We start from the raw sequence: 285,079 nt of genomic DNA on the forward strand, positions 1-285,079 counted from the left end.
TGTTCCTTAGCGATGTCACTGTGTTCCTTAGCGATGTCAGTGTATTCCTTAGCGATGTCACTGTGTTCCGTAGCGATGTCACTGTGTTCCGTAGCGATGTCACTGTGTTCCTTAGCGATGTCAGTGTATTCCTTAGCGATGTCACTGTGTTCCGTAGCGATGTCACTGTGTTCCTTAGCGATGTCACTGTGTTCCGTAGCGATGTCACTGTGTTCCTTAGCGATGTCCACGTGTTCCGTTAGCGATGTCACTGTGTTCCGTTAGCGATGTTACTGTGTTCCATAGCGATGTCACTGTGTTCTTTAGCGATGTCATTGTGTTCCGTAGCGATGTCACTGTGTTCCGTTAGCGATGTCACTGTGTTCCTTAGCGATGTCACTGTGTTCCTTAGCGATGTCAGTGTATTCCGTAGCGAACTAAAAGCTGCCTCGGCAAATGTAGTTCTGACTCTGGGGACAAGGAGTAAACCCCGCTCCTGATGACCTGAGAGCTCTGGCTCCCAATCCATTAAGTGCTTTGTATGTTCAAAGTAAGATTTTGAAGTGTGTCCTTTGTGTAATAGGCAGCCACTGCAGATTTTTGAGAACTGGGGTGGTGTGGTCAATTCTCCTAGTTTTGGTGAGGAGTCTGGCAGCAGCGTTCTGGATGAGTTGTAGTTTTACAGAAATCTATGAAAACTAAGACTTGTGGGTAGGAGAGTGTTATAAATGTGTCCATAAAACCCTCCAATAAGCGGTTTCTTCCTCCAGCAGAGACGGTTCTTAGTAATCATGAACTCTCCTGTCACAGAACTAACTTGACATGTTGTTTTTTGTGTCTCTTTATCCCAGCTGATCACTCCCTGCTCGTATGTGGTGTGCGGGCAGCTGTGGTTGTTTTTGCATTAATCGGGATTGCTGTCTATTTTGCTTGGAAGAAAAATAAATACAAGAAGGCTGAAGGTTCTGCTTACCGTCCAGAGAGGGAACATCAAGATGAGTCTGTTGTGATGGTTGAGATGTAAGCCATCTGAAGTTCAACTCAGGTCGTCTCTCATCATCTTTAAGCATGTGAAGATAGGGAGTGGAAGTAATCTGCTGTTTTTATTCTAAAATTATTATTTGTGTTCACAGTTTATGCGTTGTTATTATCTGAGGTCTGTTAGTGTTGTTTTGCATTTGTATCACTCTCACAGAACAAAGGTATTGAATTGTGCCTACAGTTAATGTGATCACAAGTCGAGATGCCTGAATTGTTTCACTCTTTTTGAATCATGTTCATTTATATAATTAAAGTTTTAAACTCAGATTGAATCATGTGCATAATAGTTTGTTGTTTTTCTCATGTGATTATATTTGTTGCTTGCTTGTTTGCAATACGTTCTAATGCAAAGTCTTTTTCCTTTTTATAGTTGTTATATATCCAATGTAGTGGTGGTATTTTATAAAGTTAAATATTGCTTTCATGTGAAAATAAAGTAAGTAAGTAAGGTTAATAAAGGTCTGTCAGTGTGTTTGACTATTTGCATCACTGTGGGACTTCTATTTCAACAAACATTATGTATTTTATCTAAAGGTAATCAGATGTTTCGGCTCCACAATGTTAACATTAGTCAATTTAGGTGAACTTCCATTTTGTTGTTTTCATTTTCATCACAGACTCTAGGTTTCCCCCTACTGACTAACAGAGGTGTTACTGCTGTTTGTGGATTATTCTGTAAAATCTCTGTTCCCAACATGTTAACATTTCAGGAAAAAATGATGATCAATAAAATATAACCATATGGTTTTACTGCCTTAATAGGCTACTCTTAACCAGTCTGCATAATGAGATTAAAATATAAACATATATGTGTATTATTACAAGTGCAATGTCATAAGTCTTAGATAGTTTCTCAGTTCAGGGCATTTGCCTTATATCAATAGTTGCCAATAGAGGGTGACTTAGTCTAAAGAGTGAGAGAGAAGTGAAATAACTGAACGTTGAATCATTTACTTCATCAGTAACATAATTAGTGCTTTGACTGAAAGTTAAATAGATAAAATAATTTAAAGACCACAAGAAAGTAGATGGCTAAAGTAGTATCTAAAGGTTTTGTTGGTATTGTCAGGGAATAATTCTGTATACATGTTTACCTTTTGCCCTCTGACGCAGATGCCCAACCTTGTTCAGCCGCTATCTCCCTTAAGGAGGGGCTGCCCAAGCATTTTGTTGTTGTTACCAGTTTATGACCGGGCAACTTCGGTCAGAGATAGTTATTGTTGTGGGACACCTGGAACACATCCTTCTCGGGGTGTAGATGACCCCGAGCAATAAGCGACAACAAATGTGAGTCAGTATCCTCAGCTGTTTAGTCTATCTATTGAAGAATGTTGATTATTACACTCTGAACTAGTTAAAACCCTGGAACTGCAGGAGGGTTCTTCAGAATTGATTGTGGCATCTCAACCGTGTGGTCAAACCGTGGCTTGTGAATTCTCCGGCCGAAGCTCCAAATAAACCATCAGTGTTTGACATCAAAGCTCCAGCTCTCCTCGTGTCTCTCTGAGTCGTGACTCCAATTGCTTCAGAAGTTTCCCCCACAGGTATTAGTTGAATCATGTTGTGACGACATCTACAGGCCGAGTATGGTTTCTCTCACTCTATGTCTTGTCTAAGGACCCGTTGTTTCAGTTAGAGGGACTTATTAGTTGTTTTCTGATACATAAGTACACCATTTTTTCTTTGGATATAGAAATAGTGTGAGAAAGTTGAAAGTTATTGTCACAGTAAAACTTTATGTCAAGGATTGTAATGTTCTCTCATTTCTTATTCATTATTGAGATGTTACACTCTGTATGTACACCCTGTGGTACTGTTTCAATCATAACTTATTTATATTCTCTCTCAAATGTTGAGGAAAAGGCAGAACATAACAGACACAAATAATAGAACCAAAGTGCAGATCTTAGTGGTCAGTGTTTCGTGTGACACTTTATTTCACTTCCTTTAGAGCAATGACACCATTTCCTGCCATGGTATTGTTTAGCGTACAATCTTTTATTATCTCCCAGAATTACAGAAACCATTACCTTACTTCTGGTATTTATTTTAGGCTATAACGGTAGAATGTTCTCAACATAAATTAATCTAAATCTGATCACTAACAGAAGACATGTCAGGTTGCTCCGTGTAGTATGTGCACGTTTGCTGTAGTATACAGTTTAGAGTTGAGTGTGAGCTGCAGACTGGGTCCCCAGAGGCTGAACACTGAGGAGACATGCAGGCTGTGATCGGACTGTTGGTGATGATGCTCGGAGCCTCTTACGGTCAGATCTTTAATTTATAACTGGATTAAATAACATTTTCTTTTACATTAAAGCTGAGCAATATATTGGTATTACATCAATATTGTGATAGGAGATTTGGTTTGAGATATCATTTTGCTGAATTGACGCACATTATACGCACATTTCTGATGATTAATGAAGATTTGTGTAGGTACCAATATTCAGTCCTTAACTCTTCAACCACCCTGGGCCCAAATTCATTCAAGACATGAAACATTCTAAATCATAATTTTAATCAAAATTACAATAAGCTGTTACACCAGAAATACAATTAATTCAACAACTGACAAGGAGGAACTGGTACTTGATTGCAGCTACAGAATGCTTACATGCACAGGAAACATTTGGACATCTGGTTTTGAGGGCTCTTTTCCATCAGTTCATACACATTGCCAAAAACACAGTGAAAAGAAATGTGTTGATTTTTAAAACTGTGGTAACTTCCCAATAATTTAAAACTGAAGTTATTTTGGTTAGAACTGTATCAGTTCCAGTTTCACAAACCTTTGTCTGGAAACCAGTGAAATACTTTTTTTTTTTGCTGAAGATCAGTATTTACATAACAAAAGTAAACACTTTTGTAGAAATGCAAAGCTTACTTTTTTTTTTTGTCAACTTTAAAAATATATATATTTTTATTTCTAGGTCTGGAAACCTACTGTGACGGCAGACAGGATGGAGCTCAGTGTTTCGGTCCTTTGGGAGGAACTGTGGTCGTCCAGCTGATTGACAGGGGCTTAGAAACAGAAAGATACAAAATGTACAAATTGTCAAACAAAACAACACTAATACTTAATGTGATAAACAATAAACAAATCAGATCCTTATTTAATCCAAGTGATGGAAAATTTAGGGTGAACAACCTCAGCAGGAATGACAGTGCTGAATATAAATTTGAAATCAGTGACGGCATAAATATCAAAGAGAAACGCGCTCTACGACTGACCATTCAAGGTAAATACATTTTTTTATCTACTGGGGGATTTAGTCAAATGGATAGACACACATACAACGTTTGTATATATAAAATCTACATATATCTGTCTGTTCTGTACTAAAAGCTGCAAAAAAAGACTTAGATGGTGTGAATATGAAAAGTCACCAGAGTGTGTTTCCTTCAGCTCCTGTGTCCTCTGTCCGGCTGGCCTCTGAGTGTCTGTCCCAGGGAGAGAAGAGGGTATCCTGCTCCTCTGAGGGAGGGGACAGTCTTCAGTACAGCTGGACTCTGGATGGACGCTCACTGACAGACACTGAGCTCCTCTCTGTAAATACTGAGAATAACAGCATCACTCTGAAACAACACGTCTCTGGAGCAGTGGCCTGCTCCGTCGAGAATAACGTCAGTCAGGTCTCTAAAGAAGAGGAGATCTCTAACTGTGGTGAGAAGATAAGTGGAAAGCATTCTGATGAATAAGACATGGATGATTAACTGCACATCAGTCATTTATCTGATTATTTCCCACAGTATTCATTAACTGCTCCTCAAATGGGACACAGATATCACAGTGGGTGTTTGCAGCCAACAATACGCTGTGTGTTGAACAAACAACACCTCCTACCACCATCTCAGAATGCTCCACTGTGGGTAAGGAGACTGACAACAAAGTGTCAATTCATATTATGTGTGCCTTTTATCTGTTATTGTAATATTATATTTGATTATAATGTTATGTTTGCTGTGAAGCACTTTGGTAAACCCTCTGTTTTTAATATGTGCTATAGAAATAAAGTGGATTGGATTGGATTGAATATCCCACCCTGCAATCAAAATGTAACCCCCCTCCCTGGAAAGGACCCACAGATCATAAGTGGCAACTCACTCTTCTGTAGTGGAAACATTAAATGTTCTTCTCCTTTTTTCTCATCTATCTCCATAAAACCATCTGTAATTATTGCTATATTGCAACAATGAGTCTTATTACAGCTCCTACCACAAACACATGCTAAGGCTTCCACTGTGGGTTGGAGAGTGTTATAAATGTGTCCATAAAACCCTCCAATAAGCAGTTTCTTCCTCCAGCAGAGACGGTTCTTAAATAGTAATCATGAACTCTCCTGTCACAGAACTAACTTGACATGTTGTTTTTGTGTCTCTTTATCCAGCTGATCACTCCCTGCTCGTATGTGGTGTGCGGGCAGCTGTGGTGGTTTTTGCATTAATCGGGATTGCCGTCTATTTTGCTTGGAAGAACAAGGACTACAAGAAGGCTGAAGGTTCTGCTTACCGTCCAGAGAGGGAACATCAAGATGAGTCTGTTGTGATGGTTGAGATGTAAGGCATCTGAAGTTCAACTCAGGTCGTCTCTCATCGTCTTTAAGCATGTGAAGATAGGGAGTGGAAATAATCTTCTGTTTTTATTCTAAAATTACTTAAATGTGTTCACAGTTTAGCAGCTCAGCATGAGTTGTTATTATCTGAGGTCTGTTAGTGTTGTTTTGCATTTGTATCACTCTCACAGAACAAAGGTAATGAATTGTGCCTACAGTTAATGTGATCACAAGTCGAGATGCCTGAATTGTTTCACTCTTTTTGAATCATGTTCATTTATATCATTTTAGTATTGAACTCAGATTGAATCATGTGCATAATAGTTTGTTGTTTTTCTCATGTGATTATATTTGTTGCTTGCTTGTTTGCAATACGTTCTAATGTAAAGTCTTTTTCCTTTTTAGTGTTGTTATATATCCAATGTAGTGGTGATATTTTATAAAGTTTAATATTGCTTTCATGTGAAAATAAAGTAAGTAAGTAAGGTTAATAAAGGTCTGTAAGTGGTTTTGCATCACTGTGGGACTTCTATTTCAACAAACATTGTGAAAATAGAAGTCCCACGGAGGTAATCAGATGTTTCTGATTAGGTAGTAATTAAGGTAATCAGATGTTTCGGCTCCACAATGTTAACATTAATCAATTTAGGTAAACTTCCATTTTGTTGTTTTCATTTTCATCACAGACTCTAGGTTTCCCCCTACTGACTAACAGAGGTGTTAGTGCTGTTCGTGGATTATTCTGTAAAATCTCTGTTCCCAACATGTTAACATTTCAGGAAAAAATTATGATCAATAAAATATAACCATATGGTGTTACTGTCTTAATAGGCTACTCTTAACCAGTCTGCATAATGAGGTTAAAATATAAACATATATGTGTATTATTACAAGTGCAATGTCATAAGTCTTTAGATAGTTTCTCAGTTCAGGGCATTTGCCTTATATCAATAGTTGCCAATAGAGGGTGACTTAGTCTAAAGAGTGAGAGAGAGAATCATCTACTTCTTCACTAACATAATTAGTACTTTGACTGAAAGTTAAATAAATAAAATCATTTAATGACCACAAGAAAGTAGATGGCTAAAGTAGTTAATTGAAAAGGTTTTGTAGTGATAAACAATATGATTTTTAATAATGCCATAAAAAGCAGATCCTCATTTAATCTCGGTGATGGAACATTTAGGGTGAACAACCTCAGCAGGACTGACAGTGCTGAATATCATTTTGAAATCAGTGGCGGCATAAATATCAAAGAGAATCGTGCTCTACGACTGACCATTCAAGGTAAATATATTGTTGTATCTACTGGGAAGTCAAATGGATAGACACACATACAAAGTTTGTATTTCTGAAATCTACATATATCTGTCTGTTCTGTACTAACAGCTGCAAAAAAAGACTTAGATGGTGTGAATATGAAAAGTCATCAGAGTGTGTTTCCTTCAGCTCCTGTGTCCTCTGTCCGGCTGGCCTCTGAGTGTCTGTCCCAGGGAGAGAAGAGGGTCTCCTGCTCCTCTGGGGGAGGGGACAGTCTTCAGTACAGCTGGACTCTGGATGGACGCTCACTGACAGACACTGAGCTCCTCTCTGTAAATACTGAGACTAACAGCATCACTCTGAAACAACACGTCTCTGGAGCAGTGGCCTGCTCCGTCAGGAATAACGTCAGCCAGGTCTCTAAAGGAGAGGAGATCTCTAACTGTGGTGAGAAGATGAGTGCACTGCATTTTGATGAATAAGACATGATTAACTGCACATCAGTCATTTATCTGATAATTTCCCACAGGCTACATATTCATTAACTGCACCTCAAATGGGAGACAGATATCACAGTGGGTGTTTGGAGCCAACAATACGCTGTGTGTTGAACCAACAACACCCCCTACCACCATCTCAGAATCCTCCACTGGGGGTAAGGAGAGTACAGTGTCAATTAACCCCTGCACTAACATCACATCCTGGAATCAAACTGTGACCCCCCTCTCTGAAGATGACCCATGGTACATTAGTAAGTGACAACTAACACTGCAGCAATGAATTATTAAAGTAATTCAACCCTTTTTTGTTTGTGTGTCTCCATAAAGTGTGTCTCCATAAGTAATAATGAGTCTTATTACAGCTCCTACCACAAACACATGCTAAGGCTTCCACTGTAGGTTGGAGAGTGATATCAATGTGTCAATAAAACCCTCCAATAAGCAGTTCTTCCTCCAGCAGAGACGGTTCTTGAATAGTAATCATGAACTCTCCTGTCACAGAACTAACTTGACATGTTGTTTTTGTGTCTCTTTATCCCAGCTGATCACTCCCTGCTCGTATGTGGTGTGCGGGCAGCTGTGGTGGTTTTTGCATTAATCGGGATTGCTGTCTATTTTGCTTGGAAGAAAAATAAATACAAGAAGGCTGAAGGTTCTGCTTACCGTCCAGAGAGGGAACATCAAGATGAGTCTGTTGTGATGGTTGAGATGTAAGGCATCTGAAGTTCAACTCAGGTCGTCTCTCATCATCTTTGTGCATGTGAAGAAAGGGAGTGGAAGTAATTTGCTGTTTTTATTCTAAAATTACTTCTGGCAAATGTGTTCACAGTTTAGCAGCACAGCATGAGTTGTTATTATTTGAGGTCTGTTAGTGTTGTTTTGCATTTGTATCACAGTTCAAGTACAAGTTGAGGTGCCTGCATTTTTTCACTCTTTGTAAATTGCAATCATGATCATTTATATCATTTTAGTATTGAACTCAGATTGAATCATGTGCATGATAGTTTGTTGTTTTTCTCATGTGATTAAAATGTCATAGGTATCCTTTTGCTCGTTTGCTTGCAATACGTTCTTATGGAAAATCTTTTTAGTGTTGTTATATATCCAATCCAGTTGTGGTACTTTATGAAGTTAAATATTGCTTTCATGATAATAAAAGTAAGTAAGGTTAATAAAGGTCTGTACATGTTTTGTGCTTATTTGCATCACTGTGTGTTCTCTAATTCAACAAACATTATGTATTCTTACTAAAGGTAATCTAGATGTAAACATTATTCAAACAAGGTAAACTTCCATTTTGTTGTTTTCATTTTCATCACAGACTCTACCTTTAATTATTCATTGAAAAAACCTCCAGACTCATTATCAGTATCAGTCGGTGTGAGGTTTCCCCCTACTGCCTAACAGAGGCGTTACTGCTGTGCATGGATTATTCTGTAAAATCTCTGTTCCCAACATGTTAACATTTCAGGTAGAAATTATGATCAATAACAAATAACCATATGGTGTTACTGCCTTAATAGGCTACTACTACCAGTCTGCATTATGAGGTTCAAATATAAACATATATGTGTATTACTACAAGAGCAATGTCATATGTATAAATAGTTTAGGGCATGTTCCTTTTATCAATAGAGGGCGACAGAGTCTAAAGAGAGAGAGAAGTGAAATAACTGAAAGTTGAATCATCTACTTCCCTTTTCCATGTAATGAATTACACAACAGCCACCACCCTAACTAACACTTGCATCAACCAATATATCAGAACAGTTTTGAGCTTTACATTTGACCAAAATGACTTCCTTTCATATTCAGCAGGAAACTGTGAAGACCATTATTAGGCTAACCACAATTAAACTAGTTTCTATAAAAACTAAGTACAAATAAAGAGCCTACTGTATGTTGAACGGTTGTGATACTGAAATTCTAGTTTGATGGCAAAGTATTGTTCTGTTCAGTCAGGGGTCTGAGAAGTAGGGCGCATTATTGCCTTAGTTATACAAAAAAAACTCTGACAGAAGACAAACTAATAATCCTTTAACTGCATGTTGATTTTGTCAGAGGAAAAAAGCCTCAGAATTGTTTAGGTGGTGTTATGGATAAAGTATTGCAACTAATATATTCAATATTATTTATGCTGCAAACATTAGTTGACCAATAGTGTGAATCTGCACAATGCTGTTACAGTATGTAAGTATGTATACCCCTGTAAAATGATATTAGGATCACTGTCATTATTTGTGAATTATTCAAGTATTCATTTTACTGTTTGAATCAGAATTTAAAATACAGTTTGGTGTGCAGATAGTTTTAATGTTTGTTTAAAATGGTTTAATAACAATGATCTGCAGGTGAGTGAGAGGCAGTTTGCTAATTCGGTAAGATGTGGAAACGACATTTAACAGTTTCATTTCGTTGTCAATATTGCTACATGGAAAACAAAAAAAGGACAGCTGTTAGTCTCAAACCCTCTTTCCGTTTAAAAGGAGGAATGTTTCCCTCTGTTCCTCTCAGTCCATCACACACAGAGGCCATCTTGGTGGAGGCCAAAAGGGGAAGTGACACAGATATCACTTCCTTTTCTTTCGATCCAAAAAAAGATGAATATACCAACGCTCTGCTGAAAGTTTACAGTAATTATCCTCTGAGGCTGATCACTAACAGGATATATCTCGGGCTGTTCAGTGTACGGTGTTGGTGGAAAGTAGAAGTTAGTCTGAAAGTTGCTGACTGAACACTGAGGAGACATGAAGGCTGTGGTTGGACTGCTGGTGTTCATACTCGGAGTCTCTCACGGTGAGCTGTTTGACTTTAAACACTGATATATATATATAGCTTTAATATTATGTGAATGAAATGTTTCACAGCCCTTTGTGCTCAGATATTGGTTTCCAGTAAAGTCATTGACATCCTCAGTGATGTGTAGTGCAGTTCAAATACTGAAGGATAGAGGCTTCTTACTTGGTTTTGAAGAAACTACCCCTTTATTGATAAACTGATTCACTACAGCAATGTCAAACTGATATTTGGGCTTTTCTTAGGTTCAGTAGCTTAAAAGAAATCAAGTTATTTCCGAGATCCTTTCCACGTCATTGTGGTGTAAGTTCAGTGACAATTCAATCAAAAGAGTATATTGATCTACTTCAACTGAATATATTCAACTTTATTTCCACATACTCAGAATTCAGAGCTTCACCTCTGACAGTTCAGATATTTAATCTGTTTGATCCTTAATATAATTTACCTGAATTTCCTCTTAAGTTTAAAATCAGACACTGTATGGTTATTGCAGTTATATCAGAATACACCAATCACTTAGAGTTGAATTGATCTCAATATCTTTTGCATCATTTGACACATTTTTGCCTAACACATAGTAAACTTGTTTATTTTGCTATCATTTATAAACAAACCTCTGTGGCACAGCAGAAGGTTACGTACTGACTGGGTGTGGTTATGTCAATTGAACCTGTTTTGCAGTCATTGGCCAGTGTAATTCACTTACAACAATAACCGACTGTTTGCATAATATACATCAATTGATATTTCCATGGTTGTTTATATTAAAATAATTTACATTCAAAATGTTTTCAAACATTCCAGGTCTGGAAACCCACTGTGACGGCAGACAGGATGGAGCTCAGTGTTTCGGTCCTTTGGGAGGAACTGTGGTCCTCCAGCTGATCGACAGGGCTGTACAAACACATAGATACAAATTGTACAAATCGTCAAACAAAACAACAATAATACTTACTGTGATAAACAATAACATTTTTTATAATGCGATAAAAAGCAGATCATCATTTAATCTCAGTGAGGGAACATTTAGGGTGAACAACCTCAGCAGGACTGACAGTGGTGAATATCCTTTTGAAATCCGTGACAACAAAAGTATCAAAGAGAATCGCGCTCTACGACTGACCATTCAAGGTAAATATATTGTTGTATCTACTGGGGGATTTAGTCAAATGGATAGACACACATAAGAAGTTTGTATTTCTAAACTCTACATATATCTGTCTGTTTTGTACTAAAAACTGTAAAAAAAGACTTAGATGGTGTGAATATGAAAAGTCACCAGAGTGTGTTTCCTTCAGCTCCTGTGTCCTCTGTCCGGCTGGCCTCTGAGTGTCTGTCCCAGGGAGAGAAGAGGGTCTCCTGCTCCTCTGAGGGAGGGGACAGTCCTCAGTACAGCTGGACTCTGGATAGACGCTCACTGACAGACACTGAGCTCCTCTCTGTAAATACTGAGAATAACAGCATCACTCTGAGACAACACGTCTCAGGAGCAGTGGCCTGCTCCGTCGAGAATAACGTCAGTGAGGTCTCTAAAGGAGAGCATTTCTCTAACTGTGGTGAGAAGATGAGTGGAAAACAGTTTGATGAATAAGACATGGATGATTAACTGCATATCAGTCATGTATCTGATTCTTTCCCACAGTATTCATTAACTGCTCCTCAAATGGGACACAGATATCACAGTGGGTGTTTGCAGCCAACAATACGCTGTGCATTGAACATACAACAACATCTCCTATCACCACCATCTCAGAATCCTCCACTGCGGGTAAGGAGAGTACAGTGTCAATTAACCCCCGCACTAACATCACATCCTGGAATCAAACTGTGACCCCCCCCCCTCTCTGAAGATGACCCATGGTACATTAGTAAGTGACAACTAACACTGCAGCAATGGATTATTAAAGTAATTCCCCCCTTTTTTGTTTGTGTGTCTCCATAAAACACCTGTAGTGATTGCCTGATATTTAAATATCTTGTGTCTCGTTATTGAAACAGCTTACTGGTGGCAAATAATGGCCGGTGTGCTCTCTGCACTGGTTCTTCTGTTGGTGGTCGGGGTGGCTGTCGTCTGTGCTCAGAGAAAAAAACCAAGCAACCAGCCTACAGGTACAGAACACAACTTCCTTTTTTCTTACACATCGCTGCATTCACAGTTTATTTCTGTATTTACAGATGCAACAAACAGTTTGACATTTTTGGCAATACAAGTAATTTGTTTCTTGCCCGAGAATAAGATAATAAGATTGAGACCACTTTGGAAACTTGACGAGAAAAACATACACATATTGGTAGGTAAATAACAAAAAATAAACAATCTTTTTAACAACCAACTGTACAAACACCCTGTAGTGTTGGAAGTATTACATCCTTTACTTTAGTGAACCGACGTAAGTATAATCAGGAAACTTTACTTAAAGTATTAAAAGGTAAAAGTACTCAATGCAGAAACATGTCCCCTGTGACTGACATACTATTATACCATAACATCAATATTACTGTCACAAACCGGCTCAAGGAGTGCAACAAGAGGGGACACAAGTGGTTAGCCCTGCATTTATTAAAGTGGACCTATCATGCTATATTTAAATGATATATTGTAGGGCCATACCTATATAAGGTATATTTCTACGTTTCTGTTTTCAAAATACCAAACAGATCATGCATTTTAGCCATGCCTCATTTCGCTCTATGTGCTGTTTGCTGTCTACGGGGCTGATTCTGTGAGACCACGCCCCCCTGCAGGAGAGGGGAGACGTACTCTGAAGGGGAGAAAAAAGATCTCCGTCCTCCGTGTTTTATTTATATATACAGTCTATGGTTTTATTATATTATTATAGGCCTATAGAGTCGTTATTCATTTGTTTTAAAGCTCAATAAATAACAAAGAAGACCTTTGACCGGCACTTTTCTAATTTTGTCCGGAAGATTTAAACTTTAACGGACATCTTGACCGGCGAAAGAAACTGAAACTGAAACTCTGCCGCACGGTCCCCTCGTTCCTTGGAAGAGGCGGAGAGGTGGGTGTTTGTCATCTGCTGGTGGACTAACCGGAGAGAATGACAGTGCTTGCCTCGACGGGGAGGGATTGCATTGAATTAAAGCAGCGGGAGCAAACGCTTGCCTCGGGGAGGGAGAAAAAAAGCCACAGCGGAGAATAAACAGAAGGGTAACCATGGTTACCATATGCGCGGGAAGTCTTCTTCGCTGCTTTTGTGGCAGACTACAGCGCCACTTACAGGCCTGGCATATGTACTACAGCGTCTCCAGCGCTTTCGAGCAGCAATGGCCGGCCGTGGCCCAACCCCACATTCCCCTGATAGGTGGAGAGTTGGCCCAATAGCCGTAGCGCCACTTCTGTGACGTCATAGAAGTGTTCAAATCTGGATCAGTCTGTATCAGATCCGTTGCAGCCCCTTTTTTAGAGATTTGGGTATGGAGGAAAATAGAGAGGGTTGTGTTTTCTGACACTTAGTGAGTTCCCTGGAACACCGGGGACACATATTCATGTATAAAAGACGTACTAAAGTGCATTTTGCATGATAGGTCCCCTTTAAAGTGACAACATGTAAGGGTGAGTGTAAAGTGTGTGTAGCGGGCGAGGTAAAAACCAAACTTGGCCTGGATGGCTCATGGAACAGAGAGACAATAGATAGAATAGATACATAGAATTGGAGGATGAAACCCTCTTTATTGGTCACACATACATGTAGCTACACAGCACACACAGTGAAATGTGGTCTTTTTTACCCATCCTAGTACTGGGAGCAGTGGGCAGCTATTGTACAGCGCCCGGGGAGCAATGGGGAGTGGGGGGTCCGGTGCCTTGCTCAAGGGCACCGCGGCAGAGCCCAGGAGGTGAACTGGGACCTCTCCAAGTACCAGTCCACACTCCATATTTGAAGTCTGTTCGGGGACCTGAACCGGCGACCCTACGGCTCCCAGTCCGAGCCCCTACTGACTTTATAGACAGGTGTCCCCACTGTTGATTAACGACCAGAGAGCAGCAGACACACTGAGCAGAGAGGGAGGGGTCGTAACATTACTCATGCATTTATTTCACAGCAGGAACTTACTGTTGTTAGCCATGGAGCATATTGCTATTGTAGTGAGGTATAAGCAGAAAGCGATATGGAGAAAAAAAAACTCAAATTGATACTTAGGTAAACTACTTTCCACCATTGCAACACTTAGTTTAAAGGTCCCCATTATACTGTTTTTCATCAATATATTATAAGTGTTTGGCTCCAAATACCAAACTGATCATTGTAGCATCCCATAAACCCCTCTGTTTCAGCCCTGTTTCAAAAGTGCTGATTCTCTGTCTGTTACTTTAGATGAAAATAAGGAGCCACTCCCCACGCCCAGGTGATAAGGTGGGCGGGTGTTACCTTGGTTGGTTATTGGCTAATGGTTACACAAGCCAAAACATCGTTATGACATGATAAAGTGGCAAACATCTGATCAGACAGGTTTTTATATAAAAAGAGAGAGAATCTTTTTTCCTGAAGCTTTCAGAGTCTCTTTACACAGAGGGGAAACATGTTTATGAATAAAAGACATGAACAAGTGGATTCTGCATAATAGGTGACCTTTAACATGATTGTGTTGTTTATGTATTCACTCTGCAGATGAAGATGAACAGGAGTTGACCTATGCTGTTGTCAAGATCAAGCAGCGGTCGGGGCGGCAGGTCCAGCAGAGGGCCGAGCCGGAGGTGGAGTACGGCCAGGTCAAGTTCTCAGAGCGACCTCGGCCGACTGCTGATCCGGCAGGAGAGGAATGTGTGTACGCCAAGGTGCGAAGAGGCAGGTGATTCCCAGAGTTCAGTCATTTGACAAAGACTGCACCGTTAAAGGCAGGTGAAGGGTCTCTTTGTCCAGATCCTCCTCGTCCTGTCATCAGAACGGCAACAGGGTCACAGCAGAGCACAGTTACACTTTTTCATGTACTTTGACTCTGTAAATCTATTTGCTCCCTATCGCTTCATATCATTGATTTCTGTTTCTATTGTATTAAAAAAAAAAAAATCCTGCAATAATAATACTTATAATATTAATAATGATATTCCTTTATTTCTTAAGAATAAATAAATTATACACCTAACGATGTTTTGACAAGATACAGGTCAACATTTTGCTGTGATGTGTTTCTCTTGTACAGTCTAGTAGGGACCTCCGCCAGAAGCCTGTTTAAAGTTGAAATACATTAATAGGATGCGGGTTCTTTTAATGTAAATACAATTTTTATTTTCATTCATAGATATTATTATTATTGTTATGCTTTTGTGGTTTATTTAAAATTCCTTGTTTGATTTCAAAAGCATTTTAATTTATAATTTAGATAACATTACAATCATCTTTGCGTTATGTTTATGCTTGTTTCTAATTCATGAGGATGTTCACTTTTTTAATACATTGTTGAGCCACTGTAAATTTAAAATAATGCTAATATAATTTTGCCTTTACAATGCACTTAGTTAACCCTGCAATAAGTGGCAGAAAAGCACACTGCTCTGAATAACCACTTCCTCATTTGCACAAATTATGGCAATGATTGCTCATTTTTGCTGAAAAACTGTCTTTCTCGAAGGAAGAAAGAACATTTGTCATCAATAAATAATTACATTACATCTTATCGAGCTGTGTGTTCATTTTTGAAACCTTGCCAGGTATATGTAGTAACTGTTTCATAGAAAAGCTGAGCATGCTTGTGTTGGTAGTGTAGGTTAGGTGCATTGGGGGAGCTATCTCTAAATGTGACGGTGTTATCTTCCTTTGGCTCGCTTGTAATGAGATAAGTTTGCAGAGAAATGTCACGGCAGTCTGAAGCAACCACATATTAGTTTCCTTGTAAGCTCTTCTGCTTTTTTCTCAGATGATGCATGGTCAGTCCGACAAAATTGGCTGTGAGGTATTACCCATGTTGCATCATGGTGAAACAGCCTAACAGTGAAATGAAAGTGTCAGTTGTGTACTGTAGTGCTGCTTACTCTTATGTGCAGTAAAATTGGGGAATTGTTCTTGTTTGTAATTTATTCGATGTAGATGGCATACAGTTTAATAACTTGCCTCAGAAATGCCTGTAACTAGAGTGTGTGTGTGTTGTTCAGTGTTTCTTGATACTGTAAGATGTCGAACCTTTTAAAATAGGATGTTGCACTCTTACTTTTACAAGAACAAAGTAAGGGTTGATAAGAAACTGAACAACCTCCGAGACTCTTAGTATGCGCAGTGTTATCTTTTAACACCAACAGCTTATTTCTACATCAAGTGTTTCCTTTTTCTCTGTGGCTTTCAGCGCAGAACGCAACATACAAATAACGATGTATTTATCAATGTTATTCATCTGCGGTAGCTTTGTGATAATATTCAACAGACACATTTTACTTACTAAGGGCTCTTCATTTTAATAGACGAGGAGAACAAATGTTTAAAATTAAGTCAGTTAAGAACAACGCCACTGATCTGTCATTTGAATTATTACATTACATGTCATTTGTTAGACGCTTTTATCTAAAGCGACTTACATACAATCAATACTGTTGACAATCGCCACAGGAGTAATTTGGGGTGTAGTGTCTTGCACAGGGACACAACGACATGCTGACTGCAGTGGGACTCGAACTAGCTACCCCCTGATTCGAAGTCCAGCACTCTATCCACTGAGCCACAGCCGCCCGAGTCAACTGTCACATTTTATTCGATCATTCAATTCATTTCTGTGCCATGACAGCACAGTAAAACAGTACTGTAAAAGTCTGAGCCTGTAGAATATTAACGTAAGCTAACATTGACTCTTCAAAGGTTGCTTTAATCACATAAAACAACCCAATATTTGATTTCAACCGATCTAAATGTCTCAGTTACACTTACGCAGACAAGAATGCCTCAGACATTTTACATGTATATTGGCTCTGACCCAATGCATCCATTTTTCTTCAAGAACTAATAACATCTGAGACAACAAACAACAATAAACACATCAAATGCCAGATTCTCTGAAAACTTCCCCTGCCTCAAGTTAACCATTCGGCAGCTTCAACCTAACGGAGGGCGTGCTCGACTGCACAAGATGTAACCAAAAACAGTAAAAAGGGCAGAATCAATATTTCAATATTGGAAGGCTTCAGCTAGTTGAGTCTCATGCGTTAGGCTTCTCCTTCTTCAAGCCCTACTTATGCTCTTATAGCATAAGTAGGGCTATAATCAACTATGTTTTCCTATGTTAATGTAGGAGATATTTTCTTTTCAAAGAGAGAGTTTACAGGTTTGGTTTGGTTTGATAGCCTGAGGTTAAAGGTTAACAACCAGGCACTACCATAGAGCTGATCCATAGAGCCATAAAATTGGTGTTTATGGTTCATGATAGCGTCCTTAAACAACCCTGAGATGATTCTTTTTGTGTAACCCTCTTGTTGAAACACAGTTGAACTTCTGACTGGCATAATCTTCTGAGCAAATAATTGACAACATACAAGAAGTGTTATAAAACGGCTCCAACAATCCAGTCCTGTTTGTCAGCCAGAAAGACTTTGTTCAATACAATGATTGAACAGATACCAACATGTATCGATGTCAGTAAGTATTGTTGCACCTGTAATGCTTTTAATATGTAAATAACATAGTTCAAATAAAGATTAGGCCGCATCGCAACCAAACGATGGATAACATTTGGTTGAACCACTATGACATTTTTATTTTTCCCTCATAAAAACCATGTGATATGGTTGATGTCCATTCATGTGACCCTGGCATGCCAAATATATTTACAGTAACTACAAAACCAAGACTGGTGGTTGGTGCCAAATGTTTAATCGTGGGTAAGTCAGCTTTTGATTGAAGATGTCCTGAAGCTGACTTATAACTTCATATTAAAATAATGTATTACCTATTTGTACAGAGAAAGAATCATGTGATTCAAAATGATTGATGTTAGATACTTACTGGGTATGTGTACATACAGATAGTTACTGTTGAAGAGTGCTCATTAAAGAAATTGATGTTTGGAGATATATAGGTTTCTTGGAAAAGATCGTCCTGTAATACAGCCTGTATTATTGCATGTTTCAATAAACAATTATGGTACAAAATGCAGTTCATCTCGTCATGTAATTCCATGAATTTAATATTTTTGAGTCATGTTGTAGGCAGGTACAGCTTTTCACAAAGGTTACACTTCCTCATTAGCTGTAAAAACTCATCATGAAGATTTTCTGTGTGTGACTGTGTCAGATAGTTGTGCAGTAAAAAGCAAATGGACACACAGATCAATGCTAAAGAACGGAAAAAACATATGCACTCGGCATGACGTGGCTTAACTTTTGAACATACAAAGACACTATTGTGATTTCCTGAAATAGAAGACGCTGCCCACGATGATTGTATAAATACACGGTGAGTTGCACAAAGTTGGTTTGAAACGACTGTTTTTGCAATCTCTAGCCATCTGTGGCTAGAGATTGCATGCTACATGTGTTAACTTCCTCTTTTTTTAAGTGACAATCTAACAAACACAAACAAATCTAAACGTGTGTTCATTTAGCTAACGTGTAAATGTAGTTCATACTTTAACATCGCATACATACATACTGTAGGTCCCAAAAGACTAGATAAGCAGTGACTTTTATAATTAAAATACTCTGACAAAACAATGTCAATAGAGCATGATGACGCATGTGGAAGCTGTTTTTCAGGATGTGGCAAACAAATTATTCAACAGCCTATTTTTAAACAAGTTGCTGTCAGTTTCTTTTTGATGTTATCACAGTCTTGTTGCTAACAAAAAAAAGACGTTTCAAGTACAAAGTAAAAAGGTTTTAACTGCATTTCATCATACACTTGTTTGACGGAACATTTCTTAATGTTTCTGTGCATCAACCCTTTCCATTACATCATATACAGCTGCTTTCTCATCCCTTAATGTAACCCATTTGTTTATAATTGTAATGATCTATTCCCATGTTAAATCTGGCATAAATAATTCAACAGAAACATTAAAGGGATGTTGAAAATTGGCATCACACGTTTACGTTTACCCGTCTTTCACATTGTTTTCCATTCTGTGCTCATTCAAACTAATGAAGAGAAATTAAGCATCATTGTAATTCCCTTTTTATTTGGTCAAAAGCCACATTATAATTGTAACGCTCTAGAGAGATTTTGAGACATAATTCCTTAAATGAAGTCAAATTAAACAGATTTAGCATTCCACTTATTGTCTTACTCATGAAGCAGATACTTGACCATAAGTGCATTGTCACTTATCAACCAAAAAACCTTTCTTAAAGATGGTTTGCACGTTTCCCAGGTGAAAGGATATTCAGTGACTCTTGTCCTAAATTGAGTATTGTGGTTCTAAAAATGATATTAACACGCTAAAGACTAGTGGTTTGAGAAGCCCACTAAAAACGATCAGTGCAACAGACATGTAGTGCTTGTCATTGTAAAAGGCATGAGGTGCAGCATTATGACATCCTGTTGATGCGAATCATCGCCATTCAATCTGTGGTAACATTATAAAACATAACAACGCTATGTACATATTTCATGCTGAATCAGTCTTTCATATTCAATCCACCTAGTATTCCTCTGATATAGTGTCAGACAAAATGTTGCTGCTGGGGCTGGTGGGGATGTGGGAGTCAGCGGGCCCACCCTGAGCAGGCGGGGTCGGGGTGGTTGTGGAGGCCTGCTGAGAGTTCTGCAGCTTCTTACGGTTTATCTTCCTCTCTTTGGCACGTCTATTCTGAAACCAAATCTTCACCTAGGATTTCAGGATCAAAAACATATCGATTAGGAATAGGATTTGTTCTTTCTTTGACTTGTATTTTCTGTCTTTAGCTGTTATCGACTGTGTTGTCTTTGACCACTTGCACTGGATTTAGCTTTTTGTTTGTATTTTTCTATACTTCTGGAAACATCACCTAAACTAATAAATCCAATATATTATTTGAACCAACTAGAAAAGTTCATTCAATATATGAGAAGATGACCTACTCTCTCTTAAAGCCAGAAGTTTCAAACTTGTGTTGTTAAAGTCTGGAGCTGATCCAAAGACAATGAAAAGGAGACTAATGTCTGTTAATGAGCAAAGCAAGTTTAGTAATTTCCTTCTTTCCTAGAATTACTTTGTTGCACTCAACAGTGGTTTGACAAGATAAAGGACATTAACACTATTTGCATCAGATGTTTTGTTCGACCACATAACATTATGGTTTAAAGATGTTTATTCTAAAGCTGGTGTCTACAAATGGGATTGTTAAAGGATGTATGGCAATAAAAACGATACACCACCAGGCAAAAACATGGACCAAATGTACTGTAAGAGTAGCTGTTTTTATCGGAAACACATTTGATAAAATCACTTAAATATCAACAATGTCAATAGCCATACCATGGGGGTACAACAGAATAAGCTTATTTTCTTAGATTTTATGTCTAAAAATAGGCCTTCTTTCTTGCAGTTCCTTTGAATTACTTGTGATCGTTTCTTTTTTTTGTTTTCAACCCAGTCTTCAGACTGAAAGTATGTATAATTTGAAAGAAGAACAGTATCATCCAGGGTGTTGGTGCTACAGTTTGTTCGGTCTGGTATGAACACTAGCTTATGCTGCATTTTCAAATATCAAATATGTACATTAAGATTGACCTAGTTGGATAAAGGAAGTCTTTCAGTCCTTTTTCACAGCATTCCCCGGCCGATAGAGTTTGCAGAAAGACGGTGTGTCTACACTGGGGCTGCAACTAACTATTATTTATATTATCGATTACATTTGCAGATTATTTTCGAAATAAATCAATTAATAGTCTATAACGTTTCAGACAATAGTGACAATGAACATCCCAATTTCTTAAAGTCCAAAGTGACTTCCTTTAAAAGTAATTCTTAACCCAAGCATATTAAGTTCAGTGTGATACCAAACAGATAACAACAGGAAACCTCTATATTTAAGTAGCTGAAAACTCACTCCTCTCTCACCTGTCTCTCAGAGAGGCCTAGTGTCAATGACAGCTCGGTCTTCCTCCTCATGGTGATGTAGCGGTTGAACTGAAACTCCTTCTCTAGCTCCAGGCGTTGCTGGTCAGTGTACACCACCCGGTACTTGTCCTTAGTGCGAGTCTTGGTTCCTGAATCACACAAAACAACCCTGATTTAGTACAACAATAAATACAATGTGGATGATTGACTTAGTGAATGTAAATAAATAGGTGAGTAAAACATGATAATGTCAGTGAGTCACGTGCACTCTGAGTCCAAACAGATGACTAATTTGAAGACGTCTGGTGCCATGTTCAAGTTCAGGCGCCACTTAAAGCCTCATCAACTCTATTAATCACGCTAACTACAACTAAAGACTCCCCACTGCATTGCATCAGTGGCTCTCCTTATCCCTGTGAGTGGTGTTTACATAGGTGTTTACACAGGCAGCTATTCATACGTATGCACACACACACTCTTAAGCAAAGGGTGAGTCAGAGTTATTGATCGAAAATCTTGACCACGTGACAGCATCGATCAAGGCAGACTCACACACACACATGTGGAGGATATTTGGTTGCTTTCGGCAGAGTTCCTGTAGTGCACCTGTTATCTAAGTTGTCACTCTTCTGCACCCACCCAGTGGACAGAGAGGGTGGGGAGGGACATTTCTCCAGACTTCACGGCCGCCACTGTTAGCTTTGCTTTGACAACTCAAGCCATGCTGGCGGAAGGGAGAGGTGAAAAAATCATGATAAATGTGTGTGTGCAGTCAGTCTGACTTTACTTTACGTGTTGAATGTGTTCCTGTCTATGAATATGCGTTTTACTATAGCTGTCATCTAATCACCCACTCAACTCCAGGGGTTAAGTTTGTCATCATTTTGAAACTGAAACAAGTATCTTATCTTATAAAAAGTAATGCTTTATAAAGTTTGAGAACTTTTTTTATCTAGAGGATTTTAATGTCACATTAATGTACCGGCAACGAAGATATGATGTGATCCAAGACAGACCACAACATGTTTGTTCAAACAACTTAAAACTTGGTTTAAAAAAAATTGAATTCTTTAAAGTATATGTTTTTAAAGTGGTAATGTTTCTAAATAATAAAGGCACTCTCCCAATTCTATGAGTAATAATGATATATAATGTTAATACTTTATGAGCTTGTTGGGGTGTCCCATTTCACATGTTTCAATTATGTCTTATGATTGTAGTTGTATTATTAATTAATACATGGATGACTATGAAGATGAAGATGATGATGATGATATCTTTTATGGGTTATTAATCATAGGCAAATACAGTGTTTACTATTATCACACAGCATTTAATAGGCCTTAATAGCGCCATGGTATCAGGTATTAAAGTCTCACCTGAAACGGTTTCATGTGGTCTCCTCTTGGGACCGAAGGGGTCCTGTCCTGAGATGAAGTTGTACGGGGTGAACGACCCCCCTCCAGCAGGGGTGGGCGTGCCGCTCAGCTCCGGGGAGGAGAAGCTGGCCTGCGCCGCGCTGCTGGGGCTTGACCCCGGGAAGCTGTACGCGTACTCTTCCCGGGGAGCGTACATGGAGCTCCAGGCACCTGTCGACGGGTCCCCGACTCCCGGGACGTGATGAAACCCGGTGAAGTCATACGGAGGCGGAAAGTACTGACTGTTCAAAGAAAGTGTGTGAGCCGGGTGTCTGGCCGACTGCGAGTTGGGGTACATGCCGGTGTCCTGGTGCGACAGGTAGGGGGGCTCTCTCGTTAGACCTCGGCGAATCGAACTACCTGCGCATGTTAGGCCTCCTTGTTTATCCCTGCAGCCTCTGGAGCTCTGTTTTCACTTCAGTCCAAGGTTTGGCTACATGTGCAGTAAGACTACACACCTTTATAGATTTACTGCCTACGAGTTCAAAAGTATCATTGTGACGTCACGTTTTACCTGAGACCCACCTGCGAGTTCTCCTGTTGGAGAGGTGAGGGCATTGACCCTTATTTACCCAGTCTGCCCCGGCGGACCATTTTGATAAGGCCGTCATTTGCAAGTAGATGTGAAGCTCATCATGTGATAACCAGCACACAGATTGTAAATCAAGATATGAGTTGGCTCACTGGTGGCATGAGTACAACAAAAAAGTGATACTACAATGTGATGTTTCAAAGTCTTACCTTAGTACATACAGTATGTATAATAACAATAAGGAAAGTAAAAGTATTAATTAGAAAGGTCAGCAGGGTATTAGATGGTACTTGTATGTAAGGTCATGAGTCTTACTGCCACACCATGCAAACACATCTTCAAATTGCATGTCATATTTCTTTAGATTTAAATAATTGTATTTTCTGTGAAGTATTGTTGCTAATACTGTTGCTGCCAGACTTAAGTAGTGGGACGAAAAGCACAATATTTGCCTGTGAAATGTATGGAAGAGGCATAACATGGACATATTCAAGGAAAGAATAAGTTCCTCATAACTGTACTTTGTCACATTAAAGGACTAATGCTCACAAAGAACATGTGTCATTGGCATAAGAGATTACATATGATTTTAGGACATTATTCTATAGGTTGGTCAGTGAGGTGAACAGGTGTTTGTCTTTCCATTAGTTCCCTTTGAAGATAAAACTATCCTCAATACTTTGCACTATAAAGTCAACAACAAATATGTGGCATAAGTGATATTATGAAGTTTTGTAGGTTTATTTTACACTACATTCCTGCTTAAAACATCCACATGAGGGCAGCAAAATACAGGCAGGTAAGAAATCTGAAGTCCTGCAAATATACAAACCTGCTGTTCCAAATGTATAAGATTAATAATATGCTCTATGTATTTCACACATAGGGCCCTTCTGCCTCTGAGTCTACCAAAGATCCATTAAAGATTAATGTCAGTAACTTGGTTAGAACACTCATTATCAACTTCCCGCTGTTAGCATGAAGCATGTTAATGGAGAGAAAAGTGCTACAGGCCTGAGCATTAGGGAAAGTGCAATATCAAACACTTATTAGGAAATGCAATAGATCATTGCGCCCAGTAATAACAGCTTGGCTAAAAATAAAGAATGTGGTTTAAGCACTTATTGCATGCATTAGACTTAGAGCATTTGTGGATGTAAACACTGGCCTGTTTGGCTGTACATGAACCTAAAACTGACACTTATATTTTTGTCGAACATTAGTGCTCCAAAAAGATACCCATTATTTAAAGCACTTGCCTGCCAAAAAATGAAAACATTAGCTTTTTTTAGGCTGTATTAATCTTTAATATTTTTCTAAATGAGGGGTTGCTGTAGGGAATATTACATGTGTATATATTTAGTTTAAACTGTACAGAATACAAAGTGTTCCCCCATGACTCCTTTCAGTCTTCCCAACATTCAAGATCATCGAGGGGGAACTAATAAGAGCCTTGTAGCCTCTTTTCACCATTTCTAAAAGCTCACATGTGTTAGAAAGTTAGCTGCTGTAGGGGCCAAGACACACCCAGGGCTTTCATCTTCCACCGTCTTACTTCCTTTAAGACCTTTTACAGTCCAGAAAAAGCCTGCAAACAGTACTTATTAAGTGCCAAACAGCTACAGCATGCCAGTCAGATTCTGCTTTACTTTGACAGTCATTGAAAAGTGGAGAATTAATTATGTCATTTAGATGCAGCACGAAAAGCATATGAATACTTTATTATGATATACTGAACAACTAAATAAAGTAGCAAAACATTTATATAAAAACAGCATGAACACTTTCATTTAAGAAATGACTATGGTGACACCATGCAGGACTAAATCAGGTAACTATTGATAGTCAATGAATGTGTTTTACATTTGAATTAAACCTATAAATAGAGATAGAAAACATGGAAAATGCTGCAGAAAGTGATTGAAGTTGAATCAGAGTCTGTATAGTCTGAATGCAACCACACACATACGAGTAAGAAAAAAGTAGCACATGTTAAATTAACTTGACAGTCCACAGTTTTGTTTTTCTCTTGAAAGTAATGTTTTTTATTGTGCATTTTATTAGACAGTGTTCAGTAGAGAGCTGACAGGAAATGAGATCCAGAGAGAGGAATGACATGCACCGAGGTCCCAGGCCGGACTCGAACCATGATGTTGGGATTACATGGTGAGCGTCTCACACGCAAAGTCACCAGGACAACATTTGTTTTTCATTGTTTTTCTTGTTGGACTTTTACATGTCTTTATTTTTTTTCCTACTAAATCAAAACAATAGTAAAACAATCTCTTAAAATGTATTGTGTCTGAACAATAACAAGGTCCTAAAGCATCACCTTTGAGAAGAAAAAGGTTTCTATCAATCTACTATCAAATAATAAAATGTTGTTTTGTCAATTGGTTATTTGTAGAATAATGAACATATTGTTTCAGCAATGATTTGAGTTGCTCCTACTTTGCTTTGCTGTGAATTTTGCTCTTTAATTTAACTTAGAACATTGATATGGTGATGATTATTGCAGTTTTAGTTTGAAACTCCCCAGTGTTTCCTGAGTTTCAGGTTTCTTTGGGTCTGAATGGAGTAGGCCTGTTTCAAAGTCTCTTACTATTACAACCTTTATCGGCTCAATGTATTATCTTTCAGTTCTTTAATGGCTTCATCCATCTTCATCTATAAGAGATGTGTTGAGTTCAGCTCCAGGTCTAGGCCTTAGCCCCAGAGTTTCCTGCTTCTAGCTCCCTTCCCCCTCTCCCAGGGGCCACTGGCTGTCAGACAGGGAGATAACCTTTAGCTAAACACAAACACAGGGCCAGCATACAGGGTAATTGTATCACGTTCTGCCTCTCTATTCTTCTCCCCGGCCACAATCCCACTTTCTCAGTCCCGTTCACTGCTGTTCTCTTCCTGTCCACCAGATGCCCTCTGACTTTTCTCTCCTGTCACAGTCACCTGACCTTCCCTGCTCACCTGTTCCCACGTTCCTCATCAGCCCTGCAGATATTTGCAGCCTTTTCCCACTCATTTTCACCAAGCCTCAACTTTAGCCGTCCCTTCGCTCCACTGTGGAGGCAAAGCTACTTCTGATTGGACATGCCAGTAAGCATATATTTGTTCCCGTTTAAATAAATCTCTAAACTGTTACTGTCTGCTTGCGTTGTCTGGAATTGGGTCCTTCCCCTGTTGCTGTGCTCGCACCCGCACTACTTCAGCTGTGGAAACAGTCCAGATCAGCAGTGAGAGAAACCACTCTTTAAATGTTCTGATAGGATGAATAGACCGGGCATTGTTGGAGCAGAATGAGTCCGGTTTATCATGTGATTTGGCACTTTGGCGAGCTGTATAGATAAACAAGCGGTCAAATATAAAGCCATAGACTCCCCCTTGTGTTCAGTTTATCCACCACTTTTTGTAACAACAAAAAGCTGTGTTAGACATATTGGCTTTTTTACTCTTACTTTAGAAGACTTTCACTTTATTTTATTAACTTTAGAGATTTAAACCCAGTGTGTCACTTTTAGGGTTGCAGGGTGTTTAGATAGTGTCTTTTCTCAGCTGATAAAGGATTGCATTGCATAATTGTTAATGTCATGTATTATTGCTTCATTATTATCTCTTGCAAACATTTTAATTGACATTGCAAGTACTTAAACATACAAAAGTAGATTTATGGGGCAAAGTTGGTGGATCTATCGCAAGAAGGTGTTAATTACATAGTTAGGAATAGACTGCTGTTGAAGTGAAACAGTCCCGCGTGGTGTTGCTCCCTCCTAACTAATAACTGGGGCTTCACCGGCTCTCTAATTACTGCTAGCAGGGCCTTTAGATTTACCCTCACAATTAGAGGAGAACCTAGTTACTGTTCAATTTAGCCCGTGCTCCCCCCTCCCCCCTGTCTGCCCCCCCACCCCTTGTTAGAGAGAAAAGCCTTGGTCAGCTGCAGGGTTGCATTATGAATTTCAAGCCCTTCACTCATGGGAAAGGAAGAAATTAGGGACAGTGCCAATGCATGAGACAGAGGTATTGAATGTCAGAAAGGGGGTTAGGACTTTGTTGAGTTTCTGTGTGATAAATAGAAAAGGACATGAAATAAAAAAGATAGACGAATACATGTAAGGGTTAAATGGGTTAATCAAAGTTAAATGTGCCCTATGTGTTTAACCTCTATTACACCTGACTCTTGCAGCAGGACTTTGTAAGTGATGTTATTTTCCTGAGAAACTGAGACTTCTATGTTTGTTTCTAAAGCAGGCCACCATGAGCTTTGCCAAAACTTTTTTTTCTCCAGCTTGGGCTTCTCACTCACTCCTTCCTTTTGATTGTGTTTGTTGTTTTATGGAGGGGTTAGACGCGGTCCAGATTTCTGTTGCCAGTAGAGACCGTCTCAGTTCACCTCCAGTTGCCTGCCACCCCATTCATAAACAAATCACTCCAGCCGGGACCTCTGAGCTGCTACTGAAGAACAACAAGCAGAACTCAATCTGTATTTGAAGTTTCCCCCCTCTGTTTTTTCTCTTTCCCCCTACACTCCTTTTTTAAAACTTACCTCTAAAGCTTTTTTCTAAACTCCTACTCACAATTCCCTCTCTCTCCAACTCACTCTTACTCTGGCTGCAGCCGGGCTGGACCAGCGGCCCCCTCCTCTGTGTGAATCTGTCAGGGGAGTGTGTATGTGTGTGCGCCATTGAGGACACTTCTTTTTAAACTTACAGCACTCTTTAGGAGCGGTGGGCAGGCTTTTCCAGAGTGTGAGAGAGGAGAGGAGCCCCCTGTGGTGCTGTGATTTGACTCAACAAACAGCCGGGCTCAGAGCGGTACCTCCTCCGGCGGACTCTCGGGACAGCGGAGATTAACCTCAGACTCTGAACATCTGAGGGATCTATACATCTGAGGCAGCAGCCCCTGTAGAGACAACCAGCTGGAAGTCTTTCCTCTGATTTCAGAAGGAGGGGACCGACTGCTGGCAGACAAACTCCTCGGACAGAGAGGGAAGTCTACACTTGTAGGATCACTCTGAAGGTAAGAGATCTTGTTTCTCTGTCATTGTTTTAAAGATATTACTTTTAGTCATGGGTGCTTGACAGCTGTTGACAGAAATTAAGATGAACTGTACAAAGTGGTGAAAATTCACTTCGCCTGCATTGCAAACCCACTGTGACAGATTACATTTCTGTCTGTCAGAGAGGATGCACCTCATCCTTACAGCTCTGTACTGCATGTTTACCTTTGATTTACAGTGATACAATAAGCAGGTTCATCAGCTGAAGACACAAAAAATAATGTCTGTTTTTGTGTGATGTTGTTGCTACTTAGCGGTAATGTGTCTCTGTTGGTATTTGTTTTCCACATACTTGCATGTGTACACAACAGGAATTACAATGTGAAAGAGTGTGAGCAACCTGTTCAAACATCAACACGGTGACGGCTTGCATCTCTGCACATAGACACCTTTTCATTCTTTACCTAGCGCAACTTTAACAATGTTTATCTTCTCACTAAGAGAATGTGTTAGACATGGTATCCCAGGGTCTCACAAACACACACACACTGGTCTTTATGGCACAAGCTGTTTGTATGTGCTCCACTTTGTGCTCCGCTGCTAAAGGGCTTGTTTATACAGCTCTCTTCAGTCACCCTGAGTGAACTGGCGGTACTCTCCGCTAGACCATCAGTCTCTTTCCTCCCTTGTGAATCGCCCTAACAGAATCAATCCTCTGTGCATTGCTACATTGAGAGGCTCATTGAAAAGCCGTGGCTGTGTACTGATATCAGTCCTGGCATTAGTCACCGGCATCCTCTGGATCTCCCAATGATAACACATAGCAACCTCAATTCACAACTTAAAGACTCGGCCATCCTTTTTAAACAGGAAAACCCTCATAAAGTAGTGATACAGTCTGAGGAACGCAGAGACCCCCTCTCATTCATCACAGGAGAAGGTTTAAGTGCCTGGCATGAGTAACATTATAGCAATGTGAGCTATTTCATGGCAGACACATGTGGCATGCATGTCTTTTCTCCCTAATCCGCCATATGTTTTGCACCTGAAAGCTTCCTGGCTTCCCTACTATGTGCGGCTGCTGTAGTGTTAAGTTGTTGGGTTGCTTTGCTGCACATTCATCATCTTTATACAGATGACCTCTCTGAATTAGCACAGACTGAAGTCAAAACAACGTTGGCATGTGTTTTGTGTCTGCTGCTCTCCTCCTCAGTTGGGAGTTTCTTTTTGAAGTTTTTGATCTTCTCTGGCTTTGTGGATATATCGGTCCAGACTTTGTCTAGTACTGTCGTCTAGATGAGCTTTTGGGAAACTGCATACATGTCATACTTTTACCATCAATGGTATTAGACGGTGTTGCATTCATGTCATAGTTTAACCATCAGCCGGATGATTCCTGCTGAACACAGGACCAGTGAATACACTCTAACAGATCTTTATTGCACTGGATTTGTAAAACATGGTGATGTTTTATTTGTCTGTGGACGGTTGGGGATTTTTCTTCCTGTGCGTCAGGCTGCTGGTATGTACTGAAGCTCTTCTCCCCGGCCCCGATGCAGCGCAGCCCAGACCTAATCCTTCGTCATCAGCTGTTTCCTGGCTCTCCGGGCTCTCCACATGCCAGCCGCTCTCAGAAAATGTGCTTTACATTATGACCATGCAGAAAACATGCCAGGAGTCTGGCTTGGCTCACATGTGCCGATATGTAACAGCCTGCACTCAGCAGCAAGTTTTGAAACACATTCATCCTTTTTCTGTCCTCTTGTGATTTATCTACTGTGAGCGGAACTAACAGCTGTTCAGCAACCGGGCTCTGAAGACCAGTGTGACGTTGTTCAGATCAGCATGCAGTTTAGAGTTTAAAAAGTAATGCAGAGCTATCAGAAATGTTATCACGTGATTATTCTGACACTTATTGGTGAGTGCATTTTTTTAGACATAGCAGTGTCTGACTCACACTCTGACTCAGTCACTTATTGGCTGATTCATAATTCACCCCTCATACTTTTCAACTGAGCTGTTGGTTCTTAGAAATCATATCAGTCTCATGTCCCTGCCGTGCCTATGGGTCACTGATTCTTAAATGTGGTACTTATTGTTTGAATCACATAGCTAGACTAAGTGGAGCTGTGATGCAGCATCCTGTACGGCGGCCCGTCCATCTGGCCTTCCTTCCCTCCTTCTTTCTCTCCCACCCACTCACAGAGCTGACAGGCAGCTGCATCTCATCCTCAGCCAGAGAGCACAGGACCTCTGCAGGACAACTCCTGGAGGAAGTGTTTCTTTATGATTTATCATATCACACTCATGAAATCATTCTTAAAATGCAAAGAGGTCATTTTCAAGGTAGCTGTACAAACTGTAAATATGGCAAACTACATTTAAACTACATTGCAGAGGGAAATAATGTTCTGTTTACTCCACTGCATGTGCTGTACGAAAAGACAATAGCAACTTTTCTGGTAAATATATCAACAAAAACAAAGCCTGTTCACCATAACCATAGAAAAATCCATATTTTCAGCAGGAAGTTATGTCTCCATCAGATCCTTATAAAGCTCCACTCTTTCTCTCTAGAGTTGTTGCTGTCCTCGGTCCAACAAAAACATGCTAGCATTGGTGATGTACTGCAGTGAAACAGGCGGACAAAGAAAAACAGCCTTTGCTTTTCCAAGATACGAATATTCCACTTAATGAAAAACAGAGACTAGTTTGTATTTCTCTCAGGTTGTCTTATGTTTATGAGAAATGTGGTAACATTGTTGAGCAACAGTTATATGATTTGTCAATACTCATGCATAGAGAACAATACCCAACATACCTCTTCCAAGATTGTTTTGCAGCTAAGTTTGACTAAATCTGCACACATTGAATAATTTAGGCCAGAGTGATGCTTCACTGTCACTTTTTTCCTGCGTTTTCCTCTTCCTTCCAACATTATTGAGTTTAGGGAGTGGAACGTAAAGCCAGTCAGGACTAATTGTATTCAGCTGTTTCTAACTTTAAGGGGGGGTGGGTGTGTCAGATGGACTGGAAGTGTGTGTAGGCGTCCTCCATTTCTCACGGGGCAGGTTGAGGGGCTTATACCCTCAAGTGTTGGGGTGATGGCCGGTGTGTAGGAAAAAGGAGGGTGCAGAGGTCTCAAAAAAGCGTGGGAGGATGTGCTGTTGCTTATGCTAGCACATATACCTGATATCCCCTTATTCCCAATTGGTGGTTTGCATTAGCTGGGGTTGGGACGAAGCACACAACCTCACTCAGATTAACCCTGACTTGTTCTGCAAAATTGACATGACTTCAATGAAAACAGCTGCTTTAGTTTTTGTTATTTTATTTATTTTTCCCTCATTTAGGTTCCCAAATGAGTAGAAAATTAGATCATTAAACTGATTTCAAACACTAGCCACATCCAAGGCTGTCATTCTACAACCGTCAGTTTTACCCAGAAGCCCTTCACATCCCCCCCACCGCCACTACAAACAGCATTTACAACCCTGTTTGAAAGGCAGCAAACCAAAATCCACAGTTTCCAAACATGTGTTGCTTCAACATGAGTACAGAGTCGCTCTGGTTGCTGAGGTAAGACCACTCACAGTCACTGTGTCCTAATGCTGAACCAAATGAAACCAGAGGGGTTAATCAACAGGAGTAACGGTAAGGGACTTTATTTTTTTAAAGAACAAGGATATGATATTGCAAACTTTATGTGGCTTTAGTGCAGCTTCCAGCTCTAAAGTTACAGGATACATTTTTGATGATACATAATTTTTCAAAGTGCTGTGAACGGCAGCTTCTTGTTTGGGTTCACTGTAAGTGAGACATATCTATCAAACTGAAACTATTGCTGTTAGCCACTGCAGCTATCACAATAACAATGTCAGACTTCATTTCAGCATTAATGTGTCTCGCATTGTTTGCCAAAACTATTGCGACACAGACAAGTTGAGTTTAGAAATATGTGGCACGTCTCTATTGATGTTTTACATATATGTATATATTCCATGTTTCTATTGATTAAACAACAGAGAAAGATCTCCTGACTCTGCAGCTCCCCTCAGATTGTTGCTTTCAGATCGTGAAAAGTAATTAGCAGAAAAGTCTGCATGTCACTTAAATATCAAAAAGAGGCAAACATCACATCTGTATCTGGGACCAAAGAGGAGACTGTGATGGTCATGACAGAAGCGTAAATGCCATGTGTGAATGTTTTCTGTTTTCATTGTTTGAGATTTGAATGGCAAGAGTTTTATTACTTTATCTTATTGTGGGAGGCTGTGGCGCAGTGGACTAGTGCGTTGGTGTTCGGATCGGGGGGTGCACAGGTTCAAAGCCCACTGCAGTCAGCATGTCGTTGTGTCCCTGGGCAAGACACTTCACCCAAATTGCTCCTGTGGGGATTGCCCACAGTATTGAGTATGTAAGTCGCTTTGGATAAAAGCGTCTAACAGGTAACATGTAATGTAATGCTTTCATCTTCTGAAATTGCCTAATAGCACCCGACTAGGGAACTAACACCAATAACTGTTTAAAAAAGTGTGCTAAATTTCCATGGAACTTCTGTTAAGTGTTAAGGTCACCGGAACTGGCAGAATTATTATTGCAGCTTTAAACATGACACACATGGCTCGAAAAGTGCTTTTGAACAAACACATGGAATCTAACCTATTTATGAGGCCCTGACATTTCTGCAAAAACTCAAATGTTTCATAGCTCACAAGTTGGAAGTGTAACTGTCTTCTTTTCTCCTTCTACAATATGAAAGATGGATTTTTATGATACAAACACAGGCTCCATAAACAGACTGCACACATGTCCTGTTTACAGTAACTTAGCAAATTCTGACAGCATGTTGATGACATGTGTGCTCTCTGCGCTGAAAGGCCTTTTACTCATAAGCCTGTGGCTCATCATTCATTATTACAGCTCTGGCAAAGTGCAGTGTGTATTAGCCAAGAGAGGGGGACAGCTAGGGTGCCTGGGATTGGTGAAGTGCATTGTGGGTCTGCTGCAGAGGGACCAGAAGGTTTGTCTCAGGGGGGTTGGTCCGTGATAAAAATGGAGGTTTGTTTTAGCAAAGGCTCATTGGGTCATTTTTTTCCCACAGAGCTTGCCAAAGTCCTGCTGTTCAGAGATAGGCCAACACAACTTGACATCCTTCTAAAAGCTAAAAGAGTGCATTTATTTTGCGCTGCAGCTTCAGTGTTCAGTGATTGTTTTATCTGAGCAATAATTGTTTGCATTGGAAACAAGTGACCGCTAAATTAGAGATGTTTTTTTTTGCAGATAACAGCTTCCTGAGTAAACATCAGTGTGTGTGTGATGTAAGCTGTGTGTGCACTCCCTCTGCTCTGTCTCACTCTTTGCTTTAATGTGGTGTTTCATATCAATTGTATTCTGTATGTCTGCAATCTCCCTTTGTTGTCTTTTCCACTGTCTGGTGCTGTGTGCAGTGTTTTTGTGGTGCGTTGATTCGTCATGCTTTGTCATTTGTCTAATTGGTTAAGTTCTTGCATGTCGATATTTATTTGTTCAGTTTGTTTTTCTCCTGCTATCTGTTTTTCTCAGTCCTGATTGTGTGTTTACATCTTTTTCTGTGCAGCTTGTTATTTAAAACTGTTTTCCCTCTTTTAGAAGTTACATTTTGTCCTCTACTCATTGTGACATCTCTTGTTTTCTCCATGAGTATTTGGTTAGTTTGTGCGGTGGTCTGCTGTGTCAGTGATGCATCACAGCCTCACACCCACACAAGAACAAAAAAAATTCCCCCTTTGGCTTACAGGAAGTCAGAGCTCTCCAGCTGCTTTTTGGACATCTTTCTCCTCTTTTGTTATAGATTACACTTTTTCTAAATGCAACCCCCTTGGGACCCACTTGAGCAAACAGTTGGCTGCAAACGTGGTTCACAAAGCAGTTCCCACCTCATCGAGGACTGCTTCATCGCTGCCAGATGTTTGAATAAAACATGCAGCTACAGTATATATATAGATAATCCCAGGAGTGGGATTACGGGCTGCTGTGGGGCTATGCGTGGGCTGCGTGCGTCCCGCTATGGTCGATTTTAGCATTCTTTCTCATTAGCTTGTGACACTTTGAGTGTAGCAGCGTTGTTTATCAAAACAAGAAAGGGGTCAGTCAGCCACCAAATTCCCAGCAGCTGTGGGAAAACATATACAGTGGGATAACAGTTTATCCGTCAAGGCGATTACTGTGCCATCACTTACATAAACACTGTTTGTTTTTGACCTCCACCATCATTGCAGAAATGTAGTGTCCCATTTCAAAGATTAAAAAGACATAAATAAACATCTCTGTTAGAAAAATGTTTTCAGATCTTTAAGACCCTCCACAAGCTCCTTAGATTGAAAGCCACTTGACCTGACTTGAGTTTTGAATATCAAGGATTTTTCTTACTGTAAATTGCCTCAAGCACCACTTTTGACTCTGCTACAAACAACAAGTTTTGTTTTCTTTTTTTTACGTGTCAAACTGCTACCACTTGTTTTTATTAAGTCAAAGTTACTGAGATACTGAAAGCTGCTTGCCAGATTGACTTGTGTCCTGACCCCTTTAAACAAATCAAAGATATGACCGTGACAAAGCACAACAAATGTTTTCAACAGTTTCTTAAGATAACCTTGCAGAAAGACTTTGACTTTGACTTTAATGTTCCAAGTACTTGCTAAATATTGCTGTAGTGTTCACTCTCTTAACTCTTTAAAGTGCTCGTCTGGCTCTCTATGGCCCTCTGATCCTTGTCAGCTCATCATATCTTGAGGGTCAAATTCCTTCTCTGTTCAAAGTCCCCCCCCCTGCCCATTGGTCAACATGAAACCTCATCATGTTGCGGTAGCCAAACATTATTTTTCCGTCCTTTTCAAAGACCTCAAAAAAAGATTTGAACACACCTAGTTTCTTGTTCAATTTTCTGCTGATCTCAGATGTAAACTCATATCCTGCAGTGGCCCTAATGTAGCTCTTTGGCTTGGCTAAGCAGAAATAGCATCAGCAGCCAGTCACAATACGATTTGTTAGTCCTCATGCTGCCAAGAGACACATGGCTTTGGCGTCGCCGCGTTTGGCTGTTGTCGCTCAGAATCATCGTCCCTGACACGATGGTTCTCGTAAGCGCTGATGTATGGCTTCCTCAGTGGACTGTCCCTTGTTGCTGGTTGCTGGGGCCCCCGGGGAGAAGGTGCCCCCCCCCCCCCTGCTCCCGCCGTCATCACCAGCAGGGTCCCAAGTGTATCAGCGGTCCTGGGAAAGTTCCAGAGATATACTGTGGGAACGTGAACTGTGCACAAGCATCAGTGACACAAATTGTAAGAGGGGGAAATATGTGTGTGTGTGTGTGTGTGTGTGTGTGTGTGGTGTGTTGTGTGTGTGTGTGTGTGTGTGTGTGTGTGTGTGTGTGTGTGTGTGTGTGTGTGTGTGTGTGTGTGTGTGTGTGTGTGTGTGTGTGTGTGTGTGTGTGTGTGTGTGTGTGTGTGTGTGTGTGTGTGTGTGTGTGTGTGTGTGTGTGTGTGTGTGTGTGTGTGTGTGTGTGTGTGTGTGTGTGTGTGTGTGTGTGTGTGTGTGTGTGTGTGTGTGTGTGTGTGTGTGTGTGTGTGTGTGTGTGTGTGTGTGTGTGTGTGTGTGGGTGGGTGGGTGGGTGTGGGTGTGGGTGTGGGTGTGTGTGTGTGTGTGTGTGTGTGCTTTAGCGCATGTGCAAGTAAGGGTGTGTGTATGTGCGCATGTGTGTGGACTATGACACAAAGGAGAAAACGTCTATCCTTCACCCCTTTTGATTAGAACCAGGAGGCCGGGGAGGAAATGGACCAGTCATGTTTTTGGAGCAACTCAAGAGGTTATGGTTTGAGAGCGGAAATGCCAATGGCAGTTCATTTAGAGACAACATGTATCTCTGGTTTGAGTAACTAGCTTTGATTTGTTAGTCATGGAACTCCTTACCACAGTGACGAATCATCTGTCCTCTCTTAAAAATAGCCATTACTAAATCTGTGTATTGGACTCACTTTTGAAGAATTAGTCTTAGAGGTGATGTTGTCAGACAATTGATAAATGAATATTAGCAAAACACCTAAAAGTTTGAGATAAGATTGAGAAATGTAATCTCTCAAACAAAATGGTTAAAGATAGGCTAAAGGCTAAAGAAAAGAAAGAAAGTTATATTTCTTAAAATAGAAGTTTGAAAATTGGAATGAATTATCGAGTAATAACGTTATATGGGGTAAGATTGCTCAAGATACATTTCACAATTTTTCCACTGCCTCCCTCCCTCACTTCCTCCTCCACCCTCGCTCTTCCCAAGGCACGCTCTTCCGCCCTCACTCTCTTTCCCACCCTCTTGCGTACAGGCCTGTGATCCATCCTTAACTGTTTCCAGACGTGTGCTTGCTGCAAGACTTAACCCCCATCCCAAACATAATAACAAACCATTCCTCCCCTCCTCAATCTCTCCTTCTGCCTTTTTTCCTGGCAATGGCAACAGTGGTTAATGTTTGTATGGGAGGATGGCAAAGTAAGTATTATTCACCTTTGACCCCAATAACACTGATATCAAGTTGATATACAACATGATATCCTATTAATATATCAAAACCTAAGCAACTTTCAGAATCATGAGTACACGACTGTGTCAGCAGCTTGTGTGAATGCCCTCATTTTCACTTTTGTATACAACAAAACCAATTAATGGCTCAGCACGGCTCTAGAATAGCTTGGACGCAGCGTTGTTGCCAGTGAGCGTGTTGCAAAGCTGCACACAGTGACCCGTTTGTTAGTAGGCAGAATGCCGGTGAACCGGGAACAAAAAGAGACAGACATTGTCGCTCTGTCCTGGTGCAGCGAGGCATAAAATACCTCCAGAGTGAACTGCATCTGCACCTCAGACTCATGTTTGACGACCAGAAACCATTAAAGAAAGCAGCTTGACGACATACTAATTATATGTTGTTTCCTTAGTATGAGCAGAGCATTTACTTTGATGGAAACAATTTTTAAAATGTGATTTAATATCTAAACTCCTGTTAAAGCTCATGAGGACAGGAATAAATCCATCATGATATGAAGCCTCATGAGAGATGTCAACTGTTGTGCTGGGTTGAGTGGGGTCTATGTCAACCAGCAGTGTTTGAATATTTTGTTGACAGAATGATCTTTTTTCTTCTTGAAACATTTACTTTGAAGGCAATGTGGGGGCGTAACATTTCCATTAAGGGTACATGAAGGTTAATCAGCATTGTCATCACTCTTTTTGTCCTGCAGAATAAAGTGCATTGAATGCTTTTACCATGAGGAGGGTGACGGCATCCACGCTTCATCTGACGGTCACAGTGACAGGTGAGAGCTTCAATAAACAAACACAAATGGAAATCTGAAACAGGACTGCAGGTTGTTTTGCAGGGAAGCGAAGAGCATGACCTAGTATGCAAGCTTTGTATCTTACAGATTTCAAATGTAAAAGCATCCAAATAAAACTTAATATATGCATGGTTATAACTTAATATATGTATGGTTATAACTTTAACATCACATTAACATAACAGTATGAAATATGTTCTTTAGGGTGGGTAGGGGGGTAGATTTCCAAACATTTTTTCAGTGTATGAAGTTATAACGTAAAGAAAACTTTATTATAGACATATAACGTGCCCTTATATATAAAGACACTTTATTGATTATTTTTGGATTACTTATTTCATTTCAAACTTTGATGTAAAGGACAAATGATGCATTCAAACTAACCTCTGTCATTTGAAATACATCTGTCAGTGACAAGGCATCATTATCCTCCCACATTTCCTCTCCAGCAGCTCAAATCCTTCAACATTTAGAGATAGAACAGGATCTGCCATGTATTGTTGATTTAACCTTTGACCTCATGTTGCTGCCTCTTTGACCTCCAACCTGACCTTTCTTCTTGTTGTGCCAACTGCAGCTCTCCTGTATTTCTGCACCGAGCTGCGCTGTGTAGAGATCTCACCCGATGACAAAGAGCTCACCTTGGCTGAAGGCTCCTTTCTCAGCCTCACCTGCTCCGGCTCAGGGGAAACCACCTGGGAGTTCAAGAGGGACGATGTGCCGTACTGCCAAGTGGAACAAGTTCAAAATGGTGGTCCTAGCTACGAAATTGTGCAAAGCAACCTCACATCCAGTGTTTTGAGCTTGTGGAACATGAGCTGGAAGCACACGGGGGTGTATCTGTGTGTTGACCGACACACTGGAGAAACTAAGGAGGTGGCCGTTTTTGTTCCAGGTACTGGTTCAGTTTCATATATCCTGTAAGAGCTGCCTTACATCAAAGACAATTTAAGATTGACTCAGTATGTCTTGTGTAGTGGAAACAAGACTGTATCTCATTAATAAAATAAAGCTGTCTCAATTCCACACTGATGTGGTTTGTAGTGTGGTAAAGTGACAACATATAGTACACTTAGAGTTGGATCCATGATTTAGAGTATATAATCAATCAGATTGTGTTTTTCTGCAGACCCTAAGGTGTGGTTCATAGAGCGCTCCCACGGCATGGTTACAAAGACCAGTGAGGAGAGCATCGTCCCCTGTGTGGTGAGCAATCCTGACATCAACGTCACCCTGTATGAGAGGGACACTGATCAGCCCATCAGGGGGCTGTATGTCCCCAGCGAGGGGTACAAGGCACCGCTGGAGGAACGGACCTATGTGTGTCGTGGAGAGATGAACGGGGAGGTGATGGAGTCTCAGGCCTTCTACGTCTACAGCGTTACCAGTGAGTGTTCAGGTTAAAGAGTTCAGTTAGAGAAACAACTTTTCCCAAGATAAAAATGTGTTCATTATCGACTCGACCCTGTGTGTGCTGAAACTCCAGAAAACTCACACACACATAGTTGGCCCCTTTAATTCAATGTATGCCTTCACCCACACTATTAAAGTTAATGGGTCTATCTTTTTAAAGCACCATAAAATGACTCGTAAAATGTGCATCAGATCTCTTCAAACAGCTTGTGCAGCATTATGTACAAGTTTGGTAGCCAAAGTATTAAACTGTCAGTCCAAAAGTTTCATCCATTCCCATACTTACACAGGAGCTTTGGTCACTTTACAACTCTCTGGTGAAAAACTACTGGAGGGTGTGTGAGTTCTTTAAAGTGAGGAGATAATGAGGTAAATACTGGGTTTTTGGTCTCAGTGTGCAATAATACGTCTAGATCACACATAAATGCTGCACATCATGTTTAGAGAAATTAAAAGTATCAAAGTTTTTTGATTTTGTGGAGCTTTAGAGTTTTTGTTCAATATTGGAGCCAGCTACAATGTTCAGTTCTGACTAATACTGATGAGATAATGATATAAGTTGAGGGTATATTTTTGAACAATTATGTGATTGATTAGTTGTGAAGGACACTTTTCGACATATTGTTTTGATTAATAACATCACCACCTCTTCCTCCTCCCCCACACTCCCTCTTCCAGTCCCAGAGGCCATCGATGTCTACATCAATGCGTCGAACACCGTGCTGAAGCAGGGCGAACCGCTGACTGTAAACTGCACAGTGCACGGAGTCGAGATAGCTGACTTTTCCTGGGATATGCCCAATAGTGAGGTGAGTGGGAGTGGAGCAGAAACACACTTTTGTTCAGCATTCCCTTCCTGATCACTCTCGGGCCTCAGGACCAAGCCCTAATGGTATCAAGATGTGGACACACCTCAATTTGTATCCCCCTGTGATATTCCTCTGACAACATGTGGTGTTGGTATTGTAATGGTCTGTTCTTTTGAATTCATTCTGGGATCATAAAAAGATTCAGCTTTTCAGATTCATTTAAGATGTTGGTACTGAGGAAGGCAGAAAAACTCACTAACATGTAGAATCTAGAGGAATTCAAATATTTAAAAGTAAAACAACACATTACTTCATGATTGCTCACTATGCAGATATCTGATCACTCAAATGTTGATCATATTCAACTTTCTTTCTTTTTTGACACTTTTGTTGACACTTTTTTTTTGTTGAAAGTTTTCATTATAAAGAAAAATCCTACAGAATGTCATAGAGCAGTAAAATACATACTGTAGATGCAACATTGCACATTTCAACCAGCATCATATTCAACTATTAAAATGTCACATTCTTATCAATTTCCGTTTTCTTCAAGGATGCCGAGCCGCTGACAGACGTCCTGCCCAACATGAACATGCGCTCCTTTCTGATCTTCCCTCACGCCACGGTGGCCAACAGCGGAAACTACGTGTGCCATGTCCACGAGCCTGTCCTAGACCAGACTGCCTCTGCCAGCGTCAACATCACTGTGCTCGGTCAGCCTAACCCACGCATCCACACAAAACTAAAACAAACTGATGCCGGATTATTATTGTGTTTCACTGACAGAGAGAAATCCCGCTTATTATATAAACCTCTTCAAGTCAAGGTGAAAGAGGTGCCTCTTTGAAAGGAAATGAAGAGGACCTCTGTTTATTTCTGTTCACATGGTGCGGATGCCCTGAGTGATTCCTTGAATAACAGACCAAGGGGGTACAGCTGATCTATATTTAGACTTATGGGAATAAACTCCAGGTAGACAAGAAATGTTAGTATAGCTTTTTCTTTTTTGGACCAGTTTAGCCTTTATTGCAGAATGACATCGTTGAAAGGGGAAGATGACATGTGTCGAAAGACCGCAGGCCAGATTTAAACATCCCTGTGCCACAGCAGAAACTGAGCCTATGTTAACATAAACCCTCAATAAGTTCAGCATCAAAGCAATATGTGATCTTGCAACTTGAGGGTGAATAAAAACAGGGTTCATTACGCCAATATTCTCTCTTGACAGTCACTGAGTGCGCCTGGGTCTGTGAATGCTTATTCTTTCTGCAGCGAGGTGTGTTATGTTTATGAAATCCTTGAATAGCTTGAGCCGCCATGCTCCATGGAGACAGTTTAGTAGTGGTCTCTGGACATGTCAGTGGAAAAGACAGATAGTGTCTGGCCACAGAAGGTCAGCAACAAACAGCAGCACTCCAGTACTGTCTCTACCAACTTAAATATAATCAATAATATGACTATAATTCAATTAATAATGTTATATTTACAATGGATTACAAGACTACTGTATGAAAGATAATGCTTCTTGTGTTAAACCTACAGAGAATTACATAATAAGATTTGATGCAGAAGATCCAGTGTGTGACATTTATGTTTTGTTGCTAATGATGTTATTTTCTTTGCTCAGAGCGAGGTTTTGTGGACGTGAAGGCGGCTCAGAAACGAAACATTTCAGCCCGGCTGCAGGAGAACGTGGAGCTGAGGGTGGAGATTGAAGCCTACCCTCCCCCTCAGGTCCGCTGGAGCAAAGACGGGGCAACCATCAAGGGACACAAACCCATCACAACCAGACAAGAGCATGAGATCAGGTGAGACCAACCAAATCCATAAAAAATGTCCTACATACCATAAAACTAATTATAGAACTCTTACAAGTTGATCCATTTAAGAAGTTAACACTTCAGTTAGGGTGACAGCCTCCGGAGGCGCGCAGCTCTTGTCAGTCGTCACCAGATAAGGCCTCCGCAGAGAGAAACTCTATACTCTCAAGAGGGCCCACTCCATCACTCATCACACTGGAACCATAAACACAGGATACCTGTCACAACTCACATATGTCTTTCAGTAAAATCCCAAACAACGTTGTACTTGCAGGATTATGTTTTCAAATCTCCAACACACATTCAGAATCAAAGAGACAAAGTGAAATATCATCCGCATGCTCGGTTCACAAATTGGAGACAACCACAAGCCTACACATAAAAAACAAAGAAAAAACAGATGTGACTGTATTTTTCTAGGAATAAACTCTGCTGAATTAGAAAAAATACATATGACAACTCTTAAAGAACAGAACATAACAACACTATCCCAGGGTTTTGTTTTTTAATTATCCCACTGGAAATGTGATGTGATTATCTTGGGTTCTTCTAAGTCTAAATACTTTTTTCTGCACTAATCACAACAGTTATCTCTGTATTTAATTAGTATGTCACTATGTGAATGTTAATGTATGCACATTTGGTATACATGTGTGATTTCCTAGTTGAGTGAATTTGGATGTGTTGTGCCGTGTAAACACAATGTTTCAGTTGCTTGAACCTTTTAAACATGGTGTCTCGTCCATGATAGGAAAAAGGCAAAAGAATGAATGTTTGGTCACAAAAAAGGGTTGGATAATAATCTAGAAATTAGTTTGGACACCCAGAAGAAGCTAATATACATTCCTATTTCTAAACAAAGTAATATATTCATAGAAACTGAAAGCATGCACATGATTCATTTTGTCCATATGAATCTTAATGTTTATGTTGAAAAAAGCAATAAATAATCATTATTATTTTATAAATATCCTCACCTTCTCTTCTCCCTCAGGTATGTCACTATTCTAACCTTGGTAAGGGTGAGGACGGAGCAGAAGGGCCTCTACAGCGTCCTGGTCACAAACGGAGATGACACAAAGGAAGTGACGTTCGACCTGGAGGTACAAGGTGAGTGGCTGTTTGAGGAATATCACATCATACAATGCGTTCTTGTATAGTTTAACTTTTTTAACTGCAGCTTGACTTGAAATACTATGTTTGTATCCATGTCAGCAATGATTAATGGCAGCTGCTCCCTCTGTGTGTAGTTCCCTCTCAGATTAAAGACCTGACGGACCACCACCTCCCTGGAAAGAAACACTTGGTGACCTGTGTTGCTGAGGGGGTCCCGGTCCCGAGCATCCAGTGGTACAGCTGTGACAGCATGCACAAGTGAGTCCCACATTCATCACTGCACTGTCACATTACAAACACCAGGAGGCTGACCACACTCATTCAATTCAAATTTGACTTGTTTTGACTCTGTCCACTCATTCCCTGTCCTGCTGCAGGTGTAGCAACCAGACGGAGGTGTGGCAGCCTCTGATAGCAGAGCCGGAGGTGGTGAGCATCCGGACCAACGTGAGCTACAGCGACACTCGTAAAACAAACCAGGTGCGGAGCCAGGTGACCTTCCACAAGCCCCAGCAGGTGACGGTGCGCTGCGAGACCAGCAACCGGGCCGGACTCCTCGACAGAAGAGACGTCAAACTGGTGTCCAACAGTAGGTGTCAACAGAAGAATGTCCCACCTCTGTGTCTTTTATATCTCCTGCCCCACGAGGACGAAAACGGGTTGTATCCGCATATTTCTCTTGCGTATAGCCCTTTTTGCCACACGAGGCCGTAACTAAACGATAGAAATGGACCCCGCAAACGATAACGGGTCCCAAGGTGGATAGATCTGCAAACGGAGCGCTCTGGGGGGTCAAACGGCTCCGTGTGATCGCCCCTATACGATCATTTTCTGATAATGATGACGCAATAGCCTCGCCTCTCCCCCCCTCTGCTGCTCACCCCACACTGAATTCAGATTATTTATCTTTCTCTCGATATGGACATAAACGCGAGTGAAGTCTAATCTGACAGGACGGAGACACGCAGCTCTGCTCACCTTCAAGTCAGATCATCACCCTTAGCTATTTTAATTACCTCTCAAACTACCTAAACTAGTTATAAATATCTTTATTTTGACTATCGGGTCACTCATTACTGGATCAGCTGCTGCATGAGACAGACACTGACACTGTCAGAAGAGAGGGAGGAAAAAGAGAGGCTCCGTGTAATTTATAATTATATTATTATATAGAGTCGTTATTCATTTGTTTTAAAGCTCAATAAATAACAAAGAAGACCTTTGACCGGCACTTTTATAATTTTGTCCGGAAGATTTAAACTTTAACACACGTTGACCGGCGAAAAACTCTGCCCGGTTCCCTCGGCCCCCACCACGGAGAATAAACAGAAGGGCAACCATGACAACCATGCTTCTTCGCTGCTTTTGTGGAGGAAGTTACAGCGCCACGTACAGGCTCGGCATATGTACTGCAGCTTTTCCAGCGGTTGGAGCTAAACGGAGCTGTCTCGTGTGAACAGACACTATCCGGTGTCTATTGCGTGTGGACGGAAGCCTTTTTTGCGATTGCGATTGCGTTTGTGTATGCGTTTTCCCGTATGCGTCCTCGTGGGGCACCAGCAGTGTCCATAAAGCCTTTGATATATTTGAATCCTTGAAAGAAAGTGACATTTCTAAAAGTCGTCTAAAGTAATTTAAAATGTGTACTGTGTCAATGTGCAATATGCTGCTTTAGTATAAGATAACAAACATGGTGGTCTGGTGAAACACCTGTTTGAGAAGTCGCATTTCAGAGACACAGTACAACCTACATTAATGTGTTTTTGTACTGAAGCTATGAATATTCGTGTAACTTGCGTTGCAAACATGTTTATAAAGTGAAGTTTTGTGTTTGTTGAGAATATGAGACAGCTTTATTAAATGTTCTTTGTTTGCCTGTTGCAGCGCTGTACTCCCAGGTGGCAGTGTTGGCTGCTGTTCTGGCCTTAGTCGTCATCATTATCATATCCATCATCATCCTCGTTGCTGTATGGAGGAAGGTGAGAAACAAAGTCACAAACTCAATCTTTAGAATTTAGCAAATACAAAGTACAGCGAGTAAAAATGTACAGAAACCTCAGGGTGTTTTTTATTCGCCAACATGAGTGTTTTTCTCTGTGCTCTCAGAAACCTCGCTATGAGATCAGATGGAAAGTGATAGAGTCTGTGAGCCAGGAAGGGCACGAGTACATCTACGTGGATCCCATCCACCTGCCCTATGACCTCGCCTGGGAGATGCCGCGAGACAACCTGGTGCTGGGTGAGTCTTCAGATGAATCAGCTAAATGAGGACCATGAAGCCATTCAGAGACAAAATGCCATCCTTCATTTGACTCTAAAGAGACACTAAAATAATAATAATAAAAAACATATATATTTTTAAATATGGAAGTAAACTATTTCAAATGTCTTCATAAACATGGATGAATACCACTTAATTAATCCAAAGAAAATTACATGAAAGACACATTTCACAAATAAATATAATATAGTTAGCAATATATATATATATTAAATAGAAAATCAATACAATTGGATTGCATTCTAAGCCTGCATTGGCATGTATAAAATACATTAACCATTCTATTTATTTGTATGTGTAAGAATAATATTAATTAATGTAATCATCATGCTTTTTAGTTGCTTATTGTTTTGTTTTTTACTACTTTGTTAAATTGTATTTTATTTGATACATTTATGATAATAATCTAATTACATATACTTTTTGTCTTGAAGTCCAAATCATTGCAGTTGTTGTTGTGTCCACATCACTTGTTAAATGAGAATAAACAGACTTTTAGACCTTTAGTAGATCGCTAGACAAAAACATCAGCAGGTCACTTTGGTGCTGCTGGTGGTTTGGGAGGCTAGAATACAAAGTAAGGTTTGTTAAACTTGTTTTCTTGGCACCAATCCCTCCTCATTTTAAAGCTCTTTGTGTCTGTTGATGTGTCGTTGGTAGTCAGCTGCTCCTTACAGACAGACAGCTTCCCAAGCTCACTCAGGCCCTCCATGGTTAAACTCCTTTATCTGTTGTAACCTGCTCAGGCCAGTTACCAGAGAAATGTGTTTACACTGATCTTTGAATGAACAGAGTGGATCTCTCTTATTTTTCAGGTCTATCATGTGCTCCATTCACACTGTGTCCCACTGTGCTTGTCTTTGTGTTTCAGGTCGCACTCTTGGATCAGGAGCCTTTGGCAGGGTGGTCGAGGCAACTGCGTACGGTCTCGCTCATTCCCAGTCCAGCACAAAGGTTGCGGTGAAAATGTTGAAATGTAAGACATACAATGTAAAAACCCAGTCAAAAGCCATGTGTGCACTTGTATGAATAACATAGAGACCACAGCAGAGCCCCTTGCATACAGTAGCTGTCAGATATTGGTACACCAGAGCCTTGTTCCTGCGAGCCCAGAGAGAGAGAGCAGCCTGCTGGTCTTTAGTTCGGTTGCCAGCCTGGTCTGAGTTTCAGCCAACAGGTCATTGAATGTTTGGAAAGAAAACAGTGTGTCCTGCTCTCAGTGTGTTCAGGTCTCCTGTTCTCACACCTGCCTCATGCTGACCTACTCACAATCAGAAATCCTTTATTCGTCCAACAGAGGGGAAATTTACATTGTGACAGCAAAGTATAGATGACACATTATAAGATAAAAAGGCATGCACATAGTATTTAAATACTCACACATGTCTTTCAGGACACTCCCAAACAACATTGTACTTGCAGGACCATGTTTTCAAATCTCCAACCGACATTAAAAATCAAAATGACAAAGTGAAATATCATCAAATAAATGATTACAACTTACAGGAGTACACATTAATGGAAAACTAACTAAGTAAGCAGTAAGCAGTACTTATAAAATAAAATAAGTGTAACATTGTAGAATGAAGGGTGGTTGCGGGTAAATTACAGTAGTAAAATAAAATCTTATACATCTCCCTCTCTCTGTCTCACCATCCAGCTACAGCCAGGAGGAGTGAGACTCAGGCTCTGATGTCAGAGTTGAAGATAATGAGTCACCTGGGCCCACACCTCAACATCGTGAATTTGCTGGGAGCTTGCACCAAACAAGGTAAACATCACAAGGAGTGCTAGTGCTATACTGTGCTAACACAGATGATTAATTAGTGCATTTCATGGTTTGTATAACAACCCATTAAAATTAAATCAGCTGTGAGCATTTCCTACAACCGTCATGGCGGTTCAGTTGGTTGATGACTCTGCAAAGGCAACAGAGAAATGTTGGCTTGTTCATTCCTCTGTGACCCTTTCTCTGTCCGTGAACTACATAAATACATTTTTCATTCCAATGTTCTCTAAAAGGGAATATCAATACATGGGTGAAAAAAGCAACCATTCCTCATTTACTTTTGAGGTTAATCTCTGTCCCATGTCAAGTTTTTAAAGTTAAGTATAGTATGAGAAGGCTAAATAAATGGATAATATTAAGATGTACTATTTTACAGGATGTTACAAAAGAAGAGTGTATTTCCAGACAAGATTGCTAACAAATAAAACGTGCAATGCTTTGTAGTATTTTCTTAATTATGTCATTTAGATGTTTATTTTTAACTTGCTTTGAGTAGGCTTTGTATGTAATTATACAAAATGGTATTGTATGCATCAGTGCACAATTTAATTATTTTAAGGATTTCTTTCAAGTGAAAAGGCAAAAGACTATTTTAATAAGCCCATATACTTATCTTAAAGGCTTTCGTTAGTATTTACCAACTTCATGGAGCTTAATAAAATATTTTTTATGTGTATTTTTGTTGTATGAAAATTAATTGCGGCTCTCCTTCTCCACCAACCAGGCCCTCTGTATCTGGTGACAGAGTACTGTCGTTATGGCGACCTGGTGGACTACCTGCACAGGAACAAGCACAGCCTGCTGCAGAACTACGCCGAGAAGAACCAGGACGAAAGCTGCCTCATCTCCGGAGGAAGCACTCCACTCAGCCAGAGGAAAGGGTGAGAAAAACAGACAAACACAAGAAATCTCTGCTGTCACAAACAAAGACATGGAAACACATGTGTCCCCAGATAAGTTTGATATGAGTAAGAAACATGAGAAAGATAGATTTATGTCTGTTTAGTTATCACTTCATGTGTCCCTCCAGCTATGTGTCCTTTGGGAGTGAGAGTGACGGAGGATACATGGACATGAGTAAAGATGAGCCCTCCATCTACATGCCCATGCAGGAGCATATGGACACCATCAAGTATGCAGACATCCAACCCTCTCCATACGAGTCTCCCTACCAGCATGACATCTATCAGGAACAAGGTTTGTTTCTACTTTGATTTAAGTCTCAACAGTCTAATTCATTCTCCAGGGTTGTAAATGAAAATAAGTGTGAAGAATTCAGTATGCTTTATGCAGGAAACAAGGGAGTTACTCTTGAAGTACAGTATGATGTGACGCCCACCACTTCTTTTCTGCTGATGTTGCTGTATTTATGTGTGAAAAGTGAGCTTAAAATAGTGCTTTTCATGAACACATGAATTGTTTAGGCCTCATAAATCAATGAATACAGTTTGAATTCTCTACGGTCTTTGATCAAAAAGCCCTTATAAATGTTTCTCCATATGAAAGGCGTGAGCTACATTTCAGCCCATGCAGTCACAGGACAGCCAGAGCACCCCCCCCCCCACCCCCAAACAACAAAACAATGTCTTCATTCATGAGATGCTCCTCACCAAGTCTATTGTCTCACCTTGTCTTCGTGTTCAGGTGGCAGCAGATTGGACCTGTTCATCAGTGACTCTTCTGCCCTCACACATGACGATCTGTTGGGCTTCAGCTACCAAGTCGCCAAGGGGATGGAGTTCCTCGCCTCCAAGAATGTAGGATATTAAAAAGAATGTTGCGTGATATGTAGCTGAAGGCTAACTCGAAATTCTGTGGATTTGTCTACATTGAAATGGATAGTGCCACACTGAGTGTGATTAATCTATAATCAGTAATGAATGACTTCTGAAAAGTTGACATTATAGTGTTTTAGTATAACAAAATACTTAAAGTAACAAAAGTAAAGAAGAAAAATAAAATATGTATTTTAATATTTTTTATTAATTTGAATCTTCGAAATAACTAATAATGTCAAATACATTTAGTAGAGTAAAATATTTGGCTCTGAATTGATGTGGAGTATAAGCATAAAATATAAAAATGTTATTACTCAAGTATGAATTCCATAACATTGTAATTATGTAATGTAATTCATTAGTTTCTGTCCACCACAGATAGATAGATAGATAGATAGATAGATAGATAGATAGATAGATAGATAGATAGATAGATAGATAGATAGATAGATAGATAGATAGATAGATAGATAGATAGATAGATAGATAGAAAATAAACATAATAAAAAAAGGAACAGCCAGTTAGCCTAGCTTAGAATAAAGACTGGACACAGCTAGCCTGGCACTGTCTGAAAATAAAAATAATTCACCTACCAGCACCTCTTCAAATCATGAAGTAAGAGTTTATATCTTGTTTGTTTATTTTAAACCAACAAAAGTGTAAAATCAACTATTTTATTTTATCCAACCACAGTGCGTCCATCGTGACCTCGCTGCCAGGAATGTGTTGATTTGCGAGGGGAAACTGGTGAAGATCTGCGACTTCGGCCTGGCCAGAGACATCATGCATGATTCCAACTACATCTCTAAAGGCAGCGTAAGTGGCCACTGCTAAATGAATATGACGTAGAGTAGTGGATTATATTTGAAACTAAGTTAAAAGGTGCTTTATATCTAAATAAGATTCCGCAAAATAAGATCATTGTGGTTCCACAATTATAGCAAATAGATGCATTTTGGAATATATCTTAAGCTGCTGGACTTTCTAATTTCTCATTTCTTTCATCCAGACCTTCCTGCCCCTGAAGTGGATGGCACCAGAAAGTATTTTCCATAATTTGTATACCACCCTGAGCGACGTGTGGTCGTACGGCATCCTTCTTTGGGAGATTTTCTCTTTGGGTCAGTCCTAACACACTCATATTTACCAACATTAACACACAGAAAACACCACTAACACACAAAGAAGCCATTAACAGAAATCCAAATCACAAATAGTAACATATCTTCTTTTATTGCTTTATATAGGTCACATTGTACAGATTGTATCAGCTTGAATCCTCTTTCATTCATACAAACAAAACCCCCTGCATACTTCTGGGGAACTGTAAATGATATATTCTTATCGTCCATTATGACAGTAAATGTGTGTATGCAAAACGAATTTCATATCAGATTGAAAGTACATAGCAGTTTGTGTGAACACTCATAAGAGGTCTAAACCCTATTAGGCACAGACAATCTCTGAAATTAGCATTTCCTCAACAAAAAAAAAAGGAAACTTCCCACGACTTTTGGAAACTAAGAAAACAAAGGAGACAGTTTATTACATATGCATCTTAAGCTCAAGTGGTGGAAAACATGCTCACAATCCAGCCTCTGTAAGTGATAAACAAAGATTCTCTGCGCTTCCCCCGTCTGAATCACACTTTCATTGGACTTAAGAGATCCATTTTCTTACAGATCTGGGTCAGAACATGTTGTCTTCCAGACTGATGGACTTTGACTAATTGTCAAATTGAGATATAAATTGAGCTTTCTCTGCACTCTCTGCGTATTTTTTATTGAATAGGTTTACTTGTTATGTAAATCAATCAATCAAAGCAATGTAAGTAATCAGATGGTGCCGTTCATCTCAGATAATACATGTAAATAACATCACATTTGAATGCTGTCTGCAGGAGGAACCCCCTACCCTGATCTGCCCATGAATGAGTTGTTCTACAGCGCTTTGAAGAGAGGCTACCGAATGTCCAAACCTGCACACGCCTCCGATGAAGTGTGAGTCTCATTGTTACCTCGCCACCAATCTTACCTCTGCAGGAACTCAGACACACATTTGGAATAAGACATTTGTTAACTGTTTGTTGTTTATGTTGCAGTTATGAAATCATGAAGAAGTGCTGGGACGAGAAGTTTGAAAGTAGGCCTGAGTTCTCCTTTCTGGTCCAAAGTGTTGGGAATATGCTGACCGACAGCTACAAAAAGGTACTTTATTTAAATATTAATGCTGATTCCAGGGTGTCTGATATGTGAGCTTGGATTAAAAACTTTATACCATATATATTGGATCTTCAAATGTTATTTAAAGGGGACCTATCATGCAAAATGCACTTTTGTACGTCTTTTATACATGAATATGTGTCCCCGGTGTTCCAGGGAACTCACCAAGTGTCAGAAAACACAACCCTCTCTATTTTCCTCCATACCCAAATCTCTAAAAAAGGGGCTGCAACGGATCTGATAAAAACTGATCCAGATTTGAACACTGTCCTGACGTCAGGACAGTGGCGCTACGGCTATTGGGCCAACTCCACCAATCAGGAGGAGACAGCCACAGCCATTGCCGTTCGAATGCGCTGGAGACGCTGTAGTACATATGCCAGGCCTGTAGGTGGTGCTGTATTGATTCATTCATGTGTTTATCAAAGCTGGTAAAGGTGCAGCTAGTTTTAATTACTTGTATGCTGCAGGGTAGCTTGTGAATTTACTCCAGGTGTAACTAAAGTCTTATTTAAAGTGGACCTATCATGCTATATTTGAATAATATAGTGTAGGACCATACCTATATAAGGCATATTTATACTTTTTTTTTTTCAAAATACCAAACAGATCATGCATTTTAGCCATGCCTCATTTTGCTCAATTTGACATTTTTTTCGCTCTGTTTTTGCAAGGGCAGATTCTGTGAGAACAGCACCATCTACAGGCCTGGCATATGTACTACAGCGTCTCCAGCGCTTTCGAACGGCAATGGCCGTGGCTGTCTCCTCCTGATTGGTGGAGTTGGCCCAATAGCCGTAGCGCCACTGTCCTGACGTCAGGACAGTGTTCAAATCTGGATCAGTTTTTATCAGATCCGTTGCAGCCCCTTTTTTAGAGATTTGGGTATGGAGGAAAATAGAGAGGGTTGTGTTTTCTGACACTTGGTGATTTCCCTGGAACACCGGGGACACATATTCATGTATAAAAGACGTACAAAAGTGCATTTTGCATGATAGGTCCCCTTTAAGTGAATATATTTCACATCATTAATCCAAATCTGTAAAGTAACTCAAGGTATTAAATACATGTAGTGGAGTAAAAGTACATGATTTGCCTCTGAATTGTAGTGGGGTAGAAGTACAAAGTAGCATAAAATGGAAATACTCAAGTAAAGTACAGGTATCTCAAAATGGTACTTAAGTACAGTGCTTGAGTAAATCTAATGTGTTACTTCCCACCTCTGCTCTTTAGTGCTCATTGTCCTGAAGATGCACTCTACAACCTCACACTGTTTGATTATGGATTGATTCTTAATTTCTAATACCAAACATTTGTCCCCTGGCAACAGAAATACAACCAAGTCAATGACAGCTTCTTGAAGAGTGACCATCCAGCAGTCACCCGCACCAAACCCAGGCTCTCCTCACCCTTTCCGATCGCCAACCCAGCTTTCGGGTCCCCACCCCCGCACTACGTCCCCCCGGACCCCTACACCCAGAGCCCGGGCCCCGGAGAATTCAGAGAAGAGGCAGACACACAGGAAGTCGTAACTGCATACAACGAATACATCATCCCCATCCCAGACCCCAAGCCCGACGACGTTTTCACTGATGTCACATCAGAAAGCCCTGCAAGGTACAGAGCTGCTGAAAAAAGATGCTGCAGATGTGAGCCAAATGCTGGGGAGAATAAAGATGAGGATGTATTTGTTTTACAAGAGCAGTTCTCTTTTCCACCACACACCCACTCATCCAGATGTTGAGCTGAGACAATAGCTGCATTATGGAGGCAGATATAAACATGCAGCCAAGCACAGTTGGCTCTAAAGTAAATATTTGACTTTTACAAATCCAGATATATTTACAGTTTGTGTTTTTAATAATGAACATGGACTGTAAAGTATCAGTCTGTTTGTTTAAAGCAGCAAATCAGTTCAGGAGTGATAGCAGATTCCATCCCTGTGTTTTAAATGTTGGCAGTGGGGCGATTCTTCTGCTTACATTTGGGGTATACACTGAACCGTTAACATTGTGGTTAGCATTTGAGGTATTTGAACCCAAGCGGTGTTGGTCCAGGACCACAGACTCATGTCAATAACGATGTTGTGGACACAGCAGGCAGCATCTTAAAATAAAAGTAAACTCAGTAGAGAGTAGATCTCCGCCAGGTGTGACTCCCTCTCCCCTCAAAAATATTGAAAAGTTGACCTATAATTGACCCTATTAGTCAAGGTTGTGGCAAATATAACAAAATCAGAGATGTATTCATCTCTTGTTTTGCCTAACTTTAGAGGTGATATAACATATCGGGTATGGAATGAGCCGGTACATGCTCCGGTTCAACGTTAGGCTAATGGCTCATGTATTATGCGAGATTAGCTGCGGACAGACGGACAGATACAGACACAACCAAACACATGATCGCTCTCACGCATGCTGGGGATAATAAGAAATATTCAGTACATAGGCAAATCAATAACAAGATTTTTCAACAGGCTTAATAACGGTAAAGTTATGAAAAGCTGAAATAGTTGATTAATTAGTAGATTGACAAATAATTTGTTGATTAACAAAATAAATATCTATGTATTTTTTAGCAACATTGAAAATAATGTGTTGGATGCATTCCGTCCAAATCCAGTTATGTCTTTTCTAGTCGGCCAAATTATATACTTTTTTCAGAATGTTATTTTTTCTTGAAGGAACATGCCAAGGTCACAAACAGACATTAATGAACACTGTGTATGGGGTGTGTGTTTCTATTTCTTGTATAAAACTGCACAAAGTAAGTGTGTGTTTTGTCTCCCCCCCCCCTCAGCTCTCTGGCTCTGGAGGAGGAGACTGACTCCATGTCGCAGGACACGGCTGACACTCTCCCAGAAGACGACCGGCCGGAGGACACCAGCGAGAGAGACGCTCTGCTGGGCTGCTCCGGGACGCCCGAGGTAGAAGACAGCTTCTTGTAGCCATGTCTAGGAACCCTTAGAAAAATAACCCCTTTTCTGGGAAATTTAATTTGTAATCCTGCCTTAAAAAAGGGAACCTGATTTAACTAGAATGTAGCAAATTTAGACTGAGAGACAATCTCTGTATTGCCACCATGATTTCCTCTAAACACTAGAGAAGTTTTACCCTTTTTTGAGTTTTGTATCAAACTTAGTACCTCTGTAACTTAAAAGGCTACCAATAATGAGCAGGATGTTATCTTCCAGGCATTTCACGGAAGATTGGGATAATATAGATACGGTACTCTCCTCACACTCAGTTTACAGTCAGTAAAGACTTATGTGCCTTTTTAGTTAAAAAATACTTAGCCATATGTGTCTTTTAAGGCCTTTTCTGTTTTATATCACCCTTAACTGTTCACAACCACTGAATAACACAAAATGATTAGCACAACAATATAAACAAACCATAAACAAATGTACAGAAATACTGTTCAAACAAGACCAATGTGTAGTTCACATTTAAGTGATAATCATTATCATTAAGTCATTTAATTTGAACTTTATGTTACATTTCTTCCTGAAGTACGATCAGTAGCTGTGTTCACTGTATTATAATATTTTTATAAAATGTTATTTCCAGGACATGAAATACAGACAGAATCTACATGCACTGTTTTACTATAAGAAATACTTTCTTTTTAGTTACATATTCCATAATGATGTTTTTTTAGTTTATTTTCTTTAGATTTATATGAAACATTTATGAGTTTTTGTGAATTTCATACTTGTTTTGAATTCATAGTTTTGTGCCAGATTTGCACTTTATTAAGAAACAAATTGGGATTTTCATAAGGAAGATATACAGTAAATGTTCTCGACACAAAAAAGGGGAATAGTCCAACTGAGAATCATGTGGCTGTTACAGTAAATCAGTTTCTGTGACCACAGGTGACTTTCTCAAACTCTTAATACAGCGTATCACTGCCTTAGCACAAGACGGCATGCATGAGTGCCTTTGTATAAACTTTTAAAGATCTTTATCTTGCAGCTATTGTTGATATATAGAGTTATTGTACTGTTGCTGTTTGTGTACATGTTAAATGATGCTTTGAGTCTTCTGTTGTATAGCATTCCCTCACACCATTTCCACCATTAAACACCACACATTATCATTCTCTGTAGCAATTTTAAAATGCACAAGATCACTGTATCACAAGCTACGGTACCAAAGCTCTTTACAAATGTATTTTTTATATGTGCCATTGTATGTTGTAAATGTGACAATAAATGTGTATCATCATAATTGCAGCAGAAGTGTGAGTTTTTTGTGTGACCATTCTATGAATTCTGTAGCTCTCACTGAATGTCTTACTCTGTTAACATCTATTACATCCCTCTAAACACTGCACGAACAATGACTTTTATTCATCTTAATATGGACTTTATTCCCTAGTCTATAGGGCCTTTCTCTGACACCTACTGTAGGTCAGAAGATCTTTCACTTTAGGTCCCTCTCCCATGATTCTAAACATGAAAAGCCTGAACTGATTAGTCTCACCTCAACGGATGTCTCTGGAGAATCAAGCCTTTCTGTGGCAAGTTGGAACTGGCTCATTAATTTGTTGAGCGTGATAAGCTGATCCGCCTCCACACACACACACACACACACACACACACACACACACACACACACACACACACACACACACACACACACACACACACACACACACACACACACACACACACACACACACACACACACACACACACACACACACACACACACACACACACACACACACACTTCCCTCCACCCTCCACCACTTGCTGTCTCAGAGATTTCTTGTTTGCTGTGTGGCTTCAGTAGTGAAGAGACTGTAAACAAGCAGAAGGGAGAAGAAGAAGGTCAGAGACAGACAGACAGAGAGGGAAGAAGAAGGGACTCGTGTGTCCGCTCTGGATGGAAACATCAAACCCAGGGAAGTGATTATACCCCTCTTTGAGACTACAGACATTGACAGGTGAGTACAAATAAATAATGCATAATACATCAGCTGTATTTAAAAGTGAAGTGACTAATCAATTCCCTTACTTTACTGTTAGTATGAAACACTTCCTCAAAGTATTTCATACTAATACATCATAAGTTCCTGATTTGAATGTACACTTTTAGAAGACAAACATTGCAGTAAATGAAATAGTTCTTCATGTTTACGTGCAGAGCTGCTCTGACCAGTCAGAATAGAGAAGTTCATGAGGGGCGTGAGTGATAACAAAACTTTAGAGGATGTTTTCTTTCTCCAACACTACAGAACAAAATAAGAAGGTTTTGTCGAGGGCAAAAATCAACGTTCAAGCTGCAGGTTTGGAGTTGATCCAGGATGCGGTTCTACCTCGCTCTGCTGCTCGGGATTGTGGCATCTGCTGCTTCAGGTAAGGCCCTAAAAACACTCCTGCAGAGAATTCAGTTTATCTTCTCCTCACTGTTTATATTGTTTACACCTACAGTAGATTTAAACAATGCAATGGGAAGAGGATCACCATAAAACAGACACATACAGTGTTTTTCTTGGCCACTTTCATATTGATTTAAGGATGTAAAATCTGACAATATATAGCAATGTCTGAAAAAAGCTTTGTATTAAAGTTTTAAATAAATCCAATTTTAATAATATATATTCTCTAATAGACATATTTCTCTGCATCAACTGACAAATGATTTATGAAAATACAAACATTACATTTTGTGTATTACGCTCTAATGATTTCATCATACATTTTAAGGCATAAACTCGTGGTCAGTCCAGAGTCTGCTTTTCCATCTGAGATGCAAAACACACGCTTTTTTTTCCCCATTTTGGTTTGGCTCTGAATATGACACATATGAAGATCACCCGCCAAGCATCAAATTGCAATTTCATGTATTTAAATGTGAGTACATAAAAGCATCTGTTGTTGGGTTTAATTATGGCTGAAGGAATTTGTTTTGCTTTCTGGTGCATTACCGTATGAGGTGCTATTGGGGTCATTTTGAGGTTGGATGAATAGTCCATTGAGACGATGGAACAAGGACTTTTAGGGAAAGACAAATGTTTACACTGACTATCAGGAGGTTCAGAACTAAAATGCTGATTTGTTTCATTCCTAGTTCTCAACAGTACCTTGTTTACTGAATAGAAAAATGCTGAACATGAAATCTTGGTTCTGCTTTAAGCTTCAAAACACACTGTCCAAACCTCTTACTGACACTTTGATAACCTTTACCGAAAGTGACTGAACTCTAAATGAGAAAGCTTCAGGTTGACAGGAAAGATGTCAGTCTTTCCTGTGTTTTCACAAAAGTTAGCCAACCCGAAAGAATATCCTCAAACTAATAAATCCTATACAAAGTCATCAAAAATCTGAATATATATATAAGGCTTTACTTATTTACAATTGTATTAACACAATTGTTGAGATTAAAAAAAGCAGAAGTGAGAGGGAGCGACAGATTTTATTCGGCTCCCAGTCTTCTGTCTGTTTCCTGAATTCAGAAGGGGGCTTCCAAAATAGATCTGAATCATGGAGCAGGCGAGACAGCTCTGGGTCCTCAGTTGTTGTTTTCAGAAACAAAGTCTTGGATTTTCAACAAAGAAAAAAGCTTAACTTCAACAACAAAGTTAATATTGATTCATTTGCTCACACACTATGTTTACACAACCTGCAAATAGTCAATAAAGGCCTTCATGTATTCATATGTTGTTCCTTTTCAGCAGAATGGAGGCGTCCAGTGATCAAGTGGAACTCTAAGATGGTGGCAGGCTCTGAGGTGGTGGTCCGATTCGGGAGCCCTCTGGATCTGAGGTGTGAGGGGGACCGGCCTGTAACCTGGCAAACGCGGTTACCAAAACACAGACGCTACATTTCCAAGGGCAATGGGAACGTCCGCACATTGAAGGTGGAACGTCCCACTGCAGAATTCACCGGAACCTACAAATGTGTTTACACCACTGGGCCACAGCAACTCACCTCCTCAGTGCATGTGTATGTAAAAGGTAAGCTTGAATAAATAAGAACTGAATCATTTCTGTGATTGTTCACTAGATCTTCTCTGTGTAAATCAAACATCACTCTACTGCTCTTTGATCTAATTCATTCTTTACAACACTTTCTATACCAGACCCAAACCGTGTGTTCTGGACCAGCAGCACGTCTGTGCAGGTGGTGAGGAAGGAGGGGGAGGACTACCTGCTGCCCTGCCTGCTGACAGACCCCACCGCCACAGACCTGGGCCTCCGCATGGACAACGGCACCTCCGTGCCACCGGGGATGAACTTTACAGTTTACCGGCACCGTGGTATCCTCATCCACCGGCTCTATCCCAGCTACAATGCTGACTATGTCTGCACAGCCAGGGTCAACGGCGTGGAGAAGACCTCCAAGGCCTTTTCTATCAACGTCATTCAGAGTGAGGCCACTTGATTTGTAGGGAGGGTCACTCAAAGCTGCCATAGATTCATTAGAAGTGACACGTTCACCAAGTGTGATACTTTTTCATAATTTCTCTTACTCCAGAGCTTCGTTTTCCTCCATATGTCGTCTTGGAGACGGATGAATATGTGCGCATTGTTGGGGAGAAACTCAAGATTCGCTGCACAACACACAACCCGAACTTCAACTACAACGTCACGTGGAAATACACCACCAAATCGGTCAGTATTTGACATGTTGGGAGTGTTCTTGATTGCTGTAGTAATAGTATTTGTAACTTGGCTTTTATATCCCATATTTTGCCTTCAGAAATCCACCATAGAGGAGAACGTTCGCTCCAATGGAGAAAACCGCCTGGACATAGAGAGCATCCTGACCATTGCTGCTGTGGACCTGGTAGACACCGGAAATATTACGTGCACTGGCACTAATGAAGCAGGGGTGAACAGTTCAACCACATACCTGCTGGTCGTAGGTAAGGAACACAAACAACCATTCCCTCTTTTGTCTTATAATGAAGACGGGAATCATCAGCCTCTAAAAACAAATGGTTTTGGTTCATCCAAACAGACAAAGCCTACATCAGGCTGTTGCCCCAGCTCTCCCCTAAACTGGCCCACCAGGGGCTTTCACTGGAAGTGAACGAGGGCGAAGATCTGGAGCTCACTGTGTTCATCGAAGCGTACCCCCGCATTACAGAGCATCGATGGCTCACCCCAACATCCCCCAACACCTCCACACAGGAGCAGAAGCTCATCAGATACAACAACAGGTACAACCGTGCTGGTGAAATGGGAGATAAATAATATAAATAATAATAATACAATAATAATCTCAATATGTGAGTTTTTAACCTAGGGTTCCTGGATTTAAAACTCTGATAATACTCAATGTTATTACTTCAAGATGTCAGCACAGAAAGTGAAAATGAATGTGTGTATCCAAGCCATCTTTGTTTTTTCCGTGGCCCATTTTACACCCTTCAACCAAGATTCATAGATAGCCTGTAGGTTTTCTGTAATGCTGCTGACGAACACAAATACAAATAGACCGAACCCTAAAAAATGTCATTCTTTGCAAATGCAGAAAATAATAATTTGTACTTCAAGGTCATTGCATTTTTCTCAGGTCATGCTAAAGGGAAGAACAGTGTTCTCGTCTTCCTTGTTGATTTACTCTACGATGATAACTTGGACATGTCTGAATGTCCTCAAACTGCAAAATGAGTCATTTCATGTTCCTCTTTTTCTCAGCTAAAAAATATTTTTGTTTGATTTTAAGATACCATGCTACTCTGCAGCTGAAGAGAATGAATGCTCAGGAGCAAGGGCAATACATATTTTATGCCCAGAGTGACTTGGCCAATGCATCCATCAAATTCCAAGTCCAGATGTATCGTAAGTGACATAGTAAAGACAAAATCAGTAAACCCATTCACAGTTATTTGGCACGATTAAATGATCATGTAAAATGAAAATACAAGTCTCATTAAACTCTGAATGATACTTTGCTGTTGGTCTGTCTTAACATTACATTTCTCCTCACTGGCAGAGAGACCTGTTGCTGTGGTTAGATGGGAAAACATAACCACCCTCACTTGCACCTCATTTGGCTATCCTGCTCCCAGAATCATCTGGTACCAGTGTTTCGGGATAAGGCCTACGTAAGTTTCACTGCACAGGGATCATGGAATGTACTTTAAATGATACTTTAAAGGGGTAAGACATTTGTCTGACTGTATATGTTTTGCGATGAGGCAGGTGCAATGAAAACACCTCAGGGCTGCAGCTGGCCATCCCCCTCCAGGCCCCTACAGTGGAGATCCAGAGGGAGGAGTTCGGGGCCGTGGAGGTGGAGAGCGTCCTCACCGTGGGCCGGTCCACCCGCAGGATGACGGTCGAGTGTGTGGCTTTCAACCTTGTTGGCATCAGCAGCGACACTTTTGCCATGGAGGTTTCTGGTGAGTGTGGGATTATTTGATTGATGTACTTTTTGAATTGCTATTGTGCCTTCACATGGTGCTTGAATTAAATCTAATGTATTGCTTTCTCATGGTCAGCAGATCCCTTTATGGTGGTTATAAAACTGTACAATTCTTCTTAGAAAACATCTGCTTGTATGACACACAGTCCATATAACTAACATAGTGAGTTTTCTCTGGTTCACAGACAAACTATTCACTTCCACCTTAACTGGATCAGCAGGAATTCTGGCCATCCTCCTTGTGCTTCTTGTTTTCCTATTATACAAATATAAGCAGGTAAAGTTATGCACTAAGATGCTTCAACAAGTCTAAGTTGTAAAGTGTGGTTTGGACGGTTGAAATATTGCCCCAAGACGAAGGCTATCTTCTTGTGTGATGTTTGATGTTGTTGTGGTTTACTACCATTGGCTCATTTTTTCATCTTCAGAAACCCGGGTATGAGATCCGTTGGCAGATCATTGAGGCAAGAGATGGAAACAACTACACCTTCATTGACCCCACCCAGCTGCCCTACAATGAGAAGTGGGAGTTCCCAAGAGACAAGCTGAAGTTAGGTATGCAAAGAAAATAACAATAAAAACAATAGAATCAGAAAAATAATCTGACATTTAAATTTGGATAACTCAAAATGCTTTCTTCTTGTATTTTCTGTCCAACCAGGGAAGATCCTGGGTGCAGGAGCTTTTGGAAAGGTCGTTGAGGCCACAGCCTACGGCCTGGGAATGGAAGAGAATGAGTTGCGTGTAGCTGTGAAAATGTTAAAAGGTTGGTCAATGTCAAGATTATTTAACACAGTGATCTTTATCTACATACGCTAGTCAGATTGACCGGCCAATTTGAAAATGGCCAAGATAAAATGTCGCCTAAATGATTTTGAAGATATGATGACAATGTGTATTGTGATTCTGCAGCCAGCGCCCATTCAGATGAGAGGGAAGCTCTGATGTCTGAACTGAAGATCTTGAGCCACCTGGGACACCACAAGAACATCGTCAACCTACTGGGAGCCTGCACCTACGGAGGTCAGACCGCTTCCTGAATTTGTTCTGCATTATGTCCGATAAAAAAAGAATGCTGCAATAACATGTTTGTCGTCCAGTTCCTGGAAAATCTAGTACGCTTATGTAATTAGCATGCAACCACGTTTCCTTTGTCGAAAGGCTCATAACATGGCGTGTCTCCTCCTCATCAGGACCGGTGCTTGTGATCACGGAGTACTGCAGCCTCGGCGACCTCCTGAACTTCCTTCGCCAGAAGGCAGAGAAGTTCGAGAACTTTGTAATGAGTGCTCCTGACACTACGGACGACTCTAATGACTACAAGAACGTCTGCAGTGACAAACAGTTCATCAGAAGGTACATCACTGGACATGTGCTGTCTTATCAGGATTTATGAAAAGCATTCTATCTCTGACATCTCCATCTTTGTTCTCTTTTATTCTTCATCCAACAGTGACAGTGGTATCTCCAGTGCTTCTTCGAGCAGTTACTTAGAGATGAGACCAACCACGGTGCCGGGTATCGAATCATCTCCAGGTAAAAAGCTTCATCCGCAAATCCCAGTTTAAATGGACACAAACACGTGTATTATGCAGCAGAATATTAATGAAAAGCATTAGCCCTACTTCCTGACCCTGGGTGTTACTAATATTATTACTGTTTGGTTCCTTCCAAGACTATGTGTCTGAGGAGGCTGCTGACTGGCCCCTGGACATTGACGACTTGCTGAGGTTTTCCTATCAAGTGGCTCAGGGCCTTGACTTTCTAGCTGCCAAAAACGTGAGTGAGTTCATTACTGAAATTGAAGTCACACATCTAAAACTTCCTAAAATACCCCAACAACAAACAAAATCCCCTCTGCATTTCCGAAAATAGCAAACAAATTCCCATGTAAAAAAATTGCTTTTTATAGAATATGATAAAGGGTGTGAAATCATTTGGAAGCGGTTTTTTTTCCATTGGTCTGAACATTTACTTACATAATAATTCTTAATGTTGCATTGCGATGTGTGTGTGTGTGTGTGTGTGTGTGTGTGTGTGTGTGTGTGTGTGTGTGTGTGTGTGTGTGTGTGTGTGTGTGTGTGTGTGTGTGTGTGTGTGTGTGTGTGTGTGTGTGTGTGTGTGTGTGTGTGTGTGTGTGTGTGTGTGTGTGTGTGTGTGTGTGTGTGTGTGTGTGAGTGCAGTGTATTCACAGAGACGTGGCTGCCAGGAATGTCCTCTTGACCGACCGCAGAGAGGCTAAGATTTGTGACTTTGGCCTGGCCCGTGACATCATGAATGACTCCAACTATGTGGTGAAAGGCAATGTAAGCCCTCGAGTAAAGCTACTTCACATTTACCAATTTGAAGACTACATGAAAATAAAATAAAACGTTTTGTCCTCTTTATATCGTGTGTGTGTGTAGGCCCGTCTGCCAGTGAAGTGGATGGCTCCAGAGAGCATCTTTGACTGTGTCTACACCATCCAGAGTGATGTCTGGTCCTACGGCATCCTCCTGTGGGAGATCTTCTCATTAGGTCCGAACACACACATATATACCCTACATTTTCACACATGTTTTTTATTATTTGCTTGCTAAACTGTATATTATATTTTATTAGGCAAGAGCCCCTACCCCAGTGTGGCTGTTGACTCCAGGTTCTACAAGATGGTGAGGCGTGGCTACCAGATGTGCCAACCAAACTTTGCCCCAGCTGAGATGTAAGCTTCCCACTTCAGCATCATAAATTGTGCTTCATACAGACATGGGTTACAGCTCATTTGTCCATGCTCACTTTACTTTGTCCAGTCAATGTTGATGTCACCTGATTATCAGTTGAGTTTTACTGGAATATCAAGTGGCTATCAGCAGGGTTTTTAGCATTGAGTCATAGTAGCCTTTTTATAAGCTGGATAAATGTTACCATTCAGATTGTTAGACTCTGAGAAACAGTGGCAACTATTTACATATAAGTTGAGAAGTTTTAACAATGAGTGATTTGTGAAAGATCATTGATTCCAAGTCGACGTTGTACAATTCAAACAGTGTGCTCACCAAATGTTCATCACAACAGAACAAAGATCCCTTATTTCTCTGCCAGTGCATCTGAACTAACTGACACATGAGGAAACCTTATGAAGTACTTTCATTATTCCAGATTTTTTTTTCTGCTTCCGGTTATCTAATATCCCTTAAACATAACACACCTTGACTCCAAACTTAATAAGTGAAATGAGAAATAAGAAGAGTGTTTTTCCCTGTATCTCAGAGAACCCTAACATCTGTGTGTGCTGATTTGGCGCGGCTGTCACACCACCGCGGAACAAGCGTGGAAAGAGAGAGGACTGAATCTGAGTCAGAGCCTCCTCATCTGTTGTTCTGCTGTTTGTCAGGCCTCAGTTCTGCCTGTTAGCCACATGATCTCAAAGCTAGGAAGCCATGTAACTGCTATTTCACGGCAGCGTACTGAGACTGGAGGGGAAGGGGTTCTTATGAAGGAGTCTCTCTTATCAAACTGCGTCACCACCTCCATAAACCTCTCTTTTTTTTTACTTTATACAGCTTCCTGATTTTACACCACAACGTTTGAGAAAAGTCGAGTGTACAGTTAAGAATATAACCCCCTTAAAATGTATAGCTTAAATGTTTTTTTGTCCTGGAAACTTCTCTAAAATAAATCAGTTTTGTAATACCGTTCACTTTTTTTCCAGCTATACAATCATGAAGATGTGCTGGAATGTGGAGCCGACAGATCGTCCCACATTTAGCAAGATCAGTCAGATGATAGAGAGACTACTCGGGGAGCAGTCTGAGCGGGAACAGGTGGGTTGGTGTGAAGCACATTTCAGAGACTCAAAACCTGCTTTACCAAAACTATCAATAGAACAAATCATGTGGCGCCCCAGACAAAGTGTCCTCAGGAAACTCTCATTCTTAAATTCAATTCTCTCTGAGATTAAGCTAAGCTGTGAAACCAATTCAAATAATTAGATCTTTTGTGATAACATCTTATTTGGGTGCTGTTCCCAAGGGCGACACGCACATGTTTATGTTGTTTGAAAGCTAGTTTTTCCTATTATCACACCATAATATTATGAAGCTGAGATCAGTCTTTCTTGGATGAAGTCTCACCATCCTAATGCTGCCTCTCCACAGCTAATCTACCAGAATGTGCCGCAGCAAGTCACAGAGGGTGAAGTGTGTGACGCGCCCAAATCGTGCGACGGGCCCTGTGACCGGTCTTGTGACCACGAGGAAGAGGAGCAGCCTCTGATGAAGACCAACAACTATCAGTTTTGTTGAAAGCTAACCGCCAATCAATACGAAAAGAAAAAAAATAACTCATCAGCAAGCATCAGGGAAGTGGGATCAGCTGTAGCCTGATGCCAGGGTACCACAGCTTGTTCTAACCACCGGACAGTCGCAGAGAGTCATAGCTATTTTTTGCCTGTTGTGCTGTTCGCCAGACAGACAAGCAGCAGCAGCAGCAGCAATCATGTGACTTGCTTCTTTGCAGACCATGACTACAAATTGCCACGTCTAACACTGACTGAAGAAATGAAAGGAGGAAACATGTCAACTAACTGCACAATCATCCAAAGATCCACCACAGACTCTTTATTCCTACTTCTGATATGTATTTGAGGTATAATCTGTTATCAAAAGGATATCTGTTAGTCCTTTCCAGGGACATAGCACAACATGAAGGACCCTTACAGTCCTTACGGGCCCCTAGCACAACCACAGCTATTCATTCTCATATTTTGTGTTGGCCTTGCTCACATGAGGGCCTTGGATACTCAGTACTCTATTTTCCCCAGTCCTACGCCCCTGGTCATTTTCTTCAGAGAGTGTTCCTATTATATATTGTACACTGTATTTTTGTATGATAGTTTATGCCTGTTTTTTGTGGAGATATCAGTCAGGTTCCCTTCCTTTTTACTATGTTATTGCATGTACGGTTTTTCAGAGGAAGAAACCCAGCGGTCACATTAGATCCACAACAACAGCTGCTCATCTTTATATGCTGTAGACAAGTTAGGTTTTATTCTACAATCACCTCAAAAGAACATCTAAACAGTGCAAGTGTTTATCCCTGTTTTTAACAAGCTAAAAACAGGGATAATGGGCTAAAAACAGGGATAATGGCCAAAGAATGGCCATGTTGTTTTGCTCGCCGTGGTTTGGTCATAGCTGTATTTCTTGTTGCATACTTACAGCAGCTGTCAGTTGGTGGCAACATGTGATTCATCCACCTCTATCTAATGAATTAAGCATTGTTAAGTGTGATTTAGGAGCAGGGAAATCCGTTCTGCATCAGGTGAACACTGTTTCATGTTTGACAATGTGAAAGTATTTTTTGTTTTTTGTGCGGCACAACTTATCCTCTCCGATGTCTGTATGTAGCGGACAGCCTTCACTGCCAACTGTTTGAAGATATTAGATTAACGTAGAAGATTTTTGGATAACCTATAAGCTACAGTATGTGAGATACAGACTGCAAATGTGTGTGTCTTCAGGCATTTCAATTGTGCTTGCATCTGATTTAAACACGAGTGAGGTGTCTAATAATGTATAAATCTCATGATGTAAATCAAGAATTATCTATATTTTCGCTGGAATGTTGTAGAGTAGATAGTCAATATTTCGGTACCACTTTACAATAAGACTACCCTTATAAAGGGTTTACGAATAGTTTGTAATTCATTTATCAATTAGGTTGTGAACACTTTATAAATCATTAATAAGCTTTTATAAGACATGAGATAAACAGGGCAACTGTGACTGGTTGCTTGCCAAATAGTGAGCCCACATTTATCTGTACTGCTAAGTCTTATATTGGCTACTTAGCTTACTTCATCTTCTTCATCAGCCAGCATCCTTGGTATCTGTTGCTCACTGAGTTGATTCTCGCTAAGTAGCCAATATAAGGCTTAACCATCTTGCCAAATAGTGAGCCTGTGTTGATGTATGAAAACTGTTAGAACTGGTTTATAAATGGTTCTTAATGATAAATAAAGTGTTTACAACCTAATTCATAACCTAATTATAAACCCTTTATGAATCCTTTATAAGGGTAGTCTTATTGTAAAGTGGTACTGATATTTCATATACTGTATCTGTTGTGTTTTTGTGTGCAAATGAAACAATCAATGCAAAAGCTGCAAATTAAATCACTGAGAAACTGCAGAGGCTTTGGATGAAGATGTACCATTAAAACTCAAGAAAAGGAAGTTTAATATACTGCAAGATTACGATGCAGTGTCAGTTTGAGCAGATATAATGTGCTTACTTCCTTTTTCTTGAATAATGCAAAATCTGCATTTCCTCTGGAACATTTCCCACAGTATCTGTCAACATTGCACTCGGAACTCGGAAATATTTGCAGAGAAGTATTTATCCAGCGCTGAGAGTACGGAGAATCTAAAAGCATTTTCTCCTTTCTGTGGTTTCAGCTAAAATTATCTTTAATTATTTGAAAAAAGCTAAATTACATACAAAATAAAAATAATATCTGTCCTACTTTCTCTTTTTCACTCACAATAATACTAAGATTTATGATGTCTGAAGGCTCTTTTACATGACTGCTATGAGAGGGTAATTCTGCTGACGAGTCATCAGCTGTATTTGTGGTCAAGTTATTAAAAGCTTTATTACTGTAAATAACTCAATATTGCTCCTTCACTACTAAATCGTACTACAGCACAATCACATTAGTGATGCTAACAGATCATTATTCTGTGTTATCTTTTAAAGTATTTTGTTATATTTGTTAAATTCCCTTATATCCGGACACCAATCAATTAATGAAATGATCTGTTTTTATGCCTTACTCCAGGTCTTTAATAGGCACACCCAATCATTTATTTGGACCGCAGGAAGTAACCACAAGGCCAACGTGTGTGTACCTGTGAACTCATCGCATGTGACGGCAGTCTTGCACAAGGCAGCTTTGAGAGCGAACATTAGCCATTTTGTTTTTTTACGATCATAATGATAATGTTAGATGTTCTCTTACATCTAGTTGGACAGTTGGACAATCGTCGCTAACTTCATCAGTGCAGAATTTAAAACTGTTAGACCATTTTGCTCACAGTAAACGTTACCAGCTCCAAAAACTTTTTCTAAATATTTATTTGTGACATCAGCAGTTTAATTTACATGACTTACTTGATCAGATTTTGCCCACTTTATGATGTCGTAACGATTTTTGGGCTTGTGTAACCATTAGCCAATAACCAACCAAGGTAACCCCCCCCCCCCCACACCTTATCACCTGAATCTCCTCCTAGAGCACCATTGTGTTCTTTTTAACCAAATATCTCTCAGAGGGGCGTGGGGAGTGGCTCCTTATTTTCATCTAAAGTAACAGACAGAGAATCAGCACTTTTGAAACAGGGCTGAAACAGAGGGGTTTGTGGGATGCTACAATGATCTGTTTGGTGTTTGGAGCCAAACACTTCAGAGACATGTTTTTTATATATCTGAGACCTATAATATATTGATGAAAAACAGTATAATAGGGCACCTTTAAGCAGTATTTCTTTTCAACTATGAAGTTGATTTCCAGACTAGGAGGCGTTTCAGATTTGACCTTGGGACCCCACAGAGGGCAACATTCAAATGACCCAATTGGCTGATCAACTGACTGGATCCAATGATCAAGGTCCACAAATCTTTGGTGGGTCTTGGGAATTGCTATTTCATTAGCAGGAGAACCAATCAGAGCCTGTGATTTGACCAAATATTGGGGACATGCCAGTGTCAAACACTCCTTTTATTGCAATATTTTCTTTATCATATACATGGCTGCTGTGATCTCTTCCAACCAACGGCTGTACTGATTTAACATGTGTCCTAAAAGTGAAACTATTTGTAACCCCTTAGACAGCAGCATTCATACAAGTTTCATTAGCCCATCATAATTGTATGTGTTGCATACAAGGTCCATTAAAGCGTCATGATTCAGTACAAGAGAGAAATAAACATTGATCAACACTTTTCAAAAGCAAACGTCAGTCCAGAAGGCAACAAGTGGCTGGAGAGAGGTAAGAGTGTAAAATGTCTCTGGACGTCAAAGGGAAATAAATACAACGTACTATTCATGGTTAAATAAATACAATTACGCTTAGCAGAGCGATTCCAATCCTTCTTACATTCTTTCAGTCACCTTAACTCATACTTTCACTTCACTTTCACTCTTGGCACCCCATTATTAAAAAATACTAGTATTGTTAAATTCTTTTAGTCACTTAAAAAAATCATTTTGACTTTCAGTCTCCATCATGTTGACATATACTGACTCTCACACAGTGTTACTGTAGTTAGATCAAGTTAAGAATATGACCTCGTAAACTGTAATTGCATTATTTTAGTATAACAGTCAATACTTCGGATTATTCTTACTACATAAGGTCCATTTGAGCAAAAGTCAAACCACATCTATAGTCACCCATAATCCTCATATCAGTCAAATAATGTGAAGCAGATTGTACAGGCTAGGATAAGAGTCTCTCCACATCAAATTATGGTTAGCTCAGTGTCACTTCCAAACTCTTGAATCCTTCTGATAGCACTTTCTTCTCTCCTCATGTCTACATGCAGCCATCTTTACCTTCAGTCCGTCTCTTTGCCTTGCATCTTAACCGTCCATCCTTTCTATTCATTAAGCACCACCTCACATGTCTCTGTCCCTTCCTCCTGTGTCTGCACCTCCACCCCAATCCCTTCATCTTCCTCCTTCTCTGTGTCGATCTGTGCCACTCCCAGTCTGTACAGAGCGTCCCTGATCACCACCTCCCCCGGCTGGCAGGCCTTCACCACCTGGTTGATCTGCTCGCTCACAATGTCTCTGCTGGTGAGGAAATCTACCAGACGGTTGTAAAGGTAGTAGTATGCAGTGTTGGTAAAAACCATAGGTTGCCGCAGTGCACGGTTTGCTGAGTAACAGTCCTCTGAGGAGCCGTTCTCAGCTTTGTCCGTCTGCTCGTTCTGTTCTGCCCCCCCCCTCCTCCTCCTCCTCCTCCCCCTCCTCCTCCTCCTCCAGCGCAGCCACCAGGCCGGCGTAGGGCTCCAGGTCTCTGCAGAGGGACATGGAGTGGTGCTCTGAAGGGAGAGCTGCTCCGGGGGGATGAACCAACCAGCAACAAGACGATTTAGTGATGGGGTGGACCTGCTGGTTCTCTGCTGCCAACGACAGGTCAGCGCTGTACGGCTGCTCCTGAAGCTCTGCACACGACACAAACTAAAGAGGGGAGAGGTTGTCAACTCACTTTGTGCCTTCATCAAATATATATTAATACGGTATAGATGAGACATCCAGTTAATGACTGTGATTTAATATGATGTGAGTTAGTATAGTGTGTAATAAAAGCTAAGGCAAACACCAACATTCAGAAAACAAGATTGAAACCTCCTTTTACCAAATCTGAATTACTCTGAAGGACTCTTTTTTACGATTTCTGTTTTATATGGCTAATGTTTATTAATACAGGAAAACCTGGGCTACTTTTTATATGATCACAAAAATGAACATTTTAAAGCCAATCTTCAAAGGATGTGAATCTCTCATTTCTATGATTGGGCCTTACATTTTTACTATTTATTTTTATCAAGCACCATTTTTTCCTTGATAGATCATTGGATTTTATTTAAATCACTGACCTCTGGCTTTTCGAAAGGGTCAGAGAAGCAGCCTTGGTTCCTGCCCCACATCTGGGTGGCCTGTTCCGGGTACTGCATGTCGGCACAGAGCGCCACCTGGCGGGCGCAGTCACTGACGTAGACCGGGGGCCAGAAGCGGGACGACAGCAGCAGGTCGACGTGGTCACGAGCCGTCTCTCCTCTGACCAAACACTTAGAGCCGCACACCACCTGGAGACAGAAAGACAATGATTGAGTCCACAAGTTAACAAATACACAGAGACAGTTCAGTTTCACCTTTCATTGGGATTATCAAACAGATTTTTGTTTTTCATACATTACAGATTCTCTTTGAAGAGTGACATAGCTGCTGTTTTTACCTTATGGGGGCAGAGCTTGGACAGCTTCCCAGCCGTGAGGTGTGGAGGGGGGGGCTGCGGGGCCGTGGAGAGGCCACTTTGAACGAGTGTGTATAAGGAGATCAGAGAGGCCAGCAGCTCATCCTGACACAGAGGGAGACAGAGAAGAGGCTTTTATTAAGACCACCCCCCACACCCATGTGAGTGCACCAGAGAAAACCAAGTTAAAATAACACAAACACAGACGCATAAAGAAATAAATACCCTTACGCAAAGCACTTCTTGCCAGCCCACAGGGGGCCGGGGGGGGGCATTTCCTGTTGCTCACGCCAAGAATATATCACATATTAGTGAATCTATTGGTATTCTAGCGGGCATTTGTCAACTTCTTTACTAACAGTCTTTAACATACTTTAGCAGAAACACACACACACACATAAAAAATTGATATGCATTTATAAATGACTGCACTTTCTGAGGTCTCTGCTCTTAGCTGATGTGGTCTTTGTCCAACCACAGGGCCTCGAGAGGGTTTCTCAGGTCTCAAACCCAGCACTTTGAAGCAGCTCGGCCAGACAGTCCAGACAACTGCAGCCAAACAGGTACACACACACACACACACACGACACACACACACACACACACACACACACACACACACACACACACACACACACACACACACACACCACACACACACACACACACACACCACACACTACACACACCCTACACACACACAGCACACACACACACACACACACACACACACACACTACACATCACACACACACACACACACACACCACACACACACACACACACACACACACACACACCACACACACACACACACACACACACACACACACACACACACACACACACACACACACACACACACACACACACACACACACACACACACACACACACACACACACACACACACACACACACACCTTAGTGGAGCCCGGGGTGACGCTCGCCCTGCAGCTGCTCAGTATTGTTCTCAGCTCGTCCTCACTGTGATCTTCAATCTTGTCGAGTCTCAGCTGACCATCATGAATGAGACGCACCAAAGCTGAAGGATCTCCTGAAACAGGTGAGGTTATAGACAGTAGACACTAGTTAGGTTAGAATAGTAATAATCAAACAATGTACATCTGTACTGCATGGAAGAAAATCTTAACACGTAACACTAACATTGAATATGTCGAAACTGGAACACCCTGCATGACATTTGCATCATTATACTATTATATATCCGTAACACACAAAGCACATAATCGCACTGAATGTAATCATCTTGTGTAATCCCATTCTCCAAAAAGCCATTGCAAAAGATGACACATCATGATATAAAGAAAACTCTTTTTCTCTTTCCTTTCAGACTCCATAATAGCATAATTAGCATATACAAAAGATGAAACTGACTGGTGGTATAATAGAACGAGGTACCTGATGGCTGCTGTGTGTCTGGCAGCACTTTGTCCTTCTCCGTGTTGATGACAGTGGCACTCCTCATGAGGGGGGGAATAAAGGGGGCGATGATGGAAGCATCCACCCGTGTGATTGGGATGTCAGTGGGGAAAGTGGCTTGCTCGATAGCCTCACTTTCCATGGTCAACCAGAAGTCGTCCACGTGCACCTCGTCTGAGACCGAACACTCCGGCCAGGTAAACTGAGGGCAGAGTGAAGGGGTCACTACAGAAGCCTCTTCACAGGCTTACTTTCTTTAGGTTTTACATGTGGAAGACATACTGTTTAAAGGTCACCTATTATGCAAATTCCACTTTTTCATGTCTTTCATACATAAACATGTGTCCCCTCTGTGTGAAGAGATTCTGAAAGTTTCAGCAACAAAGATTCCCTCACTTTCTGTCCTGATCCATTTATATAAAAACCTGTCATGATGTCATAACGATGTTTTGACTTGTGTAACCATTAGCCAATCATCAACCAAGGTACACCCGCCCACCTTATCACCTGAATCTCCTCCTAGAGCACCATTGTGTTATTTTTAACCAAATATCTCTCAGAGGGGCGTGGGGAGTGGCTCCTTATTTTCATCTAAAGTAAAAGACAGAGAATCAGCACTTTTGAAACAGGGCTGAAACAGAGGGGTTTATGGGATGCTACAATGATCTGTTTGGTATTTGGAGCCAAACACTTCAGAGACATGTTTTGTATATATCTGAGACCTATAATATATTGATGTAAAACAGTATAATATAGGGGACCTTTAATACTAACCTTGCTTCACAGCACTAAGTATTTTGTGCTTTATTTACATATCAATGTTGTTGCATTAACCTCTCACCTCCACATTCTTTAGCTCCAGTACGTTTGTTGTGTGTCGCTGCGCAATCTCCAGTTTGGGAGCAACGCCACAAATGCCGCAGATCATGTCGTTGTAGTCGCGCACGGTCAGGCTCTCAAAGGCCCAGTAGCCACTCAGGAGAAACTCCAGAATCTGAGAGAACTCCTCTGCACTCAGAGAATGGACTGATGCGAAAGAGGGAGACACAATGAGATTCATAGAAAACCTACTTTAAAAACAGAAGACAAAAGATCACAAAGGATCAAAATACAAGACGAAAATTAAACCGTACCAGGGTGATTGGGGTTGTGTTCGAGGAGGGTCCTGGCTGCCTGGGGGGGGGGCTGGCCCAGTTTGATAAGGTCCCGGATCTTCAGAAACAGGTCGATACTAACAAGCAGTCTGTTCCCAACGTTGAACAAACCTGACACAAAAAATTAAAATCAACATTTCTATTTGGCTAGAAACAGGCCAAACCAAAAACAAACAAAAAAGAGACTTTTACCAGCTGTGATAATCATATTAATACATCAATACCTACAATAAAAACATATACTATATATTTTTCTGAAATGGGCCAAACTGCAGAATGAGTACTTTTACTTTTGTTACTTTAAGTACATTTTGATGGTAATACTTTTGTACTTTTACTTGTGTCACATTCTGAATTGAGGACTATTACTTGTAACAGAGTTTACCTATACTTTGGTATTCCTACTTTTAATTAAGTACAAGATCTGAGTACTTCTTCCACCTGTGAACATGAGCGACTGCCACTGGATGAGTCACTGTGAATAGTTGTGTATTTATAAATGATGCTAAAGTAAATAAGGCGACAAGTTCAGCACTTCACTTCAAAAATATATTTTTCCTTTTTGTATGTTCACTTGGATTTTTGTCTTCTACAGTGCAGGCACCTGGAAGTTGCATAAAAAAGGCTATTTGGTGCCTACCTTGGATCAAAAAAAAAAAAAGGCCAAACCACAGTTCTAAATAAATCGTCATCAGGATGAGCCGTGACTTTGCCCACAAATACATGAGAAATATTGTGGTGTGTAGCTTTGGTTTTTTGCACACAAATAAAACTAACCCTTGCTAAGCTGCAGCTAATACTAATTGTTTCTTGTACTAAGCAACAGAAAGTTCCTCTTCACATACAGAAGCCTCCACCTTGAAACAATCAGTCTGTTTTTTGGAAACTACGAGAAGAGATTTCTCGTAGCTTTGGATAAAAGCGTCCAACAAGTAACATGTAATGTAAAAGAGATATCCATAATTCCCAAAAAGTACACACATAATTCGATCTGTTGTGTTTGATAAAAAAACCTTAACAATGTACAAGTTGTGGTAGGTAGTGGCGTTTACCTGGATGCAGGTCGGTGAAGCTGTGCAGAGCCAGACACTGGACGTTGAGACACACCTTGAGCTGAAGAGTGACCGTCTGGATCAGAGTCTCAGTGAGCAGCAAGCAGTCCTCCTGTCCTGCCACAGTACTGCCATGGAACAGCACACACACACATAGGGATGCATTAGAGGACAGGACATCGACACAACGTACCGTTACTGAAACCAGAAGCAGGACAGTAAGAATACAGCAATCCTCTGACCTCTGACCTCCTTTAAAGAGAGGGTAGTGACACAGGCCACAGTGAGTAGCTTCTGATTCGTAGAACTGAGGCCACCCGGACTCCACCAGCGTCTCCGTCTCCGCGCTGCCCTCGTGCTCCTGGACACTCGGTTGAACCAGGACGATCTGAAGACTGTTGAGCTCCTGGATGAGGTTCAAGGTTTCCTGAAGCTCCGTCTCGCTCTCAGGAATCTGCAGGGATCGGTGCAGTAACTGCAGGGTGTTTTGGCGCTGGACGTCCCTCTGAGTAGGACTGAGGGCCTGGTACGGATCGAGCAGGCTCTCAGACTGAGGGAGTGGGAGAAAATATCCACATTACGATGAAATACAAGAGTATTGATATGAAAAATCTGCTTAAACAATGAGAAAGAGAAACTAATTCATGGTTTAAAAACTGCTCCGGGACACATAACGACGTTGAAGGGTTCTGGATTCAGCTGGAAAGTTGTTGAGAAGTTTCTGAAGGAAGTAAGCTTTCACCTTTGCTCCCTTGGCGTTCTTCTGGGTCAGCTCACAGCCACACTTAGGGCACACTGCGGGTTTGTGTCTGTTCTTATACATATAGTCACAGGACGGGTTCTTACACCGACCCCTTCCTCGTGACGTAGACAGTCCCAAATCCTAAAATAATTTTAAAAAACAGCAAGATTTACCTACAAATCAAGGAAAATATGAAACAACATTTATTGTGAGTGAAAAAAAAGGCATAGAGAAGAGAGGGATACTGACCAAGCTAGAAACGGAGTGTTTGAAAGGCAGGAAAGACAGGAAGTTCATTCTTCCATCAACCAATGAACACATAGGCTGGCTTCCATCTGCTGGGACAGAAGAATCCTATAGAAAGACATAAAGAAAGTGGGGATAATGGACCAAAATCTGCGTGCATATATATATATATATATATATATATATATATATATATATATATATATATATATATATATATATATATATATATATATGTGTGTGTGTGTGTGTGTGTGTGTGTGTGTGTGTGTGTGTGTGTGTGTGTGTGTGTGTGTGTGTGTGTGTGTGTGTGTACCTGTTTGGCTGCAGTTGTCTGGACTGTCTGGCCGAGCTGCTTCAAAGTGCTGGGTTTGAGACCTGAGAAACCCTCTCGAGGCCCTGTGGTTGGACAAAGACCACATCAGCTAAGAGCAGAGACCTCAGAAAGTGCAGTCATTTATAAATGCGTATCAATTTTTTATGTGTATGATAAAAAGACATGCCAATAACAAGCACTGATTGAACATAACATAAGCTGTATCCAAACCACAAACATGTATTATGTTAAGTATAGGCTGTTACAAACATAATCAAATGAACTACAGTACCAGAGGATGATTTATTGTTGTTTGCACTTTCTTTGTCAGGCGGGACAGTCATGATCTGGAACAAAGCCTGGCCTGGAAACACAAGACAATATGAAAATCTAAATGTTAAAACCTAATTCAACACACAGAGATACAGCCTTAGTGTGGTATGTTTTATCTTACCTGTGTTACAGAAGGCAGGAAGGATGGGTCTAACAGGCCTCTTTTGAACAGGGGCACTGCTTCTGTCGTGACCTTGGACTGTCGCTCCCTGAAGACCCTCTTTCATCTGCCTGCTCAGTGACAGATGGAAAGAACATCAAATGAGAAACACACTTTTGAAAATGTGAACAGCTGCAATAACATTATAACCCTTTTCAATCCATATTTTCTTGTTAGCTAAAGGTTTAAATTCTGCTTTTACACAGTTCAGCATTACAAATAAACAACAATAAATAACCTTTTATCACACATGAGTGTGAATATACCGGTATAGACTGTCACTTTCTTATTATAAAAAATAAAATACTGAAATGTTAATAATAAACAAGTGATAATGTTATGGTAATCAATCAAGCACCTGTTGATTTCTGTTTCTTTATCACCCTCACCCAACACCACACACACACAAACATGAGTGCAATTAATTTATTGCTATCCTGGCTTCAAAATGGTGGAATGAACTCCCCATTGAAATCAGGACAGCAGATAGCTTACACATCTTCCGGCGCAGACTGAAAACTCATCTCTTTCGACTCCACTTCGAGCGATAGAATTACTAACAAAGAATTGCTAACAAAGCACTTATATACTAATAAAGGACTGGCTTATCTAAAGCCAGTTGAGTAGCACTTTAAATGTTTTGGCTCTATTACATTACATTACATTACATTGCATTTAGCCAGTCCTTTATTAGTATATAAGTGCTTTGTTAGCAATTCTTTGTTAGTAATTCTATCGCTCGAAGTGGAGTCGAAAGAGATGAGTCTTCAGTCTGCGCCGGAAGATGTGTAAGCTATCTGCTGTCCTGATTTCAATGGGGAGCTCATTCCACCATTTTGGAGCCAGGATAGCAAACCAACGAAACCTGATGTACTTATATGATTCTGTTTTCTTCAAGTTTGTATCTTCTTGGTCGAATGCACTTATTGTAAGTCGCTTTGGATAAAAGCGTCAGCTAAATGCAATGTAATGTAATGTAAAAGTTCATAGTTTATATATTGCTATGATATCATTATCCTAAATCATTTTGGCCAAGATAATTGTGTTGTGATGATACCAAGCCTAGGTTTGTGCACTAAATCTGCAAATGGTGGATAGCACAGTTTTAAACACAATCCTCACAAAAACATGCTTTTGGGGCCCATTATGTAGCAAACAGAACATACTTCATAGGTGCTTACTTTGTTTGTTCCTGCTCCTTGGTGCTGCTGCCCTCTGCTGGCCTCACAGCTGGAACCGCATGCTGCTTTCGGGAGCACCGTTTGACTTGCCTTCCTCTTTTGCTCCCAGTGGAGTCTGTTTTTCCCAAATCAGCATTCCCCTCCTGAGCAGGGGAAGGTGTGGGCTGGCAGCTTGCATTAGTTTTGGTACGAGCTCTCGGTAGGAGTTGCCTGGACGCAGCTTCTTTCGCTTGTGTTTTCTTTACCTGACATAGAAACACAGGCAAAGTTAATTAACCGGAACTGTAGGTCAAAGGTTGAGGATGAATCTTTGTACGACTCGTGGATGTTCATATACATAAAGATTGAACATCCCAACTCTGTGCAGACATTGCTTTACACTTACAGGAGGTATCCATTTCCCCCCCAAGTGGCTCCCACATTCAGGGCACGTGGGTGGTTTGTGGCGGGTGACATACACAAATGAACATCCAGGATTTAGACACCTTCCTCGACCTCTCCGGGTGTATGTCTTTAAAGACTGAAAATGGGAGGAAAACAAGTTAATGTATCTCAGCTGTTACTGCTACATTACAGAACCCAATTACTTTAATCCTAAATAATGATATTATTCATGTAGACACTGTGCTTGCCAATTTCAGTAATGACATTTATAAGATTGATGAATAATGAGGGTGCTTACCATTTTATAGCAAGGATTGGCACTTGGGTCTCTGTTCACTGGGCCCACGGAGCCAACACTTGGCAAAGACTTGGGCTCGAGCAGGTTCTGAAGTGATGGACAAATCACTTCAGTGCATTAGTAAAATCACTTCTCTGTGATTAAAAGCCCTAATAATTCTTTAATAAATTAAGCTCATTTTGCTAATTGGTAGAAGGACATTTAAGTCTCACCTGGAAGGGTATGATGGCAACCATCGGGGTAGTTTCCCCCTGTACCTGCTGCACCATGGCCCCACTGTAACCACTAGCAGCAACTGTTGTCTCATTTCCTTTCAGCGTGACCCCGTTTGCTGAGAGGCCAGCAGAGACCTGGGAGACATGTTCGTCTGTGGAGGCCAGAGCTTTGCATGAAACAGAGGAAGAAGAGGAGGGTGGGATCCCTCGGGTGTCGGAGGGATTAGACGATACTTCCGTTTCCTCTGCAATGTTGTCGACAACAATGGCCTGCTCACAAAGCTCCACCTCACCGGCCAACACAAGAGGTGTGGGCTGGGGCTCCTGGGTGAGAGTTCCCTCCACATGAGGGTCCAGAGACCCTGCGCTCACCTCTGCCTGAGAGCCCAGCTGCTGATTTGAGGAGCCGCCTTTAGACAGGAGAAAGTAACTGCCTCTGGGGAGGATTTTGCGGAAGCCTGGCAAGTCTTTGGAGAGACTGGGAGACGACTGAGGGAAAAGCAGAATAAAGAATATTGTTCATGGCTGTCCAGAGAATCACTCGACAATATATAAGACAACACTATATTAGCAGGAAAAAGCTGTTTTATCTCTGCTGTGGTACTTCATTTAAATGGGCCACTTCATTCTAACACTAGTTTAGCTTGCACAAGTCAAATGTGTTTATTACAAATTAAATCAGTTATAATATCAGTAATAAAATCAGCTATCAAATCAGTTATTCTAGACTTTTCAGCAACTTGTTTTGCCCTTTTTGAAAATAAAGATGATTAATGGCCGCTATACTTTTAAGTTAGAGTTGCACTTGGCAACAACCATGTTTACTGATAGGTGATCAGTAAACATCAAATAAAAGCAGTAAGAATATTTGACCATGGAAAGAATATATATTTTACACAGCTCGAAAATTGTTAGTGTTATTAGGCCTTTTATTTGGTGAAATGAAAGGCCTAATGGACACTCAGTACAGTATTGATTATGTAAAACAGTTGAGGAAGTAGCTTACTGTATCTATGCCCTCCTTCTCAGACTTGGCCTTCTCCAGATAGTAACCTTTCTCAGCAACGCTGAGCCTTTTCCAGCTCTCACTGATTCTTTTGTTAATCTCTGACTGTGGTAGATTAGGGATTTCCTGTTGCATAATCTGATGAACATCAAAGAAGTATAGAAGAAAGGCAGACCTAAGAGACAGACAGAGTACAAGTACAATCAGAACAAGCAAATGTAGGAGTCATTTCTCTCTTTTTAGAGGCTCTAAACACGTCTATAATGTTTTTTCCAAGATATTGTAACATCTGTGAATGAAAGTCATTTGAGCTAGTATGGACATTACCTGGGTTTCTTAGATTTCTCAACACTGTCTTCATGACCTTTGTTTTTCCTCTTTTTTGGGGTTGTCATCTTTATTTGGCTGTAGAAGCTCTCCACCTCCTCAGTCACTTTCACAACCTCAAACACCTCCACTTTCTCCATGAACTCCAAAAGGCTAAAGGCCAAATAGAAAACAGTATGAGATTAGTTGGTTGTTCATGTTTAAAGTTTAAACATTCACAAAATGTAGAGTTTTATCAGATGTTGTATCAGACTACATGCATTTTGGCTGAAGTAATGTTTATTAAATACATATTGCATTGCATAATAATATGCATTTCATATATGCTAACGCCCTACTTTGTAGACCCTAGAATGTTTCAACTGAGACATGATTGTGCAGCATCACTCCTCTGCAATTAAATGACAGCACTGAATTACTGGAGTTTATTATAGTTGAATATCTCAGCTGATGAGTCAGGGGAAAAGATAGATCCTATGTCTAATAAAAGCCACACACAGTGGTAGAGAATAACTACGGGCTGGTACTTCATGCAGAGAAAATATAGCACAACGGTGTCTTAGTAAAAAATAAAATCGGGTCATGCATGAGGCTCTGAGAGTCTAACAGAGTGCTAACATGTTAAAATCAATGGTCCTTCCCTGCTTAAAAGTGGGTTTAATGGCGTGTGCTTATACTGCATGCACAGCCAGCGAGTTAGCCAATGAAATGCCTTCTTATTGAAGCCTTACCTACGATGGCTCGGAGCTCTACAAACACCTTTAGAAGTCGCCGACACAGTCATGCATTGTCCTGAAGGTAAGTAATGCCAACACCAGGCTTTACTTTATATTACATTAAGGATTGGCGATACATAAATGTCTGTTAAGTATTTTTCGTTTCTCGTCGACTTGTAAAAAAACATGGCGATTTGTTGCTATGGTCCTCAACCAATCAAATGCCATAATAAACAGCTGCGGGCCAATCACGGAAGACGTTTTTAACACGTGAAAGTAACTTGTGCGTCCCATGATGGTCCAATTGGCGTTATTCCCCCCCCCTACCGGTTTTGCCTCAAGTCCCGCCCTTCTATGCTGTGATTGGCTCGTTACTTCCATCCGCCTTTGTGATTGGATGAAAGCTCAGCCGTTTTCCTCAGAGTCGTAGGCGGTAGTGTTTTCGGGTTATATGTCTCCATCAACTGCTTCAATCATAGGTTTCTAACTACCAGCGGCGCCGTCCTATGTCCTAAAAGCCCAAATTGCCAATACAAAAATGGCACAAACCTACAAACACTTTAACCCAGACCAAACTAATCGAACCGAAAGTGTCCGAGGCCTATGAGTCGATCACTGATCACCCCAATGAGCAAAAATGGCGGGTGACAAGGTGAGTGAGTTCTGTGTTCTTGCTTCAAATGTATTATTATTATTATAAGTGTTTCTTTAGGTGACTGCATCTGCAAGAGGAGGGCGAGAAACATGTTATTTTCAGCAGCAATTGGCGGTGTGAAATTACATTTCAAGGATGATGGTCGCTTGTAAATTAACTTAATCTATCCTTGAGCCGGTTATAAGTTCGGTAGCCATTAACGGTAGCTAACCATCACACTTCGACAAAAGGAACAGTTTTGTTACAGAAGTTTGCATGGTTTATATGCCAGCAACCATAACTATAAGCTAAGTTTTACACCAACGTTAGTTATCCTCAGTTACATTAAGTTTTGTTACACTGTTTTCTTATACAATTGTGATGCATTACTTTTATTTTAGGATCCCCTGAAACAGTTGAAAGATCTGACGAAGCTCAAAAGTCAGTTGGAGGAAATCCAGAGGCGAGTGGAGAACGAAGTGACACTAGGAATCCCTCAGGTGAGATAAATAACCTGCACTGAACGACTTCCACCCACACTGGTACCTGTGTTACCGTTTAACTGGTGACGCGGGGGAACTCGTGACGTTCTATAAAATACATATACACATTTCGATCGCTTCTTTTGGTATATTTGGCTGGATAGGAACACTTTGATGCACATTCAGTACCAGTGTGTGAGGTTGTGGTTGCGATGCCGATATCCGGACGCGTACAGCGAGGACTACAAAAAGACACATGAGGTGACTGGGGATGTGTGTGTTCAAAACATTGCACGCTTGAATAAATCATTTAAACCAGTTATTTTTGCCAGACTTATTACTGAATATCGTTCTTAATGTGATACCAAGTCCATCTGAGACTCGTGTACACCTTCAGACAGCCTCCAAGTGAAGCACACGTTGTTTACTCACAGTTTGAAAGCAGCGTGGAGAAGTCTTCAGCTGTGGAGCTGTGATCCGCCCAGTTTAACTTGTGATACGACTTCTGTTCTGTGGCTATCAACCAGCAATCATGTTTAATATTAAAGACTACACACATGTATCCCTTATCAAAACGGTATTCTGCACTTTGCAGCACTTATCCAGATAAGATGTGACTGTTTACTCGTTTTGCAAAGATAGCAGCAGAAATGTCATTGCTGCATGTGCAGGGATATTTAGACTGTAAAATGCTGCTTGGTCATTAATTTTGGTCTCCGCAAACAATATTATGAATCCTCTATTCAAACATATAATTCAGTGTCCATCGACATGAAAATAACTAAAAAGTTCATGCTGGACTCAAACCCGAGTCCCAACAGCAAATATCACTCTAGTCCTGCGCGTTGTGAGTGAGCCACGAATCATTACGACATATTAGTTCATCACAGCTGAATTTTTACACATTAACATTGTTAAAAGATTCAGAAAAATGCAAGCCAACCATCATTTATAATGCGAGCGAATTTATGTACACTTAAGCCATATAATATACATATTATAGTAGGCATTTGCTTTTAAATAGTATACTGACTGAGGTCTGTATCAAGTCTCATTAAGACCCACCGAGATCAGATATCCTAGTTTATCAGCCTGCGAGCCCACATTATGTTGTGATAAGTGGTAATTTTACATATAAATGTATTCCAGTGCACACATTAAGTTATATAATATAAATATAAAATATGCTAATCAGGCCATGTGTTTCGTTATGTAGTATAATCATCACCGACAGATGGAAAGACAACAATAACAAGGAATTCATATTAATATTACCAAGTTACACAGAAATAGATACAACATATAAGACAAAATAACACAAAGATAAACGTTAAGATAGAAACGAAAACATGTTCACAGCAGAGTAAAAATTATGAATATATGGGTTTGTAGTTCTCAACGTATGCGAGTATCCTCGTCATTCGGTTTGTGTCGCTGTATCGATGCATAACGAAAGTTAACCAAGCAGAATACCGTTTTGATAAGGGATACATGTGTGTAGTCTTTAATATTAAACATGATTGCTGGTTGATAGCCACAGAACAGAAGTCGTATCACAAGTTAAACTGGGTGCATCACAGCTCCACAGCTGAAGACTTCTCCACGCTGCTTTCAAACTGTGAGTAAACAACGTGTGCTTCACTTGGAGGCTGTCTGAAGGTGTACACGGGTCTCAGATGGACTTGGTATCACATTAAGAACGATATTCAGTAATAAGTCTGGCAAAAATAACTGGTTTAAATGATTTATTCAAGCGTGCAATGTTTTGAACACACACATCCCCAGTCACCTCATGTGTCTTTTTGTAGTCCTCGCTGTCCGGATATCGGCATCGCAACCACAACCTCACACACTGGTACTGAATATGCATCAAAGTGTTCCTATCCAGCCAAATATACCAAAAGATTAATGTAAACGACAGAAGAAGCGATCGAAATGTGTATATGTATTTTATAGAACGTCACCAGTTAAACGGTAACACCTGAACAGTTCAATGTATATTTAGCCTTGCTCACATATCTGTATATGTAAATTCACCTGATCAGAGTTTAACTATTTTTGTTAATTCTCTTATTTTATTATTATCTTCATATCTCTGTGTATATTCCTATGTGTACTGCGTGTGTTTCTCTTTTATTCTGTTGCTGCTATAACACCTGAATTTCCCTACGGGATCAACAAAGGTCCATCTTATCTTAAATGCGACCACACCATTTTAAATATTTAGTCGATGGTGAATTTAATTCCCATGGTTAATAAATACAAGTTTGCCTTTTTGTGAGCTGGTTGTTAGCCCCTCATTCACCTTTTGTGTTAATGCAGTTAAAAAGCATTGAGTTTATTTGATTCGTTTTATCTTATGACTTCCTTAAATATCCCCTTGTGATTCTTTTGTATAGCTATCTTTGACCATATATCTTTTTATTGTGCTTAATTAATTCCCCTACTTGTAGCCTACTCATCAATGTGTTAAACATTCTGTATGGCATTTCTGATGCTAATATTTTCTTCCACTTGTAGGGAGGCTCAGTGTTGGGATCACCATTTCTGAAGGGCTTTCTGGCCGGCTATGCGGTGGCCAAGCTACGTTCCTCTGCCTTCCTGGGACTACTAGTGGGTACAGCCACTGGTATATACGCGGCACAGAACTATCCAGTGCCCAACATTGAACGGACGGTGAAAGACTATATAAACAGCTTGAAGAAAGGACCAAAATAATTTGGGCTGACTGTTAGTTTGGTCAGTGAAATAACAAGAAAAAGAGATGCAGCTGCTGCCTTGACAGAGCCTTGTGACGGATCAGCCTTCAAGTAAACTTGACTATGAATATAATGACATAACTGGAATTGCATTGGGGACTCAAAGCAAAAGACTTCAGTTTTTATTAGCATTTTGTTTCAGGTTCAGTTAATTACTGCCATTTAGTTTCAGCTTGTATATGTTTGATGTTAGCACAAAATGGAGGACTGTATTTCAAGAGTGCTTGGTCCATCAGATTATAAAAAATGTCTGCTGCCTGGAGCAGTTATCTAGGCATGTTAGAATTTAAATTGGTCATGTGCAAAACATGCAGTAATTCCTCCAAGTGTCTGTTACACCCTTATTGTTCAGGTTCAAATATATACACAAAGTATTACAAAACAAAGAGCTTCTACGTATTTTGTAATAGATATTGAAATGGTTGAGAATTATAGCTATTTATTTTTTTGCACTATAGCTAGTATTCAGATTTGTTAAAGTTACGAGTTTGTTTTGAGTCATAAAGGATGATTGCGGTCCAGAATATTGGGACCAGATCCCCAGCAAGGATCAGGAGACAGTGGGTGAAAAGGGTTCTGTGGGGGGTCCTCTTTGGGCTGATGGTCCTTATCTATGGCTCTCATGCCCCACTCATCACCCTCACCAAGGTGGATGGTCAAGTCCCTTTCAACCCATCATCATGTGTTTTCATGATTGAATTATCCAAACTCCTGGTTTCTCTGGCCTCTCTTGTTCTAACTGAGGGTACATCCGCCTTACAAGCTCCTCCACCTCTCCTCCGTGTGGCCCCCTACGCAGTCCCTGCCCTCCTCTACGCCCTCAACAACAACCTAGTGGTTCTCATGCAGGCCTACATGGACCCAAGCTCATACCAGGTCCTTTCTAACCTGAAAATTGCCTCCACCGCCCTGCTGTACTCCTTCTGCCTGGGCAAGAGGCTCCGTCCTTCTCAGTGGTTAGCTCTGGGGCTTCTCATGTGCGCAGGGGTGTGCCACAGCTACAGCAGTCTGGATCTAGGAGACCCCGGGAGGGTTGAAGCGGAGGAAGGTCCCAGGATTCATATCACAGCTTGGGGGCTTTTCCTTGTGCTGGTGTACTGCTGTGTTTCAGGGCTGGCAGCAGTTTACACAGAGAGGGTCCTGAAGAGCCAGAAGCTGCCCCTCAGCCTGCAGAATATCTACCTCTATGTGTTTGGTGTGGCCATCAATGGGCTCTCCTCCTTCTCCTTTATAACAGGGGAGAAGAGCTTTCTGGAGGGATACTCTGGGGTGGTTTGGGTTATTATAGTGGGGCAGGCAGCCAACGGACTCCTCATGTCTGTGGTGCTGAAGCACGGCAGCGGGATCACCAGACTGTTCGTCATTTCCTGCTCCATAATGGTGAATGCTCTGCTGTCTTGGGCCATGTTAGGGCTGCAGCTCACGCCTTTCTTCCTCCTACCTGTTTCTATGATTGGACTGGCAGCTTACCTTTACTACAGATAGTAAATAACTGAACCACAAGGCTCATTGAACTCATGACAGTCTACCTGTACCTGCTAGTTTTTCAGATGGGATTTGTTTTCTGCCTTATATCTATCTGCCTTCTGAAATCCAGAATCCAACACATAACCATAAACCAAATAAGTGAACATTTATTTCAGCTGAGCTCTTATTCCACAGTTTGCATCATATTTTAAAATGTATCATGTCATACTGATGTAAGTCCATTGAAATAATAATGCAAGTTTGGGGTATAATATCTTCAGTTCAACATTTCTGAAGAGTGCTGCTATGTCTATTTGTATTTCGTTCTCTGGCCAGAACACTGTCAAAGATAATGTCATGGTGTTATAAAGTGTGTTAATAAATAACATTGTTTCAACAAATGATGTTTTGTTTCCAATTTCATATTAAGCACACAGATTCAGACTTTTAATTCATATATTTATTGTAGTTGTGATGACAGTTCAGCAGTAGGATCACCTCGCACAGCTAGAGTATCCTTTAACTCTCCGAGTGCTGTAAAATAAATATATATTTTGAATGGTGGTGGGAAACAATGTCTTGGCATTCTGACACATTTTATGAGAGTGATGTTGGGGTAATTCTATCTATAATGTAACAGCAGGTAGTCCTACACACACTGACCTTTACGGAGCTGTCTGTTGTCCGCCTGCAGCTGCTGGTTCTGGGCCGACAGGTAGACGGCGTCCTGCACCGCCTCCAGCAGCACGCTCCGGTACCTGTGCTCAGACATCCTCCTCTGCTCCTCACACACCTGACGAAACACTCTGAAAACCTGCAGAGCAGTCAGAAAGTTAACACAAGAACGTATGCTACTATATTGGATATGTTTTATATAAATCTTTAATAATAGAGGAATATTATTTTAAGTAAAAACCACCTGGACACCTAAATCCTATACATCGACTTTTTCTTATCCGTAGGGAACATAGGAGTTAACCAAAAAGTGAAACACTACCATAAAAGTTTACAGGCAAGATTACTTGATTAATAGTCTTTTCTGTGTTTTTCACTGACTTAAAGGTCTCCTATTATACTATTTTTAGGCATATATTATAGGACTTTTTTTACACATACTCTCTCCAGTACAGCGTTAGCTCTGAGTGTTAGCGATGCTTGCTAATGTAAACACAGACCATATTACTTCCACAACAGGTAGCGCATTGTTTCTATTAAGTGAGTAATGTCGTCATGACCGCAGCAAATCTGGATCAGCTCCGTTTTTAGAGATGTCGGTAAGGAGGAAAAGAGAGAGGGTTTTATTTTCTGACACATTGTGAGTCTCCTGACACACAGGGGACACATATTTATGTATAAAAGACATCAAAAAGTGCATTTTGCATAATAGGTGACCTTTAAACAATTTGTGAGCTACTTAACAAAAATGTGTACAAACTACATAATTCTTAAGATCTCAACGTACTTAATACCGCTCATACCATAAGCGGTATAATACACATCAGGCCTTTGTTTGAGAATCCCCTATATAATCTAAAACACTGGTTAAACTAGTAATAACTCATGAAATGAAACTGTGACATTGGTTGACTCAGTGTCCTCTCACTGAAACAACAGACCCCCACCTGCAGGCTCTCTTCTCTGAGACAGTGCAGCTCTGTTTGGTGTTTCTGATATAGATTCTGCAGGTCGGTCTCAGCCTGCTGGGCCTCGTCGCGCAGGGCCTCCATCTGCAGCACCAGGACCCTCCTCTCTCCGCTCAGCACCAGTAGCTCTCTCCGGGGGCCTTCTGTCTACCGGAGGAATGGATGAAACCATAAAAAATGCAGGGGAATAACAGCATTAAGTTGCAAATGCTGTGGTTTTACCCTGCCCACAATAAATCCAGCCTTGCATTAATTTAAACTGACTCAGCATCCTCAGCCAAGATAGATCACTCTCTGAATAATATTAAGCAGCAGTGAATCTCATTATCTCACCGGTAGCTGTTCCTGAGCCAAGTCTCTCTCCATCTTCTCCACCTCCTCCTGAATTAATCTCCCGTGGTCCTCTTTAAGTTGTGTCCTCCGTTCCTGTGCTTTGCTGTACTCCAACTCAGACTCAAATTGGAAAAATAAATTAGTGTGTGCTGCCAAATCTCGCACATAAATCGTGTTAATATGTTTAAGGCTGTATTCACAAAACCTTGTAAACAATGTATCTAATCAGAAGTGCAGGCGAAAAATATCATGTTTAATGGATGGAATGCATTACTTGTTGACAGAGGTCAGATTTCTCAGTCGAGGCCCCGTTCTTCAGCGTCTCCTCTCTCAGAGCCTCCCTCAGCTGCTGGATTCTTGCTACTCTCTCCTGCACTTTCTCCACATTCCCTTTACCCTCTGTGGATTTAAGAAACACACATAAAAAACATGAACGATGATCTTATATACGAACTGTTTTAATAAATCAGCAAGTTACCTCTGATATGTTTTTCCATTTCTTGTTTCAGTTGGATTTGTAAATGTTTCATGTTGTTCGTACTCTCTCTACTATCTCTGCTGTGCAAATGGATACTCGGGGTTCGACAACTCTGTCAAATGAATGCAAAACTTGAGTTATGAACACATCATCTGCTTAATACATATATGTTAAACTTGTGGGGATATGTAAACAATAGGAACCTGTGTTTTGTCTTTTATTTTCTTTGACTCTTCCCTTCTCTTCTCCCAGGACTGATCTTTCACAATCTGTCAGTGAGCATCAAAATGTGTTTGTGTTAATGTTGTCCCCAATCTAGAATAAATATATTTATATAAGGATAAAGAAATAATAAAGGAATATGTATGTAAAATGATGTGCATTTTACTCAAATATACTACATAACAACAATTAAAATAAAATAAAAGACGTATAAGAAATATAAAAAAATGTGTATACCACACACAGCTTTATTTTATATTTAAATATTATTATTTCAGCCATGAACTAGGTGAGAAGCCCCATTTTATTATAAGCTTCTCTTGTGTATTACCTGCAGGTTTTGGGTCAGCTCAGCTAGCCTGATGGTGTTGTGAACGTCATTTCCCCCCTGTGACATCATGACGGCTCTCTGATCCACGATGCTGTCTCTGATCATTTGCTCTGTTGCCCTTGGAAACCAGCGGTTAACAGAGGCCTTAGTTACCAAACTTCTTACTGTCTGGGCCAAAGCTAAAGCGGAGGGGGTTTCATCGTCTAAAACACCTGATGGGTAAAGAGAGAGCGTTATTTTTATGCTCGGAGAATTGCATTGGTGGAAGAAGTGATGTGATACTTCAGTTAAAGTACTAAAAGCACAACTGAAAAAAACAAAAAAAACAATTTCTGTATTCAAAATCTTAATTAAGTTCATAATAATCAGGACATTTTATTTAAAGTATAAAAGTATAGTACTAATTATTTAGTTGTTACATCAATATATTTTATAATATTAGAATATAATTTATATTACAATCTTATCCAGTAGTATGCAATAGGCATTCTTACATTGCAACTGGCTGCAAGACCTATTTGTTTTAGCTTTAAATACTGTTGGGTAATCCAATTTATTGTATGCATTGTAGTTTATAAACACATTATAGGCATTTAAAATGTAATCTGAAAAGTAACTAGTATAGTCATAAAAGATCGAGTTGTTCGACAATATATCCTTCTGATAATGTAGTGGAGTAAAAGTAAAAAGTAGCATCAAATGAAAAAGTAAGTAGTGTAAAAGTGTCTCAGAATTGTCCTGAGGTACAGTACTTGAGTAAATGTACTGATTCCTCCTCTGATTATGGGTGGGTTGGTCCCAGAGCAGCACTTACCCTGAGGGTGGAGACAGTAGACGAGCACCGTCCTGCTGTTTCCTGTTAGCGCATCATTTAGGAGGGAGGGGAGGATCTTGTCACTAGTTGTGGCTTCACTTTGGGTTTCCTCCACCACCTTCACCAGTGGGCTGACTCTGGAAATATTGTTTTAATGCAAGAAAGGAGGACTTTCATGGCAGAAGTCTTGTATGACATTGAACATACTGTAACTCTGTTTACATAGAAAACAAATGACATTGTTGATTTGACTTGATTAATATTGCTTTGTCACAGCAGATATTTTGACTTGTCATGCATTAACATTGGATTTGTTCTATTAATACATCCCTGTAAACCAAGACAGTGTGGCAAAGATCTAGCATGCACAATACCAGGATGCTGAAACAAGAGCAGCTGAATAGAATTCAGAGATTATGAATCAATATATCGTATATAATGTAATCAGCTTTTTCTTTTGTTGTCCTTCATTATGACTTGCTTTGCCACTTTCTTCGAGCTCTTGAATTGACCATGATCACCAACTATGGACATCTCAAAAACATTTAGACAAAGCTGAGTATCATTTAAAGTGTCTCTGGTCCATGTCATTGATGGCTCACTGTACTGTATGTGAGTGTATGACTGACCCTCGGAGGTCCGTCCTGCTCGCACCTCCTGCCAGGCTGAACAGCTGCAGTCTGCTGCGGCAAACGTCTGACTCCACCTCTTCTGGATGGAGTTTCCACTCAACAGCTACAGAGAACAGGGAACTACATCTGAAGGAAGAACGCAACACAAACATGTAGAGACAATACCATGAACCACAACTGCTCCATGACCATCCAATCACTGATGGGACATTTATCTCTATTGGGATCCACCTTTGTGAATAATCCATTCAAAGCAATTTAACTAATGGATTGAGACGTATTTAACCTGTGCTTTACCTGCTGGAAATGGAGCCTGGATTGGCCTTCAGTGTGTCCCTGCATGTTTCATACAGAGTGTAGGCTTCTTCTGCTGAACACACACACACCTCACATAAACCTCCTATGAGACTGAGGACAAAAGACAAATATGTTCAAAGGTTAAATGTACAAGTGTAAGAACATGGAAAATAAACAACAAACACAATTACAAAATGAGCGTAAGATACTTATTTCACTCACACTTGTGCAATAACAAAATAAATATATAATTTACATGTATGGTGGATAGATTATTTTGGAAAAGACGAAGTGATCACTAAGACAGGTTTTGAAAAGATTGAGTATTTTTTGGATTTAGATCTTTAATTAAAACTTGTGAAAAATGGAAGCAATACCAAAAGCGTGAAGTGTACTATGTGTTCTGTGTTTATCTTGATCAGTAGTCATCTAGAATCACCTTCCAAGGACGGGGTGTGCCACACGTTTTAGAGTCTCTCTGTTGGGGCTCAGAAGATCCACAGCACTGCCGTCTGGATAAAACTGACAGAGACAGACATCAGATGTTATCTTTCACTATATTGCATCCAATATGATTTATGGTGATGCTGTTAAATAGAAGGACAAACCTGAAGGAACGACACAGAGATGAACAGCTCCTCTTTCACTTGTGACAACACACGACTAAACAGATCTGTCAAGACCTAAGACAGAGTTAGGAGGAGTGAGAAAACATAAAATCGGCCAATATTAGGTGCAGTTTTGTTTTTTGCTCTACCTGTTTGATAATGCTGTGGTCAATCAGAGGGGTCATATTCTCCAATGAAGCTCCTCCACATATCAGCAGCGCTCCATTATAACCACCAGATATGGACTCAGTGAGAGGCTGCAGGAGCTCAGGGTGGAAACTCTGAAGATTTATATTCAGACTTTTAGTTTCCACACATCCCAGAAATGTGGTGAGGACAAGCTGTAAAGCGGCTGATTGGAGTAAAGCTGCATTATTTCAATGACATTGGTGTGAATCAGATCACCTGTATGTTGTCCACAGTCACAACGTGGTCGAAGGAGAAGGACTTAACTTCCTGATTGGAAAACATAAAACAACAGTAAGAGGTTTTAAAAAGCAAATTGTTGTTGAAGCTGATTCAAATGTTTTACCTCATCTGTCCGCAATTTGTATTCCAAACCATGTCCTTCCTCACAAATAACCATAGAGTCTTTACCCCAAAAAAAGAAAAATAACATTCAAACACAAATCCCAAACAGCAGAACTAATATAAATATTACATTTATCGTAGCTTTACCTGGGACTGCAGTGAGTATAACTCCCACTCTCACTGTGTCAGCTGCCTCACACATCTGGAGAAACATGTAAAATGGTCAAATATGTTTCGAACCAAGCCATTCTTGATCCCCCCCCCCCTTTTTTTTATTAAATCACCCTAACGTTGTTGTCAAAAGCAGATACTTACAGCTGTATTCATGTTCACAGTTGCCATCCCGTGTCGTTGTGTCCAACAGCCAACAGGTCCCTTGGGTTTTTGTTACACTGTACTGAAATATTGATGAGTCAGAATCCACTTTCACTGGTCTGGGTGTTCAGGGTGAAGTTACCCAGATGGACAGAAATTCACCACAAAATATTGAAGTGCCACCTTATAATACGCCAGCCTTTACAAGGTGGTTATTAGCTTTAATTAATGAGCTTTTTTAGTAGAGGTCGTTTATGTTTTGATTCATATTGCTTTATAGATAAATTATTCTTGCAAATCATTGTTTCCCAGGTTCCCGGGTGGCAACAATGCAGTTAAAACATTTAAAAATCATTTTTTCTTGCTTTAAGTTTTCAACAAACTGATTTTGGTTGAGCTCCTCTAGAGTGTAGTAAAACAATACAATCTTGACCCCCGAAAGCTCTACTTATTATTGGCCTGTAAGTCATTTATACATTTTAGTCTAATAGCCAATAATAAAGTATTTGTTTAAACTGAACATAAACTATGCCTTTTATAACTAGTACATGTTTGGGTTTGTGAAAACAAAATGTCTAAAACCAGGTGAAAGCTGAAACATGAAACTTCATACCAGAAACCGATGGTGGAAAATTCAGGAGCATTGCATCTAATCATTTTAAAATGTATTCGGTATCATTCATTATTCTAAAGCTTACACAACTGTTTAATATTATAACATGATGAGGGATGAATATTGTATGAACAATGCAAAAGTTGTATTAGGAAAACTTTATTGAGCATTCTTAACACAAACACATAGAAGAGTCACTTACTCATAACAACCCTACATGGTCAGCTCACCCAAATTACAAAAAACCCCACCATATTCTCTTACTCACCTCTCATATATATATATATATCCATGCAGATATTATTTCCTTTAAATAGCTGGAAGTCATTTAAGGTGCTGACGGCACATACAAACATAGAAAACATTTAACAGCGATATCTCTTTCCAGAAACAGTGTACCCATTTCTCTGAATAATCCACAGACTGCACAGTACACTTTACTGGATTTACTACTTTCTAGCAAATTAATCGTTTTAATAAAAACTGGTGGTATGTGGATTATCAGAACAACAAAGGACATTGTATATGGAAAGAGTCTGGCTTTTACATTTTTGCATGTAATGTTACAACGCTGTGTAAACCGCAAAACAAACTAACATGACTAACACGACAAACCTGGACCATCTCTGTCTCTTTATTATTAGAAGTAAGTTTGAAGAATACATAATTTGGAGAAAACAACCCTTAAAGCATTATTTAAAGACAAACACGTTTTACACATATACTTTAATATACTGTATATGATATGAATAGCTTGGTTAAAATCAGAACACTCTGTAATTAAAAAAAGCAACACAGTGTAACAGGGATCTAATGACTTCATAATAAGTGGTCAGCAAAATGGTTCAAATCAACAGATAACATGGGAGTGCACTAACTGATCAGCAATCAAAACAATTACTTAATGCTGGTCTGGATCCAGCTTAAATTCTCAGATTTCTCCTGCCTGCAAAGCTTGATGAAAAGAAACCCACCACACTTTGCTTCATTCGCTTCCCTAATCTGGAAATAAAGAAAAAAAGACAACATGTATGATATGTCACAAGAAAAACACGTTTGTGAATAAACACCTAAACTATAAATCCACTAAAAAACATCCTGACAGATGCACTCACCATCAGGGATGAGGGTCTTCTGCATCAGCATAGGTGCAAAGCCCATACGACGAGGAATCCCTGAGGATAAAATAACAAGGAAAAAGGTGAGACATGTAAATTCACAGAGTCTACAAATGCAGAGATGAATCAAAAGTCCTTCAATCTACGTCTCCTACCTGTCTGACAATCGGGGCGGCCGCGCATCTGGGTGCCCTCGACGGTCGTGCCCTCTGAGTCCACACACCAGCAGTAGCCGGTGCCGTGCCAGCACTGCATGGACAGGTAGTTCCCGCGCTCGTCACACTGGGGCTTGTAGAAACCGATCTTGGCTTCTCCAAGTTCTGCCTTGATCTGACACTTGGTCTTGATGACAGTGACTGAGGGGTGAAAAGAGAACAGGAAGACATTAAGGACCAGTTCAAGTTGAATTACTGGTGACTGCAGCAAAGTAGTGCTACATTTTGGGAAGTACGTTTCTGTGCTTTTGGCCAAGAGTTAGATAGGAAGAATGATTTCACTTGTATCTGAATGGGGTGTTGATATTTTTGTGTAATTCCCAGCCAAAAAGTAATTAAGTAATTGTCCAACTATACATTTAAGGAAAATCTAAGACTTTGCTTCAAGTTCCATAATGAGAAATGTAGGACTTGTGATATAAAAAAAAGGTGGATTTACTCTTTGCACAATACAAAAATCTCTCCTATAACTGCTCCTTAAAAATTACAATAGCAAAAGTAATATTGGGTATGTAATCGTAACCTTTTTGCACCAAAATAGAAAAATAAAACAGTTCTTGTAAACTCAGAAGCTTCACTGCTCAGCAAATGGCTTTTTTATTGATATTGCCACAGTATTGTGTTACATCCATCCTTTACTGGAAATAAAGGAAAAACAGCATCTACTGTTACACCTGTGTGGATCAGAGCCTTCGCTAAACACTACAATGTGAAGGGAAGTAAAGGCGAGTAACCTGGCTTAGCGGATGGGGGGGCAGGCTCCTTCTGGGCCATCTGGAAGATCAGCCAGTAACGCATCCAGGACTCAAAGCTCTGCAGAGAGCAAAATGTAAAAAAACAATAAAACATGATGATTTTATTCAATAATATCGTATTTGTAGTCTTCTCCATTTAAATGTGTGTGAAGCTCTACCTTCCACTCGCTCTCGTTCACATGCTGCTTCATGCTCTGCAGGTTGGCCAGGAAAGTCTCGTTGAACTGCGGCAGCTGGGGGTGCTGCTCAAATAGTTTAGAGCGTACGTTTAGAGGATAGCTTTTTTTACAGCTTCAGAACACAGCATTAACAATGTGTCGACAAACAGGAAACACAGTGCAACAAACCTGCATGAGATCCTTCAGCTGAGTCTCCATGCTGGAAATAGTGTCCTGAAGTTTCTGATGGGAGGGAACAGAGTATTTAAATACTTTTGCTTGAAATAATGTTGAAATATTCTTCATTCATTATACAAAATTAGGTGAAGTGATGTGTCAATTTAAACCTAACATGGTCTATTCAGTTCATGTTGTATTTGATAGGAGGTAGAAGTAAACCTACAGTCAGGGGTGTCTTGGTTTCCACTTCTGAAGTGAAGTCCGTCAGCAGAGGAAAGCTGCTCATTGGCATGTGCATCTTTATTGGGGCTAGAGGTGTGAACAAACAAAAGAACAAACTCAAAAATAAAGGCCACATGATAAAATTCAGTAGGAGAAGCATTGTTCGTTATTACTGATTTTGTTGAAAATAAACAAACAAATAGCTGATCAGAAATTCTAAAATTACAAATCCAATGAAAACCAAAAAGGCTCCATAGAATTAAAAATATATAAACAACTAGATATGAATAGAAAGTGGTTGAAATGATAAAACTGAAGGCAACACGTAATTTTAATGTTGAATGCTGGAAAATACATGTTATTATCACTAACATTTCACGCTGCTTGACATTAAAAGATCAACATTAGAATAGTAAACAACTGAATCATGAGGACACTTTCATTTCTCTTTCTACCTTTTAGATCAAGTTCCTTCAAGTCAGCTTTCACTTCCCTGTCCCTCATTCTATAGCTTCCTCATGTCTGACTGAGGCTATGATTCATTACTGACACATTTCTACTTGTCCCCCTCTATCTGATCATTAGGATTTTGATGCTTGCTTTTACCCTTGACTGGGCGGGACAGCTGTTTGTCTAATCTCTCAGAGTTTTTCTTCAGAGAGTGGATCTCCTGCTTCTGGTCGAACACCATGTAAGCAGTGAAGACCTGGCTGGCCAGCAGCAGACAGGCCAGGGTCGTCAGGCCGGCCACCTTCAAGGCACGTTTGTTGGAGCTCCTGAGAGAAATACATGAAAATAAATGTGAGGATAAGGCAGACGGGGTGAGGGGATAATATGCCAAACAGCCACATTCAGATTAACTAAAAGTGACATGGTTTTTAAACAAAGGTTTCGTAACAAATGCAAATGTCCCCTCTGTGGGACGAATAAAGGTATTCTGATTTGGAAGGTATTTAAGTTACTTGAAGGGGTTGCCCGAAAGTGCTTTTTGGACTTTACGTCACACAAAAAAAGCCCCATGTCAAACAACATTCTTTTTATTATACATATTCTAAAGAAAGGAAAATATCAAACATAATCTCTTTTAATAGTAATAATTAAGTATAAAATATAAGTCCTCTGACACATACAGTCAGCCTTTTTGTCTGCTGCTCATAGTATGCCAATGCATCACTTGTTACCAGGCAGACCTTTTTACTGGAGTTATAGGGAAGTACAAATCCAACTAAAAGTTAGAGCCTAGATGTGAAAAAAAGTGTTCAGTGTCTCATAAAAGGGTCTCAACAAAGCATATGCCTATTTTATAATAAGTTATGCTAGAAAAAAAAGTAAAACTATGACCTAGAAACTCAAGGTAGTATGTAAACAATATCTATAGGAGGTTACTGTATGTTAAGAGAATAGGACAGAGTTCAAATATTTTTCAGAGACAATAATTACATTCATAAATCATTCGTTTCTTAGTTAAAATCTCCAACATTGTCCAATGTTTATCTGCTGTGGTTAATTATGAACTAATAGCAGCATCATCTGTTGCTAGGTAGACGCCTTCTGTAAAGTGACCGATGTCCGATTGCAATTGACTAAATATGGTTTACATGTATAATGAATATATATAATTATATTATAAGTAAGCATTTAAAATGTTGGAAATAAATCACTTTAATACACTTATTTCATGAGGATATCTGCTGGCTAAGAAAAAGACGACATTTGAATTCAATTCACAATTTTTTAATGAATCTGTAGAGACTCGCCCTTATAATTAGAATTGTGTTATACTGCATAAAAGACAACTTTATTAGCACACATTAGGATTTGGTGGTACTACTTTGCAAACTGTTATAAAGAGTGTAACGTTTATGAGACAGGTTTCTCTCACCTTGAGGGAACTTCGGGGATAACGAGGACTTCTTCACTGCCAGCCAGACTCCCTGTGGCCAGGGGGGACTCTTCTGTATGGTCGGCCATCTGTCTTGGAAGTTGGTCTCTTTCTTGTCCTTCAAAGCAACACACTAAAGAAAGTGGGACCCGTGCTGTAGATAAATGATCTTAGAAATGAGGAAGGACAGGTTCTTCGGAAAGGTGCACGGAAGCGGGAAGTCCCCGTTAAAAGCGCTGTGGGATGGCTCGGTTGTTCTGTGAGGGAAAGGCTTGTGATTGGTCCATTAAAGCCCCATCACTTGTTGTTAGTGGCAGAATAGTGGAGATGTTTCGTTTCATTTGTGCCAGGAATTTCACCTAACTGGTTTTACTGTATGATTATGTTCTGAGTAAAAGCTCACACAGTCTGTTGAGTTAATAAACGCTTAATATTAACACGTAGTTTACCTATATCAATAACATTTGATGCCATTTGCTTATTATTTATGGATAGTAAGAAAGAGCAAACATCAATATAGAAGTATTAATAATACTACCTCAATTACCAACAACAAGAGGACAATTACATTTATTAAAACTTAAATGAAGGGTTATCAGTAGCAACCATGGGAATTGCGTATAAGGTATATGCAAGTATTTTTACTTTTATGTTTGATCATTTGCCTTAAGAAATGCAGCATTCTATTTATGGTCATGCACTTCCTAGAACACCAGACTGCTTCTCTTGTACATGAATGCTGTCTTTTAACAAGGAACTGAACATAAATGAACCATGTTAATATATCTTGGCTTCATTTATACATCAGGAAAAAAACAAAAGTGCATTTTGTTAGTGAACAGGCCTTTGATTTGTGGTATTTTCAGAGAGAAATAAAAACCCCCAGTAAAGTGAAACCAAAAGACAAACCAATCTTCAAGAAATCTCTGCACAAAAGCAACAACCATTATCCCGCTTGAGTTGAATTTAAAGTCATCCTTCACTAAATTATATTGAGAAAATATGAATGAACAGACAGAAATTCAACTAAAAAAAAGAGAGCAAAGTATATAGCATATATTGAAAAATACAGTGGTGTTTTATTTGCAAATTAAAAAGCACCGACAATATTAGTTACACTGTAAAAATTATTGACAACAATTACAAATCTTTATCATACAGTCCAGGAGATTAGTACCATCATTGCTGTTATGTGTTATCACTTAATACTTTATATGGAGAGACTCAGTACCTGTGTACAATGGTTGGCAGTGAGAGGAATGAGAGGAAACAATCTTAGCGACACACCTCCGCATGATGACGTCATCCAAACTCCCCTCAGTACAGCACTGACATTTCACACTATGGGAATGGGCTGATGGAGAGTGTAAACCCAAACACATTCAATAATTTAGGTCTACTGAAGGTTGCGTATACTATGTACATTACAAAGTCAGGAAATAAAGGACCACCATGTGCATTATTACATCAGAACATTGTACAAAACTATTGCAATAAGAGCAGCTTTTTGTTATCTATGCTTGACATCTAGTTGCAGTGGTAACACCTCGATCGACAACCAAACGTCTGTATGGTCTCACTGGGCATACTGTTGGTTCGCCTGGCAACTTTTCCCAGAGACAGCTTCTTTCCCCCAATCTTAAAAACTCATCTAATAAATGAAATGAAACAAAATATACAGTTCTGATGTAAAATACAAATTAAAAGTATCAAATGCTGAAAAAGGATTTGAAATGCACAACCTTGTTCTGTACACTATCTGACCAGAGTGTTATTAAACATACAGTAGCTAGCTTAAGATCTTCTTCACATGTTGTAGTAGGATCCTTTTTATAAATGTGCTTTCCAGTAACCTGTATGTTTAGAATCGATGTTCCTTAAATATTGTGCTTTCAACATCTAAACTGTTCCTGCTTGAGCCAATTTAACGGTCATGGAACTGACTACAAAAGGCCGAACAGTTTAACAAACCAGTCTTCAGTACATCTGTCCTATATGAGAAAACTGAGCTAAGATTTAGTTTTGGTACATTCTATAATAATGCATTGCAGTCAGCATTGTAGAAATGTTAAAACAAAATCTGAGAAATGAAAAGAAAAAAAACGTTGCAAAGAAAAATAAGCCCCAATCGTCCATGTGGTGATATTCTGATCTGTCCTGGCACTTGTAAATGCAATAACTAGATTCTACCAAGGCCTATTGAGTAAGGCTACAACATGCAGCCTGATTCAAGACTCCAGATGTCCCGTTCTCCTCTCAAACAAACACTTACTTATGTCAAAGGCATTTGGAATCAATGTCTCTCTGTCGGTCAGGCTGTCAACTATTAAAGTCAATGTTATGTTGCCTGTTTTAATCCAAACACACCACAACTCATAGCTGGAGACAAGGGTGATTTTGTGTTCATCTCTTCCACCTATATTTTTCTCCTTTCTTTGATTTTCATGCGAAGAAGAGGTTTGAGTAGAGCAGGGATGTGATTATCAAACACTGAAGGTCCCTCCTGTGCATCGCTGAGCCTTTCCTTCTTCTGCAGGACACGGCGGTGGCCATCTTTCAGGTGTCCATGCTCCTGGTGTGTCCTGCAGGGGAGCAACAGCTTCTCGATGCCCGGGGAGAGAGGAGCGCCATCAGCTGCGCAAAGCGACAACGCTCTCTTCCTGCTCATCATCCACTTGGGAAGATCACAGTTAAGATTTGAGTTCTGGTTGGGCATCCCATCCTTACATTTTGACATATTTCAGACTCTTTCAAAACTATTTGGGGATCTTCAACATTGCAGGCCACTTGACCAGAGTCCCTTTGGCAGGGTGGAGTTCAGTGTGGAGCTGTGGTCTCCCCCTGGGGTGCTGCTACCTGGTGTGGACCAGCTCTTCTCTGAGCCAGCTGGGCAGCGGCTGACCCATCCTGTAGAGCAGCTTGGACAGCTCAATGTTGTGATCCCTATAGTACTCCCTGAGGAAGCCCTGGGACTGAGGGAGACAAAAGGAGGTCAATGATTAGGATACATATTTACATTTATGATCAAGAATTATGAAAATGTAAGGTTACATTAACAGTACAATGTATTTCTTAGAGCATAGGTTTTTGCAAACGATCGTACCTCAGGGTCCATGTCAGGGTACCTGCGACCTTTACTCTTTCCTAAACATTTGGTCTTCCCTCCCTCCAGCAGCTGACACCAAAATCCTTTCTTAGGGTCGAACCTGTACATATGAGATATATATATAATGAATGTGTTGTGAACTACAGAATACTTCATTTAGAGTTTAAATCTACAGTTATGAAACACAACATTTCTAAGTTTTAAAAATGGAAAGAAAATCCTTGCAACAGATGGTGGTTTGTACAACAAAACTATTCCTGCCAGAAAAAAAAATTAAGTTTTACATATTGGCCTTATTTGATTCGCTGAAGTTTTGAAACTAAAGCAAAGCAGACAGAATACTACTAATGTCAGTTGAAGTAGAGAGTTATTAATCAATGTAATTATAAATTAATTTTTAAACATGCTGTTAAAGTGAAGCAGCTACTCACGCTAGGATCTTGTGGTAGTTGATGACGTTGACCAGGGACAGATACTTCTGGATTTTATCCATGATTGAAGCGGGCTCAGTCTTCAGCATCTGCCCATCCAAGACTAACAACTGGGGGAGAAACACAAACAGTGCCAAATGTCAGATGGGTTGCAGGACAGTCTTGTATGTGAACCACTGTGAAACAACCTCTCATCCTTATCCAAGTAACCCAGGGGTCGGCAACCTTTTTGATATGAAGGGGGGGAGCTTGACGCTCGTGAACTATCAACAGGAGGGCGGGGAGCCTCGCTGCGGGGAAGCAGTGTGTGGACCTGTCAGCGCAACTTACATGATACCGAATTTAACAAACACATTTAAATAATTGGTTTAAACTGCATAATAATAAGGACGATCGTCCGTTCTGTGATTCTCCAGAACACACATGTTATGATATTAGGGTCATGCAGAGTGAGATGAGATCGCTGTTCCTTTAAGAGAGAGAGAGAGAGGGGTGTGGCGTGTGCGTGTGTGTGTGTGGATGGTAGAGCGAGAGTGAGCGAGCGTGTGTATGTATGTTTCTGGAAGTGAAACGAGGCAGCAGAAAAACAGAGGTCTGTGATGTATTTTGTGAAACAGAAGAACAGCTAAATAAATGCAACGGCCTCCCAAGAAGAGCTCGCCTCTCTCCAGTCATTTAAGCTAAAGTGGGTTATTGAACCTGAAGCTTGTTGCTTCTGCCCTCCTCGACTACACGGTCTGGGAGCCGACAGGAAAGTTCAACACACAGATGGCCAATGCTGGCACGCGTGCCAGGGGTTGCCGACCCCTGAAGTAACCAATCCAATGCAAATGGATCAAATTGAAAAACACACATTTATTTTTGACCACACTGTCTGCCTGATGCCTGAAATAGATACTTTTTTAATAGATAAATGATCACATCTTTCTTAAGAAATAATGACCACATGTCAGGGTATCATAGATTTGGTCAATTTGAGGCAACAATAGCTTTGTTTTTATTCAAACTGTCCCTAAAAGGGCAGACTTCTTCTCTTATGGTCAAGTGGATTTAACACACTGCCTGTAAGGACTGAGCAAAAGAGATAAAAACATCTTCACCCAAAACCATTCTGGAAAAAAATACCTTCCAGCCACCCATAAAGTGTCTGTGTGATTTACACAGACAAAGGGAAAAGGTTTCACACCCAGATCTGAGCTAGCTTGGCTGTTCACTGCATATTGCCCACCACCATAAGCAGGAATACTCCCTCAGTACCTGGCTGGAGTGGTAGTGGTTGAGCCAGCGCTCCAGGTGGATGGCGTACCAGCCTGGCACCAGACAGCGATTCTGAAGGACCCGCAGTTTGACTGGAGACTCGTGGCTTGCGGTGATGACGTCGCGGAAGGAGTATTTCAACGCCACCGGGTCATCGTGGGCTCTTTGGTGCTGAGGGTATACAGAGAAGGAAGGAGGATGAGTCTTGAATACATTCATAATAATATTACAATGGTGATCATGCAGAAATGAACAGAGCAGTTTGCAAAGTGCATTAAAAGAGTTAACCCTCTGAACACCACAACCTGCAAGGGGGTTTACAAGTTAGCCAGAAACTGTAAATCAGAAATAATTAAACAAATCTAAGCTTAAAAAAAGTAATAATTCATCAAGACCCCCTTATCCTATGTGTCTTATTTAAAAAGTTGGCAGTGAACAGAACTAGGGATGCCAGCGATTATTCGATTATTCGTTACAGTCTCCATAATCGAATATTATTTTTAAAAATCGATTTTATTAATATATTTTTTTATTAATATTTATGTTTTTCTTTTTTTTCCTGGTTTGGTTTCAACCAAAATATAGACTAATGCTAATAATAGTAATAGTATTAATAATTGTAAATGACCATTGATCACACCACCAGTTTGTTTTACTGTAAACTTGGAGGAAGCCAGCAGCGCAGAGTGCTGCAGCCTGCTACACACCGACCCCGCCCCTCCCCTCTCCGTCGTGGAAGGAGGCGGTTTCCTTGAGTTTATGGCAAACGTGGAACCAGATTACAGGGTCCCGGGCCGTACTCTTATCAACTGTCTCAAAGGTGTCGATAACCACCGACGGGTGGACGGCACTCACAACTGAATCCTATGTTACCATAACCTGACATTATATCGATAGTGAATGGGAGATGAAGAGTGCGGTTAATTTAGCTGAGAGGCTCCGCAGTGCTCTGTGCCCTCGGAAAGGGTTTTTTTGGCGGCAGGACTAATCCTTAACCGGCTGCGCTCTCGCCTACACCCATACATACACACATAAAGTAGGCTATTTATTTAATTTATTTCAATGATGCTATTATTAATACTGTTAATACTGAAGAGCCCTTTTGTACCATGTACACGTTTCAGTAAAAGAAAACAACGGAATACCATTTGTCAGTGTTTTTTTTTTCCTCCTCCCCGGGGGGGGGGGGGCGATTAATCGATTAATATTCGCCAGGGCTGTCCGATCTTCGATTTTGGTCATGGTCAGTTTCTGGCATCCCTAAACAGAACCTGTGAAGTAAATGTGGGCTCCTCAGCGCAACTTGGGGGCCCGAAATGACACATTTGAACCTATTTTATTTTGGTAACACTTGTGGGCACTTAGAAATGCTTTGTATTCATGGTTTCCAGTCCCCCACCCATTTTTGTGAAATAAACTGAAATTCTACTTGCAAGTCTTTCTTTTTTTCTGATTTATGGGATTATAATTGTTTTATACTGCATTAAAAGACATGTTTGAGTTGGCTCTTTTTCTCATTATGATTAGGCTGTTTCCATTGCAGTCAGGAATTAAATATGGCAGAAAAAAGGAGGCCACAGTAAGTCAAATGTGACAAAAGCAAAAAATGCCCTGAAACAGCTCCGGGTTAAGAGTTATTAGTCTTGTTCAGGGTTTCCTTTGACTGACCTGGTACCAAGAGTAAGCTCTGTCCGCCGGGTTGATGAGGATGGTGATGATCTTGGCTTTGGGCAGGAGAGCTGCGGCCCTTTGAGCAGCCACCTCCGAGTCAAAGTAGTTGGCACTCTTCTCAAAGTAATAGTCTGAACTAGTGTTGGAGGGCAGAGGAAAGTACTCCATGTACCTGGATAACACACAGCAAACACAAACATACAAAGTGTTACAAGCAGCCGGAGTTGATCTGGTCAAACGTACTCTCCGTAGATAAGGATAGTTTCTCTGTGTGCTGTGTGGACGATCGGCCATGTGCAACAGTGTGTCACCTCGCACACAAAAAACACAAACATCTAGCAGCAAGTAGAATGTTAGTATTTGGGCAGCCTGCTCAGATAAATATCAAGCCGGCCAAGAAAGTGTTGTTGTGCTGTTTGTGTTGTGATGCATGAAGCTTCTCATTGATGCAGGGTTCAAATCAATTAAACCTACAGGCACATTTAAAACACTGAATTACATATCTAACTAAATAGGTGTTCATTTTCGTTGCTTGGCTTGATCTTAGGGATTTATCTAATGAGTGTATCTGTTGTTCTGTTGGGACCTAGCCTCATTTGCATTTTGATTCTTGATTTAATTTTCATTTAACAGATCATGGAATTTAATGAGAAAGTAAGAACAGGGCTTATTTGTACTTAAAATGCTTTGGACAATATTTTACCCTAATTTATACTAATTGATATGGAAAGGAAATATTTGAGATTCAGAAGTTTTACTCCTAAAATTAACCGTCAATTTAGCAACCAAAACTTGGAAACAGTACACATAAAACCCTGAAAAAACATGATTCCTAGAAATGAGATGCAATGTTAAATGTGGTTGGTAGATGCTGCCCAGCACAGCCCTGTTATAAAACACTGAGGAGAGTGTGTGTTGTTTCCTACCAGTCAATGCCTCTGTGGTAGTTGTGCCCATTGAAGAACTGGATCTCCTCAAAGGTCTCCTTGCTTGGATAGTTACTGGTCAGGTCCGGGTGCATGCCAAGAAACAAGTAGAGAGCTGTCGTCCCTGAGAGGCGGGAAAAAGCCGTGTAGAAAAGATGAAAGAAAATAGCAAAAGGTTAAAGGGAGTGCATATCCTGTAACACCCTGAAAACAAATCACAATCTACTGCCATTCCCTTTGATTTTCAAAGACATATCAAAACCTAATTCAACCCACTTAGAACATCACTCAACTTCTGCTTTGAACTGAGTGATGAACTTCAGATCTAATCATTTCCAACTCCTCCTGTAGGGGGTGCTGAAGCACTGTGTCTCACCTGTCTTCTGAGGCCCGATGACGAGCAGTTTGGGGAAGCGGTCACATGTTTTCTCTTTGGACCAGATGTCCTTGTGCCTTTTGTCCTCACAGGGATCCTGTAGCCACGAAAAGATAAACATTCCTTTGTTTTAGGTGTGGTTCTAACAGAATTCATACAAACAAATACATACATTTAACGAGACAAAATAACGCAAGTTTAGGTTCGTCTTGATCTAACAAAGGAGACGTATTAAATAAAATATGTTCAGATGGGTACCAACAGAGCTCTCCATACATTAATAAATCATTGTATTACTCATTGCTTAAGACATACACACCCTGTTTCTGCATATTGGACGCACTGAGAAGCATTTAAGCTATTACTGCTTGACGTCATATTTTAAGGGATGCAATGTGTTTTGTACAATAGTTGTCTGCCTTACTTTTCTGTTATTGCATCATTCCATCACTGACATCTGTAAAAAATGACTACTATATGCTAATTTCACATGTCAAAAATCTTCCTCACCTGCCAGAGTGGATCCCTCTCAGAGGGGAACAGGCTGAAGTACTTCTGGGCCAGCTGGATGGGGGGCAGGGTCTGTATCTTCAGGTTGGTCCACGTCTGGAGGAACATCACCAGGCTCTTAAAGGTGTACAGGCCGAGCCGATCGTTCCCGTAGTTTGACAGATGGGTCATGAAGATACTAATCTGTGAATGGGAAGGAACAAGCAGAGTAATATTTAGAAGGAGGAAAGTTAACTCAGTTTGGTTTAGGTGGTATGAACTGTGTATATTATTTAAACACTGAATGTTAATGTCCTGTCCCTATCCTGTTACTGAACTGCTAATTTAGTGTTTGAAGTAATTTGCTGTTTGTTCAAGTCTCTTTCCTATATGTGACATTTCTTATGTTGTTTGTTGTTTTATTTTAAGTCTATTTTTTTGTATTTCATGTGAGACTGCTATGATGCCATTATGGCCAGGAATCAATAAGAATATCCTGTTAAAATAAATAAATAAATAAATAAGCAGTAATGATATTTAGTTGGCGTTGAAACAGTTGATGAATGGCTTTGTCAACCGACAAAATGTCAAACCTCACAGATCCTTTAATTACTTCAGAAACTAATCTCTTTAGTGCAAGAGGAATATTTACAGCAATCAAAAACTGTTGCAATGTTCATATGAGCGCCTGGTTATGGTTTTATGGAAATTCTGGACTGATCCTTCAAAATGGGGCAGTATCCCTTGAAAGTCACTGAAAACAAGGATGAATGCTTCCCTTTCAGGCTTAAACATATGCACCAAATGTTGTGGAGAAATGGATACATGGGAAAAAACAGTTTAAAAAACAGGTTAAAAAAGGTCAGCCTTTAAGAGGAATACAACTACAGACTATACAGGGTAACATTTATATGGTATTTCTAAAAGTATTAAAAGTGTTGTGGGAATGCAAGTTACCCATTGCTTGGCCGATTGGTAAAACATTAAACAGAGAGCCTGGTTCTTGAAAACAAAACGTATATCGTGAGGATGAAAGCTTAGGAGCTGGTCAATATTTGGGAGATATTTTTGGAATGTGTTAAACATTCTGACATTGAAGAGGCACTGGTCTGAAGACATTTGGTCATTTTTGCTGTGAGTAATGTGTGTCGAACCCTGTCTTATATGTGGGACAGCATTTGAATTGTATTTTCTTTTCAAATTACATTTTTATGTCCAATTGCTGAACATAAAGTTTCAGCTTTAATCCTTTTTTAGTTAATTATTCATGTGGATTCAGATGTATTATTATCATTACTTTTTGTAAGTTAAAAAGTGCAATAGGTTATATTTGAGGAGAGTTCTAATATGCATGCACACTGTGCTTACACATGTTTATAAAGTAACCTTTTTTGATCATCGCAAAACAAAACATGCTGATGAATGTGGCGCTAGATAAAAGAGGCTTTCATAGGAGGGTAGAAACAGAGAGCACGACGCAGACATCACTGTGTGAGTCACTGACTAGTCATTGTCCCGTCCCTCGTTTATATTTCAATTCACACCAGCAGTGTAATGGGTTTCCAAGCGTGCAAGACAAAAGCTGTGCTGTGTGGATGTGAATTTCACTCACAGGGTTCAGTAAAACAGTGAGGAAGAGCTCTCCTCCATTGATGAGCTTGTCCAGTTCGTTCGGGCTGCCTGGGTAGTCTTTGTAGAAGATGGTGTGTGTGAAAAGACCACACGTCTGCCTGGGCAGCACCTGTAATTCAAACAAACACAAAGTTACAACAAAAAACAACACACATCCAAAAGAAATCACGAAGAAGTTCATTCAAACAAATAAACACACACCATCAGCCCTCCGCTGAGAGTGGCGCCGCCAGTACTCCAGGCGGTTACCACACACATTGTTTGCTCTCAATAACATTCATATTATGCAGCTCATCTAGCCAAAGCAAACCTCTTATTCACTGTGAGTCTATATGGAAATTCATGGAAATGCGTTTACAGTTTGGAGTGTCTGGGGAAGTGAATATCAATCATCAGTAAGCAGTGGGGACTGTCCATTCAGACGGCGTTATCTGAAGGACGCGAGTAAAGCTCCGAGACCACACAGGCTGACTGAATGCCAACACTACAAAGAAACTGGACTGAGGCTGCAGGCTTTCCTATCAGCGTTGAAGGTCAAACCAGGAAAGAATAGATACCATTTTTCTTCTTCTTCTTTGAAACCTCTTGAATGTAATCTCTTCGACTTTAATTCGGCACTCATAACTTATTTTATTCAGCACCGGCTAGCGCTGTGAAGTTGAATAGAGTGCAGTTTTTTAGGAGTGTTGACATTTCAGTGATTGGTTGTGTGCAGACACTTGCTATGCTGTTGCCAAAGATGTCCGTCTTCGTTATGGCACTGAAGCCTGCGGGGCAGCGCTGCTCCGACAGGTGTCTCATGCAACATCGGCTCACTTCACTACACTATCATCTCATAGCAAGACTAATGAGACGATTGCCTTTCTCAGGACTTCTGTTGCCTCAGTGATATACGCCGTAAATGAAAATAAGACTCTGCTCGGTATCTTAGGGGACGAGACTTAACACTAGAACCGCCAATCGGGTCAATTTGACCCAGAGCTGTTTTTTATTGTATGTAACTTTTTTTCAATCAAATATTAAAGTCTCCCAGTCCGTGACTTTTCCTGAAAGTGTGTTATGTAGCACCCTATGTTGTTAAAAATGGTCAATATGAAGTCAGATTGAAGAAATCGCCAAAAAAATTGCCATTTATACCTATTTCCGCCCAGCGGGTCATATTGACCCCACCCCTTTTCATATAAACATGACGTGTTGCTATAGCAACGCCTTTTGTCTACTGCAGTTCCTTATAGATTGAGAGATAGATTGAGAGAGAGAGGGATAGATGGATAGATATATTGATAGATAGTTATAGATAGAGAGAGAGAGAGAGATGGAGACAGTCTGTAGTGAAGGAGTGCGCTCCCGCTCACGGGAGACTGCTCGCGCTGCGCTCCGCAGCAAACAGCTGTGGGGCGAGTTGAAAGTACGTTATGCTGGCCGGGGTGTCTAAATAATGCTTCCGGGCCAGCGGGCCATTTATAATGTCGAGCCCTGTCATATGAAAAGCTGAGAGTCCACAGATTCTATTTGTATACGTTTCATCCCTGTGCGATCAAAACTCACTGTTCAATAAAACATTTTACCTTGAAAATCAATGCATTCTAATAGCGGGTCAATTTGACCCAGGTGGCAGTTTTAGGTATACAAAAACCTCTGGCGGTTCTAGTGTTAAGAAAGCAGAGGCGGAGAGGAAAGTTGGATGATGGACAAATGCAGGATGGAGAGTAGCTGCTGGCGAGAATAAGCACAAAAGAACTGGAGGAGGTGGAGATGGAGAGATGATTAATGAATGAAGGATAGCATATGTAGATGGAGAAAGAGAACCCTGAAAGAGATTATTAGCTCAAGGTAATGGATGTTGAGAAGTCAAGTGGAGGGAAAGCATCGGCCAGAGGTAACGAGCTAATGAGGCCTTATGGATGCGGTGTGTATGAAAAGTGTTCTTACGCTAATGCCGCTGTGGATGAAACCTCTGCGGAAGCGGGCGGGCTTCAGGTGGGGGTATTCCTCCGTGCTGGTCACCTTGATGCCCCACACCTTCTTCCAGGCGTCGTACAGCTGCAAATGAACAGGGTAGACGCCAGAGTGGTGGGGCGCCACCGCATAGCCCATGTTGGTGGGGATCCCATGCTCCTGGAAGAGGGAAATACATGAGAGAGAGTTAGGAGTCAGAGAGAAGAGCAAATTCTAAAAAAAGAATTCTACCTGTAATGTTCCCAAGATATTAAGGCTCTAACGGATTTTTTATAAAATTAAACCACATTTTTTAAACGTTTTATAGCCAACATATTTTTTTAACATTCATTCATTATCACAATTTTGTAGTTTATTTTGTAAAGGCCACTCCCCCGCTGGGTTCAGATTGTCTACATAAACATGAGGTATTCAGGAAAATTATGCTTCTTTGTAATGCAGCTCAAATTCATTATATAGTTTACGCTTAGCTCTCTTTAATTCACATCAGACCTTATTAAGTTACCTCCTACTGCTGATGCCTAACGTTTCATGTGTTTAAAAGGCGAAACGGGATGGAAAAAAATGCCAATGTAATTTTTCTTCCTTTCACTGTCAGCATATATTTTTTTATGTTTTCACGGGAGTAAGTGAACATGAAGGAGCCTTCACAGAGAGCTGTGAGATTTAGGGCAGACACATCTCCAGTCTGACTGAGCCAGCTAACAAACCCCACTGTGTCCTCCTGTCCTCTGGAAAGCATGAAATCTAATGGCAGTTGCAAATATATTTTTGACTGGGATTTAAAACAAAACATGACTTTTTATGGCTGCACTGCTAACACTAGTTGTTCTTTCACAAAGTGTCTTAAACCACACTTGCGGTTACTTCAATAACCCAAGGTATTCAACCTGGATATAAATCTTAAGATTACAACCGTAGAAAATAATTAACACCTTGCACACATGATAAGCAAGGATAACTCAGCGCTCACCCAGAGCTGTGATCCGACCTTTGCCCCTTGTGACTCACCATGGCAAATCTCTTGTTGAGCAACATCTGCTCAGCCAAAACGGACTGGTTGTGGAAAAGATGGGGCTGCATGTGGCTCCACATGTGAGGAAACCACCAGAACTCCTTCACGTAGGAAAGCAGCAGGTCGTCTCCCAGGTCCTCCTCATCAGATCCTGGTCATAAAAGAGAGGGTGGAAAGAAGGGAGAGGAGGGAGGTTAACAGAAGAGCAAGGGGTGAGGGGTTAAAAGGAAATGGAAAAAGAGATAAAAATGGACATGGACAAAGAAGAGGAGGAGGTGAAGTGGGGTCAGGGAGGAAATGAAAGTGTGAGGGGAAAGAGAAGAAGTTCAAATATTAAATTGAAGCACAGAAGCATGTAAGGGGAATAACGGCACCAAAATAAAGTTAGGGCGTGAAGTAAAGAAGAGAAGTAGAGAAAATTGAATAATGTGAATCGAAACACAGAAATGGTATCTTTTTACTTTTAGAGTATGATCTTATCTCGGCTTGATTTAACAGCAGCAAAGGTTTTTCTTCACAGGCAGCATCTTACCAGCGTGAAAGAATTTCCCTGAGTAGCCCAGATTGAAGGTGAAGTTGGGCACATGGGTGCGCAGCTCCCTTTGAGTCTCCAGCAGGGCCTGAAAGGGTGGGAGGAAAGGAGAGTGAGTCAAACCACGTTGTGCTCATACTGGTGCACGAATGCATTAATGAGGATTCGTGAACACCGAAGCGCGAGTGTGCCCACATACATATTTCATTCTGCAAGTTTCTTTCGGTAAACATCCAATATCCACTCCCTGTTGCCTCACTCCTCTCCTCCATTCTGTTTGATATTTATCCTTCCTCTGATTCGGGTGTTTGTTTCATTTGATCTCCATGCTGGATGAAATTCCCAGCACACACCCTCTCTCACACTCACAGATTTCTCCGGTCTTGTCATCGTGTGATTCGTTCCTAAAAGCTCGCTGTTGCGCTGCCAGTGAGGAGTCTTGATGCAAGTTACATATTTTCGTCTTACACCCTCTGCCTCCACATGTGATCAGGCTGTTCTGCTCTGAGGGGACACAAGCAAGGAGCTTTTCAACATTCTTTGTATGTCCCTGGGCCCCCTGAAATATTCATCGCTGTGGAGCTTCTGTGACAGTGTGAGCAGTGGGGCCTGTCAGCTTTGAGCGGCCTACTGGGACGAATGCATTGAAAAGGAGAAGGGGAGCGAGGAGACGAGGTTTCTGTTTGACTGGCAGAGGGTGGCACAGGCTATGTGTGAGGCAATCTTATATTTTAGCAAAGAGCTGTTTAAAAAAACACTGGTTTATGAATACATTAGTGGGTTCAGTTACAATTCTGATAAAGTTTCAACACTCATGCAGCAACTCACCTTCACATCAGGCACCTTCATGCGTGTGCCCTCTTTGCCCACAAAGATGTCGTCTATATCCACCAGGACGTAGCGCTCCAGGGACAACGAGAGCCTCTTCCCCGTCAGAAAGGCCACAGCGTCCACGAACACCAGCTTGTGCAACCAGAAGACCAAGTTGTTGCCGAACAGGACCCTCTGGATGCCGTCATGGAGCCCCAGGTCCTGCACCACAGACGGGAGCAGAGCAGCGTTCTGCCCCATTGATGCCACGCTGTCAGCTGATTGGGTCTTGGCCAGCAACACAGGCTCGTATGTTGAGTGGTTGGATTGGAAGACAGTCCAGTCATCCCCGGGGAGGGGACCTGGCAGGGGCTGCCCGGATCGAGTGATGAAGAGCAGGGGGGACTTGGGGTTGACAGTGCAGTCCTTCAGACCCAAGTTGGAGTGAAGGAAGAGGGGGAAGCCCTTCAGCTGTGCACTGAGCAGACTGTTTTCATTGGCCTGATCAACGGAGAGACAAGAGAGAGAAACAGATGCATCATACACCACAGTGATGAAGACAGAAATGTATTGGATATAATTCCCAAATTTCTCCAATCATGTGTGAAATAAGGAATGTCAGGCCTATTCGAACGTGAAGGCATCAGGCAGCTTCTACCTGCTACGCTCAATCTGCTGTGCCCAGAGATTGCAGTTGAAATGAATAACCTCCTGCTGTGTCCTCTAACATTCAAAGATTTAGAGTTCAGCGATTATTCATAGAAATGTCTCTCTCCATAATGCGCCTTTCTCAGATACTCTCACATCTCTACAGCCACAGATACATAAGTCTGACTTCCTCTTAATATCTTACCTCAAATGTCACCAGAATGCATGTGTGGGCGTCAGAAAGAGGATCATAAATATGGAGCTAATTTCCTGCCATAACTCCACAAACAAACTAAACAGGTTTTACAAATGCCTTATGATTCACTAACAAACACAATGTGGTTTGCAAACACAAAACACCATCTACAAACTAATGCATTTAGTTTTGCGGAATATTACTGCCAAAAGTCACGTGAGTGAGTCACGTGACTTTTGGCAGTAATATTCCGCCGTGAGAAGAAAAAGATTTGTACTTGTAAAAAGAAGTGTTGTAGTTGTAAAAAAAATGTGTGTACTTGTAAAACCTATGCTGAATTTGTCTCTGAAACATGATTTATTAGAAAAATGGTATGTGTTTATTTGATAGACACGTTTTTTCTTTGCAAAACTAAATGCATTAGTTTGTAGATGGTGTTTTGTATTTGCAAACCACATTGTGTTTGTTAGTGAATCATAAGGCATTTGTAAAACCTGTTTAGTTTGTTTGTGGAGTTATGGCAGGAAATTAGCTCCATACATAAAGTTGACATGCATTGTGTGGTGTCAACATCTCCACACAGATTGGATTTGGAGGCAGATAGAAATATGTGAATATTTAAAAAGATATGATGACACATTGTTGGCCCCACTGACCCCATTGCTGTATGTGTTGATATTATAATTGTGAAATCAACCAATTTAATTATTAATTTTTTCCTTTGCTTTTCTTCTGACCTTAATTAAACCCAATATGAAGATACATTTGGAGTTCTGGCCTTTCTTTCCAGAAACTGGGCTTGGAAAAAATGATGTTTAAAACATTTTATCTAGCAAATGTTTCATGTTTGTTGTGTTTTATAGCCCCTAACTAAATATACCTTTTGTTCACCAAAAACGGATTCACAGCACAGTGCGCAATTCCCAGAGAAAGACATTTACAGAATGTAATCCATAACAAAGATGTTACGTATGCTAAGTGTCCCTCTTATTAACAAACTGCTGTAAAAAAAAACAATAACAGAAATACAACTCAATTAGTATTATACAAGTGTGGATAAAGGGCTATCTGTATTTTTGCATAAATTAATCTGTTTCTCTATGTATGTTTTATTATTGAAATCTCCAAGAAAGAGAGTACTTGTCGATAGTGGACTTCTGCAGCATGTCATCAGTTCAAAATGATGTTTATAAGCAAGTCTAGGAAAATTAGGAAAGGTGCTGCACCAAGATAATAAGTATTTTAAGTATGGTTTTTGAGTAGTTAAAGAGGGCAAAACACACAGTAAGAGTTAATATAAAAACTTCACATAAACAAATATTTTTGATATAAATTCTTGTTCTAAAATTTGGTTTAAACGAATTGCGACCCAATGTATGTAAGATAAGATAGATCTTGCATATTGGTAATGCAACACAAATCAATACATATGTTTGTAAAAACCTCAAATTGGGCATACAGTCATCTCTTGGGTTAATATAGCAGAGCAGCGCTGTGTTTCCAGGTCATTGGGATGCACCCCCTCGCTCTACTTCTCCTCTCCCAATAGCGGGTAAATCCCACCAGGCTCTCATTCCTAACCTTCACCTACACCGCCTTACATCACGGCACCACCATCTATTCCTCCATATCTCTATCTATATTCTTTCCATGGCTCAGAGATGGTGATTAAAACTATAAGACCTGAAAATAGGCCTCAGGCAAACAGTCTCAGCTAGGGATAACAGAGAGAGAGAGGAGAGACAGAGTGAGAGAGATACAGAGGAAGAACGAGGTACAGAGAAAGCAGAGAAACTAAAGCAAAGAAGAAAAAACAAGAGACTTGGCAAGAAGAGTAAAGTAGACCAGATAGCAGAATAAAGGAAAACAAGAAATAGATAGAACATCAGAAAGAGTGATATGGACCAGGCAGGTCTTTCCAACCGTGTGAATCCAATCTCCTTAGAGACGCTGGAGCCAGATGGACAGGGCAGAAGGTGTCAGTGAGAGGAGGGAGGGGGAGGGGGGAGGGAGGGAGGGGGAGGGAGGGAGGGAGTGTGGTGTTGTCCTAACCTTGAAGAAGCCAATGATGCCCACTCCATATTCCACGCAGTACTTGTCCAGCAGCTCTCGGTTCCAGGCGTCCAAGTTAACATACTTGAGAATGTTCTCATAAATCACCAGAGTGAAACGCCCCCTCTCTTTGTCCGTCAGTGTGGGCATGTCCCCTTTACCGGGGGAGATTTCAGTCCGGTACCTGAAGCGGCCAGACTCCAAGATGGCCACAATCTCCTGACCCAGTTGAGAATACTGGCTTTCCACAAACACCAGAACCACAGGATCTGTCCTGGCCCCTCCAGGGTCCGCCCCCGGACCCCCCGGGACGCCCCGCAGAGGAAGTAGGCGTGACGGAGTGACCCTGGGGTCGTCGGAGTCGGCGGAGGCTCCCTCTGCCCCCGACACGCCCCCTCCCGACGGCTCCAACTCCCGCTTGACGCCATAGAGGAAGTAGGCAGAGATGAAGACACTCACGGTGCAAAAGAGGAAGAGGAGGAGGAGGGAGGTCTGCAGAGGGAGGAGACGGACCAGCCGACGGAGGCGTGTCACGCATCCCAGCATCGTCTCACGCCACACCACTCCGCCCCACCAGCCCAGCAACACGGGGACAGTCTATCTCGGTGAGGGTAGAAAACAGCGAGCAGGGGTACCTCACAACAAACTCAGTCTTTCTATTGAGTTAAACACAAACGGCGTCAAGGGAGCAGCTGCAGCAGCTACTGGAGAAAGAAATGAGACGGTCTCACTTTGGCTCTCCCTCATATTGCAGCGCTGCTTATGTCACCATGGCAGAGAAATAGGGGGCCTTGGACCGCTGGTACACACTTGCGCCTTAGAGGGAAGGCTGGCTGCCCGAATCACTGGTGGAGAAAGATGATGGAAGACTCCATCACCTGTCCATCATGTGAACCTGCCAACCATGTCCCGGTGAGATTTCCCCCCGCTCTTTTGATTGGAGAATGATCTCTTGAGAAAAGCAATGTCATGCAGGTCATCTCAGCATTCCCTCAGGATCGAATCTCATCACCTAGAAAACAACAAAAAGAAGAAAATGATGTCAAAATCTTAAAGCACAGCAACGGTTTCTATAGAACAAACGACATATTGCTTTCTGTTGTTGTGTGGGTTTAGCTGTGTGTGGGAGATGTGTGTATACTGCCAGTGCCAACGCTCTAAAAGTTCACTTCCAAAGTAGTCCCTGCATTCACCTACACACAGTTAAAGCTGCCAATTTCCCCCCACACACACACGCGCTCATAACCCCTGTGTACGCAAACAAAAACACACACAAAAAACATTCGCTCACGCAGCCTCCACACAATCGATAGGCAGAATGTGAGTGACAACAAAGGCTGAGGGCGAGCCAATTCCTGATTCAGTCCGATAGGAATGTGCGACTGCATACAGGTGAAGCCATCACCCGCGGGGACACTCGCCTTCTATTTCCCTCAAATCCTCAACGGTATCACGCCGAGAATGGAGAGCAGGAGAAAAGCAAGCATTCGGTAGGGAAGCAATCCAAGAGCAGAGGAGTGGGTGACAGTGACAGAGAGACCTAGCAACAGTAAGATCCTTTACTCCGGGAGAAACCCCCTTATCACACTCAATATACACCCCTACCCACTCTGCAGACCTATCATAATACTCCAGCCTTTTAGTCAATCTCCATCAAGCCGAGTGAGGAAAGTACAAGATGCAGCATGGAAATGGTGTGAGCTAGTCACTTACAAATACATCATTTCTGCATTTAGGGGCTTGTGGAGAAAAGAGACAGAGCTGCATTACCTTTGCATGGTAACGCTCTGTCCATTAAGCTAGAGAGCGACTGAGGTGCACACATTAAACCCTTTATAAAACCCTAGATACCACATTAGAGTAGAGTCACAACCCTCTCAACCCAAAGACATTAAACTGTGACCACCAAACCCATCAAGACTCATCCGACACAAATCAGACATAAAATAGATTTGATAATGCCATCAAAGGGTTTGTTAGTAACACTATAAACTGAGGTTTGATTAAAAGGGGGCTGACATTAAAAATACAAAAGTGGCCATACTGTGCTCAGTGCAGTGAATCCTATGAGCTGCAAACATCCATCTGATAAATTTACAATCAATAAAAGATTTTTCACGGCCTCATTGGAGATAAAGCTCAGATCATTTCATACACTCCCTATAGATATTCCTTTGATTGAATAATTTATCATTCATATAAACAGAGTACTACTAAATTCAGCCCATATAGTGTCCCTTAGATGTAATCAAGGTCAGCATTCTCTTGTGTAGCTCTGCCCCCTCCAGCCTTCCAGCTAAGCTTATCAGGACGCCTTCGATGTCCCTGCAAGAGCAGAGGAAGAAATCACACTTCCATTTCTCTGAGTCGTGTCCAAGTTTCTTCTTTGCAGGGAGGCAGAGTCTAATGTAAAGAGAGGCCGTGAAAAAACAGTGGGCGTTCAGAGAATGTATCGCAGCCAAGCAGACAAAAACCAACAGCCCTGGTCTCTTGAAGATCCCCCCGGTACCTTGTTTGTTTGTCTTTTAAAGGGTATCGGGGTTCGTGTCATGGCATATCAAAGTATGATTAGCCACAGGAAGCGACTGCTGCTAGAAACAGTGAAGCAGAAGAGAAGCCAGGGGAGACAACACCCGACAACAGTTCTCAAGGTCTTTTGAAGAGAGGACTTTTGTTTGCAACAAACAATACAAAAATAATAATTTAAACTTTCTCATAAAAAAAATTCCTTTCAAAAAGAAATTGGCCTCTATATACCTCAATATTATTGGTCAATGTTTCCAAGCTACCTGTTTTACTTGTGCATTGTGGATTTTTCCTACAATCAAACAATATTTGTGTTTACTTTAATTGTTTAAAACTTGAAAAAACACTTCAAATAAAGAATTGGTCACCTTTTCCATCTCCTTCACTGGTGCATTGCTGCATTTCTTGGCGCACTACCGTCACGTGTACATCATTGGAACGGTGTAAAACCATCACATCATGATGCGTACCATGATGCCCTTGTGCAGATGCATGAGACGTGTTGTATATTGATAACTTTATCAAAAAATGCAATAATTTAAAACAAATCCAGCTCCACTCTTTAGAAAGAAGGTCACCTTAAAGTCATTTTCTGTTAATGATTCATCTGAATGGATGTTATCTCGGTCTGAAGGGCGACAATGAGCTCTGCCCTGACTCTACGGGCACTGTTGACAAGGCTTAGGAGCAGATTGAATGTCGACACAACACAAACAGAGCAGAGGCACAGAAAACCTCACTTCTTGCCCAATTCGCAGCAGTGATGACCGCCTCCCAATGTTGACCTTCAGACTGAGCCACAGAGAGCTACAACCAAAGGAAGGAAGGCAAAGGGAGAGTGTGAAAGCCTGAGAGGGGGAGTCAGAGACGTCACAAATAGAGGGAAAGCTCAAGGCCTGGAGTGTGAAGCTACAGCTTTGAGATTGGGTCAGCTAAATAGAGAATACATTACATTAGACTATAATGGAGATGAGGATATAGCACTGACCAAACAGAATAATGGTTAATGGATCTTAAATGTCTGCACGGCACACCCATATCACCTAATGTGTCTTCTACTTCCTGTGCTATGTATACCTTAGAAGAAGCCAAGATACAACCGCAAACATCTCCGTACTCCTTCCGCCAAAATAATTGATGAAAAGTGTAGAGCAGGAAGAAAAGAGAACATGAATATTTCATGTTTAGCTGATGAGAGGTATAGCCAGCAGACATCTCTCTAAGGTAAAGAGCAGCCGAAAGGTGCGTAGAGACCAGAGTGTTTCAGTCTGCCACAGAGAGTCAGATGGCAGATGGAGACTAATGCGTACCTGATAGCCAACCGTTTTTATTCTCAAAATATGGAAAGAGCAGAGGCTGAGTATGAGCTCTGTAATTGTGCACGTGAACTAAATGTTTCCCTAAATGGAGATGGCAGAAAGACCAATAACAGGAAACAAAGAGCAGCAAAGTGAAAGGAGAACATGAATGTAAAAGGGAGACAAAAGCAGATTAAAGGACAAGATGATCGACAACCAAACCGTGATAAAAAACAAAACGGATTGGTGGGAGAAAGGAGCAGGAAATTCACCCCTAAGGCAACCATAAATCTCGAGGCTTTGAAAACATCAATTAAAACAGTCCCCTCGTTATTTTATAGCAGCTGAAAGATGGTGACAGAAGGAAGTGGCGGCATAAACAATAGCAGGTGACGGCCGAGAGGACAGACTAATGCTTTTCCTCGGGGTGGGTGGTCACTAAAACCCGCTCCCTCTACATCATGGGAAGCAGGCCAGAACCATACTGCTAGATTAATGAGAGACGATGAGGAACCGGGCAGCAGAGCCTCAGCTGTAACAACCCCCTGGATAAACAACGCTAAGGTTGGCCATATGTAGCCTCACACGTCCTGTCCACTCTTCCCCCCCCCGCCCCCCCCCCCCCCCCCCGCCCCCCTCCTCCTCCTCCTCCCTCCCTGACACTGCTGTTGCACTTCTTTTAAAGTGTGTATAGGACCAAGTGTCCCAGGGCTTGTGAAGAGTGTTAGTACATTAACACTGTCGGCCAGGGTCGGACTAGCCGTGGGTGATCCCTTCGACAAATAAACGTTTAAGAGGAGAGCTGGACCCTCAGAGCCCCTCAGGACATAACAGTATCCCCTTCTCTCCCCCCGCTGCCCCCTGTCTCCGACCCCTCGCCACTGACTGACAGAAATAAACGATGACCCTCTGTGTTCAATCACCACAGGCCTTGGCAACCGCACGCTCTCCATGGAAACGGCGGAGTTACGTTGTGTTCAGAGGCATGGAAACTGTGCAGAAGGAAATAGAGAGAGGGCGGTAATCCATGGGACACTCGTCAAAAGGCTACTGTGGTTGTCACTTTTCTGTCTTTGTCTGGGAATCAAAGTGCATGTACCACAGCGGCTCGATCACAGTGGGGACACGCCCGAGAGACTCATTAAGAGAATCAAAATTGTCCCTCTACAAAAGCATGTGTGTTTTGTTCTTCTTTTATTCCTGAGCAAATATTCGTGAGCTCTTGTGCAAACACTCAGGCTTCACAAAGGACAAAAACAACTTTGATCTGGCCGTTTGAATTGTACATGGGTCAAGGTTAAGAATTGGCAAAAAAAGACGCCAATGTAATCCCCAATCGGTAATCCTGTTAATCTCGACACTGCAAACGGCACCAAATGTGCTCATGCCAGCTCTGTTACTGTGTGAGATGCCTTGAAGGGATTAAGAAAAGAGACACAATAGAGTGATGAAGGCGGGGATTGAACATTGTATTGAGAGTGATCAAAATTCGATGTTATCTTTACTCCTCGCTGTGTCGGAAAAAGGGTGCACGAGTTACTCAACCGTAATAAACAGCGACAAGACCACTGTGCAAAATTCTGCACCACAAGCAGCGAGAAGCAAACCTAAAGCGAATTTCTGTATTTGCATTCAGCCTCCTACCCTTTCTGGCGAGAGATTAAACTTCAAAAAGCACAGTTTTTCATATTTCTTTTAAAGCACATCTAAAGCAACAAACAAGCACCCAGGAGAAGCAGGGGCTCGCCTTCTTAAAGAGGTTACATCTTGAAAGCCACAGTCACAGGTTTTTCTTCCTTTCCTTAAGCCAGCCTTGGCATTCATCAATATAGAATCAATCAATCTGAAATTTGAATTTCATTTATGCATTCATTGTGGTGACTGCGATTAAAGGCTTAGACCATGAAATAGTGTGGAACGCGTCACCGTATTTTCACTCCAGCTTGAGCCTCCCACCCTACAGCCAGCCTGAATGCACAAGCAGGCAGCTTCATTTTAGTTGCAAACATTAACACCGACACTTCCCTCTCCCTCTGTCTCATCAATTCATTTCATGCCACTGCGTGAAGGACAGAGGACTCGGGAGGGAAATGTAGTTTTGCCTTCTAATTCCCCAGAAAGTGACTTTCAGACCATTTCCTGTACCAAACCATGCGGCTGAATTATCACATCATTTTTCAGCACCTCAATTTACTGTCCCCAAGACTGAGGCAATTTCACAGAAGAAAAATGCCTTTTCTCAATTTGCCCGTGCCCCTCGAATTGCATCTCAAGGCCCTACTTGAAGACCTCGGTCCCAGCGCTGTCGTAATTGAAATGATTGCAATGTTATTCGTTGACACAGTAATGGGACAAAGAGGCAAAGACTCATCTTTAAATCCAGGCAAGGGAGTGCAATCTTTTCCTAAGAGCAATTATGAATAGAATGGGGATGACAGCTTGAAGTGTGTTCAATGACAATTAGGGCGAATTGGGGGATTTCTGTACCACTGCTGTTCTGTATATATACAGCACAAGATAAAGATCTCAGACTTCCATTACATGAGATCATGTCAGATCACATCAACACAGATATCATCCGCTATGAAGATAACCTGAGCAGGCACAGGCATAATGGCATGATTACACATTCATATTATGTGGGGAAGATTAGGCCCAAGATGAATAAAAACACAGGGCAGAGAATCAAATATACATGGCACTCTCAGAGTCTTTTTCATCTTAGAAAAGGCTCCCAAACCTCCTGTTCCTTTAGATCTGGGATCTCAAGCAGGAGGGATCTGAGAGCGGCAGGAAGTGTAAAATGGATTACCTCACTGTGTGAAAAGCAGTATGGATGAGCTGTGGGAGCCAAGGGAAAATTGTGGCAGGGTGGAGATGAAGCGAGGTAGGGTCATTAGGGAACGGTGGAGCAGAGATGTGAAATGGAGACTTTCCTCAGCGGATATACTCCTCTGGGTGGTGGGGTAGAGTGGAGAGCGCAGAACACCTTCATCAATAGCCTCGATCCCCTCGATCGCAAAAAACAAAAAGCACAGCTTACTCGTGTATAAACACACACCCCCACTCCTCCTGCTGATAACCACCGGCAGCTCACTACCACAGTATATCTATTTATAGACACTCTGTGCCCCATTTACAGGCATTGGGACACTGGATCTGTACAATAAAAAACAGTGGGGGCCATGGAAGACATCATTTGTATACTGCAGACCTTTATTAGTCACTTTTAAGCAGCCAAAAAGGAGTCAGCGACGGCACAGAGAAAAGACAAAGACACGTATAGAAAATACTGTGCTGAAAACTCCATTAGGACGGACTGTTGAACCGTTATTATTTTTGAAACGCCGACAGACCCAAACACGCGAGTTGTCACGTCTAAATTAACTGCCATCCAAGTCATGTGACTACACTGCAGACAGATTATTCAGAGAAAGAGAAATAATTGACCCCACTTTGAAAGCTCTGCACATGATTTCATCTTTGAGTGGCAATACAGAACATTACCCAGCGCCCGCATGAGAGGATCTCCTATGGTGTGTGCAATTGAAATACATAATAATTTCCTTTTTTTGATGGTTCGACATCATGCATATGGATGTCCAGCAGGCTTGAAATTAAAGCGGTGGCATGTTTATGTGTGGAAATTATAGGAAGTACCTGAAGCAATGAATAACCCCCACGCTTTATTTTATTTCATAACAATAAAAAAGCTAAATTCCAAGCAAAGTGGGGTCCACCTAAGTCTATTGGATTTGTGAGAGGAGAAATAGGCTTGTAGAGTCTGGGACAGCCAGTGCATGCACAGGAAGGAGGTGGCTGAGGCAGGAAGGGGTTGGTCATTTATCATTTTTGTCAGTCCTAGTAGAAGAGGGAGGTGGGGCACGGGGGCTTTCATATAAATTGAGTGTAGGTGGAATCAATGTGGCGTTGTTGGCGAGAGGAGGGGGGGAGAGGGAGCCAGATCAATGCTGGTGGGAGTGACTGTTTGTTCCCATTGTTTATCTACTGTCATCTCAGGACGCTGCTGAAGGACAGGGGAGCATGGCGGGCAGCACAACGTCTCCATTGGGACTTAGGATTGGTAATTGGTCTCTCCTTATACAGACAATGAACATCACTCGGAGGTGAAAGTCATACTGCTCGTGTATAAGGCACGTCTGTGTGTGTGTGTGTGTGTGTGAATATGCGAGTGAGCGTGGGAGTTGGGGGGGGTTGTGAGTGGAAGGGAAGGGGCACGAACAGATAACCGTGGTTTCATGGTGCAGTGTCTGCTGATCAAATCAACTTCCTATTGAGCAGAGAAAACCCTATCCTGAGCGGCACAGATTCTCTGACGAAAGCACAACAGTTTTATTAAGACCTTTATACCTGCTGGGGAACAGCAATAACAGATTTGCTGACCTGACTTGAACCAGAGATGCTATCGAACAACAACAACAATGCTCGCAGATGAATAAAAGAAAAACTATCAAACTAATAATAAAACCCCAGGCATGCTGTGACACGGCCAGTGGCACACACATAAACAATATAACCGTCTTATCTACTCAATCATTGTTTCAGAGACTGAGGGGAAACGAGCGTGTATCTCGCAGTGTAATAGGGATAAGAACAATACCTGCTCATGAAATGATGATGAGCTAGATTCGAGGCCGCTCAGTGAATCTCAGGTATTATCATTCCCAGGGGAGCACTACCGCTCCCTTCCTCTTTCCTACCCTCTCCCCCCTTTTCACACCTCCCTCTTCCATCTTCTCTTCTTTCATGTCCAGATAAGAAAAAGCCCGCACTGATCTGACTGTGATTCGCGCAGCAGAAATGCGTTCCCATGGGAATATCACGGTGCGGAAGAATAGCTGACACAAGAGATGAGATTCTGTTGTGCTGCCCATATTTTTGCCTGCAAGATCAAACAGATAGTATTTTTCCTCCTGCATAAAAACATGCTCATAATCATCAGTTCGCTTTCAGAGCACAATCAAAAAACAACAGATAAATGGATGGAAGTGGAAATGTGTCTAGAGGGCCGTATACTGTATGTTTTACATAAACAAACAGTTCACACTTGACACGTGCCCCCCATCGCGCTAATTGCAGGCAATAAATGTGTGAAAACTCCAACTTCACAGAACTGAAATACCCAGCCCCATGATTGGTTTATCGCAATAACAATAATTACACTCCCAATTGTAGCCCCGGTCATGAATGCTATTACAAATCCTGTGTGTGTTTGAAACGGAGTCCCCCTCATAATTTCTGCCTTAGTCAAGGTTTTTAAAACACAACCACAATGAAGCATCGCTACACAGCCCAGTAATACAACGTGGCAGTTTTCACCCTTAGACTGTTTCTTTGCTGTTTGCTGTGATTGTATTATCTACAAAAAGATCTACAAATATAAGATGGATCACCACTGAAACAATCCCACAACATGCTGGTGATGGGAAGGCCACAATAAAAAAATTATTTGTTTTATTGTTTTATGTCCTATATATATATATATATTATGTTGCATTGTTGGAGGAGCTCGGGAAAAGGCACTGATTTTTTAGCTCTATATGTGATGTATGGATATTATTTTCAGAATATTGTTAAAAAAAAATCATAACGATTTATTCAAGGAGGCATAATCAGTGCATTTGCTTCTCAAAAGTTGCATAATAAGTGGAAATAAGAGCAGCTGTGGGAAGGCGTAGAAACTTAACAGCTGACATGTTTGTTTCAAAACTACAAAGGAGGTCAAAGGAAAATGTTAAACCATAACAAGAAAATAGCTTAATTTCCCCTTAGGTTCAGCAATTAAAAAAGGACTGAATCGGGTACAGTAGTGTCTTTGCCAAGAAAAGAGTCCTAAAAAAGGAGAATCTCTGCATTGAAGGACACAAGTGTGACGGCCACGAGAGGCCTCAGGGTTTCATGGCAGAGAAATGGGAGACACTGTGCATTCAAAAACTGTTGCCTGGGGGATTCGCCAGTCACCGTTTTATAACACAGCTGTAAAGAGAAAGCCACTGTGCAAAAAACTTGCATTACAACTCAGAGAGTTTTTGCCAGAAGGCATGGGGGAGAATCTGAAACAAAACTGAAGGAGGTTTAAAAGTGCAATGATAAGTAAATGCAGCTTTTTGGCCATTATAAAAGCTTTGTTTCAGCATAACCTCATCATCCCCACCATGAAGTCTGGTTCTAGTACCGTGCTGTGGAAATGCTTCTTTCAACAGTACTTGGCAACAGAAAGAAAGTACAGGAATTCATCAAGAACCTATAGGAAAAGTACGACAGAAGACAGTGACTTTAGGGAACATTTAACAAACTTTAGCCAAATGCTACACAGGGAATGGTCCTGAAGTGGCGGGGTCCAGACCTCAACCCAATTAAGAATAATCTACAGTTCATGAAACTAGACAGAGCTTGTTTATATGCGCTGGGACAGACCTTTCCCACAGTCATGAGCCAGTGAATGTTGCCAAACTAAAACTAATACTTACTGATATGAATACATTTTTGCGCTATCACTATTTAGTTTGTGTTTTTATCAGTTAATTAGTATAAAAAAACCACTTATATTCAATGTATCCAATAAAAAACCCAAAGGAAGGTGAATATTTCCTCCCACATTATACGTGCTAGGTCTCCTATACCCTGTCTCTCAAGACTCCCATGTTCGCCAAAATTAACACCGCTCTGCCACGGCTCACAGTTCTTTTTTTTACCAGCTCAAGTCTTAAATCGGCAACTGGTGTGGACTCTATGTCTTTTTCTGCCCCTCTCTGAAGCACTCTACCTGTCTCCATGCTGCTCTCCCTTTCTCTGTTCTCGTCCTGGACCAGAGGTTGAGGCATGTGTGGGTGTCACAGAGCTGACAGGTCTATCTGGGCTCTGTCTACTGTGCTGGCTCTTCCCATTTCCCCTCTTCACTGCCTCCTCTACAGCTGCTGTGTATCCTACCATGACACCACGCGCACACATGCACAGACACACAGACACACACATAGAATATCAGCTTACAGAAGGGGGTAGCTGAGGCCTGAGCACAGGGTCAAACCTCCAAGGGGCAGCATGCATGGTGTATGTCCTGGACAACACTTTAAAAAAATAAATAAGGAAATGTTATTTTTATCTTAAGAGGGAACCAGGCCAATGGAGGGAGGGAGGAGCGGAGAGAGAGAGAGAAAGGTGTATTTATGTGGGAAGAGAGCTATGCTTTTTCCTGTCAGTTCAAGGAAAGCCTGTCAGAATTATGGATTAAACGTCTCTGTGCAGCATCGTATACACACACACACTGCCTGACAGTTTAATGGTGTGCATGTATATGTGTACTCAAGTGTAGATGTGTGCACATTTAAGTGTTGCTGGTTGCATTCGGCTTGACGATGTGATATGGGTCGAAACAACCAATCTGAAAAGCAGACTGTCATATAGTGTGTTAGCCATGCAAAATCTAAAATCTGTCTCCTGCCGCCCATCCATAACTGGCCAGCAGCTGCTGAAGTCAACGCGGTTCAGCAGCCACACGCCGTCACCATAAACCCTATGTAACACATTTCTCATTTGCAACGCCTATCAACCATTTGCTCTCCTGAGCACACAAACAGCCGTTTCCACTCTCTCTCTCTCTCTCTCTCTCTCTCTCTTACACACACAAAGATACACACTTCCACACTTGGATTGGTGGGCTGTTTTTCATCCCGCTGGCTGTAACAGGTGTGTGGGGGTAGGAAGTAGTAAGCTGATCCAGCCATGAAGACCAAGTCCTTCCCCTCTCCTGCCAAAACATACCCAGTCCCAGTGCTATCCTTCACCTCCTGAAGGGAAACTTCCAATCAGTTCAGCAGATCAATACAGCCTAGCCTCAGGATACAGGCTCTGAAGTTAACTAGGAGCACTTAAGGAGAGGGGATCTGTATTGATCACAAAGGGTTAATGAGGCCTTGTGTGCTGGCTAGGCTTTTTTGAGAAAGGAAATGTGTGATTCAGTCACTTAGTTGATACAAATTGGTAACTCACTTGATTGCTGCTGAGGATTTTTTGTGACTATTCACAGTGCATCGCCTTGCGTTTTGACAGTCTCCACAGAGGTGAATTAGGCGAGATGAAATAATGATAACGGCTCCTCAGTCAGAGGAGAGCACAGTGCCACAATGAATCAGTGCAGACCAGAGCTAGAAGACCAGAAAGAACACTAACTGCTTAATCTTTTATAGATACACAGGTACATACACTGAGTATGATAAGGTTCAGAATGCCACGACATCTTTTCTCCAATATCAATTATTCAGCATTGCCTTTTCTAACCCTTTAATTATACATCTGTGTAGGAACAACAAAGGCTAAGGATGTACACTGTGTGCCTGCTTAGAAAGGCCATGACAATGAGACCGGATGGGGGAACCTTAGCCTTTAGGTAGGGGTAGGAGGAAGACGGAAGCAAAAAGGCCTTCGGGCAGCTTTGCCCTGCGGTCGAGCTGTCATTCATGATGTGTCAGCCTCACCCACTGTGTGATCCGAGATCAAAGGGTTAACTGAAACGCTGGCCTATAGCCCTGTGCTTACATTATTCAACAGCTTGTTACAACAGCCTGCTCCCTGATCTCACACACACACAGCGAGAAGGAGCTGGAAACTCCAGGGAGGGGAACATGAGGGGCGAATAGCCGGATTAAGAAAAAGGGATGACAGAGAAAGCGGGAGAAGAAAGATAGGAGAAGGGTGGAACTGAAGGATGTGAAAAAAAGTTGAGGCGTGGAAAAAAAAGTAGGGATTCAATAGGATGAAAAGAGGTATTGAGAAAAGGGAAGGATGAGAAAGTGGTGAAAGATAGTGAGAGAGCACAGGTGGACAGACAATCTGCTTGTTGCCACAGGAGACTGATCAAAATCAACGAATATGGACGTTTAACCTTTGACCACATACCTAATGTGTTAGCTCAGTTTACCCTGAGGGACGCAGAGGTTTCATTTCCAAACTTTTCAAAACAGAAAAACACTACAGTCCATTTTTTACAACTAAATTATGATGAACTGTAACTATGATGGAAAGCCTTTCCTTACATAAAGGTTCAAATATTTGTCTTTTTACTACTTATTCCCCATAAGACACTGAAATATTGGCTGGTAGTGAGTTGGACGAGGTAATGTTAAAAGTATCCAGTGGCTTAAGGCTCTTCTGAGATATTACTCAGAGACGCGCAAAATAACAAAGCAAAACAACATCCATCAGACGAGCACCGATCTGACAGCGACCATGTTTTGGGAGCGCCCTGTTTATAGTCCCAGACTCACGCCGCTGCTCAGTGAGCGGGCTTCTTTGTTCATTAATTGATTGGCCTCCCCTGCTGGGCCTCAGTAACTAGGTTACACAGATCCATGAAAGGAAGAGGATTGCCCCCCCCCCCCGGTAAAAGGCGGAGGACGGATAGACAACTCCTGGGTAGAAATCCGAGTGTTAATATAACTAATGGAGTGAGGACGACAGTAACTTTATTGAAATCACCCTCATCTAATTAGAGCAAGCAGCTGATGAGAGTAAAGAGGGACGGGAAGGAGGGTTGGATTTCATTATGCAAGGGTGATGTCACCGTCGTATCAACTGAATGGGCGAGGCTGCGGAAAGGTGAAGTGATGGTTGTGAGGGGGAGAGATACAGCGTAATGTTCATTATTCAGCTGTCACACACATCACACACAGACGGGAACTTGTAACATCACGTCACTTTGCTCACTGTACCTGTCGTCTGCTGATATAATGGAAGCAGGTTATGGGAAGTGCAGAGGTTGTTGTGAACATCGCGCTGAGATCACAGACGCTCGCTCTCACTGAAGCACTCGCCTTGATGAGACCAAGTGACCTCTGAGACAAGGGGGATGGCTTCACAGCTATGAACACATGTACTAGCTTTGCTCTAATGAAAGGCTGTAATGGCAACGTTTTACTCATTACTCAAGGTTTAACCTTTTCTCTCTATATAATACAGGACCAGGAACAACTGCCATTACAAAGTTCCTTAAATACCAGAGAAATTACAGATGTAAAAATGCCACAAATTTAGCAAATAAGCTTTTGGTCAGAAAACGAGTGTCAGTCGTCATTTTGATTGTAGGGCTTATAACTCTGGGGGGAAAAGAGTGGGCTGACCTCAAGCCACCAAGTCCAAAACCACCAACCAGTCTCTTTGAAAAAATGTCCCACAAGAGTTTAAAGACAGACTGTTTGGAAATAATGTTTTACTTTTTTGCTGTTGAACTGACGATACAACAAGGGTTAACTTGGCTGCTTACCAAAAAGCAATGCAAAATATTGAATACAAAGTTAATAAAGTCGCCACTGCAAAAGGACCACCATTATTCTACATTCAAATTTAAAGGGCAACAAACCATAAATATCTCAGCCAGCTATAACTCCTGGAATAACAGAGACGGAGACATGCTGTGGCCTCCCTGTCTGCGCCGGGCACAACAGCTGAACCAACGCAGGGCCTGCATCTGCCCGGCATACCTCAGAGGATACAAGTTTCCACCATACGCTTTATCCCTCAGGTGACAGGACTGAGCTTCCTCCAATAAACAGACGGACTGGGTTGTTGGCGATTTGGCAAACAGCGTCACTATCAGCCTGACAAATATTGGCATTGTGTGCTCTAATGGTCGATATGGGGGAGCAGTGTGGATGTCATTGGCAATAGGTCAGATTCCCAAACAAAAGGCCTTAGGCGGTCTATGGTGGAAAGAAAAAAAAGCCTATCACAGCATGACTTGGCAAAATAATTTTGCTGGCATAGTACTTCTGAAGTGGGGTTTGACAGCTCGCAACATAATCTTAATATATTATTTGATTCTACCAGCCCCGAGCGATGGAGTCAAAATGCATTACGAGCTCCATCGAGGCTCGAGACCCTGAGCGGCAGAGCAGTTGACCACTCCTCACAATAAATGACTTTTAGGTCACATGCGGAAGCACAGCAGAGATGAGGTTAATAATACTGTCACCGGTAGCCGCAGGGGAAGAGCAAAAGAAGCAAAGGAGACAAAATGAAAAAGAAATCTAAAGCTTTTTACGTGTATTCCTTTAGACTGCAAATTACCTAGTGTGCAAATTGCTATGAGAAAGCAGTCCACCTCCTCCCGACAGTCCCTCTAATGGTGTTGTCTTTAAAACCTTTATCACTAATTCATTACTTCTGATTTTCCAGCCGCAAGGGTTAAAGCTTTGTCTTCTGTCTAATTGAGAGCCGGTGGCTTCAGGCCCTAATCAGTCAAACCGACTAACAGCTTTGCTCAGGGGAGGAGGAAATCAAAAACAGCATTATTGTAGCAGTAGGCCATTTGCTCTGTGTGAAACTTCAAATGACTTTAATTTCAGACGCTGCAAGATGGTGTTTTGTGGAGTGGGTAACATGTCAGGCTGTAATGAATGTTGAGGTTCCCCCAGCTGTCGCTCTTCAGAAAGTGGATGCCTTCCTTAAGCAGAATGACATTTAAAGAATATGCCACATTTTCAAATAACTTTCAGTGCACATTAAAATCGATAAAAAAAATGTTCTAAAAAAGGGGAAAAAAAGCCATTTTATTTTCTCGCTACATCTCACTTCGCTCCCATCTCTCCCCTCACACATGGAAGTGTGCACAAGGCTAATTAGCTGTGTCGTATCCCTTGATGATTTTTCCATTTCCTCTCACTGGGAAGATTAACCAGCACATTGCTAATATCAGCTTCCACATCAACACAATTAGGTGAAGAGTGAAATGTGAGGCATGTTGTCACATCTCCCAGGCTTCATTAGGGCACACAAAAGACAGACAACTTGACGACAGACAACCGCTGCGTCTGCAGGTTGTGGAGGCACTGAGCAGGTGTACTTGGAAACCCAGACTGTCATCATGGGATGTGGTAAGAATGTGTCCTAGATAGTTCTACAGTTCGGTTTATTGTTGGAGGTAGAGGTTAAGAAAAGAGCTCAAAGGTCACGCCAATTTAAAAAGGCAGACTCCCGTCGATTTCACAAGGCTTATGTGTTGATTAAAGCCAAGCAGTGTCCAATTAATTATATATTTTTTAAATCTACTTTTGGCCTCAAAACAAAAAAGATGTGTGTCTCCTTGGTGCTAACAACTCGTCTATGATGTTGAGACTCAATTAAAACACATTTTCCTTGAATTTTTCTACGGAATAATAACCTGTCATCTGATCAGATGTAAATCAGATCAGGGTTAAACCTTTATACCGATTAGATTATATTACGTTACATATAATAATATCATTAGGCCAACCCTATTCACAGCTGACATGACTGGAATGAGGACAGGTTTTTGGGTTGGAGTCTATAAATTCCTTTAAAAAAAACGCCTCATTCTGCCAATCAACCAAAAGTTTTTGAGTAAGTATGAGGTAGAGTGCTGAGTTTTAGGATGAATATTAAATCAAAGAATGCCAAGTCTATCATTTTATGTCATCTAACTCTTTCCCAAGTTTGTCACAGGAGGCTGAAACTGAAGGAAGTCAAGAAGAAGCATCCATAGAGTTGGACATGCAGCCTGCTGCAGACTATCCATTGTTTCCAATTGTTTCCAGATGCTCCATACTCTAAGCTGTTGCATTCTCTGGCCAGGATGTGTCATTCTTTCAGTCAATCTTGGAGCTTCCTTTTATTTCACCTCAGCCAAGACACCACCCAATGAATCCTCCGAGAGCAAGTGAACTTCTGGGACCTTTGGGTTCCTTTGTCTTCTGTTCCGTTATGAAATATGCTGCAACAACTACTGAAAATAATTTACACACTAAGATACACAACCAAAGAAAAACCTACCGATTCCCAACAGTACAGGCTATTGAATAAACAGCTTGTTTATGCCAAGAATACGTTTAAGGAAGAACACAGAGTATTTTTCATTTCAAGGTTTCTCTTTGGCAGGTTAATCATTACACATGAGGCTTGGGGGGAAGAAAAAAAAAAAAAAAAAAAGAAAAAAAAGCAACGACAACAGCTGCATTAAAATTCCACCAAGATTAACTTGATATATTACAAAATATGACTAATTATACTAATGATGTCATTAATTTAAGACAGAATTTGTTACTGTAATGTAAACCAAAGACCAGAGGCCCCATCATTAAACATCACAGAGCTGGAAGCTACAACCCATTAACTAACAAGGCATACATAAACTACACCAGACAGCAACTCAATCTGACCTATTAATATCTGCTGATGCCATGTTACATTAAGTGTATTATATAAAGCTGAAACAATAAGTTGCAAACAATTAATAATGACAGCAATTTTGATAATTAACTCATTTTTCAAGTACATTATTATATCTCTTTAGTCATGATCACTAGTAGTTTCCGAAATGAAATACTAAAAGTGGCTTAAAGAATTAATATGAAGCTTGTTCTTTAAAGCACAAAAATAATAGTATCTAAATAAATGCAGCACATCATCTATATATGGAGAGAATGCATTCTATCATGCATACTGTTTTAGTAAAGTGACAGAAACAGATGCCACTTTGCACCATAAAGTTCTGCCATGTACTATGATGTTTCAAAAGTCGATGTTTCTGGATCCCTGCGTGGTATTGTCATTTAGGCTTTCAGGCCACCTTAAAGGTTTTCTGGCTGGGAAAACTTGCTTTTAACGCCTGCAGAATAGACACAGACAGGAAGACAGAGATATCCTTATGATCGGGTATGCTGTCAAATGATATTAGAGCACACAGCAGATATTTACAGCTTTCTGGAAACATCTGTAGGCTCATAGAGGACTGTAAACAACATGCTTACTAGAATCTCACACCCCCATGCTAACCAGGCCTGTCAATCAAAAAAAATCAAGCTAGTGGCTGCGATTCAGATGTGGATGAAAGAATAAAAGCTGCACGGCGGATGGTACGGCAAGCAGCTCCACCCCATGAGCAAAAAATGTGGCAATTAATTGTAAAAGACAAAAGAGAGAGTATAAACACTCAAAGAAACAAAACAAAAACACAACAAATGTCCCGCTAATTGAGATGTTTTGCTCGAAGAACAGCAGCAGATCATTTAGTGATAGCTTGAGCTACAAGTTCAAAAATATGTAACAGAAGAACAGAACAAAAAAAAGGGACTGTCATGAAGCCTACAGAGCAGAGAGGTGCAGGGGGAAAACAAGAACACGCTAGAACAGAGGAAATCTAACAAAAGACAACAGAACACAGTCAGAACACAGAGGAGCCGAGCACAACACACCAGAACAGGCTGTAATTGTGTTGTGCAGGACTGACCCCAGCGCATCCCAGCAGGCATTGCATGATGAATGGGCCTGGCGATGACTACATCCCACATCCCTCCTCCTCCTCCTCACATGCTCTTTTCTCTCCCTTTCCTCTCTGTCACCACTATTAGCCCTCCTTCTGTCCCTCCCTTTGCTCCCCTCCTCTCCCCAAAACCGCACTCTATTCAGCTGCTGCCATCCCACAAGATTAATTTGCATTCAGTGCACTTAGTCCCCGTATTGTGCTCTGACACAATGACATATTACAGTGCATGGCACACCTATTAAACATATAGTCTAGCTTGAGGGTCGAATTTTTTTTTTATGCAAGATAGTTATGTTGAAGTACAAAAGTGTGGTTCAAGAAGAGAGAGGCTTGATTGGTTATGAACGCAGAGAGGCTCTGACATACAAGTCAGGGCAGAATCATTACAGGAACAGTTAGATAACCTCGATTAATGATTCACTAGACCCAAACTAATAAACTGGGTCAGATTGTGTTAGCAGTAGTAGAACAGAGAGACCTTCAGGTTAGGCTGTGTGAGAAAGAACAGCAGCAGTAAGAGCGAGACGGGGAGGGAGCAAGAGAAAGAGAATTAAAGAGTGGGGGGAAAAGCGATAAAGGTGTTGGTGTAACTCCACTATCGACCCTGAGGAAAGAGACAGTAATGCATGGGAAATAGGCTTTTTCCTTCAGATTGTTTTTGCTCCTGTTCTCCTTCTACTGTTCCATCATTCCCACGTCCAAGGGGAGCAAAAGAGGGAGACCAAATTTAATTTGCTACACCGTCTCTAGCCATCATACTTTGTGCCTGGGGACAAAAGAAATGGATTCTGGAATTTAAAAAGATGAGTGAAGTAAAGAAATAAAACGGGGTACTCAGGAGAAGGCATAAGAGACAATAGCACAGAGGGTGGCAGCGAGAAATGAGAGCAGAGTTTGTAGGGAGGGGAGGGGGCAGGAAGCTGGGAGAGCGTTATGTGGGCCAGATATTAACTGTATGGTTATCATAAACCAGCTCAGGGGCCGGGCCATCTGGAGAGGCCACAGGTTTACTCAAACAATCAGATCAGGATGGTGATAGCAACCGCTGCTGACGGTACAACATCCAAACATAGAGGTGACTGAGGGGTTAACAACCCATTACCTCGCCCTACTGCGGCCTCCTGGGAAGGCTCAGAATGGGGTTGTGGTGGCGGTGTGTGCATCGCCCTCAGACCCCGTAGCACACCTTTAGGCTGTTACTAAACAAAGGGTTCAGGGCTCGGTCCAGTGACATCACCACTGAGACTACGTCTGTGTGCAGGAGGAAAGTGGGAGACAAGGGCGTGGAGGATGGAGACTGTAGAGGTGGTGTGGACTATGTGGGAGTCACATTACTGCCCTCCAGCTCTTCTCTACCTGTCACATAAGCACTTTGAGGACTCAACAGTAAAGCCAGAGTCTTGACAACTTCAAACGGCTGCTGTGCCGAGTAGATCAGAGGCAACAGAGGGATAAAGGGAAGAATAAAGGAAGAGAGAGGAATCTAAAAAGCACCGGGCTATCCAATGTGTAACCTCAACAATGTGTTGTGGGATGTCTCCAATTTCATTATCAGATACTTCACCGAAGTTCATCTACTGCTAGGTCCCACAGTAGAAGAAAACAAAGAGAGGGGGGGCCTCCACACCGGCCCATTGAGTGCCAATGAGCTCTGGTGGAGCTGCAGCAGAGAGTTGGGAGCCATTAAGAAGAGAAAACAAACATAGACCTCTGGCCGGGCACACACAGCACTGCCCAGACACCTGTGTCCCATTCACCAAACATATCCGGCCACTTAACACTTCACAGAGGGGGTAGGGTGGTATTTGTGTTTGCAGGCTTGCACACCACACTATGGTTCTTTAAGTTTAGCTTTTTCACCCAAACAGCCTCCGAGCCTCTCTGTATGGACCAAATGATTGCGGCGGTAGCACGTCCCGCTGAGAGCAGCCAGCCGTTACACCACCTGACCATCACAACTGACCCCGCGCAAAGCTGCACCCTCTGAATAAAACCAGACAAAACCTGGCAAAACAAAGCTCATTCATCCTGCTGTCATTTGCAGTCTCCAGCCGTCCTCCTGTCTAGGTGCCTCAGCTGCATTTGGACTGACCTCAGGTTTGCCAGCACCTGTCCTGCACAAACAGTGACAGGCACATACACATACACATACACACACACACACACACACACACACACACACGCCTCCCCACCACCCAGGATGGATGAGAGACAGCAGGCCGGACAGACAAGGCACCGCCTCGGATCAGTGGAGGGGTTCACTTGGAGCTGCCAGAAGCCAAATCTCCGGTCGGCACCATTACAATTCTTTCCACCTCAGCAGTTCAAAATGGAAAGCAGGTATGCCATCAGCTGTGGTCAGTTTGTTACGCTGGATTCTCAATGCCTAGATGCAATTTAATGAATTGAAATGGAGATGACCCATAACCCTGGCAATGCACTCTTAGTTTCCACCCAAAGATTAAGCTAGATAGCAGGGCTCAGTTGTTTAGAAGTAGTGCAGGCCGCTTGCATGCTGCAATGCTTTGTTTGCAGTGAAGCCAAATGCATGCACAGATGGAGCCGACTGGACACCAGATGACTTGCTGTGGTGTGGTGGCATGGTCTGCCGACAGGGGAGAGAGGGAGAAGAGAAGCGAACAGGGGCACTGGGGCACCAGATGCCCTGCTAAAGTTTATCCAGTCCTACTCTCCTGATGGGATGTTACAGTGCTCCAGCCTGTTCTGATCTAAACGCAGTGTCACAGGCGTTAGCGCTTTTATTTTGTAACTGCACAGCACTTTCATTTAACTCAGAGTCCAGGCAAAGCACAGTGCATCATCATCGGCTAACATAAGAGAACTGAAACCTCTATTAGACTTTGTGTAGGTGTTCACCACTCACAGTCTAACAATATCACAGATTATTAAGACAGCACTGTAAGTACATATCCTGTTGGTAAACACCAAACATGGTCTTCCTGACAGCAGAGGACCACAGCTGTGGTTGTATTTAGGCTTCAGGAAAAACAGTCAAACAGTGCAAGCAAAGACAGCTACACTTGTTTGGAAGAGAAGTACAACGACTAAACACCCAGCTGTCAGTTAATAGGTAACTTATAAATCAGCTCTGCCATGACTCCTGCCTTCATGTAGGCCATTATGTTTTTTTATTTTGTATTTAGAACAAACGCAGTTATATCAAACAATTGTCTTAATCTCATGTATTCATTGTTTTATTAAATGAGAAAACCCTCAGTAATTTCAATTCTTCCAGTATACAAAAACAAGCTTCACGATGTGGTTATTTCCTATGTTTATTTATTGAATAACCAGTAACCATGCTATCGTGTGAAATATATTTTTACCGAGATATGAAACAACCTACATTGGGATAGATGCTAGTAGCCACTTTGGCCCAGCCCTGGATATACTGTATACGTTCATCAGATATACAACTGTGCACTTTATACATATTATTTTAAATTATATATGTGCTTGTTAGTAAATGTTTAAAGTAAGGTGAAGGTACTATTCAAAATGTACAATAAAATGATTGAAAGTTTAGTATTGTTTTTTTTTTATGTCTTCAAATATCAGTTTAAATAATAGACTTAGAGGCCTGACTTAATCAAGCCTGTTCTTCAATAGAAATCTTTTAAACTGTTTACAGTATCCACTAATATACTAGATGCATGGTAAACAACAGCATGCGTGAGTGTGGACGTACACACACGTCGGCTCTAAAGTGGGTGAGAGTATGTGTGTGGTTTCTGTGGTGCAGCCAGAGCCTGTGAGGCCACCAGACAACTGGGTAAACATACGGAGCCCCCCCCCCTCCACCTGTCTGCCCTCCGTGCTCACATCAGTGAGCTTTTAGCACCAAGTCATAGGTCCAATGTTAATGCCTAACGTTCAAACAGGCTGACGGTAAACTTTACACAGAGCAGTCTTTATCACAGATATCCAGTTCTCCTTGTAATAGTACAAAACCTTGACCCCAATGCTCCAAGTGTCTCAAAAATAAATAATACACAATGTAGTTCTAAGTCCACACATGTCTGAAAAAGTGCATTCAGAATGGCTAGATGGACAAAAGAAAAAAAATTCGAATCGTATCCGATGACTGATAGCACTTATGATGAGGACAGTGTTAGAATATCCCGCAGTGAAGTGGTGCGTTCCCATTACTGCATCTCTCCATCTCGGAAAATGGCTTCATTAACAGGCCAGAGCAGAGAGCTCCCTTGCCGAGTGTATGAGCACGCTGTACCCCGAGGGTCCTCCGGAATGGCTGAGGTGAAGTCCATTAGCACCCGACAGCTTGTTTTTGACCACTAAATAAAACAGGGTATTTTTCTGTGTCTGCAGTATAAATAGCCTTTAGCTCAGGAGCCCGCAAGCGCACATTTTCGGGTTTAAAGACTTGGTTCTAAGAAGAAATAAGATTGGGATCCTGATACTGTCATATTAGATATTCATCTAAACCAAGGTGAAATTTTAAAGCCTTACATGAAGAGCAATGTCACACTAAGTAATGGACCAAGAAAAAAGCAGATCATGCCATAACTTGTCTAGAGAGTGGCCCAGCAGGATCTAATGAGTTTTAGTTTTTTTGTCAGAAGTAATTTAAGCTCCCGTTTAACTGCCACTGTGGGCTTAATCAGAATACAACAGGGTATAATGTACCAACAAGTATTGAGTGTTTTTCCTATGTCACCATCCAATGTAACTTGCTCTGGATCAGTGTCCCCTAAATGCCTAAAAGTGATGTCAATGTCTATATCTAAACGGTGGCGAGTGGGCGGGGATGTGACAGCTCGAAGAGATATAAAAACCATGCGAAGATAAATCCATATCTCACATAACCTGTCCTGTTCTTCTGGCATACTTCACAATCCCTTAGGAAAGTTAGCTACCTCTGAGCGCATGACATAGCACTTACTTTTCCCAGTATATGCACTCCAATCATGTGTCATCTGATGAAATGCTACACCCTAGTCACCATTATTCGTCTGGATACAGGAGCCTCTGGAATGTATCGGATTCCTGCCTCAGGGGGAAGGCACCTTGGAAACATGGTCCTACCTCCACCAGCTAGCCTCTCCCCCTCTCCCACTCTCTTCGTCTATCTTTCCATTCAGCAAAATTCCACTAGAGGCTTGTTTGATTTACACCGCTTCATCGCCCATCAGACATGTGTTCACATTTTTGACGTACGTCTCACAAAAGCAGGACATGTGATGGACAGTTTAGAGATCTGGGACTGTTTTCCAGCTGTCTGTTGCCTCCTTCACGTCAAAGTCCCTACCAAAGGGTAAACATCTCAATGAACGTTAACCCTATGCTACACTTGATGCTTGGTTCCATTACCTTTCATGCTTGAGAACAAGCACAAGAGCTCTACAAATTGGAAAACTATTTTGCCCTCTAGTGCGTCATTGGTACAACAACTCTTAACCTATCTCCTCTCTCCAGAGAGCAACAGTTATGCAGAGCAGTACTCAGGGCCTGTTGTATTGAGTATATCTGAGTCACTGGCCTGCGTAATTCAGTCTAGGGAATTATGACAGTGGAAAATCATTTCCCTGGGCCAGGGATAGGAGGCCATGGCTAATCGTTCAGTAATCTGATCTGCCTGCATACTGTAGCATTCAGCCCCACCGCTAGCCTAGCCAGCCAGTCACACATGTGGACACCCCCAGTGCCTGCCAACTATCTGATGGAGGCTAACACTATTGGAAAAAAAACTCTCCAGGTTTTCCCGAGGATTACTGATGCTATCGGATCATTTGCTAATACTCGGTTGTGCTGTGCTGTTTGAAATGTATTTACTCTGCTCCTACTCTCCAATACCCCTCGCGATTGCAAAGCCTAAGCCAACAAATGCCGCAGCCACATTCCAGGCAGAAAAAGGCACTTCAATACAAACTACCTTACAGCTATGAAAAAATCTGATTTTGCCTCTGGTGTAATAATCCAAAAGATTTACTAAATGAGCAACATCCAAATGTGTCTGTCAAACAGCAGGCTATTTGTGGTACACTTCTAATTGTAGATTCCAGTATCTGGTGGAGCCAGTGCTGTTGTAGTAGTATATGAATAAGAACCATAGGGAGCAGTACTGTGGCACAAAGCAGTGCTTATACCCAGTAGAACGGGTTGGGGAGGGCTTGAGTTTTGGAAAGATGCCTGGCTTCAGCCCCTCGCTAAAGAGAGGTCTGCACCCCACACACACAGTGTAGACACAAGGGGCACTGACATGGAAAAATACAAGAGATGACATGTTGTGGGGCACTGAAGTTCCCAACAGTTACCTTGTGTAAAGCATTAAATGTGATGGTATAGTTACCGCACTATAATTAAACTTACATCCTCCTGTGGAGAGGAGTAGCAGTAAAGCAGCCAGCGCAGTGAATGACAACAACATTCCTCTTTCTCTTCCCCATTCAAGCCTAAAATGATGAATTGTCTGTGATCATGTCTTATTCTGATAAATGGCCAAACACCTTTTGGTTGAGCAATTTGCCATATACTGTCATGCAGCGAGTATTTTATCAACCTCCATGTGTAGGCATTGTAACCCAGTTAAAGCATTTCTCAGGCATATCTAAGTGAAGAGATGCTGATATATGATCAAATGGCTGCGGCAGCAGTGGCAGCCTTCATCAACTGCAAGCGATAGATCACAGCATGTTTGGCAGTCGGTGGGAGCAGTCAGATGGAGGGTTAGAACAACCAGACAAACAGTTGGCAGAGATAAATAGTGCAACTTAAGATTCGGCTCTCCAGAAATGTGCCAAACAAATGACAGCAGCAACAATCTTTTTTTATTTTATCTGCAAATGGAATAAGCCCTACATATTTATTTCCCCCACCCATGTACAACACACGGCTTGGGTATAGCAAAAATGTAACGCATTGGTCAAATGAATCTAATGATCTATGAAACCAGAAGGACAACACTTTTCAGTTACAAGAATGTCTTCCGCAGCCGAGCCGAAATGCAGGAAAAGTCCTTATGACTTTGCCAAATACATTTAGAGAGTGACTCATTCTCCTTTAGTAATCTCTTACTCACATAGGTGCACGCTTGCACGCGCACACACCCCAAGGCAACAGATTTCAGGCAGGTCTGGACTGCCCCTTTTTGCTACACAGCAGAGTCAAATGTTTATAGTATTTAATAGATGCAGCCTTCTTTGTGGAGATACACAACCAAGCAAAACAAAGCAGCCACATGCAGTGAAGAGGGATCTAATGTAAGGACACTGCATCATTGTTAAACAGGCACTGTGCCACATGCAAACAAACAAAAGTATCACAAAAAAAACACTAATAAATGGGTGTATATCTTTGTCAACAGTGCATCCCAAACTACTTGTAGGAATAGTAAAACTGGACCTAAGCAACTGCATAGGTAGAATTGTCTTTTTTTGCTTTGTTTTTTCCCCTCTAAAAAACAGTGTTTATGGTTGGGAATTTTTGAAAATCTTGTTAAAGGTTCAATATTGGTAATAATCCGTCTGCAGATGATTCCTACAGGTAGCTACACTATAGTCAGTCTGATGCATCATATGTCAAAACACAGAGCCTGTCATCACTGCTGATAATTAAGTCAACTTCCCAGAAATCATTTGGACAAATTGGATAACGTTAAAGCGGCTGTTGCATTCCCATGGTAATCTTTTATCCACCTCTGTCATGTGCAGAGCTATTAGATTAGGTGGCGAACAATCTTATCGACCTTTAATTATAATTTGCACACAAAATCGTTTGGCCTTTTCATTGCAAGACACACATTAGACTGCAACGTCTGTGGAGTAATTGATCATTGTTGGCAAATTGTTCAAGCTAACTTGAGAAAAACATTGGAAAAATACTCTATAAATCTCAGCAAGCTCTAAAGTTACACAAACAAGTTCCCCGCTTGTCTCTGATACCGGGCTGCACTACGGTATCCGGTTGGATAAAGGAATTCCAATATTAAATCACAGAGCCGAGCAGCCGGACACAGCTCTATCCTGTGCACAAACTTCGACCAGACCCTCTTCAAAAATAACGTTAGCCTCCTTTCTCTGCTGCCAGACGGACGAGCTAAAAGCTGCACCGAGCCTCCACTACTATGTCACCGGGGCTTTATGTACCAGCCAGGGGGGAGTCAGGCCGAAAAACTGGCCTCATTCTCCGTGTGCACCAGACAATGTTCACTAGCCTGGCCTGGGAGACCGAGCGGCGGGGCTCTCGGTCGTGCAGGCTACTAAACATGTGCGAAAACACGGCGACGAGACTAGCGTTGTGTCGATGGACTCACCTTGTTTTGGGTTAGGAGGATTTGGTACAACACAGTCCGTTTGGGGTGGCTGCAGGGTTGTAGCACGCTCGGCGCATGTCGTCGTCGTCGTCTCGGTTTGCTGTCTGCCGTGATGTGGAAGCGGCACCGCGGACTCGGCTGGGAGAAACCGAGAAATCTGAGAATGCCCCTCTCTTTCTGCAGCTCAGTGCACCGGCACTGCTCATAACTGTCGACAGGAGGCGCCAGCACAGCACATTTTTTTGTCTCTGATATGCGCATACATGCATGGGCAGTCTTCACAACTCCTCAAAGAAATCACCTGTGCGATCATATTAAAGCACGGGTATATGAAGTGATCTTACTACTATACTCTACCAAAAAGATAATTTGGCAGTGATATCATGGTGAAAGTTTGAATGATTCCTATTTCTTAGGAACAGGAGCTCAGGGATATTTTTGATCAGTCACCATACCATGCAGATTACACGACAAGCGCCTATGCAAAACTGTGGATTTTTTAATTGAATAATCTCCAGCAATGCATCAAATTGAAACAGTATTCATATGTCTACTCTGTACAATGTCATTGGTAGCCTACTGATAGATATCTCATAGATAGATAGATAGATAGATAGATAGATAGATAGATAGATAGATACTTTATTCATCCCAAATTATTTTGTTATATAATAACAAATATAATATATATATATATATATATATAGTGAGTGACCTAATATTACTAAAGGTAGGCTACTGCTTTGACAATTTAAGGCACTATGCTACTATACTTTGTATATGTTTTTGAAGGGAATAAGGCACTGCTTATTGCTAGCCTACAATGAATGGACATCAAACATAACTGTTAAACATGGTTTCAGGACAACAAATAGCCTAAATGTTTTTAATAAATGAACACAAATTGTCCAAAAAGCAGAACTCATTTCAGTGCAGGCCTACCACATTGGATGATATCAACCAACAACACTATTCTAGAATACAATGTAATGAATTGAGCTTCAAAAAATGGGACTGTTGTGAAGAAATGGTGCACCTAGACGTCCTCTGACCTTGTGACTCATGAGGTTGGTGATTTTCATTACGGAGTGGCTAGATCAAAGTCAAAGCTATGTTTCAAAACAGCTTTGGCTGTCTCATCCACATCACATGATAGAATAGGGTCACACGACTCATTAAGACAAAGAAGGCGATGCTGAAGGCTTACCTCAGTGTCCTGCTAAATACAGGGCAAGATACAGAACGTTCCCCCAGATACAAGGGACACAGGGGGATGTGGCTAAATATTTTTCATTTAACCCTTAACCCCTGGAAATATGGTCACAGGAGCAATGCAGCCATGAGTTAATTGTTAATCAGTGTTACCTTGCTCATGAGCACAATGCAAGTGATTATACCATGAAGTTTATGAATCTAACTCAGACATTATAGGTAACAGAAAAGTTTAGCAGACTATCTTTTCTGACCTCCTGAATGGCTCTGCACTATGGAAGAGTAGTTTTTCATGCCTGCAACTATAATCCCTGTCCTTTGTGCACCATGACCTTAAATAAACATTAGGGGCTTAATGCCCATCCGTAATCTTAAAAATCCTATGACCCGCTAATTGGAGTTTCACACAGCCAACACCCTGACCTGAATTGGAACAGGTGGATAGATAAACTGTAAATGGACTACACAATTGGCTTAGAGAAGCTCACACACACCAGCTAGTCAGCCTGTCTCTGTCTCTCACTCACCCATACAATCGCAGTGGTGGAAAAAAGCAAGCTACGCACAACAGTAATTTAGCCTGCTATAGCCTACCAGGATGTGAAAATACTCTTATCCAATTCAAGTAGAATAAGAAACATTATCAACTAAATGTAGCCTGCTTGAAGTGTCAAAAGTGAAAGTATAGCCTATTCATTTCACATAAATGGCTACTCTGAATTTGCAAAGTTAGGGTGTTATCTTATTAGTGTTAATTATATTAATATGTATTGCTGTTGCATTGCAAAGAGGCATCCACATTTTGACATTGCACCAGATTAAAGGGGGCTGTGAGAAATAGTTCTAATAAATAGAGATATTGCATTAATGATAAAGTTACTATTGATAGACCTACTACTTACAGCATAATGATTGGCCAAAGTTATACACGCGTGCACACACCTTTATACCTAAACTGTTAATATCAGAGATGCTTTTGGTGCAGGAAGATATTTCTACTTTACAATATTTATATTTGTTTGTTATGGCTATGGAGAGTTTTCCTGATTAGATTATGTCTGACGGTTTATTGAAATAGGGCGACACCCCAAGGTGAAACGTGGCTCTCTGGCGCGGTGCATTGTGGTCTGACACCTCCCGCTTGGCTCACACTCTGCAAAATGGCGACGTCTCTAGGATCCAACACCTACAATAGACAGAACTGGGAAGACGCGGTATGTGTAATCGTCATTAAAGTGTACGGGACAGTGAGCGTGACTTAAACACAGTAATTTACAGTTAATTTCAAAGAGTTAACATTGCCCTAAAATCTACTAACTGGGCACAAATCTGTCCAGTTTGCTTGGTAGCCAGCTATCCAGCTATCCAGCTAGCCTAGCCTAGCGTTAGCTGGTAGAAGCGTGGCTGCTGCGTTCGTAACATGTCTCTGCTAGCTACTGTGTTAACATCATTCATAAAATATCACAACATAATCGGAACAATTGTGGATTATAAGAGATCGGCCAGAGTTGACTCGAAACAAGAACTTGATTAGTTTGACCGTAACATGTTTTGTGGTAATGCTAGCTAGTTAGCTGAGCTAATGAAGGCGACAACTAGCACCTTATGCTAACAATAATAAAACGACGTTTCCATAATTAACGTTCTCGCTAACAACTAAGCAAGTTACATGTCAATGTATAGCCGGGTAAGGCGGAACCCAGACAATCCGATACATACAAATGTGTTTGTCTGTTATTTTGGATTGGCTTAGCAATTGTAAACTCATCTTAAAGCTCGAGGTACAGTTAGCTTAGCAGCTGCTAACTGGAGGGGACCAAATTCGCTTCCTTGACACGTTACCTACACTTAAAAAAAAACATAACTTTTTCGGGGTTACAAACGGTTCTGTACAAAATGTTTCTCATATTTTAACTATGCTGGATTCTGGTCAACTAATTGATAACACCTGGTATGTAAACTAAATTGGAGATGTACCAAATCTTAAATCTTTATCGTACTATGTGGTGCATCAAGCATCCCAAGGTCTTTATCCCTACTATATAAGGCAGCAAATCAATTTGCTCTCTTTAGCCATGACACAACAGGGCATTTGGCCAATGTTGGTTTAATTAAGACACCAGAATATAAAGTGTGCAACCCTAGCCTGTGTAGTTGACTCTTGAGACACAAGAGCTGCTTATATTTGGGTGTTTGGCTGCTTCTCTCATGGTGGATTAGGGCATGGTCCTTTTCAACAGCTAGCTAGCACTTGGATTGAAACAGCATCCTTCAACAGATGGTAAAGTTGAAGTGAGTCCACTTGCCCTGATTTCACCATAGGTTTTCACTCGTGCAACATTGCTAAGGTTACTACAGCAGTAAGTGAAACAGCGTATGTTTCTGCTTTTAGAACAATTACAACAAGGGACTGCTGGATGAATAACATAAATGGTGCTTGTTATTTTAAATTGACTAAATAGAGATCTGTTTGTCTCTTGTTTTTCAGGATTTTCCAATTCTGTGTCAAACATGTTTAGGAGAAAACCCATATATCCGCATGGTGAGTTTTCATTACTTTGTATCATCATCCTTTGTAGTGTTGATACCTGTGTTTTGCTGGTTCAAGTGTTAATGCTTTGTTTTACAGACCAAGGAGAAGTATGGGAAAGAGTGCAAGGTAGGTTTTCCCGTAGTATTTTAAATCTTGGTTCTATGATACACTTAATACTTTGTTGCATGTAAGAATTTAAATACATGTATTAAACTAATTGTTTCATTCTATGCCCGTTAGATTTGTGCTCGTCCATTCACTGTGTTCCGATGGTGCCCGGGGACACGGATGCGTTTTAAGAAGACTGAGGTCTGTCAGACCTGCAGTAAAATGAAGAATGTTTGTCAAACATGTCTGCTGGACCTCGAGTTTGGTGAGTCTCATGTAATTTCTTACTTGACCTGTTTATATTTTGTATTGCTTGGTTAAGATTGTTGCTATATGAGATTAACCCTCTTGTCGCACCTTGTGTTTTACAGGTTTGCCTATTCAGGTCAGAGACACCGGGCTGTCAGTTAAAGACGAGGTTCCTAAGTCGGATGTTAACAAAGAGTACTACACACAGAACATGGAGAGAGAGGTATACTTGCTGTGCAATGCAGACAAAAACATCTTTGTTGTTCTATTTATTCTGATTTCCATAAAGCAACCATGGCTAAAACTCAGCTGCTAGGATGTCCCCAATTTCAAATATCTAAACAATAGGTATCACCTAAGTCTGGTTCCTTTTTATAAATATTATTTGTAGTATACACTTTTAGGGTTTTTACATTTTTATTTCCACATTTGGGGATGGAATTTATTTTTGTAATTGATCAATAATGTCTACTTGAACTTCTGTGTTCTTAGATAGCCAATTCTGATGGCACACGGCCAGTGGGCCAGCTGGGTAAAGCGCCCAGCTCTAGTGACATGTTGCTGAAACTGGCCAGGACCACGCCATACTACAAGAGGAACAGACCACACATCTGCTCCTTCTGGGTGAAAGGAGAGTGTAAGAGAGGGGAGGAATGTCCCTACAGGTCAGTGATACTTCAAGAAAGTTTTCTTATCTTAATTCATATTTATGTTTGAGATTTAACATACATTTATTAGTACTTATTACAATAGGCAACATTGAAAACAAATGTTCTCATGGTTAACTGTAACTTTCTTAGATATTGTTGTAGTTTTCTCATTCTGGTTGTCCTTTTCGCAAAGACACGAGAAGCCCACCGATCCTGATGATCCTCTGGCCGACCAGAACATCAAGGACCGTTACTACGGCATTAATGACCCTGTGGCTGACAAGCTGCTGAAACGGGCCTCAACTATGCCGCGTCTTGACCCACCAGACGACAAGTCCATCTCCACCCTCTACATCGGAGGATTGGGAGACACTGTCACTGATGGAGATCTCAAGTAAGGTTTTCTTACTTGTAACAACTATCAAACCCCCTGTGACAATTTGTGTTCACTAATGTTGCAAATAAAGTACAATGTGATGTTTTATCGGGACTTTATCTTTTTAAACCTTCTTACTTCCAGTGTTTTTTTATCTTTTGTACATTCATTTTTTGTTTTGTATTGCAGGAGTCACTTCTACCAGTTTGGAGAGATCCGCACCATCACCATAGTCCAGAGGCAGCAGTGTGCCTTCATCCAGTTTGCCACTCGGCAGTCAGCTGAAATGGCTGCTGAGAAGTCCTTCAACAAACTCATCATTAATGGACGGAGGCTCACTGTCAAGTGGGGAAGGTAAGAAGCTAATAATGAAGGATGAAAGTGAAGCGTCGGGGTTCCCATCACCAACTCGACCCCCAGGCGCTTAATCCACGCTCATCCTTTCTGTGGATGCAACCCTAAAAGCTCCTTCCGCCATCCAATTTTTAGCTCTCATTAAGCACCAGGTGGTGTTCAGAGAAAATGTGTTATTGAAAGTAACAGCCTAATAAAGCTACCATCACAATTGAGACCAAACTTCTCTCTGCAGCGGTTAAAACAAATTATTACAGACACAGTAAGAGCTTCAACACAGCAAATAATTTGTGCTGGGCCGGTCATTTAGAAGTTTTCTATATAATTCTGCTGCTGCACACCATTCAGTGCTGTCAAACTAAGTAAGTGATCTGTTTAAATGTTTGAGTGTATGTATTTATATAAATGTGTATTGTGTTTTTAGGTCTCAGGCAGCAAGAGGGAAGGAGGGTGTCAAAGAAGGTGTCAGTGAGATGGGCACCAGACTTGATCCTGTACCTGGACTGCCTGGAGGTGAGTGTGCTAACACAGGGACAGCTGGAATGTGTGTGTACGCATAGTGATGTAGTCATGCGAGTGCGGTTTTCAATATGCCTCTAATGTGTACATTGTGTCATTAGTTGTTCATTCATTTTCTTCTACATTGTTATCCACTGATTGATAGTGCAGATTCAAATCGCTGAAATGTATTTATTTGTCATGTTTAATCATTTGTATTTATCTTTTGTGTTTTAGCTCTTCCTCCACCTCCAGCTTTAGACGAAGAAGCTCCTGCTAACTACTTCAACCTGGACCCTAGCAGCTCTCCTGCGGTCATGAACATCGCTCTGCCCCCCCCTCCAGGCATCAACCCGCCTCCTCCAGGTAAAATCCTCACCATGTCATAGATGCAGCTTATTTCCCATTCTTAGTTGTATTGGTCAAATATCAAATTGTTACAAATTTCCCATAAACTTTAAAATTTTCATTTTGGTATTCCTGATCTGTTTTTATAGAATTACACAATACATTTTTGCGAAGCTGTTAACTCTATTTATATAATGGAAATGACTTAAACAGTGAGAAAGTGTAGATGCCCAATCCTCTAACTCTTTGTCTTTTCATCTGTTCAATCAGGTTTTGGCCCTCCAATGTTTCACCCCATGGGTCACATGGCTCCACCTATGCCCCCTCCAATGAGCATGAGACCTCCTGGTCAAATCCACTACCCCTCCCAGGATCCTCAGCGCATGGGAGCCCACGCTGCACATGGCGCACGTCAAGGCGAATAGCCCCCCGAGTGACCCCGTACTGCCATTCTGTTCCCTACTTCAAACCTGGTCAGGTGCTTTCACTTCAGATGCTGTCAGCGGGCCTGAATCCTGCAGACTACTTCTGGCAGGAAACCTCGTCATGTCTTACCGGATAACATCAGATTTATTAGGCCACCTGCAGTGAAGTGAATGAACTGAACAAGCACCATCTGTGTCTAGAGAGAAGACAGCCAGGATATTCCAAGATGACTTTGTCTCTTCTCACAGTTAATAAGTACTCGAGCGGCATCAGCAGACTTCATACACCGGCCCCTGTGATCAGGGCCAGGGTTTACACAGGCTCCTGTGTTGGAGCTGTTGTATATATTAAAATGTATACTTCTGTTTAATTAGTTTTTGTCACATCTTGCAACATGGAGTAGGATTCTGAGGAGCATTTTTAAAGCTGTTAATTTTCAGTAATTCTTTTTTTATTTGACACAATCTTAATATTCCACAGCATATTGACTTTGTTTATTGTAAGGCTTTCTTTTCAATGTTGTTTTCACTTGTCATTAAAATGAGGCCATTTTGACATTGATCATCTCAAGAGTACTTATTTTTCAATAACACTTGCTTTAGTAGAATACAGAGAAAGGGTAAAGATGTAAAGTCACAGTCTGACAACTATCAGATGGAGTCTTGGGAGTGTGGAGAGGAGGATGTCGGGGGTTGACGTAGATGGATCAGATACTGCTAAGGACAACAAAAGGAAACCACTTCAGCCCGTGGCAGCATTGTCTGAGACGACTGGCAGCGAAGGGACAGCAGCCCTCTGAGTTTACCTCATCTAGTCAGACCTCTCAGCAGCAGCAAAGCTCTTTATTTATCATGCAGGAGTGTTTTTCTCTCCCCTGTTGTGCCCGCTGATTAACGGGGATCAACTTTGTAGGAAGAGAGCAGCAAGCGGGGGTCAGTGCTTCAGTCTCTCAGCTGATGAGCTTCCTTCTCATAGTTCATTAGATTCAGGGTAGTAATCGGTTCCCCATCCCCTGGGGGCTCTGTTGAAGTTGGGCCGTCGGCACATGCGGTCCAGAGCGACGCCGGGCAGCTGCTGGGATTCCACGGCCTCAAATCTGATCACTGGGATCACCCTCTGGCTGACCATTGCACCCCCGAACGGCCTGGCAGATCTCAGAGACAAAGAGCGGAGTTGTTACTAAGCAGGATGAGTGCATTGTGTTACATTTTCCTGGCAGAATATGACCCTAGGTATCATATGGCTCGGACTTCCTCCCATAAAGTGGGTGGGGGGACTTTTTAAATGATGCATGATACCCAGTCTGGTCATCTCTGATTCTAACTGCGGTTAACAGGAGGAAGCCACCCAGGGTGTGCTACTGAAAGTATGTTCAACCTTTTCTACTTGTGTAGCTGCTCTGACCATTAGAGTTCAGATTTAATTAAGGCTTCACAACTTTATAATAATCTTAAGAGTGTAAACGGATCCCCCCGCAGGGGGTACAGTTCCTGACTGGCTGGCAGAAATCGAGTGATTAACAGCCTTAATTGACTTAAGTCTGAGTTTGTCTTTCATATTTTTGTCCATTACTCCATCTGTCCGGGCTTAACCTTTGTACTGGCGCGCTGGTGTGATGCAATTCCTTGTGTGCTGTGAGAAAGGCGATTCCCTTTCGTGCGTAATCTGTTTTGCGGGGAAGGCATTTGAAGCTGGCAGCACCCTAGTGGATCACCTTTCAAGAACGGGTTTGAAAATAGCCATCATACAGCCACGCTCCAAGGAGGTGCAAGCCAGAGATTCATTTTCAAACTGTGGAAACATGGAGTGGAGCCGAGGGAAGAGATGATTGTGATGGATGACATGCTCAGGTCATGTGGCTCTATTTGAGGACGCCTGTGCTTCCAGCCGATAGGATCTAACTATTCATACATTTTAGATTAGTGATGTGAGCAGCAGAACATGTGGGAAGGCAGATTTACCTGTTGAAGCACCTGTAGTCTGAAGGCTGAGGTTTTTGTGGGAGCTCGGGCAGCTGGGTGTTGATGGCGTTAAGAAGCTCTACGTTGTTTCCCAAAGCGTTGTGCCATGGGGAAGTGTAGGATTTGGGGATTACTGTTGTGTTGAACTTCTCATGAGGAACTCCCTTCAGAGGGCCAGAATATCCTGACAAACAGATCTGATGTCACCGATAGTAAGATACAACAATGGGTAAAGAGAAAGATGTCTTACTTTGATCTGGGTAATTCTATCTTTTATATCCAGTGTAGGCAGAAAAAGGCCCTTTGTTTAGAGAAATTGACACTCCCTTGGTTTGAAACTAATTACAAAGCAAAAACAGATCTAATGCTCATTTAAAACTCTTTGATGCCACTCCTGTCAACAGTGGAGGCTACAGTAATTACATCTGTGTGAATCCCCGATAATAAACAGAGCTCAGATCAGATGTCAGTCAGCTTATAAGCACTGCCTTCTGTCAGGACTAATAGAGAACAGCACTCGGCAAAGATGGGCACATACTGTAGGTGCTTTCTGCACACTGCCAAAAGGAAAACTAATTTAATTGCTCAATACATTTCTATATAAAAATTGAACACTATCAAAGTTAGATACAGTGATCAGGCATGCCTTAGCATTTGGCTTTGCAGTGACTTTACCTGGAGCGAGGACGTCGGGACTGCCCTTCTTTGCTACAGTCTTCTGAAGGTTCATGACCAGGCTGTGCTTACCAGTGACCGAGAAAGTTTTGTTCTCTTTTCCCCCCTGGGGCTCTTGAATGATCTGTGGGGGAGGGACAGCCTCTGCATAGACCTGGGACATGGGCATTCATTTAAAGTGAGATTTATGTTGACATTTTAAAATGAATTTGTCACATTTTCAACCACGACAGGGAAAAATAAATATGAACGTTACAATTTTAAAGATACAAATGTATACATCTTATATAGGAACTAACATTTTAAAATGCATGCATGGTAAAGAAAGAAATTATACTAAATCATGCCAAATTTGTAAAAATGCAACTGTCAAGAGAAAGTCACAAAAACACACTTTATAAAGGGGGACTCTGATGTAACATGAACATTCAGTTTACTCGGTTTCAACGTGATACATCTTCCTGGGAAAACAGCTGTATAATGTCCTTTGTTGGCTCTAAAGGGAGCTTTCCTGAATGATGTAATTCGTTTTTGAGACTTTTTAAAAGAAACAAGATCCTCTAGTACTGTATTGTAGTAGAAACACAGGTACATCATCTTGGGTGTGTAGGTGGCTGTCAGTGAACAGGAGTCGTGCGCTCTGTGCTTTCTCTCAGTTCCTTACATTGTTGGGGTTGTAAGCAACATTGGCAGCATTCTCCAGTGTGAACCTCTCGACCCTCTTCTGTCTCTCCTGAAACATGCGAGAGCCTCGATTAGATTCAAGGTTGAGCTCCTCCATCATCACATCCTTTGGGACGCTGATCTTCTTCCCGAGGTTCAGACCCCCTGGCACAACACGACAGACACATTTTCTTTTTATAAATGACTGTATCACAGTAGTGAATCTACTTGGGTTTGTATTGTTGTGTGTTGCATGACATCAGGTTAGGTGGCTTTAACCCTGCACAGACACATTGGGGTAGTTGTTAGTGCAAGGCAATTATAAAAGCAACCTACATACAAAGAGATGGATAGTAACACAGACTTATAAGAACCTTTGGCAAATCATAATGTCTCCTCTGATCTTCTTGTCTCAGTTTAACAGCTATGGGGTGCTGATGTAAGAAAGATGAACCGTGTGCAGCATCACTAAGTTGGTATCCGCTTTTGCTCAAGGTCTCTTCTCGTGTTATACCAAGGCAGAGTGTAGGGTCGGAAATAGCCTCGAGATGATGTCAAGGGGTGTGTAATGTTTGTTGTGGTCCAGGGTCGCATGGGTAACTGGGCATAAAAATAAAATGTTTTGATAAAAGACTCATGACTCACACATGTAAAGCGTCTGGAGAAGTCAGGGCAAGGGCCACCCTCGAGGAGCTGCCTTTGATCGGCCTGCGTAAAATCCAGTGGTGGGAGTCACATTTTGCTGAGTTTAGGGGACTTGGTTTTAAAGCCTTGCTGGCGGACAGCAACCGGGATGGTCCCTTCTGTAATGTTTGGAGGATTTCAACAACACTGCTGGGCCCTCACGCTGTGGGCGAACATTCTTTGATGTTTGGCTCCACTACGACTGACAGCCTAAGCTTGTGATCACACACTGTGGCATTTTTAATATGGGTGTAAATGCAAAGCAAGAGTATACCAATTTGTTTAAGATATGTTAACCAGTATGTAAAATAAACCATGTATCAGCTCATTCTTGATTATTATGTATGTGTAGTTATGTTAGAAATAATTCAAATGTAATCAATTGTGTCTCCACATCCACACTTACCTCCTCTGGCCTCATTACACAGAGCCTTAGCCTGCATCATCCTCTGCTTAGTCATGTCATCCAAGCCTGACGGCATCATCATCGTCATCATATTCTTCCTCTGATCGACACACATGTTGCCATGTGAATAATGATTATTAAATATATGTACATGTGCCATTGCAAATCGCTCTTTATGTTAAATGGAAAAAGCAACAGAAAACACACTTTGTATAGCATCAAATTATATATTAGTTACATTTTTGTCCTAACCATTTCAGCATATTTTTCAACTTCATTAGTCTGGCAATGCCTGATTCTCAAATTGTAATTCTTATTTTCCTACTTTTGTGAACTGGTTTTTCATTAATTTACTGCTTAACTCACAGATAAAAATCCCAGTGCATCTTTTCCACCTTAAAGCTGTCACTCGAGTCTCATAGAAATGTAAAGTCTTATAAGTGACCTATTAACTGTTTGTGAAAGGACCTGGCAGTTTCTACACAGACGGTTAGCAGTGCCTTCTCTTGACCGTAGCACCTCAGTCCTTACCTGTGCTCCTGCCTCTCTGTGTGTCTCTGTCGGAGCTGCTCTGGATGGTCGTGTGTTTTCTCTCGAACTGCAGATGGGTTTGGGCATTGATCCTCTCTGACTCACCAGGCAGAGAAAGAGCAGTCCCTATAAAACTCATCCCGGCATGCCTCGGGTGCTTACCTCACCGGGTTATTTCAGTAGAGGGATAAGAGAGTGAGGATGGATGGAGGGAGTGTTTAGGGAGGGGGTAAAATAGGGCGATTATGGGGAAGGGGCAAGTATAAAGATTTACATCCTGACCTCAAGCTTCTGTGATAATGCAAATCTGATCGCCTGGGTGTGTGTATGTGTGTGTATGTGTGTTTGTGTGTGTGTGTGTGTGTGTGTGTGTGAGTGATAACAGCTGCTGTCCAGACAGTGACACTGAGCTCTCAGAAAAGCCAAGCATCCACACTCTTCACTTTAAGCACACACACACACACACACACACACACACACGCACACGCACACGCACACGCACATGCACACGCACACGCACACGCACACACACACACACACACACACACACACACACACACACACACACACACACACACACACACACACACACACAAACCATTTATATTTCTCTCTTCTCTAAAGCACTGTGTAACTGCTCTGCCACATGTACCAACACGCCATGTGTTTGCAACAAAATGTTATGGGAGCTGCTCTAAATTTGATGAGGTCACTGCGATCACAGGATGTGATTCAGTTTAGCACTTTGGGGTCAAAGGTTAAACTTTGTGGCAGTTTGCTCTTCTATTTTTGATGGTCTGAGACCTTTGACGTCCTTTTCTTAAACACTGCTGTGAGTTTTGGACATTCTACACATCTCTGTTATTCAGCAGTGTAATGGATGGTAATACAAAACACAGTGTGTTTGCTATTTTGTTTTCTTTAATCCTTGGCCTACCAACAGCCTACCAAGCTGAAGTTGTGAATTCTGTATAAACTCACATTTTGTGTTGCACTAGAATTGATGCCCTTTAACTTTATATGTGGCCTTTTTGAACTCAAGTAAGTCTTTATAGAGTAGCTTTCCCCCCCATATATTGATTCATTGAGCTCAGCAGGAGCCTGTAGGGGAAAAAAAACATTTTCCTTATCTCTGTTGAGATTGGATATCGATTTAACACCTGCCCTGCTCCACAACACCACTATCCACCCCCCACCCAGTGGGAAGCCTCCCGGCCTTAGAAAGAAAATGTGGAGTCATCCTGAGTCACAGAACATCATCTGCAGACACACAATGGAACATTAAATTGTTGCTGCCCAAAAAAAAGAAAGAAGTGTTTGCATTGTAGAATAAGAGAGACCTCTTTGTAAAACAAAACCACAGTAGATTAGAAGCTTCCTTTAATATATAACATTTCAGCTTTTGTGTTGCGCTGCATCACACTAAACCTCAGTGAGTAGTCATTCCCATTTTATTCAAATCTATGTCTTATCTATCTTGTTAATTGATAATACATTACTAAAAAAGTAAGTTTCTGAAGAAGGAATTAACAAGATGAACAAGTGTCATCTGTGTTTGAGAGGTTGCCCCCGCAGCGTGTTCGTGTCACCTAAGAGCACAGCCACCAGTTGCTGACAGCTGACACAAGAACAATAGAGACCAATTCATATTCAAGGGCTAGAGTGATCAGGGCACTTTTAAAACCGTTTGCACTGTTGGCCTTCAGATGAAACCTTGTCTGGCTAACTAGTCTGAAAAAGTTTGAAACTCCACAGGTAGTGTTGAGAGCAAGAGAAAAGCCAAAGCAGCACCTTTCAGTGAATTGGCTTTTCAAAGCTTCACGCTTAAAGGAAAATGGATTAAAATTCAGCTTGCAGCACTGGAATTCTAAACTTTTTCTATTCGCTCGCAGGTGCCTTTCAGAGTGCTGTTGGAAGTCAATCAGCCGGTGTGCCGTCTTGACATTTCTCAGTCAACCCAGAGAGACATAATGTACGGGCTGCTGTGTGAGAGTCTTCACGACTTCATCAAAGAGTCCTACGGAGATGATGTGTGGAAGCTGGTCAGAGAAAGAGCAGATGTCAAGTTACACTCTTTTGTCACCCACCAGGTACAGTTTCTGAAATGAATAATATAACTCTGTATGTATGCACTGAATATTAATATATATGGGAGAGCTTTGCTGTCAGTCTGCAACCTGTCTGCAGTTTATGTCACTCTGCCTGCTTTTGTCTGATGTTTCATAGTCCTGATGTCAAAATGAAATATTTGATATGATAATGTCTATATGTGTGTTTTCAGGTGTATAGTGAGAGTGTGATTCCCCGTATTGCAATGGCAGCTAGTGGAGTGACAGGCACGCCCTACAATGAGCTGATGAACTCCTGGGGTGTCTACTTCTTGGGCTTTGTTGGGAAGTATGGCTATGACAGGATCCTCAAGGTGAAACAAATCAGAAATGTGTTGTCTTTTGGTATAAGTGTGAGGAAATTATTAAATACCCACTGAGCTCTTTACCCCTAAAACTTATATAGAAGAAGTTTGTTTTAAAAGATATGCTTAGTCTTTCAAATATATAATTCTGTCTAATTATTGAAGAATATGTAAGGCATGCACAGTCCGCTCAGAAAAAAATCTAAATCACAAAGTGCTAAATATCCTGACTTTTAGACAATTTATTGGTCAAGCTCCAAAATGCTCATTCTAAATTGGAAATGGTTTGTCATTAAGTGCAAGACAAAAAACTCTGATGGCATCCTCAGGGCGTTATTTTCTTTAAAACGTTCTACAGGACCACAGAGGACATTGTACAACAGCTTATACACGCTGAGTCATTCTCTCCATAAAGAGTAAACGGACCTTGTCCTCGAAAAATGGTCTCTTTAAAAGTACTGTAATAAAAAAGGTGAGGCAACTATCTTATACATGACCTGCCACTCTTATATCTGGTTCAGGTACTGGGCCGTCATGTACGTGACTTTGTCAATGGCCTTGATAATCTCCACGAGTATCTGCGCTTCAGCTACCCCAAGGTGCAGCCTCCAACCTTCTTCTGCCAGGAGGAGTCAGCCACTGGAGTCACCCTCCACTACAGGTCTGATGGGAAGAGGGGGGGGGGGCTACAGACTATCAAGCATCAGTTGTAACAATAGAAGACGAGGGCAAACAGAAAGAAAGATGTTTGATTTATTTTTTTTGGACTGATTTTTAATTGACTTTCTCTGACTGGCAGGAGTAAGCGCAAAGGTTATCTGCACTACGCCATGGGTCAGCTGAGGCAGATGGGGAAACAGTTCTACGACACCGACATAAATGTGGAGGTGCTGTCCGAGCAGATGTTAGGAGACTACTCCCATGTCACTATGAGGTACGCAAACATGAACGCACACATTCAGCCAAACATACACGCACATACCCATCCACACACACACGCTATGCTTAATGGCCGATACTGGTACTAGTTACTTCTCAGAAACCTAAAGTTTGTACTCAGTAGTTAAAAGTAGCTACACCTGGGATAACCACTACAGTAAAATTGATATATTAGTACTATCAATCTTATTATGAATATATAATAATACATCACAGGGCCGATAATTATTTTCCTACAGAATGAATACTTTTACTTTTGAGTAACTATTTACTCATAAAACGTGTGCACTTTTACTCAAGCTGTATTGCTTGTCGCAGAGTATTTTGTGTTGTGTTGATACTTTTACTTCAGAATACTCTCTCCTCCCCAGTTTGTACTTAACTTTCAATTCAAATGAAAAAACAAATGAATCTGAATGTGCACAGACTGAACTTTGATAACTCAGCCTACCGCTACATCATGAAGGAGGATGAGGAAGAGCAGGATATTTTGCCCATAGCCTCAGACTTCTTCTTTGAGGTTTTCCCCTTCAACATCGTCTTCAGACAGGTAAACCTTTTAAATCACATGCCTAAACTCATAATGCAATGACGCAATAAAGGAAAAATATCTGCATCTCCTGGTTTCTTCAGGACATGGTGGTGCATAATGTTGGCTCAGGCCTGTCCACAGTCTTCCCTGATCTGGATGGGAAGAAGATCACTGATGCCTTCTTGCTGGCTCGCCCCCTGGTGGAGTTTACCTGGAACATGGTGAAGCATCACTTTACATTGTTTAACTGCAGCCTTCGGCAAATAAACAACACACATCAGCTTTATACAGGAAGTTGATGAGTGCTGATAATATTGACTTCATAATATTGTACACAGATCATCTCCCACCCCAACAACCTCTTTGAGATCATGTCCAAGGAGCCTGTGAAGAGAGAGAGGAACCTTCATAACCGAATCCAGAGTAAGAGTTAGATCCATGAAACACTCGCAGGGTTAGTGGATGAGGACTCGCTGGCTTGTAGACAGATTAATTTCAAAGCAGTCAGTTGCAAAAGACATGCTCAATTTCAGTTTCATTAAAAGAAGAGCAGGTATGGGGTAAAGTGGATGTCTGTTCTCGTATGAGAGCTTGAACACCAACATTTACGTTGAAGTCTACTGAATCGAAGTTCAGAGTTAAGTAGGTCATGTAGTTAGAGAAATGGAAATGTTGTATGTGTTAATTCAAATTCAAATTGATTTAGTGGAACTGATCCCATCCCTAGTTGTCAGGGGTAGAGGGTGTGCATATTAATGTTTCTGCATCTGACAATTTCCCCTGTTTTTCCAAAGATTCTGACTATGAAAATGCCAATCGCTCTGCTGACGTAGATGTGGAGCTCATGGCTTTCCATTCCATCATTGGAGAGGATTACAAAGGTCATGACAATTTTTGTAATCTAACAAAACACTGTGAGACCACCTGGACCTACAGACGCTTACTAGACAAAATAAAACCAATTAAAGACACATTAAGCATACAAAAGAACATCACTTTTATAAGATAATTTGATGTTTTGGAAAATAAACATTCTTGTGTCCTTGGTGAACTTCCTTCTTAGTTGACAGGAAGGTCAATACTTCTCTCATGTACCTTGAATATGGAGCTGGATCAAGCAGCAGGTTAGCTTAGCTTAGCATTAGCTTGGGAATGAGTCCAAAGGTAATACAACCCTGCTTACCAGCCCCTCCAAAGCTTTATAATAAACATATTAAATCATTGTTCTTTGCAAAAACCATAGTGAAAGTGAGAACAATGTATGAGGTCATGGGGAGGGGGGGTGGGGGTTATGTACAGGACTCCCTCTTGGTTTGAAGCAAAGCCCTATGAACAGCTGCCGGCTCCGGCTTCATACAGATGAAAGAGAGGTGTTGATCTTCTCATTTTCTATTGAGTAAGTGATTACGTGTACTGTATCTCCTGCAAAACTTTAAACTATTCTAAATTGAACAAAAATCTACTGCCAAATACATTACGGTGACATTACCAGAGTGCCGTTATTATCAACTGCTGATATTTAAACAAAACACCTCTCTAAATGTTTGTCTTGTTGGCATTTCATCATGCCCCCTGTAGACGCTAACAGTGCTAATGCGATGGAGAGCTTGGGAGATGGGAGCCGCTGCCTAAAACTGAAAGGACAAATGAGATACATGCCAGAGTGGGAGTCCATCATCTTCCTGGGAACCCCTGTGTAAGGTCCCCCCCACACACACACACACACACACACACGCACACACACACACACACACACACACACACACACACACACACACACACACACACACACACACACACACACACACACACACACACACACACACACACACACACACAGATCTTTATTAAAACTCCCTTGAAAAAGAGATCTATGATCTCAATGGGACCAATCTGGTTAAATAAAGGTTTGAAATGAAATGAAATGAAATGAAATGAAATGAAAACGCCGCAGTTGAAAAGTAAAACATTCTAAAAAGCAGCAAGAGCTAAACTGAATTACGAGGCTGGAAATAAAACCTGGGCAGTGAATCAAATCAGGGGGCCATTCTAACAGCACTCACCATGCATGAAATGAGCTGCTAATTAGCTTGTAATCAGACAGTGCAGCTCTTGTGAGCCTAATGGGAACCCATTTGCAACCAAGAGTGTTTTCCAGCGAGTACATTACCAAAACATCTCCCTCCTCTTCTGTAAGCATTTTGTTTTGCAAGCACATGCCCCTATGCATGTATTGACAAAATTAGCAAAATGTAAAATGCCACATCACATTAATTAATAATGTATACTTAAACTAGAAATAAGATACATTACAAATACTGTATTTTAATGACCCAACTTTTTTTAATCAATACTGCTATTTCTATATAGGTTCAGTATTATATTACCACATATCATAAGCATCATCAATGTTGTAATTGGCCTTTCCTTTTCCTTTAACTGTCTGTTCGTGTGTGTAGGATGGAAAGTCTGAGTGCTATGTTTAAGACGGGGCTGTACATCAATGACCTGAGCATGCACGACTCCAGCAGAGACCTGGTGCTGGCGGGCACGCAGCAGTCAGAGGAGCTGAAGAGAGCTCTCATACAGGTTCACTCTGCCGACATGCATCTGCATTTTATACGTGTGATCATCTCACTTGACGCTCTGCATAATGCAAAGTTGTTCTGAAGCCCTTCTTTGAGTCTGGCAGCCACAAGTCAGTCACCACCCGCAGACTTGAGATGAAAGAAAGAGATGCAAACTAAAAGTGTTATTCTGTCTTACTCCCCACTGTGACACAGGAGCAAAAGAAGTCGAGTAAGCTGGAAGAGAGCATGAAGATGTTGGACTATGAAATGAAGAAGACTGATGACCTCCTGTACAGGATGATTCCCAAGCCAGTGGCTAAAAGGCTGCGCAAAGGAGAGCCGGCTGTGAACACTTGTGAGGTCAGGATTGTAAATGATGCCACTCTGTGTAAATAAATACACTGTTCACCTGTGATTTAACACCACAATCTACCAAAAACAAGACAGTCTTTCTTTGAAACAATGTAATAGGAGATTGATACCACTCTCATGGCTTTACAGACAGTATGGAGGCAAGCTTAGCAAGAAACACTGTAAACAGGGGGAACAGATAGCTTGGCTTTGTCCCAAGGTAACAAAATCCACCTAAATCTGTAGAGGTGCTGTTTGGCAGATGTTGTTATCTTTGGACAGGGCCATACAGTATGTTCCCCACTATTTCTAGTCCTTGTGCTAAACTAAGCTGAAGCTGTACATTTATACTCATTGTACAGGCACGAGAGACATGTAAATATCACATCATACTTCTCAAATAATCTTGAACCCACATGCACCAAATATCTAAAACTTTGGCTCGATTGTTTGATTAAAAGTGAAGTCCTGCATCAAATGGTAAAAGCTGTTTTTCTTGCCCATGGTACATAGCGACTTGCTGACTGAACACACTCATCAACTCTCTTATGTCTTTTCTCCCAGGTGTTCCCAGATGTTACCATTCTCTTTAGCGACGTCGTTGGATTTACTCGCATTTGCAGCCACATCACACCGATGCAAGTTGTCTCCATGCTGAACACCATGTACACGCTGTTTGACACGCTCAGCGAGAAGCACCGCGTCTTCAAGGTTTGTGCGTGATTTTAGTTGTATCACACTTTGTATGTTAGAGCTGCTGATAAAAGCTGCCGTTCTTTACTTATCTAGGTTGAAACTATTGGAGATGCATACATGGTTGTGGCCGGGGCTCCGGAGAAGACCAAGTATCATGCTCACAACATCTGTGACATGGCCCTGGACATGGTGCGCTCCATAGATAACCTGAAAGACCCCTCCAACGGCAACCACATACAGATTCGTGTTGGTGCGTACAACGAGTGTGGATCTGTTTGTGTGTTTATGTCTGTGTTTGACTTTGAGTGTTGTAAGCTGGTGGTTCTGGTTGCAGGGATCCACTCAGGAATGGTGGTGGCGGGTGTGGTGGGACACAAGATGCCACGTTACGGTCTCCACGGTGACACGGTGCACACTGCATCTGCCATGGAGAGCAATGGAAAGGTAGGGAAGTTATGCCTAATGTACATATGATGACTACAGTCAAGAGTTTCTGTGATTTTGTTTTAATGGCCTGGTCTTCCTTTATCTCACTCAGGAGATGCACATTCAGCTCAGCAGCGCCACCCACGAGCACCTGAAAGGAAGTCACTTTATTTTTGAAAGGAGGGGCACCATAACCATCAAGGTCAGGAGTCAAAACTGTAAACTACACTCGCCACATTTGATTGATCTTACCCATCCACTATGACAACGTGTGATAATATGATTTTGTGTCGAACATATGAAGAACACACAGCAGCGATGTGGTTTACCTATCTAAACATTGAAGCTGTAAGCTGTGTTAACGGAATAGTTTGTGCATCAGCAGTCAGACATATAAACATTTCTGAATCTAAGATGAAATAATAATAACCCCCAATGTTTGGCTCTGGGGAGTCTACACACTTACTTAGTATTCAGAGCTGGTAATTGCTGCTTGCTTGTTGATCTGTCAGTCTATTTTATCGCTGGGTCTGACTCTGAGGCCGTACGTTCAGTGATAAAGCCAGCAAAGTGACTCCTAAAGGTTCCTGAGGCAGCTGATTACAGGTGCCAATCTCGAGTTAGCAAGAGCGACTCATTTTTCATCAGGGAATTCTGATTATTGGAAATCTGCCACATGCCATTTCCCTCCTCTCTATAACAGAAATGGTGCCTTTCAGAATATGTCTTTGAATATTTGCTTGTAAGTCAGTCCCCTTTAGGTCCAAACCTGAATCTTAACGTTTATCACTCTCTGTCCATTTTTAGGGGAATGTTGACATTGAGACCTACTGGCTGAAAGGAAAGAGGGACAAAGACGGGAACGCTCAGGCGGCGTGTCCTCAGTTTGGGACCCAGACCATCAGCAATGCCAACATCTCCGGCCCTGAGGCCAGAAGAGATCAGGAGGGAATGGTAATGATTAAACCAAGACATCCTTGAATGGTTAACACTCTGATTTGCTTCATTGCCACCATCATTATCATCCTCTCTGATTCCCTGAGTCTCCTTCTGTCTTTATCCCCAGGGTCCCCCGCTGGTGGCAGGGCGGGACAAAGATGATGTGAAGTCTATTCGCTCTCATTGTATCAAGATGGAGATTACAGGCCATTCTCTGGGGTCCATGGAGGAGCACCGTGTGGAACAGATGCCGGGTCATAAGGTGAGTGGGATTTAAAGATTCAAGATTCAAGATTCAAGGCTTTTATTGTCATGTGTACATAGCTACAGTGTAGATATCAAGGAAAATCTTAGGTCACAGGCTCCTCCAACAGTGCAACACAATAAAACAAATAAAATAGAACAGAAATAGTGCAAGGAGAGTCTATATACAAGTTATTGGAATATGATATATTAGATAAATAATTTGTAAGTTGCAAACTGATGAATGTTATGGATGTTCTTTCAAAAGTTCAGGTGTTTTAACAGTCTTATGGCCTGTGGGATGAAACTGTCCCTGAGTCTGGTGGTTTTAGACCTGATACTGCGGATTTATAAAGATTCCTAGATTCAACAATAACTTCTGATTATTAATGTTCTTCTAATCCATACCCTTCACTCGGTTTATCTTCTCTATTAGTGCCATTGTTATTGGTACGATAAGATAATCTGTTCCTTCCCCAGTCTCACTATAAGAATGCTTTGCAGGACGGCCTCCAGGACGCTCACCTTGAACTGGACTCCCCTGAGTCCGACGGCAGAGACTCCATCATTGAGTCCCCCGACAGCTCCTGTGACTCCCCCTGCACCAAGAGTGCCACGTGCGCCATGTCGTGAACCCAACGGATGCTTGCTGAGGCTCTAACCAGTACTTCAGTTAAATGTTACGTTTCTACAACTCTCTGAATGTCTTATGACAATTTGTTTGTATATGGCCTAGTCTGTAATGCTTGAAAATGTTAGCGGCCTTGCGTGGTGTTATGTTGCACAGTGAAATCAACAGTGCTTAATTTGCTCTGACAATACAACAATAAATCACAACATCATTGTTAATTTCACACTAGATCAGTTTAAGTGAGCAGCTGCTTATCCAATAATTACCTCACACGAGTCCATTCAAAGCAATTGTCTCGAAAAGTTTGTTGTGTACCCATAACATGTTTTTAAACCAAGAGTGGTCACTGCCACGCAGTTCAGATGGACACAAGCTCAGTAATATCCTGTTTGTTCGGCTGCACATTGTACATTTGAGATCTCATTTCATCCTAGGAAGACATCACTTTGTATCTCTCCTCTGTCCCTCTTCGCTTCTTCATCCCGAACGTCTAGATTCATTGTTCTATATCAGTCTCGTCAAATACACAGCCACAGCTCAATGTAAATGTTGTCAGCTCGGTGAAAATAAAGTGAGCTGAGCCGTGTGTGCATCCCTTTGTTATTGTTTGTCTTGTCATTCAGACTCATGGTTATATATATACATTTATTTTACACTTTTCTTTATTGAACACATTTCTCTATGGAGATATGGATATGTTTATATTGTACCTGCACCCAATGCACTTGTATTTGAGCTTCAAAATTAATCATACTTGCATTTTTGCTGATTATCTTTTGTCATAAAACCCTGTTCCTCTTCAACCATGGCTCTAACCTACGGACAAATCAATATGAAATTCAATTTGAGAGTAAAAGCAATGTTTCAAATTTCACACATTGGTTTATGGAAGGTTAATACTCTCTGCCTCACAGTGCACATACATGCTACTAGGACAGTGTGATCCTGACACAAAAACATTGATAGACAGTGAAATGGCCATTATTCTGGTCCAGCGAACCAATCAGACAATGTTCTCTGCTGATTGGTTATCAGAAGAACTGCACTTGTAGGTGGTGTCCTCGCGCTCTTGGCTGTATTCGTTGGCTGCGTGCGAGTCTTTAGGTATTGAACTGATGGAGCAGTGGAAGCAGAAGGTGTAGAAAAAGGCGAGCAGGAGTAGGAAGCAAACAACACAAAATATGATGACAATAAGGATGGTGTGCACTTGCATGTGCGCCTCCTCCCATGGGAGCAGTGTGGGGGTGGTCAGGAGGCCAGAGGTGGAGTTGTAACCGGGTGCAGGGGGTGTCATGGGGGGCAGGTGGGCGACTTCCGACATGATGGAAATCCTTAGTGGCTTGAAGATACTGTGAAGCAGCTTTAAGGAGAAACACATATTGTAGTTTTGATTTTAACATAGACGTAACACTAATATTAATAGGACACAGGGGTCATTTTTTTATTAAAGTGGATTCAAATATGATATATCAACCTGTGGAGAACATCAGATGAGAACAAAAGGATAACAAATAATTACTTTGATTGTATCTATTCTCCCTACAATAATAAGCCATGTTACACAAAATAGTTAGTCATCTAAGCAACACAATTTCCCAATATGTTTAATTAACCTGCTGCTATTCACCAGGTTAATTACGTTTTTTACAGACAGCCAAACACGGAGGTGTTTTTTTTGTTCATACCTGGAATGTGTTGCGGTCCAGTCTCTCTGAGCAGGTTTTCTTGTGATGAGCAGAGCTTGGGAAAATGAAAGAAATGGAGGACAAGAGAGGGAGGGCTGGACTAAAGAAGAGAAGTGGCTGCCAGATCACAAATAACAGGGAGGGTTGCCATGGCGACACCTGCTTAAGGGCCACTTTCTTGGAAGTGACATCATATCACATCACATAATATGAGGAACGTGTGTAAGTGCACAAATGGATATATTAGGAGGAATTAACAGACGACAGATGAGTAATTGGTTTGAAACATGTAAAGAACTAAAGTTACAATATGTACACATAAAGTCTAGCTCAGGGGACAAATCATTTATGAGATACATATTTCTGTGACTGTGCAGGATCTTCTTGATCCAAGATGAGCTTTTCCGAACAAAATCAATGAAATTAAAGTGTGTCTAAACACTAATTTGTCAAGGGCGAAGCCTCCTCATCAGCGCTGCAGATCATCCGGCTCTCTAATACTGCCCCCTCTTGGTGAGAGAAGCAGCCCTGAACAACAGACTGATCTCAGCTCAGCTCCTGTGCCGTCTGGTCCCTTTCAAACTGCCAGAATGATCCTTTAGTTCACGTTGTAATTGGTCCCGCACCCCTGCTGTGCTCGCTCACCAGGAGTTGATGACTAAAAAATGTTTTAGGACTTGCACCAAATTATAGTTGCCATGGAGATAGCTTGATGTTTTTCTTCAGCTGTTTTTGTTTTTTTCAAAACCACTCATAAATACCAGACAAAAGAGAAAAAATAGACATTAGCATCATTTCATGTTGGGGAGCTGATGCGATTTCTGAGTGCTTTCAGATGGTTAATTAAAGCTTCAGACAATAGAAACTAAAAGATCCATTAAATCCAACTGCAGAGTAGAGACAAAATGGCTGAATAGAGGACTAAACACCAAGGTCATTATAAAGGACAAATAAGTGAGAGGACCACAGGGCTGTGGGGGCCGTCAAGTGTGTGGGGGTATCTGACCAATGTTGACCCCTCCCACACAAACTGTTTGACCCGCTCCCCTCTGGCAGGAGGCTACAGTCCATCAGGACTATTAACAAGGCCCCCCCACTATCACATGACTTCAGCCACTCTAGACTCTATATTACATTAATGCACACCATGCAAACAATTTCTTGTTTTTATTTATTTCATTTAAGTATTGCCAGTTCTGCACACCCCTCAAATGTGCACATTTAGCTTCCTCTCATTCATTTTCCTTAACAATACTGCACATATTTTATTTTATTGTATTATTCTAAGTACTTTGCAATAGTATACTGCACATAGTTTTTTTGTATATCCAGATTCCATGTAAATCATTTTCTATATCTTAATGTATAATAGCTTCAATTGTTTTTCTTACATTTTTTGGTTGTTTTTCTTACTTTTTATCTTCTTTAGCTGTGTTTATGTATGCACCGTGTACACCAAGGCAAATTCCTCATTTGTGTTAACCTACTTGGCAACAAACCTGTTTCTGATTCTGACTCTGATTCTGACTCTGAAAGGAGATGAACGATAAGCGGGTAAAGACGTAGGAATTCTTCTGAAATCAATGATTAGCACGATCTTTGTTGTAGATCTCAGAACGGAGGGTGAAGAGGGATTTTACCTCAAAGACGCTCACAAAAAGCAGATCATTTGTATTCCTGCTGCGAGAACAAGCCAAGTGCTCACAGCTGGACATCAGATGTGTGTCATATGGCCAACTTCCCATACAGCTCTACCATTTCTGCAAGAGGCACTGCATGCTACGTAACCTTTCCAGAATTAACATACAAAACAAACACTTCGAGAAAAGTCTCTGATGTTAATTACTCAGCCTCTCTGCGTGTAATTTCCTGCACTGTTTGCTCTGCTGTGCCTTGAAGATTTGATATCTTGTTCTGCCATGCAAGTGTATAATTGTGAACACTCCTCTCTCCTGCTCTTGCTTTTCAATTAGTCTCTCTCTCACTGTACATTGTAAGTGCTCGTCATGGCGGTGTGAAAGAGCAAGTTGACAGTTGAGCAGGAGTATAACAGCTTGTTATTGTTCCTCTTGTCACTCAGGGATGTGTTGACATTTAGAGCCCATTTGCATGTTTTCTGTCGTTTCCCTGACAGTTTTTAAAACAATTATTTGACCATTAATGGTGCATTTGATTGCTACATTGCAAAAGAAAAAGAAAATAGCAGAAATTACTAATGTTTTATTGTCAAAAATCTCGAAACACATACTTTACACTCACACTTCACTTCTATGTAACTGACAAACCCCAACAGTTCTACATGGCTACACACTCAGATTGGCTTTCTTGGTGTTTCAGAAAGCACACAGACTCACCAGACAAGGATCCTCAGGAAAGGGGGGGCAACAACATACATTTTTTGGACAGAACAATTACTAATAAGTGCCCAATTCACATGTTGCAGCTATAATATGTTTTTAAAATGAGCTACATTTGCAAAACATTCATAAAAATGACACAAATTGTAAAAACAAAATATCATTCAATCTGTGAGGGGAGAAGGACCTGCCATATGTGGGGTGTGGTGGTATTGAAAGAAGTGTCATCTTTTTAATCCCTTATGCGATGCTGTTTCTCTGTTTGATGCTGGTTCACTTCTTCTTATTCACAATGTTGTTGCAAATCCAGTTCATGCCATCCTGTCGAGGAAATAAAATGAAACCATCCAAATCAGTTTCTTAATTTGAAGATATAAAGCCTCAAAACCATGTAATTAAGCAAATAAAATACATAGTTTGTAGGGTCTAGAGTCTTTTATATGGTTCATTCGGATCAATCTGAAAATAAATCAATAAAGACTGACCTGAACTCCCTCCCCAGACACAGCTGAGCACGCCTGAATCTGCCACTCCCGGTCCCGGTACGTGTGCAGGTTGAGGCCCTCTGCGACCTCGCTGGCCGGTGAGGATGTGGCCAGATCCTGCTTATTGGCAAAGATGAGCACTGGTACGCCTTTTAGGTTCTCCTCATCAATTAGCTCGGACAACTCCTGCACATCCACATACAATTGACTTTATCTTTATTTATTTTTTAAAAACATAACAATGACTTACATATCTAATTAACATTATGTTGTACAGCTGTAATTCTTTATGAGTATATCTAGAAGTTATTAATCATTATTTTCATCCTATTTCACCTTTACCGGACTATTTGTAAATAAGCCCACTGATCCATTCACTAGTGTTTCTGCTTATTTATGCTTAATCGGTTTAGTGTCAACATACCTCATTAAATAGTATGTATCTATTATAATATAATGAACTTTAGGTATCCTAGTTTTGTTATGATTCAGAATGTATATGCATGCAGACATGACATCAAGCTCACCAGTCCCGTCTCTTCAAACCGCTTCTTGTCTGCACTGTCAATGACATAAATCTGAAAGTGCAAATATGTTAGGATTATATTAACTGACAAGTAAACATAGACAATGAATGAAAGGACAGTTTCCTTTTGGCCTGAACTTCTAGTATAGATGCTGCACTACAGCAGCCAAACAGACAGTGTTAATCGAGAACAGAAGATACCCTTGCCATCTATTCAAAAATGTTCCACAACATTAATGTACAACTTACTATTTACTTCAACAATATACAACTTTAGTGCTTAATTTATGCATGTATGTGATACCTTTCATGGATGTCATGGATTTGTTTTGCTTCATATTCTTTTGTGTTGTATTTTTAGTAAAGCCCTGTGTAAACGCCATGATGACTAGAATCGTCTTTGGGGTTGCAAATACAGGATATAGCGTATAAAGGAAATGTCTCCCATGGGAAAATGTTGAACTGATTAAAACGTTTATTCACTCACCAACAGGTCTGTGTTTTCCAGGTACTTTTTCCAAAAAGGCCTGATCTTCCTTTGTCCTCCAATGTCCCAAACATTGAGTTTCATGCCATGAGAGGCAACACTCTTTATGTTGAAGCCCTGAAGTGAAACACAAAACTGGAGTCACTGTACTGTACATCACTGCCTTCAATTTAACACAGTTACAGTACGCAGCACCTGGAAAGCCTTCCAAATGGTTATGAAGCAATTCATTGAGCGGCAGTGTACTCTAGCACAGGTGTGTGTACTAAATGAATCACTGTTTAATCACTCTGTATTGTAACCTTGTTACGCTTCAGCAGGAGAGCAACAGGTGCTCTGGTCAGTGTATTAATCCAAAGCTGTTTTTCATAACAACGTTCCTTTTATTTAAGTTGACGAGATTGTATAACAACTTTATCCTAAGGGTCAGCGGAGGAGCAAATCTAAAGATAAGACTGGAAGGATCAAGTGCCGTGTATGTGTTTTGGTTAAGTGTGGTTTGGCTTTGTGGTGACTTTTCATGCAGGACTGCATGCTCTCTGATGAGCCTTCACACACGTTAAGGACCAGGCCATACATCTGATCCATGTCTTGACTTGTGAGAGTAATGGAAGGGTATTAGATAATGTGATTAGATGTTAGACAATCACAAGAGGGTGACAAGAAGGCTTTACTAAAACGAAAGGATCTTCCCTGAAAATGTGTTGAGAGCATGTAAATCAGGGAGGTAGTTTCCTGCCGAAAGGTTATTCCCTATATAAGACTTAACAGGATGATCCTCAAATCATCCTTTTGCTTGTTGAATGTTTTAATGTGTGTACTGTTAGCCCAATCATTTATTTCACAGTGTGTCAGAAAGCAAAGGTCATCCGAATCCCATTACTTTGAGCGACAGCGTGCACTGCTCCAGCTGGTCTCACAAGATTAAATACAATCCCCCTGCCTTTTATAATGCTCTCTAACAGTGCCATGAAAATACAAAAAAACATTTGAAAAACTTTCATTCACACATGAAACCCATCATTGTATCAGAGATTCAGGAAAAGGATTCAGTGAGAGCAGACAAATTGATATTTAAAGAGTGATAACTTGTTGGTTAAAGACATTTTGAGGATATTTTTCCTGGCACATGCTCCCGTTATATTTTAAATACGCGAAATCATCAACATCTGGTGATGTTTTTAAGCCGCTCAGCTGTTCATGGTGAGACAAATTAATTTTAAAAAAGGACACAAAACATATACTGCGAGAAGTGACTTTCCCTAAGGTTTTGATGTGTGTGTGTGAGTTTCATAACATATAAATTCCCCTCACCTGTGTTGGTGTGATGGTGCTCACATCCTCAGAGGCGAGGCTCTTCAGCAGGGTGGTCTTGCCGGCGTTGTCCAGACCCAGAAGCACTATCCTGACTTCCTGCTCTGTGGATCCCTTCAGTTTCTCAATGACAGAGAGTAAGCCCTGCAGGTGGCGGAGGAGGGGTGGTGGTGGGAGAATAGAGGCGACCATAAATTTATTTCAACGTTCACTCAGCATATTTCAGTATTTGTTGAGTATCCTTTTCTTCTGGGAAAGTCTCAATGACATGTCATTTGATTAACCTTTTATTATGTTTTGGTTTAGGATACAAAGCATATGGGGGACTCAGCTATTTCAATATTATCTTCTTGGAACACCAGAATATTACTAGGAGAAAAATATAGTTTATTTTCTCAAGGTTGCATTATTTCCTTGCAGTACTCTGAAACATCCAACCTAATACCTAATAAAAAGGCAGTTTTCAGAAAGACTTTACACCTGAAAACCGATCCTACTAACCTCTTTCTGATTTGAGGTCAAAGCACCTCTTACGTACAGCACTGTTGACTATACACATGCGCGTCCAATTTGCTCCACCCACAAACCAGCACCTCCCTCTCTTCCAAATATATAGCCTCTATTTCTGTAAGCATCAATCTGTTGCTTTATTTAGAAAAAGCACTGGTCTTGATTAGAGCCTCATTCACAAAATGGTGTTCTTTTGAATGTGATGAAGCAAGGTTGCGCAATCGCAGTCTGCCACACAGCTGACAAAGGAGACGTAGCTTTAAACACTTCATTCAAAGTGACAGATACTACAGTGTATGTGTGATGAGTTGTACACAAAGGAGTATTAGAGGTGACATTTGGATTTATTACCATTTTATCAACACTATCTGACAAAATGAGCAGTTTAGATAATCCAACCATCATAGCAGAGCTGCATCACAACAGCTACTCTATTCTGCCAAATCAAGTGATTGTTTCACACATTTGGAAACTTTGTATGCATTACTTTGATAGCCACTTGTCGTTAGTTCCTAGTCAACAAATACTAAATAGTACTAGTCAGGTCTCTTACCTTTTGAGCTTCTCCCATGGTGGCGAGTTTCCTGTTACTAGACTGGAGGGCTGCAGCTACATCTCCAGTGAAGCTCTCACAGGTGTGTTAGCTTTCCAGTCACCCAGGTTAGCTATCTAGAAAAGGTACCAACAGCCTCTATCTTTTCCCTCGCTCTTCTCTGTAAACTTTAGTAGGTAAAGGGCTATGTGTGTATGAGATAGAAATGTCTACCTGGGCGTCAATAGCTCCTCTCTGCCGCCTTGGAGTTAGCGAGGAGGAAGAGGGGGAGGGTGGATGGGACTGGGATTAGGAGGCCAGAATTAGCCCTAGTCTCCCATGCAAAGGCCACCCCCCCCTTCTTTGTCCATCCCTCCATCTCCACTTTGCACTGGCTTTACCTGGATTATCCCTTAGCCACCTGCTATAGGAGGAAATGCTATAAACAGTTCTGACATACTCACACGGATGTTATGTGTAGAAAATAGAAACATGTTTGAACAAGTTGCCATATGGCTGATAAAACTTGCCTTTTATGCAGAAAAATAATGACCCTATAGCATGGACTGACAGCATGGAGTTTAAGGCATACACTTCAAAGGATTATGTCATGTAGTTGAACCAGGCAACTTATTATTTCAGTGTTTGTAAGTCAACCCTAAAATCCCACATCATCCATCTCTTGGGAGAGGATAGCATTAACATCCCATATATCCATTACATGCCAGCCGCTATTAAACTGCTGTGTGTGTGTCATCTAAAGTGTGTATTCCTGTAAGTAGAGCATTCAACAGGATTAATTTGAGAGAGCCTGTCCTGTATCAAGATTAAAACATTTCTAGATGCTTTTCCACAACCGAACAGGCTCTTCGGTCAGAGGGCAGGGTTTACATGAGTGCTGTGTTGAACAAATCATCCACCCTGGTCTTGAAATGGCTATTCATAAGCCCTGTAACGTCAGCTGATCACAGACACTTAGCCTTAAAGACAGAGATTAAATGGGTTTTATTCATGCATCAAATACAACAACAACAACAACAACAAATTATGAAACAATATGGCTGCTCATTATATCTAAGGTTAATAGACTGGTTGTCGTTTAGGATTCTCTTGGTGTGAAAGGAGCGGCCCTCTGCTCCATGGTGGCCTTCTGCCTCATCCTCTCTCTGTGTTTAGCTGCAGAGAGTTCAAAGGTGTCATACATTATACTTTACAATAATACAATTACAATCTGTAGTTCGAAATTGAGTCATATGAAAAAATTACAGACAGTTTTGGAAGTACGTCGATTTGCATTTTTGCAGAGTTAGATGAAACAGCAATACCACATTCATTTCTTAACTGTAAAAATGTTGCTTGAGTCGACAGCCGGTTAGCTTAGCTTAGCATTAAGAATAGAAAAATAGAGAGAAGGCTGGCCTGGCTTTCAGAGAAAAAAGTCCACCTCTGAGCACCACTTGAGCTAACTCATTAACTTGTTAGTTTAATTGTGAACAGTAAAATACTTTACACTATAAATAAAAACTTCAGCGATTTCTAGTGCAGACCATTTAGTGGCAAGGGGTGGTAATGTCCACAATGGCTGCCCGACAACTTCTCCTGGCAAAAACCCCTGTAAAACTGCAACTTTGTTAGTCTTGAATTTGTGTACAGATTCAAAAAATATAATGTGTTGATTGGAAGTACTTAGATGACGATTGGTTGAATGTGTTAGATTTCGAGCCAGTTGTTTAGCTCTTTCCAGCATTTATGCTATGCTAAGCTAACTGGCTGCCGACTGAAGCCTTATATTTTATGGACAGAAATGTGGGATAACAGTCTTCTCATAAATGCCTTTGCAAGAAGCAAAATAAGTGCACTTTAAAAAACATAAATACATATAATACTCCTACACTTTAGTTAACATAGTGCTGCATTATATCTATCATCACTCTTTTTTTAATAAAAACAATCTAGTTAATTGAATAAATAAAAAAGAGATGCTTTAAAACTCCTGTATGATGCCATAGATAACCTGAAATGAGCTCTTACCGTTGTCTCTTTTCAGCTTGAACTTCATAACCAGCCCCATAACCAAGACCAGGACCAGAGCGGAAACACCACAAACCACCAGTAACAACAGCGAATTGTCTGGATGAGGAAACAACAGTCATTGAGGTGTATTTATAACTATTCATATTTTAGTTAAATCTTTAAGATCTGTCATTTCAAACTCAGAAATTGTACAATGCAAAATAGTTATAGGCTTAAGTCTATGTAATCTGTGACTGTGTGATATAAACATGGGAGATGTCTACTTACTCTCTACAGTGACATCATGTGGCAGAGACTCATAATAGCCACACAAGCTCTCCACGTAGCAGATGTAGCTGCCTGCTTTGTTTGACAACACCTTTTTGTCATACAGCCTACTTTCGTTCTGGCCCTGAATTGTGTCTTCATTCATCTTCCACCCAAATGTTTGAATCACATCGGGAAGGTTATGGACACATGTTAGATTGAGGTCATCACCCTCCACAAGATCGGAATCACTGCTGTTGATAGAAACCTGAAAGCCTGATGGGCAGGGTTAATATTTGAGGGGAATAACGCAACTGTGATAGTGTAAGGTAATCAGATGATTGTCACTTAATGTGTTTAGCTGAAATGCCACACACAAGTATTTGATAAGAAGTTACCTTTTGTGCAGTTTGATGAAATAGCTGATAATAGAGAGAATAGTAAACATGGAAATTAATAGTCACATTCACATTTTATTCAAAAATAATGTTTTTAATAGTTTTTTAAATATAAATAGACCCACACTTACTTATTCAACTCAATGAAACACTCAGAAATACACCATATAAGAAGAATAATGAAACTTAAAAATGAAAAACATTTAAAAAGAAAGATAGCACTCACCACTGTTGCACGTTTTATTGCAGAGTTCACAAGGGTCTATAAGGAAAACAGAGGCAGAAAGCATAGGATTGAGAACATTTATCTTTGCAGCTCAACTCACAATTGTTTGCCTAGCTGTATTCTATAAATAGTAAGAGGTTATTAATACTTAATTCTTACCTGCCCATGTTGCTGTGGTGTTACATCTCAGACACACGTTATAAACACAGGTGGAGGTAGCACCTGCTAAAAAAATAAATAAATGAAATGATATGTTTTGGGTGTAGAGCTAAACAGACATATACATTTATGATAAATAGGAATATATATATTCAGAAGTGGCTCCTTACCTTTGATGAGATAACCAAGCAAAAGGTATAGGGTTACCCCTCTCACAACCATTCTCTGTTGGAAAACAGAACATTACATTAAATAAGTTCAACAGTAGAATGAGATCAGAAACTTTATGAATAAAATAAAGCAACATTTAAAACAAAAATAGGAATATAAAATGTCATAGCACTCACGATTCTATCATCTTGCGCATGATGTATAACATATTATCATGAAGGTAGAAAATAATGATCAAAGGTTTGCCTTATTACCTGTGGTGGTGTTCTCTCCTCACTCACAGAGTTGAATGATGATCTGCGCTGTTTTGCCTAGGCTTATGGTCTTTGCTTCAGAAAGGCATGGCAGAGCTGATCATAAACACTGATACCAATGCAAATAAATTATTTCCTGGAACTTCATGGCGCAAACAATATCTCGGTTTGTATGTTTCATAGCTGGGAGTGACGGCCATGATGACTTTTAGACTGCTGGTGCTATACTTCTAATGGTGTGGGGTAACATTAAGGCTAAAATTAGGGGATTTTGACTATTACAAAAATAATGTTGAAGGAGAAATAAAGAAATGGACATGTAATATGAAAGACAGAGACAGAGGTATGCTGAAGGATAACTGGTTATAAGCAAAACAATAATTTACTTATGCAAAGTCTTTCTACTGCCTTTCTATACAACATATAATGTGACACATACCAGAAATAACTTCGCTCAGAATAGATGGGCTTAAAGCCAATTTTACTTCATTTTTGAGAGCTGGAAATTAAATATTTTCTATCATTTAAGTCATCAATTGCATTTATACCTTTATATATACAGTCTATGATTTATACACAGTATCATACACATTATGTATTCATGCAGTGGCCAGTAGAGAGTGCTGATTATCCATCTAATTTCTTAACCCCCTTTAGACTCTAGACCAGGGGTCTCCAACCTTTCTTCATCTGAGAGCTACTTTCAAAAAATGAAAGTGGCCAAGAGCTACTTGCATCACATCGCTTACATTTATTCACATAGCCCTCATCAGTTGAATTAAGCTATACTTTTGTACACGTGTGAAATTGCAATACCTAAAGCTTATCAAAAATAAGGTCCAAGAAAACGAAGATTTCTCACATATTATTATGGCCCACATAATAAGTACATCACTGAACATTCACATAAGTGTCCTTAATCACCACCTTACAAGCATTTCACTCTTTTGTTAGTGAGATTAATGGCACTGCATACAGTCCACCATAGAGGTGTATGCTGGACCCACTTAGGTTCACTTAATAGAGTCATTTAAATGTTCATCAGTCGGTCTTGTTCTGTATTTAGATTTCATTCATGTCAGAAAAAGCTGCTTCACAAAGGTATGTAGAACAGAACCAAATAAAGCAGACATTTTCAGTGCTGCTTGGTGAATGTTCTTATAGTTTTCTGGGTCTACAAGGCTCCAGAAATGTTGTGAGTTTTGCTGAGACTTAAGCTGAACATTATTTTGGAGATCTCCACAGGATTGACACTGAACAGTTGTTCAGCCATCTTTTTCTTCTTCTTCTTCGTCTTGACATTAAATTATAAACCATAATAAATCAATTGTATAGGTCTAGCCTCCCTATATCTGTGTGTGAAAATGGTTCCATCCTCAAAAACAAAAAACTAATACTTCTGCAGTCTAGCTGCAGCTTCTAGCAACGGTCTTCTGTTAAAAAAAAGACACACATGACTTGAGTCTGAAAACAGCAGGATTATTTACAATAGCATTATAAAAACAAAAATAGTGCATGTGGGTGCACACTTACATTCTCTGTCTTACTGTTACATAAATCCCATGAATGTATGAGATTAAGTTAGCTTCATCATATCTCAATCAGTGATTAAGTGAATAATAAAGTTTCTATCGGGTCACTATCAGCCTGTCACTCATTATTTTCAGGGAGGGGGCGGGGTTTGGAGGAACGGAGAGGAGACGGTGATCGCGGAAGCTTTCCTCCTGCCTTCACAAACTTTACACAAGTATTTATCAACTGAAAATAGCAAGAGGACATTCATACTCTGCAATCCAAGACTTGATTAAATTCACCAAAAACCTGACATGACGATAACGAGTGTTTTTCAAAAAACACAAATCCCTCCCTGTGTGTCTCTGAGGCGCAGCGACAGGGCCTGATTCAGAGCGGGTCATTCTGCTGTTAGTTCTGGACTCGTGCTGGTGGAGAAAGCAGACTGCTCCGTGTGTGTTGTCGCTGTGCTGCTGTCACGTCTGTTCCTTGATCTCTGCGTCACCGACCATTTGATATTCGTGTGACAGAAAAAAATCTAAAATAAAAAAACGTTATTGTCCAGCCGCGGCCGAAAAATCAATAAGCAACCTTACTACGCTATAATCGATAATCGAGCGGCGAGCTACTGAAAAGCTGCCCGCGAGCTACCGGTAGCTCGCGATCGACGTGTTGGAGAGCCCTGCTCTAGACCTAGAGGACTGGAGAATATCCCAGCATGCACTGGAAAATAAGCAAGGTGCACATTGGAGAGAATGGAAAACACAAACCATCACACTCCTAACAGACAAAGGCGGAGCAATTAGGAGTTTAATATAATCAAACCTGTGTGTGCTTGGTTCGTGGGAGTACAAAAGAGCATCAGAGAAAACATATCATGTATCACACATACACATTGTGAACATGCAAACTCTGCATGGTAAAAACAAAACTGGTTTTGGGATTCAAATAGTCTCTGAGTCACTTTGGCTCTCTTCTCAACATGTAATGTACTGGAATGAAGATCAGGTTCCATACATAAAATAGGCTGGTAGTGTTCCCTCATCCATCTGTGTTTCCTGTTATCTTAACCTCAACCAAACCATAGCCTAACCCCATCCCAGTGATGAAGGTCAACAGTATTGTATCATAAGGGTAGCAGGTTTTGGGAAATATCAATCTGGATTGTGTGCTCATCCTGACTCCAACTGAAGTTATAATGTTTTTAATTTAAGGATTTCTTTGTGAGCATTGAGATCTACTTTAACCTGTTTTCAACTTACTTTTACATTTTTGTGTAGTTTTTAAGTTGATTACATTAATTGGTCAACCAAGTGAATAATATTACATAAAATAATCGTTATTCATTGCCCTTAATTAAATGGCAGCAGCAGCCAAATATTTCTACAAACATTCAGTTTATGACAGGATACAGGATCCACTCTCTGTGACCAAAACTCTGCAGCATCAGCTGAACTTTTGTTCTACACACTAGTTATATTGTAGCCTACATATTTGACGTGTTTAAAAAATGTATGTATTTTTGTCCTTTTCTTATCCTTCTATATTTATGTTTTTATTTATATTTCAGTACTTGCAGTAATTTGCCTGTAGGCTATTTTTATTTCCAATAATATGTTTAATGTATGCACCAAACAACACACCTTTATTGACGTAATTGGCAAGTATGAGGAACATAAGCTACTTGCCAATAAACCTTATTTTTTTAGAAGTTTCTAAATGTTACATTAACATGCTACTTTAATCGATACAAGCATAATAAAAGGATAATTTAACCATGTTACACAAACTTACTGCCTTCACAGTAACACGTTTCCAGGCCACTCGTCCTCTTAAAGCCACCACAATATGTGGGCCTACTGCTAACGATAGGCTTTTGAAGATAGCGTGTTAATCAGTAATATTAAATGCAAATTGGAAAGCAGTTTGCATATAGGCTACTGTAAGTAAGATCATATTTATAAAGCATACAGTTGAAGGTGAGGTGACATTACAACTGAGGGGAGATTGCTCCTGTTACTGACTGAACATTTGAGTGTGATACATTTACAAATCTCTGGACCAGGTGGAGTCACAAGGCCAGGCTGGCTGGGTAACGTTAGCCACTATGCTAAACATGCTACAGCATGGTATTTACTTAGGTAAGTTACCACCATGACATTTCTTCTGCAACTTTTGAACTCCTTTCTGTCATTCTAAAAATTATTCCTTATTTGGTTTCACTGTCTCCCTTTACTATTTGGGTTGTGTATCTAGGCTAAACTGCGTTGCTAGTAAAGTATTGTTTCAATGTTGCTATTACGAACAACTTTCGACACTTATGAGTTTTAACATTACGCATATGGCCACACAAACACGTTGATATCCTAGCTAAAGCAAACAGTTAAGTTGTTGTCGCACATGAAAGCTAGGTGACAGTACAGGTAAGGTGCACTGTTAATGACTGCCGTGCCACACCTGCGGCCCTCAGCTGTGCTGATTAACTCTGACCTGCAGACTTTCAGCGCTGTCGGCTCTCTTGTCTTGCCCATCGCTCTTGCATTGTGTCTGTTTCCCTGAAGATGGTCGCTGTCAGAGGACTTTATCGCAGGTTCTCCCGCCTAGCAAAAGATGCTGCACAAAAGCAGTTCAAGAAATATGAAAAATGTTGCACCACTGGCATCATGGCAGAAAAGAAGAAGGTATGTAAACCAGAGTGAATGCGTTATTTACAGCATTTGGCAATACATAAACATTAGTGTAAAATGTGCACTGTTTGCACACTATACGTACCTGGACTCCTTTTACAATAATTTGATTGCTGTGGCTGCTAAATAATTATGAACTCCTAGTCTACTCTTTGTACCAGACCTCGTTAAAATGTGCTCATACAATTTTCTTAAAAGTATAATGTTATTGTGAAATGTTGTGATAATATATAATAGCTCATAATTCAGAGTTGTGATATTGAAATGTTGCCAACATCTTGTAGAAGTCTAGTACTATGTCTTGAGTCTGAGTTCCTGCATTGCAGGATTACCATCTTAAAATAACAGATTAAGGCTTTGTGTTTTCTACTGTGTTGTCTAAATCTCAATGACTTGTAAGTAAAAGGAAACAAATGCTTGAATATGTTTTGAGGTGTAACACTGAAAAGTTATCTTTGGATTTTATATTTGTTGTAAGCTGCGTCAATTGACTCGCAAAGTGACAAAAGCAGAATGAGTGTGTTCGTCTTGTCTGGGTTCCCACATCATAGGGTTTATCAAGACGTAGGCTGAAAACAGTTTGATCAGAGTAACCAAACTTCCTCTTTTGTGGCTTGTTGCTATGGCAAGACTTCCCTTCCGGACAGGAAGTGACAGGAAGACCCAAGTGGTGAGTGTGTGTGTATGAAGACTATGCATCATGTTTGGGTGGAGCACTTAACTGTGTTCCCTGAGAGTGTGCACGTCGCATACAGACTTCAACTTGTGTTTCGGTGTCTGAGCCACCATGGCGAAGAACTGCAATTCTCTGGGGATTCCTGTTGGCCACATGGTGAGTTGGCAACTCTTGCTTGGTTCGGTTTAGTTCTGCATCTGTTTAATTGGTTTGTTTATTCTGTAGAAAGAAAGAGGCGTTATCAGCTCTTACGTAGAGGACTTTCAAGTAAATTGGGTTAAATATCAGTAAGTGTTATAATTTGGTAAACTCTGTTGTTTAACCTTTCTCACACTGTCGAGCTGTCGTCCAGGTCAGAATACCTACGTTTAGAACATCAGTTTCTTGTGTAAGCTATCTTAAAAGTGCCAGGCTGTGTGGCTTGCAGTTGGTTGCTACTGAAAACAGAACAGGCCTTCTCGAGTCGGAAGCGAAAACCAAAGCAATCTGTTATGTGTAGGCTGAGTTGGCTTCATTCAACTCTGTGCGAGACATTACATATATACAGATGTGTTTCACAGTGGCTAATAAGACCAGGATGTTGGTGGAAGGGTCTTTCTGTGCTTTGTATTTTGTGTGATTACAATTGTTTCTATAAATGGTGGTGCGTCAGACTCCTTCCTCACATAGGGTGGTTGCATATCTTGTCTCTGTTTCAAGGGATTCACAGAATCCTAATCCTAAAATATTGTGCTCTGTTACAGTGAATGAGAACATGAAAGGTGCTTGAGCATGCTTATAATAAATGAATATTAGGTTTGTATTACACTCTGGAAAACTGTGGATGAAGTGTGTGTTGCCAACTGTAACAAGAAGTTTATGTAGGCATCAACATGGTGTGTTTTTTAAGCCAGAGTTTAAGCAGTAGAGCAAAACAACGTGAAGAGGTGGAGCCACAGTGGAGCTAACACCTGCAGAAACTGCCAACCCATATCAACCTTATATGGGCAAATATATAGATTATCAAGAGCTGTTCCTTTTTCAGCTGTTGTGAAGCAAAGAATTACAAAGAAGCTTTCTCTTGCCTGCACTAAAATTAACACATACAATAGTGTATGACGTTTTTCAAGTAAAAACAATGGAAATATTGTCAATAGATTCTTCATGTTTTTATAAAGTTTTCAGTCGTCTATTTTTACACCAGGAATGGGCCTTGGTACCTTGGTTAATACTGACTTAACTGAGTGGACTAAATGCCATGGTTTTACCTGGAACTTTGAGTCACTGGATGCAGAGTAAACGTGTCTTTAATGAACCTCTGAGTCAACAGTTTGATGTTGATCCCTTAGGGTTATTCCATGAATTGTCTTTCAATTTAAACCTTGACTAAAGATAATATAAAAAGAGTTGATTCTCATTTAAAGACGATTTACAAAACCAATCCAGAGCTTAAAGGAAGGGTAGGTAATTCACTTCAGAAACACTTTTTGTTATATTCCATGGAATGCTCTTAACATCCCAATAGCAATGAATACATTAAATGCTTTGACAATAAATACATTAAAAAATGTCATCTGTGGAAGCCGTAATACTGTAAAAAGCACGACCAATCATTTTAGCCGGCCCGGCTAAAATAACTGGATGGCCTACCTGCCTGTCAGCCTTCCATCTGTGCACAAACTTATCTCGTGCCCTCATTGGTCATGTGCGCGTTCGTGTGTGTTGGAGGAGGGGCTCTGTAAGGAAGCAATCTATAGATTGTAACAGGAGCAACCTACATAGACAAATAAACACATCAACACATCTGGATACATTTAGCGCTGTAAGGGAAAACACAGACCAACGACAAAGTGTTAACTACACGGAAAGTCCTTTTGGAGCTTTTGTTGTACCGTTCTTTGAACTTATCATCCGAGATTTTCCTCAATTTCTGTAAAAACTATTATATATTTTTCAGTCCTCACTGGGTGTCTTATCAATATCTAGGTACACTGGTTTTTGAGTAACATGCGTACATGTTTGAGTTCCACAAGTTTTCAGAATTCATGTTCAGTGCCGAAATGTGAAAGTGCTCAAATTGGAACAGAAATAACTTTTACAAGATGAAGCTGAAGATGATCTCTAAAAGCTGAATGAGAGCTCTTGTCATCAGTGTCACAACCACTTCCTGCGAAAATCTTTTTGACTGATTGCAATACATTGTTACATCTAAGAAAAAAAGATGCAGCTAGTTTTCACATTTCACTTCCTAAATGCATGCCTCTGTGCTTTTGTAACATGTGTCTTGTTTCTGGTATGCTGTTTTCCAGTACACTGTGCTACACACATTGTAAAACTTTTAGAATACATTTTCAGTATTTAAATACATTAAAATGCCCACATTTCTATCATCAGAGAATTGTGTAGTTCTGCCCTATACTTATAATTGCAGAAAGAGATGAGTTACTGAAATACAATTCCTCTTTAATTTGTATGATTAAATCAAGTAAATGTTGGATTTCTCAACTTCTACAAAGGTCGTTATCCAGGTAACCTGAATCCATGATGCCTTAATAAGGGTGTTTTGCATATTATCAGATGTTTGTTCTAATGTTGTTCCTGTTTTATCTCTCTCTTAACAGAGCCAGGCAGTGTCAGACGGAGGTAAGCCTGAACCACCAACACGCGTGCTGAAAGTCCCGTACATCTTGCGTTCCCCCGAAAAGAAACGTGTCTGTGCATGAAAATATCTGAGTCTCGTTCTTGGTCATGCTGATCGTGCTGATAAATGGTTGTGTTTGTGTCTGGATGTGTTTTAGAGTTGAACATGTCTGCGCGGGGCTGTGGAGGCAGCAGCTCCAGCCTTCCTGGGACTCCGGGTGGAGAAACTGGCCAAGCCAACAATGTGCTGAGCTGGGCCGTCTCCTTCGAGAAGCTGCTGGAGGATCCCTATGGAGTCCGCCAGTTCACGGTGAGACATGCTCAACACACGTGGCGTTATTTTGTGTTCGGGATTAACTCAAGTGATGTTTTTCTCGCGACATCTCAAGGTTTGCCATATGTGTTAATACACAGTGTTTGTGTCTTTATCTGCAGTCCTTCTTGATGTCCGAGGTGAGTGCGGAGAACATTCTATTCTGGCAGGCTTGTGAAAAATTCAGGAAGATCTCAGCCAGCTCCCTGGATGAGGTATGATGACACTTTTTACCTCTTTACATGGTGAAGCATGTTACTTGTCATCTCTGATTCATTATGTTGGTGTGTGTTTTCTCTGCGTAAGCTCCCTTTTCATACATTTGTGATAAATACTCCTCAACAGAAGTGTCCTGACTTATATTTGTAGTTGTAGACAATACAGTCAGGGAAACATGGATGCTATATTTTTGAAGTGAAGTAAACAAGCTTAGCATTTTTCAACTATTCAGTAAAAAAGTAAACATTTAGGGTTGGCCTTGTGACGGATAAAGCTGCATCAATCTTTTTTTATTCTTTTTATTTTTAGATATTTTCCTTTTTATACTATTGTTTGCTCAGTTATATTCTATTATAGTAACAGGAAGTGCATACATTGACAGGGTTGTTGACTATTGATTGGGTTAATTCCCAGTTAAAGTAAACAAAAGTAGAGTTCATATTGAATGCTGAGGAGCTTTCAGTCTGATGGAGCTGTTGTTTTCCCAGCTGAAGGCTGCAGCTCGCTCCATCTACAACACCTACCTGTCGGACAACGCCCCCTACTCAGTCAACATCGATGACACGGCTAAGACAGAGGAGAAAGACCTGGAACAGCCCACACCTGATATGTTTAACAAGGCTCAAGCTCAGGTATGTTTGTAGTTTGTACTCCCATTTAACTCAGCAATACAGTGATTAATTGTTTGTTGACTCTGCTTGACTCTTGCTAGTTCAACTATCCCTCCTTTTTTCAGATATTCAAACTGATGAAGATGGATAGCTACAGGCGCTTTGTGCGCTCTCCTCTCTACCAGAGCTGCACCTTGTCAGGCGTAGAAGGTAAATCTGTATCTCAGCTCTCTAAACAGACGGCCCGCACGGGATCGTGGGAGGACGTGGCCACCAGAAGCCCGTTAAGTGACAAGAAGGTAGAGTGAAAGGAGTAAATGGACGGAGGGGCAGGGCAGCAAAAAGAAACGTGCGAGTGACAGTTGTCTTCATTTTGGTGTTAATGGCGTTTCTTTATTCACTGTCTTAAACAGAACAGGAAGTCAGACTCTAACAGCTTTCCAGTTGGCAGGAGCGCCTCTGAAAAACAACAACAGAAAAGAGGATCTTGGGGAGGTAGTGGCAGATGTTGTGTTTCTATGTTATATCTTTATGTCTATTATGTGACTTCATCTTATATTCTTCCCCTGGCCCTCTCTTGGTTCGTTTTCTCCACCTTTCACAATAGATGATACAAACATCCATGGTTCAGTCTCCCGGATAGAGTCCCATTTGTCGGTCAAGCCAAACAGCGGGGTGGAGCTTGGCTCCCTCTACAGGCAGATAGAGGTCAGTGCATTGGCTAATCATTTGACAATAGTCACACATGAATAACTAATTGTATTCTTACAAGTGTCATCTCTCCCGATTTAGAGAAAACAACTGCCATAAAGTTCCCAGATATTGCCTTCAAGTATATTTATCTCTCTCACGATTTGACCTCTCTTCTCCATCTGTAATGTAGAATGGCAGATCGAGTCCCCGGTCCCCAGAGCAGGGTGGTGTGAGTCGGATAGGGGTGGAGGGGGGCTACTGCTGCGTCTACCTACCCGATGGCAGTGCCTCCCTGGCCCCCACACGTAACGGTCAACCCATCAAAGACATGCTGGCAAGCCTGTGTGAGAAGAGAGGCTTCCCGCTGAAAGATGTCATCATCTACCTTCATGGCAAGGACAAGGTGAGCCAGTAGCTGCTCCGTCTACACCACCAACCACAGCCCAAAATCAAGAAGCTGTTAAAAAGAAATGTCACACTGTATAGATATTTTGCAACAGGCTGTATGAGAAAGATGGTTCTTCCTGTTCCGACATCTTCCCAACCTCTTACTCCCTCCTTTTCATTTTTAAGATGAAAGAAGTACATTAAAATGATCCCCAGTTGATGCTGAAGTCTCTGATACACTGTTCCCTCTCTGCAGCAGCCCTTATCTCTGGATCAGGACTGCTCCGTGCTGAGAGACCAGCAGGTCTCTCTGGAGCTCCGGGTCATGTTTGCGTGAGTTAACTGTGCCACTTCCTTCATTTCCTTTTTTTCGTGTGTGTCGGTCACCCTTGCTGCCTTTCACACCACCATCCCCACTACAGCATGCCACTTCTCACTTTATTACAGGGAAGTCCCTGTCTTCACGCCAGGCAGATTAGAAATCTATTTAAGCATTGAATACAATTTCAAATGAGATCAAATTTGGATTTCCTGCTAAAATATTGTGTGGCAGATATTTCTAGACTAGATTTGACTGATGCTTTACCTCTACATGGTTGTTGTGTATTGTGTTATTGACATGCATGCGTGTTTCAGGCTGGAGATTGTCTTCACTGGAAAGACAGTGGGGATCATGGTGAAGTCCAGTAAGACGCTGCAGGACGCCCTCTCTGCGGTGCTGCAGAAACACCACCTCAAGCCGCAAGAAGCCCTGATCACCATGGTGAGTGTCTGAATGATGTATGACAGAGACCATGACATGTAGCCAGTGTTTTAAGTAATTTCTCTGATAAATTATTGATTTGTTTCCTTCACTTTCAGAGAAATTGAAAGTGTTGCATTGTTTTGTTGGTGCAACAAGTGACGAGGATTATAGCGTCTTTTGTAATGTATTAATCTGTGTTTTCTCTGTTATGCATCAAGAACCATTTTCCCTGTGGTCTTTTCTTCATACTCACAAGACTGTGAAACTGTCAGCTTCTTTCCAACATGTCTCATTGTCTATGTTTCTTTCAGGTTGGAAGCGACGAGCCTTTGAACATGACCAGCACCGTGTTCAGACTGGCCAATAAGACGCTTCGGCTTGACAAAACCAAAGGTTAATACGCTTGACCTTTTTAAAACCAATGTTTTACTTTAGTGGGAACCACAGACAATAATGTTTAGGTAATCTAATTATAACTACACTGCTCGCCCAAAAGCACAAGCAGCCACAGAATTCAAAGAAACCTCCTTGGCCAGCGAGTAAATGAAATTAGTTCAATCAAATCCAATAAAAGCACATTTTAGCCCTCCAGCACTGGTTGTTCTATGGGTGATACATCTGTGATGCTTTGTGTGTTCTCTTCTGCTGCCTTGAGCCTGGCTGTGCCTCCCATTTCACGTAATTGTATCTTAATGCATCCTAGAAAGTGTTTCTGCATTTCTTTGCTCTCCCTTGCTCTTAGCTGCGTTTGAGGAGAAAGTATTTTCCCTGTCCATTTCAGTGCCACTGTCTGCAGGATCCTTTTTTCCCTACTCTCTTTTCTTTGTGCGTCGCTCTCTGTGTGGTCATTCTTTTCTGTAGGGTTGAAACGTCCAAGGCCATTTGGTTTGTTGAGTGCTGTGTCACTTTGAGTTCACTCACTTCATTTCCCAAATGCTAAGAGACCAAAACCAACTTCACTTTGGATCAGTGCGCCCAGCCTCAGCTCCAGTCCCTGCATTTAGAGCCGTTACATCCCAGGAGGACCAGTTTAATTCTTGTCAGGAATATTTTATTTGCCTTATGTCAGAGTGTTTAACACAATGGGGAAGTTAAGTTCTGTGGCATTATCAGCGGTCCCACTGACTTCTTCTCTACTGTTAGAAAATGAAGAAGACACTGAATTGTATCTTTTGTGTGGTTTGAACAGGAAACCAGACCACTTTTTCAAAAGGCAGTAGTTCTGCTGCAGCAACACAGGTGAGGCTATTTTGTATAGACTGCTAAACATCAACACACACCATGTGTACAAGGCAAGCTGCTGAGACGCTCTTGGTCAATATGTAAAGAAAATATGATGAAGGTTATCATTTAAAGGCCACAGCTATGCATGAACAAGGGAGGGACTTTCGACACAACCTTGTTGACAAGCTTCCTTATATTTAAATAATAATTACCAAGAACATGTCATCATTGTGCAGATTTTTTATTTGATAGTATGGATATTAAAGGTCCCCTATATACTCTTTTTCAACAATATATTATAGGTCTCAGATATATACAAAACATGTCTCTGAAGTGTTTTGCTCCAAATAAACGGATCATACATTGTAGCATCCCATAAACCCCTCTGTTTCAGCCCTGTTTCAAAAGTGCTGATTCTGTGTCTGTAGCTTTAGATTAATATAAGGTGCCACTCCTCACGCCCCTCTGAGAGATATTTGGTTTAAATAAACACAATGGTGCTCTATAGGAGATTCAGGTGATAAGGTGGTGGGGGGGGGAAGTTACCTTGGCTAATGGTTACACAAGCCAAAAAACATTGTGACATCACAAGTGGCCAAAATCTGATCAGCTCATTTTCAGACAGGTTTTTATATAAATGGATCAGCACAAAAAGAGAGAGAATCTTTTTTCCTTAAACCTTCCGAGTCTCTTTACACAGAGGGGACACATGTTTATGTATAAAAGACATGAAAGAGTGGATTTTGAATAATAGGTGACCTTTAATGTTAACTTTCTTTGACGGTTTGTATAGTTACACCTCAATCTTTATTAGGAATCTTCAACATTTATCTATGATAAAAAGGTTATTAATTGTGTGATTTCTGGTATCTGTAGTCTACAACTTCAGTAGGATCTAAAACCTGTGAAACCTTTTTCTGTACATTGATAAAGATGGAATGTATTCTGGTCCCAGGCAGGTGGGGTTGAGGCCCGATCATCGCTGCAAACAGACAGGGCCAAGACGCAGACCAAGACCAGTAAAAACCGGGAAATGGATGGTATGGCAACTCAGCAGTGCAGATAGCACATTGATGTCAATTTAATTTGAAAGAAATATAAGAATTTGTGTGATATATTTTGTGTTTCAGGGTTTCTGGACATGCTGACGAGGGCTCAGGGCTGCAGGGTTGATGACCAGCGAGGCCTTTTGACGAAGGAGCAGCTGGTGGTCCCTCTATTCCTGAAGCAGGAATCTGACCAGGGACCAGACACAAAGCCAGAACAACCCAGTTCAACCAGCTCCTCCACCGACGACTCCAAGGAGACGTCGAAGTCAGCCGAAGCGGGGAAGGAAACCCCCGACTCTGCTGAATCTGAAGACAAAGACTTGAAGGAAACAGAAGTTTGAGCAACTTTAGTGTTTGTGTGGAAAGGACAAAGACACAATCGGAAACTACAACAAATATCTCACAAAATAAACAGACCAATCGCGTCAAAAGACAGTGTTGAATGGTCATGCACTTTTTATAATTGTTTACAAATAAGCTCTTAGACAGCAGTGTTCTGCCATCTCTGCTACTATAATCGGCCTGTTGAGGCAATATGTAAAGAATAATTAAGATCATGGCAAGCTTTTATAGTGTCGTTTGACAACACTACACATGTTAATGGGAAGGATGTTTGCTATGAATTGTTTAAGGTATTCGAAAAATGTTTTGAAAATAAGTTTTAGCTCAACATTTGATCCTGAAGCTTTCCCTGGAGATAGATCCACACTTTGCATTTCACATTGCTTGCTTTGTTGGCAAAAACATGATTCTGTTCAGGACTGTCCAGAAGGGGTTATGATGGTATTGCACAATTGTTCTGTTTTCTTTATATGATTTAAGATTATTGAATGTTTTTACAAAGATGAGTTTTTAATATTTTAAATTACAAATGTTCATTTTGTGTGCTTATGTGCTATTTTCAAATGTGTGTTTGCAGTGCTTACATGGATTTTGGTTTGCTGTGATGACGCCCTGGTCAAGTCCTGTTCTCCTGTCACCTGCGACATCTCAGGGTCAGATCATGAACTAGTAATGTGATATTTCAGGAAATGAATCAGATGATGTAATCATAAAAAAGATATCCCACAGGGTGCTTCAAAATAATTAAAGTGTTTTATGATGAGATATGATCCTGTTTGTGTTTGTTTAAGGATATACATCAGGTTTTAGCTCTTGGTCATCTGTGAGGAATTTATTTTGGAGGAATCACTGAGGTCAGTTTCAGGCTTGACAATGCTACGTGATTTGGTTTTATGTTTGTGATTCAGCCAGACCGCGCTGTCCCAGTGGCCTGACTGAATGACTCGTGCAGTAAAACAAGTCTAATATGTATCTGTCTGCATAGGTGTCCATTGTTACAAGCTTTTGTTAAATTAGCAGGTGCATTTTGCTGATCATGGTACAGAACCCTCCCTCTAAATTGCCATGTCATGTAATTATGTCATTTTTGCAGAGTGTGGATCATTGCAGTGCTGCGATTGGCTCTTTATTAAGGGTTTGTAGCCAATGATTTGCTTTATCTTTCTACAGACTTGTTGCTGGAAGGTGATTTCTCACGAGGAGCCTGGGAGGACTATTATGGGGTGAATTTGGCTTTTTGTATGTGTTACAAAACAAATTAGATGAGTCATAGATGCATTCATCTACACGAATGATGTCAGCATGCATATCGTGATGTTTGTAACAGTATTGGTTCTGGAAAGCATCTCATTCACACATCTTGTAGATTGATTGTCTCTGAAGTAATTAAGAGATAATTAATAGGGCAGTACATGTTACCTGTTTATCACACACAGACTCAGGCTGCCAGACGTGTGTGTGTGTGTGTGTGTGTGTGTGTGTGTGTGTGTGTGTGTGTGTGTGTGTGTGTGTGTGTGTGTGTGTGTGTGTGTGTGTGTGTGTGTGTGTGTGTGTGTGTGTGTGCACACACACACACACGAGTGGTGCGTTGGCGGAGCTATGAATGGGCAGAGGGGTGTGCTCTCACAGACACCATAGCAGCAGTGAGATGAGGAGTGCCATTTACTCCACTGCACGTCTGTACTGAGAGAAGGAAGGAAAGGAGGTGAGTATATGGATTTCCCCCAGGCATTTGGCTTAAATTATTTTTGTGGGTGATTGCTGTGCTGCCTGCCCTCTCTCTCTCTCTGTCACTCCCATCATTCATCCTCTCCTCCTGTCTGTCTTTCTGTGCCTGATTAAACGTCTTATGCTGTCTTGAGATAAACCTCTTCATCTCCTCATTGATAGAAAAGCTCTCATTTTGCGGCAATGCTTTCTCCTATGTCTTTTCTATTTGCTTGCTTTCTGACATTGGGACAGATAACAAACAGGTTTTGAAGATCTGGGAAGTGTTTATTTTGTGTACTCAATCCTCTGCTAATGGGAGCTCTGAATAATGATCACTGTGCCTTTGAGAGTCCTGCAGAGGAATGCATAAGTGGTGTAAAACAAAACCAATCCATCAGATCAATGCTTGCACATTACCGTGCTCTGAAAGATTTTGCTCAGACAGTGAAGGACAGGCTCTGGGCTCAGTGTGTTAATAATGGAAATGACCGGATTCATCACTGACTCAGTTATTAGGCACGACGCACATGGTCGGGCTGAGACCCAGGTTGGAAGCAGATGTGTTGGTCGAGTACTGACTGAATTCATCCAGCTTGGAGTTTGTGTGTGTGTTTGTCACACCTGAGTGTTGCTGAGCAGACAAACCCATCATCATCAATTACAGGACATCATGTCCTTGCCCCTGTGAGCTTTCTTAATGTGCCGGTGCAGCTGCTGTCCACACGCTCACCTCGGTGCTCCAACCACCACTGTGTGCATGCATGTAACGGCCTCTTTAATTACACAGATCATGTGCATGTGATCTCCTTTGATTAGCATGTTCAACAGCACACATGTGGCGAGGCAGGAATGTCAAGACAGGCTTCAATTTCACCACCTGGACTGAAATGATGGGCATAAGTTGACTCAAAGATGATTCAATACTGAAATATATGTGTCATTGTTGTTGTCCACAACCTCATCAAAAGTGAATGTGTCCTCAGCAGGCTGTCATAATTACCTTTCAAGAAGACTGAAGGAGTGATAATGTAGTTACAACTTCACCATAGGTTTTGATATTCTTTCTGCTCCTATGAAACTCTTAAGTATACTCTGAAATTAAGCTAAAAAAGTTTATGTAGTGCTTCTCAGTTGGCGAGTTAATTAGTGTTGACCCAACAGATATGAGCCAATCATCGTCACAAATTCAAATCTTCAGAACAGATTTTCTTCTTAAAGGTCTCCTATCATACAAAATGCACTTTTGAATGTCCTTTATACATAAATACGTGTCCCCGGTGTGTCAGAAAACAAAACCCTCTCTTTTCCTCCATACCGAAATCTCCAAAAACGGGGGAACAACGGAGCTGATCCAGATTTGCATCATCAGAAACGTTGCTATCAGAAACAATGCACGACGTGTTTTGGACGTAATATGGTCTTTGTTTACATTAGCAAGCATCGCTAACACTAAGAGCTAACCTGTACTGGAGAGAGCATGTGTAAAAAAGCAGGAAATTAAAAAAGGAACTCACCTTCTGGTAAACCCGCAAGAGAAAAAGCATTTGAGCTCCATACTGTTTCAGAAATAATCCTTGATGTGGTTTGGAACATGATAGGGCATTTAATCACGGCAGCATTTAGCTGTAGCTCGTAGAATTCTGAGTAGGCATTAGCTCCCCCCCCCCTCCTCTCTTTTTTTTTTTTTAAAGCTAAGGACCCAGAATCAGCCATTCTCTAACAGGCCTGAAACAGAGGGATATGAGGGATTTCTAAAATGCATGATCTGTTCGGTATTTTGAGCAAAACACATAGACATGTTTTTTATATATTTTTATAGACCCATAATATATAACTTTTCTACCTCCGTTGTTTCGTCCTCTTCCTCTTTCAATGTCTCAGTCATGACAGAAGAATATAAAGGGCGATAAAAGACTGCAAGGCATTTGATTTGCCCATCCTTGCAGAAGAAGTAGCTTTTCAGGCGAATGGCAGGCTTTGCTTGTATGCCCATGTCCACGTATTAATGTATGAGCATTTTGGGCATTTGCACGTGTACACGTTTTTTGCATGCATACCACACAGAGGCGTAATGTTTTCGAATGTGTCACCTTCGCTGTTGTTAGCTTGTTCATGTGGATTAATCAATGGAGAAATGTTTCTAATAGCCACTGGGCTTTCTTACCTCGGCTACAGAGGAGATGCACGTCCACCAGCAGCCAACGCGGTCATTCATCCCTTTGCCTCATCTACAAAAGAGGGATTCCTCGTCTAACCAAAGATGGACAGAGAGTGACAGGGTCAGGGAAATCATTCTCATTTAGGTCATTTCCTTCAGTGTGCTGGTCAGAGAAAGCACTCAGGACTCACCGTCAAGGCAGAGATGATTCTTCTCTATCCCTCAAAGGGCTGCAATGCACATTTTAGAGTAAGTGCATGGAGTAAAACAGTCTTGTATACCCCAGGGTGTGCAATAATGAACGGACATGTGTGTGCATAATGGGGCTGATGTAGCAAAGAAGCTGTGAACTCTCCACTGGGTCAGTCCCTCTGTTACAGATCACTCGGCTAAAGCAGGTAGGCCTTGTTGAATCACATGAATTCCTGTTCAAGTGGGATTTTCTAATAGAGTTCCCTGCAGCCTCAAATGTGTTGCTGACGTCAGGCTTCACAGTGGGCGAGTGAGCTCCTGTTGATCAGCTCCCATGTATTCTTCATGAGCCCTGAGAGCTTCCCGTAGAGCAGCGGTCTGACTGGAGATCAGGGCCAAACACTCAGTCAGATCAGAAAGGGAGTCTTTGCATTCTCGCAAGTCATAGTCTTACCAGAAACTTAATAACACTTTTGAAAATGCACACTTTCAAGGAAAAACGTATGTTATCATTGGTATTACAAAGTACATAGTTAGTTGAAGAGATCATGATTCAAAGGCCCAGGAACTGAGTTTATTGCTAAAGTAGAAATATTTTGGGTTATTTCACCTGAAAGATTTTCACATTTCTTTAGTCTGCCTGCACTTCTCGTTGTTTTGAAGTGTGCGGGGCTCAGTAAGAGTGATGTTGATGTGATGCACAAATCAGCATAAACATTTTACCTTAATTTAAATGTTTGTTTGGTAACAGTCAATAACATCTGATTAAATCATGTGCACACAATCCTGATCAAGGTAATTGGATGAGTTTTATTGTGAAAACTAATAAATAATACACAGATATTTTTTTGTTGTTGACTCATTGGCTTATTTAGTTATGAATAATTCATAGCTTCATAGATATAAACTAGAGAATGCAATTCCTGAAGAAATTGCTAGTGGGAATGCTTTATGCTGAAAAGCTCACGCTAAACTGCTATGCTGAAATGTAATGTGTAAGAAGAAAGTGAAGAATTTAGATTGAAATGATACATGAACACCGGGGGCTTGAATGTGTGATGAGTGAAGAAAATAAAGTAAAAAGGCTTGGAAAAGCAGCAGAATATTTGAACTGCAAACTTTTTAACTAACTTGATGGTGAATGATCTGTTGCCATGCCAACAGCATTTGATGACATCCCATAATACGCTTAGATGCGTTGATGGCTGCATCGTTACCAAACCTGTTTTTGGGCCATTTGGAGTATTTTCACTGAAGTTATGAGAAAACCGTGTTTCATGGCGAGCATTGTGTTGCCATGGCAACAGCATTTGAAGAAATCTCAAAACTGTCCCGTAGATGTCTTCACGGCTGGACTGTTAGCACACGTGAAGTTTGAGCACTTTTTGAACATTTTCATAGGAGTTATAGCAACATCGTCTTTTATGGCGAGGGATGCGTTTCCATGGAAACGGCATATGATGAAACCCCATAATTGACGTAGAGCTGTTGAGGGCTGGACCGTTAACCATTATCTGAAGTGCTGTTTTGACCCTTTTCATAGGCGGTACGACAACATCGTGTTTTATGGCGAGGGATGCGTTTCCATGGAAACGGCATATGGTGAGATGTCAGATTTGACGTAGAGCTGTTGAGGCATGGAGAGGTGATATACAGGTGAAGATTGTGGGACGACCGGACCGTGTCCATTGGAGCTACAGCGACATCGTGTTTTATGGTGAGGGATGCATTTCCCTGGCAACAGCCTATGGTGAGATCTCAGATTTGGCGTAAAGCTGTTGAGGCATGGACCGGTGATATACAAGCGAAGTTTGGGGGACGATCGGACCGTGTCCATTGGAGTTACAGCGACATCGTGTTTTATGGCGAGGGATGCGTTTCCATGGAAACGGCATATGACACCACACCATAATTGACGTAGAGCTGTTGAGGGCAGGACCATTAACCATTATCTGAAGTCTGCTGCTCTGAGCATGTCAGTTGGAGTTATGACATCATCGTGTTCCATGACACAGGTGTTTATATTTGAGCTAACGACGTGTCCAGAGATCAAAGGTTTCCATGGTGATCAAATAAATGTGGCAAAGGCTCAAATTTGTTGAACAACACATTTGTAACAGGTTTGTTAATTGACCAAAAAATATGAACAGTTGGAAGATTGAAAATGGGATTATTATTAGGATTATTTGTAGGTCATTGAAAAGTAGAATAATTTAGAAAGATGTGAACATTGAAGTTTCTATTTTAGAAAAGCTGACACTGTAGTGCATCGCTGGTTTTAAAAGTGATTTATAAGAGTCATGTTTAAAGATGTGCAATACTTAAAACGTTTATAAAGATCCTCTGAGTGTGTGTCATTAGTTAGCTGATAAAATGTTAGGAATAAATACCTTGACATATTGACTACAAGAGCTTGAATCAAACAAGCAACCTTGTATTTGAAAGATTAACTGACATACCAACAGTCGCACGTGGTATATAAGTGGTGTGGCTGAGTACTTTAAAGGGTTCATGAATAGAGGGGACTTGAATGTGAAATAAGAACAAGAAAATAAAAGTCTAAATGCATGAAAAAGCAGCAGAATATTTGAACTGAAAACTTTAGAACTAAAAGCATACGTCACCAATAATGTCTAAAATATGTGGAACATGTTGAAGTCAGTATGAAGTCTCCATCAGACGGAAAATAATAGGCTGAGACAGTCTGTTAAACTCCAGTAACCACGTCATTAGTATGCTGCTCTAATTATGTCAATTGGAGTTATGACATCATCGTGTTCCATGACACAGGTGTTTATATTTGAGCTAACGACGTGTCCGGAGATCAAAGGTTTCCATGGTGATTAGTGAGAGGAAAGCATTTTCATTGTTCTGAATGAGAGATAAACCTGTTACATGTGAACGTTTTGTTGAAGAACCGTAACAGATATCAGTGAAATTTCAAAGCGTGAAGCATGTCAAGGAACTTGAGCATCTGAAGTGTACTTTTTGTGTACTTTCGGGTTAATAATGTGGCCTTTTGGCAGATTAACTAAAGGTGTGCGTGGCTGCTGTGGTGGGGAAAGGTGAGGCTGAATTTACAATGGAGTTTAATGGAGACATGTTGAAAGTTTTTGTCACTTCATGACCTCAAGAGGCATTTTGTTTAATTATTTTGCTTAATTTTTTTTTATCTTTCAAGCTATGAGATGTTTTCCTACGTTTGTCATGAACAATTATGTCTCAGGAATGTAGGGTTTGGGAATTATGGCAGATTTAAAAGAAAATATGAAGGCAAAATTAAATCTGTCCTCCACTCTAGCTGTGACATCACGCACTCTAAAATCTGAAGAAGGCCTCTTTACCAAGGTCTGAACAATGTTTAATATCTGTAAAAGTAAGAATCAGATTTAAAAGTTGTGTTACACGAAGAATGTCAGAAAGATGTGTGACATTTTAAAGTTGGAATGAGGTTTCTGAGTGAAAGTATGAAAGAGCAGTTAGCAGTTGAAGAAGGAGCAGTTAGCAGTTGAAGTTGCATGAAGATTGTTGAAGTCTGAAGAGTTCTCCATTGACTTCCATGTTAAAAATGGGATGTATTATGGGATGTATCTCTGGAATTATGAAAGTTATGAATGGTAAAAGTAATAGCCATTGATTCCCGACCGAGCTGAACGTTTTGATGTTTGAACAGAGTTTCTGCGATGTTCAATGTGGGAGAAGAAGCAACGCAAAATAACCCGGCAGAATAATAAAGAATTTTGTGCGTAGCATAACAGATAGTTGGAATGCTGTGTCAGCATTCCCACTAAATAAAAGAGTTGTACCCACCTTTTCTGGACTTTAACTTTCAGGTTTCTTAGCCATATTAGGCAATTTAAAAACATGTAAATAAACATTTAACATAACAACACACTAGGCCAAAAATACATTTTTTTTTCAAACTAAATAATTTAACGATATTCTTGAGGTCTGCACAAGGTCAATTTAGCTCAGCTGTAATGCATTTTCCCTGCAAATGCAACAAGATGCAGCTTTGTCAAACAAAAGTAAATTGACCTTTTAAGATTTTCATACCCAACTGTTTTTTCCAAGGTAAAGCATGAATCTTCAAACCCATCCTCAGTGAACCACATTTGTCCACCATCTCAAGCCTCTTGCCGGATAGGAAATCGGTAAAATTCAGACATGCCGGAAAGTATGTTGATTGATCTGATCTAACTGGTCAGATGTCAGACAGGCACTTGACACCGAATGGCAGCACTGAAATTATTGGACTATAAAAGTCTGTCTCATACAGATGGACCAACAGCCAGAGATGTTTTGTCTGAGGCCCCGGGGCCCCTGACACCAGCTGTGGATCTGACTGTGACTCTGGGCTGCTAATCATTGTGGCCTTTCAGTTGTGCAGACAGTGTTTTTTGTCCTGCATGACTCCGACTGTGTGAGGGTGCTGATATATTTTTGGCTCTTTGCCCTTTCCAATTGGGACTCTTTGTCTTCCCTTTGCTTATACACATTACGTTTCATACAAGCTTTTAATATGCATCACTGTTAATTGGAGCCATAACTAGTCATTTTCAGATTCTCATATTATAGCATCTCAGATTCTTTCATTTGTTGATTATTTTAAGGTGTTCATTTTTTTTAAATGTTCCTTTTTCTTAAGGGTCTAAAACGTACCTGCCAGTAGAAAATGGAGCAGGTCTACTGTTAGAGGACTAGCCTTTTATCTTAATCTAAATCTTATTATTGTCACCAATCAAAGACATGTTAATAGCAGTCATTGTTTCTGTGATGTGAATTATTGAAAGTAGTATGAAAATAAATAATTTACGGTTAAATGTAATCCTGAAAAAAACCCCAGTAATGTTTTGTTTTGTTTTTGCAAAATGAGAAGCAGCAGAGTGTGTGTGAACAATTGGTAAACTCCGTGGTAAAGCCCCTGAGGAAAGTCTCCCAGCTAAATATTTACATCAGTCAAGTGAAGTGGGAGCAGCAGTATGTTTCTTAGTCGCCATCTAGTGATAACAGGCCATAACTGCAGATGTGTCGTATAATCTTTCATGCGGCCCCTCAGGATAGCAAAATCAGGGATCAGTTAAGCCTTTTGGATCAGATTATAACAAGTAAACTAAATAATTATTGTAAACTGTCTTACTTTTAACCATTGTTGTTGCATATAACCACATGTAAAGTACCTCTTCTTTCTCTTGTCTTTACAGTTGCACAACCAAGGTATTCAAAAGATATCATCTTATTCTAAATCAGCACAGATCTTTTCCTAAAGAATCTAGAGCCAGCCATGGAACAGAAGTCAAACGAGGTGTGTGAAAGCCTGATAGACAATTTGTTTTGAGTCACTCGGCCGTGTCTAATATGACTCTTTCTTTCTAGTGTCCCAGCACCACCTCCCCTCAGAAGCACATGAAAAACAGGTCAAAGTCCACAGAGGAGATGCAACAGACGAGGAAGGTGAGAAGAACAAATCTGACATTCAAACATCTTTCAATCCTTGTTCTCATTTTATTTACATGCACACTTTCAGATTACTTATACCCATCAGATATAATGTGATTAACCTGTCTCACCTCACAGGCCTTTTCCTCACAAAAGTCCCTCCCAGGCAGACCAGAGCTGGAGAAAGTGAAGGTGAGCTGTGCACATACGAATGCTGTTACGTACTTATTTGTATTTCACTATTTAAAAACCCAGGAATCCATACTTGAAAATGCAAGCTGTATTTTCTTTCACGTGTTTTTCAGGAGTGTCCTGACGGCTCTGACACGCCGTCATCCTCCATGGAAGAGCTGAAGTGATTAATGGAAGGACATAACCATCAAGTTACAAGATAATCATAAACATAACTTACATACACATTATCATATGGACACAGACAAACGTACAACATTGTAAAAAAGAACAGTGAACTAAATGATAAAACACCCAAGCAATGAATTTGATTGATTGAATGAAACTAAACTAAAAATAGTTATTCGAACTCACACACAAACTCACGCACACTGAAACACTTGCTTGTAAAACCTGTGATAATGCTGTTTCATTGTACTTTGAGTGTCGTATACATACCAACTGAATGTGTATTGACAATAAATTGATGCTGTTGAGTGAAGCCGTCATTACTCTGCACTTATTCACATCATTAACAATGGATGCCGTACTGATGACTGCAGGTTCAAAAAGCAGCATAGACTATCTAATGTCTTAATGTAATGAAAAAGTGGAGTGAGAGCTGAGAGGGGTTTAAACATGTTTGTAAAACTGCTTTTGCACATCTGCTTTAGTGTTTATGTGTAAGAATTAGTTCGTACCTAAACCAGGAACAACACAAATTCAAATTCAGATGTTCGGAGGAGAAAACCATAACGGCAATTTGGAGATTTCCCGTTTTGAACCAGTCTGGCCCGTGACACTGGCCCAAAGGTGATGACACATTCATGTCACAGGGAAAGTTCAGTTTACTTTGGCTTACAGTTTTTAGACATGGTCAATTATCCACATTTGAGGATAAGATCCAAACAACACAGTCAAAAGGGGTCAGATCAAAACGGAGTTTGCAGGGACCAAGTGACCGAATGAGAAATGACTTTACTTCAGTGTGTTCAAACAGAATCAGATTAAAGTAATACCATCTTTCATTAGTTAAGGGGATAAGCCTTACTGAGGGACTAATGATCGAACAAGCTGTATGTGAGTAGAGCAGGTAAGGGGAGTGAGTGAATTGTATGAGAAGGTGGTTGGAACATTAACATTTCAGTATTTCTACTTCCTACTTCCTACTGTTACTTTTGCAATAAGCTGGCAAAATATGCTGCTTCAGTTAAGGGTTGAGTTTTATGTGATAGACTTCTTAGACAAAAATGCCAAAATGTGATGTTCCTTGTTGAGCTAAAAATGTCATTATAACTTTTCTCAAATTGATAACGGTATCCAATCCACTTTATTTATTTCTTTATAGTAATATAAATATAATACAATTCAATTGTGATAATGAAGGGCATGAATTATTGCTACAGTTACATCATGTTACAAAGCCAAGACATTACTAATAATAACAGTGGTCAAAAATAATCATATCTTCAAATTCAGACATATACAGCATGTGGATGTCCACCTGCAATAGCCGTGAATAATGAGTTGGCAGATTACCTTTATTTCAAAGATAGATTGCAATCCAACTTAAAGCATCACATGTACTGTATCCCTCAGTGTAACGTTATGCAATATAACTATGATCATAAACCGAAGAGAGAGGACCCACAGTGTGCACCTGCAGGTTCCAGCTCATTAAGTGAGGTGTTTTTGAGTGGCAGGTAGTTGTATGATGACCCGGTGACCTCTTTAACTCCAGGCTGAGCAGCAACATCCCTGGGGCTTGCACATCTGGAGAGGGAATTAGCAGCATCACAGGGAGTTACCCAAAATATCTGGAGTCGTGCCAGAGATGTATCCATGTGTGTGTAAGTGATAACATGTTCCATATGTGAACGAGTGTCTCTGCGTCTCTTTTCGCTGCTCAATGCGGCACCACATCTGAAGGATTGATCCCTTCGCCCATTGACAGCAGCCTCGGCTCGAGTCCAGCTGCCTGCAACACAACAGAGCTGTTATCTCTCCCTGGCACCCAGCAGTTTACAAAGTAACAACTCTAGTCTAGTTGGTTATTCATTTTCTGCTGCCCTGAGTTCATGGATGCAAGTCTGAGGTCAGCAGATTCGGGTGAGAGCACTGCTGATGTGACAGAATCCACTAATTGTTAACAATTACCCTGTTATTCAGGCCATCACGGCCTTCTCCCTTGGTGAGGAGGACATTGTCTGTGGGTAGTGGGGTGTGTAAGTAAATGTGTGTACGTGTGTGTTAAGGAGGATCTCAGAAATTCTCCCCTATGGTTCATTTTCAATCACATCATGGTGCCTAAGCATCTGAACATTCTGCAAAAGTCATGTACATCGCACATGTTTGCCATACTTCCACTGACTTATCTCATGCAAGGAATGATCATTTAATACCTTGGCTTTACCTTATTCAAAAACCACAGTGTGAGCGGACTACAGAGGCAGTGCAAAATCGGTACTTTTCTTCCAACATTTACCACTAGGTGTCAGATTTCTCCTACTTTTTACACAGGAATACAGAAGAACCTCAAGCGACAAGCATCATTAATCCGACAAAACAGTCCTCTTCATCTTGGATACTTTATCCAGCCCCAAATCAGGTGAAAAATAGATGGTTGAACACACATCATTCATCACCTAATATACAATGTGTTTTCCAAACGCATGCATCATTAGTTAGGCTTTGTGTTATTGATTAACAATGAGGTCTCTGATGAGGGAGCAAGTTAAGGGATGAGGTGTTAACTGGTGGCTTATTTAAAGAGGTTTTATTCTTCAGGTTGATACTTTCCTTCTCAGGGGGTCGAACACAACACCTAGGACGGTTTCAGACAAGGTAAGGTACTAACTTCATATGTCAAAATCATCTTTTGATAAGTAAAATCATTTTGAATCAATACTGCTCTAAAGCTTTCTATATTATTTGAAATAAATGATTTTTTAATTGCAAATCTCTGGACATCTTTCTACAGCTAGGGCATCAAGAGCGCAAGCATCCGGCAAGCTGAGTGACAACTGTTACTAAATGTTTGATTCATCCTTTTTCTTTACCCCCGCTTCATTTAGAACTAAAGAAGAAACATTTAGGCAAAACATGAAAAGCATAGACATATAAATGTGAGTCACAGTGACTTGAAGGCAAACTCACCAAAAGTACAAAAACAGGGAAACTGAGAGAGTAGACAAAGGCAGAGTAGATTAAAGCCTTCACTCCACAGAATCACCAACGTACATTCAGGGAGGATTGAGCTGCAATCTATGGAACTTGTCTCACGTACTCCCACATACAGATAGACGTGCTAACTTGTTCACATCAGAATCAGCAGGAGGATGCCACACAGAACAAGAAAGATGTAGCGACGGTAATTACTGTAATTTCCACTGCTGTAATTACTCAACTCACTTCCATCCTCTTTGCTTTACAGAGACACATTAGATTGATATTCAGACAACTTTAGTACTCCCTCCTCCGCTGGAGTCCCCAAAATATGGCAAAGTGGCTGAAATGAAAGGGGAAAAACAGTTCTCTGTAAGCCGAGAGCGTGGTTATCTTTTAGTTGCTGCTCCATACAGAGGAGAGTCTCTTTAGAGCTGACTTGCAGCTGCAGAAAACGAAGGGAAGATAAGCAACATGGATACAGATGTGACCTTATTGATTCTGACAAGGTGTTAGTTTGTTGAGAGAGATGACTCAAGATTCAAGATTCAAGGCTTTTATTGTCATTCGTACATAGCTACAGTGTAGTTATGTCGATGACAATCTTAGGTCACAGGCTCCTCGAACAGTGCAACACAATAAAACAGATAAAATAGTAAATACAATAAAATAGAATAGAAGTAGTGCCATAAGAGTCTATATACAAGTGATAAATAATGTGTAAGTTGCAAACAGGTGAATGTTATGGATGTTCTTAGTTCAGGTGTTTGATAGTCTAGATGGTGCCTCTCAGTGTGTGAAGTTTAAGTGTGATTTGATCTCAAAACCAATTACACACACTGTGGGCCGCCTTTGTTTTAATTGCTTGTTTGTGGTCTACAGTAGCAAAGTGAGAGACTCACAGGCTTGAGACATATTGGTCTCCTTTGGCCTATGTTTCCTGCTGCAGGCTGTTAAACACATAGACTCTCATATCTGTTCCCTTAACAACCATTTCATGCTGTGATTGTAATTGCTTCCATATTTCTACACAGCATTCAATGCACCATGTCATCTCGATCTATAACAATAGTGTCCTCTGGTCGGAAACAAGGGATCAACTGCCATGGTAACTTATTAGTTTCAATTCCCAGCATTCTGTTTTTTTATGACTTTGAAATGCAAAGCTGATCTTCCCCACCTGAGTGCATCCTCTTGTTATTCATTATCAGGGTTGATGATACAAGGGACTCAGCTCTCCTCACAGCCCAAACTCCTGCAGGAGGAGGACAGGGAGTCTGGCATCGGGTCCACTCTTGACCTCAGCAGCAGCAGCTTTGAGATCCACAACCAACATACCAAACACCAAACCAGCGGTGTTTCACCCAGGGAGGAAGATAGACTCGATATAGAGAAAGGTACAAAAGCAGCATGAAAAGAAGAATCATTTCCTGGCACGGCAGCAGGTCTGATGTCTTTGAAAAGGCAAATAACAACAGCAGAATCCAAACCACATGCTCAATGGATAAGGACATGCTCGAAAAACACACACAGGGCCAGTGGGATCACACAGTCTGGGCAACAAAGACAAAGTCCTGATGTCCCTCAGCAGCATTTTGCTGGGTAATGTAGTTCTTCAGACGACTTTGATCTCTTTAGCTACGTGAAATGTCTTGCTAATGCGATCTTTCTTATACAGAACAATGTCATCAGGTAAATTAAGCTATACTTAGTGGTGTAAAGTTATAGTAAATTTACTCAAGTACTGTACATAAGTACAATGTTGTACTTTACTTGAGTATTTCAATATTTCTTCTACTCCACTATAATTCAGAGGTAAATGGTGTACTTTTACTCCACTGCATTTATTTAATACCTTTAGTTACTTTGGATTTTTGATGTGAAATATAATCAACACTTAATTAAGACTTTAGTTACACCCCGAGTAACATTCACAAGCTACCCTGCAGTATACAAAGTAATTTGAACTAGCTGCACCTTTACCAGCTTTGATAAACACATAATACATCAATAATTATAAGAAAAACATATACTAAAATGTGCCAATCTGCATAATAGGTACTTTTACTTTTGGTATTTTAAGTTTATTTGATGCCAACACTTTTATACTTTTACTTGATTACCATTTTGAATGCAGGACTTGTACTTGTAACAGAGTATTTATACACTGATCTGAGTACTTCTCCCACTTCTGTCTATACTTAATCATAGGATAAGGCTGGTGTCGTTCTATATTGATCTTACTGTTAACAAATTCTGCAAAACACCAAAACCTTGAGTGCTTTTGGTAGCTGGTGGTGCATGTGGGATTGACTCAAAATACACTAAAGTGTGCTCTTCCTAACGAAGGGGACACGTCATTGCAACCTTTCCCCTCTTTAATGTGTGTGTAACCTCCCACCATATCAGTCAGTCTAGTTTATCTTGCCTCATAAGAGCATTACACGGTGGGGTTATGACCTGTCTGTTTCGAATGAGCGCGGTCTCTGAGGTCCTATTTGGGTTAAGTGTCTTAAGTGAACAATGTCAGTATGCAAGAGCTGCCTCTGTGCTTCTAAATAACTTCTGTAGGAAAGCTAGGAGAGAGATTAAAGAAATGGAATTGCTTCAAATGACCTGTGACGTATCTGTGATATATTTTGATAACTTTCTGTTGGTTAGACATACAGGCTTAGCCATCTCCTTGTTTTTATTGTTGTGGTTTAAACAGAAAGCTCTTCACAGACCACAGCAGTGACTTCCAACACGATCCCACAGCTCCTCATCAATCTTTCCAAGATCCCTCTCCTCCTCATCCTCCTCTTCCTCTTTGTTTGCTCCTTGGACACTCTGAGCTCTGCCTTCCATTTAGCAGGTGGTAAGTACCATAACCCTCAGTAGCCTCTCATTGGGTTTAAAGTGACTCCCCCTGCTGATGTCTGCCAAATAAGTGAGTCACTGAGCAGTTGGTCCTGCTGTATAATTTACTGCAGAGCTGCAACTGGTGACCTTTTAGGATTTGCAGAAACATGCAGTTAGAATCTTATTTAACATTGCTCTTGGCTAACATGTCATGTCCGAGAACAGCATGTCTGTATCTCTATGTGTTTCGCATATTTAAACAGGTAAAGTCGCAGGGGACATTTTCCAGGACAATGCTGTGCTGTCCAACCCCGTGGCAGGGCTGGTGGTGGGGATCCTGGTCACCGTGCTCGTCCAGAGTTCATCCACCTCCACCTCCATTGTCGTCAGTCTGGTGGCCTCGGGATGTGAGTAGGAGCATAACATTGCAGAGAGAACTAATACCACACTGGGAAAATGTTCTCCTAAAAATCCTCCATTTCAAACCTTACTTAAAGGTCCCCTATTATACTGTTTTTCATCAATATATTATAGGTCTCAGATATATACAAAACATGTCTCTGAAGTGTTTGGCTGGAAATACCAAACAGATCATGCATTGTAGCATCCCATAAACCCCTCTGTTTCCGCCCTGTTTCAAAAAGTGCTGATTCTGTGTCTGTAGCTTTAGATGAAAATAAGGGGCCACTCCCCACGCCCCTCTGGGAGATATTTGGTTTAAAAAGAACACTATGGTGCTCTAGGAGATGCAGGTGATAAGGTGGGCGGCAGTTACCTTGGTTGGTGATTGGCTAATGGTTACACAAAAAGTCAGGACAAAAAGTGAGCGAATCTTTTTTCCTGAAGCTTTCAGAATCTCTTTACACAGAGGGGACACATGTTTATGTATAAAATACGTGAAAAAGTGGATTTTGCACAATAGGTGACCTTTAATTAAACATATTAGCAACAGCATATACTGAAATAACCTTATTTTTTGTATTTTGATTTGTATTACTGCTTCTTTCTATAGAAATGCATCATATTCTAAAAAATCATTTATTTGAAGCTTCCTCACTGCGCTGTGTGAGAACCATGTATGACTGACAGTTTACTTTACATGACCTCAGAGAAAGTGTAATCTGTAAATTACTGTACTCATGAAAGCTGTCGCAAAATGCAATGGGGTAAAAAGTACAGCATTCGCTCTGAGATGTAGGGGAAATATAAAGGGTGCACACAAATAAAATATAAAAGTACATATAAGTACATCAAATATGTACTTCTGTTCAATAATCAAGTAAATGTACTCACTTAGATTCCAGCCCTGGTGAGCTGCCATGTAGCAAAATGATTTTATTTACGGATTCAAATAAGATTAGACATGTAAGTATGCTATGCATTAAGTTACAATTAGCAAACATATTATAGCGTTGGTCAAATACAAAATAGGTGAAATACAAAATGTAAATCATTTTCTGAGTGCACTGGGGCCCTCAACTTTTCTAGGAAACTGAACTCACACAGAAGTAAATACAGCGTTGGTTGAGGACTATTTTCAGCTGTGAATATAAACATGTTTGTTATTTTTGTGACTATTTCTGGCAGCAAGATGGTGTATGTGGGACTGACTTAAAATAAACTGCATGCCCTTAGCATCTTAATGAAGGGAACATGTCAGCAACATTGTGTCTTATTAGTTTAATAGTTTTGAGTTTCTTTATATTAATTCTATAAAACACAAGGTCGTACATAAGACTGAACAGAAAATACTTGTTGGTGAATACATGTATTAACAGTTTTATCTTTCCATGGGATTAAACGAATAATAGAAAATGTCTTCATCGATATTTTAGATTGTAGTACTGTGATAACCATTTGCGAAAAACATCTGGGAATTCATGTAATCTAGTAGATTGGAATGGGATCCAAGGGATAATGAAATCAATACATTTCACACCCTTTAATCCCCCCCACCTTCTCATTAATTCTAGTTTATCTTGAGTCAAAAAACAGTGACATGGTGAGGTGACAGCCTGTCTTTATCTAACGAGTGCAGGCTATAAGGTCTTGTTGTTGTTAACAGAGAATGATTGCAGTATGCATGAGCTGCCTTTCAAAGAACTCAGAGAATATAGGTAATTATCAAAGAGATGCAAACGCATGGAATTGTGTGTGTGTGTGTGTGTGTGTGTGTGTGTGTGTGTGTGTGTGTGTGTGTGTGTGTGTGTGTGTGTGTGTGTGTGTGTGTGTGTGTGTGTGTGTGTGTGTGTGTGTGTGTGTGTGTGTGTGTGTGTGTGAGCATGCTGTTGTAGGTCATCATCATTAAAGGTATTCTCAACAATGAACCCCCCTGCAGAGTGGGTTAAGCTGCCTCCACTCCCCTTCAAATTAATGTCACCTCATGTATCATTCTGAATGACGGGAAGTCACTGCTTATAATTATGTGACACACTATCATTCATAATGATGCCATACATTTATCCATCATAAATGTTATATTGTTCGAGTGAAATGTGTTGTTCTTCGTGGTTTCACCCCACAGTGCTTGAGGTGAGGTCTGCTGTTCCAATCATCATGGGGTCCAACATTGGGACCTCAGTCACGAACACCCTGGTGGCCATGATGCAAGCAGCAGAGAGGAATGAGTTTGAGCGGTGAGTGGAGAAAGGTGGCGAGGCACAGCATGAGTGCAGGAGAAGCTGAAGAGCAGGGAATAAGACATTGAAATGGAAAAGTGAAGAGGATAAGTAGGGAGATGGAGGAAGATTGATAAAAGTGTTGAAAGTGCAGAGGAGAAAGCAGAGGAGGGTTAAGAGAAAGCATTAGCAGCTGCCTGCTGCCTCTTTGCTTCAGCCTCCGTTTAAGTATAATTTATAAGAGTGACAATAATGGCACCAACACACATTGACTCCGCCAGTATCTTTTTGGCATGAAAATATACGGCACTGCACAGATGGCATGTATTTTAATCTGTGTCTGGTAAAAATAAATATAATTGATTAAACATTCATAATTTACTAACTCAATGAGTCAAAACTAAACTGCACATTACATCATCCACATATAAAACACTTGACCCATGAAAAGCAGATTAACAAGCAATCATTTTGAGTGGTTGATCATGTTAATGGCTGACCTTAGTTAACACAGACAATGATTGTGACCCACTGCAGTGCCTTTGCTGGGGCAACGATCCACGACTGCTTCAACTGGCTGTCGGTGCTGGTCCTGCTGCCGCTGGAGGTGGCGAGCGGCTTCATCACCAAGCTGTCTCTCCTGCTGGTCTCCAGCTTCAAGCTGCATCCCGGAGAGGAAGCACCTGAGCTGCTCAAAGTTATCACTGAGCCAGTCACCAAGCTCATCATACAGGTAACTATCAGCCAGTCAGCTTTTGTGATTAACCATTTGCTAAACCCCTCCCCTAAACAGCAAATCTTAGTTTAATTGACCTAGTCATGGCAGGTCTTCAGTCTTTGGATTTTCGCAGTGAGAGCGATATTTGAAGATTTTGGATAATAGAGTATTTTTCAAAACCAAAGACACAATTCATAAGTGTATGGAATGTTCTAAACCCTTTCTTTGCGCTAATGCGTGGTGCAATCATTAACATGTCTAGCTGGCTAGCTTACTGCCTAAAGTAGTCGGCCTATCAGAGGGCTTATCGGGTCAATGAGCACATCATTACATTAGTATGTGGGTTACAGGTTACGTCATACATAAAAGTCACATTTACAGTACATTCACTGTGTAGTATTCCCCCAAGCCGATCCCGGATGCTGCAGAGTTTGGGCGATAGTTAACCTGCTCTTTGGGGAACTTGGGGACGTGAACAATCAACCCCAGCAATGTTGCGTTGCTCAAAATGTTCCTTGAGATCTATTCATACAGTTGTAATATTTAAAGAGAAAAGGTCCAGCAAGACTGAGGCTACATTTTTACACTCTGCAGATATAATGCCATAAACACATTTGTTTCTATATGGCTACTACACAGAGCATAATTCACTTTCCGCCAGGGACACGCAGCAAGTTTGTATTAAAGCTGTCTCTCACAAAATTATCATTTTAAAACAGGTGTGCTGGAAACACAAAAAGGGCAGCTGGAAACACTGTCTGTTTGAAACACTTTTTGTTTGCAAATTCTTTATTTGCCAGCTAGAAATCAGAGGCTTCCTTTGTCTTACATCAAGAAACCATTCTTTCAACATTTCTACGAATTCTGAGCAGTGACTCTGACGCTGTTTTTATTGTTATTATGTTCTGGGTGATGCTGGAAAAGTTTAATGGACATCTCAGAAGTAACTACTGTATGGCGGGCGAAGTTTAACAAACAGTGCCTCAGACAGCTGTGATGGGAACTAGATGTAAGGTGTCTCCTTGAAGGACTGAAGGATTGGTGGATGAATAATAAATGTTGCTTTCCTTTGACTCACAGAATTTAAAAGATGGAAAATATTTCTCCTTTCTCCCTCAGCTAGACAAGTGTGTGGTCATGGGAATCGCCATGGGAAATGAGGACATGAGGAACAGGAGCCTGGTGAAAGAATGGTGCCAGACTGACCTGGTTATGGTAATGGCCCCATCTCCACTGCTGTCCCATGCACATGCAGACACAATGTGTCACACAGTAGCGCCACATACAGACTGACACTGCTGCCAGTGAAAACTGTGTTGCTAATTTGTGTTTTCATCACTTTCTTTCTTTCTTTCTTTCTTTCTTTCTTTCCGTCTACAGTCCACTGGCAATGTGAGCACTGCAAACTGTGGCTCCAGGCATGACTTATCCCAATCACCACTGAAATGTGAGTTCTCTCATTATTGTAATGTTTTTCTAGTAAGCATTTCCCTTTCAGTACTTCCCTGTTAAGAAGGCAATACAACTGTGTGTTTTTGTAATAATCTATTGATGTTTGTTGGACCTGTCCTCCTGCAGGTAAGCATCTGTTTGTGTCCACGGGGCTGTCAGACCTCACCGTGGGTCTGATCCTCCTCGCAGGCTCTCTGGCCGTCCTCTGCACCTGTCTGCTGCTTCTGGTCAAACTGCTCAACTCTCTTCTTAAAGGCCAGGTCGCAAAGGTCATCCACAAAGTCATCAACACAGGTGGGCATGCTTTTGACATGAGAGAGGTGGTGGAGAAGACTAATATTGATGTGTTTATCGTGGGTAATTGCCATCCCTCCGTTCTTTATCTCAACAGACCTGCCATATCCGTGTGGGTGGCTGTCAGGATACATGGCCATGTTTGTGGGCGCAGGGATAACGTTTGTGGTCCAGAGTAGCTCTGTCTTCACTTCAGCCTTGACTCCTCTTATAGGTGGGTGAAATAAGATTTTGCACCACCAATGAAAGCCTCAGAGTTGTTTGTTTATACTATATTATGTGAAAATATCATTAAAAAATAAAAGGTTATTGTGAAAATAAGTAGAGCATAGAAGAAACTATGTGTGTGGGTTAATATAGCAATTATTGGCCGTCCATTTGAAATGGATTAAATGAGCCGTGAACCATGAATATATATGTTCCCTCAAAATAAATAAATATTAAATATATATTAGAAATGTGTAAAAAACCCCACTATGAGGTCTTCGATATAGCCATACTTACAGAATTTTATAGTATTTTCTGTTATTTTCCTGTATTAGACATATCAAACGTATGATGACATCAATCAACACAATGCTTTAATTGTAAGCAAACTGACAGATGTTGCTTTGAAGGATGATGAATAAATGGATGCAATGAGTATTATGAATTATAATCAATTTAATTGTAGCATCCTGACGGGTAATTTGTGGTTCTACGTCAGCATATGCAAAATCTAAATGAGTAACTTTATAATTCTCATATCATTGTATTGATTTTTCTTATTCTTTATACACTTCAGTCTTTCATTTACATGTTCTTTGTGAGTATATAGTATAGTTAAACAATGGTAATGTGACTAATGCCAGCGGGACACATTATGCATATGTGCCTCCTGTGCGTAGGATTAAAGGATATTGCTCTGTAGACAATTGGATTACAAAACACAAAACACATTATATATACCATCATACAAAGTACTTTTCCTGTAGGCTTGGATAAACTGGGCTTTAAAGTCCAGGGCCGATCCCAGCTTCTACCTAGTTTGAAGGTTGGAGTTTCTTCTTCAAGTTGTGTCTCATTTGTTACAGAAAGTCTCTTGTTAATCATCTTATTAAAATGGATCCTAACTGTCCGAGTTTCAGATCTTATTCTCCAATAGTTCGGCACTGTGCATAAAAGACTCTCAATGATGATACTGTCCTGGACTCTGCTTCTAGTATTAGTTGATAGGGTAACACTTTATTTTGATAGTCCATAGTTAACACTCTATAAGTCATCAGTTGACATTTAGTAGCATGTCAACAGTGCACCAGTTGACATGTATCAGTTGACATTCAACAGCACCGTTCAAACCGACAAGTAACTAAGCATTAGTTGACGATCAACAGATAAGCAACTAAAGTTCAGTTGACTATTACTTTAAGCATTAGTTGATGATCAACAGATAAGCAACTTTAGAGTTTAGTTGACTATCTGTTGACTGTCAACTAATCTAGAGTTGACTATGAGTATACTTTTAGTAGGTTCTCCACTAAGCGTTTGTAGGCATGTGTTAGGACTATCCAATTAAAGTGAAAAACAGTTGAGAACAGTAGAAAGTCTATAACCTATCAACAGAACACATACATTCATCCACTAATTATATGCAACAGACATGGGAATAAAGCGAAATCTTTTGCACAACTGATCACGAACACTGGATAACTGAAGTCAATGCCAGGCTATAAAGCACAGTAGAACACACACTATATGCAGCATATCAGAGAAAGAAACCTTTTTTATTTTAATAATATACTACAAGTAAAAACACTGAACAGTTGTGAACCACATTCAATCCTACTAAAGGACTACTAAGTGACTACTACTACTTCTACTGTTCTCAACTGTTTTTCACTTTAATTGGATAGTCCTATCACATGCCTACAAACGCTTAGTGGAGAATGCCTACTAAAAGTATACTGATAGTCAATTCTAGATTAGTTGACAATCAACAGATAGTCAACTAAACTCTAAAGTTGCTTATCTGTTGATCATCAACTAATGCTTAATGACTTAGTAATGTAATCTTTAGTTGACATCTTGACTCTCAACAGATTATCAACAGATAGTCGACATGACCCTGTTGACTTTCAACTGACAGATTTATTTTGAGTAGTTGATTGTCAATTTTGAAGATGTTGACACAATCTACAGATAGTAAGGTTGAATATTGGTTAATAACCTGTTGCAAAAAACACAGAGACTTTTTGTACAATCTATAAATCAACACTTGAGATGTACCTTATATTCTACTGGCAGTTAGTTAAATGCATGTTACTTGTCTGTTGAAACAGTGTTGTTGAATGTCAACAGATGACTTATAGAGTGTTAACTATGGACTATCAAAATAAAGTGTTACCGTTGATGGTCATTTAGTTTGATGGATTGAGGTTAAATGACTTAATATTTAACAAAAATATCAAGTGAATTCTTTGTTTTAATGTTGTTGTGCCAGAGAGATAACGACCGGCCATAACAGCATGTACCTTTACTGTCAATCAAACCAGGAAGAAACCCCACTGTAATCTAGCAGCTCGTAAACTGGGCTGCTGTTTGCAAGGCCACTGCTTTTTACACAAAGTTATAAATATAAACACCACAACCTCTGAACAGACATTTACTGCTGCAATAGTAAATTGTTAACTGTACATTGAGTGAGGATTTACCCGATTGTTCTTGTACTTATTTGCTAACTAAAATGAGTGTCATCTCATACGGTCAAGAGAATATCTTAAGATTTCTTGTTAGCTTATAGCTAATGTTTCAGCTGGGGCCAAATAAGGACATAAACCTGCTTATTTCCACTGAAATAAGTCCTGTGAGTCCTGTGAAGTTTGGAAGAACATATTGCACAACTGTCAGTGTATGCCGCTGGCTAAATGAAGCATGTCAAATCAGTGATGTCTGAGTCATCGGCCTGCTACTCAGTGATAAATGTAAGATGGGAATCATGTCTCATTTTAAACAGGAGTAACTGAGAAGCTTTAAATTACTAAAAGGCAAAAGACTATATTCATGGATGTCATCCAACCTTCAGATATATGTAATTAGGTAATTCTGTTTATTTTACTTCGTTTATTTAAATGTAGCTTTCCCTGCACTCCAACTCTCGGGCTTACCATCCCCTAGTATCATGCATTGAAAACAAACTCAAAAAACGCTTCAGAGCACCTAGGGTAAAAGAAAATATCACTTAAACTTTCATTCCGACTGCAATATCCATCTTCAAAAAGGCAAAATAGACACTTTATTGCAGCTTTGCACATCTGCTGGTATTTATTTATGGAGTTGTTTGTGTTCAAATGGCCTATTTGTAAGGGAGTCCTTCAAGGTTGTATGTTTTATTTTGTTTTGTGAGACCCTAACATAAGCCATTGTTCTAACATCATATGATAGACAGTAACGTTTATTTAATTTGTATATATTATGAGCTTTTCATCTTAATTGAAAGTCCCTTTTTCCTCTGACACAGCGTTCTTCTGTCGTCTCCCTCAGGTATCGGTGTGATCAGCCTCGAGCGGGCCTATCCCCTCACCCTCGGGTCCAACATCGGCACCACGGCCACCGCTCTGCTGGCAGCTCTGGCCAGTCCTGGGAACAAGCTAGCAGCTGCCATACAGGTAAGCCAGTGTACAACCTAGCAGGAGCCTCCTGTGCCGAAAAAACAAAGAGGAAGTGCCTAAAATGAATATCCTAAAATGTCCTTGAGACTGGGTTAAGAATGTAGTCCATCTCCATTGGCTCCCATGATAAAATGCCCATCAGCAAAAAAGTACAATTCTAAAGTGCAGTAGTTTTAAAGTGTAGTACGGTAGGTCTCTACTGCTAACTGTACAAGGGATATATCTCATTGGTTTAAATCAAATCAAGGCTTGAAGTTACTTATATGTAAGGGCATGAGAGCTTTGACATATTGGTGCTGTCACAGGTTGTGAGTTGACAAATCTCTAAAGACTATCCACCTCTTTGCCCATTTTTTATTAGAGTTGTCAGGCGAAGTCAACCCTTCCACTTTGAGCTTCAGTACGGCTTTTCATAAACCTATGGGGTACATCACAAAGATTGTGTCAATATTTTATACAGTCAATGGATAAAACAGGTATTTTAAAAACTGCAGGGAAATGAAAACAATAATGTGAAGGTCCCATTACCAACACCCTCCCACCTTGAAGAAAAATGTTTCATGAATTCTGATAGGCGTCACAGAGAGGAGGATAGACACACAGAATATATTTTTCCCCTACCCGGACAAAACCATCGGTGTTACAGATAATCATCTACAGATGGTACATTATAATAATACTGGTCTCTATATTTATGAACATTATTTCTGCACAAATAAGCTGAAGGCAGCTAAATGTGCTTCAGGGAAAACAATTGTTGGTAAATCCTCCCTTCGGACTCAACTGCCAACTCTAAAACCATCTGGTATCATTGGATTATGTATTTGGAATGAATGTTGGCATCTTCAGCACTCACATACTGCATCTGTTTGCATTGTCTTTGTATGTAGATCGCTCTGTGTCACCTCTTCTTCAACGTCTTTGGCATAATGCTGTGGTATCCTCTCCCCTTCACGCGCCTGCCCATAAGGATGGCGCGTGTCCTTGGTGAGCGCACTGCCAAGTACCGCTGGTTTGCAGTCCTGTACCTCCTCCTGTGCTTCGTGCTCCTGCCCTCGCTGGTTCTGGGCCTCTCGCTGGCAGGCTGGCGAGTGATGGTCGGCGTTGGGGCTCCGTTCCTGTGTTTGACCATCTTCATCTCCATGATTAATGTGATGCAGGCCCGTACTCCTCGCCACCTGCCCACTAAGCTGCAGAGCTGGGACTTCCTGCCCCAGTGGATGCGCTCTCTCAAACCCCTCGATCGCCTCATCACCAAGGCAACTGCTTGTCGTTGCGAGGAGGGACAGGGAGAAGAAGAAGAAGAAGAAGAGGAGCATATATCAACACCGAAGACCTCTGTCAACACACAGGAAGAGTCGGCCCAGAGGAAGGCACAACTGGCTTATGACAACCCAGTCCTGGACTACCTGGACGAGAGCAGACCAGGTGTGAAGGTGTTCAAATTGAAAGGGTTGGAGAGGTGCAACAGCACTCCACTGTAGTCAAACCAACAATATTTACTTAGATCTGTATTTTGACAATATCGTCAGACGAGAAAACATATTTTATAATGCCTTGGAATAAAAGCCAGTTCTTGTTAATAATTGATCTATCATTAGAATAGCCAGGCTACATTACCTGAGCTAGTAGTATGATATTTTCCTCTATGCTTGATTTTCTTCCAACTGAGTAAGCTCCATCTACAATGAACTTTGAAACTCATTTAATGATGAACTACACTAACACGGCATGCAATGTAGTGTGATTCTGCAATTTAGTTTTTGACGACTAGTGGCACTATGAATTGCTTTTTACGAGTGGGTCCCCATTGGTTGTGCACATTGCCAAAATAAGACGAACATCCATAAAAAATGGCAATTGCAAAGAATTGTTATTAATACCACACGGTCTTTGAGTAATACCTAATTAAGGATAACTACATGACTTAATGTGTCTGGGCTATAGACACAACATTTGAATCCAAAAGATCCAAAGGGGCAGCTCTAACAAGCCAGTTCAGACTAGTTCAGAAACCAGTTTTTTCAGTGTCTCATTTTGCATGAATTTGACCACATTTCCATGATCAGTCACTGACTGAGTGAATGTCCAGTCATGTCTACAATGCATGTCAGAGTTGGTTTAACCCTAATCATTATTAACTGTTAAACTTTCCAGGGTTTCGCAGATCAGGAGTAATTCTCATCCTTTCCTGGTCATGTCTTTGTGTTAACAACAGACTGAGATAAAAGGACACTGGCACTGTTGTTACTGGTCGTGAAACAATCGTATTACAGAGTAGACAAATGTTTGCTTATTATGTTAAAATGCCATGTCTCTTCTTATATAAGTGTAAGTGGGCAACATAATACACACAGACACTAGACAATAATTCAATAATACTCACGTCAGCACCTGGACGTTGTCTTCAAAGGTTTGTGTGTGTGTGTGTGTGTGTGTCTGTGTGTCTGTGTGTGTGTGTGTGTGTGTGTGTGTGTGTGTGTGTGTGTGTGTGTGTGTGTGTGTGTGTGTGTGTGTGTGTGTGTGTGTGTGTGTGTGTGCGTGTGCGCATGTGCGTGTGCGTGTGTGTGTGTGTGTGTGTGTGTGTGTGAGGCGTAGTGTTAGGTGTGTATTCGTGTTTAAGTGGGAGAGAATGCACATTCAGAAGGTGTTGTTGAATGTGTGAATATGTGCTGTTTACTCTGCTGCACTGTAACAATTTATCATGCGTTTGAAATGTTGACTCCTTGAAGTCTGATGATTTCATCAGAGAACAAAGTCTGACTCTTTTAAGGTGACAGACTTTGAAGAGTGCTTTACAAGAATGACGAAAGCACACATCAAATAAATAACTGCTCTGTCTCTGTGTGTAAAATAGCAGCTTGGGATTCAGAGAGAGACTTCATTCATTCTTGTGTGCCTGACTTGAAAGAAAACATCTCTCCTTTTTCTTTTACCTATTTAATGAACTTGCTAATTTCTAACAATTGTTTCAGACACATTGGTTTCAACAAAAGCAGCTTTCTCTCATCACATCCCTCTGATCCTGGCTTGCTCTTTAAAGTTTGGGTTTTTAAATGACAGTCTGGAGTGTTTCATCATCCACCTGAGTCTCATGTGGACTCTGGAGGCATTTGAGAGTAGTCTGAGAAGGAATGGGAGCGAAAAAGAAGAGACACTCACTTCTGCACACTTGTCATACAGCACCACTCTCTTCTCTGAGTGAGAGCTGATCTGAGTGCTGATTATGTGGGATTTTGCAGAGCGAACTGCAGTTTGGATCAGCATGGTCACAGACAGTCCTGTTATGATTTGGCCTCACTTATACTGGCAGGGCGTTTTCACCCTCTAAATCATTATTCAGATAAAGATCAACACTTTTTTTTCACTGATTCACACATATATGCTCCATAAATGACCCACTTTCCTCATGTATCTTCAATTGCAAAGAATAGTCTGCGTCTGCTTCCATTTTTTCCTCCAGTGATAACTCAGGTACCATTAGATGCAATCTGTCTCAAACATACACCCTCTCACACACACACACACACACACACACACACACACACACACACACACACACACACACACACACACACACACACACACACACACACACACACACACACACACACATTTACACCTCATCCCTTTACAGGTGAAGTTATAGTGTATCTGTTTTGAAAGTTAAACAAAGTCAATCCCATCAGAAGAAATGCCGTTTTCACGACATGCTTCATGTAAGTCTGCTCTCACGCCCCATTCTTCAATAGCTAATTTCATGAGATTTTGCTGCCAAAGCATTTTGCTTCACTGCCCGGTGCTCATGCAGCAATAATCTATCAACAGCCATTTTTTGCTGTGTTAGATATTGTAGGAATATTTCTCCAAGGGATAATAATCAAAATGATGATCTAGAGACCTCATTACTGCTGAAACAACAGAAGAGTTCTGTGGTGAAATGCTGTTGCCTGAAACCAAGCATACTCTGTGTGTGTGGAGAGTTTATCTTATTTGCATGCAAAAAGTTGTTACTGTGCTACTTTGAGCTATGACAAATAGCCGTGTTGTTGGATGCCCAATAGCATCTAATGATTATGAATAATTACCATGCCCTTATAAACCACCAGTAAAGTGAATGAAAAGAGATGGCATGCTGAAAAAGCAGTTACTGAAGAAAACAAATGTTACTCTACATTTGCTACCTGATACACTCATTAAGATTCATGCAGGTTCTACAAAAATAAGCTGTGATTGACAAGCTACCAATTTAAAAAATATTAAGTACAGCAACAGACCTGACAAAACACAATCCCCTTATTAATAAGCCTCTTGTGAATGGCTGGCGGCTGTTGTTAAGTCAGCACTGTGTGGGCCTTTTGGGAAAACATGTTTAGAAAGTGCTGCACTCACATTTCAGTCTCCATGGGGAGAACATTCATTTGTCTTTCTTTGCCTGAAATCCACCCGGCCACAGATGACGTGCAATATTTATGTAGTAGATGCACATTTAGTTGATTGTGTTTGCATTTGTTTTTTTTAATAACTAAGGTATGACCATGCTTAATGGACATTTGAGGCTGAATTCGAATGAGCACCTGTGTTTCGATGACAGATCTGCATGCCTGCATATGCTACTGCAGGATCAGACCTCAGCATGGCAGAGAGAGTCAAATGTATTAAAGTATGATCAAGTGTAATATCGAAAACCCCGTTGTGCTTTAAGAGGGAGCATTAGGAAAGGAGCCTCGGCCACAGCTTGTAATGTGGCTTGTTAAGCAGTAATAGAGGTTAAGACTCCAGCATTCCTCAGTGCAGTCCAGGTCTCCTCACTGCTACTACAACTCAGATAGATGATAATCTCACAGGACATAATTAACTTCCTGTTCCAATAAGTGTTAAATAGCTACATTATACTAAAAAAAGCTATTTCATTTGCATGCAGACAGAACAGTTGTGAAAGTTCACGCGAGACAATAGGTCAGTATTCAACAGAACTAAAGATACCACAGAAAATATTAATATAGTTTATAAAGTTTAAATGGTTTGAAAAGGTGTTTTGGTACTTTGAAAAGAGTTCATAAACAACAAATGATCTGTCGCACAATGGATGTAAACACTTTTCAGAAAAAGTCATCTAAATCAACCAGAAATGAGTTTTCCCTTTCTGATTATTTGGTACAGCTCCATTTATCTGTGCTGCGTTCACATAATTACCTCCTTAGCAGCGCAAACCCGTTTGAGTTGGAGAGAGAGAAAGAAAGAGAGAGAGAAAGGTTTTTGGGGCAAAACAATCTCTCTCCCCGCTGGGCAAGGTGGGTGGTTGATTTAAAATATGCGAGTTAATGCTCTCCTTGTTGTTGCTGGCTGGAAGTGAAGCTCCTATTTCCATCATGTTCTGTATTACTAAACGCCGCCTAATGCAGTCGTACTTCACTTCAGTTACTTAGAAACACACAATGTGTAATTTATTCTGGTTTAAACAGGAAGTTGAACAGCATTATTATGCTTATGGATCAATTTTTCAACATTATTTACATGTAGCATCATGTTAATGGCTACCATTTATGAAAATGTTTTGATAAAAAGCTTTATCACTATGTTGAAATGCATAATTTCCCCATGTGAAGGATACAATAACAACTGGAATTGCGCTAACCTGGGGGTCATCTGCAATTCGGGCTGTGTGTGGAAATAATTCAAGCTCGGGTTGACAATACATCTTGCATAATGTGTTGATACATTCCTTTGATTCCAATATGGGTTTTTCAGTCTCTCCATTCCTTGTGTTAACACATTGTGTACAACATTGTGCAGATATGAGACCACAATGAAAAAGAGAACACATTTATCTTTTTGTATAATATGGACCCAAAAAAACTATTTTCTGAGTAAAGCATTTAATAATGCAAAGAAAAAGAAGCTTTGATGCACCTCTGACTTCTAACAGATAGGCTTCTACTTGTAAAACTCTGCCATGTGTTGCTCGGTCATCATGACATGCTGAAAATAAAATAAACAAAACATAAATAGCAAGACTGGGGGGAAAAGTAGAAAACCACATCAGACCGGCAGACAGATTTCCAGACAGCAGGAAGAAATAACAGTTTTACATCTTCTAATTTGACATCTAACTTTACGTCTGGACTTGTTTCTCTGTTCTTTTTGTCCCTGTATATTTGGCTTCCTATCGACACATGCTGAACATCATTCCTTTATCTTTTATCTTTAGCGCTGCATGGTATTTATCATTGTATTTTTTATAATTGACAAACATATTTTAACAGGCTTTAATAATGAAAAGAAAAATTCATATACTTAAAAAGATGATGTAATGTGTATGTTATAATCATCATTTTGTATTCAAATGTTTGCTTGATTTAAAATGAATGATGTGTACAGAATAGCCACATTTAATATTATATTATATTATATTATTAGACAAACAACACTAGTCAAATCATCATCAGCATTGCAAATCCAAGATGTGCAATGAACTCAGCGACCCATTGCTCGTGAGACGGTGAGTGTTGTCTGCAAGCTAAAACAAATGATTAACCCTCAAATAAAAGTGAGGCGCACTCAGGCCTCTGAAGAGAATATTAAATCTGTGTTTCCTGCTCACAGCGCTGCGTGTAATTTGGTCAGTGTTGAAGATGACTGAGCTTTCTGGCATTTATTAAACTGAGCCAAACCAAACATGGCTGGAATTGGTCCTTAATGAAGCAATATGTTTGAAGAGTAGTGAACAACGATTACACAAAACAACATTAAAACAAGGTTTATTAGAAGTTTCTAAATCATATAAACCCTTCATGAACCCCTCTACTGAGAAATAGGGTTTTTAGGTTATGGTGTTTTAATTGGTCTCATTTCATCCCAGTCTTAAGGGTTGATGTAAAAATGATCCCTAATGCAGTGGAAATAAATATAAATTAGTTTTTATTTTAGGGATATTTGGTTCATAGAGATATGATAGTTTGTTTGTCCCAATGCCAGAGCTACTAATGATGACTTCAGAAAATGAACTGGGTCAGTGTCTGGTATTCTGTGTTAGCTGTACGCCAAATGAAGGTGATTATGTACTGTAGGTCTTAATAAAACAGAAGGTTTTAGCAAAATACAAAAACATACTCCAGCAGTCAGTTAGCTACACCAGGTTGATAAATATAAACTCTAGTTTATTGTTCTGTCCAGCAGAGCGTGGTTCAAATACTTAGCTGATGGGATCCAGCTCATGCTTACCAAACATACCTGACCCTACAAAGCGACTGTGGGATGTTTAATTTTTGCCTTTCACTTATCAAGATTGGCTGAAAAGTGTTTTTTAAGATAAACAGAGAGACCTCTGCCAACAGTATTAAAAAAAGGAATCAATGTCAGTGCCTCAACAATGCAGCACAATAACCTTTTGACATTACACGTATATCAGCCATAACGTGTCTCGAACCATAGGCATGCTGTAATGTCTTCCATTTTCTAGAAAGGGTTGTTGACAGCTTTTATCAGAACATAAATACAGAGCAGGGTTTCTTGGAGTATTGCTCCATAACTGTCGTCGTCAGAGCCTTGACCTTTTCAACTTTACTTGATACTCATGTCTGCCTCTTGCAATGCTGTTCTACTCCTGTCTGAATGCATATTTGTTCAGTTCTCTAACAGAAACAACTCTTAAAAAATGCCTGTGATTCAATAGCATGCGGTGTCTGCAAGAGGGACATGAATCTTGGCAAAACCATGACTTTCACAGTACATCTTGCCAAAATGTGATAACAAAAGCATTAACAAGTGCCAGGTGTTTTTGAGCTTCTAACAGGACCGCTGTAAAATAAGTCATTGTTATCTTGAAGTGAATGTGATGTAGTGATATAAGTTTCAGCAGTGAGTCAGAATAAAGTCTCAGCTGTGAGAACTGGACTTCTTCACTCGTACTTTGTCGTGACCAGGAGTCATGGATGAGTTTTCCTCAGCTCATTTGTTATTGATAGCACTCTAATCACATGCACATGCTCACAATCAAGCAGTATCTGGAAACACACACACACAGACACACACACATACACAACACGGGCGAAATGATCCATCAAATGACTGAAAAGGGAAGCGGGACAATGTGCTTGTTTATCGTCCGGATCTGAAACAATAATAAATGGCCACTTTATCAAAGTTGGCCTTAACGCACACAACCATCCATTCAATTTGCCGAACAACATGCAAACACATAGATACAAAAAAGTTTGCTCCACAGTAATAGTCAAATTTCAGGAAGAGTAATAAATCATTAGTGCTAGATTCCACCAGAGTATTAAGAATCTGTGGAGCAAAACAACGCTTCTTGCCAATGGGGAAAGTCGATAGTCCAAATGAGTGATTATGCATGTATCAGTGCCCGCTGTAACTGCAAAGTAATAGCTTCAAGTTAAGGTTGACCTATTGGGTGGTGAAACATGATAAATGTACTTTTATCTTTTTCCAGGGAGATCAGAAAAACCCACACATGTTTAGGATTATTCATTATTTTCTGCTTCTTCAGGACAGAAGTCTGTATTAGCACGACCGCTCATGTGATTTCACTTGATGAATCAGGACAGAGGCTTTTTATATCTGAACTTGTCTCGTACTGGTTCTCCTCCTACAGTACATACACATATTGGATTTTATCTTGCTAACTTCAAAAGAGTTGTTTCTCATTGTAATTGCCTTAGGACATCACATTTATGAATGTACCATGTTAATTCACTGAGCTGATGTTGTGAAGATATACATTAAAATAAAACCAGTGACTTCAAAGGCGCGTCACAATCACAACTCCAATGATAATCAAAAAGACAGGAGGTTCTACTACCGGCCTGAATCGTCCCTTCACACAAATTCCGTTACTTCTGGTTCTCCTTGCTGCTAATATGACGTTTAACCTATAATCACTTTTCTTTAGCTCCTTGGTAGAAAGCAGAAGTTAAATATGAATAAAACATTGACATATCATCACCTTTAAAGGTAATATTGCACATACAGCCCTATAGTACCCTCTGAGACAAGACAGGACTCTCCATTGTAGCACCAGCAGGCCTTCTCATGATCAATCAGTTTAGCTGTGAGCTATGCACAGTAAGAGCAAATCTCTCATCGTGTCGAGGTAGCATAAGGAACCACTTCTTCCCCTCAGCTGCCACCTTGCTGAACTCTGCACCTCTGTGACAGCAGCCTCCTCTCCCCAGCACTATTCAGCAGCCAGTATTATTTCGCACTTGACCTCAGTTTTGTAGAAAGCTTCATGTGGCTTGAAACCAGATTATATCAGTGAAGCGTTAACCCCGTGCTGCTCTCTTTAGACTCTCAGGGTCACCCGTTTTGACTGTTAACAGGGTATATAGAAAGCCTAACTGTACTGTAAAGCTAAAGTTGTGCCTATCTTCTGGGAAAGTATTTCCTTCAACATATCACAAATCTGCTGGTAATGTGTCGGCTTTTAAATCTTAGTCACTGTTTACTATTTGATGTGTGCCCTGTTCAGGGGGACCTAGAAATAACATCAAATCTGCAACTCCCCACTCTTCCCACTGCTTAGAAAGGACAGCTACTCAGTATCAGATTTTGAATTAAAATATGTTAACAGATGAGCCATGGCCCAAACAACAAACAGAAGTTAACTTGATTAAACCGTAACTTGACAACTGACATTGACAGGTCTGTTACCTGACCTCTTCAATTAAAAACAAGAGGGTTTTACAGCACATACAAAGTGCTTTTTACCCCCACATAATTGCTTTTAAGTGTTCGTGTATGAAGGAATATAATACAGCTCTGGAAAAATTAAGAGACCACACAGCCATTCCATTCCAGTGTCTGTTGCATTCTAATACAGAGAAAGGTTGTAGTTTATAGAATAAAATATAACAAATTTCATTTTACTCAAACACATACCTTTAAATAGTAAAACCAGAGAAAATGATCATTTTGCAGCGGTCTCTTTATTCTATTAAAGCTGTATGTAAATGTTGACAGACATGTCTATTTTAATCTATTTTAATGACCAAGTTCTGAACAGTAATGTTATTATTATTGACATTTTAAGTCATCTTTGACCTCATTAATTTCTACTGACTAAAGTGTTGTTTTTCCCACAGCAGCGTGTGAAGTGTTGTTGTATCATCCAGTCTCTGTCAGGAGCTCAAGCTGAGTGCTCTTTTTTTTAGAAAATTGATCAGAGGATAGACCTGACAAGTCAAGTGGCTCTGTCTGTCCGTCTCACTCACTTCGTCTAGTGAGAGAAAACTGAAGCTAGGTTTCAAAATGTTGCAGAAATATATGTTGTTTTCCTTGTCAGATAGAGCCATAACACAAGATCATTAAGAATGCAAATGCAAAATATGGACACAGACAGAATATTTTAATCATTTTACACGCAATTAGTTTTGTGTACATCTTAAAACAATGACACACTGTAAAAACATGTGTCTAGTACAGTTTGTTATTCCACCTCCACCTAATTAACAAATGCAGACACATCCCTTTGTCTCTGTTACCATTCAGATACACCAACAGACAGATGGAGGGAGATGTGAGTTCTCTTCAGTCGCAGCCTGTTGCTTTTTTTGGTCCCTCTCTCTGGCTGCTCTGGTTAGATAGGGAATCTGATTACTTTCCCACCTTTTTTGTAATGTTTTCCACTGCAACCTGGTTGTGATGTGATGCGACTACATTGAATCCATCCTCTATTGATGGAAATCTCTTTGTATACTCATCGAAACAATGTGTGAATCATTCTGGAAATTCTTAGGTTCAGTAAAGAGATGTATATTTCATACCTAGAAACATTCACAGAGAGTGTCTGAGTCTTGGTGAAGAACATATCGTTTTCACATATAATGATATCCTATACAAACGCTCTCCACCCTTCTCCTCGCCTCTTATGCTCTCCTCACGCTCTTCTCCTAACCTCGCCCCCATCCCTCATTCCTGGGTTGAAGTATGTGCACAACGAGCAGAATGAGTCTGTTTTAATTGACAGGTTCCTGTTGCACTGTGGCCTGGCTGTGTGCAATGGGTAATGCATGGAGGATCTACCTGGTTTGATTTCCAATGAGGAATGACAATTTAAGGAGCTAATGGCGTGTGTTTGTTTTTTTCATTTAATCGTTTATTTGAACCGGGACAGTGCACATTAATGAACATTTTAAACAAAATAATGCTTTTAAATGTAAATTAGCCGGATTTGAGCTTTGAGCTATTTTCCATCCGTAGTCCCGTCACATAAAACATTTATGAACATAACATTTATGCCCCTTTCACACCGGCGCTTTTCCAGCTCCTGCTCGGAGCTGGAGCTGGAAAAGCGCCGGTTTTTCCTGTTCACACCGCAGCGGCGGCGCGTCATAGCTCCGGAATGCGGTTCACTTCCAGCTCCAAAAAATTGTCGGTCCAGAGGCAAGAGCTTCGGAGCTATGACGCGGCGTCGCTTACGTCGAGGCGTGCAGGAAACCTTACTTTGACCATCCGTTCGCTGTTATTGATCATTGTGGAGATACATGGGCTGTACAGGTTGTCATGTCCGACTATCACAAGTAGAATCATAATGAAAAATACGCCGGTAAAATGTGCCTGTAGAAAACGGCTTAGCAAGTAGTCAGTTTAGCTTCGGTTGCTATGCTAACATCACCCATGTTATACCAGAGAAACTTTCATAACAGCGTTGTGATGCCAAACAGCGTCAATTCAGACTGACACACATTCACTTAAAGGGAACTGGGGATATGTATCAGCTGCTTGTGTGACAGTCTGACAGTGAATACTTTAGAGCCGTGTGAGCTGACCCGGAGCTAACGGGAGAATAAACTCCCGTGGAAGAACAGCCAGCACTGCAGCGGTCGGTAAATGCCGCTGAAACACATTAATAAACAATGAACCACGGCACTCTGGAGAAAAGTATAAGGTTGGAGAAGTCGTTATTTAATTTAATCTGGCTTCGTATGATTAAAAGCAACACGATCATCGACCCGACGCAGTCCCCGGCCCGTTGTTGTTGTGGGAGAAAATCAGCGACGTAAACTGTGACGTCATGACGCAGCAGCGGCAGCTCTGGGCAGTGTGAACAGAGCGGGAGCTGAAAAGGGAAACCGGAGCTGAACCAGAAAAGCTCTCGCTAGGAGCTAGAAAGTGAAAAGCGCTGGTGTGAAAGCCGCATTATATACATGGCAAACAGAAATACATGATATGCAGAAAGAGCATGAGGAGCATACAAGCCACAAGGCAGTACAATGTAGCAGCAACGACATATAAAGTGCAGGAGGAGATAAAAGAGTCCATGTAAACATTTATAAAAAAAACACATACTTTTAAAAGACTTAAAATGGTCAAAACTCAAGAAATTGTGTTTCTCAAGGATGGTACAGTGGTGGTATGAATTAGGCTTTCTGTCAAACACCTTGATAGCTCTCTTGTACAGCTGTTCTATGGGTTTCAGGTTTGTGGCACAAGCAAACGACCAGTTTGTAAAAAACAGTATTCAATGTGGAATAGAATCATACAGTGGAGGTATGACTTTGCAGCATTGTTAAGAAAGGTCTAATTTGTTTAAAATGTTGCAAGTTGAATTTAACGGTGTTGGATACTTTCTTGATATGTTTCTTAAAATTCAAGTTCGAATTGAACTATGAATTTGTGTGTGTGTGTGTGTGTGTGTGTGTGTGTGTGTGTGTGTGTGTGTGTGTGTGTGTGTGCGTTCACCTGTATGTGTTGTGTGTCTGACACATCCATATGCTCACCTGACATGCTTTAAATGAGCACTGGCGGATCCAAATGCCGATCAGATGACAGCATGCATGTCAGAGTGTTTATTGACTCATTTGGTTTTGCGCTACAGCGAGCTTGAGTCATGAACAACATCACATACGGAAAACCCGTCACTTTGTTTCTGTCTCCAAATCATGATCACTGGAAAACAAAACGCAGATAACAGATTAGCTCGTGTTGAAGTGAGGCATTTATCTGATGTCAAACAGCAACTGAATCACACTGACATTGATGCCTGTTTAAATAAGGGAATTAAAAAGATAAACACAATGACACTATTTAAAAGATTAGAGATGAGTGAGATCAATTGGGATATCTGAGTGCCATTTCCCTTCATAGAACAGTAAGATAATAATAATAATAATTCCTTATATTTATTATAGCGCTTTTTCCATGACCCAAAGCGCTTTACAGATACACATTACACATACATACATGTACTGTGGACAATACCCACAGGAGCAAATTCAGGTGAAGTGTCTTGCCCAAGGACACAACGGCTTTACAGACGCAGCGGCGGGTTTCGCCCCCTTGATCTGATGATCAATGCACAGCCCACTGCGCCACACCGCCCATCTTCACACCTCAAAGTCATCAAGGCGCTTTACAAGTACACATTAGTATCATAGGTTGTGAGTTCAAATCCCGCCTGGAGCACCACCACTAGTGTGCCCTTGAGTAAAGCACTTAGCCCTCAGTTACTCCAGGGAGAATGTCCCTGTAATTGGTAATTGTAAGTCGCTTTGGATAAAAAGCGTCAGCTAAATGAAATATAATGTAATGTTAAGACACGATGATAGGCAGGAAAGAATCAGAGTTGTAGAAGCAACGTGTTTCATTTCATTGAACATGTTGTTTTCTGTAATGGATTTTGTATTTTTTTTGCAGTTTTGGAGATTTGCACTATTGAAAAAGGTGCTTCACCACTGATTGCAAAAGCATGGTGGCATAGCAGAAGGGCCCCATTACAACAATAGGGACTATGTTTCTGACACATAATAAACAGCATATTGGTTTATATAAAATCAAGGCTTATTGGGCTGTTTTTTGGCTGTTGGAGCTGTTAGCATGCTGCTGACAGAGACATGAGATATGTGAAATTGCACAAGCAAGAGGCTGGAAGTGTACTGCTGGGAGAGAGCAGAGCTGTAAAGGACAAAAATAGAGAGCTTGACTGTTGGGGGATTTTTATGATACAAACTGAAAACTTATCTTTTTCACTTGGAATTGTGTTTTTCAGAGGGGAAAACTGATTTATTTTATTCGTCACTAAGGAAACATTCAAAAACAAGTAGACAATAAAAGTGTGGGAAATTATTCGTCTTTTTTTTTTTCCGGGGCTGTATGATCTGATCACATCATTTATCATTTATTAATTATTCATACCGAATGACCCGTTTAGTTTTTGAGACGCCTTCTGTTATGTTCACTCACACACAGTCAGTTTAGTTTCTATAGTCAAACAGAAGAGTAATTCTCCCTCACAATATATAACGAACATGTTTGCCTCATCAAATCACACCTTTCTTTAGACCAAGTTGAGGCTATTCTAGTACATGTACATGCTGTCTCGACTACCTCTCTCGACTGTCAAAAATGTTGCTCCCCATGTTTGTGTAAAACTGCCCAGTGTTGGTGGCGGTGAAACCCACAGTGACATAAATGTGAGATGTGCTGTAAAAGCTCAGCGTACAATTGGACTGTAGCATTCATAGCATTTTGTGCCTCTATGCTGATTCTTGTTTTTGGTGATTGCAATGTTATGAATTCTTATGGCTGCCTTCGGCTTTCTTTAGAAGAATGAGACGCACACAGAGAAGTGTTTACCCATTTATTGTAGGCTGGTGCATTAGTGTGCTTTTAAGATGGTGGGGGAATTATTGGTTGGATGTAAATGAGACTTCTTTCAGCCCTAGGATTGTGTTTCAAGTTAGTTAATATAATATAATAGATCCAGATAGTGTTTTCGATTCATCGGAAGGATAATGTCAATGTTTTGTTTAAAATGTATTGATATACCCCAAATGGCCAATATCTCAATAAATGCAGGCAATAACACGAACCTCTTTATCACTGTCTTTACTCATAAGCATTTAAAGATGCTAAATCCCGTAGTTCCCTAAACAAAACAATAGACAAACTGACAAAAAACCTGTTCACATATTTATGGGATTATCCAATTATGTGTTTTTCAAAAAGTGACTCAGTCTGTGTATCATTTTTTTTTTTACAGAATCTATTCGGTGCAAGCTCTGACATCACCTCACCCTGAATACATTTGCTGTATACCCTCAACAGCAGCCACTGGAGTTCTGTAAATATAAGATTTCCGGCTGGCATTGGGTTCAGTTGGGTTACTCTTTATAGTGCGGTTCACTGGGAGGCACAACATTAAAAACCGATATGAGTCACTGTGGGGTTGCAGCCAGCCTACGTCTAGTTTCGTTCAAATGAGCGTATAGGTCAAACTTACATCTTCCGCAGCAAAACCCATTTTTAAAGATGAATAAGTCACCAAGGCAATCTGGCTTTCTTGCCATGGCTTCTTCGTCAAAGAAGTCGTTGAAGAAAATGGGAAACTGATGAAACCCCTGAAACAAGATGGGTTGATGCAAAATCATTTCTTTCATATTACAGATAACAACACATGTTTTGTTTACTTTCTTACAGTACTTTAAGAAATACAAAAGCGTTCAAGACAAGAAAAACTATTTTCATCAAATACTAACATCTGGCCGAACAAATAAATGTGTTCTCGTCAGCCAGTAAGGGTCACTGTGATAGTATGTGACTCATGTGTTCCTGTTATAGTATGAGTATGTTTACTGTACGGCAAAACTGCAAGGTGTTTACCCTCAGAAACACATCCATATTCACAGTGATAAACACCGTCCACCTTATAGTTTTACACTGTTACATTTATGTATTTATGCAGCGCTGCAGGATTTACTCAACCTTCATGGCATACCAGTTGCATAAGAAATTAAGCTTGTGAGTTAAATTCACATCGGAAATTAAAACACCAGCTTTGTGCTGCCAACTGAGAAAATGTAATTATTCTCCTTTCTGTCATTGTCAGTGTCATATGGGACTTAAATAAATGATATTCCATTAGGGAAGAAAAACAGCAGAGGCTTAACACCTAACTCCCAATATGTGACTGGAAATGACAGGTACACACACCTTTCCTCCTCCCTTCTCCTCTGACATCCAGCTCCACCAGGAGCAGCCGTCAGCAGCGTCTCAGCTCCTCTGCCTCTGCAGGACATGTCCTGTGATCATTTGTGCTTCATGGGACAGGGACAAAGCTCTTTGGAGCCAGGCTACTCCCTGAAGATTATAAAGACGTGACCATATTTCAGCCTCCTCTCCTTAAGATACACAAAGAGCATTTCAAAGCAGAAGACACTTGCTTCAGTGAAAGATATAATAAAATAAAATAGAAGTTGTATCTTTTTTCAGCTAACGTGATAACTACTGGAGGATGTTAATTTCTTATAATGAGCTGTTGAAATGTAATTGCTTTTCCAAAACTAATCCTAACTAACAAGTATGAAATCCTCAACAGTGGAGGAGGTATATATCTCTACTTTAGAAAGTACTACTTAGTTTATCCAGTAAGGCTTACATTAAATTCATATTGTTAACGTGGCTCAGTGGTTTGCACTACTTCACTGCTTCAACTTCCTTGAAATACTAGCATTGCCTTTGACACTCTCCTTCTAACCAGTATTTTCATACTAAAAACCTTCTCTACATGCCCAAAACACAAACATGAGCACATTCGCTGGCACATTTAGAAGCTACAGATACACACATATATATATATATATATATATATATATTTTTTTTAAAGCAGTGTTGGTGGAACTGAGTTTTCACAACTGGATGCTGGATGCATACAAAGTGATGTGCAAGTGTACTTTAGGACACCATGACTGTTGGGTGTGGTAACAAGTGAAACAGAATACACTTGACCACACCAAACAGCGAATAGGTTGTAGAATGAAGTGCAACTGACCAAAAAACGTTCAGCCAAAGAGGGCAGCGAGGCGTTGCTTTTCATTTTGGTTCACTTCAACCGGACAGGTCATGACATGTCTCTTTAATCATGACTTCACCTGCTTGGACCCTGGGGGGAAATTGGCTATTGGACCTCAGTAACACTCCCATCACTCCCACCCTGTGTACAGCTTATGCTAAAACACTCACCGGCACCAGATTTGCTGAGTGGAAATTAAACAGACATTCATTACTGTAAGGTGTTAGCATAAACACAAATAGATTTTGACACTCGTCAAGAGTAAAGTAAGACTGTTATTGTGTAGGTTGTTATTGTGTTGAGATGTTCCCAAAACAAAATGTATCCTGCTGCCCTGCCTTGGGGCAGTTGTCCTCTTTTCAACACACACAACAATTGTCTCCCTGTTGGTGATCCATCTTTCCTCGTACTTCCAAGGAAACACCAAGAAGCTATACACATTAAACATGTATTCGCTCTGAACTTTGTGACTTACACACACCAGACACTGGACGATGGCCCAGAGGCTGTTGCAGCACGAGCATGTCCGTATGGGATTGCTGTCAGGATGAGGCGGGGGCCTGCGACCCCTCTGCTCCGCCAGCTGCTTTGTGTCTCTCCTCACTTCCTCTTCTTACACCAACAAGCAGAGTGAGAGTTAATGCTCACATCTCACTGTGACATGTATTTGTTTATGCACAGTAGCTACATGGTTGATTGTATCTGTGTATGTTGCTCTGCACTCATTACTTTATAAAAACAATGTGTATTTGTCTGCATTAGTTGGTTTTATATATACACTAAAGCTTCAACCTTCAGTAACAATGTCGTCTATGCATCTTGCCTGGTTTATGTTTCATCTGGCTGTACATTTTGCTGATGAAAATGAAGCCAAAAGATCGTTATCCTCGGAAGAAGCCTTTTTTCTCCAATGATGTGTTTAAATCAAAAGGCCAAAAACATTCAGTTTTGAAGACATGTTACAAGACATGTCAATACAACAAAGATAATACTAGAGCAGTTACGCGTATGAGAAATGACCTCAGACGTTACAAAGGTAATACAAAATACAACTTGTAGTGACTGAAGTTGGAATCAGGTTCCAGGTGCAGGCTTAGTTGGAGAGCTGAGAGAGAAAACAGGAAGCCCGGCCAACATCATCATTTACCAAGTGCCAAAAGGCTTGAAAACTGTGACACTTGTATCATACACTCATATATATAGCGTCAGACAGGATACTTGATATACAGGAACATCTGCGGAGGCTTTAGATCTGATGAGGATTCCTGTTTGAGGGCCAGTAAAGCACCCACCAATGAGCACAGGAGAGGCCGAAGGCGAGACTTCCCATATTCAGAGAGCTGAGAGCAACATGTCGTATTATGTTTCTTTCACTTTAACACTCCTGTTAAATGTGACATGACTCCACACAGTCGAATTAACCAGGAAAGCATATGTTGTGTCTAATAGATTCAAAGGGAATGTGCTGCAGATGTTCAGCTGTTGTTGAACATTGGAGCTGGATTCATGCAAATGCCACTAAAAGCCTTCTGCTACCTAGACGCAGATGTCTTAGCACAGTGATGCAGTGTGTGTGTGTGTGTGTGTGTGTGTGTGTGTGTGTGTGTGTGTGTGTGTGTGTGTGTGTGTGTGTGTGTGTGTGTGTGTGTGTGTGTGTGTGTGTGTGTGTGTGTGTGTGTGTGTGTGTGTGTGTGTGTGTGTGTGTGTGTGTGTTTGTAACAGGACACACGCTCTCTCCATCACAAATTCATAAATTCACATTTGCCCTGTAGTCTTAAAGTTTGAGCAGCTTTGAATCTTAATGTGGGAGCTGGGTGTTTTAATTTTCCAAAACAGAATTCATGGTTTCCTTCCAACTAAATGCTGCAGCAGGTAATTATAGGCTCCATCCGCTAACTGGTTATTATTGTGATTATCAGTGGAATCGGGTGCTTTGGAATTAGTTTGGAATGAAGACTACCTTGAAATTTAAAAGAGATTATACATTTCTTATTACACTTAAATTATTCATTTGACTTCCTTTGGTTTCTCTAAAAGTTTGTTTATTTCTTATAGACAAGAGAGAGACATTTTATGGTGTGCTCTGTCTGTCTCTCTATATTAGCGAAGACAAAAAAAGAGCCATGGGTCATTTTAGACTGTCAATTTAAAAATGATTTTTGATGGTTTTATGTTGAAGTCCCATCAGTTTCCCCCACCTTGTATTCCACTGATTTTCATCTGCAGAAAAATTGAAAATGTGATGTGGGTGAGCGCCTGAAGCTTTAACAGCAATCCATAAAGGAGATACATTTATAATTGAATGTGGGCAAGGGGGATAAAATGCTTCGAATGTATACACTGCTGTCATGTTGGGTAGGGTTGCCTAAGCCACATGAATATTGCATAATTCATAGGTATAGCACAGGGACCCATCACTATAATATGCCAGTGTGACACAAATCCACACCTCTGCCAGCAGAGAATAGGATGGCATGTAAAACCAAATCAACTCAATGAGCAGTACAGTGTGTCATGCTGAGTATACACACGGCAGCATATCCGTATAACCTCAGAATGCATACTTTATTTCACTCAAGGAAAACTTTCCTCAGTTTTTTTTATTATATGGCAACCTTCAACATGTTTTGACACTTATTTATATGCTTGCCAGGGGCTATAGGAAATGCAACAATTGGTTACCTTGCAGAGCAGCTGGATTCTCCTAATATTAGGAGATCACACTAAAATCCATCCCCCAAAGCTTTGAGAAACATGTTTGTGATCAATCAACGTCCTAAGGTCAGCTACAGTTCTGAGTGACGACCAACACAAATCTTATATCAGGTATTTTTTGATAGAGCCTTCCCTTTTCCAAACTGTTTCTCAGAAAGTTTTGTTCAACAAACAATCTGGCGCGTTACCAATGTGTTGCAAACTGAAATATCTTAACAACTTTTGAATTGACTATGCAGATATTCATGGTCTCCAGAGGATAACGCCTATTGACTTTGGTGATCCTACATTTTCCTCCAGTGCCACTGTAGTGGGTAATGCTCCCAAAGAGAGTGCAGTGCTCTTGAATGCAGCTCAAGGCCTGACTCCTCCCCCAACCACTCCCCTCCTGCTGGCCTTTGTTCTCCCCTTTGGCCCTGTCTGTCATGGGCAGGGGTTCAGGTAGGCAGTCTGATATGCTATGCTTACTTGCTGCTTCCTTACAGTGTGTCCTGCACACCACTAGTTTGTCAAAACCTCATGCATGTGGTGGTGAGTAGGGTCAGAACATTTCAATTGTTTGTATGCCACATGGTGACTCATTTTTAACCCCAATGTTACCTTTGTGTAGGATCACCTGCTGCCGTTTTTGCCTATAACTTTAGTTTATAATCTCCTCATCTGTGTTTAGCTTATGCTCTGCGGTTTTGCTTGGTTCAGTTTTCGCGTATACCTTTTTGTTTTGCTATTTATTTTGTACATTTTTACATGGTTATTTAAACCAACTTGGATCTTTGTTTAACTTTTTTTTTGTTGACTCCTTTGATTTGAGTGGAGCTGAGAGTCAGTCAGGCTAGTCACCATCGATGTTCACTGTGGTGAAGAGCACTGTGGCGCATGAGTGAGTTAACTGTTTGCTGTGACAGCACGTGGTGAGCAAATGGTAGCTCCCTAGTTTCACTTAAAGTAGCCTGCCACCCAATGTACTGGCCTCAGACCACCTATTTAAAATTAGATTTTAAAAACAGATTTTTAACAGATTTTTAAAATTGGATAATTTTGACATTGTTTTTGCTTGTCGTTTCCTAACTTACAATTTTATCTTGATGCAATACTTTTCTAAGTTTCCTAATTTCTGATTACATGTGACTCAGTAAACAAACCTGTGTCTTGATTAATTGTTAAATTAAGGTTACATTAAGGGTTTTGGAAAAAAGCATTGCCTTGCTGTTTGCTGGGGTGATAGCCCCGAGGTGGCGTTGTCAGTCCTCTAGCATCTAATATACTGTAAATACTATTTAAACACGCCACACACAACATTAAGCCTTTTGTCTTTTTGCTAAAATATGTTTTGCAAACTACTAGATAGACGACATAAACAAAAGGAATGTTAAAGCTTGGACAAAGTTTAAGAAGAGAAAGGAGAATAAAGCATCAGAATCATAGACTGTATTTATAAAGGTCAGTCTGTTTGACCTCAACAACAAACCTTCAAACACAGATTCAGCTTCCTTTACTAATTAAAATCGCTCAGACTAATGAGAGCTCATCAACTAAAGGTCACATTTGATACATGACACCCTTAACTCCGCTTGTGAGACTTTTATAAAACAGGAGGGTATGACGTACATTGGCTCTGTACTCCTGAGCCTCTTTGAAGTCTGACAATTCATGGATGTTTTATAACAGAAACATAATGTATGCCAACAACTGGGACACTTACACTTTCAAAGACTTTGTTGAGATGGAATCATTCTGAAACTTCTGATTTATATTTGCCATTCTTCATTCTCTGTGTATAGAGGGGGCTAAAACTGCATTTCAGTATTCAAGTTTGTATAATGACATCAAAGATGAACCAGAATCTCAAACCTTAATTATTCCATAATGACCTTATCTTTCCTGGAAATCAATAAGTGGCCTTTTGAGGCTACAGCAATGCTTGCATCTCTGTGAAGCTGTACTAATGCACAGTAGTGTTCTGAGCTCAATTCTAACTTGTATATTTTGCTTACGTTTCCCTGGGAGGCAACTTCAACGCCAACCCCCATGATAATAGCCAAAATTAGATCCCTAAGCTTCATAAAAAAAAAGAATTAACTCTCAAAAAACAGAAGCAAGTACACATTTTCACACACAGTTCATTACTCCTACATCTGTGAGTCATGTGACTATGCTTTAAGTTTATCTAACTTTTGTGTGGAACTACACCACAGAAGACACGTGCAGCTGTGGATCAGTGCAGACAATGTCCCACCTACTGGAATGTGCCGATGCCCCCCGGTGCAGTCCAGAAGACCTGGCAGAACCTACCCCATCAGCTGTGGCCTGTGCCCGATACTGGCAGAACGACATCTGAGATTGCTACGGACTCGAAGAAGATCTAACTTTTACACAAAGCAACGTATGTGGCACACTCCCAGTCCCTGAATATAACAAAGGGGGACTAAAACTTGCACCAATCAAAGACACAGGGAGTTGAAATGACTTACTAATGTAGTGCTATACAAGCACATGTGACACATGAACACACACATACACAACATGCATAACCACATGTTCAGGGACACACATGATGAAAGAAGAGCATAAGTTTCCCTGTTTAATGTATTAGTCATTATTGTTGAGTGTGCAGCTGTGTGTGTGTGTAATGCAGAGATTGTGGAGCATGGGTGGTTAATAGACTCCCACTCACTCTTTTAATAATAATCTTTCACACCCCATGAGCTTAATTGGCCCACGGGTTGTTCATAACCTGTGCCTTCTGATGCTTATTAGCAATTTAACAGTATATCAAATAAATGTATCTCAAATAGCACTCCTCTGCTTATTACCAACTCAATCTTCAGCCGCTCACCTTTTTGTCGGGTGCTGGATGTCCTTTACTACACATTCAGTTTTTTTCTGATATCAGATCGACACTATGACATAGGATTTGAAATGTTCTGTGAAGACTGTTTTACGGCCACCTGGCATAACCGTTTTTAATATCATAGCAGATAAAACATTGTGAGATTGAATGAAATGAAAACTAAATATTTAAACAAAAAACACCACTCAGGCAGAACATTGAACTTGTAACAGGTTAGGATTGGAACCAAACGCAGGCCCGTCGGACATGACAAGGTTTGTTAAAATGGCACTTAATTCAAAGGTTAGGCTTACAGTATGTGACGTGTCTGTGACTGCAGGCCAACAGAAGCATGAACAGGCAGAAAAAACTATCAAACTTTTATTTGGCACATGCAAACATATATGATTCAAGTGAAATGTTATTCTGTAAAATATAACAATTTATGCAAACTCACAGTGCATGGATCACTAATGGCCTAAAAAATGCCTGCAAAAAGCAAAATACACTATCTAGAGTCTAGACAATTCATAAAATATAGAACTTCAGAAGTAGAAAATAAATATAAAAGATATAAGAATAAATTAACTCATATTCTACGGATATGTAAAAAAGAATACTATAATAAAATATTAGAGAATAATAAGAATAATATGAAAGGTTTATGGAAAGTATTAAATAGTGTCATTAGAAATGGAGCAAAAAGTTCAAGTTACCCTGAGTTTTTTGTGGACAAAAATAATGTTATTAATAATACAGATGATGTGGTTAATGGTTTTAATGAATTCTTTGTAAATGTGGGGCCAGATCTGGCAGAAAAAATGAAAACCGTAGAAACAACTAAAGGGGAAGATACGGACCTCTGGAATGAAAATAATAGCTCTTTCTTCCTCACACCAGTCGAAGAAAAAGAAATCATAGATACTGTGCGAAAATGTAAAAGCAAATCCTCGACTGATTGGAATAATATTGATATGATTATAGTAAAAGACATTATTGAAGAAATTGCAGAACCATTGATCTCTTTAACTTGTCTTTTCAATCTGGTAAATTCCCAAATAAAATGAAAATAGCTAAAGTTATACCATTATATAAAACTGGGGATAAACACCATTACACAAATTACAGACCTGTTTCATTGCTCTCTCAGTTTTCCAAGATCCTTGAAAAGCTTTTTACAAAAAGACTTGACAATTTCATGGAAACACATCAGCTTTTGGACGACAGTCAATATGGATTCAGGAAAGATAGATCAACATCTATGGCACTAATGGAATTAAGTGAGGAAATAGCAAACTGCATGGACAATAAAAAACAAGCAGTGGGAATATTTATAGACTTACAAAAAGCATTTGACACCATAGATCACAATATTTTACTGACAAAACTGGAACGGTATGGCATCAGAGGGGTGGGATTAGACTGGGTGAGAGATTATTTAAGCAACAGACAACAATTTGTTGAAATTGATGAACATAAATCAGAATACATGAACATAACTTGTGGAGTACCTCAGGGGTCCGTGTTGGGTCCAAAGCTGTTCATAATATACATCAACGACATTTGCAGAGTATCAAATATATTGAAATGTATTTTATTTGCAGATGACACTAATATTTTTTGTTCCGGTGACAATTTGAAAGAGCTAATGGAAGTGATAACAGCAGAAATGATTAAAGTAAAACATTGGTTTGACACAAACAAATTATCATTAAATATAAGCAAAACAAAGATTATGTTATTTGGAAAACATAAAAGAAATCCACAGGTGCAATTAATACTAGATAACATAAACATAGAAAGAGTATATGAAATTAAGTTCCTTGGTGTGGTTTTAGACCACAAAATCAGCTGGAAACCTCATATCACTCATGTCAAAGCAAAACTGGCTAAGACTATCGCAATATTGGGAAAAGCCAGACACATTCTGGACTACAACTCATTGTATACTCTATATAACACACTAATATTGCCATATCTGATTTACTGTGTGGAGATTTGGGGAAACACGTACAAAACCAACCTACAGCCGTTATGCACATTACAAAAAAGGGCTATAAGAGTTATCAATAATGTTGGATATCTTGAACACACTAATGTATTATTTTTGAAGTCACACATATTGAAGTTCACTGATCTGGTTAAATTTAAAACGGCACAAATCATGTACAGAGCAAGACATAATCTACTTCCTAGGAAATTAAAAACATTGTTCATAGACAGAGAGGGTGGGTATCATTTGAGAGGAAATCTACATTTTAAACAACTCAAGGTCAGAACAACTCTGAGAAGTATGAGTATAACAATCTGTGGGGTGATTTTATGGAATGGTTTGGAGCAGGAGTTAAAACAAAGCACAAGCATAATTCAGTTTAAAAGGATGTACAGAAACATTTTTTTGGAAAACTATGAGAATGAAGAGAGGTGATTGAAGATGAGAAATTATTGTATATGTATGTATAAATGTAAATGTAAGTAGGAATAACTTGCATAATGACTTAAAGGACAATCATTGATCAAGTAAGGGGTGGGAATTAATAAGCATTTGCTTCCTCCTACTCCCTTTCGGACACATATGATTTTTTTTTCTTTTTAATTATTATTATTATTATTAATATGAAGACTTTTTTTGTTGAATATATAAATATTATCGTGAATGTGGATAAATACTGTATCTTAACAATACGGTATTCTGTTTTTTCACATTTGTTATTTTTTATTTGTTTTTTAATCTGTTCGAAATAAAGATTGAAATGAAATTAAATGAAAATGCATTATAAACTGAGTGGCGTTCTTAGACATATCCTAATGGCCTAAGGGGGAAATCTCCTTCTGAACCTCCTGAGTGGCATTGTGTACCCTGTACCTCTCAACGTGAAGAAAAGGATGGTACCAGGGTTGTTTGTATCAACGATGATTCTCCTAGCATTATTGTTCCTCTTTCAGGTAATGCTGACAACTAAGTAAATACTATACAGTGTGTACTTTTTTTTTTCATTTATCTTCACTGCTTTTATAATTGTATCAGTTCTAACTATCAATAGACAATATATCAATGTACCATTCTGTATCTGACAAAACTTGCACTGCTTTAAAAAGAAAAAGAAAAAAAGGCTTTTGAATCCAGTATCCAAAAGAAACCCTTCTTTCAATGACGACACTTTAACCGACAGGTGAGTGAAATGCAGGCCTTTCTCCCAACACACATTGTCACTTGTCATAGTAGGATATTCACAGCAGTTTTCATATATTTTATTATTAACAATTTTGTTTTTCCTACTTTCCTGAGTCAAAATACCTTCTGTGCTAAAAGCCCTACTCTCCCACTGTCATGGTTTACTGGGACATCAGAATAGAACAGAGCCATTGCTAAACTAATTGGTTTCACCTGTCGGACCCCAAAGAACAACAGACCATCACATGCTTGAAAAGGCTGACGAGCTAATGAGGCTCAGCTGTGCAGACAGGTGATCACCAGGAGCGGGAAAACTTGATGAGGACGTCTAGTGGACAGGTGAAGCATGGCCATCAACTGACAGTGAGTAGAAAGAAAACACCTGTCTGGTAGAAGAAATATTAAGATACGTAATTTATGTAAAAGTACCAATACTGCAATATTAAAATACAACTAGAAGTAAGGTGTGGAAATCATCACTTATAGATTATCCTGTGTCTCAATGTGGGCCTGGACCCTTTTCATTCCTTGAGGCAACACTCACACAAGGTCTGTCCCATTTTAAAATGAGAGCTTTCTTTTTTACTTCATTTGGAGGACACATGGATGCAGTGGTCTGTATCTTATATCCTAGTGTGTCAACAAATGCAGTTAGGAAAACACTTTTTTTTTCCCAAAATATATTTGCGAATATGGACAGCAGAACTATTTTTAGAAAAATGTAACCTTCAAATGTAATTTACGAAAAAACCACTCAACAAAAGCAGCATTATTCACGGATAACGTTGAATAATTTGATTGAAAAATAAAAGTCAAGCCAAGCACAACTTTATAACACCAAGCCGATCAAATGAAAACGGTTGAGGTGTGAAAATTGTACTTGCTATATGATGTGGCCCAATTTGGTCCTGGACCCTCTCAATTTCCCATTTTAGACCAGCAATACCCCAATAAGGCCTTTCCATTTTAAAAAAAATCAAATAAAAGTGGTTAATATATTTTGAACATTTAAAAAATGTACTACTTACTACCCCCAACATATATTATAAATTATAAAGATGAGAGTCTAACAATGCTATGCTTTTCATTTTCTTTCATGTGACAACCAGCAGTTAAATTTGTATTGTGGTAGTGTACAATTATGAGCATTTCACTTGCCTTTACACCAGCTCTTTTTTATACATCTTGAAATGTGGATGCTTAAATTATACCATAATTACTCTTCTTATAATTATGGCTGTGACAGAATGGACATGGCTGCCATTGTTGAAAGGCTGATGAATGGGATGTGATGAATGGGTTGAGGTATTGAAGTATTGAAAGCAAAACGTTTTTTTTAGCATTTAACCTTCAAATGGCATTATTCAAAGATGATGTGGATGAATCCATTTTGATTGAAAAATAAAGCCAAGCAGAACATTATCATAATACCAAGCTCATCATATAAAAACAGGCGAGGTGTGACTTGGTGAGATGGGTGGGTTTTCTTGAATGTTTCCTTTTGTATTCATGCAGCACTTGGGAAAAGGGGCATAATAAATAAATGGTATAAAGTACAGAGCCAAATAGTTTATTTCTCCACCAGCTTCCTGCATTTCTTTTGAATCGTGAAGACTGATGCGCTGTCAGACCAACCTCCAAAGGTGATAACCACAAAACTACTTAGTCACCCAGTCTTTCTCAAGCAACCCCGGCCTTTATTTCCTTAAGTCAAATATGTATCTGCTGTTGATCTTGAAATTCCCCATGAACCTTAAATACCTATAAATAAAATCCACTAAATGTTTACCTCTTGAATTGAAGCAGTTATTTCAGCTGAATTCTAGCACGTTCTGGTCCTTCCTCAAATAAATATGTAGTCTGGGTCAGTTTACATTTCTTTTACATCCAATATTTTGATTGAATTTCTTTTTTGATGAACATTAGAGTGCTCACACTTGAAACATTGATATATTCTGTGAAATATTTTCCTTAATAAAGGGGTGAAGCTTGATGGGATACTATAACAGGATCAAATGAAGTAAAACGTGCAGAAAATTATTAACTGTCCACACAAAAAATTCAACAAAAGACCCTGAAAACAGTATTTCATAATTTAAAAAGGATAGCTGAACAAATGGATGAGCAAAGAGGGTGGAGGCGAAGAAAAGGGTCAAAGGTTATGAAAATAAATATTCCCAATGTTTTGAAAAGTTTGGGTTATTCCTTCTGCACAACATCAGTACATTTCCTTTGGGTGTCATCAGCTAATGTTTCACTACTCCTGTAATTTCCCCCTGGCTTTCCTTTGATGCTGCAGAGGGATTGTAATCTCCATTACATATGAGGGGCCACTATCTCGCACAGCTGTTCTCTCCTCAGCAATCGCTTTCAATCTGCCTTCTCCTTTGATTTATAACTTCCTGTTGTCCTTGGGGTTGCTAAATTTCACTATACTTTCTGTGTAGCAACAATTTGAAACTCCAGCTCATTTGGGGCTTGGGAGCACTGACCGCAAGGCCTGGCTTTAGGGTCCAAAATAGTTTGGAGTCAGGGGGGTGAGATAAAACGGTTGTTGGGATGGAAAACGAAATGGCTTTTCTTGCTGAGCTTGTCTGGTTGTGGGCAGGTTTGAGGCCTGTGAGAGCCGACCATTTTAGGATGATGTTTGTGCGCGTGACCCGAAGTGGGTCCCCTCCCTCAGGGGCCAAATGTCCCATTAGCTGTCGTGGATGGTGGGTGGGGGCAACACTCGAGTCATTGTTCCACAATCTTGCATTTGGATTAGCGCAGTTAAAATAGCAAATAACCTGCGCATCAGACAAAGCTGTCTACACATGATGATTAATAAGAGTATGAAGCTGATACATAACAGCCAAATCTCCGCTGGGTGATTGTGTTGTGGAGTGAGCATCAGTCCTCATTAGGCTGCATTCATCTCAGGGTCACTGAGGCTGAACCCCCCTCAACCCTTCCCACATCTTCCTCCACTTCCTGTCCCAACAGCTGGTCCTCCCACATCCTCTAGGAATGTATCATTTCAGTCTATTTAAAATGTATATAGAGAATTTATACTAAATATAAAAAAATTCTTTACAGTCAATCTGCACAATCATCATTTCAATTAGCAAGAGACCTTCAATTCAAAAACAGGAAGCCTGTGAATACAGAAGCACAAAAGTGCTGCAGGAATAATAAAAACATTTATAACTGAATTTGATTGATTCCCAAAAAGCGAACTACTTTGTTTTACGCTTTAATTAATTAGTGATTATGTGTTCCTTTGTATATCCTCTTAATAATTATCCTGAAAGAGTGGTAACTTGTAATATATTCATTTATTGTCTTCTTCGGGGAGTCACACTAGCTGTAAACGCATAACTCACATAGTATACATTTGTTATTTGGAAAGTTGTTTATTTATTTATGTACTGTATTTAGATTCATAGCAAAATTACCATCTATTTGGAATTCTGTTTTTGTCACCTGGGGATTATTGATCTATGTTTTGGTCTCCACCGACTCCTGAGGGAAGTATGTGGTTAGCAGCTAGATGCTCCACTGTGTTCACCAGCTGGTCATTAGTGTGCATGTTTGTTGCTTTGCACACGGTGGGTTTATTTGAGCTTTTTAGCAGGAAAGAGTTCAAAATGTATCCCACCAACCAAAAAAATCTAAAATGCTAACTTCCTAGCCATACTCTTGGGGACAGGAGTAAAAGCATGTTATCTTCTTTTTACTGTAGCTTTGGAAAAAACATGTTATCTTAAGATTGCATCCGTGCCAAGCTGATTGCAACAGAGTCGGAACATGTACACACTTTTTGGAAAGAATTTATACATTTGACAAGAGAAAACCCTTGCATCGAACGTTTTGCTCTTGTCAAGGCTCAGTTGCTCCATTTTACAATCTGAAGCCCTTTACTTGTTGCAGTTGTGCATTTTAAACAAACATACTAAGCTTTAGTTAGTCCAGTGTTACTTGAAATGGTCTTAGTTTCTATAATTCATTCCTGGTTCAACATTTACAGTAATAAAGAAAGACTTTTTTTAGATGCGCAGGATCAAGTTTGAGTGTTGTAAAACAATAAGTCGACTTTCTGCATCAAGTGCAGGTTGAAAGCGTTGTTACTTATAATAACCAGCTCATTGCAGATGCTATTCACTGTACATTATTGGGCTAAATACAATATTTATGACAAGAACAATTAAGTTAGCATAATTAAAACACCTCCTGCTGTGAAGTGCCCGTGTCCCACCAATGGGTGCACTCAGCTGCTTGGAGGCCCAAGGCAAAGATAAGCTCTTGAAAAGCACCCACCCTTCCAACTCATTTAAACTGGGTCAGAGCAGAGTATGCATTGATGGGCTGCTGTTGTGAAGAACACTAGAGCTAGAAAAGTACACACACTGATTGGATCATGATGGAATTACTTATTATGTTGATTCAGCATTTACATTCCTGCCTTTTCTCCCTTGGCTCCTGACATTAGTTAAAGGTCACCTATCATGCTATTTTTAGGCAATAGCATAGGTCTCAGATATATAAAAATATATAAAAAAACATGTCTATGAAGTGTTTTTCTCAAAATACCAAACAGATCACCCATTCTAGCCATGCCTCATATCCCTCTATTTCACTTCCTGTTTCAAAAGTGCTGATTTTTGAAATTTGATAAAAAATAAAAAAGGAGGGGACTGAGCTCATGCGGGACCCGGCAGCTACTGTCTAAAGTAAATACTGCCGTGATGAAACGCCATATCATGGAATATCAAGGATTATTTCTGAAACAGTATGGAGCTTCTTCACACACATGCTCTCCAGTACAGGTTAGCTCTGAGTGTTAGCGATGCTAATGTAAACACCCACCATATTACGTCCAAAACAGTCAGGCATTGTTTCTGATAGCAACTTTCTGATAGTGCCGTGGGTCCACATTTCCGATATTACGTCATATCGGACGCAAATCTGGATCAGCTCCGTTGTACCCCCGTTTTTAGAGATTTGAGTACGGAGGAAAAGAGAGAGGGTTATATCTTCTGACGCTGCGTAGTTCCCTGACACACCGGGGACACATATTTATGTATAAAAGACATCAAAAAGTGCATTTTGCATGATAGGTCCCCTTTAAATGGTTCTTACAGAGGTGATTGTAAATATATGATTTCGTATTTTTACATGGCCCTGTCGGATACTAGATTCAGATGATTTTTTACTTACTTAGAGGAAGCAATTAACCCATTTTTAAATCTGTGTTTCTTTATCAAAATATGAATTTGTAGTAGCCTTGTAATAAATGTGATAATGTACATCAAGTGGGTCATCAATGTGAAATGAACCTCTTTGGTAGATGTAAGATCCCTTCCCTGTCCGTGCTCATTTGGAATTAATGACCCATTCGCTTTACATTTTCCCTTAGATATTGTATTTTTAGTTCCCCTTTTGTGCAGTTGTGACCTACCTTCACCTTATAGTAAGCCCAGTCCATTTACTGTTTTTAGATATTGGATGTTGTGTAGTATCACAGGTCAAAGGTGAGCCTTTAATGGTGTTACTTCTATGCCACAAAGTGGATAAATGGACAAATATGTCAGAGCAGGAGATGTATGTCTGTGTTTTTACACATGATGTCAGGAATAGATAACAATAGGGGAAGAGAGATGCATTATGGTCCAGCAGGGCATCATCCCATTAACCTGCCTCTGTAGAGAAACAGGGGAAGCACTGGAGCGTACCAAGAGCAGTCCCTTCAACCAGAGATTGTGAGAGGAATACAGTACACAATTCTTCACTAGAAAATTCATCACAAAGGTTTAGTTTGGATTTAAATATTGCCTGCAAATGCCTGCTAGAAATGAAAGGAGATTTATTATCACACAAACTGCTGAGAAAGCACATTGACTTTATGGAATAGAGTGTGTGGGGATGAATACAATATATTCACTGATTTTTAAAGACAGACAACAGCAATACAATGATCGGGAAAAACAGAAGCCTTAATGTCTACATTAAATACACACGTTTTTATGAATGGCACCATCTGTTTTCTGTCGTCCTTTCATCACACTCAATTCTGTATGTAGTGGAAACATTGTGAATATTTTGAAGCTGCAAAGACTTGAATATAAAGTAGAATGAGATTGGACAGAAATATATTTGCACACTTTTTCTTTTCTAAAATAAATATACAATGCTCATTCAGGAATGAACAAATTGTGATAAACAAATAGACACAGCCACATCTCCCTTTGAAAAACTACACTTTGAATATTTGTGTGCCTAATGCAGGAATTCAAGCAAAACAACATGAGGAGGCAGGTCTATGGATTAGGTGTCCATGGTTACACTCTAAGTAAATAGGTTTTCCAACGCACCACAAATAATCAACTACTACACAAAGTTGTTTCTTCAGTTTCAGTTTGAACGATGTTGAGCCAATAAGCCTTTAATAAAAATAGTTTTAACCAAACCAAGAGATTTCAGTTCGGTCAGCTTGTTTATACTTCAAAATACAAAGGCTGTCAAAGTTATTTGTCTTAATTTTGAGGATGTGTGCATGCAGAGATACAAACACACAGCTCTCTAATTTCCTTTGACACCTCAAGTGTGATTGTGTTTAACGGGGCTGTATATATTTCTTAGAACGACCTGGAGGGAGTGAGCTCAATCCCACCCTCTGGACGTGACACCAGCTGATTTACACTAATGACAAACTGGCTCTTCTTCTCAAGATACGCGGCTTCCTGGAATTGACGCCACTTTTGGCCTTGCTCGCCTTCAACCCTTATCTTGTTAGAGACGATTGACAAAAGCAATTACCTGCAGATGCAGCATTGTGCCTGACAAACAAGGTAACGTAGCAGAGGACAACAGCTCTCGGCGTCTCTCATCCTAAGATGCTGCTCTGATTTTGAAACATTTTAACCATCTTTCCTTTGGGGAAATGTGACTGCAAATAGCATTGCCTTCAGTGCTGACACTCAACAGCCCTGGCAGTCTGCACTGACCATCCACTCCTACCCTCCTTTAAAAAACTGCCCTAAATAAAACGTTCCCGTCATCTTTCTCTTTGCTCTCTTTAAGCCTTTGGATTAAGATTTGAGAGGTTAGGGGGCGTCACTGCTCTGCTTTCTCTTCCTGAACTATAGTGTCACACTTTGTTTACAGTCTAGGATGAATAAAGAGTTCGGTATAATAAGGCCTCCAAATAAACAGACTACAAACAACACTCATTTTATCTTGAATACAAATACAATAACAGAGCATTTGTCTTGAATAGTGGGGGGTTGTGAGAGATCTGTATTTGAGAACAACCATTATATAACAAGATATGCTGTTTTTACGTGTTAGTACTCTCAATTTGGTTGGAAAAATGCAACTGAGCTGAACTGTGTCACGAGAAATTCCTTCGAGAGATTAAACCCAACTGAAAGCAACATAAAGACCAAACAGCTGATTAAAAGCATTGTGTTTCATTTTGCTGCAACAGAGCAGATGATTGGAAAGCTAATTGAATTAGGAAGTGAGATTTAACAAGGGAGTTGGACTTCTTGTCAGATGGTAATCGGGAAGAAAATGACATAGTGCTCATGTAAATATTTCCTCCTCAGAGAATGCAACAGGCTTTAAGAGTAATGACAGTGCTGTCTAGAGAAATGACATTATTTAACATATACACAACAGTATCAAATTACATATATTCCAATTAACACCACTTCCATACCAGTAATTCTTCAAGATAAAGATACAATGCTTTTTTCACTACTTCCTGTTAGTGTGTCTCGACCCAGACATTTCATTTGTTTCTAGAGTTTATGAGTCCCTTTGAGATAACGTTTCCTTCCTCTAACCTCTCCCAGACTGTCTGATAATCTTCATGAATAAAATAGTGCGGAACGTCAAGTGGAATAGGAAATATACCAACACCTTCACTCTTTTTGCCTTTAGTGATATTTTAACAACACCCTCATGAATATGTGCGTACTTCACAAAAACAAATTCATTAACCTTCTTGAAAATTCCTTTTAAGCACAACACCCTTCAAACAGGGTGATTATCTTTGGCAGGCGCCAGTAAGCCGTAAGATGCTTTGAAGACATTCCTAAGAGGATATAAATAGTGTATCTATCCGCAGCACCCCCCTGCAGACAATAGGCTGATATGGAGCTGGCCAGCCTTCTTTTCACTACTTTTTTTCCAGAAGAAAGTACAGGAACTTTTCATGCATGTTTCATAAAAAAAACACATTACATATACAGTTTTGGTCCCAGATGCATCATGAAGCAACCAAGCCTGTGAGGTAAACAGTAATGTGCAGTAACCAAAACAATTTCTGTTCATGTATGTCATAGCTTTCTTAATAATGTAGATTACTTTTTCTATAACAATACAGCTTTATAAAGCAGAGGAAACAGACTGAGGCTTGGCTTGTGGATATTAAGCTCTCGTATATTCAACCAAGGAGATTTGATGTTTGATGGAAGTGGGACTGTTTTTCTGTATTTGTTGTGCTAATGAAATCTACTGCAATGTGTTTTTTCTTAGCATGCAGTAACATGAATGAAACCAAAATCAGGCTGTGTAGCAGAATGGGATCTTGCATGGCCTTAATCTTTTTGAGGTATTGTGAGGTGTTGAAATTAAACACAGATTTATTGAGTTTTTGCACACACAGGCCTCAGCTTGGACATTGTGTTCTGGTGTGATGGTGCGGTGGGGGTTTAAGATTAGACTCTTATGTAAGTTTGGGGGTTCACTGATAAGAAATGGCCTCGCTGCAGCTTAAACAGCAGCAAGTTTAAATAAATGTGTGTCTAAAATACGTGTTATAATACCAAGCATTTCTACCACATGATAATAAACATAAATCATTTGAACCATAGGATTTTATTCTTTATTTTTTTCCATGACGCACAGGCATGCTGCTAGCCTGCTTATCCTCATGCTCATATCTTATATGATGGAGAGTAATCTTCTTTTTATCTTTACACAAAACACCCACTGTGCACCAGCCTCCAGCTCTGGAATCATGCATTTTAAACTACACATTACTTCAATTTCACCCTGAAGTTGCTCTTTCCCCCGGCTTGCTGCAGTACGAAATATTGATCCATTATAGAGGAACTTCTTGTTCAAAGGTGCGTGTTGCAGGACTTATTATACAATGACCTATATATTACAACTGTGTCATATGCATCTAATGATTGATTAACTGACCATGTTTGATGCATGCTTGCATCGAATTTTAAACTTTGATGAACTGAACATATGTACCTTTTTGTTTTGCAACTTCACATTTTATTCAGACGAGTTAGCCTACATTAAAATGAATGTGGGGAGGGAACACAGTCAGTAGAAGAAGAATGAGTTCTTATATATAATCCCTTTTGCCCATTGAGTGAAAGTGGCAACATTTTGCCCACAGGATTCCTGTGTTTAAGTGCGTTTTGAAGTTCTGCATACGATTTTCTTGAAGGATTTCCTGAAATCCCTGTTGAAAATAGTGTATATTATAGGGTTCACAGAACTGTTGCAGTAGCCAATCCAAAAAAAAAGGTTGAAAAGTGCACCAGGGATGTAGCAGCTCTCTCTGCAGATAGCATGCAGGCTGTAGGTAAAGAAGAAGGGGAACCAGCAAAGCACAAACACCCCCATCACAACAGCAAGCACGAAGGTGAACCGTTTTTCCCTCATCTGGGCCACCTTGGTCTTGTTGGCCGCGGCCAGCTGTTGTCGCGCAGCAGGGTGCTTCTGCTCCGGGGGGAGCTGCAGCGCCCGGGCTGAAGCCCAGGAGAGACGGCAGTTCTGAGGCGGGCAGCAGTCTGACCCCTCCACCTTTCTCCGCTTGTTGAAGCGATGATTGCGGGGTTTAGTATCCGACGGACAGAAGCTCTCCTCCAGGTCTATGTCATCCAGCTCCCCCTGCCTCCTCTGTTGACTCCCGGAGCTCTGGCTGCTGGGGCTCTCCGTCTCACACCGGTCCGTCCTGACGAAACATGTCTCGGACTGAGAGGGCTGCCTCTCCAGACCGTTTTTGGCCACGAATACGGTGGAGGAGCGCTGTTTGGCCACCTTATAGATCTTACAGTAAACTAGAATCATTATGAGACCCGGAGCGAAGAAGGACACCAGGCACGAGGAGAGGATGTACCAGGTCTCATCGTTCAGCAGACACTCCCGTTCATCATGTTTGGTCATGAGGAGAGGAGGGAAGGAGATGAAAGCAGATATTACCCACACTATAGCGATCATTGACTTGATGCGCTTAGGTGTCCGCTTCAGGTTGTAGCTGACCGCCTTTGTCACTGACCAGTAACGGTCCAGGCTGATGGCGCACAGGTGCACGATGGATGAGGTGCAGAACAAAACGTCCAGAGCCAGGTAAAAGGCGCACCAAGTACTCCCAAAGTACCAGTAGCCCATGACCTCATTGACGAGGGAGAAGGGGATGACCAGTGTGGCCACCAGGATGTCCGCTGATGCCAAGGAGACCAGGAAAAGGTTCTGGGGCGCACGGAGAGCACGACTGGTCAGCACCGCTACAATCACCAACACGTTACCGACAATGGTCACCGAAATAATGATGATAACTACAACAATGATGAGCGCAGTGGCTGCCCCGGTGTGTGGCAAGCCAAGCGGTGCGTCCGTAGTGTTCTCATCCTTGGATACGTTCCCCATCAACAAATCTAACTGATTTAAATCCATTCTTGCGCCAATTTGTGCTTTCGGATCATGTTCGATGTTTTCCACCGTTTTCCATTCCAAAACAGCTAAGACTGGCTGTGCTGAACTGCCTTTCACTAATGCATGGCGATATGTTGTGCGTAATGCTCCTGGTCAGCACGAACAGAGTGTAGCCCACATACATGTAAGGCGCAGTACCTGCACACATGCATCTCCTCAAACAGCAACCCCATAACACAGGTTCTTCGATTTCTCCTGATGAGCACACAGGGTCCCGACAATATCAAAGAGTTTTGTATCCAACTCTCCACGAGCAGAGTCGCTCCTCTTCCGTCACATCGTGGTGCGTAATGCTGCTTTATTTGCGGTTCGGTGAACAGCTTCGCTTTGGAGACACAGTGCTGCTGCTATGAATGCCCACACAGAAGTGAGCTGACATCTCTCCAACTTCAACCCATCTCTTAACTTAAAGGAGGGAGAGAGAGAGAAAGTAAGGGGGGTAGAGAAAGAGAGAGAGGGAGAGAGAAGGGGTGGGGGGTGAGAGAGTGAGAGAGAGAAATGGTGGGGAGGGGGGGCGGTATGGGTGAGAGAGAGTGAGAGAGAGAAATGGGGGGGGGGGGGGGAATTACAGGCAGTTGGAATTGAGATGTCTTTGAAATGTATCTTCAGGCTAGCCCCTGGGTTTGTTGCATTCGTAGACACTCAGATGTTTTCATTATTTTCAAATCTAACTTTATTTGTTGTTTTTTAGTTGTTTTTCTCAGCATGACAGATAGGCCTTACATCATGCTGTGAGTTGGAACACACCAACAGTTTACACAACGTACCACTTTAGCTTTCCATTATAATCAATTGTAAAGATTATATTGCAACATGTTCATAGCAGATCCATGACAGCGATATTTATGGTAATAATAATAATAATAATAATAATAATGGGTTTCATTGATAACGCACTTCATATTTGAGTTCAAATCCCGAAGTGCTACAAGCAGTGAGCATGGAACAAAAATAAAAACAGTACACAACACGGTAGAATGAATAAAAAGCTGTAAAAAACAAACAATAAAAAAACTCTGACATGGAAGTCGGAGTTCCTGATTGAAATAGTGGTTTCAAAGCACAGCAGGAGGTTTCTCTGAACTTTAGCAGCCCTGCATGGTTTCCAAAGGATGTCATAGTGTTCAAAGCATAATTGACTGACCTGCACTTACATTTTGTCTGTGAATTTAGTGGTACATTTGGTATTGTCCATCTTTGTCGGAGGCCTATGACTTGTAAGGCACATTTATTATGTTCAGTTATTCATACACTGTTATGAATAATGGGGGTGACCATATACCTATTGCTGAGAAGCTGCATCTGTTTGCTCTGAAGGTCTGGTTATATAACATGTATGCAGCCACTCGTAGAGCCAAGGGATATTTACCAGTCAGGAGGGATGCAAAAAGACACACAAGCGCACACCTGGCCAGTCAGGGGTCATTGTGAACTAAAACTATGGAATACAATTAATTCTGAGCGGATGAGTCGTCTCTGCTCACCAGATGCACTTCACTAATTTTGGATTTAAAAAATAATCTATTTTGCAAAGTAAATAGCATCTGCCGGAAGCCTGTCAGTATGGGATTTGCAGTCAGGCTTAAAGCTGTTTGATGGGCTAACATTAACGTTAGTGTTTGAGTGTGCGTCTGAGTTCATCCTTGAAAGTGAGTTGTCTGGAGGGTGAGCTTTCCTTAGTGGCTGCACTGAGACGAAACACAGATGTAGATTTAGAAGAGGACATGGAGGAAGATTCGGACAGCCTCGCTTCCCTCTCCATTTCCTCGCAACATATAACAAAAACAGTGAAGATCATCTAAAGGGTGAATGTCACCATATATCAGTGTTCTGCAGACCGACCCTTAAGAGCATACCTGCAGCAAATACACAGAAAAAACATCATTAACCAACCACACACTGTTCTTCTTTCTGTCTCACTTCATCATGACCTGAGGGGTATCCAATAATTAACATACTATTATAACTGTAACTAACAGACCTAGTCTTGTTATAATTGAATGGAATATGTTATTGCATACATTCCCTCTGTATTATTACTTTTCATTGTAACCTTCAGCGATTGTAAGGATTTGTTCCAAAGCAGAGAAAGACAGACAAGATAAAGACAAAAAGGGACTTATTTTACTTACTATTCCTTTAGATAACCTTAAGGTAATATAAGTATAAGCAATCTTACAATATTTTCTGCACCTGTAACTTCTCATGGCACAACTGGAAATTAAATAACAGTTTTTTTTCCTGCTGACTTTTCCTTAAGGTCAAAGCAACAACAAAGTGTGCAGTGTTGTGAGTCCACTGGCTTTACTTTATAACAAAATGGTCAGGAGAGAAAGAACAAAACTGTCCCCAAAATACGGTCGTCTCCCTAATCCAAATGCAGAATTAAACTAAATCTCTATTACATCTAAAGGTCAGAGCAGTTTCATTTATAGCATACACAAAAATGCATGTGTGTTACATGTGATGTGATGTGTGATGTGTACATGATGTGATACATATTTTTTTATTAATTAAGGAAAATATTAAGAGGCATAGGCACATGCAGATGTTTGTATCATAGACCAAACATTAACTCGTTATTACACACTGCATATCAAAGAAAAAAGCGATCTGAGGAAAGACTAAATATGAGAATTAATTAAGCAGCATTCCGTACTTTCTATTCCGAGAAATACAACGATACCCAGCATCCTGTCACTTTGGATCCAGCTTCCTGTTATGATGCACACACCACACCTAATGAGCGGCGTACACAAGGTCCCCTTTCCTGAGTGGCTTAAGGGGTCTCAGACAAATGGAGGAATCGTACGAACATTAAAGTTTCCATTTTAGAGTAAAAAGCATTAATGAATGGGCAACACCTCTTGCCTATTCACCATGATGTGTTTGACATCCTTCTGACACAAATTATCCCTTAGTGACGCACATGCCAGATTCATTTACTATCACATTTAAAATATTACACGGGCTCTGCAGCCACCGAAACGAGCGGCACAAGCATTTACACAGTCATCTGAATAGCTCTAATTGCCACTACTCATCAATCATTACATTTGCACCGTGATTCGAAAACTTCTTCCACTGCCAGCCGGTAATGTTGATTTGGTTTAAGTGATAATTACTGCCCCTAGAAATTCTTTATTAGCTTAGCAGTGATTATCAATAATATTGCTGAACACATTTTCCTTCAATGTGCCTTTTATAAACTCCACATGCAACTTTTAAAGTGAGAGTGTGGTTTATACACGCAGGCCTGAAGAAGACTGGTTAGCCTGCATGGGTAGTTAAAATACTGTATGCTGACATAAGACAACGCTGATAACACTGTTTACAGGCCATACACGACTGTGTGGATAAAAGGATCCCTGAGATGGCAGTCATATGCAGAAGTGACATTGAGATAGCTGTTTCTCTCACTGCTTCAATTCTCTTACCTTCCTGTTTTCCTCTAGGAGACTGTTTAGTCTGTGAGCAGAACCCACTGCTGCGTTATGTAACGTTCCAGGAATAAATGGCCCGAGGTGGTGTGTGAAAACCTCATCTGAGGTCGCAGGTGACTTGTTATAGTAAACACTTTCTTCAGGGATTTCAGCCAGCAGAAATTCAACTATGACCCAATAGGATTACTGCATAATATAGTGTGCGTTACAGGATCCTTTGCTCTTGTTAGTGTGTATACTTGTGGTAGATATAGCTAACAAGAAGTGGGAGAGGACTTTGTATTTGTGTCACAGCCACACTGTGATTCACATATTCTTTTTTCAGAGATCTCACATCGTTCCTCATCTCCCACCTTCTTTAAAACTTGCTATTGCTGTCGGTAGGCCTGGCATGTCTGGATAAATACATGACTGCTGACCTTTATTGTGTCCGAAACAAACAAGATGTGCAAGTGCTTTCCACAGCTTTGGACAGGAATTTAAAATGAATGAGAATGAATGGGTTATTGAGGCCTTAAAGGTCACACATTTTAGCGGTGGACATTTTATATGAAATTATAGCTGAATCTTCGGATTGGCTTTAATCAGGGAAGTCCTCCAGTCTCAAAAGATAAAAATATTGGCAAATCTGAAAATTATAATTTTTGTAATCTTTTAAATATTTAAATACTAAAGCAGACATGCATAATTTTTCGAGATAATGAAAAAATACCTCAAATATGATGAAAACATAACTGATCGACTTGTTTCGTCAGCTGCTCTCACGAGGTGTGAAAAGATTCTTCTTTGATAAAAGCTGTAATGGTACACATTCAGCAGAGGAAGGAGCTTTTAAAACTCAATTCCAAGAACCTAGATAATAAGCTTCCTGCAAAAACACTTCAGTAAATAAAATCCTCCATCTCATTTTTTAAGGATAGGAAGACTGGTAACACAGCGACACATGTTTAGTGAGATTTGGTAAACTTCCCTGTTGATTGGTTAAAGAGGTTTAAATGCTGCAGCAAACACGCAGGTATGAGGGCAAATCAAGGCTTATTCTGTCTTATATAGTCGGATCAATCCACAGTTTTTTAAGGTATTGAAAAGTCCTTCTATTCGATATATTTTGCCCACAAAACCCAAAGAGCCACCTCATTTTCACTGAACAAGTGGAGCAATGAGTCAGATCTCACTATTGACTCACAAGAAATTATGATTTGGTCATTGTAACAAACATGAGTTATCAGATGATCTACACCAATTGCACATGAGAAAACACAAACAAATCAATAATAATCGTTCAATGAATGAATTAGGGCCTCATGGGGCCTGTTCTAAGGCACCTGGTGGCCTTTGTTCTTTCCTTTGACCGTGTCTTCGGTCTCTGTCTTTCTTAGTGGTACAGGTAGGTAGTTTAATTGAATACATGCACAAGTTGGCTTCCTCAGATTTACGTATACTCACTTGCTGCTTTCTTACAGTTCTTTGTCCTGCTTTCTCAGTGAACGTCCTGCTTACCAAAGATAAGGTAAGACACCAGAGATGTGGTGTGAATAAGGTCATATTTATAGTCTATGGTCATACAATTTAAATGAATGTTTTATGTATAGCATGGCGAGCCATTTTTAACCCCCATTTAACATTTTGTAGGTTCACCTGCTGCTGTTTTGTCTTCTGTTTTTGCTCTTTTGTCTTGCTGTTTTATTGTGTTTTGCTCTGTTGTCTCGCCTTTTTACTTGTTTTGATTATCATTTGTTGTTTTAGGAACCAACTGAGATGTTTTTGTTCAACTTAGTTTTAGTTGTTTTCTTTGATTTTGTGAAGCTGAGTGTCGGTCGGTCGGGGCCGCACTATTTTTTGTAATGAAATTGTATCTTAATACTTCTTGTTTGTTGCTTACTAACTAACGATCATCTATGAATAAGGACCTTTCAACAAGCTCGATAAATTAACACTGTAAACGTTTTAAACTTCATACGCTCTACACACCAGCTTGTTTTCAATGTTCTGCATTAACAATAAGGTCAAAGTGCCGCTGTGCCTGCCCACAAAGCTGTTAGCATTGCTTTTGTGATAAAATCCCAAAGTCTTTGCATTGTGACTCTGTGACGCAGAGAAAGTTGTCTCACCAGATTAAGTGATATCACATTAGCTTCATGGTGTCCGTCCTCAAGTTTCAGCTGTGAAAATTGGGTAATTTGCCTCAACGCAATTCTTGTTAACTCCTAATCTTTACAATTTGCCACTTCTCTGACTCTGCTTTGTACACATCCTAGCTAGAAGTCTGTTAGTATTCAAGGTATCCCTCTTCAGCCAGCTACCAGAGCAAGTGCTCATTAGAGCATTCATTTTAAATTGGACTTTGGCCTTATTCCCTTGTTATTTTTGCGTTAGCCTGCATACATGTATAGTGCCTGTTTATTATCACAGAAAACAACTCTGTTTATAAACCGGGAGTGTTGTTGTTGGCACACAATGCTGCTCTGCAGACAATTATTCAGGCCTCCTTACAAAACTGGAAAAAGGAAAAGAGGGCAATTTCTAAAATTATCTTAAGCCTGCTCTTTATTATGATTGATTCACTATAATGTTCTTTCCTACTTGATAAAAATCGATTTGGCATAAAATATCTATCTAAAACTATCTTCACCACCTTACAGATTTGTGGTATAGCCAAGGCTTCCCCTTGGAACATAACATTTAAAAACATTTAAAAGCTTCAAGTATCCATTAAATAAATCCTATTCTAAGATTATAAAAATAATCTATGCATTGAGGTTTCTTTTTACTTAGCATTTCTAACCTGTGCTGTATTATAGTGAGTTTGCCTACAACAAACCAAGATAAAGGCTAAAGCAGTTTCAATTTCGGAAAAGCCACACGGTGGGGGGACACACATTTTTTCTTGACCAGTGAGCTAAAGCTATGGTTTGTTAGTTATCTAACTGGGAATCTACACTGGCACTTAAACATGCAGGTTGTGCATCGAACTGGCAGTGCTCTTTCATTAACACAATGACATGGGAGGGGGCTGTCTTGTCGCTAAATGTTCTCAATATTAAAATATTTTACCTTGTCAGATTCACTTATAGCCCAATGGAGAGTTCTTAACAATAATTTTTGTAGGCATAATGAACTTTTGTTTATGTGAGCATCCAACACTGAGCTGTTGGGAAGCAAGTCTAAATGAGACTGTAGGGCTACTTTTACATTACATTACATTACATTACATGTCACTTGTTAGACGCTTTTATCCAAAGCGACTTACATACTCAATACTGTGGACAATCCCCACAGGAGCAATTTTGGGGTGAAGTGTCTTGCCCAGGGACACGACGACATGCTGACTGCAGTGGGGTTTGAACCTGTGACCCCCTGATCCAAAAACCAACTCACAACCCACTGCACCACACGCCTCCACCTCAGTACCACAACTTTTACCTGACAAGTTTCTGCCTCAACTGCTTTTACATTCTTATTTTACTTTACGGTTTTCCAGTCTGGGTGTCGTGTGAGTTTACTTCTCACAACTTTAACCCTATCACAGTTTGTGTTCAGTTCATGTGATCCCATCATTTTGGTTCCTGAAAGTGCTTTATTCAGGGTCTGGTTGCACTAAGCTAAACCTCTTGTGTCACTTAGAGCAGCAAACAAAACAGATGATGCCATAATGCTGAAATGAAGGCTTCAAAAAGGCTCTCCACCTATGGATGACCACTTCTTATTTACATTCTAGTCCTTCGACATAGTGTCCAGCAGTTCCAGCACAGTATATAACTGTCCAGTGAAGTATGCTGTTGTGACATCCCTCAGCATCAGAGGTCACAGATTGCAGGGTGAGTCATCAGGCTCTGGTCCAACATCAGCCTCCTCTGTCTCTGGACCTGGCATGCTCTGCCAATTAAATGAACCTTGTTAGGGGAACTGTGATGACCCATAGCCAGCGTGAAGTAAAGCGGGGGACTACACTTGATGATTGATTGCAGGATGTGTGGCACGCATGGACTAAACAGCTTAAGAGAATGACGTAGATGTGGACAGCAAAAAAGCTAAATTAATAGGTGGTTGTTGGATACTTTTCAGACAGCTGTCCTGTGTTACCCATCCCTGTCTAACTATATCAGACTGCCTTCTCTTGTTGTCTCTTGTTCTTGTGCTGACAGCCTCTCTCTCCCTCTCTCTACTGTTGTCACATCTTATATCCATGAGATGTGACTCTCTGCCCGGACCATCTGGTATTGTCTTTTTTGGGATTTTCTTTTTTCTCTTGCACTGCTGCTCTATGGCACCTGTAGCTCTAGTGCTCATGTCCCTTTCTACATTACATTTCTACAAAAATGAACTACCCACTGGCATCTGTAAAAAAGCTAGCGCAACCTTGGCATAACAAGCCGCAGCAATTGTTCGACTTGAAACTACTATAACTCTAACTGACTCACAAGGTGTATTGAATAAGAATCTTTGAAAAGGGGATTATGGTTTAAACACCAGTACTTCCAATTTGAGGTAAATGCTCAACATCAGCCTATCTATTTAATGCTACTTCATTTCAATACCCCACCAAAATTCAGAGGGAATTATTGTGTTTCTCCTCTGCTTTATTTAGAGTAATTGTTTGTAATTACTTGTCTGATAAAGTATTGCATTTAAAATAAAAACAAATGAGCATGTCAAACATAATTTAAACCATGCTTACCTTAGTTGGAATGTATTTCTTCTTCTTTGATTAGTAATGCATATGACAGATTTGGCAAGCAGCCTGGCTCGAAGTCTTAATGATTACATTACATTACATTACATGTCACTTGTTAGACGCTTTTATCCAAAGCGACTTACATACTCAATACTGTGGACAATCCCCACAGGAGCAATGTGGGGTGAAGTGTCTTGCCCAGGGACACGACGACATGCTGACTGCAGTGGGGTTTGAACCTGATCAGTGCTCAAAACTGATAAGACAATGTTTTTTATATGATACTGTGGATGTTTTCACTGAGGATATTTGATCTCCGATTGTTTATTTGTTCCTTTTCTGTCAAATGTGATGAGACAGCAGATGTGACCTCGGACAGTGGAGGTGTTTGGCTAACTCCTCTATCGGTGTCACAGAGTCTGGACTGTCTGGCTGAGACAGGAAGGGCTACAGTTATCAGCTCCTCAGTTCACACCGATAGCTGTTTTACGTTTCTCTGTTAGCTTTATCTCAAATCTGAGACCGAAACTACTTCTATCTCTTTTAACAACATTTTCTGCTAAGGCATGTGGTTGAAGAATAGTATGTCATACCCTGCTGTGTCCTAGTAGAACCTTTACTCTTAAGTTTATGTGCAAAGTGTTATATTTTCAAGCAAATACTCTGTTCTTTGAATTGTCTAGAACTGTAGATTAAGAGGTTTTTTTCAAAACATTTTTAAATAGTCCTTGTGGAGTTATGATGTTTTATAATAATAATGTTTCAAGCATGCCTGGCTGTCTGTTCTTTTGGGTCTTTAAATGATGTGATACATCTCTCCTAATAAATGTGTTATGGTTTGACTAGTTATTTTTCTGCAAAGAGTAATTTTATTTTCAGTGTAATTTTGTACAGACGTGCCTTTGTTCACCTTTTTAAAACAGGAAACTGCATGCTCTATTGCTGATAGAGTATTCCATTATGTGTCCATGTATGGGCAGCCGAGTGCTTGGAGGTTCATCTGGGATTTCAAACACCATCCAGAGCTCTCCCTCTCTGTCTAATTGAACTTGGACCACCTTTTCCAGCTGAATAGGTTTGACGTTGTGGCGATGTTTGTGTTGCCAGAAATAATGATCTGAACACAATTATATCAACTGACTGACAGCACTTATTACATTTAACAGTAGTTGTTGTGCGTTGAATATTGTTGTTTATATAATCATTTCTTTAAGCATTCCCTCTTTTGAAACTGAAGCAAAATGTGTGTTCCAGAATGTATAGCATATTGGCAGTGTTAATGGATGATATCGCACAAAAACTAACCTTTATATACACTTATGACTTTGTGTCATTAGCCAGCCATAATCAAGTCTTCACCATGCTGAATGGTGTCAAGAGTTTGTGTACCGTCTGACTATGATGACTCATCCTGCCTGATATTCCTCACAAGGTTCACTGGTTGGGACATCTGAGGTTAATTACATGAGAAAGCAGTAAACACATTTTATTTATTTTGAAAATCAAGCGCAAGTTACGGAATAACATTTTCTCTTTTCCTGGAATCCCTGCTGGCACAACACGTGTATTTCCAAAAAGCAGAAAGAGAAATTATACTTTCCAAAATGCAGTGATATGATAAACAAAGTTGTAAACTGACAAAAGTTTAGTGGGTACATTTTACGCAGCTTTATGTGCTTGTCACAAAAGCAGTGTTCTTATCAACTCAACACAGTAAGTGAGTCACTGCTCCCCATCAAAAGGAAGCAGCTTTTAGTGATGCCATGCTCCACAAAACACTCGAAACGCTCGCCTATGCGTATAACAGGAAAGTACGCTGTGAAATAAACTTGTAATGTGTCATTTGCGGAAGTCATACACATACGGAAATGCATTATCTGCTCCCTGCAGCCTACTCAACCCTGATACTGTGTTTATATCATTATGACACGAGGGATTTTAAGACACTGTCCAGCAATGAAATGCATCCACAGGGATCAGAGAAATAAGAGGAAATGGGCAGGGGTAACAGAGCCCCTGTACAAACAAGAAAGGGGATGGAAAATACATTTGCTTGCCTGTGCACAGTAAAGCCCCAAGGGGAATAAGAACAAATAAAAATGCATTTGAATAGTTCTGTCCACAGTCTACTTTAGAGGACTTCTGTGAGGAATGCAGATGTTTGATTGCTACCAAAGGCTTTATGGACACATTTGACATATTTCAAATTCTCCTGAATAACATGAGTGCACTCCAGTGGAGATTGCTGAAACTACACATTGTCACACAATTCAATGTACATGGGGGAGATTTGCTGTTTTTTTTTTATTTGACCATTTATTACAGCAAATGTAGACCTATGGCCAATATTAAGCACGTCATTGCAGTGACTTAATCTGGTTAGTGTGACATTTAATTTTCCTCCAATAACTAAAGCAACTAAGGTGCAAACCATAGACTGTATATATGGTGCAAACACACATCACCAACATTTATTTTGTTTCGTTGTCCTCTTCAAATTAGTGACACATTTAATTGTTGCTGTAATTAATTAGTCAAATAACAACAAATAATAAATAAATGTTTTGTGGAGAGCCATTTTATTTGTTGTTATATCTAGGCTTTTTTTGTGTATGTGCAAATAAAAAAATTAGATTATTAATCCATTCAAAATTATTAATCAATTCGACAATCAATGAAACAGTCCTAAAGTCTTGTTTAGCATACAATATTATGATTTAGTTTTGATTATGATTATTGAAATTAAATAGATGATAGTAAAATGTTTGACATTCTTATTTAAATCAGAGGACAGTTAAAGGACTGCCATGGTGGATATTATTTGCAGGTTGAGCCCTTACACTCCAGAACGGTAGGTGGAGATATTTGATACTGTGCAGCTAGTTGTGATCTGACATACTACAGAAGAAGAAAAACACAACAAACAACCAGGAAGTGTCAGTTTTTCAGATGTTTTCAGCATGGATATGTAATAAGAACGTTTTCAGTCGTGCCAGTTATACAATTATATCAACTATATGAATTTCCAGACATTGGAAATTGTTTTTCGGACGTGGCTTTAAGCTCAACAATGTGAGATAATATGTGGCACTTCACGTGAATTAAGAAGAGATGAGATTCAAAACTACCGACAAGGAAGAGAGGAACTAAGAACTGCCAGAAGTCCGAAGGTCGACTTAGTACCACTTTATTACTTTTCTTCTACAAAACATGATGAGGTGTGGCGTAACAAAGTCAGCTCTTCCTTCTTCACTAATGTGGCGACTTTCATGGGTCTGCCTTTGTGAGCTTACTCAACGTTAGCTTCTGAAGTTTGTCTCGTAAGAGTTTGAAGGAGTGAGGAAAATGGACGAACTGATCACTATCAGCTCTGACAGTGATAAAGACGAAGACTCTGATGTGGAAATCATCGGCTGCTTCAGTAACGTTGTGAAGCGGGATGACCCGCTGCCCCTCTCGGCGGTGAGGGTGGACGTCGATGCTGTCAAAGTCAACATCCCAACGGTGAGCTAACATGCTAGCTGCTCGAGCATTTCTGTAGAAACTGTTGCTAAGTGACTTTTAAATTCTTGGATATGTCGAAGGAGCTACAGCTACTTCATTATGCGTAACTTTACCAGAGTCAAAAGCCATTATATTCTCCTTTGTAATTATGTAAGTATCCACATCATTAATTTGACATATCGTTTCTGTTTACTTTTCCCTTTTCTAGCTTTACATTGACCTCTCAAATCCTAGATGGACTCTTCCAGAGCTGAAGTCGCGCAAAAAACATTTAGATTTGCCCGAGACCAATGTAGTTAAGCGGACAAAACAAGAATTGAAGACATTTTCACCAGATAACTCTAAAACGAAAATACCAAACAAACACGATTTAAACCTACGGACGAGGTCTTCAAGAGACCCAATCGTTAAAGCACTGCAGCAGGACTGTGGACATGTAAAGCCAAAGCAGAGATGTTCGGATTCTCAAACACAACTTCAAATTCAGACAAGTAAAGCCCATCATAGCAATGCATTTGTCAAATTAAGACGATTGGCTGTTCTTGAAAGTCATGTTGCAGATATGAAAACATTAAAGTGTTCTGTATTTTTAAACAAAGATTGTACAAAAATGTCCCTGCACCGTGGTCAACAAGACATCAACAGTGAAACCCCAGAATGCAATAGTAATTTATCTACCACTTTAAATGGTCCTCACATGGATTCCTCACTGGCTGAGTCTCCTTCTAAGGTGGGTGAATCTCTTATCAGACAGGAGGAAAACGAAAACAGCAAAGAGTTTACATGCACACAGTTAAATGCTGAAATATCTCAGCATCTAGAGGGCCCAGCTGACCCTCCCTGCTCAGATAAAGGGTGCTCTGTTGAGACCTCCAAGGAGCACAGCACTCATGAAGGTGAAAGGGATGACATCATAATGATCTCCTCTCCAACATCCCCTTCTTTATCTCCAGATAAAGCAGAAAATTCACTACAACGAGAAGTACTGTGCTCTAAACTAAAACAAATGGAATTAGACAAAGCTGAATCTACGCAAAGCTTTCTCGCTGATCCCTCGTTCCCCAACTCTCCTCCCACTGGACCAAACCCTTCTGAGAATGTTGTCTGTGACTCTCCATCCCACTCAAGTCCCATATCTCATAACCTTATGAGGCACATCAGCCCAGCAACAATCTCTCAGAATACACCAGCTGGAACTATATCTGAAGGGCAATCGGAGGATGTTAAGGCTGATGACGCCTCAAACCGCTCTGACGTCTTGCTCCATGGCATCCATGATGAACCTTTTATTTCAGTGGCAAATGAGGACATGGATGACAAATCTTGGGCCGGGACATACGGAGACTGTTGCAGCCCAGGGCCTTTTATTTGGCAAGAGGGGAGTGACGGAGACGAAGTTAACAAAGAGAGCAGGTTTGATTTGGACTTTAGGGCAGCTAGTAGAGAGGACAGGCACTTTGTGTGCCCAATTGCACTCAGGAAAATAATGTCTGGACATGCTCAAGCCCTGGTAAGAGACCGTTTTCCAAATATTTAAACATTTGACACTTGATTATATGCTAGGCTAATTATATAAGATTGACTATTCTTCTTATTATGTTTTATTTTTAGCCTGATGAGGAAGATGAAGGTTTTGGAGCTCCTGAGGTGCTATGCCGCCAGAGCCTGGGTGTGGTTTATACTACCATTGAAGAAAACCTCACAGAATGCACTTTGCAGCACTTATCTGACCTGCTGCAGCCTGGTTACTATCCCCCCAAGGATATCACCTCCCACCTGCTGCGTGGCGTTCTGCTCGACCACCAGTGTCCTTATCACCGCTGCGTGCAGGCATTTAACCTGCTGATGAGGACACAGAGGTGAGGGAACCAGGGGAATAGGAGTTAATAATATTGTTTTATTTGTTGCCTTTCGTATTTAAATTCTTGATCTATCCTTTACGTCCTCTCTTTCATTTCGTCTTTCTGGTTCCATCTTTGACTTCAGAGATTAAAGCTGCTTTCTGATTGCAGACACCACATTGCTGATAAAACTTCAGCTCCATGGGACTGGGAGTTGTTGACCTCAGTCATGGTCAATCAGGTACTAAACCAGATAGCAATATTTGTGAATAATCAGAAAAGCTGGTTGATATAGCACATGATATTACACTTTTCCACTGGTGTTGTTTAACAAGACTATGTTAAATGAGATTTGGTTGTAACGTGAGAAGTGGGTTTAAAACAACTTTTGTGTCAATGTCTTTTAAGAAGCACAAAAACAAATTGCCAAAGTACTGTTGCATTGTTGATGACATCATTAGGGAAAAATATTTAGTTTTTCTGCTCACTGTTCCAGAAGTAAACAGACATATCGCAGCTTGTCTGTGTTTTCTGTGAACTGATATTGTCCCTTTCTGTGCTTCTAAATTCCTAAGGACTGTATACAGAGGCATCGGAGTGAGGTTGTGCGTATGCTCCTGGATTATGTTGTGCAGACTTTGGAAGATGACTTTCAGGCCAAACAATCTATCTCTACCCTCCACCACTCCATCGCCAAGACAACGTTGTCATGTGATGAGCAGTTCCCACGCGTCAGGTGCATACCGTTTTTTGTTGAAACTGTAAGGAAGCTGTAGTTTTATGATGCCCTTGAATTATCGTTTGTCTTGTAACAGTGATCTTCTTTTCCTTTCCTGTGCTTAATGTCCACATGTGGCTTAACAGTGGCATCTGCTATTAAATACACTACTAAATAGCTACATGTTAGTGGATGTTTGCCCTAAACCTCACCTCTTTTGTTGTAAACTAAACTTATAGCTGCCTTACAGTCCCATTCAGGAAGAGTACTTTTGGTCAGTCATCATTCTCGGTCAGAGCAATACAAAACTGGAACTCTCTACCCACTCAAATTAAAGACATACACACACATACCACCTTCACAGCTCACTTAAAAACATGGTTCACTGAGAACTACACCTGCACACACTAGTCTGTGTTGAGTATGGCGTGAGTGTTACATGTTGTGTTACATGTTGTGATCATGGATGTTGCCCCTCGTTTCTGTTATGTGATTGTGATGTGCTATATGTGACATGTACTGTATGTAGTAACGCGTGTTGTTTATTGTTCTCTTTTATCCTCTCTTATCCTTTCGCCTGTATCTACTTGTCTTTCATCCTTTTTATTTTATTTTATATTTTTTTATAACTAATGCTGTTGATATATTGTGATTTTAAGGGTGTCTATTACCATCTGGCCGGGGACAACAGCTGGAAATTAGCCATGTCGGCTAAAGCTGCTCCATTTACTGTTTTTGTGACAGTTCATCGATGGGGACTGTCCACGACACTATAAATAAATAAACTAAACTAAAAACTAAATTACAAGAGTTAACACCCAAGCAGTCCCTTGACAGATTTGATATTCTTTGTTATTTCAGGTTAAATTACAGATTGCTAAATCAGTATTACAATTCGAGAAGCCTGTTAATTTAAACAGACCTACCAAAACTCACTTTATGTTACAGTCCACATTTTGAAATATACAATGAAATATTACAAAATCAATTTGTCAGCACAATAACATTATAGTTTATAAATACATGCATTTTTGTTATTTCTAGGGAGATCATCAAGTGGCTCTTTGCTGCCATTAGGAAATCAACAGAGCCTGGAGAGAGTAGAGAAGCAGCCAGAGAGAGGGATGAACAAATCCGGTAATATACACATTTTGAAATATATTTTTAGATGACATTGTCTTACGCATGGATGTACCATTATGGCTGCTTCTATGTTTTTCAAGTTATCAAGTTTTGGTCCCTTTGTCCCGTTCAGAATGGTGTCGACCTTCCAGAGGATGTTGACCTTGGCTCTGGAGGTGGACCGCTCTCCAGCTCTAACCTCTGCCAAGCTGTCCCAGGAGCTCTTCCACATACTCATCAGCAATACACCTCTACGAGCACACAGGTGAGGAGGACAGATGGGATGTTTTGTATCACGATTAAGGGAAAGTTGAGAGGGAGAAAATATTGGCTTTCAACTACCTTTTCCTGTGCATTGGGTCACTGGAATTATTGTAGACTTATGAAGGTGTCAAATGTTATTTGCTATTTAATTGGTAAACGATTTATAGTGTATTGATATGGCTTTTAATAAAAAAATATATAACAATTTGTAAAATATCCTGAAAAGTAGAAATAACAAATGAGTGGAATTAATGTCACATCTTTTTTCTGATGATTAATACATGTAAATGGACTCAAACTGTTCATACAGTAAAGGCTGTAAATGGATTAATTATGCAAAATGGATTTCCCCTGTTGAACATGGATTTTCTATGTTTTAGCTCATTTAAATTAAAAAGATGCTTAACAATAAATACAAGTGAGAATGAAACAGAACATTTTGAAGTCTATATCATAACACGACTCAGGATTTTCTTTCATGTAATAATAATTTCTATACCGTTTAAACATTTTAATTGCATTGTTTAAATGTGAACGTATTTCAGACTTCCATGGATAGTCTTTCAATTAATCCATTGAGTAATTAATGGTCAAATAGAGTACAAATTGAAATGATTCTAATGGCACTATGCGTCTCTTTTACCTACTTTTCCAAGCCATCTCTGATTTATCTGTTTCTGACGACCAGGATGTTGTTGCTGGAGAGCCTGCAGAGCAAGCTGCTGAGATGTAAGCTGTTGGAACATCTGTTGGACTATTCATGCCCACTGAAAATCACTCTGCCCATGTCGCTCAGTCTTCTGCTTCACTTTTTGAAGCACTGCACTCTGGCACCAGACACTTCGGTGAATATCACTCTTGCATCTTGTTTTCATCTTAAGCTTAACCTCCACCCTTTGCTATTCACAGATGTGAGGGTATTAACATATCACCTTAACAATAAAATATTGCTGAATTTAAATGTAAATACAGTGAAAACATCTTAGGTACATGTCATATCCCCAGTAGGGATTTAGAATGCATATTTTATGTTATTTTGGGGAATCTGAAAATTAAGAGTTTGATACAACAAGCAGCCATTTATCGTAACTGGCTGTCCATGACTGTTCTCCAGGATGGTACTGAAAGGTGGCAGAGGTGGGAAGAGTTGGTACATCTTCTCTGGATGTTGCTGCTCAGCTACAACAAAGCAATGAAAGGTGAGAAGTTGGTCAATTCCAGTACATCTCATAACAATGTTTGCAGCTATAATCATGACATCCCTGTAAAGTCTGTGAAATTAAGGAGAACATATATTTTTGTAGTGACAATGCTAGTTGTCTGAAGTTAGCTTTCCAGTGTTCTACTGCAAGGAAGCAGACAGTGCTTGGATCCTGTGGGAAACCTCAGACTGCAGTGAATATGCAAAATGTGTAGCAGTACCACATTTGTGTGTTTTTTAATCTATAATAACTATTTTGAATTCTTTGTATTGAATACACTTTTTTTTTTGGTCATGTTATGCCAAATTTGACAAAATAGGTTCTTGGTGAACTTTGTACATATTTCCTGAGCTTGGTCCTTGATTTTTCTTCCCCACTGTATAAACATTTTTGTATTTTCATTATATTTAAAGTATAGTTGTGAAAGTGTTTTAACCACTGATGTCAGCGTAAATGATTTGTGCAGAAGAATGCTTCTGAGACATGGGTTATAATACAAATCTGATAAACAATGTTACAATCTGATGCCCCTTAATACAGTGTACCATAATTCTGACTATTAAAACATTCCAACAATTTAGTAGTAAAAATGTAAATAACTTCACTTGACACTTCCAAGCAAACTTTGATTTTCTACTAACAATTGTATCTGTTATACCCAGGCTATCTGAGCAACTCTATCTCTGAACAAAGAGGCAGGGTTGGCAACTTGGTCTACAGACCAGATGATATGGTATCAAAGCCTGCCATTTGTGATGCCATGCAGGCCTTCCGTTCCAGATCGCAGGCTGACGTCGGCCAAACCTTACCTCTCCATGTTGAAGAGTCCCTCACTTATCTACAGGATCACCTGCTAGATGTCTGTCAGTGTTGAATTAAAAACGGTTTGTTGGACGAACTATAAAGCATTAGGTCTACAGACCAGATGATATGGTATCAAAGCCTGCCATTTGTGATGCCATGGAGGCATTCCGTTTCAGATCGCAGGCTGACCTCGGCCAAACCTTACCTCTCCATGTGGAGGAGTTGCTCACTTATCTACAGGATGACCTGCTGGATGTATTTCAGTGTTGAACAAACTGTTCTCAGTTTGTTTGAACTATAACTATATTAGACTAAGTTATTTATTTATTTTTTTACATTTATTGGTTTGAATTCAATTGTACAATTTTTGGAATCTGAATAAAAGCTGAGTCTGGTCTAATGAAATGAAACTATATTGACTACTGTTATCTCTTAATAAATTACCATAATTTTCGAGCCAGTAAAGACCTATATCTGCTTCTCATCAACCACAATCTTCACTTTATCTTGTCATACAAATGCAGTACACATTGATTCCACTACATGTACTTTAACTCTGCTAACTATTCAAAATGTGTAAACACCCTATGATAAATTAAACTGCTACTATTTCCATCCATTTTATGATCGATCACTCATCACCAAAGATTGTATTTACTCTGGTTCAACAGCTGGTTGGGCCGTCTACCCGCCGACCAATAGGATCACGCGCTGTTATCGGCAGAGAAAAAAAATCCTTCAGTCGCCATGATACAGCAGCGGAAACGGGTGCGAAGTAGCTAGAAAACAAAAGAGAACACGCAGTGGTCCTCGCGATTTGGTATGCTCTTGCAGGTAAAAAGGCAATTCTTCCTGTTGGACCTAAACTGTTTTCACTAATTTCACCCAAATGTTATGTAGATGTTCGAAGCGTTTTTGTGGTTTTCCGAAGTAAAGACTAGTTTAAATAGGAAGTCGGTCAGCTTCGAATAATTGGGATCTGTTAGCTTATAGCTAACAAGCTAACTCAAGCTAAGCTAAATAGCTCGCAATTGCTTGCAAACCCAGCATTGTGTAGCGTTGTGAGCTTGTTAGCTCACAGTTTATCTCAATCTCAATAGTGATTCTTGCTACTGGAGGCTAGCTAGCGGCAGCTAACTAATGCGCTGTTTCGTGGCCTAGTTACAATGCGCAAGTCAGTGCTTTGCTATTATGTAAACAATATTTGTGCAGTATATTTTTGTCATTTTGCTTCTTTTTAGCTTACCCATTCGGACAAAGCATTACAATCAGTGAACTAATTGGTCAATTTACCCAATTCCGCGTGTCCGTTTGCAATATTTGGTAATTAGCAAGCGAGCTAGCTTCTAGCTATTTTAACGTTAGCGTCTGTTATGTATAGTTTGATAGCCAACGTTACCTATTTAGGTTAAGCTAGGCTAATCAGTTAGCGACAACCAAGAGGAAAAATCTACCAATCTTAGTTTGTCCTAACATGTTTACTGTTTTGGAATATGGCTTTTAAGTTTAGCTCTTTAACGAAGGAATGCTTTGTCGTTTATTTTTAACACAGTTAAGTAGTTTGCTATCTTGCTACGTTGCTGGTTTAATGTTTATTATGTAACGTTAACGTAAGTAATGAAATCACAGCCTCATAAGAAGCAATTTAGTGTTGGTTGTCAGTTTGATTATAGTACTCCAGGCGGTTAAATTACTGTTTTTATTCAACCATATCTCGAACAAACGTGTTGGTTGTGTTTGATTATGGCAACATTTAAAAAGTGCTAACATGTGTGCATGAGGTATTTTGGTAAAAGGCTCAAGCAAACACGGTTAACTGAACTAAACCACCGTTAACCTTATTAATAGCTTTAGTCTGAGGACACAATTACTTAATTGATTTACAAAGAGGCCACCATTGGATAATTTTGACTATTTCCATGCACATTTTTAAAAAGCACAAATATGTATCTAGTGTTATAGGAATGCCCAAGGAAAAATATGACCCGCCGGATCCCAGGCGGATGTACACAATCATGTCCACTGAGGAAGCAACAAACGGGAAGAAGTCATACTGGGCTGAGCTGGAAATCAGCGGTGAGTATTGTCGTAGAACTCCTAGCTTTGTAGATAATTGTCTTTAATTCATACCAGTCAGACATATCTCTTTATTTTTGCATATAGATTACGCACAGTAGGCCGTTTTCCTACGTTCAAAAAGTCCTATTACTAGATTGTCACTTTTTTAATATGAAGTGGGTAAATCAATGTAGTAATCACATCGGTAATTTGAAGAGCTGCAACTAAGGATGACTTTTTATTGTCAATAATTTGCCCTTTACTCTCTTGATTAAGCAGTTTGCCCATAACATGTCAGAAAATATCATTAAATGTTCATCAGTTTCACAGGGCCAAAGGTGACATCTTCAGATTTCTTGCCAAAGCGCATCATTATACAGCATTTTAACAAGAACCGAGGCTATGACCAGTGCATTTTAGGCATTTTCCATCAAAAATGAATTGAATGATTAATCCATTATCAGTGTTATTTCTTGGTAATTCGTGAGTTTGAACTATTTATTTTAATTGGGAAATGTATGCAGCCATATAATTATGCTTGAGCATCATCTAATAATTGTGAAATCAGTCAACCCTGTTCATTGCAAGGAGAGGGGTCATACAGTAGTTTGATACTTGGCTTTAATCCTCCTGTGTGTGTGCATTTCCCCCCTGTCTCACAGGCCGAGTAAGGAGTCTCAGCACATCCCTGTGGACTCTCACCCACCTCACTGCCCTGCACATCAGTGACAACTCATTGTCACGCATCCCGCCAGACATTGCCAAACTCCAAAACCTGGTGTACCTGGATCTCTCATCCAATAAGATCAGGAGCCTGCCGGCCGAGCTCGGCAACATGGTGTCTCTCAGGTTAGTTATTTACAGCTAAACATGTACCCCCTAATTCAGGCACAATAGAAAGGAAGACTAGTTATTTCCATTATGGCAAAGTGATTTTAAAAAAAAATGTATTTATTGTAGATCCATTGAATATCTGCCCATATTGTTCCATATACATTTCACATTAACAATGAATCTGAAGTTAAACAGGCAAATGTTTTTGGGCAACTGTATTTGAACAGGAATAAAGTTGGTTGTTTCTCAGGAGGTTTGATTTCTAATCATCAAATTCCCCTATGTCCTCCACAGGGAACTGCTTTTAAATAACAACCAGTTGCGGGTTCTGCCATTTGAATTGGGGAAACTGTTTCAGTTACAAACACTGGGGTTGAAAGGTGAGTGGCTCACCGAGGTTATTTTGTAGCCATTCTACCCTTGAAATCTCTTTGTTGTGTTGGCGACGATTCAGATTGATTTGCTTTTCCTTCACCAGGAAACCCACTTGCACAAGAAATTATGAGCCTCTACCAGGAACCCGATGGCACGCGGAGACTGCTCAACTACCTGTTAGACAATCTGGCAGGGGCTATCAAGCGCAGTAAGTACCCCTCTGTCTGAACGTTTTGAGACCCGACAGGAATTTCATATTGCCAGTTGTTTCTATATACTGAAAATATATGTACGTTAGTAGTTAAAAATGGGGTCATTGTGAACCTGACAGCTTAATGTGCCCCTTAACTTCTTTGCATTCATTTTTCATCTGGTCACAAATATTAAATATTTGTTGTTCTTTGCTCAGTACCAACAGAGCAGCCCCCAGCCCGGTCATGGATCTCAATCCAGGAACCCGACAGGACACGGGACTCGGGTAAAGACCAAACACATGAAACTAGGGATTTCCCAAAAACCAAGACTTTGGTACCAAGTTGATGTCATTCTGTTTCACAGCAACTCAAATGGATATTAAAAGAGTGTTTGTTAAAGAGATTCATTTGATTTTAATGGTGGTATTGAACTAGTATCGTGAATCCTGCTATTTCACTGGTATTTTGGTTGTGTTGCTTGCTGTTAAACAAGTGTGGAAATGTCTCAATCCCAAACCTTTTTAAACCATGTTATTTTTTCTGTTTCTGCCCTCAGCACTCTTCTCTGTGATGTGCTACAATGTGCTGTGTGATAAGTACGCCACACGACAGCTATATGGCTACTGCCCCTCTTGGGCTCTTAACTGGGAATACCGAAAAAAATCCATCATGCAGGAGATAATGGGCTGCAATGCAGACATCATCAGTTTGCAGGTAAGAGATGGACATCAAAGCATGTTTGTTTTCACGGGAATTAACTTAAGCAAACTTAATGCAAATTTAACAAACACCATCATCAGAGACAACTTCATGCAGCTCAAAAAAGACTCTGTCAAGTTTTCATTGACCTGGAATCAGTCTGAATGTTTTGCTATTTATGAGGCAATGTTTATAGTACGACTTGCAACATTTGATTACGTTCTGATGTTTGAAAATGTAAGATTAGAGTGTCCTGTCATTTTGTAAAGTCTGTTTTTTTTTGTTTTTATTAAATGTGTTTTTGTATTGAGTTTTTCTAGTATATTATTTTACAAACATCTATATCAAATGGAGCAGGGTTAATATAGAGCACAAAGATACTTTATTGTTTTTATCAATTCAAAATTGTTACATTATTTCCCATGCTTGCTGGTGTTATAGCTGCCGCTCCTTCCTTCAGCTGTATATCTTTTAACAGTATCTTACTTATCCGAGTTAGGTTGTTTTCGGAAGGGGGAATTTGTTATACTAGCATGACTGTCTGTCTTTCTTGTTGTCAATCCTAACGAGTTTCTCTCTGATTAAAGGAAGTTGAGACGGAGCAGTACTACAACTACTTCCTGCCTGAGCTGAAGGAGCAGGGGTACGAAGGGTTCTTCAGTCCAAAGTCACGAGCCAGGACCATGTCAGAGTCGGACCGTAAACATGTGGATGGTTGTGCCGTTTTCTTCAAGACAGAAAAGTATGTACCTACAATTTTTGCATGAATGTTTTACGGCCTGTATCTGTTGTTTGACTTGACGAATTATCTCACTAATCTGTAGTTCCAAGATTATATGTTATGACCTAATCTCTTAGATAGTTATGAGGACAAAATTAGGATGACACTGAATTTTCTGGCTGCGTTATTAATAAAGGGTTATTGTGGTGTATTTATAGTCGATCACTAAGCTTGTGAGATTTTCCCATCATTGAACAGATGCAATGATTTTTACAGGCTAAATACGTATTGCATTGTAAGCCTTTCATTCCAGGTGCAATCCGTAATGCTGCGAAACTGAAACATGTGCTATTCTTTTTATTGCTGTGATGATATCAGCTTGGCTGAGTTTCCATTACTGACCTACCTAACCAGTTAGATTATTCTACAAAGAGATGGTCTGTTTGTTGTAGCCCTGAGACGATGCATAACATTAATTATGCTCACCTTGATAAAGAGTTTTAGAAACTTTAAAAACACAAACTGTGTGCATTTATGCAAAAGTTAGATCATTTTGGACTGTACACTGAGGTTGACATTGACGGCTATTTTTCTATACCATAGTTACATATATTTTATCTAAATTTTGAGAAACCACGATCTTAAATCATTGCCCATATTTAATGTATAATATGGATAAATGCTGCTAGGTAGGTGCTGATGAAGAATTCTGACATTTGCTGGTCCACCTTCAGTGAGCCTGAGTGGGAGTTGTCACTAACTTTGGGGATAACCCCTCCCCTTGAATCAGCTGTTGGCAAACAAGATACGACAGGGAAGTTGTCTTGGTATGCCAAACATACCACCACGTCCCGCTGTATCCAGTCACATTTTGCAGTGTGCAAGCCAGAGAGCTTTTCTGGGCATTCTGACCTATAATCATCTGCACAGCTGATAAATATGCAGGAGGTTCAAAGTTCAAGACATCCTGTTATGTCCCACTTGTATACATACTGCATGCAGAGTACATGCTTTCTAAGAGCAACTGCAGGATATACTTGCAGACAAAAAGTATGTGATTGGGAAGGCAGCCAACCTCTCTGGTTCTGTTGCATCTGCTTTTTTTCCTTTTAACTGTCAGCATGAGTCTGATGATGTTGTAGGAATGCTATGCTAAATCGTCCAATGTCAAGACGATCGGGGTGTACATGTATTCACATCAAGCTGTTCAGTACAGCATGTTGGTGTCCTTTGGTGAGGCTCTGTGACACAAGAACTGTTTGTTTACTACTAGCCCATGTGGAACAGAAAGTCTGGTGTTAGCTGTATCATGCTAGGGAAAGAGCTCGATGGACAACCATTTGTGTGACCTGTAAGATACCACTTTTGAAGTTTAGTTGGATTTGTTTGTGGAAACACTACAGACATTTAAATAACTCAAACCCTGCCAAAGTGATAAGTAACGCAATATAGTGTTTATCACTGTATATTATGTCACATTTGAGCATAGACAGAATGATTCAATATATACAGTATTATTGCATATGGACAGTGTTTTGACTACTGCTGCGACTTGCTCAGCCTATTGTCTGACCTGTTACGAGCACCAAGGAAATATCAACTGGTCAGTTATATCACGGAGCGTTACATTTGCATTTAAGATATTTCGTTTTATTGACTATATCCCAGTAATTAAGGGCCTCAACTGATAGTCATTATTAGGGCCATTGATTAACATTTGAAGGGTATGTTGAAATGTATAAAAAATGCATCAAACAGTAACCACAATATGAACATACTAACCTGTGAATAATGTGTACCGTTGCCTTCCAAACATGATGAATGAAAATGAAATGTTATGGAATTATGACACAACGTTTTTATAAATGTGTGTTTATTATATATGTGTGTTTATTATATATCCTAGAGATTGATGTTGCTGTGGTCATGGCAACAAAGACATTTGGATTTAAACAATTGGTATCATAACATATCAAACGTTAACTTACAACAAATATACATCACGTTGAAGCGATGCATGCTTCAATTCATCAAGTTGCATTATCAGCTGGCTTAGAAGCACAGTTCAATGTTCATGGCATTGCATCACCTTTATTCAAATTGTTAGTGCTTTGACTAATTGTAGAGTTTTGAGAAGTGGATAGGAATACAAGTGCTTGAAGTGCTGGTGAAGTAAACAACTAAATGTGATGGCTATGTGACTTTTTTTATAAGCCTGTGTTAATCGCATGAACATGTTTATGACTTTGATGAGAAGCTTGGTCCAAGCAGCAGCTGGCAGGACTGATTCTGTATTTGGTCACCATTTAAGTTGAGGGGAAACCAGATGATTCTGCCACTTAGCTCATATGTTTTGATATGCCATGCCGATGTTAAACTCCAGGACCTCAGTTTATCCCATCCCTGCCTAAACATGTCCTCTCTCCTCGCTGTGGTCCAGGTTCAGCGCCGTGCAGAAGCATACAGTGGAGTTCAACCAGCTGGCCATGGCTAACTCCGAGGGCTCCGAGGCGATGCTGAACCGGGTGATGACCAAGGACAACATCGGGGTCGCTGTGCTGCTGGAGGTCCGCAAAGAGATGATGGAGGCCTCCTGTGAGTTACACTCTATTCTGTCTCTAGAGACTTCTTATTTGATAATGATATAAATAAAATCATCTAGTCCTGCTTATCTTGAATTGACATTTATCTGAAACTCATTGAGCAGTTGGAGTAATAACATAAAGGATAGTAGGTAGTGTTCCACATGTGCATGGTGCATAAATAACCTTCTTTTGGTAATTACTAATTCCTCTTTCTATCTCTTTCCCTGCTTATATTTCCTCTCCTCTCAGCTGGAAAGTCACTCCATGGCATGGAGAAGCAGCTGCTCCTGATAGCCAATGCCCACATGCACTGGGATCCAGAGTACTCTGACGTGAAGCTGGTCCAGACCATGATGTTCCTGTCGGAGGTGAAGAACATAGTGGACAAAGCCACGCGCAGCCTCAAGTTGTCCTCTGTCTCTGGTGAGACCAATGCCATTCCACTGGTGCTGTGCGCTGACCTCAACTCCCTGCCGGACTCTGGTAAGTTAGCCTGGCTAAATGGTATAAACGCTCATCTTAGCCCTCTGCCATACCTTCACTGGTGTTTTTAAAATGTGGGTTTTTCCACCCTTTGTTCTTATATTCTATGTATAGTTTTATTCCAAGATTGTTTGCTGAATAGTCGATTGACTACGCTATTGTCAGGAAACTATTTTCTTTTGGTTATTGTTTAAAGTTTTAGTTTTTTGTTACACTCTCCTAAAGCAACGTTCTCACTTGCCCAAATGTACATTTAAGTTGTTTTATGATAGTAAAATACATGTATTTGGATTTTGAACCGACAACCAGCAATTGAAAGTAACCACATGCTCTTGAGAAGTGTTGTGGACTTGGTACACAATTTTCTTACATTTTTTAGATCAGTCAGTTAATGGGAAAAATCGTCTGCAGGTGAATCGACCATATTAATCGTTTATGCGATTTCTTAGCACAGGTTTAACCCACTCCTAAAATAAGATGCGTCAAGATTGTATTGTTGCCCTGATGAAGTATTCATGCTTTCCTGCTTCAATGTAGCTAAATCATTCAAAACAGGACTTTATTGATATCACACAGCTTTGTTTTGGTGTTTTTCTTTCCAAATCTCCCAGAAAGGAGCGATCTGAAAAATGTTCCTTTACAAAAACCTTTACATGGCTTGCAATATAAGATTCAATTGAATTACTGCTTAAATGTTACAGCTAATGATGCATAAAATGACATTAGCGCGACATATCGTGGCGTAGGAATTGATTTGGGACCTTGAAGTGCTACTTGACTTTTCTTGATTCTAATAAAAAAACGTCTCGTCGGTTCAGGCGTGGTGGAGTACCTGAGCAGTGGGGGGGTGGACTGCACCCACAAGGACTTCAAGGAGCTCCGCTACAGCGACAGCCTGACCAAATTCAACTGCAACGGCAAGAACAGCTCGTCCAACGGCAGGATCACCCACGGCTTCAAGCTGAAGAGCGCCTACGAGAACGGCCTGATGCCTTACACCAACTACACCTTCGACTTCAAGGTGACTGCGCCGACCACTCGGATATTAGCTTTGTGTATACGCTACTTGTTTATTAGCACCATATCAAGGTTGTATCCATCTGACGTGACTCCCCTCTTCTCTCCCCAGGGTGTCATCGACTATATTTTCTACTCCAAGCCTCACCTGAACGTGCTGGGTATCTTGGGCCCTCTGGACACCCACTGGCTCGTAGAGAACAATGTCAGCGGCTGCCCACACCCCCACATCCCCTCCGACCACTTCTCCCTCTTCAGCCAGCTGGAGCTGCTCCTGCCCAACCTGCCCCCCCAGGTCAACGGGCTCCACATGCCTGCCCGCAGGTAGTGAGTCCCTGCCACACCACCAGGGGGGGGGGCTGCAACCACAGCCCCTCACTTTCAAACCCTCCTCCCTCCCACTACCAGCCCTTCCCTCCACCATACCGGAGGAGGAAGACAAATACACAACCTGTAAAATATTCGTACAGTGAGGTCTGGCCGACAGGGATTTCGTATAATGTTATAGATATTCTATATTTTTCTTTTTTCTTTTCTTGGTTTTCTTTCTTTTGTTTTTCTTTTAACTGCTCGATTCAGTCCTGTTTGTGTATCATAATTTGTGTTTTGGACTCCCTTCCCTCCTAATAATCCACCCACCTACTTTGCTTCTGTCTTTCAAACTAGAGGGGATGGTAGCTCGTTCAGATTTGTCACATGGGGAAGGGTTTGGTTTTAGAGTATGGGGAAGCTGAGCAGCGAGCAGCGGCTGATGGGATGACATTCACCTAAGAGCTCATAGCAGACGGTCTGCTTATCTGTCTGTCCTGTATAAATCTGAAACCAGCAAAGACAGCAGACTTGTGACTCTCAGACCTCCTTCCTTGGCTGGTGCTTGTTCTCCCCTGTGCTCTGGGCAGCCAGCGGACTTTCTCAGTCTTTCTCTGGGGCACACATTCCTTGAGTCAGATGCTGTTGGGTTAGAGCAGCTTTTAGCTGGTAGTTAAGCATCCCAGGCAGCTCGCATGAGGTAAGATTTCCTGCTGTCATTCTGTGGTGCTGAGGCCTTTTGTGCGGTCACGGCCTCCCATGGTGCTACAAGATAGTCGACACCTCTGACCCTAGCTCCGGTGCATTAGCTACCAAACCCAGCGCTTCCTCGAGACGCCAGAGAACTACATTTGTCCAGCTTCACATGGGCTGTCCGTAGGATTTGTGAGGGATATGGTGAGAAACTGAGAGCAACTACCATCCTGTTTGCAGACTGTTTCACCCACGCTTCTGTAGTTGTTAGGCTAGTCTCGTGCTTATGAGCTCATGTGGACCACGTACCCCCATTTTGGACAAGGGGCAAGGGATTTAGGCTGATGGGCAAAGCGATGAGGGGCTTTCACAAATCTTTTCTTTGTCTCGATTACTTTTAGGGCAGAGAGAGCGATGGCTGATACACAGGAGTTAAACCAGCATTCCTCTCACTGTCTGGAGTTGCCATCCAACTCCACGCATGCAAGCTTACACACACTCTCACACACTTAATTGCATAAACACACACAGGTAATTTGCAGGCAGATCTGTAGCACTGTCTCCGAGGCCAGTAGTGACTTTCCCCAGCCATATATTCCATACACGAAAGCAGTGGTTTTTCACAAGTGTTTGTACAGAATAGAAATCTAGACTCAGTCTTTACATGATTGTATATGAACCACAAAAGACCTGTTTTCTGGTGTTTTTTGTACCAAGAGTAAATTATGATCAGATTTGAAAAAAAAGATTGTATTGTAAACTATAGCTAAATTTTTATCCAGTTAATGTTAAGATGAATTGATATTACCAGCTTGTACAAAAGACGTAGGAAGAGGTTGTTCAAGGCGTTCACTGTCACTTCTTTGCACTCCCTAGAGATGAACTGTAATTCATGTATCAGTGCTGTTTTACTTCCCCCCCCCCCCCCCCCCCCCACCTCTGCTGTTGATTTGATTTGCTGGCATATTGCTGCGATTGTAAATAGACACAGAGTAAACTCTGCCTGTTGCTTCTTGCCCATTAACAAAGCCATTGATCCACACTGCTGCCATCAGTTCAGACAAAAGGACACGCACGGATAGGTCACAGCCCACCAGTGACTCCACATCTGCTCCTCTCACGCGCTCGCGCCAGTGACGTGTGACCAATACGACCGATATTAATCCCACATGTACAAGAAAACATCGTGCCTCACTGTAGCAGTTGTCGTTGTCTTGCACTATTTACATTTGACGAACGCCTGAACAACCTTTTCTCCTTTTATTTTTAAATACTGTTGAGACATTTGTGAAGATTTTATGTCCTTTTATTGGTTTTTGTTAATGTTGATTTTCTTTTTTTATGAGCTGTGACAATGTTATGATGATGTGTATATCCTTCCTATTCATTGAGCTCTCTAGTAATCAGGTATGCTTTCGCCACCGACCCCCTCTCCCCCCCCCCCCCCCCCCCACACACTTAAGGAACATTTAGGAGGATGTCTAATCTTTATCAATTCCTGGGATTGTTTAGCTCCCTAATTGTACCTTCACACAGCTCCATGCCCAGACCCCCCCCCCCCCCCCCCCCCCCCAAATAAGTCTTACCCTTAGCCCCTTCCCTGGCCATGAATTTTTAAACCTCCTTAAGCCTGTCTATCACTCTATATGCCCAACCCCAGACCTCCCCCTCCCACTATATTAATCAAGCTGTGTCTTTTAACCCCCTTTGCTCAACCACTTTGTAAAGTTCTCTTACCCTCGTCACTGCAGCTATAGTGCCATCTGTGGACCTCCCTACCTCTGTGTTGAAAAAGGTGGAAGGCCCATTTTGCTCTGCTTTTTTGAAGGAACAAGGGATGAGGGGCAGCTCAGCTTTTTCTCTCTGAAAGCCAGGCAAAGAAGTTGCTTTGAATCCAATTTGTTACATCCCGACCAACATGTAGTCTGCCCGTGGCGAGGCGGTGAATTCAACAGACTTGTTTTTACACAAATGCACCGTATGATGAGCACTTAGTACATTCAGATGCAGCTCCCCTCACTTCTTGGCCCATCGTATGAATTGACTGAAATGTATAGACATTTTTTAAGCAAGAGGGAAGCAAGTAAATAGGAAGAATAAGCTTAGTCCTCAGATCAAGGGTTGTCCCATTTGTTTCCCCCTACAAGTTTGTCTTTTAACCTTCTGTTTTCCAGTGGAAACCAATGTGTCCAGTTTGATTTTTTTTTTTTCCTGAATGGCATTAGTATTGTAGTAGATTTAAAAGGCTAGCTTTTTTTGTAAAGTGTGAATAAAAGATGTAACTCATGTTTCCTTTCTAAAAAGATATTGAATTGTGTTGTGTAAATCATGAATTCTATGATGGTGTTATGTTTGCTACATTGTTTTTACTTTTACTCTGTATATTTTTCCCCCATATACTCTTAATCCCATCACAAACCAAATCCTCTGTAGAAATCACGAGACGTTGATGGGTTGTTTGGAGTTGAATGTTCCTGATGATGCCTCGTATGAAGGACTGAGAGCGTATGGAGGGAAAAGTATCTGCATCAGTGGAATTAGTAAAAACTTTCAGAACAGGGATATACATTTGTACTTTTCAGCTTTATTTAGGATGTTGTGTGGCACTAGCTGGAGAGTGCGAGTGCCTGTAGGGCAGCAGAGCTGTCTCTCAGCAGTTCAGTACTAGAGAAAACTGTTCTGGTAAAACGTGTTTTTAGGACTAAGCTGGTCACTAGACTGCTCCTGTGATAATTTTGGGTTTTACTAGACCATTTCACTCTTCTTGTGCATCACAGTGGTTAATCATGTTACACTAGCTAGCAACTAGATGCTTTTGATAGTCACTGATCTGACTCTAGTCCTTTTGGTTGTCGACCCGACCCTCCCCATCGCCCCCTTGTTTACCACACCCTATGGCTTTTGATGGAAAATCTGGCAAATCACAGAGCTGAGTTACCCTGTAAGCTTTTGCGAGTAATCACATCGTTGGCTTTGTACTTTCCAATGTTGCATTGTGTTTTGTAGTTGGCTTGTTTAGGCTTAGAGTAATTTCCCAAGCTGCATCTCTTCCTAACGGTGCACACCAAAGCTGCTTGTAGTCTCCGTGTAGAGCAAGTTTCACCAACCAGTCACACATTTAAAAAAAAAAAAATTGTTTTTCATAGTCTTCATAAAAAGTAGGGCTGTAAGCAAAGCAAGATACTTTTTCCCTTGATCACATGAACACGTTGCGTCCATACTCTTGTTGGGGTTTGGTTTCTCAGTCAGCTAATTTTAAATGCATCCTTTTCCAGAATAAACTAGGCAATAATAACAGAAACATTCAGACACATTTAGAATGGGTTTTTAAATATTTTTTTTATCTCATCTTTCAACTGTGGTTGTTTGTTTTGCCTTTGTACTCCATCTTTAAACACCTTTTCCTTTCCCCTTTATTCACCATCTTGTATATTTGCTCATCTTCTCCCTGCCGATCTAGTAGTAGTTGTTCAATGATCAGGATTGTCTAACTGTAGTCAGCGAAGTACATATATTGATCTGTGTCACTGTGTTTATGCACTGGACCAACTATTGTTTACCATTCATCAAATACCAGCAAAAAAAAAAAGTATATTGACAAAACACTTGCACAATGTTGTAGAATGTCCATTAATCCCGATGAGAAATCAAGGCAGCTGTTTTCAAATCAACACATACTGTTTTAAAAAGAAACTGAATGGTAAACAATGCTTTTCGTTGTACCCCTTAGCCGTCCTCTCTATTCTCTTTGGACTAGTTTGGTTCTTTTTATTATTTCTGTTTGACTACAGGTTCTGCTTGTTTCCTTTACACCTTCCTATGTATTTTCCTACTTCTGGTTGAAAATAAATTCTATATTATCTGTTTCAAGCTGTGTCACCTCTTATTCTTTGCAATGGATATTGAGAAATAAATAATTTTTCAGTTGTCCTTGTATTACCGCCTTTTGCTTTCTTGTTTCTTTTTCTAAAGAACATTTCCTGTCCTTTTCAGACTTGATTTAACACACAACATGAAGCTGTATTTTAGTTTACATTTTCTATTTATCAGGCACTATACATTTAAAAAATATCCTCAGAAAGAAAACCGACTACTCAATACTCACAACGCTTTCTGACCCTGTATCGCATTCAACACAATTCATGTTGCGTGTTGGTTGATGTTGAAGATGAAAGTGTTTTTAACAGATGTTAGAGGCTGGATTTGGGGCCAAACAGCTTCTGTGTATTCATTCCACCCATATTCAACATCTTTACTAAACAATGTGGACATCAGAGGATGTTCGGTTGAATTTAAAACCTGCAAACTCATATAATTGTGTCACATTATTCCAGACTAGTGGGTTACAGAGACCATCTTGGTTGAAGCCTCTGTGTCAAGAAAGTCCCCCCCCCCTGAAGTGTCCTTTAGTAAGACACTGAACCATTATCGGCACCGCGGGGGCTGTTTTGTAGTCGAGTCCGACCTTTTGATTTTCCTGCAGGAGGGCAAATGAAAAGAGAATTTCCCATTGGGGATCAATAAAGTTTAACATTAACATTTAATACCTAAAATAGCCTGGGGATAATAGTCTGTGTATTATCATTAGTAGACACACGATGGAGCCAAAGGACCAGGCGTTGAGAGCTGATCTGTCCCGTGTGCTCTACTGGAGGAGGTAGCATGGTGCCAGGACAGAACGACCCGCTGGTGGCTCTTAACGTCAGCTGGAGTGATTTTAGAGAGCAGGAGCAGCGTGAAACAGGAAGTGGAGTAGAGATGTTGTGTTGGGACACAGCGGGGGCACAATAATCACTCAAGATGTTTTATCAAATGCCAATAGGAAAAACATTGGGTTAAACTTGTCCTAAAGAATTAAAATACATTTATTTGTAATGGAATACCAAAAAGAGATGATTACAAGGGAGGATGTATCTTCAGTATGCTATTTACAACATCTGTAGACACTGAGCTCCTTCTCACTAATGTCGTCATGAGTAGTCCATAAATCACTTGGATGAAATGATAATTGATTTAACCATTAAATAAACAAACTGAAGTCATTTATCACGCAGAAATGCCAAACAATCCTTTGAATTGGAGATTGTTTATCGGAAAAAAACCTTTTTTTTTTAGGGCATTGTTAACATTTTTGCACAGTTTATAATCAAAACAATTGAAAAATCAACACTCCCAATGTCTTCGTATTCTTAATATAGAGCCCTGCTCCATCTATAACAAGAAGGTTTCTTTAGAAAAAGCGCGCACATTCTCATTTTCTCACAGTGTATTTTAGTTATGCTTTAGCTGCTGTAGCCACTTTATTAACACTTAATCGATCTATAAATATCAACTCAGAAAACTTCAATAAGAAAAGTTTTGCACCCTGCTAGTGTAAGGCTTTGGTTAAAATGGAAAATAGTGATGCACTTTTATTTATATTTTATGTCACTTTCTGGAAAAGTCCTAAAACTTCTTCACAAATAAACTTAAAAATTGAGGACTTTTCCTGTAATGACATAATAAAAACAACTGTGTCAATCTTAGCCTTAAGACAACAGGAGGGTTAATCAATGATGAAAATGATCATTCTTGGACTCTTCTTCATGCTCGGCCTGCCGTGAAACAACAGGCCTTTAATCAATTTGGTTTTTCCCGGAGGTGTATTGGTTGTGTTCGTGTTTTGTTTTCTGCCAATCGTTGCCTGGCACATTTTTCAGAACATAGTGGACTTCCACACTAAAGTGCTGCAGCTGTGTGCATGACATTATTATCATTAACAGACCTTCAGGCCTGTCACCGTCATAACAGGATGAAGTGGTTGTAAAATAAACCTCACGCACAAGTGGAAGAGAACATTTAAAAGATCCGAACATGCAAAACAGCAACAAATAAAGCAACTATTACATTTGTTGCAGAACAAAATGACCATCGATAGATCTACAATCAGGCTTTAGCACACACACAGACCTTTAACGCAGCATAAGCAAAGAGCCACAAGGCTTACTGTTATCAACCTGAAATGAACTGTGAGGGAAAATATTATCATCACATGACTGTGCTCATATGGGAACCAGAGGCTTTAAACATGCTGCCTTTATTCAGCCGAGGTAATCTGTTCAAAATCAGGCCAAGGAAGTTGGAAGAGAATGTCAAAGGTTTTCCAAGAAACACATTTTCCCTCTTTCAGGTCATGAACTAGTTCTTGTTTTGAATGGAATTTTCTTCCAGGAATAACTGTCAAGATGTGCATTGTGTGACATAAGAGGGAGGAGAGAGTTAGTTGTTTGTATGGAAAGAAAAAAAGGGGGGAGTGAAAAGAGATTTCCCTTAACTTCACCTCAATGTTTGCCGACTATCTGTCTTGTGTTGACGTGGCAGCGTGATCTAAAATCCTGCAAAGTCCTTTGCAGACGTAGACTCTCTCTATCGCTGCTCTCTTGTTCTTGTTTGTTTTCTTCCTTCTCTATATCCTCCTTTATTCCTCCTCCCCCACTCTATCCATCCTTTTTTTATCCTATTCCTTTGAAATTCCCACTAGTGAGTCTAAGTTTGTGTGTGTGTGTGTGTGTGTGTGTGTGTGTGTGTGTGTGTGTGTGTGTGTGTGTGTGTGTGTGTGTGTGTGTGTGTGTGTGTGTGTGTGTGTGTGTGTGTGTGTGTGTGTGTGTGTGTGCGTGCACCACTACTAGGCCAGTTGTCTGTGTGATGCTCAGCCAACTTCTCCTAACATGCCCTCAGAGTACTTTCTTTGGGTTCCATGGTTGTGGATTCAAGTTGTTAAGCTCCAGAAATGAGCACATGAAATATAGCTGCATGTGTCTGAGAGTCCAGACTCACAGCCAACACAGCAGGAAATATCCTGAGAATCTTCGGTGGAAATCACCTCAGCTAGTGAACCTCAACGGTGAAACCATTTGGTGCAAATTTGACCAAATGATGATTGCTTGGAAACAGCTTTTATTGTGGAGGGGAATGCCACCTGAGCATTTGCTGGTCTGTAAAACAGCACATGCTTGTGTGTGTGTGTGTGTGTGTGTGTGTGTGTGTGTGTGTGTGTGTGTGTGTGTGTGTGTGTGTGTGTGTGTGTGTGTGTGTGTGTGTGTGTGTGTGTGTGTGTGTGTGTGTGTGTGTGTGTGTGTGTGTGTGTGTGTGTGTGTGTGTGTGTGTGTGTGTGTGTTTTATTGCTCTTGTTAAACCAAGGGGAGTGGTTTTGCCCTATTAGAGCGGAAGGTGCAGACCTAAGAGTTATTGGCCAGCGGCAGGTTTGGACAGACAGGTGTGCACTGTAAAACATTTGAAGTAACTATTACTACTTCTGCCTTAAACATGTGGTTCTTAATCAAAATAAAAACGTACAAAACTCATATAATTAGTCAAAAGTATTTTAATATTATTGCAATGTAAGAAAAATATATATAAGCTCACTGCCCTGGAAAAAGCAAAGGATCAAACTTAAGATATCATGTTAAATCATTACTAACACTAACAAGTTACATTCAAGTTATATAATATTACTAGGGTCTTGCACAACATGGCAACCTCTGCGTCTAAAAAGCAAAGCCAAAACAATTAACTTGAATTCTCTCTAATATCCAGTAGCAGGCGACTCCTCTGGTTGCAAGAAAGAGTCCAGTTGTATAGACGTTTATGAGAACATTACACTACTTCTTCCTTTATTTATTGCCTCAGTACACATTTTTGTGATACGTTTTGGTTTCAATGATGTTGTTTAAGTCCTTTCAAAACAGCATATTGTTCACTTTGTAAGCTTTGATCCCATTTGGTATAAAATAGACAGAAAAGCCGTGTACATTTTGGGCGTGGCTAGAATTAAATAGTTAAAAAAGCTATTTCTTTTAAGAATGAATCACACATGCTCAGCCTGTTTTCTCTATTAACATGTTGGGCAGATGATCAAAGAGGTTAACAGACGTGCAGATCTAATTGAGATGGAGGATGCACCGACCATCCAGCATACCTGCTTGAATATGCGCACGTGAAAAATCCCTTCCCCAGCAGCAGCCTTGCCACCACCAACATATATTATCCACAAAGAGCAGAGGAAAACAAGGCCGTGTGCCTGTGAAGTCATGCCAGGAATTCACAACACGTATTTTGTAGGGGGAAAAAAGGTTGAAAAATACATGCCCTGATTTTTCTACAAACAATTCAATGTGCCGTGTTTCCTGAGTTTATTTGTGGTTGCAATCCGAGAGGTCAAACCTGCAATGATCTGCTTGCTTGCCTGAGTTAAAGCAGATTGTGAAATGTGGTAAAGTTGTAATTATTCATAGTAAATTCCTTTATATGTGCTAAAAGCAGTTATGCTTTTGCACTACTTAAACAGCAATGTGAGACAAGGCTCAGTGGGTCTGATATCCAAATTACCAGAGACAGTGCTCTGCGGCATGGCCTCTGTGGGATCAGACTACCTGTTGTTGAGAATGAAAGGAGGCCCAAATCTTCTCCTTGGGTACCCAGGAATCAGAGGTGAGAATTGTTTCTCATTGTCTCTGTTTCTCTCTCTATTTGTCAATAGGACTTGCAGCGTGGAGCTTTGGCGACTGAACACAGTGCGCTGGAGCAGGGTCGCAACCCCTCCGTCTCTCTCCAGTGAGCTGCTTCCAAATGACAGTCTCCCCCCCCCCCCCCCTCTCTAGTGTTGGCTGTGCTAATTGTTCTCAGGGCTGGGGTCTGTCACTTGAGGCCCGTATTCTCGCATCTATGGGTCACAGGCTCCAGCAACGACTGGAGTAGAGTGTGACAGCTCCTGTTAGTGTGTGTATGTGTGTTTGTGTGTGTGTGTGTGTGTGTGTGTGTGTGTGTGTGTTTGTTTGTTTTTTTCCAAAGCCTAATGAGTGTGAGAGGGACGGTGATGCCTCGCTTCAGGCAGTCATGATGGTGTGCTACAGGAATGAAAATAAAATGCTCATCAGCAAAACAGTTAAGAATATAAGCAGTGTGTAGTTGTCAGAGACAGCATCATTATGTCTGCGCAGGTGTGCGTTCACCTGAATGGCAGTGACCCCTGCCAACCATTGATGCATTGTGCTGTATTTTTACAAAGAAAAGCTTTGACATTTTGGAAAATATGCTTAGGCTCTTTCATGCTGACAGTCAGTTGAAAAAATTGATACCACTCTCACATGTAGAGCAAATATTTAGCTTAGTTAAGCATAAAGAGTGAAAACAGGGAGCAACAGCTAGCGGGGCGCTGCCTTTGTTAAGATATAGAATCCTCCACAAAGGCTGTATCCACGAACACACCATGCAAACAGAGAGCTGCACAACCTGTACATTCAGTCAAATCACAGGGAAAATGTCCGAATAAATAGTGAGAATATATCCAACAAAAGGAGTAGAATTAGCAGCTGTTGCAGAGAAGAAGCTGCCAGTCTGCAGCCACAGGAGGGCAAACAGTTTATAAATAGTAGGCCCGAAACAATGCAATATGACAGATAATTACAATATTGTGGGTTTTAGTTAATTTAACTGTAACTCCACATAATAAAAAACAAAACAAAAGAAGATAAATGGGTTGCATCTAACTTAATTAAGCATTGATTTAATGCTACACCTGACCAGGAAGCAAAGTGGTGCAAACCAAACACACCCACCACAGGTGCATTCTGGGTATTAACAGCATGATAATTGCTAAAATGCCAATTGCTGGATCCATGTGGCTTTTGTTAACCTGGGTGTGTGAGGTCTTTCTGTCTGTAATAATATTTCCTGTACAGTTTAACGTGAGTGAAAAACTTTGAGCAGCTCGGTGGGTCAGAGAGACTGAGTGGTTTGGGATTATGTTTTGAAAATATTCTTGGAAACGTCGCGGGACATCAGTGACGTTCAGACAGGTGAGTTCAACAAGCTGTACTACACTTTCTGTAACACTGCACAGCTGTCTTCTGACTTTAACGTGTTGCTGGTGTAGACTATTTCATTGTTTAAACATCTCTGTTTTGTCTGCATTGGGGATATTTTCCTGCTGTTGATTCTATAAGAACTGCTTATTTATTTCTGCACCCCCCGTGGTGACCAGAGCTAGTACTTATGTGTGTTGGTCACTGTGTGAGTTGTGTCCTCCTTTTGAGAAGTCAAACATGCAATGGTCTGATTGCTTGTCTGTGTTTCGGCAATTGTGTTGGTCCCATTTGTGTCAAAGATGGCTAACGTTTTGAAAATGTAAATAAATAAAATAAATGTCATATTTAATTTGAAAGCTCATTTAGAACCTTTGAATCATTACTATTTCATATTCAAGGGTGTCCAAAAGAATAATAGTTTTCTTAAACACAAGTGAAACAGGCACACACGTTTTAAACATGTCTCTATTAAATGATCAGATAATCGTTTTTTACTGTCACACTGTCATATTGGTTTTGCAGATGCAGCATATGTAGATTAATGAACAGTCTGAATTATTTAACTAAATGTCAATGTGGTCTTTGTTAGAACATGTAATATGTGTTATTGGGCTTTACATTCTTTAATTATCAAAATTAGATTTTGTAGGAAATATGGTTTAAAATGTTTTCTTTGCTGTACTGAATGAAAACATTTTGATACTGGATTTGAGATTTTACCTGGCCACATGCGCCAAATAATTTACAAGCTTCACCTCTTAATTTTAATCTCACTTTTCATATAAAATATATATGTTTTAGGAATATTTTTCTATAGCCATGTATTGCTGTACAATGGGAGCATCATTCATCTGATTGTCACACAACTATTAGCATTTGATTTGTCCTAAAATAGATTTAACCTTTTTCTACACAAGTGCTGTTTATTATATCCATGATTTGAGACAAAAGTATAGATTTTAATATATTATTTAAATAATATCATTAAATATTGGTTCCCTATACAATTTAAATGCATTACTGGATCAACATTAAAGCAATTAGCTTCATTTAATTTCATTTACAGTAAAGGATATATTCATGGGTGTTTTTAGAAAAAGACATTTCTAACAGACCAAAAATGTCTCATCTTTGAATCACATACTGCAAAATGCCTTCTATTGAAAAGGCATCTGAAGCCAGGTTAGGAAAAAAGAGTCGGAGGTTAAAGAAGGACAAACTTAAGGGGTTATGTGGTAAAGAGCAGTGACTTCCACAAAGGGACCGCTTCTGTTATAAATCACTTGAGTGAGATTTCATTGTGAGCATCGGATGCTGCTGCCACAGT

General features: G+C 40.5%; 21 protein-coding genes and 2 long non-coding RNA genes across 28 annotated transcripts; 14 read left to right on the forward strand and 9 right to left on the reverse strand.

The window, feature by feature from the left end:
- Positions 1-4,066: 4,066 nt before the first annotated feature.
- Positions 4,067-5,678, forward strand: LOC117470897. The gene is made up of 4 exons (XM_034115749.1): positions 4,067-4,262; positions 4,430-4,687; positions 4,774-4,893; positions 5,412-5,678. Exons 1-4 carry the CDS (start codon positions 4,067-4,069, stop codon positions 5,582-5,584), a joined length of 747 nt encoding a protein of 248 aa, XP_033971640.1. The 3' UTR covers positions 5,585-5,678.
- A 1,542-nt stretch (positions 5,679-7,220) lies between these two features.
- Positions 7,221-8,535, forward strand: LOC117471129. The gene is made up of 2 exons (XR_004554773.1): positions 7,221-7,283; positions 7,878-8,535. It is a non-coding gene; the product is annotated as an uncharacterized LOC117471129 (long non-coding RNA).
- Positions 8,536-9,861: 1,326 nt separating this feature from the next.
- LOC117471119 lies at positions 9,862-15,767 on the forward strand. Its single transcript, XM_034115922.1, has 6 exons — positions 9,862-10,132; positions 10,940-11,266; positions 11,434-11,691; positions 11,778-11,903; positions 12,134-12,244; positions 14,767-15,767. Exons 1-6 carry the CDS (start codon positions 10,084-10,086, stop codon positions 14,949-14,951), a joined length of 1,056 nt encoding a protein of 351 aa, XP_033971813.1. The 5' UTR covers positions 9,862-10,083; the 3' UTR covers positions 14,952-15,767.
- Positions 15,768-18,216: 2,449 nt separating this feature from the next.
- cdx1a (caudal type homeobox 1a) lies at positions 18,217-22,975 on the reverse strand. Its single transcript, XM_034115729.1, has 3 exons — positions 22,495-22,975; positions 21,116-21,264; positions 18,217-19,900 (listed from the first exon to the last, which is right to left on the reverse strand). The coding sequence occupies exons 1-3, from the start codon at positions 22,829-22,831 to the stop codon at positions 19,715-19,717; spliced, it is 672 nt and encodes a 223-aa protein (XP_033971620.1). The 5' UTR covers positions 22,832-22,975; the 3' UTR covers positions 18,217-19,714.
- A 4,708-nt stretch (positions 22,976-27,683) lies between these two features.
- pdgfrb (platelet-derived growth factor receptor, beta polypeptide) lies at positions 27,684-54,884 on the forward strand. Of its 2 annotated transcripts, none has more exons than XM_034115750.1 (23): positions 27,684-28,078; positions 37,323-37,397; positions 37,996-38,313; positions 38,548-38,805; positions 39,510-39,640; positions 40,194-40,353; positions 41,268-41,448; positions 42,455-42,570; positions 42,711-42,834; positions 42,954-43,165; positions 44,461-44,555; positions 44,683-44,815; positions 45,729-45,833; positions 46,518-46,628; positions 47,371-47,527; positions 47,677-47,843; positions 48,291-48,403; positions 49,119-49,241; positions 49,435-49,546; positions 50,326-50,425; positions 50,527-50,632; positions 51,978-52,264; positions 53,447-54,884. In XM_034115750.1, the coding sequence occupies exons 2-23, from the start codon at positions 37,349-37,351 to the stop codon at positions 53,592-53,594; spliced, it is 3,306 nt and encodes a 1,101-aa protein (XP_033971641.1). In that variant the 5' UTR covers positions 27,684-28,078; positions 37,323-37,348; the 3' UTR covers positions 53,595-54,884. The 2 variants fall into 2 exon arrangements, with proteins under 2 accessions (XP_033971641.1, XP_033971642.1); XM_034115751.1 differs by lacking the exon at positions 27,684-28,078 and adding an exon at positions 29,471-29,580.
- Positions 54,885-55,460: 576 nt separating this feature from the next.
- On the forward strand, positions 55,461-65,743 carry csf1ra (colony stimulating factor 1 receptor, a). 2 transcript variants are annotated; one of them, XM_034115762.1, is made up of 22 exons: positions 55,461-55,600; positions 55,892-56,012; positions 57,335-57,613; positions 57,739-58,026; positions 58,134-58,270; positions 58,359-58,524; positions 58,620-58,821; positions 59,331-59,446; positions 59,601-59,712; positions 59,810-60,009; positions 60,218-60,309; positions 60,461-60,587; positions 60,694-60,798; positions 60,945-61,055; positions 61,226-61,388; positions 61,486-61,568; positions 61,708-61,811; positions 62,216-62,338; positions 62,438-62,549; positions 62,634-62,733; positions 63,724-63,835; positions 64,169-65,743. In XM_034115762.1, exons 2-22 carry the CDS (start codon positions 55,961-55,963, stop codon positions 64,313-64,315), a joined length of 2,931 nt encoding a protein of 976 aa, XP_033971653.1. In that variant the 5' UTR covers positions 55,461-55,600; positions 55,892-55,960; the 3' UTR covers positions 64,316-65,743. The 2 variants fall into 2 exon arrangements, with proteins under 2 accessions (XP_033971653.1, XP_033971649.1); XM_034115758.1 differs by having other exon boundaries at positions 55,462-55,600; positions 57,332-57,613.
- A 2,029-nt stretch (positions 65,744-67,772) lies between these two features.
- Positions 67,773-79,792, reverse strand: hmgxb3 (HMG box domain containing 3). Its single transcript, XM_034116031.1, is given in 22 exon segments — positions 67,773-69,016; positions 69,018-69,257; positions 69,677-69,886; positions 70,036-70,158; positions 70,977-71,110; positions 71,476-71,698; positions 72,338-72,522; positions 72,630-72,761; positions 73,703-73,830; positions 73,945-74,252; positions 74,445-74,585; positions 74,694-74,798; positions 75,007-75,089; positions 75,299-75,370; positions 75,461-75,570; positions 76,681-76,925; positions 77,066-77,200; positions 77,363-77,449; positions 77,575-78,066; positions 78,584-78,758; positions 78,911-79,063; positions 79,642-79,792. Coding segments are annotated over 22 exon segments (3,879 nt in total). The 5' UTR covers positions 79,695-79,792; the 3' UTR covers positions 67,773-68,671.
- A 251-nt stretch (positions 79,793-80,043) lies between these two features.
- Positions 80,044-83,603, forward strand: LOC117471073 (SLC35A4 upstream open reading frame protein). Its single transcript, XM_034115871.1, has 3 exons — positions 80,044-80,278; positions 80,662-80,760; positions 83,263-83,603. Exons 1-3 carry the CDS (start codon positions 80,264-80,266, stop codon positions 83,458-83,460), a joined length of 312 nt encoding a protein of 103 aa, XP_033971762.1. The 5' UTR covers positions 80,044-80,263; the 3' UTR covers positions 83,461-83,603.
- Positions 83,604-83,948: 345 nt separating this feature from the next.
- slc35a4 (solute carrier family 35 member A4) lies at positions 83,949-85,363 on the forward strand. The gene has a single exon (XM_034115846.1). The coding sequence runs from the start codon at positions 84,009-84,011 to the stop codon at positions 84,984-84,986; it is 978 nt and encodes a 325-aa protein (XP_033971737.1). The 5' UTR covers positions 83,949-84,008; the 3' UTR covers positions 84,987-85,363.
- Positions 85,364-85,413: 50 nt separating this feature from the next.
- Positions 85,414-91,059, reverse strand: LOC117470992 (kinesin-like protein KIN-4A). The gene is made up of 16 exons (XM_034115775.1): positions 91,039-91,059; positions 90,732-90,782; positions 90,476-90,607; positions 90,327-90,401; positions 90,158-90,240; positions 89,719-89,829; positions 89,419-89,547; positions 88,790-88,926; positions 87,976-88,187; positions 87,626-87,691; positions 87,423-87,534; positions 87,219-87,343; positions 86,945-87,064; positions 86,591-86,758; positions 85,632-85,782; positions 85,414-85,502 (listed from the first exon to the last, which is right to left on the reverse strand). The coding sequence occupies exons 1-16, from the start codon at positions 91,057-91,059 to the stop codon at positions 85,429-85,431; spliced, it is 1,767 nt and encodes a 588-aa protein (XP_033971666.1). The 3' UTR covers positions 85,414-85,428.
- Positions 91,060-92,403: 1,344 nt separating this feature from the next.
- Positions 92,404-96,552, reverse strand: cd74a (CD74 molecule, major histocompatibility complex, class II invariant chain a). The gene is made up of 9 exons (XM_034115860.1): positions 96,316-96,552; positions 95,040-95,209; positions 94,435-94,520; positions 94,221-94,274; positions 94,032-94,115; positions 93,853-93,931; positions 93,059-93,259; positions 92,901-92,960; positions 92,404-92,787 (listed from the first exon to the last, which is right to left on the reverse strand). The coding sequence occupies exons 1-9, from the start codon at positions 96,402-96,404 to the stop codon at positions 92,783-92,785; spliced, it is 828 nt and encodes a 275-aa protein (XP_033971751.1). The 5' UTR covers positions 96,405-96,552; the 3' UTR covers positions 92,404-92,782.
- Positions 96,553-97,370: 818 nt separating this feature from the next.
- On the reverse strand, positions 97,371-139,998 carry ndst1a (N-deacetylase/N-sulfotransferase (heparan glucosaminyl) 1a). Its single transcript, XM_034115832.1, has 15 exons — positions 139,829-139,998; positions 113,416-114,427; positions 110,538-111,020; positions 109,710-109,797; positions 109,174-109,328; positions 108,136-108,321; positions 106,184-106,312; positions 104,593-104,775; positions 104,083-104,179; positions 103,707-103,830; positions 102,778-102,952; positions 101,110-101,280; positions 99,853-99,962; positions 99,419-99,521; positions 97,371-99,287 (listed from the first exon to the last, which is right to left on the reverse strand). The coding sequence occupies exons 2-15, from the start codon at positions 113,959-113,961 to the stop codon at positions 99,168-99,170; spliced, it is 2,670 nt and encodes an 889-aa protein (XP_033971723.1). The 5' UTR covers positions 113,962-114,427; positions 139,829-139,998; the 3' UTR covers positions 97,371-99,167.
- A 2,158-nt stretch (positions 139,999-142,156) lies between these two features.
- On the forward strand, positions 142,157-147,143 carry rbm22 (RNA binding motif protein 22). Its single transcript, XM_034115791.1, has 11 exons — positions 142,157-142,254; positions 143,529-143,582; positions 143,670-143,699; positions 143,814-143,946; positions 144,053-144,153; positions 144,423-144,595; positions 144,774-144,974; positions 145,146-145,310; positions 145,735-145,823; positions 146,046-146,174; positions 146,427-147,143. The coding sequence occupies exons 1-11, from the start codon at positions 142,201-142,203 to the stop codon at positions 146,579-146,581; spliced, it is 1,284 nt and encodes a 427-aa protein (XP_033971682.1). The 5' UTR covers positions 142,157-142,200; the 3' UTR covers positions 146,582-147,143.
- Positions 147,144-147,393: 250 nt separating this feature from the next.
- On the reverse strand, positions 147,394-151,656 carry LOC117471021 (myozenin-2). Of its 2 annotated transcripts, none has more exons than XM_034115811.1 (6): positions 151,503-151,656; positions 150,972-151,071; positions 149,883-150,046; positions 149,291-149,372; positions 148,544-148,727; positions 147,394-147,735 (listed from the first exon to the last, which is right to left on the reverse strand). In XM_034115811.1, exons 1-6 carry the CDS (start codon positions 151,587-151,589, stop codon positions 147,552-147,554), a joined length of 801 nt encoding a protein of 266 aa, XP_033971702.1. In that variant the 5' UTR covers positions 151,590-151,656; the 3' UTR covers positions 147,394-147,551. The 2 variants fall into 2 exon arrangements, with proteins under 2 accessions (XP_033971702.1, XP_033971693.1); XM_034115802.1 differs by having other exon boundaries at positions 149,219-149,372.
- A 1,537-nt stretch (positions 151,657-153,193) lies between these two features.
- LOC117471136 (soluble guanylate cyclase 88E-like) lies at positions 153,194-161,845 on the forward strand. 2 transcript variants are annotated; one of them, XM_034115944.1, is made up of 19 exons: positions 153,194-153,257; positions 153,395-153,592; positions 153,784-153,924; positions 154,437-154,576; positions 154,715-154,849; positions 155,281-155,404; positions 155,488-155,607; positions 155,725-155,809; positions 156,181-156,267; positions 156,965-157,082; positions 157,846-157,975; positions 158,170-158,316; positions 158,872-159,018; positions 159,097-159,253; positions 159,338-159,447; positions 159,542-159,631; positions 160,237-160,383; positions 160,496-160,630; positions 161,116-161,845. In XM_034115944.1, exons 2-19 carry the CDS (start codon positions 153,473-153,475, stop codon positions 161,242-161,244), a joined length of 2,262 nt encoding a protein of 753 aa, XP_033971835.1. In that variant the 5' UTR covers positions 153,194-153,257; positions 153,395-153,472; the 3' UTR covers positions 161,245-161,845. The 2 variants fall into 2 exon arrangements, with proteins under 2 accessions (XP_033971835.1, XP_033971830.1); XM_034115939.1 differs by having other exon boundaries at positions 153,215-153,592.
- A 3,313-nt stretch (positions 161,846-165,158) lies between these two features.
- On the reverse strand, positions 165,159-169,445 carry arl3l1 (ADP ribosylation factor like GTPase 3, like 1). The gene is made up of 6 exons (XM_034115953.1): positions 169,160-169,445; positions 168,097-168,240; positions 166,783-166,899; positions 166,297-166,347; positions 165,770-165,955; positions 165,159-165,605 (listed from the first exon to the last, which is right to left on the reverse strand). The coding sequence occupies exons 1-6, from the start codon at positions 169,175-169,177 to the stop codon at positions 165,558-165,560; spliced, it is 564 nt and encodes a 187-aa protein (XP_033971844.1). The 5' UTR covers positions 169,178-169,445; the 3' UTR covers positions 165,159-165,557.
- Positions 169,446-170,118: 673 nt separating this feature from the next.
- LOC117471162 lies at positions 170,119-172,678 on the reverse strand. Its single transcript, XM_034115963.1, has 8 exons — positions 172,627-172,678; positions 172,372-172,426; positions 172,202-172,264; positions 172,043-172,078; positions 171,817-171,840; positions 171,440-171,694; positions 171,170-171,268; positions 170,119-170,314 (listed from the first exon to the last, which is right to left on the reverse strand). The coding sequence occupies exons 2-8, from the start codon at positions 172,421-172,423 to the stop codon at positions 170,238-170,240; spliced, it is 606 nt and encodes a 201-aa protein (XP_033971854.1). The 5' UTR covers positions 172,424-172,426; positions 172,627-172,678; the 3' UTR covers positions 170,119-170,237.
- A 3,955-nt stretch (positions 172,679-176,633) lies between these two features.
- rgs14b (regulator of G protein signaling 14b) lies at positions 176,634-186,473 on the forward strand. Of its 2 annotated transcripts, none has more exons than XM_034115894.1 (15): positions 176,634-176,819; positions 180,102-180,123; positions 180,279-180,430; positions 180,556-180,648; positions 181,141-181,284; positions 181,389-181,562; positions 181,677-181,758; positions 181,871-181,971; positions 182,147-182,359; positions 182,600-182,676; positions 182,980-183,106; positions 183,400-183,481; positions 184,278-184,327; positions 185,268-185,352; positions 185,443-186,473. In XM_034115894.1, exons 1-15 carry the CDS (start codon positions 176,700-176,702, stop codon positions 185,700-185,702), a joined length of 1,782 nt encoding a protein of 593 aa, XP_033971785.1. In that variant the 5' UTR covers positions 176,634-176,699; the 3' UTR covers positions 185,703-186,473. The 2 variants fall into 2 exon arrangements, with proteins under 2 accessions (XP_033971785.1, XP_033971791.1); XM_034115900.1 differs by lacking the exon at positions 176,634-176,819 and adding an exon at positions 177,500-177,657.
- A 788-nt stretch (positions 186,474-187,261) lies between these two features.
- Positions 187,262-195,875, forward strand: LOC117471046. Its single transcript, XR_004554760.1, has 5 exons — positions 187,262-187,408; positions 194,968-195,068; positions 195,140-195,217; positions 195,341-195,394; positions 195,508-195,875. It is a non-coding gene; the product is annotated as an uncharacterized LOC117471046 (long non-coding RNA).
- A 3,704-nt stretch (positions 195,876-199,579) lies between these two features.
- Positions 199,580-211,592, forward strand: slc34a1b (solute carrier family 34 member 1b). The gene is made up of 12 exons (XM_034115882.1): positions 199,580-199,646; positions 199,750-199,935; positions 201,249-201,395; positions 201,643-201,786; positions 203,904-204,015; positions 204,535-204,730; positions 205,835-205,930; positions 206,096-206,162; positions 206,294-206,461; positions 206,559-206,675; positions 209,981-210,105; positions 210,999-211,592. Exons 1-12 carry the CDS (start codon positions 199,586-199,588, stop codon positions 211,590-211,592), a joined length of 2,013 nt encoding a protein of 670 aa, XP_033971773.1. The 5' UTR covers positions 199,580-199,585.
- Positions 211,593-241,502: 29,910 nt separating this feature from the next.
- Positions 241,503-246,705, reverse strand: adra2db (adrenergic, alpha-2D-, receptor b). The gene has a single exon (XM_034115747.1). It carries the CDS (start codon positions 246,325-246,327, stop codon positions 245,056-245,058), a length of 1,272 nt encoding a protein of 423 aa, XP_033971638.1. The 5' UTR covers positions 246,328-246,705; the 3' UTR covers positions 241,503-245,055.
- A 10,705-nt stretch (positions 246,706-257,410) lies between these two features.
- Positions 257,411-264,352, forward strand: simc1 (SUMO interacting motifs containing 1). Its single transcript, XM_034115992.1, has 10 exons — positions 257,411-257,988; positions 258,197-259,498; positions 259,600-259,847; positions 260,001-260,070; positions 260,405-260,565; positions 261,592-261,684; positions 261,803-261,934; positions 262,622-262,778; positions 263,048-263,132; positions 263,798-264,352. The coding sequence occupies exons 1-10, from the start codon at positions 257,830-257,832 to the stop codon at positions 264,007-264,009; spliced, it is 2,619 nt and encodes an 872-aa protein (XP_033971883.1). The 5' UTR covers positions 257,411-257,829; the 3' UTR covers positions 264,010-264,352.
- A 286-nt stretch (positions 264,353-264,638) lies between these two features.
- Positions 264,639-277,774, forward strand: LOC117470881 (CCR4-NOT transcription complex subunit 6). Its single transcript, XM_034115748.1, has 12 exons — positions 264,639-264,773; positions 265,894-266,015; positions 266,660-266,846; positions 267,126-267,211; positions 267,310-267,414; positions 267,616-267,684; positions 267,957-268,114; positions 268,687-268,841; positions 271,261-271,415; positions 271,655-271,888; positions 272,707-272,909; positions 273,018-277,774. The coding sequence occupies exons 2-12, from the start codon at positions 265,904-265,906 to the stop codon at positions 273,231-273,233; spliced, it is 1,680 nt and encodes a 559-aa protein (XP_033971639.1). The 5' UTR covers positions 264,639-264,773; positions 265,894-265,903; the 3' UTR covers positions 273,234-277,774.
- The last annotated feature ends 7,305 nt before the right edge of the window (positions 277,775-285,079 follow it).

The sequence above is a fragment of the Trematomus bernacchii genome, unplaced genomic scaffold, assembly GCF_902827165.1.
Source record: "Trematomus bernacchii unplaced genomic scaffold, fTreBer1.1, whole genome shotgun sequence".
NCBI classification, from domain to species: domain Eukaryota; kingdom Metazoa; phylum Chordata; class Actinopteri; order Perciformes; family Nototheniidae; genus Trematomus; species Trematomus bernacchii.

Coding starts and splice junctions, on each gene's coding strand:
- simc1 (XM_034115992.1), top strand. CDS start 257,830: ATGGACGAACTGATCACTATCAGCTCTGACAGTGATAAAGACGAAGAC. Junction 260,071..260,404: donor CCTCAGTCATGGTCAATCAG/GTACTAAACCAG, acceptor TAAATTCCTAAG/GACTGTATACAGAGGCATCG. Junction 261,935..262,621: donor ACACCTCTACGAGCACACAG/GTGAGGAGGACA, acceptor TCTGACGACCAG/GATGTTGTTGCTGGAGAGCC.
- LOC117470897 (XM_034115749.1), top strand. CDS start 4,067: ATGTACAAATTGTCAAACAAAACAACACTAATACTTAATGTGATAAAC. Junction 4,263..4,429: donor TCTACGACTGACCATTCAAG/GTAAATACATTT, acceptor TGTTTCCTTCAG/CTCCTGTGTCCTCTGTCCGG. Junction 4,688..4,773: donor AGAGGAGATCTCTAACTGTG/GTGAGAAGATAA, acceptor TATTTCCCACAG/TATTCATTAACTGCTCCTCA.
- LOC117470881 (XM_034115748.1), top strand. CDS start 265,904: ATGCCCAAGGAAAAATATGACCCGCCGGATCCCAGGCGGATGTACACA. Junction 271,416..271,654: donor AGAGATGATGGAGGCCTCCT/GTGAGTTACACT, acceptor CTCTCCTCTCAG/CTGGAAAGTCACTCCATGGC. Junction 271,889..272,706: donor CAACTCCCTGCCGGACTCTG/GTAAGTTAGCCT, acceptor TCGTCGGTTCAG/GCGTGGTGGAGTACCTGAGC.
- LOC117471021 (XM_034115802.1), bottom strand. CDS start 151,589: ATGCCCAAACCCATCTGCAGTTCGAGAGAAAACACACGACCATCCAGA. Junction 149,373..149,882: donor TTGCTTACAACCCCAACAAT/GTAAGGAACTGA, acceptor CCCATGTCCCAG/GTCTATGCAGAGGCTGTCCC. Junction 148,728..149,218: donor TCCCGACGTCCTCGCTCCAG/GTAAAGTCACTG, acceptor TCTGTTTGTCAG/GATATTCTGGCCCTCTGAAG.
- slc35a4 (XM_034115846.1), top strand. CDS start 84,009: ATGATTGCGGTCCAGAATATTGGGACCAGATCCCCAGCAAGGATCAGG.
- csf1ra (XM_034115758.1), top strand. CDS start 55,961: ATGCGGTTCTACCTCGCTCTGCTGCTCGGGATTGTGGCATCTGCTGCT. Junction 58,525..58,619: donor CACATACCTGCTGGTCGTAG/GTAAGGAACACA, acceptor TCATCCAAACAG/ACAAAGCCTACATCAGGCTG. Junction 61,389..61,485: donor GACAAACAGTTCATCAGAAG/GTACATCACTGG, acceptor TTCATCCAACAG/TGACAGTGGTATCTCCAGTG.
- cdx1a (XM_034115729.1), bottom strand. CDS start 22,831: ATGTACCCCAACTCGCAGTCGGCCAGACACCCGGCTCACACACTTTCT. Junction 21,265..22,494: donor ACCACATGAAACCGTTTCAG/GTGAGACTTTAA, acceptor TGTGTGATTCAG/GAACCAAGACTCGCACTAAG. Junction 19,901..21,115: donor TAGGCCTCTCTGAGAGACAG/GTGAGAGAGGAG, acceptor CTGAAATCCTAG/GTGAAGATTTGGTTTCAGAA.
- ndst1a (XM_034115832.1), bottom strand. CDS start 113,961: ATGCTGGGATGCGTGACACGCCTCCGTCGGCTGGTCCGTCTCCTCCCT. Junction 106,313..108,135: donor TCATCCACAGCGGCATTAGC/GTAAGAACACTT, acceptor TTTGAATTACAG/GTGCTGCCCAGGCAGACGTG. Junction 101,281..102,777: donor GAGCTTACTCTTGGTACCAG/GTCAGTCAAAGG, acceptor GTATACCCTCAG/CACCAAAGAGCCCACGATGA.
- LOC117470992 (XM_034115775.1), bottom strand. CDS start 91,059: ATGTGTGAGGCAGCTGACACA. Junction 90,608..90,731: donor TGACTGTGGACAACATACAG/GTGATCTGATTC, acceptor ATAAATCTTCAG/AGTTTCCACCCTGAGCTCCT. Junction 89,830..90,157: donor GCACACCCCGTCCTTGGAAG/GTGATTCTAGAT, acceptor TTTTGTCCTCAG/TCTCATAGGAGGTTTATGTG.
- arl3l1 (XM_034115953.1), bottom strand. Junction 165,956..166,296: donor GGTTTGAAGAGACGGGACTG/GTGAGCTTGATG, acceptor GTGGATGTGCAG/GAGTTGTCCGAGCTAATTGA. Junction 165,606..165,769: donor TGTCTGGGGAGGGAGTTCAG/GTCAGTCTTTAT, acceptor TTTCCTCGACAG/GATGGCATGAACTGGATTTG.
- cd74a (XM_034115860.1), bottom strand. CDS start 96,404: ATGGCCGACCATACAGAAGAGTCCCCCCTGGCCACAGGGAGTCTGGCT. Junction 94,275..94,434: donor AAACCAAGACACCCCTGACT/GTAGGTTTACTT, acceptor CCCTCCCATCAG/AAACTTCAGGACACTATTTC. Junction 94,116..94,220: donor AGCTGAAGGATCTCATGCAG/GTTTGTTGCACT, acceptor CTATTTGAGCAG/CACCCCCAGCTGCCGCAGTT.
- rbm22 (XM_034115791.1), top strand. CDS start 142,201: ATGGCGACGTCTCTAGGATCCAACACCTACAATAGACAGAACTGGGAA. Junction 144,596..144,773: donor GGGGAGGAATGTCCCTACAG/GTCAGTGATACT, acceptor CTTTTCGCAAAG/ACACGAGAAGCCCACCGATC. Junction 145,311..145,734: donor CTCACTGTCAAGTGGGGAAG/GTAAGAAGCTAA, acceptor TTGTGTTTTTAG/GTCTCAGGCAGCAAGAGGGA.
- pdgfrb (XM_034115750.1), top strand. CDS start 37,349: ATGAGGAGGGTGACGGCATCCACGCTTCATCTGACGGTCACAGTGACA. Junction 40,354..41,267: donor CGTCAACATCACTGTGCTCG/GTCAGCCTAACC, acceptor TTCTTTGCTCAG/AGCGAGGTTTTGTGGACGTG. Junction 45,834..46,517: donor TGCGGTGAAAATGTTGAAAT/GTAAGACATACA, acceptor CTCACCATCCAG/CTACAGCCAGGAGGAGTGAG.
- LOC117471119 (XM_034115922.1), top strand. CDS start 10,084: ATGAAGGCTGTGGTTGGACTGCTGGTGTTCATACTCGGAGTCTCTCAC. Junction 11,692..11,777: donor AGAGCATTTCTCTAACTGTG/GTGAGAAGATGA, acceptor TCTTTCCCACAG/TATTCATTAACTGCTCCTCA. Junction 11,904..12,133: donor CTCAGAATCCTCCACTGCGG/GTAAGGAGAGTA, acceptor TTATTGAAACAG/CTTACTGGTGGCAAATAATG.
- rgs14b (XM_034115894.1), top strand. CDS start 176,700: ATGGTCGCTGTCAGAGGACTTTATCGCAGGTTCTCCCGCCTAGCAAAA. Junction 176,820..180,101: donor TCATGGCAGAAAAGAAGAAG/GTATGTAAACCA, acceptor CTCTCTTAACAG/AGCCAGGCAGTGTCAGACGG. Junction 182,360..182,599: donor ACCTTCATGGCAAGGACAAG/GTGAGCCAGTAG, acceptor CCCTCTCTGCAG/CAGCCCTTATCTCTGGATCA.
- adra2db (XM_034115747.1), bottom strand. CDS start 246,327: ATGGATTTAAATCAGTTAGATTTGTTGATGGGGAACGTATCCAAGGAT.
- LOC117471073 (XM_034115871.1), top strand. Junction 80,761..83,262: donor TGACACTAGGAATCCCTCAG/GTGAGATAAATA, acceptor TTCCACTTGTAG/GGAGGCTCAGTGTTGGGATC.
- LOC117471162 (XM_034115963.1), bottom strand. CDS start 172,423: ATGGTTGTGAGAGGGGTAACCCTATACCTTTTGCTTGGTTATCTCATC. Junction 172,265..172,371: donor GCTTGGTTATCTCATCAAAG/GTAAGGAGCCAC, acceptor TTTTTTTAGCAG/GTGCTACCTCCACCTGTGTT. Junction 171,269..171,439: donor ACATGATGTCACTGTAGAGA/GTAAGTAGACAT, acceptor TTCCTCATCCAG/ACAATTCGCTGTTGTTACTG.
- LOC117471136 (XM_034115944.1), top strand. CDS start 153,473: ATGTACGGGCTGCTGTGTGAGAGTCTTCACGACTTCATCAAAGAGTCC. Junction 155,810..156,180: donor CCTTCATAACCGAATCCAGA/GTAAGAGTTAGA, acceptor GTTTTTCCAAAG/ATTCTGACTATGAAAATGCC. Junction 159,448..159,541: donor CCATGGAGAGCAATGGAAAG/GTAGGGAAGTTA, acceptor TATCTCACTCAG/GAGATGCACATTCAGCTCAG.
- slc34a1b (XM_034115882.1), top strand. CDS start 199,586: ATGTCATCTCGATCTATAACAATAGTGTCCTCTGGTCGGAAACAAGGG. Junction 201,396..201,642: donor TGCCTTCCATTTAGCAGGTG/GTAAGTACCATA, acceptor ATATTTAAACAG/GTAAAGTCGCAGGGGACATT. Junction 201,787..203,903: donor CAGTCTGGTGGCCTCGGGAT/GTGAGTAGGAGC, acceptor TTCACCCCACAG/TGCTTGAGGTGAGGTCTGCT.